The sequence below is a fragment of the Peromyscus maniculatus genome, chromosome 1 (genome assembly GCF_049852395.1).
Source record: "Peromyscus maniculatus bairdii isolate BWxNUB_F1_BW_parent chromosome 1, HU_Pman_BW_mat_3.1, whole genome shotgun sequence".
NCBI lineage: Eukaryota > Metazoa > Chordata > Mammalia > Rodentia > Cricetidae > Peromyscus > Peromyscus maniculatus.
In genome coordinates, this window is record NC_134852.1 from 158,364,366 (window position 1) to 158,639,837 (window position 275,472).

At 52.2% G+C, this 275,472-nt stretch overlaps 12 protein-coding genes, 4 long non-coding RNA genes, 1 other non-coding gene and 1 pseudogene across 53 annotated transcripts in view; 9 read left to right on the forward strand and 9 right to left on the reverse strand.

Annotated features, from left to right (window-relative positions):
• The first annotated feature begins 22,949 nt into the window (after window positions 1-22,949).
• Window positions 22,950-34,771, forward strand: Rela (RELA proto-oncogene, NF-kB subunit). 2 transcript variants are annotated; one of them, XM_076564158.1, is made up of 11 exons: window positions 22,950-23,089; window positions 24,079-24,105; window positions 24,197-24,348; window positions 24,502-24,650; window positions 25,566-25,657; window positions 25,967-26,098; window positions 26,830-26,934; window positions 27,122-27,334; window positions 31,974-32,054; window positions 32,164-32,235; window positions 33,425-34,771. In XM_076564158.1, the coding sequence occupies exons 3-11, from the start codon at window positions 24,256-24,258 to the stop codon at window positions 34,042-34,044; spliced, it is 1,557 nt and encodes a 518-aa protein (XP_076420273.1). In that variant the 5' UTR covers window positions 22,950-23,089; window positions 24,079-24,105; window positions 24,197-24,255; the 3' UTR covers window positions 34,045-34,771. The 2 variants fall into 2 exon arrangements, with proteins under 2 accessions (XP_076420273.1, XP_076420269.1); XM_076564154.1 differs by lacking the exon at window positions 22,950-23,089 and adding an exon at window positions 23,172-23,457.
• A 3,027-nt stretch (window positions 34,772-37,798) lies between these two features.
• On the reverse strand, window positions 37,799-49,987 carry Sipa1 (signal-induced proliferation-associated 1). Of its 2 annotated transcripts, none has more exons than XM_006980636.4 (16): window positions 49,858-49,987; window positions 46,581-47,388; window positions 45,900-46,027; window positions 45,638-45,814; window positions 43,246-43,420; window positions 42,729-42,832; window positions 42,305-42,462; window positions 41,591-42,200; window positions 41,003-41,277; window positions 39,375-39,596; window positions 39,176-39,287; window positions 38,983-39,091; window positions 38,801-38,902; window positions 38,661-38,715; window positions 38,254-38,332; window positions 37,799-38,176 (listed from the first exon to the last, which is right to left on the reverse strand). In XM_006980636.4, the coding sequence occupies exons 2-16, from the start codon at window positions 47,257-47,259 to the stop codon at window positions 38,030-38,032; spliced, it is 3,132 nt and encodes a 1,043-aa protein (XP_006980698.2). In that variant the 5' UTR covers window positions 47,260-47,388; window positions 49,858-49,987; the 3' UTR covers window positions 37,799-38,029. The 2 variants fall into 2 exon arrangements, with proteins under 2 accessions (XP_006980698.2, XP_042115384.2); XM_042259450.2 differs by having other exon boundaries at window positions 46,581-47,358; window positions 49,858-49,952.
• A 704-nt stretch (window positions 49,988-50,691) lies between these two features.
• Window positions 50,692-74,218, reverse strand: Pcnx3 (pecanex 3). Of its 12 annotated transcripts, none has more exons than XR_013049096.1 (35): window positions 73,935-74,218; window positions 73,406-73,593; window positions 73,082-73,181; window positions 72,935-72,974; window positions 72,740-72,835; window positions 71,398-72,525; window positions 70,881-71,004; window positions 70,622-70,797; window positions 70,099-70,192; window positions 69,586-69,721; window positions 67,338-67,498; window positions 65,942-66,095; window positions 65,659-65,691; window positions 65,280-65,451; window positions 65,065-65,175; window positions 64,647-64,738; window positions 64,389-64,498; window positions 63,887-63,992; window positions 63,683-63,775; window positions 63,447-63,597; window positions 61,534-61,678; window positions 61,061-61,238; window positions 59,795-59,903; window positions 59,549-59,678; window positions 59,085-59,143; window positions 58,766-58,981; window positions 57,858-58,111; window positions 53,526-53,756; window positions 53,259-53,362; window positions 52,889-53,036; window positions 52,562-52,792; window positions 52,207-52,481; window positions 51,749-51,882; window positions 51,370-51,664; window positions 50,692-51,293 (listed from the first exon to the last, which is right to left on the reverse strand). XR_013049096.1 is itself a non-coding variant. In XM_076564187.1 (35 exons), exons 1-35 carry the CDS (start codon window positions 74,085-74,087, stop codon window positions 51,099-51,101), a joined length of 6,096 nt encoding a protein of 2,031 aa, XP_076420302.1. In that variant the 5' UTR covers window positions 74,088-74,217; the 3' UTR covers window positions 50,692-51,098. The 12 variants fall into 12 exon arrangements, 9 of the variants coding, with proteins under 9 accessions (XP_076420302.1, XP_076420309.1, XP_076420289.1 ...); XR_013049097.1 differs by having other exon boundaries at window positions 67,338-67,480; window positions 70,622-70,800; XR_013049098.1 differs by having other exon boundaries at window positions 67,338-67,459; window positions 70,622-70,800; window positions 73,935-74,217.
• Window positions 74,219-75,167: 949 nt separating this feature from the next.
• Map3k11 (mitogen-activated protein kinase kinase kinase 11) lies at window positions 75,168-90,081 on the forward strand. 2 transcript variants are annotated; one of them, XM_006980639.4, is made up of 10 exons: window positions 75,168-76,992; window positions 81,578-81,758; window positions 81,923-82,071; window positions 82,156-82,331; window positions 82,431-82,674; window positions 83,131-83,244; window positions 84,048-84,183; window positions 84,276-84,367; window positions 87,616-87,996; window positions 89,217-90,081. In XM_006980639.4, the coding sequence occupies exons 1-10, from the start codon at window positions 76,251-76,253 to the stop codon at window positions 89,552-89,554; spliced, it is 2,553 nt and encodes an 850-aa protein (XP_006980701.1). In that variant the 5' UTR covers window positions 75,168-76,250; the 3' UTR covers window positions 89,555-90,081. The 2 variants fall into 2 exon arrangements, with proteins under 2 accessions (XP_006980701.1, XP_015854594.1); XM_015999108.3 differs by having other exon boundaries at window positions 84,279-84,367.
• A 1,810-nt stretch (window positions 90,082-91,891) lies between these two features.
• On the forward strand, window positions 91,892-94,497 carry Kcnk7 (potassium two pore domain channel subfamily K member 7). Its single transcript, XM_006980640.4, has 3 exons — window positions 91,892-92,256; window positions 93,516-93,914; window positions 94,125-94,497. The coding sequence occupies exons 1-3, from the start codon at window positions 91,938-91,940 to the stop codon at window positions 94,355-94,357; spliced, it is 951 nt and encodes a 316-aa protein (XP_006980702.3). The 5' UTR covers window positions 91,892-91,937; the 3' UTR covers window positions 94,358-94,497.
• An 816-nt stretch (window positions 94,498-95,313) lies between these two features.
• Ehbp1l1 (EH domain binding protein 1 like 1) lies at window positions 95,314-113,291 on the reverse strand. Of its 16 annotated transcripts, none has more exons than XM_042259396.2 (21): window positions 112,899-113,146; window positions 110,079-110,136; window positions 109,778-109,873; window positions 109,009-109,062; window positions 108,739-108,917; window positions 108,518-108,660; window positions 108,035-108,070; window positions 107,871-107,939; window positions 107,626-107,788; window positions 107,061-107,469; window positions 104,634-104,810; window positions 103,904-104,061; window positions 103,767-103,815; window positions 102,519-103,217; window positions 97,505-97,574; window positions 97,330-97,385; window positions 97,092-97,215; window positions 96,754-96,853; window positions 96,063-96,136; window positions 95,866-95,980; window positions 95,314-95,734 (listed from the first exon to the last, which is right to left on the reverse strand). In XM_042259396.2, the coding sequence occupies exons 1-21, from the start codon at window positions 113,000-113,002 to the stop codon at window positions 95,635-95,637; spliced, it is 3,033 nt and encodes a 1,010-aa protein (XP_042115330.2). In that variant the 5' UTR covers window positions 113,003-113,146; the 3' UTR covers window positions 95,314-95,634. The 16 variants fall into 16 exon arrangements, with proteins under 16 accessions (XP_042115330.2, XP_042115325.2, XP_042115312.2 ...); XM_042259391.2 differs by having other exon boundaries at window positions 104,634-104,816; XM_042259378.2 differs by having other exon boundaries at window positions 106,476-107,469.
• Window positions 113,292-115,041: 1,750 nt separating this feature from the next.
• Fam89b (family with sequence similarity 89 member B) lies at window positions 115,042-116,661 on the reverse strand. The gene is made up of 2 exons (XM_006980651.4): window positions 116,213-116,661; window positions 115,042-115,821 (listed from the first exon to the last, which is right to left on the reverse strand). The coding sequence occupies exons 1-2, from the start codon at window positions 116,501-116,503 to the stop codon at window positions 115,543-115,545; spliced, it is 570 nt and encodes a 189-aa protein (XP_006980713.1). The 5' UTR covers window positions 116,504-116,661; the 3' UTR covers window positions 115,042-115,542.
• An 811-nt stretch (window positions 116,662-117,472) lies between these two features.
• Znrd2 (zinc ribbon domain containing 2) lies at window positions 117,473-118,891 on the reverse strand. The gene is made up of 4 exons (XM_006980652.4): window positions 118,774-118,891; window positions 118,530-118,681; window positions 118,327-118,411; window positions 117,473-117,870 (listed from the first exon to the last, which is right to left on the reverse strand). The coding sequence occupies exons 1-4, from the start codon at window positions 118,790-118,792 to the stop codon at window positions 117,527-117,529; spliced, it is 600 nt and encodes a 199-aa protein (XP_006980714.1). The 5' UTR covers window positions 118,793-118,891; the 3' UTR covers window positions 117,473-117,526.
• Window positions 118,892-132,003: 13,112 nt separating this feature from the next.
• On the forward strand, window positions 132,004-148,085 carry Ltbp3 (latent transforming growth factor beta binding protein 3). 4 transcript variants are annotated; one of them, XM_006980656.4, is made up of 28 exons: window positions 132,004-132,758; window positions 135,290-135,619; window positions 135,769-135,971; window positions 136,147-136,252; window positions 136,444-136,536; window positions 136,705-136,827; window positions 137,236-137,394; window positions 137,485-137,670; window positions 138,567-138,583; window positions 138,660-138,732; window positions 138,880-138,978; window positions 140,961-141,086; window positions 141,190-141,321; window positions 141,418-141,546; window positions 141,770-141,892; window positions 142,035-142,157; window positions 143,478-143,600; window positions 143,806-143,925; window positions 145,237-145,365; window positions 145,600-145,767; window positions 145,884-145,967; window positions 146,152-146,280; window positions 146,364-146,501; window positions 146,592-146,732; window positions 146,872-147,033; window positions 147,102-147,182; window positions 147,270-147,401; window positions 147,500-148,085. In XM_006980656.4, the coding sequence occupies exons 1-28, from the start codon at window positions 132,437-132,439 to the stop codon at window positions 147,649-147,651; spliced, it is 3,903 nt and encodes a 1,300-aa protein (XP_006980718.2). In that variant the 5' UTR covers window positions 132,004-132,436; the 3' UTR covers window positions 147,652-148,085. The 4 variants fall into 4 exon arrangements, with proteins under 4 accessions (XP_006980718.2, XP_015854596.2, XP_006980719.2 ...); XM_015999110.3 differs by lacking the exon at window positions 141,770-141,892 and having other exon boundaries at window positions 132,330-132,758; XM_006980657.4 differs by lacking the exon at window positions 146,592-146,732 and having other exon boundaries at window positions 132,332-132,758.
• Scyl1 (SCY1 like pseudokinase 1) lies at window positions 147,987-158,696 on the reverse strand. Of its 4 annotated transcripts, none has more exons than XM_006980653.4 (17): window positions 158,494-158,696; window positions 158,007-158,147; window positions 157,475-157,836; window positions 157,099-157,189; window positions 156,846-157,001; window positions 153,103-153,261; window positions 152,644-152,751; window positions 152,029-152,142; window positions 151,212-151,367; window positions 150,348-150,536; window positions 150,156-150,231; window positions 149,765-149,929; window positions 149,436-149,575; window positions 148,826-148,897; window positions 148,540-148,737; window positions 148,398-148,458; window positions 147,987-148,269 (listed from the first exon to the last, which is right to left on the reverse strand). In XM_006980653.4, the coding sequence occupies exons 1-17, from the start codon at window positions 158,602-158,604 to the stop codon at window positions 148,145-148,147; spliced, it is 2,424 nt and encodes an 807-aa protein (XP_006980715.2). In that variant the 5' UTR covers window positions 158,605-158,696; the 3' UTR covers window positions 147,987-148,144. The 4 variants fall into 4 exon arrangements, with proteins under 4 accessions (XP_006980715.2, XP_006980716.2, XP_076413609.1 ...); XM_006980654.4 differs by having other exon boundaries at window positions 148,826-148,894; window positions 158,494-158,694; XM_076557494.1 differs by lacking the exon at window positions 148,398-148,458 and having other exon boundaries at window positions 148,171-148,269; window positions 148,826-148,894; window positions 158,494-158,695.
• Window positions 158,697-172,555: 13,859 nt separating this feature from the next.
• LOC143269923 (cAMP-regulated phosphoprotein 19 pseudogene) lies at window positions 172,556-172,957 on the forward strand (annotated as a pseudogene).
• A 3,757-nt stretch (window positions 172,958-176,714) lies between these two features.
• LOC121827034 (U1 spliceosomal RNA) lies at window positions 176,715-176,876 on the forward strand. The gene has a single exon (XR_006069180.2). It is a non-coding gene; the product is annotated as a U1 spliceosomal RNA (small nuclear RNA).
• Window positions 176,877-188,236: 11,360 nt separating this feature from the next.
• Window positions 188,237-192,925, reverse strand: LOC143269924 (uncharacterized). The gene is made up of 2 exons (XR_013046724.1): window positions 189,794-192,925; window positions 188,237-189,739 (listed from the first exon to the last, which is right to left on the reverse strand). It is a non-coding gene; the product is annotated as an uncharacterized LOC143269924 (long non-coding RNA).
• Window positions 192,926-193,510: 585 nt separating this feature from the next.
• On the forward strand, window positions 193,511-195,796 carry LOC143269925 (uncharacterized). Its single transcript, XR_013046727.1, has 2 exons — window positions 193,511-193,708; window positions 195,560-195,796. It is a non-coding gene; the product is annotated as an uncharacterized LOC143269925 (long non-coding RNA).
• A 32,083-nt stretch (window positions 195,797-227,879) lies between these two features.
• LOC143269927 (uncharacterized) lies at window positions 227,880-235,738 on the forward strand. Its single transcript, XR_013046729.1, has 2 exons — window positions 227,880-234,323; window positions 234,367-235,738. It is a non-coding gene; the product is annotated as an uncharacterized LOC143269927 (long non-coding RNA).
• Window positions 234,490-237,200, reverse strand: LOC107401647 (uncharacterized). The gene is made up of 2 exons (XR_001578517.3): window positions 236,243-237,200; window positions 234,490-236,070 (listed from the first exon to the last, which is right to left on the reverse strand). It is a non-coding gene; the product is annotated as an uncharacterized LOC107401647 (long non-coding RNA).
• A 9,879-nt stretch (window positions 237,201-247,079) lies between these two features.
• On the reverse strand, window positions 247,080-269,203 carry Frmd8 (FERM domain containing 8). 2 transcript variants are annotated; one of them, XM_006980659.4, is made up of 11 exons: window positions 269,023-269,203; window positions 268,646-268,730; window positions 267,011-267,178; window positions 264,039-264,140; window positions 263,696-263,754; window positions 263,422-263,588; window positions 258,370-258,594; window positions 256,166-256,289; window positions 255,138-255,281; window positions 250,496-250,700; window positions 247,080-248,563 (listed from the first exon to the last, which is right to left on the reverse strand). In XM_006980659.4, exons 2-11 carry the CDS (start codon window positions 268,728-268,730, stop codon window positions 248,442-248,444), a joined length of 1,401 nt encoding a protein of 466 aa, XP_006980721.2. In that variant the 5' UTR covers window positions 269,023-269,203; the 3' UTR covers window positions 247,080-248,441. The 2 variants fall into 2 exon arrangements, with proteins under 2 accessions (XP_006980721.2, XP_015854598.2); XM_015999112.3 differs by having other exon boundaries at window positions 267,011-267,175; window positions 269,023-269,200.
• Window positions 269,204-272,373: 3,170 nt separating this feature from the next.
• The window catches only part of Slc25a45 (solute carrier family 25 member 45), a 7,746-nt gene continuing 4,647 nt past the window's right edge, over window positions 272,374-275,472 (forward strand). Inside the window, exons 1-4 of the mRNA XM_006980660.4 lie at window positions 272,374-273,302; window positions 274,455-274,498; window positions 274,685-274,756; window positions 274,988-275,173. Of these exons, the coding sequence (XP_006980722.1) occupies window positions 273,266-273,302; window positions 274,455-274,498; window positions 274,685-274,756; window positions 274,988-275,173 (339 nt within the window). The 5' untranslated portion in view covers window positions 272,374-273,265. The remainder of the gene's footprint in view (window positions 273,303-274,454; window positions 274,499-274,684; window positions 274,757-274,987; window positions 275,174-275,472) is intronic.

A 275,472-nucleotide genomic window follows, 5' to 3' on the forward strand; every position in this document is an offset into this window, starting at 1 on the left:
CCCCTCTAAAATGTCATCTCTGTCCAGGTGTGGTGGCCCATATTTGCAGTCCCAATAAGAGGAAGGCCAAGGCAAGAGACTATCGAATTCAAGGCCAGGTTGGACTATGTAGTGAGAATTTGTATAAAATAAAATAAGCTGTATTTTAATCCTAGTACTGGGGAGACAGCAGCAGACAGAGCTCTGACTTCAAGGCCAGGCTGGTCTGTGTAATGAATTCTAGGCCAGACAGGACTATATAATAAGAATTGTCTCAAAAAGTAAAGCTGAGCAGTAGTGGCACACACCTGTAATCCCAGCACTCAGGAGGCAGAGGCAGGCAGATCTCTGTGAGTTTGAGGCCAGCCTGGTCTACAGAGTAAGTTCCAGGACAGCCACGGCTACACAGAGAAACCCTGTCTCAAAAAAAAAAAAAAAAAAAAAAAAAAAAAAAACCCAGAACAACAACAACAAGAAAGTAAAGTAATAGCTGGGTGTATACACCTTTAATGCCAGCACTTGGGAGCAGAGCAGGAGGATCTCTGTAAATTGAGTTTGGGGCCAGCCTGGTCTACAGAGAGAGTTCTAGGATAGCCAGGGCTACACAGAGAGATTCTGTTGGGGCGGGGAGTAAAATAAAATATATATAAATGTCACTCTACCTGGGTGACCACTTTATCATAGCATATGTATAGCTTACCTATATTGCTATATCCAGGGCTGCTGTAAATACCAGTTGAGGTAAATACCAGTGTGAGGATTCCCTAGGGTGGGAGCCGCCGGCCTGTGTTTTTTATAAAACCCCATCAGGCAGGAAGCCGACCATCCCACGAAGTCGAAGGGAAGTGGATTTTTGTGCTGTATTAAGGACCTTGGTCTGCGAGCACTGCTCAGAGCAGCATCCCGTTACCTGAGCTGAGTGCTGTGGGGCCAGAGGGAGGACGGAAGGAATTCTGACATGCCCCCGAGGCTCCGGCCAGCGCCGTCACTCTGTGACAGCTACCGTTTAGAAGGGAGCTTTTACCCTCCCCCTCTTTTTTATTGCTTTGTTCCTGAGTCCTAGGCTGGCCTCAAACACATGATCCTCCTGCCTCAGCCTCCCAAGAACTGTAATTATAGGAGCATGTTCAATATCTCTGGAATCAGACTGTCTTACTTAGGGTTTCTGTTGCTGTGATAAACACCATGTCCAAAAGCACCCTGGGAGGAAAGGGTTTATTTCATGTTACAGCTTGTGTAACATCTAGGGAAGCCAGGGCAGGAAGGATGGAGAGGCCCTGAAGGAATGCTGCTTACTAGCTTGCTCCCCGTAGCTTGTTCTGCCTACTTTTTACAGACCCCAGGACTGTTTGCTCAGGGATGGCACCACCCACAATCACATCAATCACTAATGAAGAAAATGAATTCCAGACTGGCGTACAGACAAATCTTATGAAGGCATTTTCTCAATCCAGAGTCCCTCTTCTCCGATGACTCTAGCTTGTGTCAAGTTGACATAAAACTAGTCAGGACAGACAGCTCGGGGTCATCTCCTTGCCACCCCTGCCCCCAATTAAGCTGTGTGCCTGACATGTCACTTGATATCGAGCATATCAACTGACCTATAATGGTGTGATATTAACGGTACTATAAAGGCTGGCTGTAATCGTTAGATGTAGTGATAATAACATTTGAACAGTATTTAGCTCAACATTTGGCACACAGCCCATCCCAATAAACATTGGCTATCATTACCATGCTGGACATGAGCCCAAGGACTGGTTCCCAGGGCCAGGGAACTAAGATAGCTCACTTGCAAGGTAAACCAACCAGTTAGCAGGTACAAAGATGCTTGGTTGTGCTATCCGTAAATATCCAAAGTGAATTCTAGTGTGGTGTACTTTAGAGCTGGACAGTTCCCTGCCAGCATTGGGTACTATCCCAGGATCCAGGAAGGTGCCCTTATTAGGAGAGCAGAAGTCAAATCCTAACAGTACAGATGTTTCTCAGAGAAAGTGACAGCTTGACTCTGAAATCGTGTACCTAAAGAGGGGGGCTTACAGACTAGTCTTGCTCTCTCTCTGTCTTTTGATTTAACTGAGTTTAAAGTATTTATTATTATTGCTTTTTGGAGATATGTTTTTGTTTGTCTGTTTTGAGACAGGGTTTCTCTGTGTAGTCCTAGCTGTCCTGGAACTCTCTTTGTAGACCAGGCTGGCCTCAAACTCACAGAGATCTGCTTGCCTCTGCCTTGATTGCTGGGATCAAAGGTATGTGCAACCACCACGAGCCTTTTATCATCATCATTATTATTATTATTATTATTATTATTATTATTATGTATCTACCTGTGCATAAGTGTGCGGGTGCCTGGGGAGGCCAGAGAGGTATTAGATTACTTGAAACTGGAGTTATAGGTGGTTGTGGGTGCTGGGAACCGAACAGAAATAATATGTCCTGATACCTGCTGCACTAGCCCTCCAAACGCAGAATTGCTGTTCCGCTGGTTGCCTAGCTACCAGGCTTGAGGCTCTCAGCATGACTCAGCAGCAGCCATGGCTCCTTGGCAGAAGCTTACTTTCATCTTGCTAGAAACGTCTCTCACCACCACCCAAACCAGGAGCACTCTCCCAGAAGGATTGAGAGCTGTCATTATAGCCAGCCTCTATAGACAGGGAACACAGATTGTCCAAGATAGCCATTGGGAATGGTGACAGGCACCATTTCTATCCTCACACCTCGGTTCTCCAGCCTGGGTCACTCCAGCATCCTGTCAAGTCAGTGGCATCATCTTTCGGTGGTGATGTGGCCATTGCTACCTTATACTTTTGTAAAAAATCAATGACAGTTTGGGAGAGCCAGGTAAGCCTTCCCAAAAGCATACAAGCAGGGAAGGCGAATCCATGGCCTGCTGAGTCCTTGTGTGGCTCTGGGAATTGACTAGAATAGTAAGAGAGTGAAGAAAAGACAGATGCACAGACAGAACATCTGGGATCAGATGACCTGGGCTCTCTGATGGAGGAGCCTCAGTACCCTGGAAGCTCAGTGTTTCTATAGTTGAACAGATAATTGGGGTTATTACCTACAGATGAATCAAGGAGGTGGGTTTTATGGTCTATGCTCAAACAGCAGGGTTAGCTAATTTCAGTAGGAGTAGTCTTTGTAGGGGGGCAGTAAATATGAGAGGTGGGAGAAAGCTAGGGTGAACATTTCTGCACATGCTATCAAGATCTAAACATGGGCCAGGGGAAAGCTTGTCAGCCTTCCGAGCCTCGGCGTTGCCATTTTCCCGTGGGTCTGAGGCAGTTGCCCTTGACATGGCCATGCTGATGTCAGCAGCACATATCCACTCAGGGCTTCCTCCACTCCTCACAGTTCCCCAACTCACTGGTCCACTATGAACCAATCACAAAAACCCTAGCGCAGAAGGGCCCTCGAATGTGATTAACTTGACACCATCTGTGATCAAAGGGAAGCCCATTATTAAGCCATATACACCCTGCATCTCATGTCGTCATGGTACTGCACTCGTGGACCAATTGTATAACATCAGGATGAACCCAAACAAGAGCTGGCCAGCATCCACAATGAAATGATGAGGCTCAGGCATGCATACACTGCCACCATTCTCCCAGGTCCACTTGCCTTTGATCTCAGTCACCATCTACAGCATTCACTGCTGCTCAGGATTCCATGCATACCCCTCTTCAGGCCACTTATTTCTCCTTGCACACCAAGTACATGACCAAGTCTGATGCTTGAAGTTTTTAAACATTTCCTTACACACTGCTGTTTTTTTAAACTCTGGTTGAGACTGAAGAACCCAAGCAGACCATTTTTGGCTCTTTCTGCTTTCCACTGGCCCATCCCGAGTTTTTCTTCTCCGTTAGTTGGTCATTGGAAACTCCCAAGAGTTAAAGAAGAGGTATTGAGGCAACAGAGACAGGTAGAACTCAGGCCATATGGCTATGAAACTTGGGCCTTTTGGGTCTTCCCAAGCCTAATACATCACATTGAACTTGGTGAGGCCAATAGTCCCTAATTTGTGATGATCAGGGGCCCAACTGCCGTCTTCTGAACATGAGTAGAGCTCTTTTTTCTCTGGGTCCTACTCAAACCTGGCATCTTTCCAGGGAATGGATCAGAGTAGAATTCCAAGATGACTTACATTGTTATCTAAATACAACAAAAGAAAAACAGAGGATATGGTAGTAGATGCCTTTAATCCCAGCACTGGGGAGACAAATATATATTAACTTGGTGCTGGAGAGATGGCTTAATAGTTAAGAGCACTGGCTGCTCTTCCAGAGGACCTGGGTTTGATCCCCAGCACCCACATGGCAGCTCATCATCAATTCCAGACAATCTAACATCCTCTTCTGTACTCCTTGGAAACCAGGAACACGTGTTCACATGCATACATGCAGGCAAAACACTCACACACATAAAATAATTTGAGACAGGGTTTCTCTATGTAGCCTTGACTGTCCTGGAACTCACTCTGTAGACCAGGCTGTCCTCAAACTCACCTGACTGCTAAATACCGACATGGCCTAAATTGTATTGTGTTGCTAAATCTACCTGTGTTATCCACAACACCTTTGCTGGGGGGGGGTTGTTTGTTTGTTTGTTTTGTTTTGTTTTAAGATTTATTTATTATATATACAGTGTTCTGCCTGCAGGCCATAAGAGGGCACCAGATCTCATTATAGATGGTTGTGAGCCACCATGTGGTTGCTGGGAATTGAACTCAGAACCTCTGGAAGAGCAGTCAGTGCTCTTAACCATTGAGCAATCTCTCCAGCTTCCTTTTCTTTTTTTCTTTCTTTTTTTTTCCTTTTTCTTTTCTTTTTTTTTTTGTTTGTTTGTTTAGTTGGTTTTTTTCAAGACAGGGTTTCTCTGTATAGTTTTGGTGCCTGTCCTGGATCTCGCTCTGTAGACCAGGCTAGCCTCGAACTCACAGAGATCCACCTGGCTCTGCCTCCTGAGTGCTGGGATTAAAGGCATACACTACTGCTGCCTGGCTTGCTGTTTTCTTAATTTTAACACCATGATGAAAATTAGTGTTCTCAGTCTGGTGGTGGTGGCGCATGCTTTTAATCCCAGCACTCAGGAGGCAGAACCAGGTGGATCTCTGTGAGTTCGAGACCAGCCTCGTCTACAGAGCGAGATCCAGGACAGGCACCAGTACTACACAGAGAAACCCTGTCTCGAAAAAAAAAAGAAAAGTACTTAGTGTGCTCATTGGTGTTATTTCTCTTGCCTTAAAAACATACTAGTCTCTGCCACTAATCACCTTGTTTGTCTCAGGGATTCTTTTATTTATTTAATTAATTAATTAATTTTTGGTCTTTCAAGGCAGGGTTTCTCTGTGTAGCCCTTGTTTTCTTGGAACTCACTCTGTAGACCAGGCCGGCCTTGAACTCACAGGGATCTGTCTGCCCCTTCCTCCTGAATGCTGGGACTAAAGGCGTGCGCCACCATGCCTGTCCCTGTCCCAGGAATTCTTTATCTTCTCCAGTGGCAGTATAGACATGTGGGAGTAAAGAGCAAAGCCCCTGGGTCTTCTCTTGGGACTGTGGCATAGTGTATGTAGGAAGCCTAGTGGTGATAGTTTCATTCCTCATTCCGCTCAGCTCCCAATATTCCCCTGCAGTCTACAGTTCCCTACTTCCTGTTCCAGATCTTGCTCCAGACATCAGCTTTCCTGGTTTGTCTACAGAAATGTTTGAACAGCATCCTTTTGAGCTGATCGTCTTCTTCAACATTGTCCATTTGTTCTCAAGTCAAGGGAGACTTCTGTGTTCATCCAGATCGTCATCCCCATCTTCAAGGGATGACAGCAGCAGGGGACATGGCCCTCCACACCGATTTCTTCCCTGGTGGAGCCATCTTAGCTTCTTCTTGGCCACGTCACCATCCTACATCCTCTCCTGTGTCCTGTGGCATCTTTCAATCTTGCAGGAAATGCCAGCTCTAATCTCTTTTAGGCCGTCACCCTGACCATCTCTGACAGCATCTGTGTCTCCCATGACAGGAGTCCTCCCTCACACATGGTCTCCACTTGACTGCCAAAGACAGCCCAGAGGCTGTGCTGGTGCTGAGGAGCCCTGGTTGGCACAGGGCTGGACAAACTCAAACTGGGGAAGGGCCAGAAGCTGGGCCAGGGTCCCCACCATATTTGCCAGTAGGCAAGGTTTGGTTTACTTGTTTGTTGTGCCTCCCCACACCTTTTTTTTTTTCTTGTTTCTTGTTTTTACAAAGACCAGGTTTATCTGTAACCCTAGCTATCCTGGAACTCACTCAGTAGATCAGGCTGGCCTGGAACTCAGAGACTGACCTGCCTCTGCCTCCTGACTGCTGGGATTAAAGTTGTGTGCTACCAACATCCAGCTGCCTTTTGTTTCCTTCAAAACAAAACAAAATACAATATTTTGAGGCCAGCCTGATGTACATAGCAAGTTCCAGGCCAGCCAGGGCTACATAGTAAGACCTGTATTGAAAAGAAGGAAGGAAGGAAAGAGAAAAAGAAAAAGGATGAATACAGAGAATGTAGCTCAGTAGTAGAGTACTTGCTTAGCAAGGACCTGGGTTCTCTGAAGCACTGGGCAGGGGAAAGGCAGAAAAGACAGGTAATGTATTAGGAAACAGAGGCACAGCGGGTGTAGCTCAGTGTCGTCAGAATCATTTCTTGAGACAGGACCTTGTGTCTTACGCTGGTCCTGAACTCAGTGTGTGGCCAAGGATGACCTTGAATTTCATCTCTCAAGTATAGCATGAACCACCAAGTTTATGTGGTGCTAGAGATGTATCCATTTGGGATTTACCCCAAATGGAGTTTCATGTGGCCCAGGCTGACCTCAACCTACTGTGTAGCTGAAGATGACCTTGAGCTTCTGAGGCTGAGATATAGGCATGCATCACCATGCTTTTTCATCCCTGAAACATACTTTTTCTTTTTTTAGTTTCCATGTATATGCATTTGTGTGTGTGTGTATGTGTGTGTGTTCATGCACATGTATGAGAGTGCATTGGTGTCTGTGTGTATGTGTGCATGCACATGTATGCCAGTGCACTGGTGTGTGTGTGTGTGTGTGTGTGTGTGTGTGTGTGTGTGTAGGTCAGAGGTCAACTTTGGGTGTCTTGTTAATCTCCAATTTATTTTCTTTCTTTTTTCTTTTGATTTTTTTCAGACAAGCTTTTCCTCTGTAACAGCCCTGGCTGTCCTGGAACTCACTCTGTAGACCAGGCTGGCCTTAAACTCACAGAGTTTGCCTGCCTCTGCCTCCCAAGTGCTGGGATTAAAGGTGTGCATCACCTCCTGGCTTCCACCTTATTTTCTTATTTGTTCCTTTCCCTTTTTAATTCTTTCATGTGTATGAATGTGGTGTGTGTACCTATGTGTGTGTGTGTGTGTTCATATGTGTGGGCACATGCTTGTGGAGGCTCTAGGTTGATATCCATAATTTTAATTGCTCTTTCACTTTATTCTTTTTTTAAAAAATATATTTTATTTATGTGTGTTTGTTAGTATGTGCTTGTGTATGCTGGTACCCTTAGAGACCGGAAGAGGGCATCAGATCCCCTCAAGCTGCCCCTGCACAGACTGATGTGGGTGCTAGGAACAGAGAGCAAGTGCTCTTAACTGATGAGCTATCTCTCCAGCCCCTCCACCTTATTCTTTGAGGCAGAAGTTCTAAAACAAACCCAGACTTGTGAACACCAGCCAGCATTCCCCCAGGATATCCTGTCTCTTCCTTCCAAGGCTGGAACTGCAGGTGACTCACCACACATACCTGATAGCCATTGGGTTCTGGAAATCGGAACTCTGGTCTTGCTCCACAAACACCTAAACTGAGCCATCTCCCCAGCCCCTCCGCCTTACTTTGTATTGAGACAGGGTCTCTCACTGAGCCTACTACTGACGGATTTGGTTAAACACTGACCCTCCAGGAGCTTCCTGTCTCCATCCCCACTCAGTGCTGAGGTTATAGACACAAGCCATGTCCAGCTTTCACATAGGCTCTGGGTCTGGAACTCAGGCCCTAATGCTTGCCTCTATGCCTCATTTTATTTTAGATTTATTTAATTTTTTATGTATGAGTATAATGTTCTCATACATGACAGCACACTATATAATAGTGGCCTGGAGAGGCCGGAAGAGGGCGGTGGGTCCCATGGGACTAGAGTTGTAGATGGTTATAAGCCACCATGTGGGTGCTGGGAATCAAATCTGGCCCTCTGCTAGAGGAGCCAGTGCTCGTAACGGTTGAACGTCTCCCCAGCTCCCCTCAAATATTTTCAAAAGAGTAAAACTGCTGCCATTTCATTTACAAATATGACAAGGAAACTAAAGCCCCTACTAAATACCAATGAATTAAATTCCATAGTGTGATCAATACACCACAGCCAAGTTAGGGCCATCTTCGTTATATGAGCTGGTACAGTTTGTACTATTAGGAAAATTATGCCATTCTCCAGAGTAGGAGATAAGCAAGAAAACCACGGATCCTCTGTAGATAAAAGGACAGTGGTTAATAAAATCAATACTCTTTATCACAAACATTCTTAATAAATAGGACAAGAAATTAAAATAACCTGATCATGGGCATGAACTCCAAATTTAGACAATCTCCATTGAAAACTTTTAATTTGTGTGATTGTTTAGGAAAGACCGTCATCAGCTTCTTGAAATCACACACTTATCTTTGGAAAAATAAGATTGTGTACAATCTTTAAAATCAGGATCCGGACTCTTTGTGGTAGATTGGTTATAACAATGGCCCCTAATCTTGTCCTTCTCTGGCAACATCCTTGCAACATGACTTCCTCCTGTGGGAACTGGAACGCTGCCCGTGAAATGGCTCACCAGGCACAGGTGCCGCTGCCAAGCCTTACCACCCAAGTTCCAGCTCCAGGACTCAGATGGTGGAAGGAGAGAACCAGCTCTGGAAAGTTGTTCTGACCTTCACACACGATCTGTGGCGAGCATTCGACCACAGAGAGACAGAGAGACAGACACACCCATTTAAAATGTAATTCTAAAACAATAAGGACCATCAAGATGGCTCAGAGGTATAAGGACAATGACTTGTGATGACTCCCAGGATCCCACAATGGAAGGAGAGACCAGCTCCTCAAAGTCCCAACCTCCATATACATGCTGTGGAATGTGCAAGCTAGTAATCATACACATACATACACACACACACACACACACACACACACACACACACACACACACACACACAATGATAACAAATTAAAATTAGAATTAAAAGAAGCAAGCATTCTACTACTAAGCTACATTCTTCATATTCATTCTTTTCTTCTTCCTTTCTTTTCAAGCCCTGGCTGGCCTGGTACTTGCTATCTAATTAAAATTTAATTCTAATTTAATTAGAATGAAAAGGATCAGGCTTGTGCTTGCCTAGCATGCACGCAGCTCTGAGTTCAATCCCAACAACCACATAGACCCAACATGGTTTCATATGCCTGTGAGTTAGAGGCAGTAAATTAAGAAATTCAAGGTTATCATTGGCTATATACTTAGCTGGAGGCCAGCCTGGGCTATAAGAGGACCCACCTCAAAAATAAATGAATAAATAAATGTATTATAAACCTAGTTTAAAAACATGGGGCTGGGAATGTCATGTCCTATTAGGGAAGTTACTTGTTTGTTTGCATAAGGGTCTATCTTAGTCACTGATCTACTGCTGTGAAGAGACATCATGAACAAATCAAGTCTCATAAAAGAAATCATTTAAGTGGAGGCTTTCTTACCATTTCATGGGATTACAGTGGGTGACCATCATGGTGAAAGATATGGCAGCTGGCAAGCAGGCGTGGTGCTGGGGCAGTAGCTGAGAACTTTACATCCTGGTCTGTACACAGCAGTAAGGGAGAGAGGAGGGAGAGGAGAGACTATGAGAGAGAGAGAGAGAGAGAGAGAGAGAGAGAGAGAGAGAGAGAGAGAGAGAGAGAGAGAGAGAGAGAAGAGAGAGAGACTGAGACTAACTAGACCTGGACTAAAATCTCAAAGCCTACCCCCCAGTGACATACCTCCTCCAGCAATGCCATACCTCTTAATCCTTCCTAAACAGTCTACTAACTAGGACTAGGAACCAAATATTCAAATAATTACAGCTTCGATCAGTTCTGATCAGAGACACACATCTCAGCCAGCCACGTTGAAATTGTCTTTAGCTGTTTGTAGTCCAAAGCTGATCTTTGGGTGGTGTTTGTCAACTTAATGGCATGACCGTAGTCCTGGTGGAATCGTCCTTGGGGTGCCCAATCTTCTTTTGGAGACTTCAAAGATTGCTGTTAGGCACGGTCATGGTTCACTGCAGAAAACTTAATTATTTTAAATGTCATAGGCAGCAGATCTCAAAGAGGTTAAAGAATCATAATTTGTTATATACAAACAGAGTACAAAAGCTTAATTCCTAGTTACCTGATAGAGACTCAAACCTGAAATCATGTACAGGATGTTTAATGAAGTCTTTTTCTAGAATTGGTTAGTATTCTATATGACCATTAATATCATGACAAAAAGTTTTTTAAAATATATATATTATAAATTTTTAGATAATATTTATACCTTAAGAAGTTTTAAAGGGTCAAAATAAAACCAAAGGATTATGAGATTAGTGGCAATAGAATAGTCCCTTATTTTGGTTTTTCTTCTATCCCATATCAGGTGGCTCTTCTGACATGAGACAGAGATTTTTGGATTTTCCTTTTAACAAGCATGCTTCAGTTTAGAGAAGGAGAGAGCCACACTACAACTCCAAAGCCAGCTTTAATTTTTTTGTTTTTGTTTTTTGAGACAGGGTTTCTCTGTGTAGTTTTGGTGCCTGTCCTGGATCACACTCTGTAGACAAGGCTGGCCTCGAACTCACAGAGATCCACCTGGCTCTGCCTCTTGAGAGCTGGGATTAAAGGCATACGCCACCACCACCCCACTGCCTGGTGCCAGTTTTAATTTTTCATTGAATTGGGACTACAAAAAGACCATTTGTCTTATATGTCTTTAGAGAACAGCAGAAACAAACATTTGGGAAAATTTATGAAATTTTATCCTGTTGGAAATGTGATAGATCAATAGGCCACTTTACTCTTTTTCTTGGGACATTTTCTCTGGATGATTCATTCTTTTTCTTTGGATATCTAATTTGTCCAGTGGTCTTCAGATTCCATAGCTGGTTGCCTTCATTCTCCTGAAAGACAAAAACAAAACCCTGCCCCAACCCTAACTTTGGGGAGTTTCCCTATTGACAAGTTATATCTGATTAAATGAAAAGCATTTGTTAGTTTATAAGTTAGTTTAGATTGAATGGTCATGCTGATTGATGAACTATCACCTCTTCTAATCAAGCAGTCTCTCCTGTTTGAATCTAATCTTTATCAACTTTGATGGTAGCCATAGCTTTTCTTCTCCTGTGGAAACAAAAGCAAATCCTCTTCCCCAACATAACACATATCATAATTTCCATTCTGAGGTCAACACATCTTTAAAGTATACAGGCTGATTTAATTCAGCAGTTTTTTCTATTAACCAATGTCTCTCCTCAGGTGTCGTTCCTTTCTCATTAGCATTTAGAAAATTTAAAGATAATAAAGCACTGTGCAATCTATCTCTGGGGGTCTTTATTACCCCTTTCTGTTTATTAAGCATATCTCTTAGACTTTGATTAGATATTCTATAACTGCTTGCCCTGTAGGATTGTGTGGTATACCTGTTATATGCTTTATATTGTAATATGCAAAAAACTGTTTCATTTTAACAGAGACATATGCTGGAGCATTGTCAGTCTTAATTTGTACAGGTATTCCCATAATGCCGATAACTTCTAACAAATGTGTGATTACAGAATCAGCCTTTTTAGAACTCAAAGCAGTTGCCCATTGAAATACTGATTATGTATCTATGGTGTGGTATACATATTTTAATTTTCCAAACGCTGCAAAATGAAACATGTCCATTTGCCAAATTTCATTTCTTTGAGTACCATTTAGATTACTTCCTGCAGTTAGTGGAGTTTGGTTATACAAGGAACAAGTAGGACATTTTCTTATAATTTCCTTGGCTTGTTGCCAAGTGATAGAAAAATCTTTTTTCAAACCCTTGCTATTGATATGGTGTTTTTTATGAAATTCTGAGCTTCTAGCACATTTACTACCAATAGTTGATCAATTTCATCATTACCTTGTGCTAGAGGGCCTGGCAGACCCATAGGGGATCTAATATGTGTGTTATATATAAGGGGTGATTCCTATTTCTGATTATTTCTTATAACTAAATAAATAACAAAGTCAATTCTGTGTCATCTGTAATAAATTCAGCAATTTCAATATGTAAAACAACTCTTTCTGCATATTAAGAGTCGTAACTGTCTTAAGAGGTTCTAGAAAATCTAATAATACCATGAGAATAGCATATAATTCTGACTTTTGAACAGAATCATAAGGGCTTTGAGCCACTCAATGTCAACCAACTTTTTTAGAGATAAACCGAAAGGATGATAAACAGCGCTGATTGCGGCACGCTGCACTGGCAGCGTTTGGAGCCCACGTGACTGGGGACTTTGTGGCTGAGAGGCTGCAACAGAAAAAAAAAAATCCCAAACCCGCTGGGCAATGGTGGCACACACCTTTAATCCCACCACTCAGGAGGCAGAGGCAATCAGATCTTTATGAGTTCGAGGCCAACATGGTCTACAGAGTGAGTTCCAGGACAGCCAGGACTGCTTCACAGAAAACCCTGTCTCAAAAAACCAAAAAAGAAAAGAAAAATCCCAACCTCACTCAGAGGGCTTGGGGAAAAAAGAAAGGAAAACATAGCCAGTGAGGCAGTGACTCCGGCAGAAGCCCTGTCCCCCTGCCCCACTCCTGTCCCCCTCCCGCCACACACACACCCCCAGCTCAGGCATGTGCCAGTGGCTGCAAAGCCACCTGCCAGTGGCTTTTTCACACATTCATGCCCCAACACTTGGATGCCAGATGAAGCATGATCCTAATTAGTCTTAACAATACAAACCTGGAGTCAGCTATTAGGTTGAAAGCTAAAAGATCAGAGAAGCAGAGCAGCTAGCTACTGGGACACTTACCTCTACAAATCCTCAGACTGAACTCGATGAGATCCTGTCTCCACCCACCTTATATTCCCAACTCTACCTCCCTAGTGCTGGGATTAAAGGTGTGTTCCACCAGCACCTGGCTCTGTTCTCTCTCTCTCTCTCTCTCTCTCTCTCTCTCTCTCTCTCTCTCTCTCTCTCTCTGTCTGTGTGTGTGTGTGTGTGTGTCTCTGTGTGTGTCTCTCTCTTTGGTTTTTTGAGACAGGGTTTCTCTGTCTAGAAGTCCTGGACTTGCTCTGAGGCTTAGGTTGGCCTCGAACTCACAGAGATCCTCCTGCCACTGCCTCCTGAGTGTTGGGATTAAAGGTGCCCCCCACACACACACACTGCCTGGCCTGCTCTGTTTCTTTTAGACTGATTCAATCTTGTATATCCCAGGGTGGCCTTGAACTCCTGATCTTCCTGCTTCCTTCTTCCAAGTGCTGGGATTAAAGGTATGTGCCACCACTGCCTGGCCTCTGTGGTTAACTAGTGGCTAGCTCCATCCTCTGATCTCCAGGCAAGCTTTATTTGTCAGAATACAAACAAAATACCATACAACAGTCCCTTTCTTGTTTGAAGATGCTGCTGTTTATAGCTGGCCCTTGAGCTTCCGGAAATTCTCCTGCCTTTGTCTCTCATCTACGTGCTGGGATTACAGGTGCTGCTGCTACCACATGGGCTCTGAGGATTCGAACGCAGCTCTTCGTGCTTACATAGTGAGCACTTTACCCATGAGCCATCTCCCTAGCCTGCTGGGGTTCTTTTGTTGTTGTTTTTGTTTTTATTTTTTTGCTGTTATGAGACAGAGTCTGACTGCATAGCTCGCTCACACTGTCCTGAAACTTGATATCTTCTGCCTCGGCCTTCTGGGTGCTGAGATTACAGGCAAGGGCCACCATACCTGGCTAATCATTTTCATTCAGTCTACTGATTGTGTGCTGACTTCTTCTAGAAACACCCTCTCATGAATACTCAGAAGTGTCTTTTCAGCTGTCTGCATGTCTCTTGGGCCATCGTGCTGACAAGTGAAGCTTATCATTGCTTGTCCATTGATGAATATTTGGATTATTTTAATGATGGAGGTGCAAACATATTTGGCTTCCTGCTTTCCATTGTTTTTTTTTTTTTGTCTATATCTAGAAGCAGAATGCTGCATTGTGTAATAAGTCTGCTTATCTTTTTTCAGGAGAGCTATTTTATCCCTCAGTGGCTGCACTGTTTTATATTTCCACTCATAGTCTATGTGGTTCAGATCTCCTCCACCCTTCCTATCGTCTGTTTTCCTGATAACACCATCCCAGCACGCTCTCAGTAGGTTTTGTCTCCCTGATAGCTAATGTTCTCAACCATCCTTTCATGACCTATTGGCCATTGATGTTTCTTCTCTGGACAAATGTCTAATTCCATATCCATTTTTGAATTGTTTGGAGGTGTTGTTGGTCTTCTTGTCAATATTAGGTCACTACACTCGTGAATAGTGAATTAGAGAAACAGCTCGGTAGTCCAGAAAAAGCAGAGAACTGGGGCTCAGTTCCTAGCGCTCATCTTGTCTGGCTCACAGTGACTGAATATGAATCCACGTTGAATATATGGTCTGTAGAGTGGGAGGGATCTCAAAGGACTCCTCATAGCCAGAACAATCTGGAAAAGAGAACAAATTTGGAGAAGTAGCACTTCCTGATTTCAAAACTTACTACAGAGCTATAGTAATCAAGAGGGCGCAGTGGGGTAAAGAGTACACATGGGAGGCTGGAGGGATGGCCCAGTGCTGTCGAGTACTTGCTCTCCTGCAGAGGACCCATATTTAGTTCCAGTCACTCTCAATGGGTTGCTCACAAGGGCTTGTAACTCCAGCTCTAGGAGTTCTGCACTTCTGACCTATGAGGGCACTTAAGTGTGTATACTCCCACACAAACACACACACACACACACACACACACACACACACACACACATATACACACACACATTCTTTTACTTTATTTTTGAGACAGGGACCCACTGTATAGCCTTTGCTGGCCTAGAACTCATAGAAACGGGTCTGCTTCTGCCTCCCAAGTGCTGGGGATTAAAGGTGTGTGCCACTATGGCCAGCAGTTAAAAAATAAATACAATAAAATAGGGCTGAATCCATTGAGGTTCCCTATTCTTAGATATGTCTCTAGCTTGTGTCAGCTTGACAGAAAACTAGCCAGCGCACGTGTGTACATGTGTTGCACTCAGGTTCCCAGGTAGGTGTTTGTGTGTAACAGGTGCACTTGAATGTGCAGGCATGTGGAGATTGACACGGCATGTTTTCCTTGACCCTGGCCTGTGGAAGGAGCGGGGGACAATCTGTGGGAGGTGAAGAATGAAATGAAATTGAGGACAGTGCTATCTTTGTAGACACTGGGTCATAGCCTTCCAGAGACTGACCTTGGGGTTCACTTTCCTTACACATTTAAAAACAGTTGAACTTGTGATCTGTGACCTTAACAATAGAAGTGGGTTCTATTGGCTGATACACAGAGCTCAGGGCTAGGGCCTAGAGAAGCATCTATGATAAGCATAAGGAGAGAGTCTGTTGTGGAGGATGCAAAGAACATGAGGGCTATTTCATAGGGATGCGTTCAGTTCACTGCAGGATTAGGGCCTGAACAGTGCTCAGGCTATGGGGGCTCAGGTGGAGGCTGGCTCCTAATACAATAGCAAGGAATCACCGGGTTGATAGACCACTTTTCACTCTGACATTCCAGGTGACTAGGCATCATTCGTTTCCCTGCACTGAAGAAAACAGGCCTGCATGGTTGACAGTCCTGGTGTCTCCCATGCTCAGTCCAGGCTGTGCTCGCTACAGTGCTCCTCTAAGATTCGGGCAGTCCCTCACCTGAACCAGGAGCTCACCATTCGGGAAGTCAATCTAGGCGGCTTGCTCCAGGATGCCTCGTCCCTGCCTCCTAAGTGAGTGCTGGGAACTAGAATTTCCTTTGTGCCTCCACTCCTCCCCAGAATTTATGTGGATGCTGGGGATCCCCAGCCATCTCCCCAGCCCTCAAATCTAACTGTCTTAGGGCCACTAGTGCTGCCATGAAGCACCATGACCAAAGCAACCTGGGGAGGAAAGAATTGATTTTAGCTTACACTTTCAGAAACAGTCTATGACTGAGGAAGTCAGGGCAGGAACTCAGACAGGCCAGGAACCTGGAGTCAGGAGCTGATGCAGAGGCCATGGAGGAGCGCTGCTTACTGCCTTGGTTACAGTTTACAGTTTCAGAGGTATGGTGATATTTTATTTGTATTCAAATGTTATTTGTATGTTAATAAATAAAGTTGCCCGGGGGTCAGAGCTATTAGCAAGCCATAGGAAAGCAGGGCAGTGGTGGCGTACATTTGTAATCCCAACACTTGGTAGGCAGAGCTAGGTAAGTCTCTGTGTGTTCAGGGATACAGCCAGTATTGGATACACACATGTTTAATCTCAATACCAATCATAGAAAACCTGGAGGTCTATACAGACAGGCCGTGATAAGGTGGTCATGTGGTTGGGTTTACAACCAATGAGAAGGCAGAACAGAAAGACTATATAAAGACAACCACACAGGAAGTAGCTCTGGTTCGGAGAGGTAGGACCACCGCAGGAGGAAGGGTAAGGTTTTAGCTCTTAGCTCTGACCTCTTGGCTTTCTTCTTTGCATTGGTTCTGTGTTTCTTATTTAATAAGATGGTTGGTTACATCTACACAGAGGTTTAACCCCTTATCATTATGTATAAAGCATGGTGGCACACAGGTAGACATGGTGTTGGAGAAATAGCTCAGAGTTCTACATCCAGATCCATAGACAGCAGGAAGAGAGAGACACTGGGACAGGCTTGGCTTTTGAAACCCCATAGCCCACCCCCAGTGACACACTTCCTTCAACAAGGCCATACATACTCCAACAAGGCTGCACCTCCTGCTTTCTCTCAAGTAGTGCCACTGCCTGGTGATCAAATATTCAAATATATGAGCCTATGGAGGTCATTCTTATTCAAACCACCACATTCCACTCCCTGGCCCCCACATCATAATGCAAAAATGCATTCAGTTCAACTTCAAAAGTCCCCATAATCTATAAAAGTCTCAATACTATTTAAGATTCCAAAGCTCAAAGTCTCTTCTGAGTCTCATGGCAACCTCCTAACTGTAACCCCTGTAAAATCATAATCAAAAAGCAGATCACGGGAGATACATCACCATTTCAAAAGGGAGGAAAGGGAGCCGAGTAGTGAGGAAATGCTGAACCAAACCAAGATCAAAAACCACTTGGCAAACTCCAAACTCTGCATCACCATGTCTGATGTCAAAGCACTCTTCAGATCTCCAACTCCTTTCAGCTCTGTTGACTGCAGCACACTTCTCTCTCGTGGGCTGGATCCACTCCTTGTTAGCAGGTCTCCTCAGCAGGTATCCCATGGCTCTGGCCACAACCACGTGGCTGAAGTTAACAAGTAATTCTGATTGCTGGGGCTGGAACTTGGTCCCCTCGTTCAAACACATTTCCACTAGCTTTCTGGTTTTTTGTTTTTTGTTTTTGTTTCTTTGTTTCTTTGTTTTGTTTTTCGAGACAGGGTTTCTCTGTGTAACTTTGCACCTTTCCTGGAACTCACTCTGTAGTCCAGGCTGGCCTCGAACTCACAGAGATCTGCCTGCCCCTGCCTCCCGAGTCCTGGGATTAAAGGCATGCACCACCACCGCCCGGCTGCTTTCTGTTTTTGATAGTTCCCTTCACTGCCTAAGCTTTTCTTTAATCCCTTTCATAAGTTGAAAGCTTAGCTGGGTGGGATTTTGTCCTGAGGTCACTACTCCCTTTATTCCATTTAGCATCAGGCTTTTTCCCCCTTAACTTCTTATCTTCTTGAGCACAGGACTTCGCTCCATTGCTTTTCCTGATGCTCCTTTTCTCCTCAAACTATACCCTTTGTATTTTTCCTTTCTCAGCTTACTCCTTTTTGTTATAGACCTTCATAGGACTGGCCACTAATAACCACTCGACACAGTCAATACTAAGCTATCTTGAAATCTCTGCTGTTGCTAGAGTTTTCCTGCCTTGCCCACAGTCAGGACAAATCTCTGTCACCCGCCAGTCCCACAGCCGCTCAGACCCAACCAAGTAAACACAGAGACTTATATTGCTTACAAACTGTATGGCTGTGGCAGGCTTCTTGCTAACTGTTCTTTTATCTTAAATTAATCCATTTCCATAAATCTATACCTTGCCACGTGGCTGGTGGCTTCCCGGTGACTTCACATGCTGCTGGTCATGGCGGCGGCTGCAGTCAGTCCTTCTGCCTTCCTGTCCTTTTATTTCTCCTCTCTGTTAGTCCCGCCTATACTTCCTGCCTAGCCACAGCCGATCAGGTTTTATTTATTGATCAATCAGAACAACTTGACATACAGACCATCCCCCAGCACAGCCAAGTGCAGACCATCTCAGACACCTGCACTCAGGCCCATGGTCCTAATCATCCTCTATGCGAACCTGCTGGGTAACGCCACAAAGAACCCAAGAAGGGCTCCCACAGGACATACAGAACATCCCACAGCACTCTGCCAACATTATTAATTCAAAACTCTTTAATTTAGCCTCAGGCAGATTTTTTTTTTTGGAACAAGGGCATAAAGCAACCACATTCTTCACCAAAATATCACAAGAATGGTGTCTAGGATACTTACTAATATTCCCCCCCTCTGAAAACTTCTTGAGCTGGGCCTCCACAGTTCAAATCATCCTCATTGCTGTCTTTCATGCTTCTACTAGTATGGCCCATAAGCTCTGCTTAATGCACTCAATTGCTTTCCTAATCCAAAATCCACATTCCACCAACAAGCAGCATGTCTTCGGGGCTCACTGTACCAACCTCTATCTTGGTCACTATTCTATTGCTGTGAAAAGACACCATGACCATGGCAACTCTTATAAAGGAAAAAACTCAACTGAGGTGGTGGCCTACAGTTTCAGAGGTTTAGTCCGTTATCATCATGGTGGAAAGCATTGTGGTATGCAGGCAGACATGGTGCTGGAGAAGTAGCTGAGTGTTCTACATCTAGATCTGCAGGCAGCAGGAAGAGAGAGAGCCACTAAGCCAGGCTTGGGCTTTTGAAACCCCAAAGCCCACCCCCAGTGACACACTCCAACAAGGCCACACCTACTCCAACAAGGCCACACCTACTCCAACAAGGCACATCCTAATCCCTCTCAAGTAGTGCCACTCTGATGATCAAGCATTGAAATATGAGCCTATGGGAGCCATTTGTATTCAAACCACTACACTAACTTAAAACATTTTGTACACTTATGTATTTAGTGTTGAAAGAGAGAGAGAGAGAGAGAGAGAGAGAGAGAGACAGAGTATGTTAATAGACTTAGGACCTGGAACATTATAGGCAAGTGCCCTATACTGAACCACACATTTCCAGTGTCTCACTATGTTATCCAGACTGGCTCTGAACTTACTCTGTAGCCCAGGTAGCCTTGAATTTGTAATACAAATTCTAATTGGTCTTAATAATAAAAACCTGGAGCCAGATATCAGAGTAAATGCTGAAGATCGGTAAAGGAGTCAGCCAGTAGAGAGACTTCTTACCTCTACTGAATCCTCAGCCTGAAAGGGAGCAAGATCCTGTCTCCACGAATCCTCAGACTAAATGCAATGAGCACCTGTCTCCAACTACCTTATATTCCTCTCTCCTTTCAGCCATATCACTTCCTGTCTCTACCTCCCTAATGCTGGGATTAAAGCTGTGAGATCTCAAGGGCTGGGATCAAAGGTGTGTGCCACCACTGCCTGGCTCTGTTTCTCTTTTAGACTGGATCAATCTTGAGTAGCCCAGGGTGGCTTTGAACTCACAGAGATCTGTCTGCCTCTGTCTCCCGAGTATGGGGATTAAAGGCATGTGCCACCACTGCCTGGCTTCTAAGGGTAACTAGTGGTTGGCTGTGCACTCTGACCTTTAGGCAAGTTTTATTTGTTAGATCACAAACAAAATATCACCACATGAACTTTTAATCTTCCTATTTCAACCTCCCTAAGAAGCTGGAATTACAGACCTGTACCACCTGGTTTGCCTGTTTTTTGACAAGAGTGAAATGTTTAAAATAATGAAGGCACTAGGAATGGAGCTCAATGATGGAGTTCATACGTACCCAGAGGTTGGGAGTCGGTCTCTCCTTCTACCATGGGGTTTCGGGGTTGAAACCCTAGCAATGCAGAGGTGGAGGAAGGGGGACCTGAAGTCCAAGGTAGTGCTCACCATGGACTTAGTGGCCATTGTTTGACTTACTCTGAGTGAATGTGTGGTGTGCCTGTCCAGGGTCCACCCAGAAACAAAGACTGCATCCTATATCTGGAGTCCCAGACCGGAGTCCTCAGCCTTTTGAGGGGACACCATGATCTTTGGACTTTTGGGTTTTGCACATAGCATTGACTTTCTCTACTCCTTCACAAGAGAAACTACCTGAACAGCTAATGTCTTTGTTTATTTTCTATTCCACACTTCTCTGCCTCATGGTTTTTTTTCTTTTCTCCTCGTTCTCTCGAAGCTCATTCCTTTGAAAAATCGATTTCTGGCTCAGGGGCTGAGGTCCTTGCTCACAAACCCAGTGAGCAAACTGACACCCCCAGAACCCACGTAGTGATGGCAGAAGAAAACTGACTCCACCAAGCTGCCCTCCGCCCCGTCCGTGCATAGATGGCATAGCACACAGTAATAGTAAACTCTAAACTAACTACATAAGTCACTTCTGCCGTGTGTGCTGGTGTGTGTCTTTAATCCCAGCACTCAGGAGGAGAGGCAGGCAGATCTCTTTGAGCTCAAGGCCAGCCTTGTGTACACAGCCAGTTCCAAGCCAGCCAAGGCTACATAGTGGAGACCCTGTCTCCAAAAGTACCCCTTTTTGAGGACAGGGAATGAATGAACTTTAAGATAGATGAACTTTGGAAATGTGTAACATGAAAAAACCAAAAACCAAATCAGCAGTATTGGTTATGCTGGTGATGCCTACAGTCCCAGCATTTACGAGCCTGAGGCAAGGGGAGTGTCAAAAGTGAGGCCACCTTGAATTGCACAATATGTTCTGGCCCAGCCTGGGGTACATAGCAGGACCCCATTTCACAAAACGAAACAGGCTGAGATGGCTCAGAGGATTAGAAAGGCGCCTGTCACTGGGCAGTAGTGGTAAAAGCATTTGATCCCAGCACTCAGGAGGCAGAGGCGGGCAGATCTCTGAGTTCAAGGCTAGCCTGATCTACATAGTGAGTTTCAGGACAGCCAAGGCTACATGGAGAAACCCTGTCATGAACCCCTGCCCCAAAGAAAGACAGAAAGAAAGGCACTTGTCACATGCCACCAAGTCTGACAGTCTGTTTGATCCCCAGAACCCACAGAAGAATTGAACTGACCCTGGCAAATTGTCCTCTGACCTCCACGTGACTGTAGCATGCTCCCACACGGATGTGTATATGTGAATAGGTTTTTCTTTAAAATGCAGAAATCTGCATGGGAGGAGCCTGAACTCAAGAGAGAAAAAAGGAATGGACAGTGAAGAGCACGCTGGTGGCCATGAGTGAAGTCAGTGTCCTATGTATCCCCTTAATTTTCTTGACTTTTTTTCTGGAGTATTGGATGGAAACCAGGGTCTCCATCATGCTAGGCAAGTGTTGTAGCAGCACTTTGAGACAAAGTTTCACTGTGTAGCCCTGGCTGGTCCAGAACTCCCTATGTAAACAAAGCTCTTTTTATTATTTTTTTATTTTGAGTCAGGGTCTATGCCGTCCTTGCTGTCCTGGAACTTGCTATGTAGACTAGACTACACTGGCCTCAAACCCAGAGATCCTCCTGCCTCTACCTCCCTAGTGCTGGGATTAAAGGCGTGTGCCGCCGCCACCCAGTTTATCCTGTGTTTTCTATCTGTTGCTCTCCCTTCTATCCTATCTAATATTTCCTGGTACTTCTACTCAAGAGCACTCTGGGGAAAAGTGGGGGTGGGAAGGCCCCCACATACACTAGTATTCGTTTTGATTTGAGTTATATGTCAGTTTTTAAAAGTGGCACATGCGAGGATCAGTGATGGCTGTGCGCCATTAATCAGAGATCATAATTCATTCTGTCACCTTGAAGTCCGCCCCCGCAAAACAGTAAACTGCTTTTTCTACTCTCCGCCAACTGAGAGTCTGAAGTGAGTGGGAGGGGCGGTAACTATTTTCACTTTTGTCTTCCTGTTTTTTCAGAGCCTGGGAAAGCAAGTCAGAATTTCCAATCTTTTCCAATTCCCACATGATTTCCTAATTTAGAATGAATTCAGAGAAAATAAGTCTTTCTCCATGTGCTGAAGCCTTCTCATTCTGGCACTGGGAAAGCAGCCCGGGGTGGAGAGTACTCCAGCCCAGGTCCCCACACTCAACCGCGTGCACCTAGGTGGCAATTTTCGCACCCTGCAAATGCTTTCATCCCTGGAGCTTGGGCCCAAGTGCTGGGCCTTCAGGAGATGCAAGCAAGATGTGACCCTGGCTGGTTGCGGAGATCCCTGAGGGTTAGACTTTAGCAGTCAGCACCTATCTGCAGAGCCGAAGCCCCGGGGTTTGACCCAGGGCGTCTTCCAGCACTCATTGCCCTCCGGGACTCTTAAATCAAGTCCTTAGAGAGGCGCAGGTGTCCAGCCCTCACCCCACGGCCGCAGTCACGGTGAAGCGGGCGACGCGGAGCAACGCGGAGCACGGCTCCCCGACTCCTGCGCGCACTGGATCTAGGTTGGGGAGCCTGGGACCTAGAACGCGCCGCGATGCCCAGAAGGCCCGGCACGGTTAGGAAACCGTGTGGAATTCAGTCACCGGCCTCTGCGGGCACAGCAGGCCCGGGCCTCTCCCAGCTCACGGCGAAGGGCCGCAGCCTGCCAGCAGCCCTGGCTCTGCTCCAGAGCCGGCCTGGGTGACATCACCAAACGTCTGCGATCAGAGCGGGGCGGGGAACGGGACCCGAAATCCCCTAAAAACAGAGTGAGTAATCGCGGGCCCGCCCTCCAGGCGGGGCCGGGACCCCGAGCGAGCTGCGCTGCGCTGCGCTGCCCCGGAGCGGCCTGCAGCCGGGCGGGCCTCGGGACGAAGAGCCTCGGCGCCCGCCCTCCCTCCGCGCCCCGGTGTCCCCGCCTGAGCGCCGCACACCTCCCGAGCCCCGCGCGACCTGCTCGCGGCCCCCACGCGCGGCGGTGGCGGCAGCGCAGCGCGCAGGCGCGGCCGGATTCCGGGCAGTGACGCGACGGCGGGCGCGCGCCGCGCATTTCCGCCTCTGGCGAATGGCTTCGCTTTAGCGCGCCGCGGGCTGAGCTGCGACCCCGGCCCCGCCCCCGGGACCCCGGCCATGGAAGGTGAGGCGGCCCTCTGGCCCCGCGGGGTGGCTGTCCTCGAGCCCCGGGGCCCGCGGCCGGAGCGCCCCCCCCCCCGCGCGCGCGCCGCCTTCCGCCCCTTTCTGCGCCGCGGGGTGCTGCGCAGGGAGCCTCGGGCCGGATGGTGGCGCGGGGCGGGGCGGGCTGCGAGGGGTCCGACTCGGTTACCCCTCTCAGTGGAGGGCGACCTGCCTGACTCAGTGTCCTTCCTGGGTGGGAGTGCGGGTGGATTTTGACTCAGTTTCCTCGGCGCCCCCCCACCCCCCCACACCGTGTCGATGCGATTAGCTCTGGCTTCCTTTCCTTGTAAGGGAGAAAGTGTCTGACTCAGTGTCCCCTGAAGAAGAGAGAGGGCTAGTGCCCTTCCTCGGTGTCCCTTATGAACGTAAAACAGGCATTGACTCAGTTTCCCCGGGCAGAGGGCATGCCTCCCTGCCCCCTTTTCTCTAGTAGAGAGATGCTGCCGTCTTCTTTACCGGGCCCCATTCAAGGCAGGCTGTGGGGTCTTGACTCAGTTTCCTTGGGAGGGAGCTTGGCTCTCTCACGCCTTCCCTGGTGAGGATGGGCAGTGGAGTTTACTGACAACGTGCCTTTCCTTTTCAGATCTATTTCCCCTCATCTTCCCCTCAGGTGAGTGGGCCATCCTTCCTCCGTGGATAGGGGCTGGCCTGGAGCAGGGGGCGTGGGGGCAGCACCTGATGGCCCGCTCTGTCACCCACAGAGCCAGCCCAGGCTTCTGGGCCCTATGTGGAGATCATTGAGCAGCCCAAGCAGCGGGGCATGCGGTTCCGCTACAAGTGCGAGGGTCGCTCGGCAGGCAGCATCCCCGGTGAGAGGAGCACGGACACCACCAAGACGCACCCCACCATCAAGGTAGGCACCAGCCCCCAGGGGCTGAGCTGGGCGCTGATGTGGAGGAAGGCACGGTGGAGCCGCCCGGCAGACTTGCCTCCCTGCCGCCGTGCCCTGGGTCTAGGAGCCAGGTTTGGGATTGCTGGCCCCTAGAGTACTCTGTACTTTGGACAGATCAATGGTTACACGGGACCAGGGACAGTTCGCATCTCTCTGGTCACCAAGGACCCACCTCACCGGCCGCATCCACACGAACTCGTGGGGAAAGACTGCCGGGATGGCTTCTATGAGGCTGAACTCTGCCCAGACCGCTGCATCCACAGGTGAGTTCTTTCCAGGCCAGGGGTGGGGTGAGGGCAGGGGATCGGAGGCAGGGTAGGAGCAGGCAGAGGGACAGGCAACTGTTACAGTGTCACCCCTTTCTAGACACAGGCAGAGCTCTGAGTCCTTGCTCTCTCTGTTCCTGGCTCTGCAGACAGGTCTCCTTTGTCTTAAATTCTTTGACAGACAGGAACTCCATGGGATAAGGATCACCTTATCACCTTGGAGCCACAGACCCTTGTGGCTAGACAGGCCAGTCCCTTAGTGTCTCCTGCATGAGGAAGATATCCATAACGGACTCTCCTGGAGCCTAAATACCAGCTGGCAAAACCAGGTGATAAATAATTGTACAAACAGATAGACAAGATACCACTAGAGAATAATCACTTCTGTGATGAAAAGAAAACACAGTAATAAATTGGAAGGAGGAGGATGGCCTCATTACTTGGAGACGGTCTCATATAGCCCAAGCTGGTCTTGAACTCACTAGATTTCACCTGCCTCTTCCTCTCAACTCCAAGGATGACAGGCAGGTACCACCGTGTCCTGCTGTTGGTCTCATGACTAGGGTTGGAAGGTTACAGAAGGCCTTTCTGCTAACACTTAAGTGGTGAGAAAAACCAGACGAGCCGAAAAGAACATTCCATGCACAAGAAAGAAATGCAGTGACCTTGAGGAGGGAATGAGTATAGTGTGCTTAGGAGTGGGAAAAGACGCCCCTGTGGCTGAGGGGGGGCCCTGGCCTGGAGACTTGATGGGCTGGGTCCCACAGAGGCTTGCCAGCGGTAAGGAGTGGGTTTCATCGCAGCGCAGTGGGAAGCTGATAGAGGGTGCAAAACCTAGACCTGGACCTGGGGAGGGGGAGAGGAGGAAGGGGCTTTGCCGAAGGCAGCAAACTGATGCCTGAGACACCATAGCTTCCAGAACCTGGGGATCCAGTGTGTGAAGAAGCGAGACCTGGAGCAAGCCATCAGCCAGCGCATCCAGACCAACAACAACCCCTTTCAAGGTAGGAGCAAAGCAAAGACATAGGCCTACCTGGGGTACACGCATCCCCATCACCTCCCCAGGGCCTCTGGCACTCACCTCCCTCCGTGGCCAGACAGACAGTTAAGTGGAATCTCGGTGCCAGTGTGCTTGGTACACGCTCACATTTTACCATTGAGAGTCAGGCCTAGAGAGGGTCCTGCCTTCCGGGTTGCAGTGGAGCCAGTGATGGATGGGTCTACAGTTTGTCTTCCTCTCCAAGGAAGTGTCTTACGTGTCTCCTCTTCCCTCAGAACTGCCTGCCCACCCTGACTCCTTGTTTTTCTGACAGTTCCCATAGAGGAGCAGCGTGGGGACTATGACCTGAATGCAGTGCGCCTCTGCTTCCAGGTGACAGTGCGGGACCCAGCGGGCAGGCCCCTCCGCCTGACACCTGTCCTCTCTCATCCGATTTTTGATAACCGTGAGTGTCCAGCTACAGTGAGGGGGAAGGGGGGCCTGGGAAGAGAAAGGAGGCTGGGGTGGGTGGTGTGGCGTGCGAGAAGAGCTCTGGCTTCCCTTTAGTCGTCCAGTTATGCTGGCAGGGGACAGGGCAGAGAAGACCCAGAGCTGCCCTCCATTGGAAGCCTCCAGGATGCCCAGGAGCCTGATGGGGAGTGGCTGTTTTCCTTATCTTGTGTTGAGATGCTAGTGTGCCAGGAACTGTGCTCAGGGCTTTAGGAAACAAACTCCCAGGAACCAGATAGTGCTAGACAGTGAGATAATTCAACAGTAGCAGCGCACAGGAAGCTGTCAGATGGCCTGGGCTGATGGATTGCAGTCGTTAACAAGCAGCAGGGTAAATGGAAACAGGGGCTCCGGAGCCCCAAGGACCGGAAACCAGTACAAACTGGGGGTGAGGAGGGATGAAGCAAAAGCTGGAAATACGCTTGGTTGGCTGCAGGGAGACAAGGGGTGGTCAGACTGTGTCCTCTGGGCTGTCCGGTCTGTGTTGCTGTGTCCCTCTTTCTAAAGCCGTGCCCCCGCAGCAGGGAGATAGTTTTTGAATTGGTGGGGGTGAAGAGCAGGTGGAGTGGTCTGCAGAGTGTGGTGAGCGAGCTGCACAGAGCTGGCTGGGCATGGCTGTCACCTCTCCTGAGGGGTAGGCTGGAGACCTCTGATGGCTCAGGGTTTCCTTCCTTGTCACACTCTCAGGTGCCCCCAACACCGCTGAGCTCAAGATCTGCCGAGTAAACCGAAACTCTGGGAGCTGCCTTGGCGGGGATGAGATCTTCTTGCTGTGTGACAAGGTGCAGAAAGGTACACACTGGGCTCTGGGCCCCCCCGGGGGTGGGGGGGGTGAGGCTGAGTAGGGTGACGAGTGCCAGGACTCTCAGTGGCTTCAGGGGAAGCAGGGTAGTGTCTCGGGGAAAATGTATCAGGAGTTGGGGACCGAGGTCTGTTGGGGTTCGGACATACTGACCCATACTGCTGCTGTCTCCTGCAGAAGACATCGAGGTGTATTTCACCGGACCAGGCTGGGAGGCACGAGGCTCCTTTTCTCAAGCTGATGTGCACCGGCAAGTGGCCATTGTGTTCCGAACGCCTCCATACGCTGACCCCAGCCTGCAGGCTCCCGTGCGTGTCTCCATGCAGCTTCGGCGGCCCTCTGATCGGGAGCTCAGTGAGCCCATGGAGTTCCAGTACCTGCCAGACACAGGTGTGAAGCTAGGGAGGGCAGTCCCAAGGCTTCTGTACCACGGCTGGGAGAAAGGCCAGGCTGGATGTCCAGAACCACACTTAGGATTTATGCATCCCGTGTTCATTGCACATAGTGTTTCTGTCAAAGTCAGACCACACATACCATGGTGGTCACATAAGACTGCATGGGCAGTGGTGGCGCACGCCTTTAATCCCAGCTCTTGGGAGGCAGAGGCAAATGGATCTCTGAGTTCGAGGCCAGCCTGGTCTATAGAGTGAGTTCCAGGACAGCCAGGGCTACACAGAGAAACCCTGTCTTGTGGGTGTGGGGAGGACTACATTGTCTAGTGATGTAAGTGTCTTAGTCTGTGTAAGTGTACTTTAAGATGTTCATATAATTAGCTGGGTGCTCCAGCAAGCATGTATAATGAGTATGTGGATGGTGTGGACACAGACAGACCTCTAGAACTACTTGGCCAGGCAGCCTTGCTGAATCAAGGTGATCCAGATTCAGTGAGAGGTCCTGGCTCAAAAGATAAAGTGGGCTGGACATGGCAGTGAATCCCTTTAATCCTAGCACTTGGGAGGCAAAGACAGGCAGATCTCTGTGAGTTTGTGGCCAACCTGGTCTACATAACAAGTTCCAGGCCAGCCAGGGCTATATAGTGAGATATTGTCTCAAATCAGTCAATCAATCAATCAATCAATCAATCAATCAGGTGGGTGGCACTAGAGAGGTGGCTCAGTGGTTAAGAGCGTTTGCTGTTCTTATAGAGAAGCCAGGCTTTACTCCCAGGACCCACATGTTGGCTCCCAGCCATCCATGTCTCGTTCCAGAGGATCTGACCCTCTTTCTGAACTCTGTAGGCACTAGGCAGCATGTGGTGTACACACTACAAACAGGCAGAAAGCTACACAGAGAAACCCTGTGTCTGAAAACAAAAAATAAGGTGTTGAGTGGAATAAGGTGTAGAGGAAGACAGTCAGTATTGAGCCTTGGCACGCTCATGTACACGTCTGCACACACATGCATACATCTGCATGAACACGTCAGGTACCACACACATAAATAAATGTAATAGTAAAATAGGTGTCCATACAATGACAGATTTGCCAAACAGCGTGTCTTAAGATTGTCCCCACTGTTAAGCGACGTGGAATTGTAGTCAGGGTCCATTTCCTCCCTTCTTTAGTTGTGGCACCCAGCTTACTCAGCCCTGCCCACTGCATCTGCCCTTGCGGGGAGCAGCTCCTTAAGTGACTTGACTTTAGCCTCTCGTCACCTTCTGAGGGGACAGAGTGAACGGAACTCCCTAGCAGTAGAGGCCGGGTGCATCTGGACCAAGGTCACTTGGCTTGTGGACTTGGAGCCACCTGTGTCCCTTGCCACTACCACGTAAGCCAGCTTCATTTTGCTCGAGGCTTAGAGCACAGTCAGGGCCCATGCCTTGTGCTCTACATGAAAAAACCAATGGGACAGGGCTGCAGAGTGCTCAGTGGCTGAGAGCACCGGCTGCTCTTCCAGGGGACCCGGGTTCAATTCCCAGCACCCACATGGCAGCCCACAACCACTGTAACTCCAGTCCCAGGGCTTCCAGGGCACCCGGCATGCACATGGTGCACAGACACACATGCCGGCAAAACCATACACAGAAAGTGAATAACTAAATGTGGGGGGGCTGTGTTTTTGTTTTTTGGAGACAGGATTTCTCTGTGTTGCTCTGGCTGTCCTGAAACTCACTCTGTAGACTAGGCTGGCCTCCAACTCACAGAGATCCCCCTTGCCTCTGCCTCCTGAGTGCTGGGATCAAAGGTGTGCACCACCAGGCTCTGCTGTTTTGTTTTTATAAATGAGACAAATTCCCTGCCCTTCACAAGCTTGGTAGACAGGTAGATGTGTAAATGACACACCAAATGGGGATGTGTTCGAATGCTAAGAAAGTGCAGGGGCAGGGAGCTGAAGATGGAGGAGGTGGCATTTACCTGGGAGAAGGACCTGAAGTGTGTTCTTCAGGTCAGTGGCCTAGTCCTGGAAGGACAGGGATGTTAGGGAGTACACAGCCTATTCAGAGACATCTGTGGTGGGAGCTATCTTCAGGCAGTGAGCAAGCCCAGACAAAGGTTGGTCTTGTTAGGCTTAGCTGCATCTGGGGTTCATTCTGAAAGCCCCAGGGAAGAGACTTGACATGAGCTGAGCTGGAGGCTTAGTCTGGCTTCTCTGAGCAGAGAGTTAGAGATGGAGAGACTTGGGGCGGGGCCATAGCTCAGTTGATAGAGGGTCGTCTGTCATTCCAGTTAACTTGAATTCAATCCCACGTATCACTTAAACCAGGGATGGTGCTACACACTGGTAATCCCAGCACTGGGGAGGTGGAAGCAGGAGGATCAGAATTCAAGGTCATCATCCTTGACTACATAGTAAGTTTGAGGCCAGCCAAAGCTACATGAGATCTTGTCTCAAAAAAGAAGAGCACTGACAATATGGCTCTGAGTAAAGACATGTGCCGCTAAGCCTGATGACTTGAGTTTGATCCACATGATAAAAGGAGATAATTGACTCTCAAGTTGTCCTCTGACCTCACTCTTGCTGTGGTATACACACACACATACACACACACACACACACACACACACACACACACACACACACACACAACATAATAAATTAGTGGTTTTGTTTGTTTGTTTGAGATAGGGTTTCTCTGTGCAACACTGGCTGTCCTAGAACTTGCTCTGTAGACCAGGCTGACCTTGAACTCAGAGATCTGCCTGCCTCTGCCTCCCGAGTGCTGGGATTAAAGGCATTCCCCACCACCACCCAGCTAATTGTTTTAAAAGATTTATTTATGTATTTTATGTATATGAGTGCTCTATTTGCATGTATGCCTGCTTGTCAGAAGAGGGCATCAGATCTCATTCTAGATGGTTGTGAGCCACCATGTGGTTGCTGGGAATTGAACTCAGGACCTCTGGAAGAGCAGCCAGTGCTCCTAACCACTGAACCATCTCTCCAGCCTCCATAAATTAGTTTTTAAAAATCTGGGACTGACAGGCAGTGGTGGCGAATGCCTTTAATCCCCATACTTGGGAGGCAGAGACAGGCAGATCTCTTTAGTCTGGTCTACAGAGGGAATTCTAAGGCGGCCAGGGATACACAGAGAAACCCTGTCTTGGGGGGTAAACGCTGAGGCTGGGAGGCCATTTTGGAAGACAGTGCAGTGGTTCAGGAAAAGAAGATGGAGTGTGTGCCTTGTAGAGGGTATGGCAAAGGTGAAGATCACGTCTATCGCTGTCCTCCTAGGTCACCCTAGGTACCGTGACCTTTTTGCCTGTGACAGACACCAAGCGGCTTCACCTTAGGATGTGTGTGTTGCCATGGCCTCTGCTTGGAATGCTTGGCTTGAGCGTTCATGACCATCTCACACCACCTGTCTCCCCTGAGCACCTCTGTCAGACCTCCCAACTTCACCTCCAGGGCTGCTCCTTATCTTGTTCATGGGTGTGAGCATCCTTGGCACTCTTGGCTTTTTGCTTTGTTTTGTTTTGAAGCAGAATCTCGCTATGCAGTCCTGACTTCCTTGGAACTTGCTATGTAGACAAGGCTAGCCTTGAATTTGCAGAGATCTGCCAACCTCTGAATATATGTGCTACCACACCTGGCAACACTTTTAAAATTTTATTTATTCGTTTATTTTTACCTTTTATTTATTTGCATGTGTGGAAATCATGCAGGTGGAGATCAGAGAACAACTTGTGGGAGTCAGTTTTCAGTTTTCTCCTTCCACCATGGTGTCCTAGAGACTGAACTCGCCTTTATCTGCTGAGCCAGCTCACTAGCCCAAAGGTTAGAATGGGCATCCTGGCACTCTGTAAGGTCATGTTTTCGAGGATTAAGCCTCTTGTGTTTACCCATCTCCAGTGGCTAGGAGGAAAGCCGGCAGAGGATGTGCTTGGCAAGTTGTGTCGAGGTAGTATTGGAATAAAAGAAAATGGTCAGGATAATTCCAGTTTCCAGCTTGGGTGCCAGGACAGTCAAGGGGGACACAGGAAAAAGAACTCATTGTGTGGCATGAGGTGATGAAGTTCACTTTGGAGGAAAGAAACTGAGGCGCTCTAGGCAGTTCTGAAAGCTTCAAGCTGAAGGCTGGAGCCTTGACCTGAGATGAGTCTGTGGAAGTCTTGGGCTGACTGCGATGCTCAGTACACTCTTGCCCTCTAGGCCTGGGTGGATCCTTAGGTGAGCAGCACAGGGGATGATAGGTGAGCTGCAGCCTCTTGTGCCCTGGAGCAGCGATCCCTTACTTAGCATCACCCAGGGGCCAAGATTCAACCAACAAAGCTGGTTGTGGTGATGCAGGCCTTTAATCACAGCACTCTGGAAGCAAAGGCAGGTGAATTTCAGAGTTTGAAGTCAGCCTAGTCTACATCATGAGTTCCAAAACAGCCAGGGCTATATAATGAGAATCTGTCTCCAAAAAAACCAAAGGGGGGCAGGGAGATCCATTCAGACCCTTCTCAGAAAGTCACACATCCCTTCTTAATTATTGGGAGAATAGGTCTTAGGAGAATATGACCCTACTGCCCTCCTGAAAGGGCCCCAGGGAGAACTGGAGCCCAGCTAAGGAGTGTAAACCCTACCGTCCATATTGTTTTCCCAGATGACCGCCACCGAATTGAAGAGAAACGCAAAAGGACCTATGAGACCTTCAAGAGCATCATGAAGAAGAGTCCTTTCAGTGGTGAGCTGAGGAGCCCAGGGGAGGCTTGAGCTGATGGGCCAAGCTCTAGAGTCAGTGAGAGGTGAGAAACACCTGGAGTCTTAAAGCTGACCTAGCTTTTGTCCTGTAGGACCCACTGAACCCCGGCCTCCACCACGGCGTATTGCTGTGCCTTCTCGAAGCGCAACTGTCCCCAAGCCAGGTAAGGAATCCCTTTGTCCTACTTGAATGAGGGTCACATTTGTTCAGACTGGAGTTGCAGTATCTTCTGGAGCAGACATTGGTCTCACCTGCAGAGTTCTGAAGCCTACCCTCTCTAGGGCCCGTGATTTTCAGGGGTGAGGCCTGAGGTTCTGTCAGGATCATCCAGGGAGCAGTGCAGGTGTGGATTTTTGGGCTCCACACAGATTGATAAACTTGAGGCTTTGAAAGTGTGGCACAGTAACCAGCAATTTCCTGAGGGTGTTAATGTCCATGGAAGTCTGCAGCCATAATCCAGTTAAAGTCTGAGCTAGGTCCAGGCCTTGTGCTAACGGCCTGCAGTCCCAGCTACTCAGGAGGGTGTGGCAGGAGGTCATGGGTCCAAGGCCATCCTGGACTACAGGGTTTAGTTCAAGGCCATCTTGAAGAACCTTGTTTCAAGTTAAAAAGTGAAAGCAGGGCTAGGATATAGCTCAGTGGTGGAGTGCTTGCCTGGCATGCATGAGGCCCTAGATTCAATACCCAGTACCAAGGGGCTAAATAAACCCTGAGCTGGATACCTTGAGATGCAGACATTGGAAATGGATAGTCTCTGCCCTTGGCTCTTGATTGAATTTAGAAAGAAGAAATCACCTCCAAAGATAGATGTTATGGGGCTGGAGAGATGGTTCAGTGCTTAAGAGCACTGGCTGCTCTTGCAGAGGACCTGGGCTCTATTCTCAGCACGCACAGGGCAGCTCACAACTGTCTGCAGCTACAGTTCTAGGGGAGCCACTGCCCCCTTCAGGTCTGCAAGGGCACCACATCCACGCAGTGCACATACATAAGAGCAGGCAAACACTCACACACGGTGTAGTAAAGGAAACAACAGGGCGTGAGTTCTGGAGTGTGGCTCAGAAAGTGGCACATGCTCACCACCACCCCAGGTTCCATGGGCTCGTCCTCTCGGTTGGTTTTGCAGTTATTGTGTGAGGAGAACTTTAAACATCAGGGGTGAGAGCTTTGTGAACTCCGGTAGTCAGGGAACACCTCAGTGTGGCCCTTGGAAGTGGACCCTACAAGTCAGATTTTGATCCCCTAGAAGGGGACTGAGTCTAAGCATTCTAGTGAGGGGCTGAGTGTGGAGGATGGGTAGGTAGGTATGTCTCGAGTGCTTTTTCTGACCCTTCCCTCTTTGTCTTTTCCTCCAGCCCCCCAGTCCTACACCTTTCCAGCCCCCCTCAGCACCATCAGCTTTGAGGAGTTTTCCCCCATGGTGTTACCATCTGGGCAGATCTCAAACCAGGCCTTGTCCTTGGCCCCATCCTCTGCCCCAGTCCTGGCCCAAACCTTGGTCCCCTCCTCTGCCATGGTACCAGCTCTGGCACAGCCCCCAGCCCCTGTCTCAGTTCTAGCCCCAGGTCCTCCCCAAACCCTGGCCCCCCCTCTTCCAAAGAGCACCCAGGCTGGGGAAGGCACACTGTCCGAAGCTCTGCTACATCTGCAGTTTGATGCTGATGATGACTTTGGGCCCTTGCTTGGAGGCAGCTCAGACCCAGGTGTCTTCTCAGACCTGGCATCTGTCGACAACTCAGAGTTCCAGCAGCTCCTGAACCAGGGCGTGTCCGTGTCTCATCCCACAGCTGAACCCATGCTGATGGAGTACCCCGAAGCTATAACTCGGCTAGTGACAGGGTCCCAGAGGCCCCCTGACCCAGCTCCCACATCCTTGGGGACCTCGGGGCTTCCCAATGGCCTCTCAGGGGATGAAGACTTCTCCTCCATTGCGGACATGGACTTCTCAGCTCTTCTGAGTCAGATCAGCTCCTAAGGGGCTGACACCGGCCCTGCTCAGAGCACCAGGTTTCAGGGTATTGGAGCCTTCCCGAAGCACTTACTGATTCTGGGGAGCGTGCTCCAACTGCCCCTGACTTCTTTGGGTGATATCTTCTGGGGGTGGCACATTTTATTCTTTTATTGGCAGTATCTCACTCTCTTTTGGAGGTGCTTAAGCAGAAGCATTAACTTCTCTGGATGGAGCTGGGAGGACTGACTCTTCTCCCATGCCTTGGTAGGGAACTCGGGAATCTCTCTTCCATCCTCCAGTTCTAGCACTCTCCTAGAGAGGGGGGCTTGCTGGAGCTGTGGCCTAAAGGCCATAAAGCCTTATTATCAAGTGTCTTCCTCAACATGGATTCCTGTACACCTTGATGCAAAGCAATGCTCCTAAGAGCAGCCCCTGTGTGGCGCTGCCAGACACCAGCACACGAGGGCCGATTCTCTCCTGTGGCACTCCTGCCCCGCTGCCGCCGGTTCTTTCCATGCTGAGCTGTGGCTGAGGGGAACAGGTGGGACAGTGCTGGCCACCTTCAGGATCCTGAGGGAGTTTGGTCTGAGACACCCCTGCTCCCCCTTTTCTCAAGTGCCTTAATAGCAGGGCAAATTGTGTGGAGTCAGGAGGCGGGCTGGAAGCTCAGCCACAAGACGGTCTTTGAGAAAGCTATTGGACTCTTGCTCTTTCTAACTCTGAACTAATAAATGTGTTACCATGCTGGCAAGAGAGTCGCTGTCTTTCAGCAAACACTGAACACTGCTGATCATTTCAGGTTTGACGATGGTGAAATAATCGAGTGCCTTTGTACTCGTCTAGAGGCCTGGGACCTGCAGATGCCCCCTGAAAGTCTTGGTTCCATCTGGTAGATGTAGCAACTAGGGCAGCGCTCCCACTACTACCGCAGAAGGCCCAATAGGGCCCAGGAGTTGTGGGGTGAAGTCTCTTCCAGTGGTGGAGATCCCACTTGCTCCAGGTGTTATGTTAGCAGAGACACACAGCCTGGTAAGGAGATGATGCTGAGATTACCCTGGGAATGATGAAGAACCCTGCATAGCAGTTGGGAGGTTGAGGCAGGAGCTTAGACGGAACAAAATAGCTACTTTGCATCCCAGGTGATCAGTTCAAGGTCATCTCGAGTTTGACACCAACCTGAGTTATGTGCAACACTGTCTCAGAACAGCTTGTTCACTCCACCACACCGCCCTGCAAAAAGCTGGGCTTGGGGGTGCATGCCTTTGATCATAGCTCCCCAGAGGCAAAGGCAGGAAGATCTGTTCAAGGCCGTGATGGCTACACAGGGAGACCTTGTTTCAAAAAAGCAAACTAACAAAAATCTCAAGCCTGCCCCGGTACTTTTGATACTATGTTCCAAGAGGATCTCTAAAACTTATCGCCCCAGAAACCTAAACAAAGGCCAGGCGATGGCTCCTGTGCTAAAGCTGGATACACTTCCGGTTTTGTTTTGCGCGCAGGCGTAGCAGCTAATGGTACCGGCCAGAGGGCCAGTCTATGCGCACGCGCTCTGCAAGAACTTAGCCCCGGGTGGTGTGGCGGCGTGCTTGTGGGGAAACCCCTGTGCTGAGAGACTTAAGTATGTGACGGGCGAGCTGCAAAAGTTAGACCTCTGGGAACAACCGGCCCTTGTGAAGGGAGAGCGGCAAGTGTGGGGCAACTGTCTGTGGTCTCCTACATAAACGCTGGGTGCACAAGCTTAGGGGGCGGGCCTGAAGCAAGGGTGTACTACCCAAGGACCTGGCTAAACACAACTCCCGCTGGGGCAGAGCTCCGGCTGGGATCAGACTCCAGAACTTGCCCTGGAGAAGCCAACAGACGGCACTGGCTTTATGGGGCGGCACCCCGCGAGTGAGAGGGCATCCTGCTGGGGTCCTTAGTACAGGTTCTCAGCCTCAGTTTGGGCAGTGCCTTGCTCTTGGCTTTCCCAGTGTCCTGCAGTAGCCTCCGGTGACCCCCGGAAGCCCTCTTTTAGTCCTTCCCACACTCCCTGAATGACCTCACCATACGAATGGCTCATCCGTCCCAAGTCTTTGTTTCTGGCCCGGGATTCTGTCTCCCTGGGCGCTAGCCACTGGACGGTTTTATTCAAACTCGCCCTGCTCCAAGTCTACCTCCTGCTTCCTCTGTCTTAACTATCACCCTCCCACCCACTAGGGGCTCCAGCCAGAAACTTGGCCACCATCGTGGATATCACCCCTTTTCCCTCACCAGCGTGCACCCAGCCTTTCACGAGGTCCAGGGAAATCCGCCCACTCCCAGTTACCAGCGTCTCTTGCTTCCGGGACAGCTGCTGCAGCCTCCTTCCTCACTGGCCTCCCTGCAGCCAAACAGCTCACCCCCAGACCTTCCTTACCACCCCCCCTTTAAACATCAACCACAAGGTCAGATCCCAGAGCTCTGCAGACACATCCCCAGAGTGGCCGGGGCTTTTCCCTTCCTTCCACACTGCCCCACGAGGCTGCTCACTACAGTTCCTGTGACAGGCTTCGTTGTCAATTTGACTGGATTTCAGACCATCTAGAAGACATGCCTGGCTTGTTTGAGCCAGAATCCCAGTGAGTTTAACCAGTGGGAGATTATGAGTGGTACCATTCCATGGAGTGGAGTCCCAGGAGATAAAAAGGCAAGGAGGAAGTAGCTCAGCTAGCTAGCTTTCCTTTTCTCTCTGCTTCCTAACTAGATACAATGTATGGATCTCCTCCCATTCAGGACTTCACCACCGTGGACTGAATCCCCTCACACTAGGGTCAAAATAAACCCTCTTCCTTAAGTGGTTTTTGTCCCATGTTTTAATCACAGTAATGAGAAAATTGGTCACCAACCAGGAAAGGCTAGTGACCTTTGCATGCAGGAACTGCTGATTCCAGATCCCTAGTGCACCTTCTCATGACCCTTTCTGACCTAGCTCCAGTCTCTTTAACCCTGGGTTCCTTCATGTCCCCTAATTTCAGCCCAGTGGGCCCTAGTCTGGTCCTACTGGAATACCTCTGACATCTGGTGAACTCAATTTTCCAAATGCAGTCCTCACACTACCTCCTCCGAGAAGCCTTCCTTCTGCTCCTGTCCTCCACTTTGCTACTTATTCTAGCTTATTCTACCACTGTGAGTAAGCCGATTTAGGGCCTGCGTTTCAGCAGAGTACCCCCTGGGTAGGGGCTGATGAGGTAGGTGTCATGTCTGGCCCTCAGCTGAAGCAGAGTGTTAAGATAACGTCCACGTCTGAACAGATGATGCCGGTAAGGGGAAAGGCCCAGCCTGGTGAGGATCGGTGGGTGTCATGCGAGGGAGAGAGAAGTAGGCTGAGGGCCACTGTCCTCTGCGACACAGAGAGGAGCCACCACCTCTGGAACTGGGGCCTGCAAGAGGTGATCAGACGCCTGAGCCAATGATGCTCTCTAGCTCAGCCACTGAAGACATCGGGGCCCGTCTGGGGTGATGGACTCCACAGGCATGGCCACACACCACCCTTCCTTGCCCTCCCCTGCAGGCTTGCTCTAGTCCCATTCCTGCTCTAAATAAGGCAGATGTGGAATATGGCCCCCCACTTCCCAAGAGAACCCAATCAATGAAGAGGAGAAGGGGTGGCCTACCCTCCCGGGCTCCCACACTCTGCTTGGTGCCAGGTCCGAGCAGCCCTAAGTCAATGTTCCTGGGACCTTTCTTACTGGTCCTGGGAGCTTGACGTGGCCTTGGAGACAACTCCCCCACCCGTGTATCTTGAACAAACACAAATAGGTTTTGTTTTGTTTTTAAACTCTGATGTCCCCTTTCCTTTACAGAATATTTACAAACAGGGACAGGTAGGGGCACTTTAGCCACCGAAATGGCTGGGAAGTGGGGGCAGTGCTAAGACGCGCCTCAGCGCGGGGAGGAAGTCCTGAGGAAGTTCACTAGGATGACCCAGGTGCCCTGAAGGGCCAGGCAGTTCCAATCAGGTCTGGAATCGGACTAGAGCCCGAGGTGAGCTTCAGGCCAGGTCAGCGGTGGGGGAGCCCAGCTGTCTGGAGGCCAGGAGCAGGCGGGTGGCAGCATTCTCGGACTCGGCCAGCAGGCGTTGGTTGTTGTGCCTGAGGCTCCGGACCTCCTCCTCCAGGGCTGCCCTGTCTGCCTTCTCCTAGGGTGAGGAACAGTCGTCAGACCCCTTTCCTGGGGCAGCCTTGGGCTTCAGGTCGACCCCAGGCCCCTCCTCACCCTCTGCAGGTCCTCCTGGAGCTTCTTGAGCATGGATTCCAGGTGTGAGACCTTTTCTGACAGGCTCCCGGGTTCTGGCCTGAGGACATGGGGTCAGAGTTCAGCAGGAGCAGCTTGCAGCCAGCACCACAGGTTACCTCCCAGACACTCCTGACTGAGAACAAACCCAACTCTGCCTTCTGAGACTTCAGGTATGGGTGGAAGCAGAGCCTAGATAACATTCAACTCCAGTGCACAGGCAGGGAAGGGACACACATGCACGCACACACGCACACGCACACACACACATGCACACATGCACGCACGCACACATGCACACATACACACACGCACGCACACACACACATGCACACACACACACACACACACATGCACACGAGGGGGCTACGTGAGGGTAGAAGCCTTACTCAGAATCACACTTTGGAGCTCCTTTGGGGTCTCCGCTCTCTGGGATGGGCTGTCCTGTGGGAGAGAGAGACTGTGGGCGGGTCTGAGAGGGATCAAGAAGCCCACTCCAGCCCTCCTCCCTGTGCCCTAATGGCCTCACCCTCTCGGGACAGTGACTCCAGAATTGTGTTGCAAGTGGAGGCAATCTCTGAGATGGACCGCCACTCATCCTCCAGGGTCTCGCTGCCAGCTTCCGACATAACTGCCAGTTAAAGGAGAAAGGCTTAGAGGGACCCTAGAACCGGCTACCCTCCCCTGGCCTGCCCCTGACTCCAGACTCACTTTTACTGATGGAATTCCGCAGAGACAAGGTTCTGGGCAGGATGGAGGCCCTCAGTTCAGGTGCGGAGTCACTGGGGTCCTCATGGCTGCTGGGGCTGCCTGAGTGGTCCTGGGGGCAAAAGGGAAAATGGCCAGGCTGTAACACCCAATGTCATCGCTCCAGATGAATTCATCTCCAGATGTTTCTGCTTACCTGGGAGGGCGGTGTCTCTCTGCCAGTACCAGGTGCTGACGGGTTGGCGGTGGTGACGAGGAGGAGGTCTGGGGTGGTGTTGGGCAGGACTGGAGCCTCATCTGACAGGGAGCTAAGGAGGGAGGGTGCCTCAGAACTGAGAGCTGTGCCTCCAGGTGCTAAAAGGCTGGCCAGAGAAGGGGAAGCCCAGAGGGTGTACCTGCGGGGTGACAGGGAGTTGTGGCTGTGTAGGAACTCCGTTCTCTCTTCAGTCAGGTCCCCAGGCCCTGGAGGAGGGCCGCTGCTGTCTTGCAGGCAGAAATGCAGCAGCTGCTTTGTGGGGGGCAGCAGGACCACCTTTATGGCCTCCTCCTGTACTGGCTCTGGGACCCCACGGCGGCTGGGTTCCTTCAGCGACAGCGTGTACAGCTCGGAAAAGCTCCTGGAAGATGAGGGTGGGGGCATCATCAGGGAGCCCCCTCCAGCACCTCCATATCACCAACCCACCACCCCGAGACTGCCAGAGGCTTCCCAAAGGAGGAGTGCTCCATGCATCCCTACCAATGTTTGTCTGTGACAGAGCACTTCCCAGACCTAGGCTAACATCGCTGCTCTGCTCCATGTACCCTAAACAGTTTCCCTATCAATTTTTCTGTCAAATGTACTAACAGTGCTGACTTTACTGTAGGCTGTGAGAGTTCAAACAACGTAATATAAATTGATTAGTATCCACAATGCACTGTGGTGTGTCCATACATCCTCTTTGGGATATGAACACACACACTCACACACACACACACACACACACACACACACACACACACACACACACCTGCCCAAGCCGTCTCCAACAGCAGTGCCTGGAGCCAAATCCAGTCCATGCTTTTCTCTTCTCTTTCCTTTCTTTTTATTAGCACACATACCAGTTTTTGAAACTCTCATCAGTTAAGAATAGTTTTTAGCCGGGCAGTGGTGGTGCACACCTTTAATCCCAGCACTCGGGAGGCAGAGCCAGGCGGATCTCTGTGTGTGAGTTCAAGGCCAGTCTGGTCTACAGAGTGAGATCCAGGACAGGCACCAAAGATACACAGAGAAACCCTGTCTCAGAAAAGCCAAAAAAAAAAAAAAAAAAAAAAAAAAGAAAGAAAGTAAAGAAAAAAATTAGTCTAATTTGGGGTTGTGTGCCTTTAATCCCAGCATTTGGAGGCAGAGGCAGGCAAATCTCTGTAAATTTGAAGCCAGCCTGGTCTACAAAGTGAGTTCCAGGATAGCCAGGGCTGTTACACAGAGAAACCCTGTCTCAAACAAGCCAAAACCAAACCAAAAACAACAACAACAAAAATATATTACAGTCCGGACTTAATGTATTCCCACTTGGAATTTTTTGACCTTACAATGGGTTTTCCAGCAGTAACCTTTATCTTTACAAGATAAAGAGTATCTGTACAAAATCCCGAAATTTCAGTCTCTATGGTTTTAGTGGATGCTCAGCCACACATTCATTTTCCTACTGTGGCAGAGAGAGCAAGTAGCTCCAAAAGCCTAAAAATATCCACTATTTGGGGCTTTGTGGGGAAAGTTTGCCTATACTGGGTTCAGAATAGTAAACGATCAATTAGTGTGTACATGGGGTGGGGGAGCTAATGTCTTCAAATGACGGAAGCTGCTACTTGACCTTTAGAGCAGGGAAAGCATGGGCTTAATCGGTTTCAGTCTAGATGAGTAAAGTACGCTTCAGAGAGACCAAGAGTCGTGGAATCTTGAGCATGCTGGCGATGCTGACCCGGGAGGTACAGAACGGACCAGCTGCCGAGTCCTCCCACCTCCCCACATGCCGGGTGCCCTGACCTTCGCGGCCGGCCGCTCTCGTCTGGGGGCAGGACGGTGACGCAGACCTTGGGCGCGGAGCGCAGCATCTGGGCAGCAGCTTCTGGCCCCAGCTTGGGCAGCGTCTGGCCACACACTCGCAGCAGGCGTGCCCCGGGCCGGAGCCCCGTGGTCTCCGCGAACGTGAAGCGCTCCACGTGTGTGATAAAGCCCTCCGCATCCACCTCGAAGCCCAGGCGACCTTGGCCGTCTCGGGGCAGGGCCAGTTCTCTGGTCTCACAGCCGCGGCTCACCAGCTGAGCGAAGGGACCCGGTGAGAACGCCCCTGGGGGCGTGGCTCCCCAGAGCCGGCCCCCGGCCCCACCCCTGACTCATCGTACTTAACACCGCACGCCTGGGGAGCCTCAGCGCCCCACCTGACAGCTGAGCATCCCCGGCTCTGCGATTAGAAGTCTCCCGTACAAGCCCCTACCTACCCCTCCCGCCTCCGACTAGCCTAACGGGGTTTCCAGTGGGCTACGCCCCCAACACGCACCAGACCCCGGGAGGCTCGTGCCCACTCTTGGGGTTTATACACCCCACGGCCTTAGTGTCCCCCCTAGAGCTCACCTGCAGACGTGCCACAACTTCGCCCACCGCTTGCCCCGGGGCCCCGTCGAGCCGCAGCGTGATCGCCTCCCCGCGCCCGTGGTACAGATCGAGCTGGTGCTCCGAGAAGGTCCAGGCCAACACGTCGCGACAGGCACAGTTAAAGACGACACGGCCGTCGCGCGGGGCCACCAGCACCAGCGTCTCTGCCGAGATGCCCAACAAGCAAGGCACCTCGGCGCCCTCCGGACCGCCCGTCTCAGCTCCCGCCGCCACCCGCGCCCCTGGAGCCGCGCGCACGCCCCACATCAGAGCGCCTGCAGCCTGCAGCTCAGCGCCTGGGCCCCGAGGGGTGGCCCGGCGCCGGCCGCCCAGAGACGGCAGGCCGAACCGCGACGCCGAGTCCAGCGATGTAGTGGTCACTTCATTGGTAGCCAGGTCTTGCAGGTACTGTTGGCGTGTGCGTGTGGCCATGGCGTGGAACTGGCGTGCGTGGCCGGCCGCTTGCTCACCATTGAGCGCCTTGGCCAACAGAAAGGCCCGGAAATCGGCATTGGCTGCGAAGGGGCCTCCGCCACGTGGCAGCGCTGGGCCGAAGGCAGGAGTGTCCTGGGTGCGGCTCACTGCCACCCTGGGTGGAGGAAGGCTGTAGTAAGGGAACGAGAGGCAAGGGGGCGCAGGGAATGGTCCAAGAATTGGTGCCCGTGGGAGACCTGAGACCACCCTAGCACCCACCTGTAGGAAGTGTGCGGCGTGCAGGGAGCATGCGCGCGCACCACTAAGAACACGTGCTGGAAGTGCGAGCGGATAGTTGTGGGACAGAAGGGTTTGCTACCCGGTTCCTGGAACACGATGGTCACAATATCATTGCCGATATGACGCTTCCTCAGGAGCTGAGGTATAAAGACAGGGAATGTGAGGTGGGCTTTGTGACCCCCAAATCTCTCCTCATTTAGGCATGGCAAAGTCTGGGCACCAGCAGTTCCTCACCTGCCTCTGGTAAAGGCCTGAGGGAGGTATTTGGGAAGGTGGTACAGCCAGAGGGGAGGGCTGTTGGCATCAGAAGAGCTCATGCCAAAGTTCTGATATTGCCAATCAAGTAGCACCCACCCTCCAAGGCTTCCCAAAAGGTTTGGGCCTGTCCCAACCCCTCTCACACCTGCTGCTGGTTATTAGGCGTGTAAGGCAGCATCGTGGACACGTGGAACATGATCTCATGGTCTTGGTAGGTGGTGTAGAGCGAGTGTGTGCCTGTGGAATCCGCTGCATCCAGACAGTTGGGGACACAAAGAGAACAGGGGGAGTGTGGGTGACTTTAACGGGTCCAGTCGTCCTTGCCGGCACTTATTTCTCTCAAGCCACCAGCTTATGCCCAGGCAATGAAGTCCAAGGGCCTCATCCTTGGTGAATTCCCTCCCTTCCCCCATAGGTTACAGCCCCACACCGGGGTGAAGGGGAATCAGGGCAGGGATGCTGAAATAGAACAAACCCCAGAAGTGAGAAACGGTCTTGGAGGGAAACTCAGAGAACAGGGTTTCCAGCCCCTCATCCCTGCTGCACAGCTGGACTCTGCAGCTCAGTTCCCACCCTCAGGCCCAGTTCCCGGCCAACACTAAGGAATGCTGACGAAGTTCTGCCCCGGAACCGCGCCCCCGCCCCCACCCCCAGCGCCTCACTTTTGGTATCCAGCTGGGCCCGGTAACTTTCAAAGCCTTTGAGCCGCACCACGTCCCCCAGCAAGGTGAGGAACTGCATGAAGGCTGCTCCTGCCTCCTGGTTGTTGTACATCTCTTCCTCAGAGCCCTGGCCGGCCCGGCAGTACAGGATGCCCACCTTGCGTTGGAAGCTCAGCTGAGGAGGCATGGACAACAGAGACAAATGCTTCCGTACTCTGCAGACCCACCTCTGCCGTGACTGGGAACAGTGACAACTGGCCTGGGGGCTGGGCTGCCATTTGTGTGGCTTTGCCTATCAAACCTGCCCCTCTCTTCTTGTGCTCAGGGGGCAGGGGGTGCGGGATTTACTTTTCCAGTGACAGAAGAGATGCCTCACAGAAAGGACCCTATGGACAATGCCTTCACTCCCAACAAATGTCCACACTATCCTCCTCAACTCAAGGCTCTAATGCGCTCTCCCTCAACTCCAACATAGCCTTACCTTTGAGGTTTTTAGCCATCTCTGTCTCCTTCCTATACCCACTTCTTTTTCCTTGTCTTTTTGATACAGTTTTGTACATAACCCAGGCTGTACTTGAACTCACTATATAGCTAAGGCTGGCCTTGAACTCCTGATCCTCCTGTGTCATGTGCCTGGAATTTTTGTTTGTTTGAAACAGTCTTGCTATGTAGCCCAGACTGGCTTTGAATTCATGCAATCCTCCTGCCTCAGCTGCCTCATACTAGGATTACAGGCATACCCCACCACAGCTGGCTTTTCTACACACGTTCTTCTCCCAATGTCTTCCCGTCGTAGGGAGCTATGACATAGGACCCCATTGATGTAATCTCACCTCCCACTCCCCAGCGCTCACCTCCCTCCTTCATAGCTGACCTCCGTGTTTGAGGGCCTGCCTAGCATGCCTGAGGTCCAGGCTTCTGTCCCCTAGGGGAGGTGGAGGGGGCAAACAACAGAAGCCACCAGGCCCAGCTCCCCCCAGAGCCCAGATATGGCCTCTCCTGGCACTGTTGGCCCTGGTGTTGCGGGGACAAGAACCTCTTCTTGCTTGAAGTTCTCCACCTCTGTTCCTCTCCACGATTCCCTCCTCCCTCCATGGCAGTTTCCAGCCCAGACCCTTTCCCCAAGCTCCAGGTCTGGTTCACCAGCTGCCAGGTGCCCTTCAATATCTTTTTCTTCTTGAGACGAGTCTCTCTACATAGCCCTCAGTGTCCTGGAACTCACAAAGATCCTCCTGCCTCTGCCTCCTGAGTGCTGGGACTAAAGGCGTGCATCACCAGGCCTGGCCCTTTCCAATATCTTGACCTCTCAACTATGACTCCTCTGCTCTCTGCCTTCTGTCCCTCCTCAAGAGTCCCTGGGCCCACAAAAAACCACAACTCGCAGGGACTAAGGCTCGGGGGATCTCAACTTTCCCCACCTTTCAGTCGGCCACAAAGGGCTGGCCACTCTAGACTGTCACCTCCTTATCACCGTGACCACGTCTAACCTGGACAACTTCAGCTTTGGGCATGTGTTCCCTCCAGCCTAGGTCTATGTTGCAGCTAGAGAGTCACTGTGCCTCTCAGATCCGTTCTGAATCCCTCTGTGGCTCCCAATATCTATAAGACCCCCCAAAAAAAGCCTCCCCATGCTGGTTCCACAAGCCCTCCACCCACACGAAACATCACGTGACATGCATCAGACCTCTAAACCTGCATCGCATCCCTCTGCCCAGACAACACCGGCCCCCCTGGCCTGGTTGCCGTCAGCATCCTGTGTGCCCTCTAAACCCTGCTGCTCCGTCCTTCGGCAGGAGCTCTTGCCCGTACTCAGGGAGGGACAGCACCTCATCTGGACCTGTTCCAGCGTCTGGTCTAGAGCCTGACACCGTGAAGATAGGAGATGTGTTTGTTCTATGACGCTTATAAACAACAGGATAGTCAGGGCCTCTGGACAGCTTTCAGCACACAGTAGAGGCTTTCCAACTAGCTTGAGCGTCCTGAAGTGGAACAGGAAGTTCTGGGAAGGTGTGAGCCTCCCATATGGGGAGGAGACCCAGCAGGGCCTGTCAGGGATGATGAGGGAACTGCAGAGCGGCAGGGTCGGTCCGACAGGGTATTCTAGAACTGAGAACCTAGGTCTTTAAAAAAAAAAAAGAGTGTGGAGCCTGAGTTAGGAGGCCAGGGCTGCAGCCCCAGATTCTGCATTCCTAACAAGCTATGGCTGCTTTATAAGCCCTCCTTGGTCAAGTAAAGCTCAGATGACCTCTGACCCTTCTCTCTGAAATGCTAGCGGTGGATCACCTCTCCTGAGGTCAGCGCCCAGGTCAGGGTTGGGGAGCTGGGAGCTATCAGGCTGAGTTCAGACTGGTCTCCCTCGGGAGCTGAGCCCTCCTTCCTCCTAGGAACTCACCACTTGCTCATCTAGAGTAAGCAGCGTGCGGGGCACCTTGGGAGAAGCTGAACCTAGGCGCAGGCAGGTCGGGCTCAGCCGTGGAGCCACGTGTTCCAGAAGCTTCTTCGGGGATAGGCCCCTTGGGGGACCAGGGGGCAATGCGTCCTCCGAGATGGTGCCACGGAGGGTCCGGAGCTGAGGATGGGTTGTAGAGACATTCAGTTTCTGTCCGGGCTGTGGAGGAGGGAGCCCACCTTCTGAGCCTGTGACCCCAGCCCACCTGCGTGGTCCGCACGATGACGCGGTAGGTGTGTAGGGTGCCCCCTCCGCTGCCCTCTCTCTCCTCCCGTCGCAGGCTCACTGCTACCGGACCCAGCGCCTCATCCAGCCCAAAGAAGTTCTGGTGTTCTGGGGTGGGGGTGGGCAGGGGGTGACCCGTCAAGCCCACAGACCGCCCTATCCCGTCTCAACCACGCCCACCACAGAAGTACCACCCTGGGCTCCCTCTCGCCAAGTGCTGAACCTGAGAGAAGCTCACTCCCATCCCCTTCCAGTCCCCCTTGTCCCGGCCCCTGGGAACTATCGCCCAAGGGCTCCCAGGTTTAAATGCTGCCCTGGCTCCATCAAAGCTCAACTTCTCTCTTTCGGGGCCCTGAAGCTGCTTTTCCCGATGATGGCGAGAACAAGGTTTCGTCAGACAGGCATGGAGATAGGAAATCGTTCCCTGGCCTGGAGGGTTACGAAGATGAACCGGATGGAAGGGGCACTCCCTGACTTCAGGGGTGACACCAGAGCTTGGCCTTAAAGCCATCAGAGCTCAATTCAGCTCCTGCTCCTTGGTCCAGCCAGGGACTTTACAGAGAAAGGGCAGCCTATGAGCCTCCTCCTGTGTGCACTGGAGACCCCAGGGACCTCTGCCCCAGACCCTCTCCTGCCTCTCCCCGGCTCGCCTGCTCCTTACCTTTGCCATAGAAGTACTTCCGGTAGTAGCCTGCACCCAGATCGGCGTGCTCCAGGCTGTACGCTGTGGTTCGGGTCTGTGGCTCCTCCAGGACCGACACAGCCGCATTAGGCAGAGCAGGGGGCACAGGTGGAGACACCGGTCCACCCAGCCCTAGCTCGCCCTCACCGCCAAGCTCGCTCACAAAGCCAGGTGCCCCAAGCAGTAGATCTGAGGTGACAGTCTGGTCCTCAGCTACGGCCAGGGTCCCAGGGCTGGCCTCTGTATGGCTTCCTGTCCCCCGAGGTCGTGGGGCCCAGTCAAAGAGCAAGCTCTGCACATCATAGTGGGCAAACCACCGGGGTTCCAGCACCGGTGGGAAGGTGGGTTCTGGCTCCTCAGCCGGCAACCCCAAAAGTGCTAGAGGGTCAGCGAAGAGCCGAGTGGGGGTTGCAGCAGGGCGGCTGGCATCCTCGTGGCTGTGGGCACGGGCACGGGGGCTGGCGGGTGTAGGGGGCCGAACTTCGCCGGCATCACTGCCACTGCGCAAGAGTGGGCCCCGAGCCGGCCTTGGCTCAAAGGTATGTGGTGTCAGTGGAGGTCGGGAGGGTTGGCGCAGCTTCCGGGCAAAGAGGTCATCTGTGGGTGCAGGGGCCATGCCCCGCCGAGGGCTCCCCACTCCTCCGGCCCACATGGGCATGCTCTGTGGGCCTGACTCTCTGAGGGCCGGGTCGCATTGGTGGGCACGGGTCCTTGGTGCCCAGCCAGCAGGCTGAGGTTTCAGTGATTGGTTCCTGCCCTGAAGGATGAGGGAGCTGCTCAGATGGGCCTGGGGAGAAAACAGGAACTCAGGCCCCCAGCCCAGTCTTCCACAACCCCCGTTGGCTTCCGGCCCCCTCCGGTACCATCAAAGCTGCTTCCGCTTTCCTGGCCACTTCCTTGTCTGCCTGGGGCTGAGGTTTCCAGCCCCCTCCCAGGCTTAGCGCTGGACAAGGCTAGGGGCCCAGCTTTGCCTCTGAGGGTCCCAATGCCTGGGCAGCAGGGGGGGAACCAGGGCCTCCCAGTTCCCACCTGTACACCTTGGGCCTAGTTCCACAGTCAAAGCCACCAAGTTCTGGACAGACAGTTTCCACTGGGACGGAAGTCAATGTAGCCACTGGTGTCTGGGTCTTGCCGCTTGACAATGGGAGGACGTCCTGTCCCCAGAGACCTTCCTCCCTGGGACCTCCCACTTCCTCCAGGGTCCCCGAGGAGCTGAGCACCCAAGACCTGGTCTCAAGGCCCTGGTTCCCGTAGCCTCAATACCTCAAGGACACAGGGACTCCTGGGGCAGCTGGGAAGACAGGAAGTGGCCCCAACTCAGCCCAGCCCCCCGCTTGGCCCCTATATCCTGAGGAAGGTGCTCCGGTCACAACAGCTCAGTCACGGGACCCAAGACACCCAGGTCTAAAGACAGGCCAAGCACTAACCTCCTGTGGGTTACTATGATGGCAGAACCCCAGGGACGTCTGTCTACCTGGCCTCACGTGGACAGGGAGGTCCGAACCCCGCGGGACAGAAGGTCACAATGAGGCCTGGTTACGATGAGCTTGCCTGAATTAGTTCCTCGTTCCAAGTAGAATTGGTCTGAGCATCTCTAGTCCAGTGGTTCTCAACCTTCCTAGCGCTGCGACCCTTTAATACAGTCCTCATGGTGGGCTGACCCCAACCATTAACATTATTTTCATTGCTACCGCATAACTGTAATTTTGCTACTGTTACGAATCGTAAATATCTGATATGCGACCCCTGTGAAAGGATCATTTGACCGGGGAGGGGGTCATGGCCCACAGGTTGAGAACTGCTCTAGGGCTCCGCAGCAACGCTGTACCTGCCCCCTCTCCTTGTATGTGTAGGCGGGAGGCCGGTTTGTGAGAGAGGGCAGGTCTCAGGCTCACGGTCCCACAGGATGTAAGGCTGAGACACCCAAGGCCCCAGGGACCTGCTAAGTGCGGAAATGTGGTGAAGGCAGGCTAGGCAGGTGCAAAAGGTGTGAGAACACGGAGGCCCACCTCTGGTGAACGACCGTGGAGTCAACACCAGGGCAGGGGCATGAGAACTCAGTGCGGGTGCAGGCATCTGTTGGTGAGTTTTTGTACATCATCCAGTGCCATCAAGTGGGGCGAGGCCAGCAGGGGATGGGGAGCCACTCGGTGGTACCACTCAGCTGGGTCTCCAGAACCAAACATGAGAAGACCTCCTCCTCGGGCTCTTCCTGACTTGGTTTCTCCTAAGACAAGCCCTGATGCTGAACTTCTTGTTTTCTTCAAAGACTGCTAGGAAGCCGGGCGGTGGTGGCCCACGCCTTTAATCCCAGCGCCTTTAATCCCAGTACTTGGGAGGCAGAACGAGGCGGATCTCTGTGAGTTCGAGGCCAGCCTGGTCTATAGAGTGAGTTCCAGGACAGGCACCAAAGCTACACAGAGAAACCCGGTCTCAAAAAACAAAAAAGACTGCTGGGAAACTTGGAGGGCGAAGCCAGCCAGCTATGTTTGCACGTGGACGATGCAGGGTCCCAGTTCCATGGACCAGGCTTTGGGCACATGCAGGCTTGGACTCAGGCTACAATGTAGCGGTGGAGAGAGAACAGCAGGGAGGTCTGTGAAGGCCCTTCTCCACATGGCTGCGCTCTGTGATGAGGGCAGCCCAGCCCATGAGCTGCCTCTTGTTCTGGCCCTGCCTTAAGGGGTGTACTTGGGCTCTGCCCCCCATCCCACTCTTCACACAAGGTCCATTGAGGCCAGGACATTCCTCGGAGCCTGTGTCACTGAGGGGGAAAGGGGGCGCCCCGCCCCCACAGATCCGGAAGGCCTGGCTGCCCCAGGAGGAGGCGCTGGATGTTTCCCAGCACATCTGGAGGTCATGACCCCATTTCTGTTGCCAGGGAGTGTTACAGATGTTTCCTCCTAGGCCAGACCTAGCATTGCAAAGGCTGGGAAAGAGGTCACACTGGGAGAAGGGGAGCCCCAGAAGGTGGGGAACCCCAAAGATACTTAGCAGCAGAGGCAGTTGTAGGTGCTGCTCAGAGAAGTCCTGAGCCAATGACTCCACTCAGCAGCTCGTGCCGAGGAGGGGGTGGGAGCTGCCAGCAGGAGACAGAACTCCGAGCGTGCTGACTGGGGCAGGAGGTAGGGGGTGCCGGCAGAGAAAGCAGCGACCAGTCCCGTCCCTCCCCACACTACACGGGTCCACGGCCAAGCCACTTTGTTGGGTATCCAGCTCTAGCCTGGTGCCTCCCATTCCCTGATCCCGCCAGTACCTCTTGGGTTCCCGCTGGCCGCCGCTGCCTTCCGCACCAGGGTCCCGCTGCCTGCGCTCACCGCTCCCGGCGCCGCCGCTCCGCCTGGGGGCGGGGCCAGGATGGGGGCGGTGTATGGCAGGGGTGGGGGTGGGAGAGGGCGGGACTACCCGGGAGTTGTCTAAGGCGGGAAGCACGGCGGGTGGGGACCTCCGGCAGGGCCTTAGGCAGCCCTGGACAGTCTGAAGCCCAGAGCGCTGTCCCAGGCTCCAGCCGCCCTTCTAACTCCCCGGTCGGAGCCCAATCCGTGTCCTCACCCAGAAATGGGAACAAATGACCGGCTTTCCAGACCAATCGGAGTGCTAGAGGCCACCTAGTGTCCAGCTGTGGCCCAGCAGACAGCAGGTGTTCAGGCCCAGAAACTATTTCACTCTTGAAGGGCTGGGCCTAAGTAACTGCTCTACAAAGGCCGTCATTTGTCTGTAAAACTTCTCATTTACGCCAGGTGTGGTGATGGAAGCCATTAACCTCAGCACTTTGGAGGCAGAGGCAGGTGGATCGGAGTTCAAGGCCAGCCTGGTCTGCATAGGCCGTACACAGTGAGACCCTCAGAAACAGAGTAATCCTTCCTATGCAGGTGTGGCCCTCTTTAAGCATGGACGAGCTGAGGTTCGGAGTACGGTGTTGGTTAAGATCAAGGCTGACGACTATGTGAGGCACTAGGCTGGGAGCCTGTCCACTCTAGCTGATCCCCACTTGGGTGTAAGCCCACACCCTTCGCCCTCGGGGTTCATTCTCCCTACCTTAGCCACCTCTAGCAACCTCACCTAGTCCCACATTAAAGAAACTGCCAACCAAAATCAAAAATAGTGTTATTAATTTGGTGTCTCTGAAGCACAGAGGAGAAAAAAAAAAAGAAAAATGACAAAAGAACGAAGGAAACCACCCTTGCCACATGTCAGGGCCCAGGTCCAGGCTCAAGAGACCAGCCTTGTAGGCAGTACAGGCCCGGGACAGTCAGTCCTGGCCATGGGCTCAAAGAGGGACCAGCCCATGGGTTTGGCTCTTAGGCCTGGCTAGGAGGCTGCTGCCTCAATTTGGGGCATCCAGGCCGTGGGTCAGGGAGAGTCTGGTCACTCAGTTCCGACTCTGCCTGAAGTCGCCAGAGGTCAGGGTGCAGTCGCCAGAGCCAGTCCGTTCTGTGGTGGAGCGGAGTCCGAGTTACTGAGTCCTGGGATGAGATCCAGCAGAGGCCAGGCTGCTCAGTACTGATGCTCCAGCAAGGGCTGGGCAGCTGGGCTCTCTCGCTCCTCAACAGGGACAGGCCAGTCACCCGGGGCGCCGGTGGGTGTGCCACTGTCAGGGGCACTGCTGTCCAAGCAAGGAATGTCTTGGGTTGTTCTGGCGGGGGAGGCCTCAGAACTGACGTCAGGACTGAGGCTGAGGTCTAGAGGGGCCTGTGGAAAGGAAGAGAGGTGAGCAGACAAGCAGACCTGAGCCTCCTGGGATCTCCTCCTCCCGCAGGTCCCTTACCTGAGATTTGGGGGTGCCTCCTTTGGGGCTCCCTGAGGATGGCTCCCCATCAGATCCCCCCAGTCCCTTCCGACCCCCTAGACTCCACTTCCCACTGGGTCCCTCAGAACTGAGGAGACCAGGGCCAGGAGGTCTTGAGGGCCGGGGACCCTCAGTGGGAGCAGGCGAGGCAGGGGGTGGTCCAGGAAGCCGAGGGGGAGGCCACTGCAGCAGGGGAGGGGGCCGCCCATCACCAGAGCCACCAAGGGAAGGCCGTGGCCCCCAGCTGGGACCTGGCGGGAGGGGCTCGCTGCTGCTGCCTGTAGGAGACAGATAAGAGCAAAGGCATCAGCCGGCTACAGCCTCCTCCCCACAGGTCCAGCCAGCTCTGCTTGCTTACCTGCTGTGTTTTCAGGTGTGGGGTGTGCCAAGGGGGGGTTACTGCCGAGGGAGGTCAGGCCGCCTCCCCCACCACAGTCCGAGTCATCCACATTCCCACCGCTATTGCAGCCAGCGCCACAGCCCTTATGAAGTCTGGGTGGAAAAGTAGAGACGCGTCAAAGGGAGACCAGGGCTGAGGCCAGAGGTCTTCCGAGCCCTAGGAAAAGTCAGCTAACAGCCGAGTCTCTGGATTCTCATCTCTCGGGAAATTTTGCTGCCTCGTTTTCAAAGTCTTTTGCTTAAACATTAAAGTCAGCCTTAGGGGGTCGGGTCATCTCTCAGGGTCCAGGCTCACTGACTCCAGAACTTCATCTCTGTGGCCGTGGCAGGAGCTGTTTCCTTCATCCCTCTGTGCCCCTGCCACCCTGGAATCCCAGAGCATCAGGCCCTCAGCAAGAGGTGGCAGCCAGGGCTCACCTCTCCCAGCTGCGCAGGAGCCATCGGGCAATGGCACCCAGGCTGACAGGGCCACCCCACAGCGCCCGCAGCTGGGGGTGGCTGCCAGCCAGAGATGTGGTGAGAGGTGACACGTAGATGGGGTAGCCCAGCGGCTGGTCACAGGAGGAGTTGATCATGTTGCGGAGGGCCTGCTTGGCATTCTGGATGCTGCCCCGCTCCGGGTTGCGGTTTCGAAGGAACACCAGCTCCTGCTGCTGCCCGGCCCAGAGCCCACGCACACACTCTCGGTTTACCTGGGGGGGTCAAACCAAAGTCAGGGCACGGCACCACGGAGGGCCTGGCCTGCAAGGCGGAGTAAGACTACCTGCCCCACCTTAATGACTCGGAAGCTGAGATGGCGCCGGTTGAGCATGATGATCTTGTACTCATCAGAAGCATCGTCCATGACGTGGCGCAGCGCCAGCAGGGAGGGCGTGTTGCTGAGGATGGCACTACGCCAGGCGGGGTCGCCCTCATGTGAGATGACCAGCCGCTCCTCATTGGCCGCAATGGCATCATAGAGGGCTGCCGGTTCCTCATACTCATCAGGAGATGTGAAATGATCCTGGTGGGGAGGAGCGGACAGGAGTCAGGAACTGCTGCCTTAGGGAAAGGCTTCATCCCTCACCTGCCCACTCTGCCTGGGCACACTCCTCCCCACCTGGTGAAGCTTGAGGGCCATGCGAACCCCAGGTGCCACCACTCGGTGAAGCAGGTCCATATCAGCGAAGACCCACTCATCACGCGGGGAGGTGATTCGAAAGTCCCCCTTGAACAGGGCGTGCAGGCCGTAGAGGAAGGGCTCTAGGCTGGGTGGGGAGAAGACATTAGCAACAGGGAGAGAGCCGGAAGGGACTGTTCCCCACCTTGCCAAGGAAGCCAGCCTCTCCCTCACAGCGCAGTGAAGAGTGGGCGAGGCCAGAACTGGTCAGTCTTGTCCGCGTGAGACAAGAAGCACATCCAACAGGAATTTAGAGCTCCTCGGGGAGGGCAGAGGCAGAGCAGAGGCCCAGCTGGCGGTGGGCACTCACCTGGCAGACATGCTGTGTGCGGCTGTCCCCAGGGCTCGGCGACCCAGCACACACAGGCCAAAGCATAGTGTGACCAATGGTGAATTCCAATCCTGGTCCACGGGCTACGGCACAGAGACCCCAGCATGAGCACAGCTCAGTGTGGGACTGAAAACTTGGGGTTGAGGCTGGAGTCTAGACTGACTGTCACTAGGTGTGAGGGGGGTGACCGGGAACCCCAAGTCCTTAGTCTGGGGAGAGGCACATCTAAGGGAGTGGCGGCCTGACCTGGCTGCGCCGAGAGGCACAGTACTGGATCCATTCAAGGTGGACAGCGCAGAAGGACGGGAGCGAGAGGCCCGACAGGCGAAGGTCATAGTCCTCATCAACACTCAGTGAGAAGGTAGGGTCTGAATCAGCGTAGCCAAGGGCTCGCACAGGCCGTAAGGCAGCCGTGATGCCCTCATGGTTCAGCCAGGTCTCCAGCTTTGGAGAGCGGCTCACATAGTAGATGATGCTCTGGGAGAGGAGGGGCAGGAGTCAGGGGTACAGCTCCACCCCAAAACCCCTGCAATGGGGAGAAATCACTCCAGCCTTGAGCTACAATGCTTCCGATGATGCAGCTTCTGCAGCTCAGCTCAGCTCTCTGAAGCTAAGGAGGCACATGACTCCTCTCCTGGGACGAAGAGTAAGAACCAGCAGGAGGCACCACACAGAGTGCTCCCACATTGTAGGCAGATCTGCTCACTGTCCTCTTCTTGCCATTCCTAGAACCCAGCCCATCTGTAAGGGGAATGGAGGCTCACCTAGATGACAGTCTTGCCCAATGTCACCTAAGAGGGAAACTGGGCTGGAATGTGAAGACACTGTGCAACATCTAGCTCTCAGGGCCAGGAAGGTCAGAGACTGAAGGTGTTGCCTACAGCCCAGGGAACCTACAGGACCTGGGTCATGGGTCCCTTTAGACAAATGACTATGACAGACATTAGACCTTCTCTGAGGAAGCCAGAGGCACACACTCTGTACCTCAGTTCAGAGAGTCTGGCTCTTCTTAAGACACCTTGCTGGCCGGGCGAGTGGAGAGCAGCTTTGGGGAGGAGGTAGCTGGTAAAGCTGGGACAGCTGGCAAACCGCGAGGTTATGGGGACTCCATGTGCCACCCTGAGCTGAAGCTGATGGGGTTGGCCTTCTGCCTGGGTAAGTGGTGGGGAACTGCGCCCAAGGTTCACTAAAGCCCAGGGTGCAGCTGGCCATGGACAGGAGCGCTCAGGCAGTAGGCAACCAAGCAGGATAACTGTGTGGGACATTGGGAGGCTGTGCCTGGGCAAAATGGCCAGGGTACAAGCTAGGAGGAACAAACAGCTCCCCAGGTGGAGAACACGGAGTCAGTGAGTGCACAGCAGCACATCTGTGTGTGTCCATCAGATCCCTACACAGATGTGGCTTTGACACAAGTCGATGAGAAGAAGTCTGGTGAGGACTGGCTGCTGACTTCTATCTCACTAAAAGGAAGGAACAGGAGTTGAATAAGGGAGCTTTGGCCTCCAGATTGACCTTCCTGCCTAGAGAGCATCGCTAAAGTCCAGGTACCACCACAGCCCCTGAGAAAAACCCAAAAGCACTGCTTCTGGGTCAGGGAGGAGCTGGCCTGGCACGTGTTAATGAAGTTCATTGTGTTCTATGACATGCCTTCTGAGTGATTCTCAAGATGACACCAAAGTCCAAGACTTCCTAGTAAGAGCTCCTGTCTAGAACATTCTCTGTAGTTGGTTGTACCCAAAATGCTGCCTGGGTACATTTCACTGACCATGCATGAGCCTCAGGACCATGGTGCCTTCCTGCACTTGGCCCACTGCCTATATGAGGTCTGAAAGCTGACTCTTCAGCTGTGATGGGGCCATCACACAGGCGCCATCTTTCCCAAGGTCCACCAAAGAATGCAACCTAACATGGAAAAACTAAGACCTTGAGGATGAGGCTTGGCTGCAGGTGGCTGCAGGTGGCTGCAGGTGGCTGCAGGTGGCCGCAGGTGACTGCAGGTGGCAGGTGGCTCTGTGCCCAGAGACTGTATTTTATTTGTTACCCACTACTAAGTGATGCCCACAGGAAGGGCAAGACATGAGCAGAAATACCGTAGCACAGCCAAAGCTGCATGGGGAGGCAGAGTCTGGTCTGGCCCATCCAGAAGGTCCAAGCAGTGCCGTGGCCTGGGCTCCTGGCGCAGCTGCTACTGCCTGAGCCCTGCCTTGTCCTCCCAAGCTTTACTCCTACATGCCTTTACATGTCTCCAAGCTGCTTCTGCCCAGCTGCTCAGGTACCGAGACTAAGGCAAACTGCATCTTCAGGGGATAGTAAAGCTAGCCAAGGCCAAGCACGTTTCCGTCGGCCAGCCTAAGCCTGACTAGTGCCTGGTGCACAGCAGTCGAGGGCACATACAGGTCTGATAAGAATTGTGGGAAGCAGTGGGGTGGCCTGACAGAAGCTCTCTTCTTCAGAGGCTCAGGAAGGCAGACAGGATCTTGACAGCGGAGTGATCTGGGGTTAGAAATGAAGCTTTGGCCGGGCGGTGGTGGCGCACACCTTTAGTCCCAGCACTACTCTGAGGCAGAGCCAGGCAGACCTCTGTGAGTTCTAGGCCAGCCTGGTCTACAGAGCAAGCTCCAAGACAGGCACCAAAACTACACAGAGAAACCCTCTCTCAAAGAACCAAAAAAGAAAAAAGAAAAAGAAATGAACCTCTGGATTACTTCTGGCCTGCTTCTTGGTGAAGTGGAGAGTGGGCAGAGCCTTACAAACTCTTCCCTAGGAGTGGTTGGGAGGCCAGAAGGAACAGCAGGAATTACGGTTTCTCAGGTTTTCCAACACATGACACTGAAGGATGTCCACAGGGCCTGGGGTAGAGGGACAGACTTGGGTTGTATGAGTCTGCCTTAAAGGGAACCTCATGAGGAAGGCTCATCTAGCCCCAGCAGGTCACCAGTTTCAGGGCAGGTCTTAAGAGCATGTAGGATCTGGACTGTGACCACCAACCCATCAAGGTCTGTGGTGGTTTGGATGAGAATGGCCAGCAGAGGCTCATCTATTTCAATGTCTGGTTCTCAGTTGGTGGACTATTTAGGAAGGACTAGGAGGTGTGGCCTTGTGGAGGAGGTGTGTCACAGGGCTGCGTATCACAGGGTGGGCCATGTGGCTAAGACAGAAGCTCTCAGCCACTGCAAGCCTGCCTCCTACCATGCCCCTGCAAGATGATGTGGACTCAGCCTCCGCAACGCTAAGCAGGCCCTGATCTGGTGCTTTTAGAAGCTGCCTTGGCCATGGTGTCTCTTCCCAGCAACAGAACAATAAGTAGGACACTTGCACAGTGCCCCCTCCTGAGTGTCACAAAGCCTTGTCCGTTCATCCCCAAAGCCTGCGAGCCCCTGCTTCCCAAGGGGTAAACTGAGATAGGACAAGGGAGGCACTGTTCTAGGTCCCTGAAGCCCTACAATTCCCTGCCCAGTGCTCAGTCTCAGTGCTCTCAACAGGTCTCAAGACCCTCCGGCCTGACTCAGAGCCCGAGGCTAAGGCAGTAAAACCTAGTGACTGAGATGCCAGGCCCGAGCCTAGAACCTGGCTCTGTCACCAACCAATGCCGAAGTCCCAACCAATTACTTCACCTCTGCCAACCATTTGTCTACATGTGCATGTGGAGACCAGAAACGACATCAATTATCTTCCTCAATTGCTCTCTACCTTATTTTTGAGTCAAGGTGTCTCACTGAACCTGGAGCTTGCCAATTTGGCTAAACTTACCGGCCAGCCGGCTCCAGAGCTCCTTCTCTATCTGCCTCCTCAGATCTGGGACTACAGGTCAGGCCAATACATCCAGCTTTCTCAGGACTTGAATTCGGTCCTCATCCTTGCATGGCAAGCATCTAACCAGCCCTCTTTGTTGTTGTTTGAGAGTCTCTCATAGTCCTGACTGGCCTTGAATCCTAACCTTCCTGCCTCCCCCTATCAAATGCCTGAGTTACAGCAGGAGCCAGCTCCTATGAGGGGACACCAGAGGCCTCTCCGTGTTTGTGTGGAGTCTATCCAGCTCAGGTGAGATGCCAAGCACAGAGCCCACCTTCAGTGTGCAGTACTGCTGGGGTCCTGGGGCCACCTCACGACGCCCGTCAGCAAGCACCATCACTGGGCAAGGCTGGTGGGCGGCTTTGACTGTTTTGGTTTGGGTACTATGAACCGAGTCTAGGGCCCGAGGCACGCTAGCCATACCTTCAACCACACCCGTAGCCGCAGCTGAGGCCCTGAAGACACCTCAGCCCACTGTCACAGCTGGACCCTCCGACCTGACAGGGGATCCACGACTGTGCTGCCCACCCACCCTCCACACTCGGGGCCGGAAACAGGCCTTCTGGAAGAAGGGGCACCAGGGAGCTCCTACTCGGGGTATCTGTTCACCAAGGCCTCGGTCACCTGCTGTCTGATGGTAGCACTGTGAAGAACGCTTAAACTGAGTCCTATGTTTCTCTTGACCAAAACAGGCTCCCAACACTCCCGACAACAGACAGACAGACTGAGCATGCTCACAGTGGGTGAACTCACTGGTCACTCCCCGGGGAGCAGGCACCCGCCTACCTTGACATAGTAGGTGATGAGGATCTTGCGGAGGTCGAACACCTGCAGCATGGAGGCAGCGTTGTTGTCGCTGATGCTGTAGCCCTCCAGCACGTACTTGCTGGCTGTCACCTCCCAGGCCAGCCAGCGCTGCCCAAAGGCAGCGTTGAAGGACAGGACTCGTGGCAGGTGGCCAGGCTCACAGCAGCAGCAGCCCTCATCTTCCTCCACACCTTCAGTGATGGCCTCCACCTCACGCTGCTGGCAATATGTGCCTGTGGGACAGGGTTGCCCAGTCAGGGCCGCTAGGTAATCCCTACCTGCCCGGCACGTCACTAGACCCACTGCTTCTCAGCTTCCACCCTAAGACACTGAGTAAAGGTTACTAAAAGAATGAGTTAACAAAGAGACCCTTTCTCCTCACAATTTCAACTGACAGAGAGAAATGGGTTCAGTCCCCCCATGTCATAAGGCAAAGATCAAAATTTATAAAGTGCCTTTCTCAAGGTCCTGGTGCTCATGTGCTATGCATGGAGCCTCTCTCTCTGCCCCAGAGACTTGTCTCAAGCTGGCATACAGCACGTATGAGCTCCTGAGAACAAGGAACCAGCTACCCACAATGCTGGCATGGTGCTTGTCAGGCACCCAGTTAAGACCCAGAGCGGGCCGGAAGCTGGCATCAGGGCCCAGGGTCTCAGCTTTCATCCCTGGACTCCCTGTGAGGACAGAGGTGGTGTGTGCCTGTGGCGGGTGTCACTGGACAGTGAGCAGCCAGGGTAGAAAACCCAGGCTCAGGGAAGAAGAGAGCCTTGCCTGAGATTACCAAGAGCTTGACTAGGATCGAGTCTCAACACGATATGAAATGTTGTGTCCCAGCTCAGGCTCTGCTTACTCTGCTCCTCACCCCCCAGCTCAGCTGCGTGGCTCACCCCTGAACTCAAGGCCACGCAGCTGGAAGGTGACGAGGCCATTTCCAACCTCGATGAGGTGCACCAGCGCGTTGAGGTAGTCGGAGGCCAGGACAAAGCAGTCACCGGGGCCATAGTTGCCCCAGCGGCCCAGCACCAAGTCCCCACACAGGGTGTGCTGCAGCGAGCGCGTCAAGTGCTCATAGAAGATGGAGTTGAGGTTGTTGTCATCAGCTCCTGGGACACAAACACACACACACGGGCAAGGGTGTCAGGAAAGAGGGCACCCTCCAGGGGACACCTCACCTGCCTGTAAGCTCCTGGACCAGTGGCTACCCACCTGGGTTCCGGTCCAGCTGTGTCACCAGGCGGGTGTTGGAATGATCCACACGTTTAGTGCTGTTCAGAGAGCAACAATGTATCAGCCAGGGCCGGCAGCCCATCAGCATTCTCTGCCCAGCTTCCATCCTGGTCCTCTCTAAAACACATCCCTGAGCTATGAGCAGATGCCACCTGTAACAGCCCACTGGAGCTGTCAGAGAAGGAGGCCAAGTCCCGGACATAAAGGGACTCACACAGGACCACAAGGAGAGGGAGACCTGGAGAGGAATGGGTTCTAAGGCCAGGCAGCCTCTCTTGAGGCTTTGGCCTGGTACACGTTTGGCCTTTACCAGACTCACTACCTCAAGTATCCCCACTGAGGCCAAGCACCCACACCCTTGCTGTGAGTATCAGAGCCCCTTCCTGGCCAGGACTCCGGGGCCTCATCTTGCTGGTCACCAAATCCTCTCTCGTGAGACTTACTTGTAGTCCCTCTCCCAGAACTTGAGGGGCCTTGCGTAGGACATGATGAAGACGGCACTACCCAGCAGGGGGTTGAGTGGTGTGGAGAAGAGCCCTGAGAGGAGGGCCTGGAGGAACAGCATGGCCGAGTCTGGACGCAGGTCAAGGAGGTGACAGGCACATGGGACCTCCCGCTCCTCCCTCTGCAACCCCAGGCTGCTCTCCACACACACCCCCACCCCCAAAGGACAGCTGGAAGCTGGATACGTGGTACGGCGAAGGGCTGGGCGAAGGCATGGAAGGCTGAGCCCCAGGTGATCTGCCAGGGTGCAATGTAGGTCAGCACAAAACGCAGCTTGTACAGCAGGTCCCACAGCTGCAGGTCATCAAGGCGGAGGGGACAGAACACAGACATGGTCACACACTGTGGTGAGATCTGCCAAACCTCCAGACGCCAGTCCCATGGGATGGACGTCAAGAACTCTCCCAGCCCTTTCTGTCTGGACTTGGCTGGCAACACCTGAACCCACGGGAAGTTCTACCTGGCTCTCAAGAACATTAGCTAGTTAGTCCCATGAGGGCAGCGGGAGCTTCCTATTGCTCTCCCGGGTTCACAGATGGGGAAGGTCCCGTTCAGATAAAGGCAGAGGAGGGAAATGACTCTCAGGTCAGGTTGCTCAGTCACTAATGAGAATTTCAAGAGATGACCCTAGGCCCTAGAAGGGTCTAAGGCAAGTCTGGTAGGCTGGTTTCTAATAGTTCCAGATATTTAAAAGATCACAAGTTTCAGGGCAGCCGGGCTGTAGAGTGAGTTCAGGTGAGCCTACGTAACGTAGTAAGACTCTATCTCAAGAGTCCAAAGAGGGTTAATGTAACAGCTCAGTAGTAGAATGTCTGCCCAGCAGAACCAAAGCCCTGAATTCAAATTCAAGCAAACAAACAAACAAACAAATAAATAAAAGTAGAAGAAGACCTAATATGGAAGCTTGCCAGCAAACAAAAATCAAACTAAGAAAAATAATTAGGGTCCAATTGTGAGTCCCAGGACCATGATAGATGGTAGGTAGACCTTCATGATGATGTGGACAACGGTCCTTTGATCAGTATGACCTGACTGGGGGATCCCATGGCCCAAGAGAATAGCTATACACCCAGGCCCTAGGATATATACTCTCAGCTCTGAACTGGGTTCCGGTGGGGGCTGGTAAAGGGGCGGAGCTCAGAGGCTTCACAACATCCAGGCGACAGGGTCAGGTCTTGACATTGCTGATCCTGAGGAAGCTGGTTGTGAGGTCAGACTGGCCATCAAGTCCCAGGAGGGCCTGATGTAGGTTCCCCCTCAAGCCTCAGTCTGCTCTCTGCAGGGCCAGGTGGAGGAATCCCTTCCACAGACCACTGCAAAGGCCCACAACCGAAGCCACACAAGACGGCAGGGGACAGGCCGCAGGTCCCGGGCACATTCTTTCCCTCTGACACAACATTTCTGCTCTGTCTGCTGGTCAACCTGGAGTCGGGTCAAGGCCGGCGGCTTACCTTGCTGCAGAGCAGGGACATGAGGAAGTAGTCGAGCAGAAAGCCCTGTGAGAGCCGCGGGTAGTCGAAGTGGAAGAGCAGGACGGTGAAGGCCAAGGTCAGGTACTGCTGGGGTGGGCAACAGAAGGCTGAGCGGAGCAGCTTCAGCCCAGCCACAGTCATCAGCAATGCCCGGCAGCTGTGGGTGGGGCAGGCATTCAGACATGGCAGGGCCTTAGGGGGAGCGGGCACAGACACACATCTCTCACCGATAGGTCTGAACGCAACCCTAGGCACCTGCTGGCTGGCGACTAGAACAGTACCCCCGTTTTCTCAGTACCTCTGAATGGAGTGCTGGGGACACAGTTGCTTCAAAGGACAGCTCGTTAAGAGCCGCAGTCCCACTTTGCCTTGCTTAGATACTACCCATTCCTCAGTGGGGTCAATGAGGATGCAGACAGAGAATGGCAGAGAGGGGGGTGAGTGGTCCTCACTAGAGGCAGAATTTGTCTGGATGGCTGACAACCGTGTGGGCATCCACTGTGAGAGCGTTGAGAACCACAGCCGGGTAGATGAGGTACTTCTCCACACACTGCAGGCCAGCATAGAGCTTCTCAAACCACATCACCTGGGCAGCACCTGCAACGGAAAGGCAGGGTGGCTGGCTGACAGCTGGCCCTCCACAGGGCCCACGTGGAGGGACCCAGGGGACGATCCACACAGGGCCAGAAAGCACCCTGAAGACGCTGTGCTGGCCTGGCCTCCTGGAGACTTTGGCTAGTGAGGAGGGAAGACTATGGACAGCTCTGAATGAGGATGAAGAGCCCGGCAGGACAGGGGCTCCACATGCCACTTAGCATGTCACAGGCTTGGGAGTGAGGATGGGGGGACTTTGTTCTGTTTTTACTGTCCATGGAAACAAACCTGATTAAAAAAACAAAATAAGCAAATAAAAAACCTCTTAGAGACCCACCAGAGATAGGCAAAAGTTATGTAGAATAGGCTGAGGGGGTCAAGAGGACCCCAAGCTGCAGGCCCTTCTGAGGGGCAAGCTCTTGGTTTAAGTTAATGAGAGGAGGACAGATGGGGACGCTGGCCCAGGCCAACTGCCCATTGTTTGAGAAAAACAAGCACTACATACAAATAACAAATACGGACTGAGCAGTCCGTGTGGGTATCAACAATTAAAGAACACGGGGCCATGAATTTCAGAGTGAGCAGGAGGATGGGCACGAGGGAGGGCTGGAAGGAAGACAGGAAATGATGTATGATCTCAAAAAATAAAAACTGTTTAAAGAACCATTCAAAAAGGAAAATAAGGGAGGGGTGGCAAAATAGTCAGCCCCCGAACCTGATGAGTTCGAGTCCCAGGGGCACATGGTAGAGAGAACCAACCCCTGGAGGTCGTTCTCTGACCTCCACATGTGTGCAGTGCACACACGCACACACGCACACGCACACACACACACACACAATTCTGTTAATAAAACAGTAAGTAATGTGATCTTTGTATCGCCGGGTGGCGGTGCACTCAGGAGGCAGAGCCAGGCGGATCTCTGTGAGTTTGAGGACAGCCTGGTCTACAGAGCAAGATCCCGGACAGGGACCAAAACTACATGGAGAAACCCTGTCTTGAAAAACAAAATAGACAGACAGACAGACAGATAAAAGTGCACATGTATGGGTGTTTTGCCTGCATGAATATCTGTGCATCCTGTGTATGCAGTGCCTTTGGAGGCCAGAGAGGTCATCAGACCTCCTGGAACAGGAGTAACAGCAGATTGTGAGCCAACACCTGGGTGCTAGGAATCAAACCCAGGTCCTCTGAAAGAGCAGTCAGTGCTCTAACTGCTGAGCCATCTCCCCAGCCCCACCAACCAAGATGTTAGAGGCTAGAGGAGCTTTTTGTTTGTTCTGAGGCAGGATCTCACTATGAACCCCAGTTGGCCTGGAACTCGCTCTGTAGACCAGGCTGGCCTCAAGCTCACAGATTTCCACAGATTTCCTGCTTTCGCCTCCTGAGTGCTGGGATAAAAGGCGTGGACCATGTAGAACATTTTAAAATATAGCCTGGAAGATTTTTTTAGAAAATACTGCCAGCAACAGGCACTCAACGGCTCTGACGCACGGGTGGCGATTCAGGGTTTGAAATCCGTTTTGAAAGTGTTGGAATTCCTCTGCTGTTAGCGACAGCAGGGAGGCAGGCCAGGGGCGGTGCCGGTTCAGAGTGCAGCAGAAACCGCACCAGGCCAGGGAAATAGTAGGCGCAGAGGGCAGAGGGCAGGATGGGCAGCAGGTGCCCTCTGCTGACACCCTCGGCCCAGAGGACCCCACTTCTCATCACATTGTTCCCCGACCAGACTCTTGCAGCCCGGGCACCCGGAAGAAGGGAGCAGGCGGCACTCACCCCGGACTTCATACTGGCTGTATTCCAGCGGCTTCAGCACAGGCTGTGAGAGGCAGAACCAGGGCAGCTGTTTGCGGAGCTGGGGCAGCAGGTAGTGTGTGAAGAAGCCCACAGCCCCCGCCAGTGCGTACAACACAAAGCCCAGCACCGACTGTAGGAGGGAGAGGACAGAGGATCAACTCGGGCCCAGCAGGCTCTTACCAGAACCAAGAGGGGGTGACTTTCACCACACAAACCTTCAGGGCAATGAAGACGGTGCTGGCACTGATGGCAAAGGTGAGCACGGCGATCACCATACACATCACCAGGTCGGAGTGCAGGACCTCACGCTGCAGAGCCAGGAGACACAGCCTGACTGCCTGCTGCGTGGGTCACATGCCCCCCAGCCCCAGACCGGCCAGAGTTCCATACCCGGCACCCTCATCATTCCCATCCCTCACCACCGACTGGCGCATCTTCTCTGGCAGCGGGTCTGGGGGCTCTGCCCGGGCAGTCTCTAGGCTCCGCTCCTCCAGCTCAGGGAAGAGCTTACTCCGGACTAGAGACCTGGAGGGAAGAAGAGTCAGAGACCAAGGCAGGCGCTACTGTCCCTTCCTTACACAGATTCTGTCAGTCCCAGGCACATGCACTGACCGCCCAAGTCCCAGGCACGCACGCGCGCGCACACACACACACACACACACACACACACACACACACACACACTCAAGGGTACACATGTATACACACAGACAGGCACATGCACGCGCACACACGCGCACACACATGCACACGCGCGCGCACACACACACACACACACTCAAGGGTACACATGTATGCACACAGACAGGCACATGCACACGCGCGCGCGCGCGCGCGCGCGCACACACACACACACACACACACACACACACACTCAAGGGTACACGTGTATGCACACAGACAGGCACGTGCAGCACCCACCAGAGCACAGTGGGGTCACTGCTCTGCCGGCTTAGATGGTAGGACAATGCCACCAGGAGGCCACAGAAGACTGAGAAGAGGACAGGGACGTGCTGCTCCGGCCAAGGTGTCTAAAGGAAAGAACCCATGCTGGTGAAGAGAAGTATTGGAAGAGACACTGGGTGTCCCAGTGAGAAGCCACTGCTGAACTCCATTCACAGCCCTGTCCCAACAACCCCACAGGGCTCAGCATGCCCAGGCCCCCCAGGCCAGCACTACCTTAATGGCCCCAAGGCAGAAGCCGTAGAGCAGGGCAGCAGCCAGCAGGCTCCGGGTGAGGCTGAAGACCGCAGTGAGCGGGCTGGTGGCGGCTGGGAGCAGGGAGAAGTAGGTAAAGCCCAGCCCTGGCCTCTGGGCAGCTCCAACTCACCCCGTCCCACTGCTCCTCAATTCCCACAAGACCTCCCAGGACACCACCCTCCTCCAAGAGGCTCTCCGAGTTTCTAGTGTTCTGGGCTGAACCCACTTGCCTGGGGAAGGGAGACGAAGGAGGAGGAGAGGGAAAAAAAGAGAAAAGGAAGCACAGGGCCCTTGCAGCCACGATATGGATGCAGGGAAGGCTCTCGAAGAACTCCAGCTGTAGCCCCAATCTGTGGGTGGACCCTCCTGGCCCCTAAGCCACCTGTGGGCACAATACCTGTGCCTCCAAAGCCGTGCATGTCTATCTGCTCCAGGAGGTACATGAGGCAGGTGTTGACCTGGGGCAGGAGGCCCAGGAGGAAGACGAACGGAAAGCATAAGGTGAACACTGTTCAAAAGGGGGAGTGAAGGCCCAGTCAGTCTACCACCCTCCCCCCCAGCCCACCCTCCAGACTCACTCCCTTGGGTCACCCTTGCCCTGCCCTGCCTCACCAGTGGCCACGTCTCGGGCACAGAAGAAGAAAGAGGCAGAGAAGAGCGTGAGGCCGTAGAGAGAGACGGGTGGGAAGGGCTGAGCTGTGCCCAGGGCATCCAGCAGCCAGATGAGCAGACAGCAGATGCAGAAGTAGACGGGCCGGCTGTACGCAATCACCCAGTTGTGGCCCTAGGGAGTGGGCCAGTGAGGAACTGGGCATTCCCACTGACCACCCTGCTGGCACGTGCACATATTCAACACGCCCAGAGTTGGCTACTTCCAAGCTGGGAAGCTGGGGAGACGGGGCAGAGCGGGGAGTAAGGGAGCCCTGCCCCTCCCCCACCATGGCCTTGCACTGAGGCCTTCCGGCCAGAGCAATGCCTCACAGGTACTCACATGCATGGGAGATGCCGCATCGGGCTGCACACTCTGGAAGAGACAGGGTTGTGTTGGCACCAAGAACCAAAGGGTTGTGTGTGCCCATACAAGAACCAAAGCACTGAGAGCTGCCCAGCCCCACCACTGGGCAGTAGTAAGTGACCAAGGCAGGACCCTGTTCTTGTCAGATGGTGACTGGCTACCAGGGACCTTAATCAGATTATCTATACCTCCCCTCAGACCTGGAACAAGGGAAAGGGGCGGCCCAGGAAAGCTGTGGGTTCAGGGAGCCAGGTCTGACCTTGAGCAGGGAGTACTGACAGGAGGCGATGACCAGGCAGAACTGAAAGACCCAGATGTCAGTGAAGAAGCCTTTGAGCAGCAACAGGTATCCCAGGAAGGCAACCAGGCTGCTCAGTCCAACGCCAAAAATGTTCTCCATTATCCCCCTCGTCCTACAAAGAAATGGGAGTCAGGGCAGGGCTTCCCACCCCCGTTTCTAAGAAGAGTTGGGGAGACAGGACTCTGTCCTAAAGATCCACCTCTGGGCCTCTGAAAAGCTAAACTTCTGACCTCACAGGAAAGAGACCAGGTGACATTTGCTCTCAAAAACCATCTTGTTGGGTCACTGGCTGTATCCACTTCCTGTCCATGCTGACATGAGTTACAGTGTGCACACAGCAGGAGCGCCATGGTGTGTACACGGGCAGTATCCTACGTTCCCCAGTTGCAGGCTGAAACAAGGGGGAGAGGCAGGAAACCAGCCTGGGGGATCAGGCCCAACTCCTTGATGGCAAACAAAGGTCCTTTGACTTCATCTTTCTGGCCTTTGTTTCCCCTCTGAACATGGGAAAGTTTTGGCTTTTTTAAATAATTAAAATATCTATCGATTTATTTATATTTTATGTATGAGTGCTCTGCATGTACACCTGCACATCAGAAGAGGGCATCATATCCTATTACAGATGGTTGTGAGCCACCATGTGGTTGCTGGGAATTGAACTCAGGACCTCTCGAAGAGCAGCCAGTGCTCTTAACCACTGAGCCATCTCTCCAGCCCCCAGGAAAGGTTTTTGAGGCAATCAAGTTTATGAACCTATTTAGGTTACAGCACTCAGGCAAACAGAATAGAAGGAAAGAAAAACCTGATCCTGGAAAGGGAGAACAGTAAGGAGTCATTCATTTTGAGAAAGGTTTGGAAGGAAGGGTAGCCCTGTACCCCAAGCCCTTTGTACTCCAGAGGAGCCTAAAGACACCCACTGCAGTCAGGAGTGGTGCTTCAGGACTCTAGTTCTAGAACGTTCAAGGTTGAGGCAGAAGGATCACTGGAGGTCTGGACCAGCCTGGATTACAGAGTGAATTTCAGGCCAGTCTAGGCTACAAACAAGACCTTGTCTCAAAAACAGAAACCAAGCCAGGTACAGCAGTGCACACCTGTAACCTCAGCATGGCAGGTGGAAACAAGATGACCAGGAGTTCAAGGCTAGCCTCAGCTACATATCGAATCTGAACCCAGCCTGGTTTATGAAACCCTTTCTTAAAAACCCAAAACAACAACAACAAAAATCCAACACAGCCTCCAGCAACTGCGCCATTCAGGACCTCTGACAGCATGGCCATCTCAACAGGTTCCGAGTTTGGAAGAGCAGAGTCCCAGCACTTTCTGGGGTTAGTAAACAATGACTGCAGGTACTCACCGGTCCAACAGAGCCAGCAGGGCCAGCCGCTCATAGCGCACAGAGGTCCAACGGCCGGGAAGGAACCAGTACTTATAGCTGTGCTGGGCCCGGGGCGGCGCCTCCTCCATCAGCGTCTGCTCCTGGGAGTCGTGCAGGGAGTCCTGGTCCAGCAGGTCAAACTGCAGTCCCCACAGCCGCGGCCATCAGCCCCCACCCCCACGATCTATCATCATCCCTCCCCCAACACACTGGTCAGATGACTGAGCATGTACTGTAGCACACGAGGTCACACTGTCTAGTGGCCCTATGGCCTGCTCTGACTCTCAATCAGAAGGGCTTGCTCCTAGCTCTAGGTTCCTAGGACACAGCTGAATTGTTGTTACAGGCTGCCAGGTGCCAGAGTCACCAAATCTTATGTCCATCTTCCCCACTCAGGCAGACTCTTCAGTGAAGTCTACTTTGTCCTTCAGGACCTCGCACAAATGGTATCTCCTTCAACATGGAGCCACTATGGTCACTGGGACAACCCATTCAGGAGCACAGACCACCTGAGGACAGACCAGAGCTGTGTGTCCCAGAGAAAAGTACTTAGCTTCTTTAGGCTGGTGTACACTTCCTTCAACAAGTGTTAATCAGTTGTCGGGATGGCTCAGAGGGTAAGAGCACTTGCCACACAAGCCTGACAGCCTGAGTTCAGTCCCTGAACTCCAGGGTGGATAGAGAACACTGACTCCTTCACATGGACACTGTGATATGCCTGTACGAGTGTGCATGCGTACACACATCCACATATACCCAGAGAGAGAAAGACAGACACACACACACATATAAACATACACACACACACACACATCCAGAGAGAAAGACAGACACACACCCAGAGAAAGACGGACAGACACACACCCAGAGAAAGACAGACAGACGGACACACACACCCAGATACCCAGACAGGCAGACAGACAGAAAGACAGATGGACACACACACACACATACCCAGATACCCAGACAGACAGACAGACAGACACACACACACACACACACACACACACACCCAGATACCCAGACAGACAGACAGACAGACAGACAGACACACACACACACACACACACACACACACACACACACGGGAGGCAGGGGAAGAGGGGCAGGCATGCAAACACACACAGCATCTGCAGGATACAATGGAGACCCGAAGATGCACAGCTCTGCCCATAAACGACAAGCACACAGACAGCAAGCCTGCTGCTGCCACCGCCTCTACACAATGGTTCCATAAAATGAATGAGTCACGAAAAGGTAGCCAGGCTGGCAGCAATGACCTATAATCCTAGGTACTTGGGAAGCTGAGGCAGGAGAATCCCAAATTCAAGGCCTACCTGTGCTACAGAGTGAGGTTTAAGGCCAACCTAATCAACTTAGTGAAATCCTGTCTCAAGATAAATAATAATAATAATAAGAGAGGGCTGGGAAAACAGCCTGGTGATAGAATGTTTGCCCAGCATTCAATCCCCATTGTCTCGCACAAACTGGCACATGGCGGATTCTAGCAGTGCTCAAGGTCCATCTGTGATCTTAGGTGTTAAGCATTTTGAGTTAGTCCTTTTAGGACTATTCTCTGAACTCTGCGAACACGTTTGGGTGGTGTTTTGTTTCAATCTGAGTGTGTATGTATTTTAATAGGCACAGGATCCCACTTTGTCCTCGAGGCTGGCCTTCCACTCTCGGGCTCGTGTGGGACTCCTGTCTCAGTCTCTGGAGAAGCTGGGACAATAGCTGAGGTCATGTTCTATGCATTCTTAGTGCTTCTGTTACTACTGGCATGACTGTGGAAGTGATAACCGATCAGCAGTCAAGGAGGACACTATCACTAACCATGTGTGATGAGGTGCATTAACAGGTAACCTCAGGCAATCAGTCACACTTGGAGACTGCCAGGCACAGGACAAACCGAACTGCCACTTGGCAAGTCTCTCTGTGAAGCATCCATTACCCCGCTAGCTGCTCCACTCTAGGGCCAGAGAGGGACACAGCAGACACGTTCCCCAAGTAAGGAAACGTGAGACTTCAGAGGTATTCACCCCAAGTCTGTGCAACCTCTGCCAAGCCATTAAAGATGGGGACACAGCGGCACCCCAAGCTCTTCCTGAGGGTAATCTATCCCTCCTGGGATGCCCGGGCAGGCTATCTACCCAGGCCAGACTTAGTCCTCTGCTTACACGCACCCTGTCCCCTTCCCTCCACACGGCCTTTCAAAGCTGCTCCTCACCTCTGGGATCTCCAGGGGCACCCTGCGCACCTGCATGCCCTGAAGAACCACCGGCCTGGGCTGCAGCAGGTTCAGACCCCCTGGGGCTTCAGGCACGTCAGCCGAGTGGAAGCTGGAGGAGTGTGAGTGACGGTCCCTGTGGGCACAGCAGTGAGGGTGAGGGCTGTGGGCAAACCCGCGACTTGGTGAGACGGAAACCAAGGCCAGGCCAGGGGGGTGCCTGCCCCATGGCTGGGACCTCCAAGGGGCAAGAACACCGGGGTCAGAAGAAGGGAGACAGTACAAGTGCCCCTCTTGCAGGCCCTGGCCGGCCTGTGAAAGATGCACTTCCTCCGCCCTCCCCCCAGGAAGCCAGGACTATGCTTCCTAGACTTGGAAGCCTGGCGGACGGCATGTCCCAGCCTCCTCCTCACCTTCCCCTCCCGGGCTTGTGCTGCCCACCACAGCAAGAACACTAGGTTCAGGTGCTCCCCAGAAACACAGCCTACCAGGCCTCCCAGCCTAGAGACTCACCAGGCTCCATTGGCTGCCTGCTCCCCTGGCTGTCCCACGACGGGGTTCTCGTAACCACCTCCAGCTAGGCCAAAGGTATACGACCGCCGCACACCTGGGACAGAGGCACAGCAGCACTGTCAGGGACGGATCTAACTGGGCGTCAGGGCCAGCGAACGAGGAGGAGCCCTGGGGTATGTCCCCTGCCGGGACAGCCCAGCCCTGGGGACCAAGTGTTAGACAGGAAGGGACCTAAAGATCCAAAGCCTGGGCCCTGTGGTCAGCCTGCCTCGGACCTGGCTCTGTTCTACCACTAGCTCAGCCTGTGGCTTCAGGTGTGCCTTGGCTTCCTCATCCGCAGAGCAGGGATGCTGACACCCACACCTCAGAGATGCTGCAAGGGTGACATTGGGCAGCCCAGGTCAAGCACTTGCCACAGAGCCAAGGGAGGACTCATGGACCACCAGTGCTGTGGGTGAGTGTGGAGCCAGCGATGTTGTGGGAAGCACCGGGGACATGCTGGGCCGGCTTGGGCAGGGCTTACCGCTCTCGTCGTAGAAATAGTGCACAGCACCCTCGGAGGTGTCATCAAAATTGCTGGCTTCGTGGACGTTGGGGCCGGCTCGGGTGAGCAGCAGGGAAGAGGCGAAGTGCAGAGCGGAGGGCAGAGTCAGTGCCCGGGAGTGGGAGGCAGCCCGGCCCCGCTGAGTCTCCTGCAGGCTGCTGGACAGCAGAAGCCCTAAGTCAGCACCAGGAGGAGGCGGCCGGCCCCTCTGCCCTGCAGCGAGGGGGCAGATGCTCACCTGGGTGGTGAGCCCATGACAGAGGCTGGAGGGGTGGGGTTACTGCCTGCATTGTGTCGTCTCCGGATAGCCTGAGCTCGCCTCACGTTGCTCGTGCATTCCCGCTGACCTGTGTCCTCGGGTGCTGCCCAGAAAGAAGCCCCAAGCGTAAGTGACAGGCTTGGCTGGGCCGGGGTCAGGACAGGTGCTCCAGCATGGAGTAAAGGTTAGACTTAGTACAGTAACATGTGGTCTCAGGAACCCTGCCAGGGCATCAGTGGCCGTCCGTGCCTGAGCTTTCTCGTCTAGAAGCAAGGAGGACAATGATCTGGCCTGCCCCGCTGGTGGGCAGATGGAGAAGTGTGGTAGATGATGTCCTCAGGGAACAGACGCTCAGGTGCTCACTGAGCTACCATTCTTAACCACTAAATCCACATCCATCTGCCTCCTGACATGGAGGCCAAGCTGATGCTGACTAGGTCTGCTGCAGCCAGCCCTTTCCCCAAGCTCGACCCTCACCCCTGGGGCCCACACTCACCTCCCCCCACAGCACCTTCCTCCTGCAGCTCCCCGCGCCAGCCAGGCTGGTTGGCAGCAGGTCCCCGCCGGGCTTCAGCCGGCAGCACAGCAGGCTCGCCGGCAGCCAGCTCCACTCCGGGCTGGGCTTCCAGCTCCGCCTTGGAGCCAGCCAGGGGGGCTCTCAGGACATCTCCGCCTGCCCCATCCATGCTCAGCACGCGGGCGTGAGTTTTGCCGCTGGCAGTACTGGGAGTCCGCTGGGTCCCATATGGTCGCTTAGGGGGCACAGCCGTTCCTTCTTCAGCCCCATGAGGGGCCCGCCGCTTCCGGGGACCCCCTGCTGCACCCCGGGAGCTCTCAGGGGAGTAGCACGAAGTAGATGAGGAGCTGTCAGTACTGTAGCGGCGCTGAGACCGGAGACTGGACGCTGGGCTCAGCTCACTACCTTCGCTGGTGTCTTCATCTTCAAAGAAGCCCGGACCCTCAAGCAAGGGCCGTCGTGGGGCACGGCCGGGCGGAGAGTGTCCTCGCGTGGGGGGCCGCCGTTTGTGCGGCCGAAGCAGGGCCAAGTCCTTGGGCCGTACAACCAGGAGCGGCTCGGCTTGGCCCGGTGGCGTCCCTGCTCCAACGACTGTGTCAAAGGAGCGGAGTGTGTCGTCGGAGGGGACCCCAGCATCTGGGGAGGCAGGCAGCTCAGCCTCCGAGGGGGGGTCGGTGTCGCTGCCCTCAGGGGCACGTCCACCAGGGGGGCTGTCCAGGTGTGTGGAGTTGGTCTTCTCACTCTTGAAGCTGCTCAGGGTCTCCCTGTCGGTGCCGCTGAAGCAGGAGTCTGAAGAGCCAGCTTTCTGGGGGGTGGGGTCGCCTGAGCCCCGCCGGTCCAGGGGCTGGTAGCCTCCAGTTCCTCGACACTGTTCCCGCCGACTGCTGGTCCTCACCAGGGCCCGGTCAGGCCGGGTCAGGGTCAGGAAGCTCTTGCTTAGCTCCTGGCTGAGGCTCCCCTTCAGTAAGGGGCTCATGGGAGTGTCTGCCACACTGCTCCCGCCCCAGGGAACACCGTCTGCAGCCAGGGGAGAGCGCTCCGAAGAGTCCGTGCTGGGGAGGGAGGGGTCTGGGACAGCCCCTGGGGGTGTCTGGGGAAGGTCTCCAACTGTCGGAAGAAAGGAAGATGGGATGAGAGAGGGTATGTGGCAAAGGCAACTGGTGGATAAGGGGACCTCACAACCTCTATTTTCCCAAGGGTACGACCAGGAGGGGAACACCAGGGGGGTCCCATCCAGGAGCAACGTAGCCAAAGTTGGGATGAGACAAACACAAGCCGTGAGGTATTCCTGACAGACCCCCGCCCTACTGTGTGCACTCACTCAGTTTCTCTTGAGAGCTGAGCTTGAGCATCTCTCGATCGGCAGAGGTCACAATCACATTGTTGCTGCCCTGCTCCCGTACCAGCTCCTTGATGTCTATAACCACAGCACCAAGATTGTCACCAGGGCCCTGGGGTCCTCTATGTCCTCCTGTTCCACACTACCATAAGCCAGCCCCGAACAGCAGCCACCTACCTCTGAGGGGCCCAGAATCCTCCATCCGGGGCAGCAGTTCCTGGTAAGACAGGAGAGAGAACACCAATGAACAAAGAGAGCAAGAAGCCGGCTTGGCGCTGGCCCCCAGGACAGCAGCGAGACGAGTCCGAGACTCGGCCGACTCACCGAAACCTGGTTGAAGCCAAACACGGAATGCTGGGAACTGCAGCGTACCGGGGGTGTGGAGCTCACTTTCCGGAAGACTGTCATCTCCACACCGGGGTCCCTGCAGCAGAGAGAAGAGCTGAGCGTGAGCTCTCAGCTAATCTCTCTTCACTGTTTCTCACCATCCTTAACGCTCCTTCCTCTCCTCAAGGCTCCCTCTTACAGCTCTAAGACTGACTGCAGGCAGTGCTCGGAGCCAACATCTCCTCGGCCCTCTCGAACTTCCGAGACACAGACACGACACAGAGACACGACACTCACTGGGGCAGCCGTTGCCCTACCCACCTGGGAAGACTGTTGTCGCCCTGGGCAGCCTCTTCTTCCTGCTCCCCCATGGTAGAGTTACGTTTCTCCACAATCTCACCCTGGTCAAACATGGCGTGCAGGCGATAGTTCACAGTCTTGATGGTCGCAAAGATGACAGCTACCACCAGGCAGTACACTCCGGCCACCATCAAGCTGGGGGGCAGGACCTGGAGGTGACAGTTAAGTCAGGTCCCCTCTCACAGAAGCACGCTCCCTTGAGGGTGCACCTGCAACCACCGCCATGGCTAGGATTCACCAGTTTACAAACTTCGTCACCCCTCACGCGGCAGTACAAAGACCCCGTTAGGAGCAGTTTTCTGTTTAACCGGAGAAACAGATTCAAGGAGGCACTCAAGGTAACCCTACGTAGGAAAGACTTGGTCTTCCCTCTACACACGCCCAGACTCCACGGTGACCAGTCTCACTCTAACACCCCAGGGCTCAAGACACGGGGCCCATCCCTGCCGGGCTGCCCTCCCTCTCCCACAGGTGGTGGCAGGGCTCTCACCATGTACAGCAAGAAGGGAAAGATGAGCAAGAAGATCCACACATAAAGATGGAAGCAGTTGGAGAAGGTGCTCTGATGCGGATCGAAGAACCAACCTCCAGTGAGCGAGGCCCACACCCCCTGGCGCAGGATCTGCAACACCTGAGACCCCATGGCCCAGCCGCTGCTGCGCACGCCCTCCTCCCGGGACCCTCATGGGGGCGGCCCCCGGCCCATGCCCCGCCTGGCGCCCGAGGGTCCCGGGATCTGATCGAGGGCTCACGCCATGGCCTCCCCCAGCGGGGGAGGGGATCGGAGGGGCGCGGGCGCGGGCAGGGGGCGGGGCCGGCCCAGGCCGTCAGCCGGATCAGGCCGGGATCCAGGGGTGGGACTGCATCAGAGGCGGGGCCTGGGCCCCCTCTGGAGGCCCAGAACTGTGGTGAGGGGCCGGGCTTGAAGGCAGACGCAGGGCATGGGCTGGGCACCCGTCGGCGGCATCCAGAGGTGGGCGTGGAGTGGGTGCTCTCGGCGTGCTGCTGATCGCTCTCTTGGCTCCGAACCGGGGAATGCCTTGGAACACTGAGGTCCACTTCCGGGGTCGCAGGTCACTCGCTTGGGGCTCGGCGTTCGCCCCGCTTCTACCGGTGCCGGCGCAAAGGGGAGGCCGGAAGAAGGAGCCGCGAGCTGCCAGCCTGCATTGGCGCATGCGCCCGCTAGAGCGAGGGGGGACCCGGAAAAGGAAAACCCGGCGGCAAGAGTGCGCAAGCGCAGAGCAGCAGCGAAGTGACGGGACGCAGGGGTGTCTCAGGCGTGCACGCAGTCTAAATCTAGAGAGCCCCAAAAATGGGGAGCGATCGGGCGCATGCGCGCGCCCTGGAGGCTCGCCATTGGGTAGCGGCCTTTGCGCTCTTCTAATGCCTTGCAGGAGGGGGTAAAAGCTGGAGGCTGGGGCCCTTCGCGGCTCCTTCCAGTTTGCGTCCCCGGGTCACGCCCCCAACCTGGGCCGCCCCTCCTAGTGCCAGACCGCAAGTCCTAGTCGTCGCTGGTCTGGAGCCCCTCTACTTCCGGGTCAGAGCCCGGACCAAGCGGAGAGGGACTCCTCCAGAACAGGCCTGAGTAGTCGCACAGGATGGCATAGTTTCTCTTAAAGTGACAGACACAAGGCAAGTGGGTTTAACCAAGGAAGAGGTGGTTGGAGGCTCTTCTGCTCTCAACCCAATCCCGGGCAGAGTTCTGGACAACAGGTTCAGGTTTCTACCTGCTGGGGAAAGAACACGAAAAAGCGAGTTGTCTCTCAGGTGAAAGGAAGAGAATTTTACATGGTTCCAAGAGCTTGAGGTGTAGCTAGTTCTGAAGTTCCAATCTTCCCTGTCCCCCCACCCGCTCCAGCCCTGCAAAGCAGGGTATGTTGTTCTTTCTATATATGAAAAGAACGAAGCTTAAAGAGTCCTGCAACTTCATAGCCACGACCAGACTCGGATTTGGGGGCAATCGCAAGCGCGATTTTGCTGATGAGAACTCAGACCCAAGGACTGTGGCCTGTCTTTGCAGAGATCCTCTTCGATCCACCCTGAGGAGCGGAGGACGTAACCTAAGGCTTTTCTTCTCAGAGCTGTGACGGGGTGTGGGTGTGTTGAGGGGGGCGCCCGGGACTACCTGGCCCGCCTTCTCCTTCTCTTGGCCAATCTCCCCGGGAACTCCCGGTCCCAGCCGCCGGGAGCCTCCGGGAGGGGAGCGGTGCAACCCGCCCGCGTCATCTGATGCTGTTTCCTGCAGGAGGGAGAAGAGCGGAAAAAAGTGAAACTCCACCCTCCACCTCTGCCTCCCGCCCCCGGGGCCAAAGTACAAAGGGAGGAGGAAGAAGGGAACGGGGTCGGAGCTGTTGGGGCCAAAGGCACTAGCCCGACGAGAGATAGCTTCGGCTCAACTTGGGGACTTTTCTCTTCACCTCTTGCGCCTGAAGACGCAACCAGAGTCCGGCGCTGACCCCGGCAGGCCCCACCTTACAGTAGGCGGGCGCTGGAGCCAGGTTCCCTGGACTACTTCGGGACCGAGGGACTCTCTGTCGCTCCAATTCAGCCATGGTGAGGCGCCGGAGGCCAGGGGGCCCCACCCCTCCAGCCTGACCACACTGCCCTCGGTGCCCTCCTCCAGAAGCCCGAGATGCGGGGGGCCGGGAGGCGACACTCCTGGCTCCCCAGAGAGGCGTGGGTCTGGGGCTGAGGGCCAGGGCCCGTATGCCCAAGTTCCGGCACTAGGGCCTCAGAAGCCCGCGGGGGTGGAGACCACGGGCACCCGAAGAAAGTCCCCCATACATTCCAAAGCTGGCTCCCGGCCATGGAGCCCTTGAAGAACCTCTTCCTCAAGAGCCCGCTGGGGTCATGGAATGGCAGTGGCAGTGGGGGCGGCGGGGGTAGTGGTGGAGTCCGGCCGGAGGGGTCCCCGAAGGCAGCAGCAGCTTATGCCAACCCTGTTTGGACAGCCCTGTTTGACTATGAGCCCAATGGGCAGGACGAGCTGGCCCTGAGGAAGGGCGACCGTGTGGAGGTGCTGTCCCGGGATGCAGCCATCTCCGGAGATGAGGGCTGGTGGGCGGGCCAGGTGGGTGGCCAGGTGGGCATCTTTCCATCCAACTATGTGTCTCGGGGTGGAGGCCCACCCCCCTGTGAGGTGGCCAGCTTCCAGGAGCTGCGACTGGAGGAGGTGATCGGCATCGGCGGCTTCGGCAAGGTCTACCGGGGCAGCTGGCGAGGGGAGCTGGTGGCTGTGAAAGCCGCTCGCCAGGACCCTGATGAGGACATAAGTGTAACAGCTGAAAGCGTTCGACAGGAGGCCCGGCTTTTTGCCATGCTGGCACATCCCAACATCATTGCCCTCAAAGCTGTGTGCCTGGAGGAGCCAAACCTATGTCTAGTGATGGAGTATGCCGCTGGTGGGCCTCTCAGCCGGGCCCTGGCTGGTCGGCGCGTGCCCCCCCATGTGCTGGTCAACTGGGCTGTGCAGATTGCCCGTGGGATGCACTACCTGCACTGTGAGGCGCTGGTGCCTGTGATCCACCGAGACCTGAAGTCCAACAACAGTGAGTTTCCAGGGGCGTGAGCAGGGGAACGGGAGGCCCTGGGCATTGCCCAGCCAAGGCTCAGGTGTGCACATCTCCTCCTGACTCTTAGCTGAGCTAGTTGGGGAGATGTTGAAGTCAAGAACTCCTTCCTGAAAAGGAGTGTTAGATATCCAGGGATACCTATAGCCTATCAGTGACCCCAAAATAGGAACCCCAGGCACCTGGCAGATTTCTGCCTCTGTCCTAGAAGTCTGTGATCCCAACCTGCAGCTGCAGTTTGGACAAGCTTAAAAAAAAAAAAAACAGCTCTCAGGTGGGCCATCAGCATCCTGTCTAGCCATGGTCACCACCTCAGGGAAGTCCCTTGGAGGCTGCTACTCCCAGCCTTCCCCTTTCCTGAAATTCATAAACATGATGTTGCTGCTCTCCCCTCCCCTCCCCTTAGGCAGCTCCATCAGGACAGAGATCTCAGAAGGGAGACCTTCCTCCCTGCTTGGGGATCAAGGCTGGTCCATCCCACTCTTCCCCGACTGCAGGTCACAAGCCGATTGCTTCAACTCAGAGCCTCCAAAAAAGAGAGTGATGGGGAGGCCAGAGCAGCGTAAAATGGCCTTCAAAAGCCCCGACACAGGATGCCCAATGATGCAGATATTTTCTGGCAGGATGGCCAAGGGGGAATCAGGCGGTAGGGCTGGTAGTGCCTAGTGAAGGGAGACTCCTCTCTCACTCTCTCAGACTCCCATTCATAGGAGCTATCACAGGCTACAGACACGTCAGTGACAGGTGCACACGGCTTCCTGAAGTGGGCAGGTCTCAAGCCAGTCCAAAACAGGCAGCATTTTGTGAGGTGCTTGGTTGGGTGTCTGGGCAGGGCCTGACCACAGTGCAGGCTCAGAGGCAGGTCCAGCAACATGGGGACACCAGGCCCTGGGTCTGCTGGAGCAGAGGGTACATACAGCTGGGGAAAGGCAGGGAAGGCAGTGGGAGCAGTGCTCAGTGGGATGACTGGAGAGGAAAGCCTTAGGGGGATCAGCGCGGGCATTTTGAGTCTCTTGGCCGTGGCTTACTGTAAAGCAGGAGCTGGAGGGAAACAGCAGAACCAGTGATTTTCAAGTCCTTGCCAGAGCTGAGCACTGCGCCCCAACATCCAGAGAGCAGAGTGGACCCCAGCCACCCAGGGACCCCACTCCCGGTACTAGCCTGAGGGGGATTCCCCAAAGGCCCAGGGGGTGGGGGCTCCTGTCTTCTGTTTTTCCTCCGTTCTCTTTCCAGAAAAAAATGGAACAATAGTCGGGGCCCCTGCTCCCCACCCTCTACACCGCTTCCTGTGTTTCCTGCTGCCCCTGGGCTGGCTTCCTGCCCCAGCTCCAGCCCCTGTTCCCTCCCTAGCCCAGCTGCCTGCAGGGGAGGAAAGAGCTGGGGGGGGGTAGGGTTTCAGGAGAGGAAGGAGCCAGGGATTGCCCCCCCCAACCCCCCCCCAGCCCGGGACCTAGTTCCCTGCTTCCCTCTCAGTCTGGGTGGTGGTGAAGGGCAGGCAAGGTGCCCTCAGCCTGAGTCTGGCATCCAACTTCACAGACCCAGTCCTGGGCCTGAGTTGCTGTCTGTGGGATTGGGGTGGGGGGAGTCCCTGGGCTGGGGGGGGGGGGCTCAGGCAGTAAACAATGGCATGATTTTCCTGGACAATGGGGGCCTTGTGAGAAAGCCTGGCTGGGAGAGAAGGGGGAATTCTCTAGGCCCACGAGTCACAGGACTGACCAGCCAGCCCGGCCTGGACCTGACCTCCCCCAATTCGCCCCCAAAGAACACCCCCCCAAGTTAGCCCAGGCCTCCTAGAAAGGAGAAGTAGGGACCATGAGAGGGAAGAGGAAGAGGTGTGAGCTGGCCAGGCTACTCCCTAGCCTGACAAAGGCCGGGAGGGGGTGGGGACAGTAGGGAGGTGACTGTAGGCTTGCCCCAAGGCTTGGGCTCTCTAGCCCCAACGAGGTGGCCACTGACCACCCATGCCCAAGGTCCCAGTCAGGCATCAGAACAGTAACTTAGGTTGTGAGGAATTCAGGACCCAGGCAGGGTACAAAACAACCTGGAGGAAACCCTGGGGATGCAGAAGTGAGATGCTTGCAGATACTGGAGTGGAGAGTGGGGAGGGAGCAGAACGCCACAGATACAAAGTCCTGGACCTGCTACTTCTTTCTGAAATTCAGATTCCCCAGCCCAAAAGAGGGAGGTCGGCTCTCCTTGCTGAGAAAACAGTGCAGAAAGTGCTTTGCCTGTCTGTAGGCACCCACAGGTGGCTAGAGACGAGGTTAAAGGCTGGGAGAGGTCCTCAGTGACGGGTGGGCCCTGGCTCCAGAGCCTGTACTCTGCATCCTGCCCAGCCTGTGGCTCTTCCTCCGGAGAGGAGCCTGCACAGGCCCAGCCACGGTCCTGCTGCCTTCAGCAGCCTGACCTGGGGCCGGAGTCAGGATTGAGGGTGGAGAGGAAGGAGTGGACTCTCACAGCAGTGAGCGAGATCGCGAAGGCAGATGGTAGTAGTGAGAACAATCTGCCAGCTGTCAGGCTCCAGGCTTTGAGATGTCTGAACTGGTCTAAGACTCCTCGACAGCCCTGTGAGATACGTTTGTTGTCATCCTATGCTTTGTCTATGCCAGACTCAGTCCCAGTCCAGAAGAGGGGCAGGTGGAGTTCAAGGCCCTACTCTGAATTAGGAGAGACTGAGTCTGCCCGGCGTGGGGGCAGACAGACTAACAGCCGTACTCTGTGAAGTGTGTCACTGCTGTCTCGCCTAGATGCCAAGTTTAAAAGATGCCATGCAAGAGTGGGGCTGGCACTGGAGGAGACGGAGGCAGCCCAGGGGTGGTAAGGAGAGTCTGAGAATGGGAGAGGCTGCAAGGAAAGAGAGACCCCCCCCAAATGGAGGGTTTGGGGGGGGGCTTAGGCAGCAGTACCAAATCACCTGTGAAACTTCAGGGCTTGGCCAGCAGTGGAAACACGGGTTCTGGATTCAGGCTTTCAAAGATGAAAACCTGGTCTGACCCCTCCACCGAGAAGCCCTCCCTGGCTTACATGGCCACATAGGTGCCCTTCCCCGCTCCCTCACTCTCAGCACCTATCATGTCCCCATTGCGGCCCTAACGTCCTGTGCAGGAGAGCTGGAGGATGTGCCTGACACATGTTCAGAACAGGTGGTCCTGCTCACCAGGAATGGACCCTTGAGGTTTCTGTGACTTTGTCCTCCTGATGCCCTAAAACTTGTCACTTGAGCTGGGATTTTTTGTTATTGGTGGTGGTGGCTTTTGCTTTGTTTTGCTTTGTTTTTCATGACAGGGACAGGGTTTCTTTGTGTAGCCCTAGCTGTCCTGGAACTTGCTCTGTAGCCCAGGCTGGCCTCAAACTCAGAGATCCGCCTGCCTCTGCCTCCCGAATGCTGGGATTAAAGGTGTGCACCACCACTGCCGCTTGAGCTGTTTTTATCCTGGCAAGAGCTGTCTAAGTTGCTGCCCCTCCTCCCAGTCCTGAGAGTGGTGGCCACACACGGATCAAAGCCCGACAGCCCTGCTAGGTCTGACCACCAGCCGCCACCCTCCCTTTCTCTTCACACCCAGCTCCCTCTGTAGACACCTTCTGGAGTCTTCTGCGTGAGAAGCTGTGAGAGTCACAGGGCTGGGGGCCCCAGCACCCGCAGGCTTTTGCTCACTGAGGGCTTCCCTCCTATTCCCCAGCCTAGGTTCCGGTCCACACTCCTGCCTCAGCAAAGTGGCAAGACATTCAACAGGTTTCTCTCTCTCTCTCTCTCTCTCTCTCTCTCTCTCTCTGTTTTTGTTTTTTGAGACAGGGTTTCTCTGTGTAGCCTTGGCTGTCCTGGAACTCACTCTGTAGCCCAGGCTGGCCTAGAACTCAGAGATTCACCTGCCTCTGCCTCCTGAGGCACCTTGCCTGGCTAGGTTTTTCTTGAAAGCAGAACCACCAACACTGAGAATCTACCACATTACAGTTTTTATTCCATTCAGTGTCAGGAAAAAGCTAGAACATTAGCTTTGCAGCTCTAGGCTGAATAGAATGTCTACTTTATTTGCTATGACCTTGATCAAGACATTTCCCTACCTGTAAAATGGGAATCAATTGCCTGACGGTGGTGGTGCACACCTTTAATCCCAGCACTCAGGAGGCAGAGGCAGGTGGATCCCTGAGTTCGAGGCCAGCCTGGTCTACAAAGTGAGATCCAGGACAGGCTCCAAAGTTACATAGAAAAACCCTGTCTCCAAACCTCCTCCCGCCCCCCCAAAAAAAGAAGAATTCCTACCTGTTTGTTTCATTTGGTTTAGTTTGGCTTGTTTATTTTAGTTAGAATTAAGTGTTAAAATTTAGCTCTATCATTCAGAGGAGGAGAAAAAACAACTTAGAAATCCCTTGCAGTGAATGTGTGCCACAGCTGTTATCTCCTAAGTCTCACCCCCAGATGTGAGCTTCTGGAAGCCAGATCCTCATGGGTCGCCCCTGTCCTCAGTGCCTGGCCCGACCTCCATCAGATGTGTGTGCCACATGCCCGTCCCCTAGCTGTTAGCACTCTTTTCCACACCCACGGTCCTGATCCACTTTTCCCTAGTTCTGCTGCTGCAGCCCATCGAGGGTGACGACATGGAGCAAAAGACCCTAAAAATCACCGACTTCGGCCTCGCCAGAGAGTGGCACAAAACCACCCAGATGAGTGCTGCGGGGACCTATGCATGGATGGCTCCTGAGGTCATCAAGGCCTCCACCTTCTCCAAGGGCAGCGATGTCTGGAGGTACAGCCTGGGTTGGGACTGACGGTCTGGGGCTGCAGCAGGTGAGAAGGGGTGCTTAAGACTAGGGGTGGCCAGTCAGGCTGAAGCCGGAAGGGCCCCAAACCGTTTAATTACTCCTTGCTTTGGAGTGAAGAGAACACACAAACCCCTTGTCTCCCCTACAGCTTTGGGGTGCTGCTGTGGGAACTGCTGACCGGGGAGGTGCCCTACCGCGGCATCGACTGTCTTGCAGTAGCCTATGGTGTGGCTGTTAACAAGCTAACATTGCCCATCCCGTCTACCTGCCCTGAGCCCTTCGCCCAACTCATGGCCGGTAAGAGGACGGGCTGGGCAGGCGAGGGGAAGACTCCCAAGCCCCAGACCCATATACCCAGACTCTCTTATCCTGCCCCGTTAGACTGCTGGGCACAGGACCCCCACCGCAGGCCCGACTTCGCCTCCATCCTGCAGCAGCTGGAGGCGCTGGAGGCGCAGGTCTTACGGGAGATGCCACGGGACTCCTTCCATTCCATGCAGGAGGGCTGGAAACGCGAGATCCAAGGCCTCTTTGACGAACTGCGGGCCAAGGAAAAGGTGGGAGGACCCCAGCGATACAAGATGGGGCAGAGGATGGGGTGGGAGGTCTGGGTCAATGCTTGGCTGACCCCGCCTCCTTAACTGTCCGGAGCGCAGGAACTACTGAGCCGGGAGGAGGAGCTGACGCGTGCAGCCCGCGAGCAGCGGTCCCAGGCGGAGCAGCTACGACGGCGCGAGCACCTGCTGGCCCAGTGGGAGCTGGAGGTGTTTGAGCGCGAGCTGACGCTGCTGCTGCAGCAAGTGGACCGAGAGCGGCCACACGTGCGCCGCCGCCGCGGCACCTTCAAGCGGAGCAAGCTCCGGGCGCGAGACGGTGGAGAGCGCATCAGCATGCCCCTGGGTAGGGGGCGGGGCTCCGGGACGCCTGTCTGCCGTTGGCTGTGGGTGTCGGGGGGTGTGGTCAAGCTTGTCTGCTGGCCGCTTCGGGATTGGTGTGGGGTGTTGGTGGAAGGCTGGAATAGGGAGGGGTTTATTTTTTTTCCTGTGGGCGGGTCCTGACGGGAATATTTGCATGTCCAGCTGCTAGTGGCTGCCTGCCAGTGGTGCTCCTGAAAGTTCTGAGGACGAGAGGGTGGGGCCGGCCTGCCTGCACAGTAAACTAACTTATCTACTGTGATGGGGGTCAACCACCGACTCTTTATTGAAGGCCTCGAGGCAGGAATGCAGTGTAGCAGCCCCCAGCACACAGCCACTGTGGCCACTACCAGAGAGGCCTGGGAGCCTCCCCAGGGTCCCTGAGGTCTGGAGGGCTTCCTCTTCACAAACCTGCACCCGCCTTCCCCTTTTCCAAACCCAGATTTCAAACACCGCATCACTGTGCAGGCCTCTCCTGGCCTTGACCGGAGGAGAAACGTCTTCGAGGTTGGGGCTGGGGACTCGCCCACCTTCCCTCGGTTCCGAGCCATCCAGTGTAAGAAACTTGGTCTGCCCTGCCTTCCCCACAGCCCCTAAAACTACCCGCCGGGCGGTGGATCCGCCCCCTCACTGTATTCTGTCCTCTGCTTCCAGACTTCCCTCCTCTTCATGTAATTCTCTGCCCCCCCCCAAAAAAAAAACTTTACTTCCCCCCCCCAATGAGGTGATTATATAATATCATGATTTGGGATTTTTTTGTTTTGTTTTTGAGACCGTCTTAACTTTGATCTACCTGAGTACCAAGATTAAAGGCCTGGGCCACCACACTTGATTCTTTTTTTTTTTTTTTTTTTTTCTCTCTTCTTTTTGGTTTTTCGAGACAGGGTTTCTTTGTGTAACAGCTCTGGCTGTCCTAGAATTTCCTCTGTAGACCAGGCTGGCCTTGAACTTAACAGAGATCCACTTGTCTCTGCCTCCCGAGAGCTGGGATTAAAGGCACTAAAGGCACCACCACCACTCAGCAGGTCATACAGTCTTTATTTTCCTGAATGCTTTGCAAATATTAACTCAGTAATTCTAGTGGATTGCTAAGTGTAGATGAGAAAACTGAAATGAGTAATTTGCCACATGGCCAGTAAGTGGCCGAGCAAATATTCACACTCAAACAGTTGGAGGTGATTTGCTAACTGATGAGTAGCGAAGGTCGGCTGAAGGATTAAGTACGGGCTTCCACCTTCCTGCTGGCCCAGGGCCTAGACCTACCTGTCCCACCAGAGCCCAACCCAGCCCCTCCGTCCTGACTGTTGTGGTGCGGGAGGACAAGGGTGGACTCAGACCCCTCGCGGTGTTCCCTTACAGTGGAACCTGCAGAGTCAGGCCAGACCTGGGGTCGCCAGTCCCCTAGACGTCTAGAAGATTCAAGCAATGGAGAGAGGCGTGCGTGCTGGGCCTGGGGTCCCAGTTCCCCCAAGCCTGGGGAGGCCCAGAATGGGAGGTGAGTGTCTGAGTGTCCCCAATCCTGCTCTTGCACGCCTCTTTAGAGACTTAAGACTCACAAAGCCTGCCTTCTCTGCCCTCCCGGTCCAGAAGAAGGTCCCGCATGGATGACGCCACGTGGTACCTGGATTCAGATGATTCCTCCCCACTAGGATCTCCTTCTACTCCCCCAACACTCAACGGTGAGTACCTTTGTCTCCCCTATCGATCTGGCTTAACTCTTTCTGCGGGCATTTGGGGAGACTTTGAGAAGCCAGCGGGCAGAGAAGGAATCCCGCCTTTAGAGCTCTCACTCAAGACTAGGGAACCGAAGCCAAAGCCGCACAGAAGCAGGACCTGGAGCCCAGGTCACCAGTTCCGGCCTCCAGACTCACACAAGGAGGACTTGCCTGAGGCCTCGGGCTTCTGGAGACTAGCGCTCCGGTTAAGGACTTTTGCAGCTCTGGGTAGGCTGTAACCTCAGGAGAGGTGGAGCTGTACTGATGGCTTCCACAGTGCTTTTCAGAGTCCCTTCTGCGGACCCAGGGGTGGAGAAGAGGACAGTAAGACAAGGCTAGAGGAGATCTGGGACCCCCATCTGCGTCTCGGGGAGTCAGGACTTCTGTCTCTGTGATGATAACAGCCTCCCTGTGAGGGAGACGACATGTCTAACCCTGTGAGTGGGGAGCCACTATTCTCCCCATGTTAGATACAAGAAAGTTGAGGCCCCAAGAGGGGAGTGTGCTACCTCCAGCCCCCAGCTAAGGACTAATCAAGAGAACCTGCGGCTTCCTTGTTCTCCGCTGACTTCCTGGGAAGCTTTCCTCCTCTCTACAGACTACTTAGGAAGCTAAGTGGCCTCCAACACCAGAGGGAAGAGGGCCCAGCTCAACACTGCCCAGACTCCACAGAGCCAAGAAAGTGGTGGTTTGTCTGTGGGACCTTATTCCAACCTAGGAACCATTCAGAGGGATCCCAGCCCCGCCTGCTGCACACAGCAGAATGCAGACCTTAGACCCTATTTTAATGGCCTGAGACTAGAGCCCTGTTCACTCAATAGCTGGCCCTTCCCATTCAGCACTCACCCGTAGCCATGGCCTCCTCTACCTGTGTCTATAATAACAACAGCTAATATTGGCTTTCTCCTATCGGCTGAGTGGATAGCATCATTGGCTCACTTTACAGAGGAGGCACAGAGAAGTTAAGTGCTTTGCTGTAGGGCACTGGCAGAGCCAGGATTTGAACCCTGGCTGATCTGACTCTGGAGGCAGGCTCTTCAGCTTCCCTCTACTAAGGTTTTGTTTTATTTTGTTTTGTTTTATGTGTGTGTGTGTGTGATTTTTTGAGACAGGGTTTCTCTTTGTAACAGCCTTGGCTCTCCTGGATCTCACTCTGTAGACCAGGCTGGCCTCGTACTCACAGAGATGCGTCTGCCTCTGCGTCCTGAGTGCTGGGATTAAAGGTGTGTGCCACCACCGCCTGGGTTTTTTGTTTTGTTTTGTTTTGTTTTTCCAGACAGGGTTTCTCTGTGTATCTTTGGAGCCTGTCCTGGATAGCTTGCTCTGTAGCCCAGGCTGGCCTCGAACTCACAGAGATCCGCCTGGCTCTGCCTCCCCAGTGCTGGGATTAAAGGCATGCGCCACCACTGCCCAGCCTCACCTAGTTTTAATTATTGTTTTATATGTGTGGGTGTTGTCTGAAAGTGTGTATGTACACTGTGTGCATGCATTGCCTGTGAACACCACAAGGGGGAAGAGGGCATCAGATCCCTGAAACAGAAGTTACAGGTGGCTGTGAGCCTCCATGTGGGTGCTGGGAGCTGAACCCAGGTCCTCTGGAAGAGCAGCCAGCACACTTAACCACTGAGCCGTCTCTCCAGCCCCCACGTTTTGCTCCAGCAGTTGCAGCCCACAGTTGGCTGTCGTATGAGGGTTGAACTGAAATCTGGAAGACTCGAGGGATTGAATTTGTTTGTTCCAGAATGTACCAGGCCAGAAGGACCAAAGGAGGATTGGAGGGCCTCTGAACCCAGGTGGTCAGATCAGTCCTGTCCATGTCCTGCCAGGTCCTCTGGCCATGGCTTCCCTGAGTTCCTAGAGGAAGGGACACAAGACTTAGCACCTCTCCCGCTGCTCACTCTTTGTGAGAGGACACTGCCACCACCACCACCACCACCACCACCACTACCCGCCTAACTGCTGACCAGGCCTGTGGTTCCCAGGCCTGCACTCTTGCTGCCATTTGAGTCCATGAGAAGAGTAATGACCTTACCTTCCAAACACCCACAGTCGGGACGCTGGCTGAGACCTAAGAACTGGGGTCTCTTAGAGGACCCACACGCAGAGCGTCTCATGCATAGGCCACTACCAGGGACCCCTAGACGGAGGTTCTGGCCCTTAGGAACCTGGTCACAGTGAGTTGCTCTTTGGCAGCCTGCAGTCGACCTGCGTTGACAGAAAACTGCCTACAGGGTATTGCCAGGAGCCACTCACCAGCCTGAAGCCCCTTGGAAGCAAAGTTCACCTTTGTCTCCAGGTCACGCGTACCCTGCTGTCTTCTCCTAAATAGCAGGGTTGCTAACTAGTGACCTTGGACAAGTCACTTAGCTCGGGGGACCTCTGTCTCTCAGAACTGACTCAGGAACTTCCGTTCACCCCGTTGGGTTCCAGGCTCCCCTCTCGCTTCCCTCTCTTCATTTTTCTCCTGCTTATTTTAATGCTTGTAGATTCTTTTTTACATTTTTATTAGTATTTTGTTCCTGGAGATCCATGGCCCTCTACTGGCCTCCGCAAGCACCATGCATGCACAGTAGTAAATACTCATACAAATAAAATATTTTTTAAAAAAGAAGACTCCCTGGGCCAACAGAACTCCACGCTAAATCCTGTTCACAGCAGAAGCTCACATTCCCCAGCCTTATATTTCTGTGTCCAGCCAACCCAGATCTCCAGACTGGTCAGCTAGGTGCCTGGCACCAAGAGGGAGGACAAGGGATTACAGCAGGGAGAGCTTTGATGATAATGCAGAGTGAAGGACTTTCAGGACAGCTGGCTAGGAGGTGCAGGAGAGAATGAGTACCTGAGGTCAGGTGAAGGTCACATGACCCTCTAGACCCCTCCTATGTAGGGCTTTAAACAAGCCTGACTGGAGGGGGCGTCCTATGAGAAGTTACAGCTACTCGGAGGAAGTGATCTGTTCTGCTCAGAGGATAGTTTCTACAACAGTTGCTTCCAGACTTGGCTCCAGGCCGTTGCCCCCACCCTCAGACCCCTCCCCTTAGCCAACTGTGTGTGGTAGGGAGGTTCTGCGGACCGGCAAGAGCTGCTCTTACAGATAACCCAGGAAGACGGCCGTGGGAAGCAGAACCTTGTTCCAAGGCCACGGAGGGGTCCCGAGGATGCTCGCCCGGCAGGCATACTAGCCTCCTTACCTGTGCCACTGCTGCCCACAGGTAACCCTCCACGGCCTAGCCCGGAGCCAGAGGAGCCACGGCGGTCCGGGCCCACAGAGCGGGGCAACAGCTCCGGGACTCCCAAACTGATCCAACGCGCGCTGCTTCGGGGCACCGCTCTGCTGGCTTCCCTGGGTCTCGGCCGTGACCTGCAGCCTCCTGGAGGCCTGAGCCGTGAACGCGGGGAGCCCCCACCAGCACCACCCCCTGCACAGATGCCCTCACCCTGCCCAGCCGAGATGCCCTCCACCCCGCTCATCCGCCTCTCACCCACAACACCCAATGCCCGTGGCCCACCCACGCCTGCACCCTTATTGCTGGACCTGGGTGTTCCCTCAGGCCAGCCGTCAGCCAAGAGCCCTCGGCGGGAAGAGACACGTGGTGAGTGACCCTAAGACTGAGTGTGAGCTAGAGGCCCTCTGAGAAAGGAGGAGGCTAGGAACTTAGAGGACCTCAGGCAGCTGCTGGGGACCCAAAACAGAGCCTTAGGCGCTGGACCACTGGTAGAGCTCTAGGCTCAGCTGTGAAATAATAGAAATCTCCCTAATGGTGCCAGACTCATTGATTAGTTAGGCCAAGTACGTGTATCAAGCATTCTTTTTTAACTAATTTATTTTTATGAGCATTGACTTGTGTTTCTGCCTGGTGTATATGTCTGTGTGAGGGTGTCTAATCCCCTGGAACTGGAGTCACAGACAGTTGTAAGCCGCCATGTGAGTGCTGGGAATTGAACCTGGGTCCTCTAGAAGAGCAGCCAGTGTTCTTAACCCCTGAGCCATCTCTCCAGCCCTATATCAAATATTCTTTATTGTTTTTTTTTTTGTTTGTTTGTTTGTTTGTTTTTTTCAAGACAGGGTTTCTCTGTGTAGTTTTGGCGCCTGTCCTGGATCTCACTTTGTAGACCAGGCTGGCCTCGAACTCACAGAGATCTGCCTGCCTCTGCCTCCCCAGTGCTGGGATTAAAGGCATGTGCCACCACCGCCCGGCCCCTCAAGCATTCTTATGCCCAGTTTTCAGATGAAGTACTTTTGTTTGATTGTTTGAAGCAGGATCTCCCTGTGTAGCCCAGTCCTCCTGTCTCAGCCTCCCAAGTTCTGAGATGACAAGCATGCACCACCATGCCAGGTTAAATGAGGAAATGAATTTGTTTTTACGTGTATTTATTCATTGAGGGGGGGGCACACACGCCACAGTGCAAATACGGAGGACAACTTACAGGTGTTCTCCTTCCACCACCTGGGTTCCAGGTTTGACCTCGGGTCACTAGTCTCGCAGCAGCACCCTTAACTGCTAAGCTGTCTGCAGCTTAGATGAGGCAAAGTTAAGGCACACAGAGCATATAGATGTAAAGGCCCAGGGCTCCCCCGGCTAGCAAGTCACCAAGCCCAGAGGAGTCTAGGTCAGCTTGTTTCTGCAACATTGTGTAATGAACAGACGCGTCATAGAGCATGAAGAGCCTTAGAATCATAGCACACACACACACACACACACACACACACACACACACACAGTATAGCCAGAAGCTTAGACGGAAGCAGGGCAGCCCCTTCTGGGGAACTGTTAGTAGGTATTTAACCGTGTACCCCTTCAAAACTCCATAGGAAGAACTGTCTCACCCCCACCAGGAATATCACGCTCGGCTCCTGGCACCCCTGGAACCCCTCGGTCACCACCCTTGGGCCTTATCAGCCGACCTCGGCCCTCACCACTCCGTAGCCGTATTGACCCGTGGAGCTTCGTGTCAGCTGGGCCACGGCCTTCACCTCTGCCCTCTCCACAGCCTGCGCCCCGACGGGCACCTTGGACCTTATTCCCAGACTCAGATCCCTTCTGGGACTCCCCACCTGCCAACCCCTTCCGGGGAGGCTCCCAGGACTGCAGGACGCAGACCAAAGATATAGGTGCTCAGGCCCCATGGGCACCAGAAGCAGGGCCTTGAGTGGGCCAGGCCACACCCCCACGCTCCAGCTGCCTTAGAGGAGGCATAGCATACACTGGAAGAGGAGCCAGGCAGGCTTCTGTGGCTGCCTTGGTTTCCCCCAGGGACCCCGGCCCCTTGGGGGGGTCAGGAACACTACACTGCACAGAAAGCCTTCACACTGGATGGGGGGCTACACCCCACATACCTACAACCTGTAGGTCCCCTGACTCTCCTGCCCCACTGGGGCCTGACACTGTACCTAGCTGGTTGGGAGGACCAGAGCCTGTCTCAGGGAATTGCCCCGGAAGTGGTGCAGGAAGTGGGGGAGGTACAGGGGAGAGGGGCTGACCTCAGGTGTCACCAGCACTTTTGACCAAGTCCTGTTACTGTGGCCCCTGTCCCCAAGGCCTAGTTCCTGGACCCCCTTCCCTGGAGGTTATCAGAGCCGGGGTCCTCTGGGTGCCTTTCTCCTGCCCCAGCCAAGGTTGGGGCCTTGGCCTGGGGAGCCAATGAAGCCAAATAAACTCGTAAGCTGTCTCCCCAAATGCAGTCTGTCACCTTTCTTGGAGGTAACCCAGTGTCCCTGTCCTCAATGAGCAGATAAACAGCCTGGGACAGATCTAGACCGCCTGTACCACACTTCTCTCCCAGGGCCCATCTCAGCCTCCCCGGCACTGCAGATACTGATCTCCTCCACCTTCTGACCATTGCCAGCCTTTGTCCACTCCACATTCTCACTTGAGCCATTTCCGCCATTCAAGTGAAGGTCTGCCCTGCTGCTCTCTCCTGCTGCTGCGTGGTCCCTGCCAGTGGGGGCCCAGCTGCAATGCCACCATCTCTAGCCATCCTTCTCAAGCCTTGCTATCCCCATGCCAGGTAGATCTCATGCCCATAGCTCTGGGAAACATCTTGAGGATTTGCCCTGGGTTCGTCTCTAGCCCATGGCCTGGATCTAGGCAGAATAAGCACGCCCACCCGGCATCGCACGCCCACCGGGCATCACGCCCACCAGGTATGGCAGTGACCCACCCTGGCATTCTCGACACTGCTTGGAGCTCCTGTCTCAGCTACTCCCACCCACTGCCTTAGGCCAGGGTCCCCCCATGGTTTATGAGTGAACCCACTGACATGGCAGCCATTCCTGGTCTGTAGTCCAGCCAGGCAGAGAGGCAGGAGGTCCCCAGCAAAGGCTGGGGTAGGAAGTTGGACACCTGTCCAGAGTGCCCCTACCTCATTTTCTCCACCACTGCTTCCAGCTAATCCCACAATTCTTTCACCCTCTGCCTAGACCACCACTGTTCCACGCAGAGTGCCATAGAATCCTCTAGAGATTTCCCTGGGTCCACTGTCCCCAAAAGCCTGTGTCCTCAGACCCTTCCTTATGGTTAGTCTCTTGATTACTGTGACTGACTTACGTAATTTTAAATTTTTTAATTTATTTATTTTGAGACAGTCTTATTCTGTAGCCCTAACTGACTTGGAACTCACTATGTAGATCAGGTTGGCCTCGAACTCAGAAATCTGCCCTTCTGCCTCCCAAGTGCAGGGATTGAAGGTGTGTGCCACCACACTTGGCCCTATATACTTTTTAAAATATAGAGATGGTTGTTCTGCCTGCATGGATATCTTCACCAGAAGTGTGCCTGGAACTGGAGGAAGCAAGAAGAAGGGTCAGATCTCCTGGCACTGGAGTTGCAGGCAGTTGTGAGCTGCCATGACAGTGCCGGGGATCAACCCCAGACCCTCCGGAAGAGCAGCGAGTGTTCTTCACAGCGGAACCATCTTTTCAACGCCACAACTGGCTTTTGTTCTATTTTCCCAGAAAGGGTTTCTCTGTGTAACTCTGGCTGTTCTGGAACTCACTCTGTATATAGACCAGGCTGGCCTCGAACTCAGGCTTACCGCTGCCTTCCGAGGGCTGTGATCAAAGGCGTGCGTTACCACAGCCCGGCTCCTAATTGGCTTCTTATTCTCTGGCTGAAATATTACTTCCTTCAGAGAGTTTTCCCGAGAAGCTTGCCCTCCCTGGTGGTTTCTCAGCAGATTTCTTGTATGAGCACCAGGAGGGGAGAAACCCGTCTGCCCTCTCCCCGGGGCCTGAACGAGTGAACTGGAGTGGATACAGGGCTGAGGGACTGTGAGTAGGTAGGAGACCCTCTCCAGGCAGCGTTTCTCGTCCACTCTTCCACCAGTGCCTTCCTCCACCTCCCCCCCGGTGCCTGGCTGCCATGTCTTGCCCCAGAAACTGGGAGGCTCATCTCACCTCCCTCCATTCACACCCCAGTCATCTCAGCCACCTACCCACGCAGCACCTCCTCCCAGCCACACCCTTCGCAACCCCTCCCTGGTGGCTCTGGTGACTTAGCCAGCTCCCTCGCCACCCCAGACTCAGTTCCATGCCATGGGGAGTCTGAAACCCTGGGCCAGATACCTGCTCCTGGTTGTGGCCCACCTGCTGGCCCTGAGCCTTGGGGCTGTGGTGCTACAGGCCTTGGAGGGCCCCCCGGCACTCCAGCTCCAGGCCCAGCTCCAGGCTGAGCTGTCTACCTTCCAGGCAGAGCACAGGGCCTGCCTGGCACCTGAGGCACTGGTGGAGCTGCTAGGTGCCGTCCTGAGAGCACAGGCCCATGGAGTCTCCAGCCTGGGCAACGGCTCAGAGGCAAGCAACTGGGATCTGCCCTCAGCTCTGCTGTTCACTGCCAGCATCCTCACCACCACCGGTAGGCCGCCACCACCAGGCAACCTAGGAGGAGGCTCTGAGGGCCCTAGAGCGCCGCCCTTCCCCCATCCCAACGCTCCAGACAAAGCTAAGGCTCTATCAGGCCTGACATCACAACTGGGGCTCCCCTACACCACACACCCCAACTGGTGCCTCCACTTAAGCTGCCAGGAGGGGTGTGGCCTCCCCAGCCCCACCCCTGTGCACTCTGAATCCAGGAGAGAAGCCCAGATCACATGGGCCCGAAGCCAGGCAAAGAATACGGCAGGGTGGGAGAGATTCTTGGATGGAGAGATGCTGGAGGAAACGCAGCTTAGCCACCCTCTGAAGAGGGTGAGGAGAGGAAGGACTGATGTGCTCTGAGCCCAGGGTTGATGAAATTCCTGGCTAGGAGAACAGCATGTGCTCAGGCCCAGGGAAATAAAAGTCCTAGGGTTTGGTTTGGTTGTGTTGTCCTGCAAACAGTCTAAATACTTATTCAAGTGAAGTGTGTATTTCTAACTTCTTTTCCGGTTGGCTGGAGCAGAATGAGACCGGGCTCTGGAGCACATGCCCTCTGGCCCACCCAGTCCTCACTGCTCTTTCCTCACCTCTGATTCCTGTGAGCTCTGGAGTTTACGGCCTGTGAACCCCGCTGATCCTGTTCTCCCAGCATGCCCCACTCCCACACCTCTCCTTTCTATGCCGCTGTCTCTCGCGCACGCTGAAAAAGTTCACCTTTCAGAACTTCTGGTTTTCTTGCTTGCGTCCCCCACTGTAAACCAGGGTCCGGGCAGATTTAGATTCAATGTGGCACAAGATACGGCACACGGAAAGATGGCTACCCATGTGGGGAATGACATCAGACGGCACCCCACGGGGTGTAGATTTGGAAATAGTGGTTAAGAACAGAACTGATCAGCCTCAGGATGGCGATGTCAGGCTAGGAGTGCATCAGTTGGAGAGCCCCTGCCCGGATTGCATGAGGCTCTCTAGGTTCCATCCGAAGTACAGGCAGAGAGGAAGGGCCTGTCAAAGACAACATCAGTTCTAAGTTCTTCCAGCTGCAGAAGGCCTAGGGGAATGTCTTCAGGATTACTTTTCCAGAAAAGACAACAGGGACCTGCCCACCATCCATCCAGTCAAAGAGGATCTCAGCCTGAAGCGCTCATGTCATTTGGCTGCCCAAAGGCAGACTTGTGTGGGAGAAGATGGAGAGAAACGTGACCCCCATAGGCATCCCACTCCAAAGCTCACTGCCCACCGGTTTCTCTTTTGCAGGCTATGGCCACATGGCCCCACTGTCCGCAGGTGGAAAGGCCTTCTGTGTGGTCTATGCAGCCCTTGGGCTCCCAGCCTCCCTCGCGCTCGTGGCTGCCCTGCGCCACTGCCTGCTGCCTGTGTTCAGTCGCCCAGCTGCCTGGGTAGCTGTTCGCTGGCGGCTGGCACCAGCCCAGGCTGCCCTGCTCCAGGCAGCCGGACTGGGCCTCCTGGTGGCCTGTGTGTTTGTGCTTCTGCCGGCGCTGGTGCTGTGGGCTGTCCAGGGCGACTGCAGCCTGTTGGAAGCCGTCTACTTCTGTTTTGGCTCACTCAGCACCATCGGCCTAGGGGACTTGCTGCCTGGCCATGGGCGTGGCCTGCATCCCGCCATTTACCATCTTGGACAGTTTGCCCTTCTCGGTGAGTCCAGAAAAGAGGAGGGTAGAGGAGCCTTGACTACAACTCAGGGAGAGATCCTACCCTAGCGCACAAAGTGGGTGTTGTAGTCCAAAGAATTCTGGGGGCCATGTTGGGAGTTGCAATAGCACCAGGGTGGATGGTCACACTGGGAAGTGGGTGGGGAGCACTGTGAGCACCCTAAGAGCTGCCCTAACTAGCTGTTCTCCTCAGGTTATTTGCTCCTGGGGCTCCTGGCCATGCTGTTGGCGGTGGAGACCTTCTCAGAGCTGCCGCAGGTCCGTGCCATGGTAACATTCTTTGGGCCCACTGGCTCTAGAACAGATGAAGACCAAGATGGCATCCTAGGCCAGGATGAGCTGGCTCTGAGCACCATGCCTCCTGATCCCCCAGCAGTGGAGCAAACCATTCCGGCATCAGCATCAGAACGGACCCCAGCTTGCTAACACACATCCGGTGACAGTGCTCCAGCTTGTTACGTTGGAGGACCTTGAGCAGGAGGCCCGGAGGAGTGCTGGGGAGCACAGTAGGAAGGGATTGTGGGTACCAGAATGTCAGGGGATAATGTTAAATAATTAAATGGGCTGCTTAGCATGCACCAGGAGGCTCTGGGCTCAATCTTCCCACACTGGAAAAAAATTCAAATGTGTGAGTACATGTACATCAATCAAAAAAAAAAAATCTACTGTGTGGGGGGGGAGGATATGGGGGTGATGTGGGGGGGGTTGCACTCACATGTGGAGGCATGGAGGTCAAAGGACAAGTTTGTGGATTTGCTTCACTCCTGTTTGCCTTTAGGTGGTTCCAGAGATTGAACTCAGATTCTCAAGCTTGCCCAACAAATGGTTTTATCCACTGGGCTATCTGAATGACCCATTTCAACTTTTTTTTCTTTAGAACAATGTAAACCAGGCTGGCCTTGAATCCACAGAGACCTATCTCCCCAATGCTGGGATTAAAAATATGTGCCTCACCTTTAATCCCAGCACTCAGGAGGCAGAGGCAGGCAGATCTCTGAGTTTGAGCCCAGCCTGGGCTACAAAGCGAATTCCAGGACAGCTAGGACAGTTACATAGAGACACCCTGTCTCAAACAAACAAACAAACAAAAAAAAAAAAAAAAAGCCATCACCAACATCGTCAAAGCTGGTCTTGAACTCCTGATCTTTTTACTGCCGACATCACCCCAAATACTGGATTTATAGGTGTATACCACCACCATGCCCGTGGGTTCAGATTTTCTTTCAAAATGAGTTTTTCCTCCGGCCCTCATCCTTGGAAGGCCGCATCTGTGAACCGCCGAGCTCAGCTGGCCCGGGCTAGAATCACAGAGACGGAATTATTAGCCCAAGCCCCACCCTCTTCCTTCGATTGAGGTCCTACTGAGAAAGGGCAGGCGCTGGTTTGTCCCAGTCCAACTTTATTGCTCCAGACACAAAGGGAAGGAGGACGTAGGTGGCAGTCTCCTCGCCACGGCTTTGTAGACACAGCGGAAGAGTTCTGTGCAGCGCCCCTGGAATCCCGGCCACCGCCAAAACATTCACACACACGCGGATAAATAAATACTGCCTGGCGGGCTCCACTGCTCCAGTCCTAGGGTCTGGTCTGCCCTGTTTCTGCCCGCTGAAGGAGCATGGGGCGGGGGGCCGGTCCTCCGCTGTGCAGGCTTTGGGGACTGGCGAGGACTGGTGCGCGACCAGAGAAAAGAAGGACGAGAACCAGGCTCAGCTCAACAAGCAGCGCTCCCGTCTGCTCAGCTGCCGGCTCACCTTGCGACGTCTCTGCTCTAGGCCGCGTTCCAGGCGCTCATCTTCCTCTAGAGCGCTGCGGACACGGGGTTCAAGTCAGTCTCAAAGTTGGCCCTACTTGCAAGCCCTGAGATTCCAGACATGGCATCCCAGGAGTGCGCCCCGGGGCCTCTCCAATTCCCGGAACCTTCCAGGTCCCCGACTCACATGCGCTCCTTCTGATCCAGGTCCCGGACCAGCTCGTCCCTCTGATTCACTAGTGACACCAGCTCCTCCAGCAGGAGTTGTTCTCGGCGCTGCTGCGCGACAGTTTTCTGCCACTCTGAGAGACCAGGAGCCCGCGTCAGGAGGGTGCCCACCCTGGCCCTGTTCCTACCGCCAGCCTCTGCCGTCCCATTTCCCACCTTCAATGGCCAGCATGGCCCGCAGCTCTCGGCTCAGCAGTTCAAACCTCCGCTCCAAGTCCTGCTCCTCGATGCTGATGGGGAGGGGCCACGTCAGACAGTGGGATGGGCAAGCCCAAGGCTGTGACCACTTCATCTCTACCAGTTTCCACGGCAGCGGGCTGGGAGAACCCCAGGGTTCTGCCCACTCAGAGAGTGTTCCAGCTGCCCTCGGTCACACTCTAGATCTTTGTCGCTCCTTCCCCGCATCCCACTTTTATACACACGATACCCCAAAAGGATATCTGGATGAAAGAGCCAGCTAACGTTGTTCTGGGGACGCAGAGCTGCCTCTGGCATGCAGGATGGTAAAGGCAGAGATTGGGAAAGCGGCTTGCCACCCCACTTCAGAGCCTGCTCAGATTTCTCGGAGCCTGTTTTTCTTACTGTAAAGCTAGGGTCGATTTGGAGGGCCTGTTTTCTCACTAAAGAGCAAAAGGGTGTGTGCTTTTATACAGTAAGATAAGACAAAACATTAGTAAGATTGCTGAGCAAAATCTTTCCCAAAAGATCTTTGCAGAGAGAAGAAAGACGTGACTAACCCTAAGCAGAGCTAAGATTCATTCTGTCTACGAGGCAGTCCTGAGCCAGCTGGCGGGTGGGCCAGCAGAGACTCGGAGGGCCTAAGGAGGGCCTAAGGAGGCAGACTCACAGCAGCTGCAGCTGGTCCTGCCTCCGGATGAGCGCATTCTTCTTGTTGACCAGGGTGAACCACTCCTCAATCAGCACCTCCTCCTGCAGCCTGTTGGCACCTGAATTAGGCCAGGACAGTCACCAGAGCTGCCTCCTGTCCAGGCAGAGTGGCTGACGATGGGGAGGGGGCTTCTTCTTTCCCAGTGGCCTCTCAGAAACCTGCGTTACAATGCCTCCAAAGGCTTCCTCCAGCCACCAGAGAGACTGGCTGTGCCTCCTCCCACGGTCAGGAGGGCTACAGGGCTGGGCAGACCTAGGGAGACTGTTGAGGAGCACACCCCAAAACGCCTGTCCCACCTGACTCCATGAGGCTCCTCAGCTGTTTCTCCACCTCAGCAGCCCGCCCATCTATCTGCCTCTGCTCCTGTTCCAGGGCCTGCAGCTCCGCGTACACATACTGGCTCGTGTCCTGGAACCGTTGCTGGGAGTGAGGGGGCGGGGGGGGGGGGGGGGGGGAGACAGGACAGGTAGCTCATCACAGGCCCTGCTCAGAAAATACCTACCGCAGCAGTCCCACCCAGCTAGCCCTCCTTACCAGGCCAGCCTCTTCCCCCGGGCTGGGGGGTGGCTCCTCGGAAGGAGGGTTCCCACCTGCAGATAGAAACCAGGCTAGGTTCTTCCAGCTAGCAGAAGACCCCAGGAATCCCCAGAAGGATTTGTGATTACCCAGAACTAAGCTGGGTCACCACCCCATCTCCCAAACCACTCACCGGAAGGCGGCTGGGGGGCTGGGGCTGTGCGTGGGCCTGAGTCAAGGCTGGAGTCGGGGTTCGGGCCTTCCTGTGGAAAAAGTCTGCTGAGAGCTGGGATGGGTTTCCAACAGTCCCGATCAGTGCAGATAACCACAGCCTCTCACACACGGGGGAGGGAGGATCCTTAGTCTCAGACACAGAAGCACCTCCTCAGGGAAAAGGCTTCCTCAGGGAAAAGCCACGCCTTCACTCCCATCTGAGGGCCTGGGCCCACCCACCAAACGCTCCTTCAGAGGCGTTGAGTTGCTAACTATTTTAGGGTAAGTCAGTGGTAAGAGGCTGGGTAAGACACAGCAGAGGCCTGTCTTCTCCCTTTTTCCCATTCCTTCAAGAGCCCCCTCGGGTGGGTCATCTGGCTCCTGTCACTTAGCCAGTGCCCCTGAAGTGACAGAGAACTGCCTTGCTATCCTGAGTCGGGATCTACCTTCCGGCCGGAAGGGGGCTCCCTCCTACCTGATAGGCTCCCATACCTAGAGACAACAATGCTCTTGACAGAATAAGTTCATCCTGGAAGGACCAAGTCTGGTCCCACTATGCCCCATTCCCTGTTACTAGGGCCCAATTATTTTTACAAATATTTTAGATTTATTTATTTTATGTGTTTGAGTGTTTTTCCTACATGTATGTATAGGCAGCATATGGGTGTCCAGTATTTGCAGAGGTCAGAAGAGGGTGTCAGATGGCCTGAAGATCCGTTGAAACTGGAGTTATGAACCACTGTGTGGGTGCTGAGAACCAAACCCAGGTCCTCTGCAAGAGCGTGCTCTTAACCCCTAAGCCTGCTGCCCAGCCCCTGGGGCCTAACTTTGAACTCACTTTGACAGCCTGGCTCCTGTCAATGCTGCTAGCCCCTCTTCTGGGTCCGAGGTGTGGAACCTATCGGAGTGGGCCACTGCTCACTCCAGTGTGTACCTCTCAGACCAGCCTTCCTGGCTCAGGTGCTATCCTGTCTGGACTGGATTAGCTGTGGTGAGGCCAGCCACCACCATGCCCTGCCATTCACCTCGCCCCTGAGCAGACAGGTCTTGCCCAAACGGATCTCAGAACAGTCACTCACAGTGAAGCTTTCTCCACACCCCATCTCAGCCCCCAGTCTCACTGCCTCAGGACAGTGGGGAGCTTCAGCCCTTCCCACCAGAGCCCCACCAAGTCACCGCCCTCTGGTCACAGCCATGGACTTTGACTTCCCTAAAAAGCTTCCTTGCTCTGAAACCGTCCTCCATCTTAAGCTGCTCCAAACCAACTGGACCTTCCTGGCCCCGTGGGGACCCCTCGGCTCCTCAGACTTCCTTGCACACACTCTGCCTCCCTTCCTGGCCCTCGTGTGTCTGGAAGTTTGTCCTGGTCCCCCACTGAGGCAGAGATCACCCCAAGGCTTACTCAGGGTAGCTCCAGCCCCACACGCCTCCTCCTCATGCTACTGGCTACCACAGCCTCTCTAACTCACTAGAGATGACCCGTTTGTTTACTTAAGACAGGATCTCGCTACGCATCATCTTTGGCAGGCCTGAAACTCGCTCTGTAGACCAGGCTGACCTCAAACTCACAGGGATCCGCCTGCCTCTGCCTCCTGAGTGTTGGGATTAAAGGCATGCACCACTACATTTGACCATTTATTTTTAAAGATTTTTACATTTTTTAAAATTTATTTTTATTATTGTTAATGATATATATGGATGTGTGCCTCTCTGTCTCTCTCTCTCTCTCTGTGTGTGTGTGTGAGTGTAGGTGCCTACAGAGGCCAGAGATATCAGATCCCTCTAGAGCAGGAATAAGCCATTGTGGGCCACCTGATGTGGGTAGTGGGAACTGAACTTGGGTCCTCTGGATTAGTACTATGTTCTCTTAACCACTGAGACATTTTCCTAGTCCTGTTAAAAATTTTTTTGAAGATTTATTTTTGATTGTGTGTATATGTTTGTGTCTGTGTGAGTGTATGCCATGTGTATATGGGCGCTCTCAGAGACCAGAGGCTTTGGATAACCTGGAGCTAGAGTCATAGGCTGTTGTGAATTGCCTGTCTTGTGTGCTTGGAACTGAACTTGGGTCCTCCGGAAGACTAATGCTCACTCTTAACCACTGAGCCATCTCTCAAGCCCTGGTTTATTTTATTTTTAAAATCATGTGTATGTGGAAATGTGCATACAAGTGCAGGTACCCCTGGAAGCCAGAAGACGGTGTCAGATCCTCTGACGCTGGAGTTATAGGCAGCTGTGAGCTGCTGGATATGGGTGCTGGAAACCAAACTCAGGTCTTTTGTAAGAACAATTCATGCTCTTAACCCCAGGCAACTCTCCAAGAGACTGACCCTCTAGATAGGCCCAGGGTCCAGCACACCAGGTCCACAACTAAAGGTAATAACTGCTAAGCACTGACATCTCCTGGACCTCGTAAGGCGGCAGCTCGTCTCAAGGACTCCAGATAGGCGCCTGGGGAACCATTCAGCTCCCATTTTGACACCATACAGTGGTAGCTTCATGTCCCTTTGCAAAGGGTTTTCACACTTTTGATACTTATCCTCAGGGCCAAAGCACAGAAAGGTTTAAGTGGCTTGCCGGGGGTGGGGGATGTTATCTGTGTGGAGCCCAGCAGAGGGCGCCAATTAGTAATGCAAGCTCAGAACCCACGTTCACAGCAACAGCACCTCCCTTTGCCTCTTCATCTCTGTCAACTTCACTATTCCCACCCTTAAAAGGCAGGAATCACAGCTTCCTGTGAGGGGCACCGCGGAAAGCTAAGGAATCGTGGGGATGGCCCACCTGGCAGAGTAGGCAGAATCGGGGATGGAGAACACCAAATGTCAGCTGAATTTGTGCTTACTCACACCAGCCCTGGTGGGAATTCCAAAGCTTCTTCCTCATGTCTGACCTAAATTCCTCTTTTTTTACTTTCTTAGATGGGCTGCCCTAGAAGCACCCATGTTTCTCACGCAGCTGCCTCTACCCCGCCTCAGCCTCAAGGTGCCTGACCTCAGCCTACTCCAGGCCTTGGGGAGCTTCCAAGGATGGGGTGAGGCTGAACACCCTCCCAAAACAGTAGGGGCAAAAGTCAGCCAATGAGAGAGCCTCCTCGCGTCTCATGGGTCAAATATCTCTTGTGCAGCAAGGGCAGGAGGAGGGCCTGGCTTGGAAAGACCAGAGGCTGGGACTCGGCCCCAGAAGCCTGACTCCAGAGCCTCCCCTCTGTGACTTAAAGAGCCACTGACCTACATTAGCCAGCTGGGCCACAAGTCCCTACCTCTCCCTCCTCCTGCAGGAAATGCCTCTCTGCCTCTCCTGCCCAGCGTCACCTGTCTCTGGACCGCCCCTCAGGGCTCCTGTTCTCAGGCTGGCCTCACTGGCATCTGAGGTGTGAATGCCCTGATGCCCCCTTTTTGCTTGTGTGGGTCTCCTCGATTGAGACCCATACCTTCCCATCTTCTTTTTCTGTTTTCTCTCATGTTGTATTTTTGTTTGTTATGTATATGTGTGTGTGTTGCATGCTCCTGTGTGCATGTGTGTGAGGGTGTGGCTGCCTGTGTGGATGTGTGTGTGGAGGCCAGATAACTGCTGTCTTCCTCTATCACACGCCACCTTGTTTTCTTTCCTTTTCTTTAGATTTATTTATGTATTGGGGGAGGAGGTTGCAGGCCACAGCACAGGTGTGGAGGTCAGAGGACAGCTACTGTGAATGCCGTCTCTCCTTCCACCATGTGGGTCCCAGGGATAGATCTCGGGTGACAAAGACTTTCACCTGAGAAGTCATCGGCCCTCCACCCTGTTTCCTGAGACATCGCCTCTCACTGACCCTCGAGCTCACTTACACAGGGTGGGCAGCAAGCCTCCTGTCCCCACCTCCCAGTACTGAGATTACAGGCACATGCCATCACACAAGCCGGATTTCTACAGGCCTTTCACGTGGTGCTGGGGAGCCAAACTGAGGTCCTCGTGTGCCCAGTAAGTTCTTTACCTGCTAAGCCACACACCCCAGCCCTGTCATGCTTTGTTTGGTTTTGAAATGGCTTGAACTCCTGATTTTTCTGCTTCTACCTCCCAAGTGCTAGGATTACAGGCATCTGCCACCCCGCCAGCATTTTGTTGTGATGTAGTGACATGGGGGTTTGAACCCAGGACCTCTCAGGCAAATGCTCTATCTCTGAGTTATTTCCTTAGTCCTCCGTTTTTCACCAGGGAAAACTGTCCATTGGACCATCACTGGGCGCAGGTGTGCAGCGGCTTCTGCTGCCCCTCTCAGTTGAAAGCCTGTGGCCAGAGTTCATCTCGGGTCCCTAAGCTTCCTGTATGGCCATCTCTCCTCTAGCACAAGGAAGAGTGTGCGTGTGTGTGTGTGTGTGTGTGTGTGTGTGTTGTGCGTGTGTGTGCGCGTGTTGTGCGTGTGTGTGTGTGTGTGTGTGTGTGTGTGTGTGTGTGTGTGTGTGATAGGACCTGAGACAAAGGGGTGGAGACACTCTCCCAGGCAAGAAGTCCCACCTCCTAACTCCCATTAAGCCTCGGGTTAAAAATTCAAGCCAGAGATCTCGAGGCTGGGAGGAGCCACAGGGGACACTGGAGAACAGTATCTCTTCCTCTTGCTATGGGTCAGGTGGTTGCTAAGTGACACCCAAGGCCACCCACAGAGAAAGAAAAGGCCCAAAGAGCAGGGGCTGAACTTGGAAGCCTTCTGGGAACTTCCTGCTACAGCCCCTGTTTCTACAAACCGAGTACCAAATGTTAGAAACCACTCACACACACAAAACTGGCGGTCTAGGTGTTCTGTGGGCTTTGTGCCCCCCACAGGGTGCTCAGTACCATACCAGGGGACCCTTCCACAGCACCAGGGTCCATCTGATCGAAGTGGATGCATCCCAGCATCCAGCGCGAAGTGAGCTCTCTGAAGTTGCCACTCCTGCACCAGCCCTGACGCTGGGACCATTCAGGACCCTTCTCTGAAAGCCCACTACTATCCTAAGCTGCAGCAGGGTTGGGGTACTCACCACAGCCCCAGCTCCTGCAGGTCCTGCGCCGACTGCGGCCCCAGAGTCCGGGTCGTCCACGGAGAAGGAATTGCTATTCCGTAGCCTGGATCGCCTCTTCTTTAGCAAATCAGCGTCACGCACGTGGGAGAAAGAGCCATGTGCTCGGGGTGGGGGTACCGGCCCGGCCTCCCCATTGACCGAGGACCGTCTCAGTCTCACACCACTCATACCACCTGGTGCCCCCACTCCGTTTACCAACCCCTCTGTGGGGGCCACCGGGGACGTGGATGACCGGGCTCTGGGGCCGTCGGAGGGCGCCTCTGGGGGAATTGCTTCCTGGGTAACCTCGGCCTCTCCATCCTTGGAGGCGCAGGCCAGGTCCATGTCCCTAGAGGTCACCTTTGGTGCCGCCCCAGCCCCGCGGTTCACAGCCTCCTTGGGCTCTGTGGGCGCTTCAGCCCCATGCTCCCGTAGCCGCTGCGCCAGGTTGCCTGCATCCAGACCGTCGGGCAGGCTCGGCTGGGCGTTGCCCACACGGTAAGTGCCAGAGCCACCACCGCCTTCCAGCTGTACCAGCTGCAGCTCCTGCCCAGTGCAGAAGGCTCGGATCTGGCACAGGTACGTCATGACGATGAGCTTGTCAGGTACAGACAGAAGAACCATGTCAGCTGGCTCCAACAAGCGAGACACACCCAGGGCAGCGAAGCCATCAAAAGCCTAGAAAGGATGCACTCTGGTCAGAAGCAGCAGCGATCCAGCAATGCTCCGGATCCAAGCCAGCCTAGGGGGTCCCTGAGACTCCAGAGCCAGGATTTGCTTAGCAACGCCTTCACCCTCCTGCAGAGGGTAATCTGGCAACGAGGCCCGCCTTCACTGTTACCTAGCAACTGCACATCGCCCACCCAGTTCTCAAAAGGATGAGTTTTGGCAAGAAACTCTCTAGGGAAAATATGCCTTTAAAATTAAAAACACCAAAACAAATCTAGGGCAAACAAACAATTTGGTAACCAAAAAGATTTTAAAGTTTCCAAAAAGCCAGTCCAGGGTCCTGCACCTCGGCTCTCCAGTTCTCAGCAGCGGCCTGATCTCCAGCTAGACCCTTTCCTGAGCCGTGGCTGATCTCTAACTAGATCCTTTCCTGAGTTGTGGCTGATCTCCAGCTCGACCCTTTCCTGAGCCGTGGCTGATCTCTAACTAGACCCTTTCCTGAGCCGTGGCTGATCTCCAGCTAGACCCTTTCCTGAGCCGCGGCTGCCGGCATCTCACCTGCTTGTTGTTCTGTTTGATGTCGAGTGGGTCAAGGGAGAGGTAGTCACTGCAGAGAGAGAGAGCTGGTCAGCATGGACGGCGCTGGTGTCCCCGCAGGCTTACTCTCCACCGTCCCCGTGTCCCCGGCCGCTCACATCTTGTCCGGGTAGAACCGATGTAAAATAGCACAGAAGGCCAGGCCGTTGCGCCAGGATGTGGTGAAATTGGTGATGCAGACACCACGGTAGCCCTTGGTGACCTCTTGGCACCACTCCAGCAGAGACTGGCTGGAGCTGACCGGGGTAGGTGGTGCCTGGGAACACAAGGGTAGATTCAGAGTTTGTATTCTGATGACTTGTGTCCTCTGCCCTTTGGGGAAGTTCAAGCCTGGCATGAAACTACCCTGGTTCTGAGTTTGCAAGGATCACCAGAGACCACTGGCCAGAGCATTAGGTTTCCAGCTTGGGGTAAGGACGTTATCTGCCAAGGTCACCTAAAAGGTCAGTGGTGCCCAGGCAAGGTCAGAGGTCACCAGCAGCCACATCTCAAAGTCAGCCCAGAAAATCAGCTTAAGGATATCCAGCTCCATGCAGCCTAGCAGGGTGAAAGGGCGAGGGCATCCTGAGGGAGGAGGGAGGGGGAGGAGGGACGAGGGAGGAGGGAGGGGGAGGAGGGATGAGGGACGAGGGAGGGGGAGGGGGGAGGAGGGACGAGGGAGGGGGAGGGGGAGGGGGGAGGAGGGAGGAGGGACCTTCTTGAAGCTGAATCCCCTCCCCTCCCAAAACCACATCTCGGTCCAACAGGTGGGTCCATGCAGAGTCCCTGTTCACTCAGCCCCAGGTTAGTGGAAGCAGCAGACTGGCCATCGGCGGCCGCCATCCCTACCTGGCTGCCCGGCAGCCTCCTGTCCTCTTCAGGCTCCTCTGGGGAAGAGGCCCCCGAGGGCCTGGGTACCCCAGCCCCTGCCCCACTGGCCACCTGTGCCTTAGTCAGGCTGGCCCCTTCGAGGCTTTCATCAGCTTCTTGTCCCTTCACGGTTCCCAAGACCCCAGATTCTGCTTCCTGGGCCTCAAAAATATCAAATTTATTCTCTGAAGACTCAGACCCCTCCCTCTCTGCTTCCTGGGGCCCCAAGGTCCAAGACTTGGCCTCTACTATCCCTAAAACTTTCGCTTCTGTCTCTTGTCCCCTGGACACCTCGGCTGCTACCCCCTCAGCCCCAGAAACTCTTTGGTTAGTCACTGCGACTCTTAAGGCCTCACACTTGAGAGCCCCCCAAGTTCCAGGCTCCTGGACCTCCAAAGTGTCAGTCTTTGCCTCCTCAGACTCCAAAACTATACTTTCTGCACACTGGGCCCTCAGTACCTCAGCCTCTGCTGCTCCAGCCTCTGGTCTGGAGACCCCAGAATCCCTTGCTTCTATTTCTTGGGTCCTGTCTATCTCAGCCTCTGTTTTCCGGGTTTCCAGCATCTCAGCTTCTGCTATCTCAGCCTCCGTTCTCAGAAGCCCCGACCCCCTTACTTCCATCTCTTGGGCCTCCAGAATCTCAGACTTCACTGTCCCAGCCTCTAACTCTGGGGTCTCCAAACCTCCTATTTCTGCCTTCTGGGTCCCAAATAACTCAGCATCCACTGTTTCTGTCTCTACCTCTGGGATCTCCCAAACCTCCACTTCTGTCTCCTGGGCCACCAAGATCTCAGACTCTTCCATTTTAGCTTCCCTCCCTGGATCTCCTGAACCCTCAGATGCTATTTTCTGGGTCCCCCCTTCAGCCTCTGCCCCTCCAACTTCTGTCTGTGATATCCCAGGGCCTCCCACCTCGGTCTTCTGGGCCCCTGAGATCCTAGATTCTGTTATCTCAGCCACTATTCTCAGCGCCACAGAAGCCCCAGGTAGCTCCTTGGTTTCCAGTATCTCAGCTTCTTCGGCTTCTCTCTCTGGGACATCTGAAGAGCCAGCCCCGGTTTCCAAGACCCTGGCTCCCTCGGTTCCTATTTCTAGCACCTCCAAAGTCCCAGCTGCTGTCTCCGGAGCCTCTAAGATCTTGGCTTCTGCTGGCCCAGTGTCTACCTCCAGAATCCCCAAGTCTCCTTCATCTGTCTCCAGGGACCCTTCAATCTCAGATTCTGGTTTCTCAGCTTCTACCCAAAGTACTCTGTGTCCTGCTGATATCTCCTGGGTCCCCAGGACGCCATCTTCTGCTGTCTGTATCACTAAAACACCTGAACCCCCCACCTCTGTCTCCTGGGTCCCTACTACGCTAGATTGTATCTGTGGGTGCCCTGGACCCTCAAATGCTACTTTGTGGATCCCCAATATCTCAGTTACTGCTGTTTCAGTCTCTATCCTTGGAATACTCCAAGCCTCCTCCACCTCTGTCTCCCGCATTCCCAATATATCAGACTTTGCCATCTCTGCCTCTGCCACCTTTGGAGCCTCTGAACCCTTGGCTGCGACCTTCTGGGTCTCCAGTATTCCAGCTCCTGCCTCCCCAGCCTCTGTCTTTGGGGTTCCCAGTATCTCAGCCTCTATCTCCAGTACACCAGCGCCCCAATCTGCTATCTCCTGGGCTTCCAATGTCTTAGTTTCTGCTGTCACTGTCTTGGTACCGAGAACTGTAGAACCCGCAACTGTTTTCTGAACCCCAAATTCCTTAGACTCCCTTATCTCAGCCCCTGTCCTCAGCATCCCCAGAGCCCCAGTCTCTTCATCCTGGGTCCTCAGTACCTCAGACTGTGCTGTTCCAGTAGCCTCTGACTCCAGGGCCTCTGATTTTGCTGCTTCTGACTCTTGGGCCTCCAATATTTCAGATCCTGATGTGCCAGTCTCTAGTTCTTGAAACCCAGGTCTCCCAACATCTGTATTTGGTGTCCCTATCACCTTCCAAGGTACCCACTCAGCCTCTGTTTCCAGAACCCTTGGCTCCCTAACTTCTGCCTCCTGGGCCCTCGGATCTCCAGATACTCCCCCCTGGCCAACACAGGGGACTTCCTGAAAGCTGCCCACCCGGGTCCCAGTGCTTGCTGCTCCAGCAAAGGGGCCCTGCTCCAGGCCTGTCCCCCCAATAACAGGGGCTCTGTCCCTGACCTCTGTGCTTTCTCTCTCCTGGTCTGCAGGCCTGGCACCCCTAAGGGGCCCGAGATGCCCTTCAGGCTCAGCTGGAGGTTGGTTCGGGTCACTGGGAGCCTCTTCCTGGGTCCGTACCCCCATCTTCCTCTGAGCACTCCTAGGAGGAGCCTCGGGAGTTTCCCCAAGTCTTGCCTTAGGCACCAAGCCTGCAGCCTCTGGTCCCTCCATGGCTGTACGTTGTACCTTTGACTTCTGCTCAGCTGCTACTTGATGAAGTTTGGAACTCTCTTCAGCCTCTCCAGCTGTGATGCATGGCTCCTTAGTGTTCTTCTCTCTGTTTCCTGCCCCGCTAGCCTCTGGCCTGTCCCCAGTGTCACCCTCTTCAACTTCAGATCTTTCTCCTCCTAAAACCTCCCTGGAGCCTCTGCCCTCAGTGTCTGGTTCTGGCTTGGCTCCACGGGCCTCTGTCCCTTCCTGAGAGCTTATCTGGACCTGGGTCTTCCCAGAAGAACCCATTCCTGTTGGAGGATCCTCTGAGGTACTGGGGTCCTCATCCCCACTGTAGGGGACTGGGGACCGGGATACATCAGAGCCTTTCCGGAGCCGAGGGGCTGGGGTGGGGACCATGTCCTGGCCTGGCTGCCTGGTGGACCTGAGGAAAAAAGCAAGAACAAAGTGGTGTGGTGGTCTCCTGTTGAGACTCAGACACAGCTCTACACCACCCTTGAGAATGTTAGTGCCTTCGAGAGAAGGGTGGAGACCGGGTGGTGTGCATCTGCCTCTGACAGCAACAGAGCTGGCTCCTTACCTTGTCTCTGGTGGGGACTGTGGGGGCCTTGGGGTTTCAGGCCCCACCTGGCCCCCGGCTATAACAGCTGGTTCTGACCCCTGGCCCCGGGAGGCCCTGGCCGGGGGCGCAGGGGCACTCACAGGGGCAGGGCTGGTATCTTCAGCACTAAAGGATGTGGCAGCTAGGGGGAAAGGGAGAGGATGCTGAGGGCTGCATTGTGACATAGGTCCAGTCCCCAACTCCAGTCTCAGGCCAAGTCTCACCTGCCTGCTGGGGCCGTGTGTGGCCTTCATCATCTTCTTCACAGAGTGTCTTCAGCTCTCGAGAAGGATCTGAAGGCGGATCCATTGGAGGGGTATAGTCAGGCCAAGGCAGGACTCTACCGTTTGAACCCCACCATGACCCCCAACTAGAATTCAGGGCCTACCTGGGAAACGCCCCAGTCTCAGGGCACAGCCCCGGCCTTGGAGAAGAGGGAGGCCCGCAGATGCAGAAAGAGAAAGAGTGAGAAAGAACCACAAAAATGAAGGCTAAAAGGCTTTAAGGAGGAGAAGGGAGGGAGAGCAGAGGGAGGAAGGCAGACCAGGGGGAGGAAGAGACTGGACAGAGCCACACTTCATAGGACCCAGCTTCTCAGGCCTGATAGGGACCAAATGGACATCCACACCGGGATGAGATAGCCCGGAACATGAGGAGATATTGGAGACCCATTCTACAGGACTCTGCTCAAGACTGACGAACCCACAGGACCAAGATCAAGCTTGGAAAATCAGAGCAGCTGGACAGGTTGGAGGTGCTGTAATGAGGACCTCTCTCTGGGTGAGCACAAGCCGGGCCTGCCCCAGAACACCCAACATGTGATCCATCTTAGGTCTTAGCAGTCTCCACCCGTAGATAACCGTGAGCCCACCTGACTGGGGGCCTCGCGCCCGGACCTCAGGGGCCCCAGGGCCATTAGCTTCATCCTCGTCACTCTCAGCAAAGTCATCCAAGTTGCCCACGTCACTGGGCTTCACACTCATGAGGCTGGCCAGACTCTGCATGTCATCATCCCTGTGGGTTTGGAGTCAGGGGTGAGGGCTGGGGTAAGAGAGCACTGGTCGGGGCCTGGGAGCACGGGTGAAGACTTACGTGGCGCGGCCCTCACGCAGCAGCACCCCAGAAAGGGTGAGGCTCAGCTCAGCGTGCACTACCTTCACAGACTTGGGCTTCAGTCGTAGACGAAGTGGAACCTGAGCAGGCACAGGCCCTGCATGACGAGCCAGGTCCACATCAACCGTGGCCAGGACCTTCCGCTGTCCCTTGGACTCCTGTGGGTGGGGGGTAGGGCAACGGCAGAAGAAGTATCAGTGCTGTCCTGAGGTCCCTGAGACTGCAAGTCCAACCTACCCAGACACTCACGTTTTCAATGATAAAAGTCCATTCTTTGGCTTCATACTGGTCCACGTGCGGGTCCTGGAGAGGGGAGCGCTGGTGAGCACAGGGTTTCAAGGAGGGCAATGCCAGAAGAACAGTCTGCACTGGTTGGGGTGGGGCAGGGCCGTCACACCTGCTGCCCCCTCCTGGAATGCGCTTTGGCTTCTCTGAGTGTGCATATGTGGCACTGGACTGAACCCCAAAGCCATGCATGCTCTACATCTGAGCTCCAGCTCCAGCCAGCCCTGTACTCTGACTCTTTTCTTTTTCTTTGTAAAATGATTATTTACTTTGATTTTGTGTATATGGGTGTTTTGCCAGCATTTATGTCTCTGCACCGTGTGTGTGTGTGTGTGTGTGTGTGTGTGTGTGTGTGTGCGCGTGCGCGTGCGTGCAGTGCCCCTATAGGACAGAAGAGGGCGTTGGATCCCCTGGAACTGGAGTTGCGGGTGGTTGTGAGCCACCATGTGTGGGCTGGGAATGGAACCAGGTTTTTGGAAGAACAGCCAGTGCTCTTAACTGCTGAGCCAGCTCTTCTGTCCTTGTGCCCTGGCTTCTGATCCCAGGTGACTTCCTTACTACAGGCTGGGTAAATGCTGCCCCCACCCCCCAACAAGAAGGCCTCTCCAGCCACTTGCAAGAAACCTACAAAATTCCTGGTCCCAACACTTGGTTCTTTCCCGTGGGTGAAGAGCACACCAGTGGGGTCACATTCTCCGCATTGCTAGTCTATGCCCAAGCTCTAGAGACTCACCCTGTACAAGGTCACAGAGATGTCCACGTTCTCAGGGACCATCCACACCACAGTGCCACGGTATGGGTTCTGGATGCCGGGCTGCCAGCTGTGGGCCTGCAAGAGGCAGTAGGGGTCCTTGCCTGAGTCTCAACTCTTCCCCCATCACCCTCAGGCCCTTATCTCCCTCACCTCATCTTCCTTTCTCCCTGCAGACGCCGAGATGACATGAACCTGATTACACTCTCCCATCAACTCGCATCTACCTCCCCCCCCACACCCTTCCTCCCAACATGGAGTCCCAGCTGCCCATCTTTCTTACCTTGGAGCAGATGCGTCGGTTCCGCCGCGTCCATACCACTACCAACTTGTCTGGCTGCCTGGAAGAGAGGGAAGAGCTGCTTGACCAGGCCGATCTAGCTTCCCCATTTTCTCTTCCTCCTCTCCTAGCTCCCTGGGGTCTCCCCTGGTCCCCTTCCCAAGGAGAGGGCATGGGCAGCTTCTTATCTGGGGTCACAGGTTGTAGGGTGGGGCTGCCCGGGCAGGGAGGGGCAGGGACCGAAGGGCAAAGGCCTGGACAGTGGAGATTGGGGCATCATGGCCCAGCAGGGCCTTTGAAAAAGAGTGACACAGGAACAGCCACACACATGTGTGCTCACACAGGAATGTGGGAAGACGAAGACTTGGCGGTAAAGGAGTCCATTTATTCACAAATAATGTGGCGTACCTCTGGGGCCCAGCGTGTTCTGAAGGCAAAGTAAAGGAGGGAAACAGACTCAGTGGCTGAGGCAAGATCCCCAGGGGCTGAGGCAAGACCCCCGGGGCTGAGGCAAGACCCCCGGGGGCTGAGGCAAGACCCTTTGAGGTAGAAGGAAGATAGGAGAAAAGTATAGACAAAAAGGAAAATAAGCCTAGCTTGGTGGTGCAGATCCTTAATGCCAGCCCTTGGGAGGCAGATGGAGGCAGGTCTGAGTTCAAGGGCAGCCTGGTCTATACAGCAAGTCCCAAGCCAGCAGGGGCTACATGGTGAGACCCTGTCTCAAAAAAAAAAAAGAAAAGAAAAGAAAAGAAAAAAGTGTGTGTGTGTGTGTGTGTGTGTGTGTGTGTGTGTGTGTGTGTAAGAAAATAAATTAGTAACGACCTTTACGGGCTGTGAAAGAGCCTGCCTGCTGTCTCTTTGAGCAGAGGCCGGAGTAGAGGAGGTGGTTTTGATCTTCAGAGAAGGCTCCAGCTGGAGGAACCAGCCACATGCAAGGGTCTGAGGCTGGGGAGTGGCCAAGACAGAGTGAGGCCAAAGGGGAGGGGTGAGGCCAGAGAAGCACAGGGTTAACCAGCCACGAGACACCCACACACACCCCACACCGAGGGTCTGCTGCACTCTGGGGCACTGGCTGGCCTGAGGAGGGTCAGGCAGGACTCCTACATCCTCAAATCCAGATCCACTGACCACTGCTCTGAAGGGCCGGTGACAGTGGAGCCCAAGGGAAGTCTGAGGAGACTTCAGGCAAGCCGGAGAGCAGCACGTGGTGGAGACTCGGGAGAGGCCGGGACAAGCAAGGGCAGCCGCAGAGAGCCAGTCCCTGACAAGGTGCTGACTCGTGCCTGGGCCTCGGGGACGGGGCCTCTTTGGGTTAGTGTCTAACCACTGCCCAGGAGGGGGGGCTTGGTCCAGGAAAGGGCGAGGTGAGGGCAGCCTGAGAACCTTCCCTGCTTATTCCCAGCCCCATGCCTGGATGCGTAGGTCCGCCCAACTCACTGCCTCTCTGGAGGCTGAGACAGGACAAGCGGCTTGCTCTTAACCCTTGAGGTTTCTGAGACGCGGAGAAATGGGCCAGATAAGGTCACACAGCTGAGTCTCGAGTCCTCTGACCCAGAAGTAGGCAACCATTCCCAGCCCCAAACCACAGGCAATGGCCCAGCAAGGCCTTCCCAGAAAAGGGAACCAGCAGGGGTGCCGAGGGAGGGTGTGGCCTGCTTGGGCAGCCTGACTCAGGACGGGCACGCCTTCCTGGGAAGCTATGACCTAGGCAGGGGCAGCTTCCTGTCCTGGGCTCCTGGCTAAGAAATCCAGCAGGCCTTAGCCATTGCTGCCTGTGACTCAGCCCACTGACCCTGTCTGTACCCTCTGTCTCCTCACCAGCACCATGCCCAGCGTCCCTTTGGCCTCACCCAGAATGCTGGGGCAGGAACCAGAGGCCAGAGTTCAAGTGCCAGCTCTGCTGTGTTCCCTCAACTACCTCCCATTCTCCCTCAGCCTTGACTGCATAGGGGGCCTCCCAGGAGGCCTAGCGTGTTCAAGAGAGTAATGGCGGCTGCCCCAAGGACCCCAGCCTCTGCTCATCCCCCTCCCTTTAAACCCCTTGGTTCCGGCTTACCCCTGCTCTTCCCCCTTGGGACTCTATATTTAGCCCCGCCTGGCCTGTGAGGCCCCCACAGCTGTCCTAATCCAGCCAGGGGAAGCTGACACCAGCGAGCACATATATTTAGGGTGTGACGCAGGGACCTGGGCAGCTGCCCCGTGGGGGCATGTGAGCCAGATGCCCCCAGGGCCCTTGACAGCCCAAGACAAGGCCTGCACTCCCTGCGAATTGGCCCCTCACCCTGCCACCGTCCCTCGACAGATCCTCTCCTCACGGACCCACCAACCCCCAGGACCTCGGGCCCCTTTAAGCCTCTCCCCGCCTCCCCCTTCATCCCTCCAAGCTCAGTTTCCCCTTTTAAGGACATTGTGGAAACATCTTCAGCCTCTGGGGCCCACTCCGGCTGAAGGGGGAGGGCGGAAAAAGAGAAGGCCACCTCTTCCCTCTGAACTGGACTGAGATCCATGAAGTCTGTCCCCAGCCTTGGCCACCTGGAGACCTCAAAACTTGTTCCGTTTTCCACTGCCACCCTGCACCGCTCTTGGCCTGGGGAACGAAGCCTCCTCCCTCAGCCCTGACCACAGCTGATGTAAATGTGAGCACAGATTCTTCTCCTGCCTCTGAGTCTTGCCTCAACAAGGCTCTCCGCACCTCTCAACTCCTGGGGTCCCCCAAGCTAGGACGGTTTGACTTGGAACGATTTTCTCAGGCTCAAACAGGTCAAGCTAAATGGAGTCCCACATCAGTCTTGGGGGACCCCCTCAGGCCTCCCTTCTACTCACCATTTCTTGGTACACTCCAACACCAGCTCATGGTAACAAGCCACAAACTGGAACTTGGCGGCCCGCTTGCCCACTCGCTGCAGACGCTTCCACACCGAAGTCATGGCCCTAGCGGCTCTTGCTGCCCACTTCTCAGGCTCGGGGATCCCGCTTGCTCGCCACTGCTGGTCCTGAGAGGGTCCCCATGGTCTCTGGGCGCCCTTTCTGCTATGCCCGTCCTGTCCGCCCCGTCCGTGCAGAGGTGTCAGGAATTTGGGTCTAGGCCGTGCTTGCTGGGGTGGCCGCTGGGGTCCGCCGGGTGGGCTGGCTGAGTTTGCGGGGCTCCGAACGCTGGTCGGAGCTCAGAGCTGCGAGCGAGCGAGCGCGCCGTTTCCTGGAGCCGCACCCCCGTCTGAAGGCAGGCGGGGCTGCAGCGCGGGGCGGGGCGGGGCGACCTTGCTTCCGGGACCTAGCGTCGCGACCCGGGCATCGACACCCGGCTTGGGGGTGGAGGGAAGGAGTCCCGACCGCAAAGCGGGCCTGGTGGGCGCCCGCGGGCCGGATAGGGTGGTGGTGGGGAAACGTGTGCGCTCCAAGAGTTGACAACCCTCAGCTTGGTGCTGCCCTCCAAAGAGCTTGCCCAGCCGCCTCCCTTCCTGCCTGCAACCTTGCGGTAGTGCTTGGTACCCCGTTTCCCCGGCTTGTAAAGCAGAGACCTAGAAAGAAAAGCGGCCTTGCTCTCCGGAGTGTCTGCTGGGCCAGAGCCAAGGTGGGAGACTCTTGTAACACTCACGTCTTCTTAACCAGAGAAGAGTTCAGAGGTGGGAGCCAGCCTTGGCGGGATGCACCTAGTGTCTCAAAACCTGACTTATCAGCTGGTGTGAGGGGAAACAGTCCTCACTTCTCACAAGCGATGAAAGTTTCGAATATTGGTTTCTAACCAAGAGTGCCATCTTGGACAAAGCACTGACACTCTGAGCCTCAGTTTTGAAGCCTGTTAAATGGGGCCAATTATAGTTCCATTTTTTATGGTCATAGAAGGTTGAAACCTGGGGAAGCGGTTAGCATTGGGCCATTTTGCCATGTCTCATTAAATGCGATCCGTTATCAGGTCTAGAGGAAATGTGTATATGGGTGTTTTCCCTCCTCCCCTGGGAAGTCCCTGGGGCGTTAGCTGTTGTGTTAACGCCTAGATTACTCCTTATCACTCACCCATCCAACTCGAATGGTAATGAGCCTCTGCACGGTGTCTTACCGTCAGTTAGAGAAGTGTCCTGGAGCAACACATCTATGTGTTCCCTCCCTCCCCAGTGTCTGGCAAACCCTCACGTTGGAAAGGACGCCTGGTCTTCCAGGAGAGCCAGCTGGGTGCATCTCCTGCAGGCAAGTGACTACGATAGGGAATGGGGATGAGGTGCCCGGATGCAACCTCGAGAATGTGCAGACTTTCCGTGGGCTGGACACCCGGTTTTGCCTCTCCACCCCGTCGGTGTGGTCCTCTGCTTCCTCGAGAAAGCCCTTTGTGTACACCGCTACAAGTCCTTAGTGCTGAGGTCGGGGAGGCTGAGTGGCCTGAGACTGCAACCGACCCCAATTTTCTTCTCTGAGTCTCCAGAAATGGAGCTGAGCCCTGGGGCAGCCTCGCTTCCAGGGCTTGTCTACAGACCAACTTCACTCCCTTCGGCCTCCACACCCCTCCCTCTTACGACCGCCCCCTACAGCCCACGGGGTACCCACTCCAAGGAGAGAGTCTTGTAGCTTTCCCCACTCAGGCCAGTGGGCCCCTGGGTCGGCCAGATCTGGCCCACCCATTTCCTGTGCCGCTGCAACTCCGCCCCTCACTGGAGGTGGAAAGTTTCTCCCCTCAAGATGGGCGGCTCCTTCCTTCCCGGAAAGCTCAAAGCAAGGGGGAAGGGGATGCTGGGACCCAAAGCTTAGAGGCCAGGGGACAAGACTTGACTGCTGTCATACGCTGCAGAGCCAAGCCCCAGTAGCCTGGAAAACTTCCAACTTTGCCAGGAGAGGGAAGTTTCACACCCTGCGCCCTCTAAGCTTTTCACTAAGGGGTCTTGGGCGCCACCTGCCGGCAGAACTCGGACCACACTTGCCAGAAAACACTATTCCCAAACCAGTACCAATCAACCAATCAACCAGGTAGTCAGAATACAATGTTGAAAGTATTTATTTATTTTCTCATCCAGGAACTGGCCCCTAAACTTAAATATCCGGCATAGAGACCTTAGCCTTTCTGGCTTGTGAGTGGCTGCCGGGATGGGTCCTGGAGCCCTTGTCCCAAGCAGTGAGGCCCTGGGGCCACAGGTAGGGATGCCCCTGAGCCAGCAGCTGCAAGTGGCAGCAAAGACGAAAGAGATGGAAGCTAGGCACTCATCCCAGTCCCAGAGATGCCAACGGGAGTGCAAGACGCTCTGGACCCCACGGTCAGACTAAGGGCTGGCCAAGCTAGGGTGCACACGTGTGGGACAATGGGACACCCAGTGCACTGGGCATTGGCTGCAATCTTGGCCTGAAGGGTATATATATGCCTTGCCCTCCTGAAGTGAAGTGAGGTGGTATTGGTAAAAGAGCAGGCACTGTCGACTAAGGACTTGCTGAAGGGCAAGTTTTGAGCCTTTTGTATGGGTGCATTCCTATCCATCTCAACATTTCAGAGGCTGATTTGGAAGGCATCCTGCAACCACTGGTCACGGGCATTGTGTGTCTGGGGCACGGTGAGAGGTGGAGGGTCTGGGGGCAGGCTGGCATCAGGAGGCTCATCATCATCAGACAGGCCGGCATCAGGTGGGTAGGAGCTGTCCGAGTGGAGGGAGGATGACAGGTCCTGGCACAAGCTCAGGTCTTGGCACAGATGCTTGTAGTCCTGGATCGACTCATACAGGCCCCACAGCTGGCACAGCAGGGACATATCCAACTGCCGCAGCCCCACCTGCAGACAACTGACAGTGGGCTGGAGTTGGGGGTCCAGGCCACCCTCAGCCCCCAAACCCAAAGTCCCCACCATGAGCCACAACCCTACCCAATTTCCTGCCCCTTCTTACGTGGAAGTTCTGGGGACAACAGATGGCACTTGCCAACTGTGAAACCTTGAAGCCAGTCGCTGGCACTCATCTATACAATGGTGCAGCACCGTCCAGCAGGATGAAATCAGGCAAGTTTTTAAAATGCAACAATTGCTACACATTGTTACCATCACAGCTATCCTAAAGCCCTGTGACCGGATGCCTTCTGCTGGCCTGAGACCTAGGGCACCCGTCCCAGACTCATCTCTGCCGTTTCCGCAGAGCCCACCACCCCTGGTGGGGCGCCCACCTACTCACCATTTCCTTGCGCAGCGCGGCTAGTGCCGAGTCCAGGTTAACCGGGCGGCGTGCGCCTGCTGCAGAGCCCGAGTTGGCAACGCCCGCGGCGTGACGGGGACCGTCCGGGGCGCGGGCGGCACGGCTCAGCTCGTCGTGGATGCGGCTCCGCTGGCTGTAGACGCGCTCCAGCTCCCTCCACGAACCCCCACTAGCGTTAAGGAGGCCGCTGAGGCCCCGCGGTAGAGGCGGGAGCCCGGCCAGAGCGCAGCCCGAGGCGCCCGGCGCCTCAGCTGAGGGCAGACCGTTCATGGCCCGGTCGAACTGGACCGCGAGGCCACCTGGATCCCTCCACTGTTTCACTCGGGCTGCAGCCCACAGGCCCTGCTCCCGGTGGCCCAGCCTCCGGAGGGATCCCAGCCGCCGCCCGCAGGCCGCGCTTTGTTCCTTCCCCGACTCCTCGGACTCCGCCTATGCTCCACCCCCTCCGCATGGGCGGGGCTTCCCTTAACGCGGCGATGGCTGTGGGGCCGAGCAACCCACCAAAGAAAGGAGAACTGGAGCAGTGAGGCCGAAAGGGTCTTGGGCTACTCTTTTTGCGGCCTCATTTCTACACAATGTGTTCTACACAATTCCTCTCCCAAGGGAAAGATTCTAGAAGTGTGAGGATGTGGGAGTCAGAGAATGGAGTAAGGCTGTGCCTGGCTCTAAAAAGGGCTTTGCTGGGCCGCCCCTCAACATGTCAACATCCCAGTGGGCAATCAAGATGCTCAGAGGGGCCGGGCGGTGGTGGCGCACGCCTGTAATCCCAGCACTCGGGAGGCAGAGGCAGGTGGATCTCGGTGAGTTCGAGGCCAGCCTGGGCCACAGAGCTAGTCCAGGATAGGCTCCAAAGCTACACAGAGAAACCCTGTCTCGAAAAACAAAACAAAACAAAAACAAAAAAAAAAAAAAAAAGATGCTCAGAGGAAGGAAGCACCAAGGCAACTGAAACTTCAAACGGCACTCAGGTCCAGAAGGTGGAGGAAGGGGTCCAGAAGGTGGAGGAAGGGGTGCCGGATCAGACAATGCCAGCGGCCCAAACCTTTGAGGAGGCTGAGGTTACCTCCTTGGAATAAGGAGTCACTTATCCCTCTACCATTTACCCCTTGACCTGAAGGCAAAAACCTCACCACTCAGGTAGAAAAGGCCATGAAAAGGTAAGATGCCAAAAGAAAAGGCGCGAATAGAGCTGGAGCTCGCATGCACACAGAACCAAGAAAGCAACAAACCACACAGGAATCGCTGTTTTTCTAGAGGGTTCTTCTCAAGGGAACATGGGTTGGAGTAGAGGTCTCAGTGCTGCAGCTGCTTCAGGCTGCAGAGGGCGTCAGCACAAGCCCGGATGAGCCCACACAGCTGGACACTAGTCTCCAAGGAGGTGCTAGCGCCCAGCTCAACTGACGCCCAGGTGAGCTTCTGCAGGAGGGCTGTCTGTGTGGAAGCCACCACATCTGCATTCGGAGGAGCAACAGGAAGAGGAGGCCCCTGGGCTGCCTTGAGCCCTGCTGCGGCTCCCTCACAGTGCTCTGGGCGGGGTACAGGGGGCTGGGGTGTGGACCGAGAGCCTGTGGCAGGCTCTATGGCAGAGGCAAGCTGGTGTTCCCGAGCTTGAGAGAGGGCCGCCTGTGCATTCAGAGCTAAAAGGAGAAAAGAGGTGGAATAAACAGTGAGGATGTGTGGTGCACCGCTGCCCTACGCCATCTGCTCTTTGTTGCCCCTCCCGCGCTTCTGGTGTTCTCCGTGTAAGGCATTCCATCTAGTTCCTATCTTCTTTCTTACGCATGCCAGGCAAGCGATGTACCGCTGAGTTTACACCGCGAGCACCAGCTGACTGACAGCTGCCCTGACCTCATTTATCCATCAAATCTGCCCGGAAGGCTGGGATGTGTACCCCAGGGGTAGAGCGCTTCCCTGGCATGGGCAAAGCCCAAAGCTGCTCCTCCCCTCGGCACGTGGGGATGGCTGGAGTTAGTGTTTTCCCTCCTCTCTAGGGCCGAAACGGGAAGGCACCTGAATCCCACCGCACGCAGAGGCCTACCATTCCTGCACAGCCACCACGGCCCATCCCCCAGAGTGCACAATCGGCCCCTCACCCGGATTGTCTTTATCCACATCTGAGTCGAGCTCCTGACAAGCCACGCAGTAGATTTTCCGCTGTTTATCCTGGAGGAGGATCGTCTGGGAACCAGAAAGCACACGGACACAGGTGAGCCTGAGCGACAGGGTCCACGGAAGGGAGAGCGGAGGGAAGGACGTGCGGCCCAGTCCGAGGCCGCATCCTCGTCTCTCGCCTCACCCCGCAGTCCGCGCACGTGTCGCCCAGCATGCGGTAACCACGGAGCAAGTAGTCGCCCATGAGACGGGAGATGCGATCCTGCCGCTCCCGCCGCGCCTGCAGCACCTTGGTCTCAGCTTCCGTCGGAGGCTCCCAGGCGAAATCGTCCACCTCTAGGGAAAAGAGGAGCGAGGAGATGGAGCCAGGGCGGAGAGAACGGCCTCCCGCACCCCACGGCCGCGACCCAAGCAGCCCGAGCCCTCACCAGCGCCGTTCAAGGCCATGTTGCCGTGGTCACTGGTAGGCTCGCCGGAAGTGACACAAATAAGACGCGCCCCCCTCTGGTTCCGCCTTTCACACGTGGTCGACGAAAGCGGAAGTGACACACACGGGGCCATGGGCGTCGCCTTACAGGGGGCGTGGCCGCTGCGCATTTGACCCTGACCAGGAGGCGTGGCTCTTAGCTGGAGTTATGAAGGGTACCGCCGTCTCCCTGGTAACACTTCGGTACTTGGATGTGGCTTTTCGTCGTCTCCTTTTACGCCTGCCGCAGATCGAGGGGCCCTTGGCCTGAGAAATGCCCACTTCCTTCGCGGTTGTCTTTTCACAGGTGGTCAGGGGGCAGGCTGGACAGCGGCGTCCGCACTGGAGTCGCCGCAATGAAAGGTCCTCTGCGAGTGTGCAGAACCTCTTTAGGCCTCTTGGACCAGGCTGGCTACACGGGGGACTGCCTGGTTCAACACCCCTACCCATCGGTATGTCGGGTGTCCGTTTGTCTGACCACTTCTACCAATGCCGAGAACTGGTATAAAGACTACTACTGTCTTAGGGTTACTGCTGCTGGGGACACCATGACAAAAAGAGCCTCGGGAGGAAAGGGTTTATTTCACTCGGTTCCATATAACAGTTCATCAAAAGCAGTGAGGGTGCCAGGCGGTGGTGGCGCTCGCCTTTAATCCCAGCACTCGGGAGGCAGAGGCAGGCGGATCTCTGAGTTCGAGGCCAGCCTGGTCTACAGAGTGAGATCCAGGACAGTCATGGCTACACAGGAAAACCCTGTCTCGAAACTAACCCCCGCCCCCCAAAAAAACACAGAAAAGGTAGTAAGGGCAGGAACTGATACCATGGAGGGATGCTGCTTACTGTCTTGCTCAACCTGGTTTGTTTTTTTTTTTTAATGTATATGAGTGCTCTAACTACATGTACAACTTTATGCCAGAAGAGGGCATCAGCCAGTTATTTTAACCACTGAGCCATCTCTCCGGACCCTCAACCTGCTGTCTTATAGAACCCAGGACCATCACCCTGGGGGGTGGTACCATCCACATTGGGCTGGGCCTTCCCTCCAATCAATCACTAATTAAGAAAATTATAGGCTGGCCCACAGCCGGATCTTAGGGAGGCATTTTCTCAGTCCAGGCTTTCTCCTCTCAAATGACTATAGTCTGTGCCAAGTTGACACAAATCTAGCCCGCATACCTGCAGGAGTATTTTGTCTTAGTGAAAATTGCTGTGCCTGACGCCTAGGGGTCCGATTCCAGCTTCAGCTGTGCCTGCCTGTGAGAATGGCTTATACTCATGTCTGGGTGGATTGCAAATAAATTACCATTCCTCCTTATAATTCCGGGTTCTTTGTGAGAGCAACGAGTAATTTAAAAAGAGAGAGAGAGAGCCGGGTGGTGGTGGCGCACACCTTTTATGCCAGCACTCGCGAGGCAGAGGCAGGTAGATTTTTGTGAGAAGAAAGAAAAGTGGCAGGGTGTAGTAGCTAAGTCATACCGTTTCCCAAATGTGAAATAGAGAATGTCAATAAAGAGAACCCTTCAAAAATGTATGGCTATAGATAATGATGTTTTAAGCTACCTAGAAACTGTGTATCACTTAAGTAGATGCCCATTCTCTGAGAAGGCTGTCTTGAATGAGGCTTCTGATCTCCATTCACTGCTGCTTGCTCTTCTGGGATTGTCTCCATTTCTGCCTGATCTATCATTGTAGCAAACAGGGCAACATATAGACACAAAGTATGCTAAGCTTATGGTGCTCAGGCTACCACTCCATGCCAGACTTGTGGCATTTTCCAGAAGCTGACCTTGTGATGAGAAAATCGCAATATATATTGCATTGCCCTTGCCACTCCAGGGAGATGAATGGTTCCTTTGGCTCCCCATTGGCAGGCTATGGTGATAACTCACAGTACTAGGCTGAGTGGTTTTATTTCGGCACACTCTGCCAACCCTAACCATACCACTGTAGTTCTTGAGATGAACCTATGTCACGGAATGTGCCATTTACAGCTAACAGTGGTGGGTCTTTTACCCCAAAACCAACGGAAATGAGTCTTTTTCTGTCCAGCCAGCTACCAAATAACTACATGGAGACTTCTTATCAATTATGAAAGCTCGGCCTTAGCTTAGACTTGTTCCACTAGCTCTTATAACTTAAACTAACCTGCTTCTATCAATCTACATTTTACTATGTGGCTTTTTACCTTCCTTTCATTTTATATGACTGATTCCCTCCGTGTCTCGTTGGTGTCTCGTTGGCATCTTGCTGGCATAATTCTCGAACCTAGATTCCTCCTCTTCTTCCGCTCTCTCCCCAGAAATCCCACCTATCTTCCCTGCCTAGCTATTGGCTGTTTAGGGTTTGTTTTTTGTTTTTTGTTTTGTTTTGTTTTTCAAGACAGGGTTTCTCCGTGTAGTTATGGTTCCTGTCCTAGAGCTCGCTCTGTAGACCAGGCTGGCCTTGAACTCAGAGATCCGCCTGGCTCTGCCTCCCGAGTGCTGGAACTAAAGGTGTGTGCCACCGCCACTGTCCGGCCTGGCTGTTTAGTTTTGTTTTTGTTTTTAAGATTTATTTATTTATTTATTTTGTATACAGCATGTATGACCAGAAGAGGGCACCAGATCTCATTACAGATGGTTGTGAGCCACCATGTGGTTGCTGGGAATTGAACTCAGGACCTCTGGAAGAGCAGTCAATGCTCTTAACCTCTGAGCCATCTTTCCAGCTCCAGCTGTTTAGTTTTTTATTACACCAATAACAGCAATAGATCGTCACAGTTTACAAATATCCAACAACAAACCATTCAACCATAGCTGATAGTCCGGAGCTCAGCCTGTCATTGCTCTGTGATACTGTATTGCTGAATGCTGAAATGACTTCCTCAAATCAACTCAAAAAGATTTCTGATTTTTCTCCTCATCCATCTCCTCATCCATAAAAGCCTCATCACTGCATTTAGCTGTCCCAAGAAAGGGATAATCTCCTCTTGGCCACATTCTTTGTAATGATTATAAAAAGAGACATGTAGATTTATCTGGAGCAATTTAGAAAATTCCAGGCTTCAAATTTACCATTCCCATGTATGCTGCTTCTTTTGACCCACAGTGACCCCTGGCCTGTCTGGTTGGCACCATCTCAGGTGGCAGTGCGATCCAAAGAGTGCCCAGGAGATTGGAGTTTAATGATGATCTAGGTACCAGGACTCTCTTGTTGGACCAACATGGGCTCTGGACCATGGCAATACCTGCTGTGCTGAGTCTTGTTCCTTCTGTCTTTGAGTTCGTCAACGGTGGCCCACTTGCAGAGTGGGGCATCTAATAAAAATGCCCTTATCCCTCTCCCACCTGACTCTCCCAGTTGAAATGTCTGGGTTGGGGGTGCTTGGGTCAAATGATGACATTCTAATAGGAATATATGAACCAGAGGAAGTTGGATGACTATGAGTTTGAAGCTAGTCTGAGCCACAGTGAGTTCCAGGCTAGCCAGGGCTCTATGAAGTAAGACACTGTTTCAAGGGCTTGGCGGGGAGAAAGGAATTTGTGGATTTTGGGAGAGAGCAGGGAGAGCAATCACCTTGTTACCAAGGAAGGGATGCCTTAAGAAGATATGGCAGGAAAGACATTAATGAGCTTTGTGTACCTAACCCTTTTTCCCAGACCATTCCTTACCAAGGAAAGCACTTAATTCTACTGCTCCTAAAAGTGTCAGAAATTCATTAGATTTAATCAGTTTCTGGGCCTGTTGTGCCTCAATAGCTAGTTGATTGGCTGCTGTTCTAAGCAACCTTCCAAGGGGGTGGGGAACAGCAGGGGTTGTCCACTGAAGGGTCATTACGGTCAGCTCCAAATCACTGACCAAGGCTGGTGTGATCATAGACTCGCTAGGCCTTCCTTGTGGATCAGGACAGTCTTTGCAGTTGTTTTCATTTGATTATTTTTATTTTATGTGTATATGTGTTTGCATGTGTGCATGTCCGTGCCCTATGTGAGTGCTTGGTGCCCATGGAAGCCAGAAGAGAGCATCAGATTCCCTGGCACTGGAGTTACAGATGGTTGAGAGCCACCATGTGGGTGCTGGGAAGGCAACGAAGGTCCTTTGGCAAAGCAGCAAGTACTGATGAACAGCCATCCCTTTCATTTACTTTTGGTGACGAGTTCTTACTACATAATCCAGGCTGGCCTATAACTTGTTATGTAGCCCAGGCTGTCCTCAAACTCAGATTTCCCTTGCCTCTGGAATTAAACCACACCTGTTCCCTGAAACATGCATTCACCTGACCTTTCTGCTAAACAGGACAGGACTGGATGGGACTGAAATAAAGGGTTATACTTGGCTTTTGGAGTATGTGAGTGGAACCCAGAACCCTGGGTGTGCTAGGCAAGTACTCTACCACTAAGCTGCACCCCAGCCACTTGATGGCGTTTCTTCTTTAGAGCAGGCATTGAGCTAAGTGCTTCTCAGGAAAGTATTTCAGTTAATTTTGTTGCCAGGGTCTGGTATTTCTGAGGCTCAGCTGTAACTCATTATGGAATGGAGGCTGACTTTGAACTTTGGGCCCCCCCTGCCTCCACCTCTCGAGTGCTGGGAATCACAGGTGTGCACCACCATGCCTTGTCTATCCTGCTTAATTCTCTGGAGAACACTGAGTTAGGTCATACATCATTTCCACTTGCCAATAAGGAAACTGAGGCTTGGAGTAGATAAGCTGTTTCCATGGTCACCTGGCTGGAATGGTCCATCCCTCCATTCTGAGAACTGTGCTCCTCTGGTCCTCATCAACAGCCTTTTCCTGCATGGGAAGAGGGAGAGGAATAGTGCAGCAGAAGAGGACTGGGGTGTGACTCAGCCTCAGTTCATCCAGTGTGAAGAGGTCTGGGGTGTGGCTCAGCTTCAGTTCATCCAGTGTGAAGAGGACTGGGGTGTGGCTCAGCTTCAGTTCATCCAGTGTGAAGAGGACTTGGGTGTGACTCAGCTTCAGTTCACCCAGTGTGAAGAGGACTGGGGTGTGACTCAGCTTCAGTTCACCCAGTGTGGAGAGGACTGGGGTGTGACTCAGCTTCAGTTCACCCAGTGTGGAGAGGACTGGGGTGTGACTCAGCCTCAGTTCACCCAGTGTGGAGAGGACTGGGGTGTGACTCAGCCTCAGTTCATCCAGTGTGGAGAGGACTGGGGTGTGGCTCAGCTAGGAAGAACTTAGCTGAGGAAGCTAAGGCTCTGAGTCCAATCCACAGTTCATTTCATTTCATCATCAAATCTTAGCAGTGTTCATTATTTTAGTAGCCACAGTAAGTGATACATCTGAGCTAGCCATGGTAGCATGCATCTGTAATCCCAGCATTTAGGAGGCTAAGGCAGGAGGATTGCTTTGAGTTCAAAGCCAGTCAGATACATTATGAAACTCCAGCTTAAAATATAAAAATCGGCTGGGAATGTGGCTCAGTGGTAGCCTGCTTGCCTATTATGTTCAAAGGCCTGGGTTTGACCCCTAGTACCACCAAAAAACATCACCGAGAGAGTGGCAGGCACATTTAGGGTACCATCCTTTTTTGTTAATTTATTTTACATGCTTTAATCACATTATTCTTTATATTTTTTGTGTTTCGCCCTGTGCCACCTTGATTACTCCTCTTTGTTATTTTCTTGGCGCCTTTTTTTAAATTTTATAATTTAATTTTACATATCAGCCACAGATTCCCTTGTTCTCCCCCCTCCCGCCCCCCTTTTTTTTTTTAGTTTTTCAAGACAGGGTTTCTCTGTGTAGCTTTGCACCTGTCCTGGAACTCACTCTGTAGACCAGGCTGGCCTCGAACTCACAGAGATCCGCCTGCCTCTGCCTCCTGAGTGCTGGGATTTAAAGGCGTCCGCCGCCGCCCATAGTGTACCATCTTTGGAGAGAGATCTTCAGGACAGAGTTGTCTCCCTGCAGGCCCCTGTAATGCCATCCTTTTTCTTTAGATTTGATGAGCAGCCAGGTGTGATGGCACACGCCTTTAATCCCAGCACTCAGAAGTGAGAGGTAGGGGGATCTCTGTGAGTTCAAGACCAGCCTGGGCTACAAAGTGAGTTTCAGGACAGCCAGAGCTATGTAAAGAGACCCTGCCTCAAAAAAAAAATGATGTGATGAACAGTCCCCATCTCCATCACCCGACACCATCCCCAGAACCACGTCTTTCCTCAGTCTAGAAGCTCCCAGAGACAAAGCCAGGCATGTGTCAGTCCTATTGAATTGTCCAAGTACCACCCAGCTCACTGCAGCTCCTAGAGCCATATAAAAATACAGAACTAGCATATGCCCAGCTCTAGCTCACATGAATATTAACAGAGCTATTAACTCACTGATCCTTGTTGAAAACTGAGAAAAGTGGGTGGAACGCACAAGTTCAATCCCAGCACCTGAGAGGCAGAGGCAGGTGGATCTCTGAGTTTGAGGCCAGCCTGGTCTACAGAGTGAAACCTAGAGCTGCACAGAGAAACCCTGTCTCAAAAAATGGAAAAAACAAACAAACAAAACTGAGGAAGCAGAGGCGTGGGGAACCTGAGGATTTTTCTAATTGACACACCTGGCCCCATGCAGCCAGGATAATGAAGGCTGTGACCTCGGTGGTTGGCTTTCTCCTTGGCTCTCCTGTCTTCATCAGTCTCCAGCCAGTTCTTACAGGCATCAGGAGTCATGTCCCCATGGTGCCTGTGTAACCCTAGTCAAGTCCCTGCCTTCTCTTAGCCTCAGGAAGTTGAGTAATCCACACATTCTCTGAACCCGGGTCTGTGCTGCTTCTTCGTCTTGTTGACCTGTGAGTCCCACCCACCTATCTTCAGGACATTCGTGAGATTTCCCTTCTCATTCTTCATTCTAGAATCATGGGCAACCTTAAAATCAGGCATGCTCTGTTTGGTTTCTGCCCCTAACTCACTGGGTAACCTGAGTCAAATTGTTTCACCTTTCGGAGGTTTTCCCCTGTGCATTGTCACTGAATGGATGAAGTGACCGAAACTACCTAGCTGTGTATATTGTAAATGACAGATGGTCTCGTCACCCTTCATGTAGTCAGTCTACAAAGCCCAGCACCCATGGTTGTCTATCATTGCTCTGGAATCTGGAGACAAAGCTGCGCCTTCTTTAGAGGGTGGGGAGATAGACAATGAGCAAGTGGCCATGCTGATCCTGAGAGAAGGTTTCAGGGTTGGAAGTGAACTCACGGATCGTGCGTGCGTGCGTGCGTGCGTGCGTGCGTGCGTGCGTGATGTGTTGGATCTCAGCGCTTCACAAGTCTGGTGTGGTGTGGTGAGTGCAAGCCCAGCACTGGGGAGGTAGAGATAGGGTAGAGGTCACCCTGGGCTACACCTGCAGGTAGGTTAGAGGTTACCCTGGGCTACACCTGCAGATAGGGTAGAGGTCACCCTCGACTACACCTGCAGGTAGGGTAGAGGTCACCCTGGGCTACACCTGCAGATAGGGTACAGGTCACCCTGGGCTACACCTGCAGATAGGGTAGAGGTCACTGTAGCAGGAATCTTAAAAGTACTTATTAATAAAATCAAACCCGAGGCCAGTTATCGGGGTCAATGCTGGTAGATCAGAGAGACAGAACAAGCCACAGCTATCTCACCTTGCCGGATCCTCAGCTGGTCCTGTTTCCTCAGACTGGAAGCTTCTGTGTCCTCATCCCAATAGCTCTCAGCTGAACTGCTGCTTAAAAGCCTGAATGCTTAATCAGCCACATGCTTAACCAGCCAAATGCTTAACCAGCCAAAATGCCTCTAGTTTCTGGTCCTCAAGCCTTATATACCTTTCTGCTTTCTACCATCACTCCCTAGGATTAAAGGCTTGCTTCCTGGGATTAAAGGCATGAGTCACCATGCCTGGCCGTTTCCAATGTGGTCTTGAACTCACAGAGATCCAGAGGGATTTCTGCTTCTGGAATGCTAGGATTAAAGGCGTGTGCTATCACTTCCTAACTAGTGGCTTTTCTGTTCTCTGACCCCAGATAAGTTTATTAAGGTACACAATATTTTGGGGAACACAATACCACCACAGGTCACCCTGGGCTACACCTGCAGGTAGGGTAGAGGTCACCCTGGGCTATACCTGCAGATAGGGTAGAGGTCACCCTGGGCTACACCTGCAGATAGGGTAGAGGTCACCCTGGGCTACACCTGCAGATAGGGTAGAGGTCACCCTGGGCTACACCTGCAGGTAGGGTAGAGGTCACCCTGGGCTACACCTGCAGGTAGGGTAGAGGTCACCCTGGGCTACATCTGCAGGTAGGGTAGAGGTCACCCTGGGCTACACCTGCAGGTAGGGTAGAGGTCACCCTGGGCTACACCTGCAGTTTGAGGCCAGAGACTCTAAAAACAGGAGGCAGCCGGGTGATGGTGGCGAATGCCTTTAGTCCCAGCACTTAGGAGGCAGATGCAGCCAGATAGCTAAGTTCCAAGAAAGCCAGGGCTACACAGAGAAACAATGTCTCAAAAAAAACCAGAAAGTACTCTCTTCTCTTGCAAAAGACCCAGGTTCAGTTCTCAGCACCACATAGCACTCACAACCATCTGTAGCACCAGAGATTCTGGAGATCCAGTGCCCTCTTCTGGCCTCTGAAAGTACCAGGTATGCACATGGTGCGCAGACACACACACAGATACAACGTGCACACAAATAAAAATAAACAAATAGAGCCAAGCATGGTGGTGCATGCATTTAATCCCAGCACTGGGGAGGCAGAGGCACATAGATCTCTGTGAGTTCAAGGCCAGCCAGGGGTACATAGTGAGACCCTGTCACCAAATAATTTTCTACAATTTATTTACTTACTTTGGTTTTTTGGTTGGCTTTTATTTTTTTTTTTTGAGACAATGTTTCTTTTTGTAGCCTTGGCTGTCCTGGAACTAGCTTTGTAGACCAGTCTGGCCTCGAACTCACAGAGATCCACCTGCCTCTGCCTCCCAAGTGCTGGGATTAAAGACTTGCACCACCCTCCTAAAAATAATTATTTAATTAAAAATATTTTATGTGTATTAGTGTTTTCTTTGCAAGTATGTCTGTGCACCACATGCTTGCAGTGCCCAGAGGCCAGAAAAGGACATCAGATCCCCTGGGAATGAAGATAAAGACAGTTGGGAGTTGCCATGTGGGTGCTGGGAATTGAATATGGTTCCCTGGAAGAGCAGCTATTGATCTTAACCACTGAACCATCTCTCCAGCCCCTTGAAAAAGTTTTTTTTTAAAGATTTATTTGTTTATTATGTATACAATGTTCTGTCTGCATGTATGTCTGCAGGCGGGAAGAGGGCACCATATCTTATTACAGATGGTTGTGAGCCACCATGTGGTTGCTGGGAATTGAACTCAGGACCTCTGGAAGAGCAGTCAGTGCTCTTAACCTCTGAGCCATCTCTCCAGCCCTTGAAAAAGTTTTTAAATATTTGTTCTATTTTATGTGTAGCAATGTTTTGCCTGCACACATGTTTGTACACCACATTCCTGCCTGGTACCTGAGACGGTCAAAAGAGGATGTCTGATACCCTGGAACTGGAGTTACTGATGGTTGTGAGCTGCCATGTGGGTACTGAGAATCAAACCCAGGTCCTCAAAAGAGTAACAAATGCTCTTAACTTCTGAGCCATGTCTCCAGCCCTTGAAAGATGTTTGTTTGGGTTTATTTGGTTGGTTGGTTTTGGTTTTTCCAGACAGGGTTTCTCTGTGAAGCCTTGGCTGTCCTGGAACTGGCTCCATGGATCAGGCTGGCCTCAAACTCACGGAGATCCGCCTGCCTCTGCCTCCTGAGTGCTGGGATTAAAGGCGTGCACCACCACCACCTGGCAAAAGTATTTCTTTAAAAAAAAAAAAATATGTGGACAACCATCCTGAGGATGACAGCTGAAGTTATCGCTGGTCTCCACTGGCAAGTGAACACACATATACCATTCACCCCACAAGTCCCCTGCATCTACACAGAAGTACACAGACATATACACAGAAAATAAATAAGATGGGCAGCCGTGGAGGGTAAGGAGGCTAGAAAAGACAGGTAGAGCAGGATGCCATGTTGAACCATCTCAGTTTATCCTGCAGGTCCACTCCATCTTCCTACAGCATAATGGGTGGTCACAACTGGCTTTTGCACCCCCAGGATCAGCTGGAACTGGACAGGAGGAGACTGGAGATATGATTCATTTCTCAAGCTCCTTTCTGACTAACTGCAGCGGCTCAGGAGCCTTAGGTGTCTGTTGAAGACTCACAGTGTCTGAGTGTTGCCCTCCAGGGTTCTCTTCTGTTAGCCTGGGGATGTAAAGGCTCTTCTCCTAGTCTCCTCGGTGGTGGTGGTGGCGGCGGCGGCGACGGTGGCGGTGAGAAGCTCTTCCCTCTGTTATTAGTCAGCAGGGAAAGGGTTCTTTCCTGGACGGTTCCTCCACCCTGCTCCACTCACCTGCTTGAAGGGTGCCAGTCACTTCTTGCTAAGGCCTGGGAACCTAAGGAGGCTGGCAGTGATCTCGTGTGGACCGTCTCGGTCTACGGTGGTCTAAGCTGCTGCTCTCTCGTTGTTCCTTGTCCCTGAGTCCCTGCAGCAGCCCAGGACAAGGGTCGTCTCCCGCCAGGCACCACTGGTGACGCGCCCCTTGTAAAGCATTGATCCTGGCTTTTCCACACCAAACTCCTTCCGAGTCCCCCTGATGCCTCCTGGGTCTTTAGTGGCTCGCTCTCCTCCCCGGTGGTTTCTCTGGGCCCTTTCCTCACACCAACCGAGTCACCCTTTCCCATGGTGTAACTGTTCCCTGTGTGCTGAAGACTGAGCCTCTGTCCCGTCTGCCTTGGGCTCTGGTGGCTCTGCTTAGAAGACTTGAAGTGGCCAGGCGGTGGTGGCACACACTTTTTTTGTTTTTTGTTTTTTGTTTTTTGAGACAGGTTTTCTCTGTGTAGCTTTGCACCTTTCCTGGAGCTCACTTGGTAGCCCAGGCTGGCCTCGAACTCACAGAGATCTGCCTGCCTCTGCCTCCCGAGTGCTGGGATTAAAGGTGTGCACTACCACCGACCGGCTAGGTGGCACACACCATTAATCCCAGCACTCAGGAGGCAGAGCCAGGTGGATCTCTGTGAGTTCCAGGCCAGCCTGGTCTACAGAGCCAGATCCAGGACAGGCACCAAAACTACACAGAGAAACTCTGTCTCAAAAAAAAAAAAAAGGAGAAGACTCGAAGTGGACCTTCCCAGTGTTTCCCTCTCCTCTCTTTTCTCCCACCCAGCCAGGGGATCAGGCCAAACCCTGAGACTCATTCATATCACCTACCTCTCACAAAATCTCTTACATTCCACAGCCCAAATCCAAGCAGTCACATTCCTCCCAGAGGTGAAGTCAGCATCGCGCCCCCCTCCCCCCCGGCCCCATTGCCCTGATTCAGTGCCCACTGATGAAAATTAAACCCAAATTCCTTACCATGACCTACATGGACCCAGACTGCCCTGCCCTCTCCCATTCCGGCCCTGTTGCTCTCCCGGCCTTTGCTCAGACTTGAGAAGGATAAAGAACAGATCTTCTTTCCCTCTCTTCCCTCGGTGGCGTGGCTGGCCCTTTGCAGCCCCCTTTCCACCTTCCCCAGGCTCCCGGGGTTTTCCTTCAGCGTCTGCTGGGAAAGCCTGTTGGAAAGAAGACTTCCTGCAGCCCACCACTGCTTTCCTCCGCTTCTCGGCTGGGTAACTAGATCTCATTTCATGAGCAAGAAATCCAAGGCTTGGAGAGACTGAGACTCCACGCCTGGACTGTTTGACTGTGCTGCGTTCCAAGGTGAGCTGCCGCCTACTCTAGGCCGGGGAGGGCCGGGTTTCTATGAGTGTGAAGGAAAAAATGAATGTAAAAATGTTCAGCACCTCTCCTGCAGGTGGTAAGTATTCAGGGTTACTGCCTGCTGCAGAGTGTGACTAGAGCAGGAGCTGGGGGCCCCCTCACAAGTCCTCCTGGATTCCAGCAGAAGGGAACCCTCCGGGGGGATGCGGAGGCCACCCCCTCCCAGCACTGCAGCAGTGGCCCAAGCTACTGAGTGATTCAAGCCCGTCTCATCAAATGGTCTTCCCTGGTCCCTCTGAATCTACCCAAATAAACTCTGCCTCAAAGTGAGAACCACTAGCTCCCTGCAGACCTGTGCCTAAAGCTAAGCCCAACCCCCTCTTCCCTCCAGATCACTACCCCATGGTTCCCCCATGAGAGGGTTTGGCATGGACCTGACTTGGCATAGTCCCGACCCTGGTCACCCCTAGCCCTGCTAAGTTCTTTGAGTCAGACACTGGATCCTGACGCCTCCTGGCATGCTCTCACCCTATGGTCCAGCTCCAGGACACCACAGCCTCTCTTTCAAGCCAGTGAGTTAGCCAGCTCCTCTCCAGCCTTGAGCAAATTCAAGACCCTTCCCCAGCCCCTGCCAACCCCTGCCAACCCCTGCCCCGGGGCCTTGCTCCTCCCCAACCCCCTGAGCACTCAAGTAGCACCCCCCTTCTCGGCTGTTAGCCTGGGAAGGGGGCCAGGCCCTGAGCTCAGACCTTGGAGATTCCAGAGTGTCTGAGGCCCAGAGCCAGCGCCGCCAGCCAGGCCAGACGAAGGGAGAGGGGGAGGTGGCAGGGTGGGCACCAGGAAGCCCTCTAAAAGGGAGGTTGGCAGGGAAGCTGGGCTTCTAGCTTTGTTCTTTCTGCTCTTCTTCCTGACCCGACAGACTTCTTTCTTGGGCCTCAGTGAACACTGGCTAGAAGGTGCTCCTACTTAAATCCTTTCCTTCGAGAGAAGATAAGGATTAAGGAGCCATGACTTCGGGGCTTCGAGGACCCCTACATGTACAAAGGTCAATGGGCAAAAGTTAAGAGGCCTCTGGTCCTCCAAGCAAGGCCCATCTGCCTCGGTTTCCCCGTTTCGACCGGGAGAGAAAGGAGCTAGGTGGGGAGGTGTGCTCAGGCCTCCACACCCCGCCCGGAGGAATCTGGCGGGACAGGCCCGCGAGTCCCAGGTGAGGACTCTGGAAAGGACCCAGCTCGGTTCCCGCGCCGGGCGGGCACCTGGGGGACAACCCCCACTCCAGCCGGCGCCCTCCTTGCTGCACACCGTCGCTTTTCCCCGCAGCAGTGACGACGCTTGAACCAGGGGGAAAGAGAGAGAAAGGAAAAAAAACTGTCTCCCTGGCCCGGGGCCAGCGTCCCAGCCCCCCTCGCCGCCGGCGCGCTCCAGCCAGGGAAAACAACTGCTCACTTCTCCCTGCGTCCTCCCCGCGCGCTCCCTGCTTCCCGGCGGCCGCGGGAGAGGAGCCCGGCCAGGGGGAGGCGCGGAGCGGGCCGGCCGCCCGGCCTTCCTCTCCCCTCGCTCCTCCTCTCCGCCTCCACTTGCTCCGGCCTCCTCGCTCCTGCCTCAGTTCGGGGCCTGGCTGGGTTTCTCCCGGCCAGGGAAGTTTTCTTCGCTCTACTCGCGGGGCGGCTTCCGTCGCTCTCCCTCGCAGCGGGGATCCCGGCCGCTCCTGCTGTCCCCTCCCTGCCCTCGGCCTCGGCTTCTCCCCCCCACTCCCCACCCCCGCTTTGCCCTCTGCAACCCTCTCCCGGGCTCCCAGCTCTTGATCCCCAGCCCGGGCTCCCCCACCCCTGCCCCCGTCACCTCCCCGGGGTCGTGCGGCCCCGGATGCCCGGGCCCCGAGGGGCTGCCCGCGGCCTGGCCCCTGCGATGCGCCGGGCCGGGACATCGGGGCTGCTGGCGCTGCTGCTGCTGGCGCTGCTGGGCCCGGGCGGCGGGGCCAAGGGGGGGCCGGCCGGTGAGCGGGGCACGGGCGGGGGCGGGGCGCTGGCCCGCGAGCGCTTCAAGGTGGTCTTTGCGCCGGTGATCTGCAAGCGGACCTGTCTGAAGGGCCAGTGTCGGGACAGCTGTCAGCAGGGCTCCAATATGACGCTCATCGGAGAGAACGGCCACAGTACCGACACGCTCACCGGCTCTGGCTTCCGCGTGGGTGAGGGCCGGGGGCGCTGGCTGGGGGCATAGGGAAGAGCAGTACCAGGCAGGAAGCAGAGTGGATCATTTGGGCATAAGAGATGGGTACAGCGATCGGAGATCTGGGGGCCAAGGGGCTTGAGAGGCTGCAGTCCTTAGGAGCGAGCCAGAGTTGAGGGGCTGCATGGAAGCCTGGACTTGAGGGTTGAGGCTTGGACTGGGGTCCCGGATGACGCAGGCTTCTTAGGACGTGCTCAGTTCTAAGGAGCATACCGGGGTTGGAGAGATGAGAGCCGGGGTAGGAAGTCCAGAGAAGCAGGTAAACATTTCCCTAAGAAACGGACATCTTTTAAAACTGTGTAGTTTGTCGTGGTGGAAGGAGACACCTGTGTTCTCTGGGAGGAGGAGCTAAGGTCAGGACTCTGGTGAGGGAGTTGGTTGTTGGCAAAGTCTAGGGGGGAAAAGCTTTGAGGCCTAATAGTGGGGTGTTAAGAAGTGGTACAGGCCTGGAGGGGGATCGTTTTGGGTCTTAAATCAGCTAATCCATTTCATATATCACTCATAAGCTCCAAACATCTCAAAGGCCCCAGAGCTGCCTCCACCCCACGACTGAGGGACCTCCTGGTCAGCTTAGAGCCCACCCCTTCCTCAGCATCTCTTTAAAGAGAAGGCCTGGGGCTCAAGACTCCTCCCCTGGAGCCCTGCGGGCCGGGCCAGGGGGGAGGTGTCCCAGCAGTAATTACCCTCCTGGACAGGGTAATTAGGCCATGCCCAGGATGGTACCAGGAAAACAGCCCCTCTCAGAATTCCTTGGTTTACTCACAGCTCCAGACCAAAGGAGTCCCCGTCATGTGTTTCACAGTTCTCATGAGGGGTGTGTGTGTGTGTGTGTGTGTGTGTGTGTGTGTGTACCGGGACATGCACAGACTTTAGCATGGCCCACTGAGATTAGTTCGCGTTCTGTGTGTCTCCAGTCACTGTCTGGGAGTGTTTACACAGTAAGCCCGTGTTTGTGTCAGAATGAGTCTGTGTGTGTGTGACGGGATGACTGTGCATGGGAGTGTATGTGTGACCAGCCTCTCAGGCCCCCTGCCTGGTCATCCTGTGCAGGCTGCTGTCTTTATCCATGCTGCCCACATCCCCCAGGCTCAGTGCCCGGGCCACAGTGGGAGGGTGTCACTGAGAGGTCACTCTCACCACTGTGGGTGACTCACTGGAAGGCAGGAAGGAGAGGATCCTGCCTCCTCTGGCCGGGACACACCTCTGTTGCCCTTGAGGCCTGGTCTCTGGAGACGATGCAGGATGGGATGGGCTAGTCTGGGATGCTCTGAGTACACCCTGATGATCAGGAATGAGTTAGGGTTGCCCTCTGTGAGGACACAGCCACCTTCCCACCCCAGAAAGTGGAGCAGCCTTGGAACAGGCAGGAGAGGGCTGGAGATGGAGCTCAGGGACACAAGACACAAGTCTTTTCCTCACCCTTGTACCTCCTCTGGAACACAGAGCTGAGGATCACCAGGCCTTGTCCTCCAAAACACCTTGCATAGTGGGAGAGGCAGGTATGACCACAGCTCAGGAAAGTGCCAGCCAGGCTGGGCAGGGAGTGGAGAGCGAGAAGAATCCTATCTAGAAGAGAAGCCGGGCCCACAAGGGCCCGGTCTGGACATGCAGCAACAGTGAAGGACTCTGGACTAGGGAAAGGAAAGAGATAAAACCGTGAGAATACTGGTAAGGGGTAGGCAGGTTCTGGGCCAGAGGTGTGCAGGGGAAGAATACAGGGAGTTGGACTGAGAGAAGGTTCTGGAACATGGCCTCAAATGTTCAGACAGGGAGTAGAACAACAAGATGAGTGAAGGGTGGGGTTCTTTTTTGCTAGAACTTTGCCTGAGGCAGGTCTCTCCAGTCACACTGGGGTTGTGGACAAGGGGGGGAGAGCCAGAGACCCCGAGAAGGGTCGGAGATGACCTCAGGGGACACTACAGAGGCTGTAACTGGGAGGGCTGGAGTCTGAGCTTAACAGACAAGAACTCCCAGCTGGACAGAGAGAGGTCCTGAGTCCTGTCAGTATCCTGGGCCAGATCCTGGTAAGATTAGACGTGGCGAGTCGTTGGCAGCTGTATGAGCTGGGGTAGGTAGGGAGATGGAGGGAGGAGGGGAGGATGAGCTAGGGGACAGACTTGAGACCTGCACTAAGGGGAGAGCTTTAGCTCTCACTTCTTCTATGATCTGTACCACACTGGGCCAAGCATCTGTTCAAGGGAACATTGCCACCGTGGATGAGGGCCCAGAAGCATGGGCAGGGAAGTTGCTCAGAGACATAAGGGCCAATGACCAGGATTTAAGCCTGGAACTTAAGATTTCAGAATCCATCACGGATAGAAAGGTGTTGGTGACCCACAGAAGGCCATTTCCATGTGTGTGACCTGTTAGAAAAGTCAGCTTCCCAATTAGGGCAGAGCCCATACGTGGAAGGAAGTTGAGCCAGGATGTGGGTGATGATGGCCTGGGGACTGAAGAGCGACCAGGCCCTGACCCCTGTCTCCTCCGCAGTGGTGTGCCCTCTGCCCTGTATGAACGGTGGCCAGTGCTCCTCTCGAAACCAGTGCCTGTGCCCCCCGGACTTCACGGGGCGCTTCTGCCAGGTGCCTGCGGCAGGAACTGGAGCCGGCACCGGCAGCTCAGGCCCCGGACTGGCCCGGACTGGGGCCATGTCCACAGGCCCGCTGCCGCCCCTTGCTCCAGAAGGCGAGTCTGTGGCTAGCAAACACGCCATCTACGCGGTGCAGGTGATCGCGGATCCTCCTGGGCCGGGGGAGGGACCCCCTGCCCAACACGCAGCTTTCTTGGTGCCCCTGGGGCCAGGACAAATCTCAGCAGAAGGTACTAGGAGACGGGCAACCCGGGGGTGCTGAAATGGGCAGGCAATAAGGGTGGCTAGATCTGGGCGCGGGTCAGGCCCTGGAGGAGCTCAGCGACGAGACCCTCCAGAAGCCGGACAACCCTGAGGCCACTGCGCCCCGCCCCCCCAGTGCAGGCTCCGCCCCCCGTGGTGAACGTGCGTGTCCATCACCCTCCTGAAGCTTCCGTTCAGGTGCACCGCATAGAGGGGCCGAATGCAGAGAGCCCAGCCTCCTCCCAGCTCCTGCTGCCGCATCCCAAGCCCCCTCACCCGAGGCCGCCCACCCAAAAGCCACTGGGCCGCTGCTTCCAGGATACACTGCCCAAGCAGCCCGTGAGTAAACCCGCAATTCCAGAAGAGCAATCCTTCCATCTCAGGGTCACCCTTCCTATCAGGACAGCATGCAACTGAGTGTCACAGGTTAGGGCTGGAAAAAAGCAAAGGGGCTTCGGGAGGGAGGCAAGTGGGGGCGGGGCGCTCTGATTACTCCCCACATCCCTCTCTCTAGTGTGGCAGCAACCCTTTGCCCGGCCTCACCAAGCAGGAAGATTGCTGTGGGAGCATCGGTACTGCCTGGGGACAAAGCAAGTGTCACAAGTGCCCACAGCTCCAGTGTGAGTGCCTGGCTCGGCGGTATCTCCCTTAGGGTGACCCAGCGATCTTCCCCCGCGTCCCTGCACAGGCTTCTCCAGCCCTATGCCCACCGGATGATCTCTTTCCTCCCAAGAGCCCTCCCTCTCTTCCCCCCTGCAGAGCCCCAGTATTTCCTCTCCTTGTTGCTATTGTGTCTGTCCTTTCTCTGCAGATACAGGGGTGCAGAAGCCGGGACCTGTACGTGGGGAGGTGGGTGCTGACTGCCCCCAGGGCTACAAGAGGCTCAACAGCACCCATTGCCAGGGTATGGTCAGCTGGAGAGTCTGGACTGTGGGGTGGGCAGGTGGTCACGGTGGGGTGGTGTCCCAAAGTGAGAGAGAGGGAACTCTAACTAAAGCAGAAGCCTGAAGAGTATGGAGCAGCTTGCGGGCACCTCATGGCCCCAGCTGCAACGATCAAACTGCTATCACAGACATCAATGAATGTGCAATGCCCGGCATGTGTCGCCATGGAGACTGCCTCAACAACCCTGGCTCTTATCGCTGCGTCTGCCCACCGGGTCATAGCCTGGGCCCCTCACGGACACAGTGCATTGGTGAGACTTGGTCTCCTGGTCCTGGGAACCCACAAGGCATGGATGGGAGGGGCACAGCTCCAACCAGACGGAGTCGGAGGTCACAAGAAGTCAGAGTGGGTTAAGGGCTGATAGCAGAAGCAACAAGGCCCAGAGCGGATAGAATCAGTGAGTCACATGAAAGCTTGAGGTTAGAGCTCACAAGAGGTCGGATGAAATCAGGGTCCTATAAATCACTGGTTTGATGAGGAGAACAAATGAAATTCAGAACTCGAATCAGGAGTCAGAGGTCACAAAGGTGTCAGGAAGTCACAAGAATTCAGGGCCACCTATGGCTCGAGAGTTGACTGAACCAGAGAGGCAGAGTCTGGAGCAACTGGGCTGAGAGGGGACAATGTTCAGGTCCTGCCCTCACTACCACCCCTGCAGCCGACAAACCAGAGGAGAAAAGCCTGTGTTTCCGCCTGGTGAGCACCGAACACCAATGCCAGCATCCTCTGACCACACGCCTCACTCGCCAACTCTGCTGCTGCAGTGTGGGTAAAGCGTGGGGGGCACGCTGCCAGCGCTGTCCAGCAGACGGCACAGGTCAGTCAGGCGCATGGGGTAGGTAATGTGGGGGGATGAGCTGTGTGCCTGCCCAGGAATTCACTTGCTGTGTCCACATCTTGACCACAGCAGCCTTCAAGGAAATCTGCCCAGCTGGGAAGGGGTACCATATCCTCACCTCCCACCAGACGCTCACCATCCAGGGTGAAAGCGACTTTTCCCTTTTCCTGCACCCCGACGGACCACCCAAACCCCAGCAGCTCCCTGAAAGCCCCAGCAGAGCACCGCCACCTGAAGACACAGAGGAAGAGAGAGGTCTGGCCTGATCCAGTGACTCCAGATCCACAGATAAGACTCACAGCCTAACTGTCCAAGGCGGTGGTTCTCAACCTGTGGGTCCTGATCATTTTGGGGGTCACATATCAGATATTTACATGTTATGATTCATAACAGTAGCAAAATTACAGTTATGAAGTAGCAAGGAAATAATTTTGTCATGGAGGGGGGGTCACCACAGCATGAGGAACTGTATTAAAGGGTCACAGTAATGCCAGGCGTTGGTGGCTCATTCCTTTAATCCCAGCACTCGAGAGGCAGAGACAGGCGGATCTCTGTGAGTTCGAGGCCAGCCTGGGCTACAGAGCCAGTTCCAGGACAGGCTCCAAAGCTACAGAGAAACCTTGTCTCAAAAAGTGGGGCGGGGGGTGGTCATAGTATTAGGAGGGTTGAGAACCACTGTTGTAAGGTTTAAATCCCTAGCCCAAACCACTGACCCCAGAACTTACCTCTTACCCTCAGCCTCGATTTGACCATGAGCTATCACTTCCTAGACTAGCTCAATGCCAGGAGGTGGTAGCACATGCCTGTAATTCCAGCACTTGGGAGGCAGAGGCAGGTGGATCTCTGTGAGTTCGAGGCCAGCCTGGTCTACAGAGTGAGTTCCGGGACAGCCAGGACTGTTACACAGAGAGACCTTGTCTGGAAAACAAACAAACAAAACAAAACAAAAAAACAAACCTAGCTCAACCATTGCTCTCTAGACATGACCACTAAAGCAAACATACCATAATCCCAGGATCTAAGCGTTGACCCTTGACCCAAAGGCATGACTTTTGAACTCTCGGAGATCTACCCTAGTCATACAGCCCCAGCTGTTGCTCCTTGATCTTGACCTCCCATCCTGACATTTAATATCTCATCTTCTCTTTTAGGAGTGACCATGGACCCAGTGAGTACAGGAGGCCAGGTGGAGGGGGTGGGGAGCCAGAGGAAGCAGGGAGGGCTTATATTGCTGTCAACCACAGCCAGTGAGTGAGGAGCGCTCAGTACAGCAGAGTCACCCCATTGCCACCACCTCACCTGCCCGGCCTTACCCAGGTGAGCTCAGCACTGCAAGTGAAGGCAGTTCTGGGGGGGGGGGGGCTCCTGTGAGCACGGAGTAGTGGAGCTTGGGTGTGGCCTGCAGGGGGTAGGAGGCTCAGTCACCAGCCTTGCTCTCTGAAAAGCCCCTCCTTCTGCTTGCAGAGCTGATCTCTCGCCCCTCCCCGCCCACCTTGCACCGGTTCCTGCCAGACTTGCCCCCGTCCAGAAGTGCGGTGGAGATCGCCCCGACTCAGGTCACAGGTAAGGCCTGCCAGCTGGGCCACGTTCTGGATAAGCTTCACATCAGCTTAGGCTCCCTCCTTCCGTCACTTCCTAGGCTAACGGGTTAGCACTTGCCCTGACCTGGGAGCTGGGAAGTTCCAGGGGGCCTGCTAGTATGATGCTCAGCTCAATCCCAGAGTATTCACCATTCAGCTCCTATGTATTGAGCACCTACTACGTGCCTCCCAAATAAACCGCAAGCAAAGCAAATGATGGAGCCAGGTGTGGTGGCTCACACCTGCAATCCTAATACTCGGGAGGTGAAGGCAGAATTGCCTAAAGTCCAAGGTCAGTCTGGACTGGACGATCGTGTGAGACCTCCAAAGCAGATCAATAACTAAAGTCCAGCATCTTTCATAAATGCTATGAAAAGATAAGTGAGAGAAGACTGAAAGTCTGAAGGTTGTGACTTTAGGTAGCAATAAGAGATTGGGGAGTGTGAACGTGTGTGTGTGTGTGTGTGTGTGTGTGTGTGTGTGTGTGTGTGTGTGTGTAACATTTTAAAGATTGCTAGACATTCAAGAAAAGCGGAGAGGGACATGCAGATTCATAAAAAGAACAATCCAGCCAGGAGGTGGTGGCACACACCTTTAATCCCAGCACTCAGGATGCAGAGACAGAGACAGAGATCTCTGTGAGTTTGAAGCCAGCCCGGTCTACATAGTGAGTTCCAGGACAGTCAGGGTTGTTACACTGAAAAACCCTGTCTCAATAAACCAAGAGAGAGAGAGAGAGAGAGAGAGAGAGAGAGAGAGAGAGAGAGAGAGAACATTCCAGAGAAGTTAAGTCTGGGCAAAGGTGTAGAAAAGTATGAATCATTGGTGGAGGAGGGAGAAACCACAGAGAACCAGGGGAAGGCCAGTTCATGGAGCCACCATAACAAACAGGCTTGGGTCTGATGCCAGAGGCTGGGAGAAGTTTCTGCAAGGACTTGAGCATTATAATAATTGCCAGCGCAGACTGAGCAGTCTCTGCCAGGCTCTACATGAAGAGCTTCACAAACCGAACACCATTTCACTTTCTCGTATTCTGAAGGGAACAAATGCTTGCCTCATTTCCAGATGAAAAAGAGCTGTGGCTCAGAGAGGTTTAACCATGTGTCCCGGGTCACAGTGGAGCCATATCAAGCTGTGACATGGATTCCAAAGCCACAGTCATTAAACTTGACTGAAACCCTGAGTCAAGATGAGCTCCTGAGATGAGGGCTCGGGTGGAAGGTGACTGCGCCCTGGGGATTGTGAGGATGTGGAGGACAGGTACCTGGGAGGAGAGCAAGGAAGCCTGTGGAGAGGTACTCCAGGCCGAGAGCAGCCTGCAAATGGTGGCTGGTCAGGTCTGGTTTAGGCAGAACAGCTCTCATCCTCACCCTGGGCTTCCTGGGAAAGGCCGGGTCAAAGGGGGAGAGGAGGAGATGGAGCTTAGGAACAAGAGGGTGAGGAGGGTCCTCCGTCTGATCATCTGGACAGAGCTCTGGCACGAGCTGGGCTCCTCTACCAGGTCCTTGGAACACGGGGAGCTGAAGTCACTGCCTAGAAGACATTAATAAGCCTGAGACTACAAGGTTTAAACTGCCGGGGTGACTGGGAGGATGCTGTCTCAGAGACCCTTGGGGAAAGTGTATTAAGGACGTAGGGCACTTAGCCGGTGTGGTTTGATTTGAGGTGACGTGGGTCAGGAGGCTCTTGGAATGTTAGGGACAGAAGTAACAGAGGTGGCAGGGATGGCAAGGACACGGGGGTCCTATCTGGAGACTTTCTGCAACAAGGAAGGGCACTGGGATCATTTGAGACGAAGTTCAGGAGCTCCTAGGATTCAAATACCCATGTGCAGAAGCTGGAGGTCCCTCTGCGACCAAGCTTTCCTGAGCAGTGGGGCTGGGGTGTCAAGCATCTACCCCTGGAGTGTGGCAAAAAGCAGGTATTCCCTAACCAGCCCCTTGACCCGATACACCCATGCCGCAGAGACGGATGAATGCCGATTGAACCAGAACATCTGTGGCCACGGACAGTGTGTGCCTGGCCCTTCCGACTACTCCTGCTACTGCAACCCGGGCTACCGGTCACATCCGCAGCACCGCTACTGCGTTGGTAAGCGGGACTGTGGGAGGCGGAGTGGGGCGGGTGGCCCAGGGGATAGAAGGGGCTCTCAACCTGCCTCTGACGTCTCCTCCTGGCCTGCCGGTCCTTTCAGATGTGAATGAGTGCGAGTCGGAGCCGTGTGGCCCCGGGAAAGGCATCTGCATGAACACTGGGGGCTCCTATAATTGTCACTGCAACCGAGGCTACCGCCTCCACGTGGGCGCAGGGGGACGCTCGTGCGTGGGTGAGCACCGACGACCCCGGGCTACCCTGGGGATACTGGGTGGGGCCGGCTCCCACCACCCGCCCCTTGCCCATTGCACGCCCTGTCTTCGCTCAGACCTGAACGAGTGCGCCAAGCCTCACCTGTGCGGCGACGGCGGCTTCTGCATCAATTTCCCGGGTCACTATAAATGCAACTGCTATCCCGGCTACCGGCTCAAAGCCTCCCGACCGCCCGTGTGTGAAGGTGGGGTACCCGTCCAGATGAAAGCGGGCTTTGTAACTGTCCCTCGACCTAGGATGGGGCCGGGAGGCCTGCACCCATCTATGGTCCTCTCAGGCGGGAGTCAGGAAATCCCAAACCGGTCCATTTTGCCTTGATTTGTGACAGAGGGAGGCCCTGTCATGTTGAGCACCGGACCAGCCATGTTGTCCCCAGACCTGTCCTCTTCCTTTTCCCTTCCGTGCAGACATCGACGAGTGTCGCGACCCTAGCACCTGCCCCGATGGCAAATGTGAAAACAAACCTGGCAGCTTTAAGTGCATCGCCTGCCAGCCCGGCTATCGCAGCCAGGGGGGCGGGGCCTGTCGTGGTGAGGGCGGTTCAGACTCCACGCGGGGGGCGGGCCTCCTGGGAGTAGAGCCCCTCCCCTAGCCCTGGAGAGGGGAGCCTCACCCTTAGCAGCTTGCAAATTGGTGTAGGGCACTGGGTGACGCTAGTGCTCATTCCTGCAGATATCAACGAGTGCTCCGAGGGCAGCCCCTGCTCTCCCGGATGGTGCGAGAACCTTCCTGGTTCCTTCCGTTGCACGTGCGCCCAGGGATACGAGCCCGCTCCAGACGGCCGGAGTTGCGTGGGTGAGCTCCAGCATGCTCCGCAGACAATGGCTGATGTCCTCAGCCAAGCAGCTGGGATTTGGAGAGTGGATTTTTTTTTTAATGTAGATGACTGTTTTACTTGTTGCATGTATGTGCACCACGTACATACCTGGTGCCCTCGGAAGCCAAAAGGGGGGACCAGACCTTCTGGTAGTCAAATTATTGGCCTCCGTGAGCTGCCAAGTGGGTGCTGGAAATCCAACCCCAGCCCTGTGTATGAGCAACAAATGCCCTTAACTATTGAGCCATCTCTTACCTCTTAAGAGATGAGGATTGAAACTTTTGCTTGCAAATCTTGTTAATGTGAAGGAAAAAAAAGGTGTCAGACTGAGGGATCATTAGTCCTCTTCCCTGTGGTAATGTTCATTATGGACCAGAAAAGCAGGCTGGAGGCAGGAATTCAGAGAAACTGGGCAACTTGACAGGCTTGTCTACTGCAGGGCCAGGAGCTGAAGGAAGGCGGCCTGAGTCTCTCTAAAGGACCGCAGGAATTAGCTAAGCAAAGGACAAGAGAACAGCATGCTTGGTGGTCAGATGAAATGAGATTGGTGGCCTGGAGTGGCCATGGGATGCTGTGATATTAGAACAGCTTTGGCTAGGGTAGTCAAGGTCAAGGAGACAGGGGAGTGATGGCCCCTCCCAGAGTCTGCTTTGGTGACTCCATGGGGGATGCTGTTCACTGGGATAGGCCCCTTGAGAGAGAAGGTGCTGAGCCTGTCCACGGTAGATAAGCTGGGTCGGGAGGTCTATTTGGGTCTCGCAGCCAGAGATGCTGAACTGAGAAGTTGAGCGATGTGGGTTGGCAGTCTTGCCCACATGGAACTCTCAGTTGTGGATTACGGCGCTATGGGAAGTGGAGGTGAGCCTGCGTACCCAACGAGGCAGCATTAGGTGAGAGAGCATCTAACAGAGCCTCATGGACACCGAGACTAGGGGAGGCAGGGGCAGATGAAAGGGCATCAGGGGATGGGAGCAAAGGAATTGTAGGCTAGTGAAAGGTGGCCGGGCTTGCAGAGCACCATCTGAGAAGCTGGAGCCCTAAACAGTAAGAGACGAGAGGACACCTCTCGTCTGTGAGTGTGGAAGAAGGTTGGGAAGACATGAGCTCCTTAGCATCAAACATGGCTGAAGAATCCTGGGAGCACTTGGCTCCGACATCATGCATGGTTTGTGTGTGGGAGCGGGGTGAGGGCCCCCGAGGCTCAGCTCTAGTGCTCCAGACAAATGGGCAGCAGAGGGAAAACAGAAGCCGGAAACCACCTCCAGGCCGGGCCCCTGACACTCCTCTGTGCCCTGCAGACAAAGATGAGTGTGAGGCTGGGAATGTGTGCGACAATGGCGTCTGTACGAACACTCCAGGCTCCTTCCAGTGCCAGTGCCTCTCTGGCTATCATCTGTCCAGGGACCGGAGCCATTGTGAGGGTGAGGGGTCCTAGAGCCTGGGCGCTGGCCTGTTCCTACCTACCCCAGGATCTCCACTGCCCAGGTCCAGTCCCCATCCAGATCCCAGTGGTGGTTTGGGGGTGTGGGAGTGACCCAGGGCTCTCAGAGTAGGGAACTCTGATAGCTCCAGGCTGTGTATATGGGGTCAACCCCCCTGAGATTCTCCAAACCCTGGTCTCCACAGACATTGATGAATGTGACTTCCCTGCGGCCTGCATTGGGGGTGACTGCATCAATACCAATGGTTCCTACAGATGTCTTTGTCCCCAGGGACATCGTCTGGTGGGCGGCAGGAAGTGCCAAGGTATGCGGAGTTGGCCGAGAGCTCACAAAGGGGTGTCGGGCAGTGTGATCTGACACGGTGTAGCCTTTCTGTAGTCTTTCCATTCGTCCATCTGTCCATCCATCAATCTATCTAGCTCTTGTTTGTTCGGTAACAAGGATCATGCCTCTGAGTGTTGCCTACTACATTCCAGTTTCTGTCAGCTTTTTGTTTGTTTGTTTGTTTATTTTTGAGATTTCATTTACTCTTGTTTTATGTGTATATGTGTTTGCCTGAACTATGTCTGGGCACCACATGCATACAGTGTTCACGGAGGCCAGAAGAGGGCGTTGGAGCTGCAGGTGGTTGTGAGTGGACAGTGGGTGCCGGGTCATGTGGAAGAGCGGCCAGTGCCCTTAGGGCGGAGCCATCTCCATCCCCTCTGCTGAGCTCTTTACAGATGGAGTAGTCCGACCCATCAACTCTTCTGCATGTAGGTCACCACCAAGTGATGCCTGCAGACCCTGTTTGCCAAGTGCTGTACTAGATATCTCAGCAGTAACCTGGGGCTCCTCAGTTGAGGGGAGCGTGGAAATGAGTCTCAGGTTCAGGGGAAAGGTGCCGGGAAGTTACTTAAAGGGAGATGGCTATGGAGCTGGGACTTGAAGCTAAGGGGTCTCTCAGCAGGGGCTGTGGGTGGGAAGGGGTCTCTCAGCAGGGGCTGTGGGTGGGAAGGGGTCTCTCAGCAGGGGCTGTGGGTGGGAAGGGGTCTCTCAGCAGGGGCTGTGGGTGGGAAGGGGTCTCTCAGCAGGGGCTGTGGGTGGGAAGAGGTCTCTCAGCAGGGGCTGTGGGTGGGATTTTACCCCAAGAACTGGTTGCAAAGTTCTCATTGTGTGTCTTAGAGGAGAGGGAAAGACTAGGTCTTGAGCAAAATTTTGGGAGGAGCAGCAGAGTGATGAGCCAAGTTGGATGACTTCATCTGTCATTCCACCTATATGGGAGGCTGAGGCAGGAGGATCTCAAGTTCAAGACTAGCTTAGAACATAGGCCTTGCTTCAAAGACTAGCAAATATGTGATGGGACAGGAAGGTAGTGAGGGGTGTGAAGGTCTCCAAATGCCAACTGAGTCAGGAGTTCATTGCCAGGAGGACCTAAGGGTTTACCAAGACTGACACCAGGGAGTGTCACAAACCTACCCACATAGACAGACCCAAGGGGACACGTGTTGTGTGCACTTTAAAACCAAAGGAGAAATTCAGGTTCGGAGCCTGTGTAAGGCATCTGGGCACACCCCAGGAAAGAGGGGCTGGGTCTCTGCAAAGCTGAGCTTGCTCCTGTTTCCTGCTCTCCTAGACATAGACGAGTGCAGCCAGGACCCAGGGCTGTGCCTGCCCCACGGGGCCTGTGAGAACCTGCAGGGCTCCTATGTCTGTGTCTGTGATGAGGGCTACACACTCACCCAGGACCAGCATGGGTGTGAGGGTGAGTACCCTCCCCTTCCCTCAGCCTGGCTAATCCTCGGAGCTACAGCTGGGCTGAGATGGGCCCTGGTTCCACCTTTCTGAATTCCCAGAACAGGAAGAAATCCTCTTTGCCTGAGAGAAGTGGGGTGAGCTAGACCTCTCACTAGGAGGAGAAAGTGGGTGCGGTTGGGGGTACAGCAGACAGGCCGAAGCTACTGTCTCCATCAACTTGAACTGTCACCCCCCTCCCCAGAGGTGGAGCAGCCGCACCACAAGAAGGAGTGCTACCTTAACTTCGACGACACCGTGTTCTGTGACAGTGTGTTGGCCACCAATGTCACACAGCAAGAGTGCTGTTGCTCTCTGGGAGCTGGCTGGGGGGACCACTGCGAAATCTACCCCTGTCCGGTCTACAGCTCAGGTCAGAGGAACACACCCCTGTTCATCGGGAAGCCAAAGGGCTTTCCCTCTGGGTAGCTGGGAAAGGAGGAGAGAGCAGGCCTGCGCTCAGACCCGCTGGCTTCTCTGGCCCTGCAGCTGAGTTCCACAGCCTCTGCCCTGACGGAAAGGGTTACACACAGGACAACAACATCATGAACTACGGCATTCCAGCCCACCGTGGTAAGCTTGGTTTCCGGGTGCCGTGGGGTCTGCCACTCGCTGGGTAAACCCCATTTCTTGTACCAGCTTGATCCCAGCATCCCCCGCCAGTCATCTGCCTTGGGTTCAACTCCCCCTAAGCCCTGCCCAGGTGTCTCAGGCCGGGGCCTGCCCCTGGGCACTCACGCTCTCCTTGGTCACACAGACATCGACGAGTGCATACTGTTCGGGGCCGAGATCTGCAAAGAGGGCAAGTGTGTGAACACGCAGCCCGGGTACGAGTGTTACTGCAAGCAAGGCTTCTACTACGACGGCAACCTGCTGGAGTGTGTGGGTGCGCACAGCAGTGGGTGACGCCCGGGAAGCGGCCGCCCTGATCCGGGCCGCTCCCGTCACCAGCATTCTTTCTCCCCGCAGACGTGGATGAGTGCTTAGATGAGTCCAACTGCAGGAACGGAGTGTGTGAGAACACGCGCGGCGGCTACCGATGCGCCTGCACGCCGCCCGCAGAGTATAGCCCCACGCAGCGCCAGTGTCTGAGCCCAGAGGAGATGGGTGAGGCCCAGGGGATCAGCGTGGGGAGCAGGAGGGGCCAGAGCCCAGACTGAACTGTGATTACCTCCCCCCCCCCCCCATGCCCCGTAGACGTGGATGAGTGCCAGGATCCGGCTGCTTGCCGCCCTGGCCGCTGCGTCAACCTCCCGGGCTCCTACCGCTGCGAATGTCACCCACCCTGGGTGCCCGGGCTCTCCGGCCGCGACTGCCAGCTCCCTGAGAGCCAGGCGGGTGAGGGCGACTTTCGTCCTGGGCCGATTGACTTTGAGTCCTGTCAGGGTGATGCCCCCGGGCCACAGTCCGCAGGTGGGATGGGACCGAGGTGGGCAGTCCCGCCCTCCCTCCTTGCTGATGAGGGTCTTGTTCACAGAGCACACCCCAGAGCGACGTGAAGTGTGCTGGGGCCAGCGAGGAGAGGATGGCATGTGTATGGGGCCCCTGACCGGACCTGCCCTCACTTTTGATGACTGTTGCTGCCGCCAGGGCCGTGGCTGGGGCACCCAGTGCAGACCATGCCCGCCACGTGGCACCGGTGAGCTACCCCTGAGGGACGAGGGGTAGGGACTGGAATAGAGTTCCTGACTCTTTACCTATTTCTAGGGTCCCAGTGCCCGACTTCACAGAGTGAGAGCAATTCTTTCTGGGACACGAGCCCCCTGTTACTGGGGAAGTCTCCGCGAGGTTAGTGCGGCCAAGGGAGCAGAGGTGTGGATTGGAGGCCATCAATGGGAGCCGGTGTTGATATCTGTATTCTTCTGGCCCGCATAGACGAGGACAGCTCGGAAGAAGATTCAGATGAGTGCCGCTGTGTGAGCGGCCGCTGTGTGCCGCGGCCAGGCGGGGCGGTGTGCGAGTGTCCGGGCGGCTTTCAGCTGGACGCCTCCCGCGCCCGCTGTGTGGGTGAGCAGGAGTTGGGGACAGAAGGGCAGAGCCAGCAGGAGTTGGGTGACACCACACTGTGACTTAACCTAAGACCGCATGGTCACCCCACCTTGCAGACATCGATGAGTGCCGAGAGCTGAACCAGCGGGGGCTGCTGTGCAAGAGCGAGCGGTGTGTGAACACCAGCGGCTCCTTCCGCTGTGTCTGCAAAGCTGGCTTCACGCGCAGCCGCCCTCACGGGGCCTGCGTGCCTCAGCGCCGCCGCTGACGGCACTAGCCTGCACCTACCTTGCTGATGATCGTCGAGGGAGTTTCTACTGACAGTGGAGACAAGTATATCCCTGTCCAATCAGAGATGGACCCAAGGGCCCTCTGGGGCCCACAGATCTCCTTCCTGCGCCCCAACACCCAAGGGTGCTCCTGTCTGCAGAGTGCTGTCTGCTTTCCTCCCTGAGGATGATCCCTAGAAACTGCGAAGTCAGATCCGCCCCTTTAATTTACTCTTGGCTTTCAAAGCAAATTTATCTTCACATCCCAAAGTGGTTGGAATGGCAGCACAGGAGCCACTGCTTGGGAGGGGCTAGGCTGAGCTGGAACCCAGGATGTGAAATAGAATTTATTGTGGCTCTGATTATGTACACTAGATGTGCCTGGCCTGGTGACCAGGCTCACATGGTTTGTACAATAAATACATCCGCCAGGCCTGCTCTCCAGTGATTGGAAGTGCCCGGGGTAGAGGGGGGGGTTAGGGGGTAGGGTTTTCAGTCCAGTTTCCGGGCTCCCAGCTTCATGGGCCCCTTGGTGGCCTTCTTCTCTGCCCGCTTGGCTTCCATTTCCCTCCGCCGCTCCTCACGCTTTTTCCGTGCCAGCTCTGCCTTCGCCTGTCCTGGGGTCGAAGGGGAGGATGACTGGGTTGAGCAGTCCCAGCGCGCTCCGCTCCCAGCCCTGCCCTCCCCAGACCCGCTCCCCCTCCCTAGACCCGCTCCCCCAGCCCTTGGGGGGGGGAATACTCACTGCTCTCGGCCTCCAAGCCTTCCCAGTTGTCTTCACCCCAGGAGTCTGGGTCTGGCCTGGGCTGAAAGGAAAATGGGGGCTACAGTGGGGCTCAGCTCCCAGCAGCAGACCACCCCTAGCTGTGCTCTCCACAGGCCAGTACCTGGGTGCTGGGACGACCCGACAGGGCAGCAAAGGGGTCACTGGGCTCCGCACCACCCCAGTTATACTCGCTGGCTAGCCGGGTGCCTTCCGGGGGTGGCTGCACAGAACTGGACTCCTGCCAGCCCTGCTCCCAGGAGCCCTCGGCTTCCCAGCTGTTCCAGTCTGACTCCAGAGGTTTGTGCTCTGGGTGGCTGACCTGTGAGCAAACAATGGGAAGAGAGGTAGGCCGGTAGAAGAAGAGCCAAACAGCGCTCCACAGATGTCCCCTGCCTGACCCAGCCCACCTGTCCAGCTCGGCTCCCTGGGCCCTTGACACTCCAGTCATCCTGCTGGGCCAACACCGACTCGGCTTCCTGCTGCGGGGTGAGGAGGAGAAAGGCATGATCGGCGATACTCTCTGCCCTCAAGAGGGCAAGTAGTTAGCCACGGCTCAGCTGCCCTGTGGTTTTGGTTTTTTGTTTTTTTTTTTTTTTGTTTGGTTGGTTTTTTTGGAGGAGAGTTGGTTTTTTCAAGACAGGGTTTCTTCATGTAGTTTTGGAGCCTGTCCTGGATCTCGTTCTGTAGCCCAGGCTGGCCTCGAACTCACAGAGATCTGCCTGCCTCTGCCTCCTGAGTGCTGGGATTAAATTGTGAGCCACCTCCACCCGGCTACGCTTCAGTTTTTTATTGTTTCTGAGACCTACCAACCCCCTCCTTTCTGACCCAGCTCTTGGGGACCCGAAAGTTGAATAGGGGCTCAGCGGCTGGTGCTGATCTATCATGACCATTCTGTGAGGCCACCTACCAGGAGGCCGTGCAGATGAGGGCAGGCCCGACTCTAATCTGTGCACTCCCCTGAAGGGTGGCCTGTGGTCGAGCTGGGCTTCCCTGGTGAGACCTCCTCAGCCCGCTCACCTCTAAGCTGCCCCAGTCCTCGTCGTCCCATCTGTCACCGGTGGCACTGTCTTCTGCAGTGTCCTCCTTGTCGTCTTCCTGTGTCTCCCATTGGCCTGAGGTCATCGGGGTGTCGGGGGCAGGGGCTGGAGTAGGGTTTCCTGGGGAACAAAGAGTCTGAGATCTCGGGGAGGGGTAGAGGTTGCCAAGCAGCAAAGAGTGAAGGAGAAGGGGTACCAACCAGGGGGAGTGGCCAGCATCCCCCATCCTTTCCGTTCCTGTCACTACATTACGTGACAATAGCAGCTCTCAGCCCTCAGCTGCTGACGCAGTGGGCCTGGGATACTCACCCTCTGGCCCTGGTCTCTGGGGTACAGGGGCCTCAGACGGCAGAGGCGTGGGGTGAGCACGGATGAGCTTAGAGGTGAGTGAGGACACCCCGGTCACGGCCCAGCCTGCCCAGCTGGCTGCAGCTCCTCCTGTTCCAGGGCTGGATGCTGCATGGACATCCTTCTCTGGATAACGAGAGGCAAGCAGCACAGGCTTCATGGAGAGAGGACAGAGGCCAGCTCTGCAACGGTGGTCCACAGCAAACCTCCCCTGTCGGCTCCGTCCTCTCCACTAGGGAAGAGGAAGCTGCTTGCTGGGGTTTCCCAGCTTTCAGATGCTCCCATGGGATGGGCATACCAGGGAACAGTAAAGGACATAGCGAAGGGAAAGAGAACAGTGTGGGCCACTCACCCACTTCTGCCAGTTGGGTAGGATCCTCTGACACAGACTCCAATTTGGACAGGAAGCTTCGGATGGTCTTAAAGGCCTGTGGAGTAGCAAGAAGCCAAGTTGGGTGCTCCAGGACTCCAAGGGATTGCCAGGCCTCTGGGAGACTGGCTATCCCTGAGCCCAGCCCTGGGGTCTGCCTTGGCTGTGCCCTACCTGGTCCCGCACAGACTTCTCAGGGTCCACAGTAAGGCCGCAGAGCACAGGCAGGATCTTGTGGGCGCAGTCATCCATCGAATAGAGATTGTGTGTGGCTGCAAAGCCCAGGACACCCGCAACCCGGGACGGCGCAAACGGGTCCTTAGTGGCCCGGCTGAAGGCAGAGGTGAGGACCCTGTGTCTAGTCTGAGAGCCAAGATTGAAAAGGGAAAGGATGCTTCAATGTACAGAATCAACAAGGGGCCCCAACTACCAGACCTTACTTCCCAGGACAGGGGCCATCCACTGGACCCAAGGTCTGAAAATGTGAACGTATCACTCATAATTTAAAAGAAGAGGGCTCTAGCCCTACACCTTGAGGCAGTGTGGAACCCAGTGATCCAAGAGAAGCCTAGGTACATATTTGTATTCTCTTCTTTTATTATTATTATTTTGGTTTTCTGAGACAGGGTTTCTGTGTGTAGCCTTAACTGTCCTGGATCTCACTCTGTAGACCAGGTTGGCCTCAAACTTAGAGAGACCCACCTGACTCTGCCTCCCTAGTGCTGGGACTAAAGGCATGCACCACCATGCCCAGTTTTCATTCATTCTTGTTAAGTATCCAGGCCTGGCAGAAGTTCAAGTTTATAGACCTCGGCTGAGGTGATGTGTGAAGACTTGGAATCAAGCAGACCTGGGTTCAGAACCCAGATCCATCACCTGACTGTGTGCTCTATGGCTAACTCCACTTCGAGAAGCCCAGGCATTAGGTCTCACGGTGCTCCAGGGCTGAGTCTCTGGAACAATGAGGACCCACATACACACAGGCCTTGTAGCCTAAAAGGAGGCTGCTATCCTTCCACAGCTCTCCAGGACACTCACACTAGCACTGAGGTAGGAGCCGATTTTGCCCAAGCAGACCGTGGTGTTGCAGCGGATGGGGCCCTGGTCATCCTTGGCTTGCAGCCTTGCAAAGTGCTTCATCAGCTCCACGTTGAGGTTGGTCTCGTTCAGCTTTGGGGCCAAGAGCAGCATGGACTGTGGAGCGGAGGGGACAGAAGGTATTGTGAGCGAGAATGGACTCCTGGGAGAGTGCTCAGGCCACCAGTGGGCTGTGGCTTTCAGCAGGGCAGTCTTTTTGGGAGGAGAAGGAAGGTCTTCTGAGACAAGGTCTTGATATATCTCTGACTGGCCTGAAACACGCTATGGACACTAGGCTGGCCTACAACTCACAGCCAGCTTATGAGTGTTGCCTCTGCCCCTGAGTGTTGGTGTCACAGGCATTGCAGGTACTGCATTACAGGTATTGCCATATTGGCTGCTAGGTACTCACATATTTAAAGTTACAAACCCTCCTGCCTATACTCCCCTTTCCCTTTCTGATGAAATACACGTCACCCGTGTATCATCTGCCAGGCCCACTGTCTGTCCCATTCAAGGACAGAAGGACATGCTGTCTGTGTGGGCTGTGTCCCAGTAATGGGGCCAGGCAGGCCCTGGGAGCTGCTCAGCGTCAGCTGAGAGTCCCCCAGATCCTCCCCACTTTCAGAGCTGTACCCAGGGACTGGATTGGCAGCATGCATGCATCTGGACCCTCCCACCACACCCACCGTCTCAAACCAAGGCCTGTGTTCCGGAGAGAGCCGCTTCCCTATCTTGGGAGCCAAGAGATGGCCACTGCAGGCCTGACTCCACCCACCTTGACTGTCTGCTCCCGGATGGCAGGGTTGGTGTCCAGGAAGCCATGCACGACATGGGGGAAGATCTGGGTGTTGACTGTAGGCTCATCGAGGTATTGGATGAACTGCTCCATCTGTGGCCCAGGGTGGGGCATGAGAAGATGGCTGCATCCTCACCAAAGTCACGGGGCCACTCTGGCTTTGGGTGGTCCAGTGCAGACACTGGCCACCAGGTAGCCTCCTGAGCCCAGCTCATGTGCATGTCCTCAGGAGGAAAGTGCTTTTGACAGTTGGACAGGGATGGCCCCGGTGCCTGGGAGTCACCAGTTCTCTCTGGCTCCTAAGAACCTTCTAACATAGAGGCTAACAATTTGTTGCTCCAGCTGTCCTGGGGCTGACAGGAGAAACCATGTCCTGCTCTACAGGAAGAGGACCTAAGTGACTGAGTCTGGAGAGTCCCAAGGCTACAAGAAGCCCTGGGACCAGCTCCACTTCCCAAGAGCTTTCCGGGCCCTTCACCTCTGTAACATTCATGGTAAGGGTTTCTGGGATTCACCTGTCTAAGACTGGGGGTGACTGGAACCAGGATAGGGTCTGGGAGGAGGACCTGGGCAGAAGCTGGCTGAGACCTCTACCTGCTGGAGGAGGCGGATGCGCATGGCACGGTCAGTGGATGAGAACATCTTCACCACCACGGGGATGATCTTCTGCTGGTACTCTTCAGCACTGAGGAATTTCCCCACCTGAGGAAGGAGCAGAAGAAGGGCTTGGCCACATCCACAGGGCTAGGGCAACTTCTCAGGGCTCCCTCAACTTGTCTGAGCTCACTGCTGGCTTCCAGGCTAGGAATGAGGTGATGGCGGGGGACTTAGAGGAGGAGGAAGGCTCTGAAGCAAGGGTTCTATCAGCACAGCTCTGGAGCACAGGGACTGTCCTCCCAAGGGCTGGAAGTCCCCAGCCTCCCACCACTGGTCAGGTGGCCCTGGCCCGCTAAGTCCTGAGGACCCTGGGCTTGCGTTTACCCTGAATGTGCTGCTCACCCAGAGCCATATCCATCCAGGGCTCTGGGTCCCACAGTCCCTGGCCCCCTTTACCTTGAAGAGGGGTGTGAGGACCACAGCCCCAGCATTGCCAAACTCGAAGGCGGTCAGGAGCTGGGGCAGCACCTTGTGCCGACAGAAATCTTCAGGAAACGAGTCCAGACTCTTGCTCAGCTCTTGGAAGAACTTCTGCTTCTCAGCTGGCTCTTTGATCTGGGGGAGCAAAGACAGGGTCGGGGGACAAACAGCCTCACCATGCACACTCCAGACTCAAGTGAGGGTGAGGGCCACCCCAGCCTGGAGGAACGGGGCAATGCTATGGAGCCCAGCTCTCCACTTAAGGGGCGCTCAGGGGCAGCCTCTCCACCTGTAAAATGGCCCTAACAACTCTACCACTGATTCGACCAGGAAATGTTCATAAACATGCCAGCAGCCAGGTCTGACCATCCACACTGTGATGCCAGCACTGAAGAGGCTAAGGCAGGAAGACCTAGAGCTGGAGGCCAGCTGAGACCACAGAGTGAGTTCAAGGCCAGCCTAGGCTATACAGTTAGACCCAGTGGCTGGCACACAGCCAGCGTCTCCTAGTGACCATCCTTGCTATCCCTGTCAGGTTGCTATACCTGTAAGGTAGGCAACCACTGTAGATGAAACCCCTCATCAGCACGCCCTCTGCAGTTCACAACAACCCACATGAGGAAACTGAGGCTCAAAGCAGGAAGGATTGCACTTGGCTCCTTGCCTTGGCCTGGTTGGGCACACTGGGTCGAGTTTCTGGAGAACCATAGAAAAAGTCCAGGAACAGGCACAGTCTGCCACCAGACCTGGGCCCAGACAGGCTCAACAGTCCATCAGTCTTCCTAATACCCCCACCTGAGGCTGTAATACCCACAACACAAATTTCCTAAGCACATATTGAAAACTAAAACCTCTACACATAGCATCTCAAATAACCCTCGCACAACTTCATGAGGCAGGATAGCGTCCCCTCAGCAGGCCACAGACAAAAGGAGAGCTTGTTTAAAGACACACAGCTAAGAAGTGGCCAGCACGCCTCTGCAACCTTGCACACTTCAAAACATGCTGTCACTCCGCCATTACAGAAGACACTGAGGGTAAAGGGTACCAGGGCCAGGAGCTGGGCATAGCAGCACATGCCTTCCCCACACTGAGGAGACCAAGGCAGGACTGAGGATTCAAGGCCAACTTGGGCTACATAGTGAAGCCTTGCCTCAGGAAGAAGAAAAACCCACAAACCCACAGAGGTAGCTTGGCCCAGAACCAGGGACCATGGCTGAAGACGAGGAATGCCGAGGTGGCTTAGTCCAGCAGGGGAAGCAAGCTTTGACCCCAGCACTGGGAAGGTAATGGGTAAAGTTCAAAGAGCCCAAATCACAGCCAAGGTCACCCTTCCAGGGAGTCACAGTGGGTTCTCTTCACAGTCCACCCAACATGAAGAGGAGCCCCTGGTACCAAACTCCCACACTCTCCTAGGGGGTTAGGCAGAAAGAGCTCATCTTCAGGGAACAGGTGGCCTGGCACAGTCAGCCATGTGAGGAGAACTCTGTGTAAGAACATTCCTGCTGCCCCCACACTGGCCAGGAGACGTCAGGGCTCAACAACTCCAGGTGCTTCTTCAAAATAAAAAACTCTGGTTCCAGGAAGGGTGGGGCATGTCTTTAGTCCCAATACTCAGGAAGGCAGAGGCAGGATGATCTCTGCAAGTTCGAGGCCAGCCTGGTCTACATAGTGAATTCCAGGATAGCCAAGGCTACACAGTGATACCCTGCCTCAAAAAAAGATAAAGTCCTTCCTGCCCTACCCCAACTCTGCACTCTGCTCCTTCAAGGTCGGTGCCTCTGCCCAGCTCCTGAGTCTCTGTGTCCCTGCGTGTAGCTGGGTCAGAGCAGAGCCTCGGTCCTTTGTCACTATGGTGCCCCTAAGAGCTGGTGGATGCTGTGACTCTCTCCCCTGAACAGATATGGGTGCTGAGATTCAGAGGTGAGGCAGAGGTGCCCCCTCCCCATGTGCTCTTCTCTCTCCTGGGACCATCTTCCCCAAGTCACCATCCAGATGGCTCCTGCCTTTGAGTCTTTCAGGTCCCATCCCAATTCTCTTCTCTGAGGGGGGCCTCAGAACACACGGTCATTCTCCCTCCAGCACTTACTCAGGGAGCATAGGTTTTCTCATTAACGTTTCCTGTCTCTCTCCTGTAATGAGAGCCCCAAAGGTGGGGACCTGTTCTGTTTACTCCTTGCTGAGTCCTGGAGGGCAGGTCTGACTCTCCTCCCTCCCCAGCACTTCGTGTGGCACCCATGAGGAACAGAGTAACAATTCAGGTAAGGAGTTGCTAGAGTGACAGGGCAGTCATTAAGCATCTGCTGTGAGTTCAACTCTCCGTAGCAGCCCTCCCTGTCTGCCTCCATGAGTGGATTCAACAATCAGAGACCAAAATGTCAGGAAAGAAGGCACTGTCTGTACCACACACATACAGGCTACTTTTTCTTGCCATTATTTGCCCAAATATCACAGTTTAGTAACTACTTACACATCACATATATCATATAAGGTGCTAATAAGTTAGCTACAGATAATTTAAACACCACAGGAGGATGGGGTGGGATAATGGCTCAGTGGGTAAAGTATTTCTGTGCAAACATGAGGACCTGGGTTCAAATACCTAACGCCCATGTAAGAAGCTGGGCACAGTCCCACACACCTGCAACTCCAGTGCTATGGAGGTGGAGACAGAAGAATCACTGGAAATCACTGGCTCCAGGCTGAGTAAGACCCTGAGTAATGGGAATGAGTCATGTGGGGATAGAGCAGGACACCTGATATCCTCCTCTGGCCTCTGCACATTAGCACATAGCCATGTCCACCTCCTTACTCATGCATATAAACATACACACAGGGTTATGGAAGGACAGAAATGATATGCCAACAATACAATAACATTCTTTATCAGGGACTAGAGCATCTGCCAGTTCTCAAGGGTCCTAGAGCCAATTCCCACTGTGCTGGTTAGTTTTCTGTCATCTGGGAAGAGGGAACCTTAGCTGAGAAAATGCCTCCATCAGATTACCTGTAGGGGCATTTTCATGATTAATGATTGATGTGGGAGGGCCCACTGTGGGCAGTGACTCTTGCGCAGGTGGTCCCAGGCTATAATAAAAAAGCTAACTGCAGGGGCTGGAGAGATGGCTCAGAGGTTAAGAGCACCGACTGCTCTTCCAGAGGTCTTGAGTTCAATTCCCAGCAACCACATGGTGGCTCACAACCATCTGTAATGAGATCTGGTGCCCTCTTCTGGCCAGCAGGCATACATGTAGGCAGAACATTGTACACATAATAAACAAATAAATCTTAAAAAAAAAATTTAAAAAGCTAACTGCAGCAAGCCAGTGAGCAGCCTTCTTCCATGGCCTCTGCTTGAGTTCCTGCCCTGACTTCCCTTCAGTATGGACTGTGATTGCATAAGCCAATGAAACACTCTCCTCAACAACTTGCTTTTGGTCATGGGGTCTTAGCACAATAGAAATTAAACCAGGGCACCCACAGACTCCAAGGAGGACTGTGCTTTGCAAACTCTGCCCCAGGCTCCTGGAAAGGAGGCGTTATGATCTGTGGAACTTCAGGCATGGAGCGTCACGTGGGGAGAAGAGGCAAAGCCAGGGTTCGCACCCAAAGGACCTAACTCCCCTGCCTGTGCTTGTTTTCACAAATGCAGATTTGAGAGACACCAAAACATAGGTGAGCGGCCATGACAAAGAATCCCAGGGAAGAGTGGAGCGCACCTGAATCTCTTCCAGGAAGAGGTTGGTCTCCACAAAACGGTTGCTCATGAAGCCACCAGGTGCCCGGCAGTTCTGCAGGAAGCGAGCCGGGTTGGGACGGACTTTGGGGTTGGCTCCCACCAGCTCGCAGTAATGGGTCACCAGGGATTTGGGGATCTGCAGGAGAATGCTCCATGTCAGGGAAAGGGTGGGAGATGGTTGGCAAGGGACAAGGGCCTGGACCAGATGAGGTAGGCAGGAGCTGGACACTTACCTTCCCAGGATTTCGCAGGGCAGCTGCCCGAGGTAGGGACCCATTGAAAACTTCCCAGATGAGGCAGCCCAGGCGCCACATGTCTGCTGACCTGTAGCAGTAACCCAGAGCTGTTCAGGGCTCCCCTTTAGGTACCAGGCACCCACTGCATCCCAGGCTCTGCCTGTGTCCCTGCACTGACCCCTCAGCCCCAAGCAGTTTGTTTCATTCGCCCCATTTAACAAAGAAGCCCCAACTCAGAGAGCCTCCAACACACAGCTTCCCTCTTCCTGAGATGCTGGTTCCCGTGCCAGCCGGGCAGCAAAGGCCAGGGGCCTCCCCGCTAGTCCGGGGCCTCCCGCAGGACAGATGAAGGCAAATGATCTCAGTTACCCACCACTCCTCTTTGAGTGCTCTGCTGCTGCTGCTGCTGCTGCTGTCAGCCAGCTCCGGGGGGTCATACTGCTCAAGCTCAGGGATCCCCTTGCTGGGTGGAACCCCGCCGTTGCCCTGGGCTGAGTACATGTAGTCCAGACCCCCAAGCTTCCACTCGCCAGCCCTGTCCACAAAGACGGCGGCCATGCAGACATTATTGTGGATGAGGTTGCAGTCGTTGACCAGGAAGCTGAGGGCTTTCACGATCTGGTGCAGCCCCCACGACAGCTCCTGCTCCTTCAGGCCACCCGCTTCTGCTCGTGCCTTGAGGTACGTTCCCAGTGGGGTCACAGCCTCTGTCACGATGTGGAGGCACTTTTCTGTCTGGATAAGGAAAAGGGTATTAGGGCACGGTGCCCGACGAGGAAGGGAAGATGAGGGACATGACCGGGAAAGAGGTAGTGGAGAAGATACCAAATCTGAGGGTGTTGAAGCACTTGGGTACAAAGTGAGGGCCAGAGGACAGTGAGGTGGGCAGATCGGGCGACAGGTACCTCCAACCCATCGATATAGGCCAGGATGTTGGGGTGCCGGAGAGTTTTGAGGCGTTTGAAGGCAGCTTTGGCCACCTGGGTCTGCTCTTCCGCTCCCGGTTTCACATCATACACGAAGATGGACACCGCGCTGCCTGTGGCCTGGTGGAGGACACAGCAGCCTGAGAGGCGCGGGCTAGGTGACCACTGCAACCTGCCTGGGCTTCACCAGCTCCGAGTCCGTCTCCAGAGCAGCGAAGGGACGCCAGCGGGTCTCGCCCCAGGACAGCTCTTCAGGAGCTGGCCAGGCTCACGTGACCCCCGTCCTGTCCGATTGTCCGTCCCTCGGTCCTTCCGCCCGCCACGTCGTCACTGCCCGCCCCGCTCCCAAGCCCGTTGCCGGGAGCCTCGGTGGCCACGTCAGGCCCGGCGCGACGCAGCGGTGCCGGCGTACAGACTAGGAAAGGCCGAGGTCGGCCGCGGCCTGCGGAGCAGCGCGGTACCTCACCTTTTTACGGCCGCGGTGCAGGACCCAAGGCCCGGGCGGGCCGCTCTCGGGGGGCTCCGGACTCAGCTCGAACGGGAAGTCCCGGACCGGGTCCCGGGCAAAGAACCACATCGTCGCCGCCGCGGCGGGCTCGGGAGCCTCCACTCCGGGTCCTCCGGCCGCCCGAGCCGGGGCGGGGCGGGCCGAGGGCGGGACCACTTTGGCCTGTGGGCGTGTTCTTGTGTGGGGGCGAGTCTTGGGCGGGGCCTCTGTGGGGCGGAGGCGGGGCTAAAGGCAGGCCTGTCGGACAGGGCGGAGCGAGCCCGAAAGTGTTGGGCTCAGAGCCCCAAGCAGCCCTCCACCGGCGCATCTCTGTGGCTGGTCACCTGCACCCTCCAAACTTGTGGCCGCGTATAGATAGAAAAACGGAGTGTGATGGAGAGTAGTAGGTGCAACAGTTGAAGGGTGAAGAGGGGACGGGGTCACAACGGGAGCGTGGCAATAGATCCTTTCTAAGCAAGAGGGCAAGGTATGCGGAGATAGAAAAGAAAGGCTACGACCGACGGTCAGATGGGAAAGTAGGAGCAGTCAGGAGAATAGTTATCCCTAAGTCAGAAGCTCCTTCTCCAGCGAGGGGCAGATTCGGGGCTCAGTGAGGAAGTTGTTAGAGTTACTAGAGTAAAGGTACAAAGAGACCTTGAGAGGAGGGCTGAAGCAGGTGAGGGGTGATGCAAATGTCCTGGGATCCCAGGTACCCTCAGAAACTGTTCGCTAGGGAAGTATCTCTAGATGCGCTCCATATCCCCAAGGTGGGCTGGCTACAGTGTCCTGCAGGAGCTTGCAGCGGAAAATGATGCCCTGGTCATTGAACTGAGTTGGCAGGAAGAACATGGCAAAGCCAGGAACGAAACATTTCCTTCCAGAAATGTCTCTCGTCGCCCTCTGCTGGCTCACACCGTCCTATAACTCCCATGCTAGGGGATCCAACACCCCCTTCTGGCCTCTGTGGGCACCTGCACACATGTAGCATACAAGCTTACAGGCGTGTTGAAGCCCTAGTTCTTTTACACTGCCAAATATTTGCAGTTATACTGTGCCAAATAGTCTTCTGCAAAGCAAATAAATAGAGCATGGGAGTGGAGTGTTATTAAGTTGTTTTGTTGTTAAAACTTGAAGCCACATAGACTGGATTTGATCCCCAGGTTTACTAAATATGAGCTGTATGGCCTTGAGTTAAGTTTGTTTGTTTGTTTTAGGCTTTTCGAGACAGGAATTCTCTGTTTAACAGTCTTAGCTGTCCTGGAACTCACTTTGTAGACAAGGCTGGACTTGAACTCAGAGAGATCCACCTGCCTCTGCCTCCAGAGTGCTGGACTCACAGGCCTGTGCCACCACTGCCGGGCTAAGTTATTTATTCTTATATGTGTTTTCTCAGCTGTAAAAGAATACAATAAGGCCGGGCGGTGGTGGCGCACGCCTTTAGTCCCAGCACTCAGGAGGCAGAGCCAGGCGGATCTCTGTGAGTTCCAGGCCAGCCTGGACTACCAAGTGAGTTCCAGGAAAAGGCGCAAAGCTACACAGAGAAACCCTGTCTTGAAAAAACAAAAAAACAAAAAAACAAAGAAGAGTACAATAGTAGTACCTATCCCATAAGAATAGTAGCCTTAAAAAATGCTCCCCAAAATGTTCCAGTCCTAATTTTTGGAACCTATGAATACGGTACCTATGTCAATGGGATTACAGATTTTAAGATACATAGATGATCTGGAGTACCTGTAGGCCTGCTTTAATCACATGGTAGTGATGATGATGATGATGATAATGACAGTGATGATGGTAATGATACTCTAATTCCCTGTATGTCAGACACTGACCTGAACACTCTCGCTAAGACCAGACTGTGTTCTATGAGACCTGTCTCAAATAGATACATAGATAGATAGATAGATAGATAGATAGATAGATAGATAGATGATAGATAGATAGAAAAAATACAGAGAGAGCAGAAGGAGTAGGCTCTAAGTTGAACAGACACAGTGTCTCAGGAAGACCCTGGTCCAACCCCTAAGTCTGAACCCCAGACCCTGTTGGAGAGGGAATGGCTGGCTGGCTGTGCTTCTCTGGGTAGTAAAGAAGTTCCCAAACTGCTATGCTGGTCCTGTGGAATGTGCTGGAAAATGATTTATGTTTCTTGGGAAACTGTTGCTAGGGAAGTGTTCTGGCTAGTTTTATGAAATCAACTTGACACAAGTTAGAGTCATCTGAGAGGAGGGAGCCTCAGTTGAGAAAATGGCTCCATGAGAAAAGGCTGTAAATAGGCTTGTAGGGCATTTTCTTAATTAGTCATTGGTGGTGATGGGCATAATTCATTTTCTTTTTTTTTTTTTTTCCTCAAGACAGGGTTTCTCTGTGTAGCTTTGCGCCTTTCCTGGAACTCGCTTTGTGGACCAGGCTGGCCTCGAACTCACAGAGATCTGCCTGCCTCTGCCTCCCAGTGCTGGGATTAAAGGCGTGTGCCACCACCGCCCGGCCATTTTTTTATTTAGTGATTGATGGGGGAAGGACAGCCCATTGTGGGTGGTGCCATCCTTGGACTCGTGGTCCTGGGTTCTATAAGAAAGCAGGCTGAGCAAGTCATGGGGAACAAGCCAGTAATCAGCACCCCTCCATGGCCTCTGCGTCAGCTCCTGCCCCAGGTTCCCACATGGTTTGAGTTCCCACCTTGGCTTCCCTCAGTGGACAGTGACTTGGGTCATCTAAAATAAATTAATCCTTTCCTCCCCGGGTGCTTTTGGTCACGGTGTTTCCTCACAGCAGTTTAATCATCACATCCTTCCTAAGACAGGAGGAAGCCTCTCTAGAAGCACTCCATATCCCCAGGGTGGGCATGGGTGCTGGCCACAGGGTCCTGCAAGAGCTTTGAGCTGGAAGATGCTCTGGTCACTAACCTGAGCTATCAGGAGGAACATGGCAAAGCCAGGGACTAAACATTTCCTTCTAGAAATGTCACTCATGGCCCTCTGCTATGTGATGAAAGAAAAACTTGGACCTTCTTTGGGTTTTGGGGGTGGGTTGGTTTTGTTTGTTTGTTTTTGAGACAAAGGGTTTATCTGTGTAGCCATGGCTGTCCTAGAACTCTCTTTGTAGACCAGACTGACCTCAAACTCAGAGATCCACCTTCCTCTGCCTCTAGAGTGCTGGGATTAAAGACATGTGCCACCACCACTGACAAAAGAACTTGGGTTTTTTTTGTTTGTTTTTGTTTTTTTCGAGACAGGGTTTCTCTGTGTAATTTTGGTGCCTATCCTGGATCTCGCTCTGTAGACCAGGTTGGGCTCGAATTTGCAGAGATCCCCTGGCTCTGCCTCCCGAGTGCTGGGATTAAAGGCGTGCACCACCACCACCACCACCACCACCTCCACCACCCAGCAAGAACTTGGTTTTTGAGACAGTCTAAAGTACCTCAAACTGACCTCAAACACAACATATACCTGAAGCTGACCTTGAACTTTTTATTTTTTGTTTTTCGAGATTGGAATTTCTCTCTGTAGTCCTGGCTGTCCTGGAACTCACTCTGTAGACCAGGCTGGCCTCAAACACAGAGATCCTCCTGCTTCTGCCTCCCAAGGGCTGTTATTAAAGGCGTGTGCCACCACCACCGCCCAGCTAAAATTTTTATTACATTCATTTATTACATGCATATTCTGTGCATGTGTGTTTTGTATGGGGCACCTATGTCTCACAGCATGTCTGTAGAGGTCAGAAGACAACTCACAGGAGTGGGTTCTCTTCTCCCACATGTGGGTCCCGGGATCAAAGTCAGGTGATCAGAGTTGGCAGCAAGTGCCTTCATTTGCTGAGCCATGTTGCCTGCCCAATCTTCTAATCCTATTACCTGAGCAGCCACGTGTTGGAAGTACAGGCGGCGGCACCATGCCTGGTTCATTTGATGCTGGGGATTAGACTCAGGTCTTCTTGCAAGTCCTCTACCATCTGAGCCACAGCCCTAGCCCATGGAGGTCTTTAAAACTAAATAATAACCAACACAGGAAAACACCCTTTTCCAACACGTATGGAACAATCCCAAGAATAGTCTGTAAACTAGAGCACAGAACTAAGCCTGGGTAGTAAGCTGGGTGTGGTAGGAGGTGGAGGCAGAAGGATCAGGAATTCAAGGTTGTCCTCAGCTACATAGTGAGTTCATTTGGGCTGAGCTATGGGAGACCTTGTCTCAAAACACCAAATAAGTAAATAAATGAATAAATAAAGCAATAATTATTATAGAGCTAATCCTCGGCGCCTTCTCCAAAAGCAGTAGAGTTGGATTAGAAATTACTAATAGGGGACTAGGAACTCACGTGTAATCTCAGCTCAGGAAAGGCAGAGACAAGAGGATCCCCGGGGATAACTGGTAAGCCAGTTCCAGCCACACTGGAGCAGTCCAGGTTTGGTGAGAGACCCCATCTCAAAAAAATACGATGAGTGTTGATTGTAGATATCCTCCACATGCATGTGCACACATGTGCATGCCCCTCCACACCACAAACACACAAACCAACAATAAAGAAATCTGGGAGGGGGGTCTTCCTCTCTTACCATTAGGAGCAAACTTCGCACACTCTTTCTCCCTGCTGGTACTCAGCTCCTGGATGGAGCCACGGCCAGATTCTCTGATGGAGCTATACTGACATCCGCTGAGAGACTCAGCACACTTGTTATTTTTAGCACCACTGAGAGGGAGGCAGGTTAGCCAGTCTCGACAGGAAGTCTCTGTGGGGTCTCAGGGTACAGCCATCCAGGAGAAGAAAGCTATGGTGGACAGCTTCTGCATGCTCAGTCAGTGGAGCATGAGACTCTTAATCTCAGAGTCGTGGGTTTGAGCCCCATGTTGGGCACCAGAATATTGTGAGAAATCCAGGGAGTCTATTTAATGAGCCAAGGAATTTATTAGGGGACAAAACTCACTACAGCACAGGAGATTTATCGTAGGGTCTAGGAAAGCCGAGCTATGCCCCACGCTGATCTTCTGCCTGGTCCAAGATCTGCCTGGTCTGTCCCAGCATATATACCATGAGGGACCAAAGAGAATGCTTTGTACATGCATTCCGGGTCTTAAAGGTCCTGAACGGCCACGCCCCAGGGGCATGGACTTCAAGGTCACAGACATGTGTAGCAGTTACTTGCTGCCTCTCTAGGGGCGGTGCTTCAAGGTCACAGCTGGAACAGCTACCCACTACAATACAGTGTCAACATCTGGATTGAGGAAGCAGCCCTGGATACTTTCTTCACGCACTTGGTTTAGCCAAAGGTGAACCATTCAGTTCTACATATCAGCCACGGGTTCCCCTATTCTTCCCCCCCACTCCCTCCCCAGAGGTTCAATTCTTTATCATCATGGTGGGGAGTGTGGCAGCATGCAGGCAGACATGGTGCTGGCTACATCTTGATCAGAAGGCAACAGGAAGTGGACTGAGTGTCACACTGAGGGAAGCTTGAACAAAAGAGACCTCAAAGCCTGCCACCATAGTGACACACTTTCTTTACAAGCCCACGCCTCCTAATAGTGCCACTCCTCTTGGGGGGCATTTCTTTCAAACCACCACATTCCACTCCCTGATCCCCAAAGGCTTATAGCCATAACATAATGCAAATATATATTCAGTCCAACTTCAAAAGTCTGTAACAGTCTCAATAATGTTTAAAAGTCCAAAGTTCAAAGTCTCTTCTGAGATTCATGCAATCTCTTAACTATAACTTCCTATAAAATAAAAATCAGAAAGCAGATCACATACTTCCAACACTTATAATAGCACAGGATATACATTACCATTCCAAAACATAGAGAAGGGAGCACAATGAGGAAATGCTGGACCAAAGTAAGACCAAAAACCAGCTGGACAACTCCAAACTCTGCATCTCCATGTCTGATGTTGAAACACTCTTCAGATGTCCCCTCTGTTCAACTCTGTTGACTACAGCACACTTCTTCCTCTTGAGCTGATTCCACTCTCTGACAGCAGGTCTCCTGGGCAGGTGTCCCACAACTCTGGCATCTCTAACATCCTGGGATCTCCAAGGCAATCCAGGCTTCAACTTCACAGCTTCATGCAATGTCCTCTCTGGGCCTCCATTCAGGGAAACTCCTGACACACACCTAGTTTCAACAGCTTTCCTTAGTCCTGGGGGTAAATTCCACAGCCCATTTCTTCTCTCCTTTCCTCTAAAGCCAGAGCCACGTGGCAGAAGCTGCCTGACAAGTTTTCAGTGCCCTGATAGTGTCTCTCCACCAATACAATCAGTCAAATCTAGCCGAATTAATGAAACCACGTTTAATCTCAGCAAAGCAACTCCCAGGTGACTCTCCAGGAAAGGAAGCAGGAGAGAAATCACGCCTTGGGTCTGGGTCTGGGTCTTAAATATCCTGTAGATGGGTCTAGAGTAGTTCTGGGGGAGGAGCCGATCCTTTGTGGCCTTTTCGAGGGTAGAGTTTGGAATAGGACTGGAGCTGGAAGATTCCCAACACTGCCAAGTTCTGCTGTTTACTGGGGCTGGAACATGGCCTCCCTGTTCAAATACATCTTCACTAGCTTTCTGTCTTTCTTTTTATTATTATTATTTTTATTTTTAATGCCGAGTGCTGTTTATTGAAGGAGGGAAAAGGTCTTAAATACAGGCTTACAGCACAATGGGAGAACCCCGGAGGGCAGAAGTTCGCTACTGATTTTACAATCTTGCATCTAAACTGTTAATGCCCATTATGCAGGATACACAGACAAGGAACTTCCCTTAAGCATTCAGGAGGGTGGAACCCAGCAGGGAATTATCATAGGGAGGATATCAAGGTCAAGGTCAGCAAGCAAGGAAATAGTTACCCAAAACGGGGGCCAGGGCCCTACAGGTCCCCTTTTACTAAATAATGAGCTTCTGACTTAGGTTTCATGGGACGTCAGCAGGTCACCTTACCCGTCATGGAGACACCTGCCCAGGCTCTGTCTTAGGTTGGTGAGTGCCCCCCCAGGCATTACGCGTCTCTGAATACTCATTATCATACAGGCTCAATCGTGTGTGAGCTGCAGAGTTAACTGCTGCCAAAGATCTCAAAGTGGTGCTAGGCTTTGCAATCTGTGTGTTCAACACAGAAAAGACCAGCAGAGGTCCTATCCCACCCATAGCCAGTAGGCTAAAGGCAACTGAGCTATTCCCTTCCTTAACGAGCCTTACTGCAAATTGGAGTCCTTGTAAGATGGTATCCCAAAAGCAAATGGAACTTGAGTTTATAAATTTATAATTTTCAAAGCCAATCAAAATGTATGTAACTATTGAATTAAATTTATCATGCCCAGTAGAATGAAAGATTAACTAACTGTGGTAGCTACTTTTGCTGCCAGGGTCTCCACTGTGCTAGCTAGCTTTCTGTCTTTCACTGCCTAAGCTTGGCTGTCCTGAAACTTGCTCTGTAGTCCAGGCTGGCCTCAAACTCAGAGATTTACCAACTTCTGCCTTCTGAGTGCTGGGATTAAAAGCATGCACCACCACACCCAGCTCTAAGCTTTTCTTTAGTTCCTTTTTACAAGTTGGAAACTTGGCTGGGTGGCATCTTGACCTGAGGTCACCACTCCCTATATTCCATTTCTTAATCTGTCTATCTCCTTGAACACAGGATTTAGCTCCATTCCACTTCCTGGTGCTGTTTTTCTCTTCAAAATTTATATTTTGCAATTTACCCTGCTCAGCTTGCTCCTTTTCATTATAAATCTTCATTAGAGTGACCACTAATAACCACATGACAGAGTCTACACTAGACTGCTTTGAGATTTCCTCTACCAACTGAATTAATCCAAAGCTCTTCACTTTAGCCTCAGGCAGACTCTTCAGACCAGGGCAGAAGGCAGCCAAATTCTTCACCAAAACATCACTAGAACAATCTTTAGGCCATATATTAATATTTTTCTCTACTGAAACCTCTTGAGTGAGTCCCTGGCATTTCAAATCATTCTCAGTACCTCTGTCTTCCATGTTCCTACTAGTATGGCCCATAAAGCACTGCTTATAGCATCCCACTGCTTTCCTAACCCAAAGTACAAAAGTCTAAATTCCTCCAAACAAGCACATGGTCAGGCCTATCACAGCAATACCTTAGTCCCTGGTACCAAATTCTTTCTGTCTTAGTTAGGGTTTTCATTACTGTGAAGAGACACCATGACCATGGCAACTCTTATGCAGAAAACATTTAATTGAGGAGGCTCACTTACAGTTTCAGAGGTTCAATGCCTTATCATCATGATGGGGAGCATGGCAGCGTGCAGGGAGACATTGTGCTGGCTACATATTAATCAGAAGGCAACAGGAAGTAGACTCAGTGTCACATTGAGAGAAGCTTGAGCAAAAGAGACCTCAAAACCCACCCCCACAGTGACACACTTCCTCCAACAAGGCCACACCTCCTAACAGCGTTACTCCCTTTGGGGGCCATTTTCTTTCAAACCACCACAACTCCGCATACAGGGGATTGGACAGCTCTGGCCTCTGTCAGCAGCTGCATTCACATGCACATAGCCCCACAGACTGGTCAGGGCCTGGTCTACACATCAAGTTCTAGGCCAGCCAGGACTTCTGTAGCAAGCTTTCTCATCGGACTCCCTGGACTGCCAGCCTGCACATAACAACACAGCGAGTTATTATTAATTATGAAAGAGTTATCATTAATTATGAAAGCTTAGCCTCAGCTTTGGTTTTTTCCTAACTAGTTCTTATAACTTAATTAATCTATTTCTATTAATCTACATTATATCGTACAGCTTGGCACATCCAACTTGCTCCAAGTCTGCGGGCAAACATGCCTAGATTCCTCCTCCCAGTTTCTCTTTCTCTGCCTGGAAGTCCTGCCTATCTCTCCAGCCTAGCTATTGGCCATTCAGCTTTTTATTACCCCAATCACAGCAATACATCTTTTTTTTTTTTTTTTTTTTTTTTTTTGTTTTTTCAAGACAGGGTTTCTCTGTGTAGCTTTGCGCCTTTCCTGGGACTCACTTGGTAGCCCAGGCTGGCCTCGAACTCACAGAGATCCGCCTGCCTCTGCCTCCTGAGTGCTGGGATTAAAGGCGTGCGCCACCAACGCCCGGCTAGCAATACATCTTTATACAGTGTGCAAATTGTAAGGATCCTGCTCTCACTCTTCCAGGTTTAATGCCTTACCTCATCAGCAGGCGACTGCATCCCTGCCTTAAAAAGCCACACATAGACCCCCACGCTCTCTCTTTGTGTCTCTCTCTGTGCCTCTTTCTGTTTCCTCTTTGCCAGGCCTGGCTTCTCCATTCCTCTCCTTTCTAATAAAGCCCATTCTAACTCGGGGAGCCATGGCTCGTGGCTCTTCCGCCAATAAACCAGCCCCGTTTATCCTTTCACAAATATCCCACAAAAGACTTCTTAAGCTAAAACAAGATAGCACACACACTGCCTTTGATGCATAGAGTGAAAGCCAAAAAACAGAATCTTTGCAAAGTACCTATTTTTAAGTGTGTTCCACACATCCTCAAAGAGTCTTACACCCACAGCAGCTGGTGATGTAGGACAACAGTGTGACAATATCTCTTTTTGGGAACTATCCAATGACACTTGTTCGCACATAAAAATCTTTCCCAAAGGTGGTTCCTGTGAGGACACATGGGAGGAAGCTTCTGTTTGAGGTGGGGAAGATGGGCAGAGACAGGTCGCCTATCTAGAAGAAAATAAAGAGCCATCGAATTGTGTGCTATGACAAGGTTTTCAGTTCTAAATACCCATCAAGTGCAGCCCAGGAAGGATCAAAAGTGGGAAAACAAGTCCAGAGAGTAGCTGGGAGTGGCCACAGATGGCCTGTCTACGGCTTGGTCTGAGCCAAGGTGATGGGATTCAGGAGACAAGGGCAACGCACGTGTGAAGGTGGACTGGAGGGATCACTCCTTGGTTAAGTGCATTTTTTGCTCTTCCAGAGGAACACAGTTTGGTTCCCAACACCCATATCAGGTGGTTCACAAATCCTGATACAGCTCCTGGAGATCCAATGCCCTCTTCTGGCCTCTGAGGGTACTGTATCTATATGGTGTAAACTCACCTAGGCATGGGAACATAAATAATAAATCTTCAATTTTAAAAAAGAAAGAGCCAGGTATGGTGGCGCCTTTAATCCCTCCTTTAATCAAGAGGTAAAGGCAGTGGCTCTCTGTGAGTTCGAGGCCAACCTGATCTACATAGGAGTTCCCAGGCAAGCCTGGTTTAAAGTGTCCAGCCCTGTCTCAAAACAAACACATGAAAAAATAAAATAAAATAAATATCCAGGTGGTGGTGCCATACACCTTTAATCCCAGCGCTTGGGAGGTAAAGGCAGGCAGATCTCTGAGTTTGAGGCCACCCGGGTCTACAGAGCGAGCTCTAGGACAGCCAGGGATACATAGAGAGATCCTGTCTTGAAAACAAAACAAAAAAACAAAAAACAAAAAAAACTTAATTTAAATAAAAAGAAAGAAAGCTAGTTACAAAAGGGGTATTTGAATGATATCACAACAAAGAAATTACTATTTGAAGTGCTGAACCTGTTAATTACCTTAACTTGATCATTGCTAAATAACACACTGCTATATCAACTGGTTCACTGTACCACATAAATATGTGTAATGATTATATGTCAATTAAACATGAAGTAAATAAAACCAAGCAAGCAATGGTGAGTCAGGTGTGGGTAAATACCCTTAACCCAGGCAGACATGATGGTGCCCATCTTTGATCCCAACACTCAGGAGGCTGAAGTAGACGGATAGGTATCTGTGAATTCAAGGCCGGCCTGGTATACATAGCAAGTTCTGGCTACCCAAGACTACACAGTGAGACCCTGTCTCAAAAAAATAAAAAAGTAAAAGGGAGCGAGGGACTTGTGAAGTGAGGCTAGGTGGAAAGCTGCTAACATGAAGAAGTTGGGATGTGGCCCTAAGGACAGGCAGCTCTCCTGTGCCTCTGGCTGTGGTGATTTCACCCCTGTCTTCACATATGTGTGTCTGTCTGAGGTGCCTCCTCCTCCAGGAAGTCTTAGGAGCCCAGTTAGGACCCTGAGCTGACATCCAGGTACCAACAGTCGTGAGCTGTCTATCACGATGCTCAGCTACGGGACAGCGTGAGGGGCAGGTGCTGGGGCATCTGGGCTCATGACTTACTCAGTGATACCTGGTGTTATCTGTCCTAGTGTTAGGGGAGAGGAAGTGGGCAAGCCATGGGCAGGATGGGACCTGGCCTTCATGTTATAAAGGGCACTGTCGTCTCCATCTGGATCCACATGAGCAGAAACAGGTCCAGCACTAACTAGTGTTGCTTCTCATTTACCCTGGCCCAGACTCATCTCAGCTTCAAGATGGACTAGCCTGGGAACCTGCTGACTCCCAAGCTTCCCAACTTACCAGGATGGGTGTAAGAGTCCCCCTTGTCCCATGCTCTGTGTCTCCACATCCTTTAAATTTATTTACTTTTAATTTAATATTTATTTTATATATGTACATTAAATATTTTTACATACATACAAATATTTGTGTGTATATTTGTATGTATGTGTGTAGACACATGTGCCACTGTGTGTGTGTAGGTCAGAGACAAGCCTTCAGGATTTTTTTTTTTTTTTTTTTTTTTTTGGTTTTTTTCGAGACAGGGTTTCTCTGTGTAGCTTTGCACCTTTCCTGGAACTCACTCTGTAGCCCAGGCTGGCCTCGAATTCACATTGATCCACCTACCTCTGCTGGGATTAAAGGCGTGCGCCGCCGCCGCCGCCGCCGCCACCACCACCACCACCCTGCTAGGAGTTGTTTACTGCATTCACCAGGGGCCCAGAAATTGAGCTCAGGTCATCAGGATTGGCAGTAAACATCCTTTACACACCGAGCCATCTTGCTGGCCCTCCACATCTTTCTTCTCAGGCAACATGAAATTCTTGTCGTCCGGGCATGGCATGGCTGTTACCATCTTGAAATCAAAGAACCGTGGTCAAGCCAGCGGGATGGCTCAGTAAAGACCCTTGCCCTCAAGCCCGAGTTTAATCCCCCAGACTCACACAGTGGAACGAGAAAACCGATTCCCTCACGCTGTCTTCTGGCTGCCACAGCTGCGCCATCACTGCGTGATCCCCTGTACCCCAAAATAAATAAATAACCCATGGTCATCGGGAAAAGACCTCAGAAGCTTAGGTCCACAAACAGTCGCTCGCAGAAGGGATGAAGGCGAGCTCACAGGCTGCAGCAGGAGGCTCCGCCCCCCTCTGGGGACGGATGATCAGTCAGCAATTGCTCAGGGGAGGTGATGCAGCTGCCCCAAGAAGCCTGCACTCCTGAAGGTAACCCCAATTCGGTTCCAACTTGGTAAATACTTAGGAATATACATACACACATATATGTAGTATGCATGTACATATATGTAAGAACAGTTGAAGCAATAGGGGCTATGAATAGGAAAGCAAGAAGGAGGTGCATGGGAAGTGTTCGAAGCGGGAACGGGAACAGGAAATGATGTAAGGATATTCAAATTTGCTTAAGTGTTTTTATTTGTTTGTTTGGTTTGAGACAGAGTTTCTCTATGGAGCTCTGGCTGTCCTGGATCTCGCTCTGTAGACCAGGCTGGCCTCAAACTCAGAGATCTGCCTGGCTCTGCCTGCCGAGTGCTGGGATTAAAGGCGTGCGTCACCACTGTCTGGCTTAATTTCTCATATACTATATTTTAATCATATTCCTTCTCCTGCTTCAAGTCCTCACAGATCCACCCCACCTCCCTACCCATCTGATTTCATGTTATTTCTCTCAGGAAAAATAAAAAAGAACAAAACAAAAACCCAAAAGACAAAAAACACCGAACCATAACACACACACACCCAAGAAAAGCACACACATTGAAAAACATGAATTCTGTTTTGTGTTGGTCAATTACTTCTGAATAAAAAAGGACATATGCAGCCAGGCGGTGGTGGCGCACACCTTTAATCCCAGCACTCAGGAGGCAGAGCCAGGCGGATCTCTGTGAGTTCGAGGCCAGCCTGGGCTACCAAGTGAGTTCCAGGAAAGGTGCAAAGCTGCACAGAGAAACCCTGTCTTGAAAAACCAAAAAAATAAAATAATAATAATAATAATAATAATAATAATAATAATAATAATAAATTTAAAAAAAGAACTAGTTAGGAACAAGCCTAAGCTAAGGCCTAATTAGGCTTATGAGCTTTCATAATTAATAATAAGTCTCCCTGTCATTTTTTTGTGAGGTGGTAGCCCAAAGAAAAAATTTGTCCACATATGGCACCCAGTGTGGGGCTCAAATATCCAAACACAGGGCCTGAGAAAGCTAAGAAAAGTTCTGACAAAGGAGCCAGCTGTAGCTTCCTAGTCCTGCAGTCTCTAAGGTGGGCTGGTGCTCAGCAGCACACAGAGGTGCAGCTACTGGCTGCTGCCTGCAGTCTGGAACCAGCTGCCAGAGCGATCGGCCAGTGGCATGCGCCAAGCTGAGCCACGCGGTGGCTGACAATGGCAGTTTTAAGATTTGTCTCACACGGTCAGAGAACGCCGCAGGTGCTCAGCAAAGCCAGGTCCAGACACAGAAAACCTCTGAAAAGGTACAGTATGTACCTTTAAAAATGTGCTTAGATGCTAAAGAAAGAAAAGAAACTGGGTATAGATAATCACAAAAAATAAATAGTTTAAAAATAATAGTGAAGTTTTTAAAGAGAGAATAAAGTAATATAACAAAAAGCCATGTAAAGATGGGAAATACATAGGGAGTTTGGGTCCTGTATGGTGCTTTGTTAACTTTGAATTTTTAAGTGCTAATATACAAAAACAATAGCTGCTGAGAAACACTGAGTTATGGAAACTGCTAAATTAAACCAACCCATATATTTTTAAAATGTCTTAACTTCAAAATGGAAATAAAAAAATATGTTGCGTTGAGGGAGATGTTATGCCTTTGTTTCCAGAGGAAACAAAAAGTTATGGTTCTCTCCAAAATCAATAAAGATAAGACTTGATTCAGGGAAGACTTCCTGAAGATCTTAGCTACAGACATGAAGAAAAAAACCAAAAGGGTATAGAAGGAGCATCATGTCCGCAGAAGTCCCTGAAGCAGTGTCGGCCGAGGAGCAAAAGGAAATGGAAGATAAAGTGACTAGTCCAGAAAAGGCTGAAGAAGCAAAATTAAAAGCAAGGTATCCACACTTGGGACCACACTTGGGACAAAAGCCTGGCGGTTCCAATTTTTTAAGGAAACGATTGCAGAAAGGGCAAAAGTATTTTGATTCTGGGGATTACAACATGGCAAAAGCAAAGATGAAGAACAAGCAGCTTCCTGCTGCAGCCCCGGATAAGACAGAGGTCACTGGTGACCACATTCCCACTCCACAGGACCTTCCTCAGCGGAAACCATCCCTGGTTGCTAGCAAGCTGGCTGGCTGATTAAAAGAGCTGAACTGCAAAAAAAAAAACACAAGAAAGACTACAGGACAGGTGACATGTATGCTGATCCCTCTACTATGGGAACAGCTCTGAGACTGGACAAGACATGATAAATCTTGTTGGCTACAGAGTCCTCATGACTTATCATTACATGCCATCCTTTCATATGGCATGGATGGAGATTTGGTTATACAGTCCAAACAAACTTAAGTTAACAGATGCCTTTTACCTGCTCAAACACAGAGCAAAAAAATGATCTTTAACTGACTTGTGCACACCACACATTCCATACTTGTGTTAATGCAGATATATACATTACCTTTAAAAGTTTATGTGTTTTCAGAACAAAAGAACCAGACACCAATGAAGACAAGTAGTCAGGTGATCCAGTCCCTCAGAATGCCTCTGTTGCAGTTTCCTCAAAATTCTGCATCGAGAACTTCAAAGTTACTAGTTGAGATGATGCAATCTCACAGACTATCCAGCCAGGACTTCAGATAATCTCTACAATTTCCCATCACACAGAGACTAAACACAAAATATATACAGCTAGTTCTCCCAGGACTTGACCATTATCCCAATTTTCTTGGGTCCCTCAAAGATGCCATCACTCCCAGACAACAGGAAGCAGTTTAAAGTATACGACACCCACATTCCCAAGATATGTGATGGGTGGTGTTTGATCATTCAATAGATTATAGATTTTTATCATCATTTAGGGGGTTGGTTACAAGTTGTTATTGACCATGGTCAGGAAAAAAGCTTAACAGAGGAGATTATATTTAGGAATCTCTTTCTGAAGGGAAAAAGGGGAATATAGTATAAAAATTATGGGATAAAAGGGTGGACTGTTGAGTCTACTTTTGAACTAAAAAACAACTACTAGTCTCAAATAATTTACATTGGTATGGATTTTTATATAGTGATACAAATTTAAGGTTATTTTTGTTGTACTGTATATATGTTTCTATTCTTGTTCAAGGTATTGTACCTATGCAGCTCACTTATAAGCTGCATAGGTACAATGCATTATTAAATTTACATTTAATAATGTAATATAAATTTCTAGTCTTTGAAAGCTATTTAGAATAATAAAGAAATGCAGGTTAGTAGTTAATCATCTATAACAATCAAACTTATAGCCATGTTAGGTATGTTTTTAAGGTCATACAGAGATATATTTTAGATAAATCCTCTTCAAACACTTCAGAGACCTACAGAATATGGATGGCATTTAAGATGTTTTAATAACATAAGGCTTTTCATGACAGTGAGACATGTCTGCTCCTGGCAGCACCAATTTACTTCAAAAGAGGATGATGGGTATCGAAGAACCTCCATATAGAGATTTCTTTTATTGTGGCAAAGTTAGCCATTTGGGCAAAGATCTGCCCTTGCCTCAACTGCTGACAGAATGCTGTCCAAACTGAACAAACAGGACACGAAAGAAGGCAACTCCCGAACTTTGCCAAGACAGGTAGGACAGTCCTTCAAAATTCCTGCTTCACAGAAAAATCTGTCAGATATTTTAGACCTGTAGGCTGAAGATGGATGTCCCAACATTGCAAAGGAACCTTGGAACAACTGTCCAGGCAGCCAGCTGTTTCTGTTATTACTATAGTTTTGGAAGTTGCCTGCTCTGTACTTCCTATTTAATCAGGTAATATTATATCCTTCTTGGATCTCTGATGGGGTTGAAGTTTAGATAGTAATAGTTAATAGTTTTCTGTAGTTTTGATAGAAAGTAAATCGGGCCCAGCGGTTAAGAGCACTGGCTGTTCTTACAGAGGTTCTGAGTTCAATGCCCAGCAAACACATGGTGGCTCACAACCATCTATAATGAGATCTGGCGCCCTTTTCTGGTGTGCAGACATACATGCAGATGGAACACTGTATACATAATAAATAAATAAATCTTTTTTAAAAATCTAAAAAAAGCATTCAATCATTCTGTCAGACCAAACCAGGAAAAGTAAGCTATAGTTCAAAGCTGTTCTATTCCATTTACTATGCAAAGCCATTCTTGGCGTTTGCAACTCTCAGCCCTTTTGAGTATTCTTGCAGTGTTCACCTTTTCCTCAACCACTTTTTTTTTTCTTCTTTTTTTCTGGTTTATTTCTATCTATTACAAATGTATAAAAAACCCTCCATCAATGCTGCTGATAGCAGCAGAACCTTGAGAAATATACCTTTGGGTTTGCCTCAGAAAAGGAACACATATTGCACTGTAAAGTTTATAAAATTGGCCCAAAACATTGTGATAATGTTACAATACCAGTTTTAAGAGTTCAGTGACTAATGGGGAGCCAATGGGATACATGCAGAACTGTGAAAGTGATCTCACTTAGCCAGCTGTCCACGTAGACTGTAAATCTACATTCAGATCATTTCTGAACTAAGACTATCATCTCAGTTTATTTGTTGAGGTCAACCAGGAAACCCTAGAATATACCTTGATTTTTGCAAAAAACAAAATAGGGGGAGGGGTTTCTTCAGCATCAGTCCACGAATAATGGACAGAATGATTGAATGCTTTTGTACAAAAATCAGAGCCTTAAAAACAAGGATTTGGTGAGATTGTAAAATGGTGTGCCACTTTGGCAAAACAGTTTGGTGGTTGGTCAAAATGCAAAACATTGTTACTCTGTTATTCAACAATTCTACCCTTAGGAATATACCCTCAAACTACTGAAATGTTCACCTATGAAACATGTACATGAATGTTTACAGCAGTGTGTTGCTAATAGTAAAAAAGTTAAAACAACTCAAATAGCTATCAAATACTGGAGAGAAATAAAATGTGGCTTATTCATACAATAGAATATTATTAAGACATAAAAATGAATGAGAAACTGACAGATTAAATGACTTTGGTGAACCTTCATAATTTCATTTGTAGATCTTTCCATTTCTAATTTATAAATACATTTGGGGTTATAAATTATAAATGTACTGCCTCCTGTCAACATTGTATACTTCTATTTGATGATTTCTGTGTCAAACATTATATGGAAATGTTTCCAAGTATTTTCTGTATTAACTGTGAATGAATAGAACAAAATAAATTGCCTGTGATGGAAAAAAAAATCTAAAAAAAAAAGAAAGAAAGTAAATCAGATACAAAACTTTGGACTCACTAAGATAGAATAGGTAATGGAGTATTTTCTCTGAATTTGCGAAATACTAATGGACTGGACACTGTGAATGCATTTCTTACTTGATAATTTTTTTGTCTTTTTTTTTTTTTCAGAGCTGAGGACCGAACCCAGGGCTCTACCACTGAGCTAAATTCCCAACCTCAATAATTTGTTCTTATTGTATATAGTTTTACTGTGTTAGAGTTAAAACCTTCTGTTTTTATTTAGACAAAAATGGGGAAATGTTGTGGTATATTTGTACCCTGTGAAGATATATTGCTGTGATTGGTGTAATAAAAAGCTGAATGGCCAATAGCTAGGCAGGAGAGATAGGTGGGACTTCCAGGCAGAGAGAGAACCTGGGAAAAAGAAGACAGAGTCCGCAGCCAAATGTTGAGGAAGCAGGATGGGCAGTACAGAGTAAAAGTAACCGAGCCACATAAAAGAACGTAGATGAAAAGATATGGGTTAATTTAAGTTATAAGAACTAGTTAGGGATGGTGGTGGCGCATGCCTTTAATCCCAGCACTCAGGAGGCAGAGCCAGGTGGATCTCTGTGAGTTCGAGGCCAGCCTGGTCTACAGAGCTAGTCCAGGCAGGACAGGCTCCAAAGCTACAGAGAAACCCTGTCTCTAAAAACCAAAAAAAAAAGTTTGTTATACTTACCTGGCAGGGGGGATACCATGATCACGAAGGTGGTTTTCCCAGGGCGAGGCTTATCCATTGCACTCTGGATGTGCTGACCCCTGCGATTTCCCCAAATGCGGGAAACTCGACTGCATAATTGGTGGTAGTGGAAGACTGCATTCGCACTCTCCCCTGAAAAAAAAAAAGAACTAGTTAGGAACAAGCCAAAGCTAAGGCCCAGCTTTCATAATAATAAGTCTCCCTGTCATTTTTTGTGAGCTGGTTGCTCAAAGGAAAATCTGTCTACAGATCTCAGTTACCTTTTCACTGCAGTTACTCTCAGTTATCTGCAGTGGACGCCTCACGAAGGGAAAAGCCCTGCCTCCATCTTTTCTCCCCAGGAGCCACCCTCAGCAGCAGCACCAGAAATGAGCAGAGGCACCATTTTCTTCTTCCAAAGCGGCCCTCCAACAGTTTCGTGCGCAGTGATGTGCAGCTCCTCCTTTGCCCGTCGATCTCTCCTCCACCCACCTTTCTCCTGGCAAGACTGCCCTACAGAGACAAGCTCTGGGCTCAGCCCAGTGTGCCCTCAATTCCATTCCTTTCAGATTGTGTTGGATTTGGTAAGCAGTGTGCTTTTGCCTGAAAACAATGTCAAAACATCATATATTAGCAGCAAATTCATCCTGTGTGCTTCTTGGTTTAAAAAAGACACATAATGTGTCAAACAATTTTTGCAACCTGTTTCCTAAGTCCAAAACCATTCTTTTCTTTCTTTTTAAATATTTCTGTTTGGCAGTCTTGGTGATAAAGGCCTCTAATCCCAGCGCTCTGGAGGCAGAGGCAGGTGGATCTCTATGGACCTGAGGTCAGCCTGGGCTACACAGTGAAACTGTTTCAAAAAAAGAAAAATTATGCTTGGTTTTCTCCCTCTCCCCCTTCTCTTCCCTCCCCCTCCTTTCCCCTCTCCCTCCCCCCCCCCCCATCACCCCATCCCCACCTTTGGCTTGTTCTGTGTGGAAGAGGCCAATGCTGGCAGCCGCTTGGACACCATACGCCCTCTGGTGGACTTCAGTGGTAATGAGCACAATCGGCTACACAGGACTTCTGTTCTTGCCTCCCCAAGGCTGTGGTGTCCTCCAGTCTGCACTCCAAACCCAACTTCAGGGAACCGGGCTGTTGGGAGGAGGCCCCGAACCCCTGACTCTCTTATTCACCCGGGCTGAACGCCCCCATGTTCTGCCGAGCTTTCATCTACTCCAGCCGGTCCTTGTCCACTTCCTGCGTGGTAAGGACGAAGGAGGATTCCACAGGGGAAGCCGATGGCCCAGGCTAGTCCCACAGCCTTCACAGGGATCGTGACCCTCCTTCTGGGATGTATTCCTTCTCAATGGAGAGGGGCTCAGGCTCCTGCTTGCACTGGGGTGAGCCGCTCTTCTGTGCTCTGGTTCTGTTCTGGGAAGCTTTGTCAGCCATGGCTCCCAAGATCCCGAGGGAGGATGCGGGCAATTTTCCATCCCTTGGCCCATCAGTGCCATAGCAGCTACCACCACTGCGGAGTTTGATTTGCTCATTTGTATGTTACCTGTATGGATGTGTTGCCCACATGTATGTCTGTGCACCATGTGTACACAGTGCTAGGGAAGGCCCAAAGAGGGTATCAGATCCCCAGTTATGAGTTCTTGTGAGCTGACTTGTGGATCTGAACCTGGGTCCTCTGCAAGAGCAACAAGCGCTGTTAACCACTGAGCTATCTCCCCCTCCCCTCAAAAATAGATTCTACCATCAGGCCTGCGGGACCCTGATTCCTAGCTAGCCTTGGTGTTCTGGTTTGCTTTCTACTGCTGTGATAAACACCAGGACCAAAGCAAACTGGGGAAGGAAAGTTATTTGCACTTCCAGGTCACAGTCCATCGTGGAGGAACTCAGGCAGCAACCTGGAGGCAGGAGCTGAAGCAGAGGAGATGGAGGGTGCTGACCGGCTTGCTCTCGATGGCTTGCTCACTTGGGTTTTAATGCAATGCATATTTTTTATATAATGCACAACCTCCCACATCAATCATTAATCAACAAAATACCCTCGCAGAGTTGCCTAGAAGCCAATCTGATGGAGGCATTGTCTTGTTTGAAGTTCACTCTTCACCGATGACCCTAGCATGTGTCAAATTGGCAAAAACAAACAAACAACTAACCAGCACAGTAGGCTAGGTAGTGAACTCGACCAGCCTCACCCTCAAAACAAACAAACAAATAAATCCATTCTAAACCAGGCATAGGCACCTGCTGCAATCCCAGCTACTGAGGAAGCTGAGCTGAGGTCCAAGACTCCCTTGAGCCCAAGAATTTCAGACCAGTCTGAGCAACATAGTGATACCAAGTATCAAATAAACAGGACAGGGCTTAGGGGAGGGCGCTCAGCTGATGCAGGGCTTGTCTTGCAGACTCAAGGACCTGAGTTAAATACCCAGAGTCTACACACGTGCAATCTCAACGGTCAGGAGGCAGAGACAGGCAGATCTTTGTGCCTCCCTAGCCAGCCAGCCAAGCATTTTTGGTGACTCCAGACCAGTCCAGGCCTATCTCAGAAATTAAGGTAGCGGTGTTCCTGAGGAAGAACGAAGTTGTCCTCTGGTTCCACACACACATTCATGCCTTCACAAACATACATACACATGTGCACACATGTATACACACACACACACGTTGTGGAATATTATTTTAACTAGACAAAGATGTGTTACATTTGTTTATGCTGCAGAATATTACTTTAACTGTGTAAAGCTGTGTTGCATTGTTTATACTGCATTTGTTTAATCATGTAAAGATGTGTTGCTGTTTCACTTTGCCTGCCTAAGGCACCTGATTGGTCTAATAAAAAGCTGAGGCTGTGCAGTGGTGGCACACACCTATAATCCCAGCACTTGGGAGGCAGAGCCAGGCGGATCTCTGTGAGTTCAAGGCCAGCCTGGTCTACAGAGCAAGTTCCAGGACAGCCAAGGCTACACAAAGAAACCCTGTCTTGAAAAACCTATAATAATAACAGTAATAATAATAATGGTTAGTCTAAGCGGGAAAGATGGCTCAGTGGATAAAGCATTTGTCGTGCATGTGTGAGGACTGGAGTTTGGATTCCCACATAAAAGCTGGTGTGTTGGTCAGAGTTCCCTAAAGGAAACAAAAGCTTTAGGATGACTGTGTGTATTAGAAGGGGGGTTATTAGCGTGGCTTACAGGCTGTGGTCCTCAGAGTCAACACTGGCTGACTCCTAATGGAAAAACCAAGAACTTGGTACTTTTTCAGTCCACGAGACAGGGTGTCTCAGCAGTCCCAGTCCTGGGATTAAAGGGGTGTGCTTCCACTGCCCAGCAAGATTTTTTTTTAATAATTTATTTGCTTTTATGTGCATTGGTGTTTTGCCTGCATGTATGTCTGTGTGAGGTGTCAGATCTTGGAGTTACAGACAGTTGTGAGCTGCCATGTGGGTGCTGGGAATTGAACCTGATCCTTTGGAAGAGCAGCCAGTGCTCTTAACTGCTGAGCTATCTCTCCAGCCCCCAGATTTTTTTTAAAGCAGGTTTTTCTGTGTAGCCCTGGCTCTCCTGGAACTAACTATGTAGAACAGATTGATCTCAAATTCATAGAGATCTGTGTGGGTCTGCTCCTAAATGCTGGGATTAAAAGAGTACACCATCAATCATGGGCCATATATATAGGATCTTGGTAGAGTTCAAAGTTACTCTCTTATCACTGAGTGATTCCCAAGGGACAGTGACAGTACTACAACCCAAAATGTGAAAGTCTAGCCCGTAGACACAGGAAGACAGGCCCTTTACTGTGAACAGTCTTGAGAGTCTCAGGCATTGCCTGTGGAAAGCAATGAGGCCCTCTCCAGGTCACAACTGCGGTGATTTGATGAGAAGGCCCCCATAGGCTCATATGATTGAATGCTTGATCTCTAGTTGGTGACTGTTTGGGAAAGATTAAAAGGTGTGGCCTTGCCGGGCGGTGGTGGCGCACGCCTTTAATCCCAGCACTCAGGAGGCAGAGGTAGGCGGATCTCTGTGAGTTCGAGGCCAGCCTGGTCTCCAAAGCGAGTTCCAGGAAAGGCACAAAGCTACACAGAGAAACCCTGTCTCGAAAAACCAATAAATAAATAAATAAATAAGTAAATAAATAAATAAATAAATAAATAAATAAAAGGTGTGGCCTTATTGGAGAAGGTGTGTCACTGGGGCTGGGCCTTGAGGTGTCAAAATCTCATGCTAGGTACAATAGCTTTCTCTCTGCCTGCTGCCTTTGGAACAAGCTGTAGCTCTCAACTTCTTTGCCAGCCCCATGCCTGCCTGCTGCCACACTCCCCACTGTGATAACGGATTAACCCTTTGTAAGGGAGCCCCCGATCAAATATTTTCTTCTATATGTTGCCTTGGTCACGGTGTCCCTTCACAGCAATAGCCCAGAGACCAAGACAAATGCATTCAGGCTCGAGTTAGTGATATTTTAACAAAGTTTTTGGGGTTTTGTTTTGTTTGCTTTGGTTTTGGTTTTTTGAGACAGGGTTTCCCTGTATATCCTTGGCTGTCTTGGAACTCTCTCTGCAGTACAGGCTGGCTTCAAATTCAGAGATTCACCTGCCTCTGCCTCCCTGTGCTGGAACTGAAGGGAAGCGTCACCATAAAGTATCTTATATGAAAGGGGTATTAACTCTGCCAGCAGCCTTACAGCAAAGGAAATTTTTTGTTGTTGAGACAGGGTCTCACTATGTAGCTCAAGTTGGCCTTGAGCTCAGACATCTGCCTGTGTTGCCTTCCAAATGTTGGGATTAAAGGCATGAGCCACCAAATGTTTTATTTGTAGTCAAATTGACAGTAACAGCTGAATGGATTAAAAAAAAATATGGACTGGGGTTGGAGAAATGGCTCAGCAGTTAAGAGCTTTTCCTGCGGACCTGGGTGATTCCCAGCACCTACAAGAGAGGTTATAACAAGCTATAACTCATTGGTTCCAGGGAGCCAATGCCCTCTTCTAGCCTCCTTTGGAGCCAGGCACAAATGTGATCCACAAACATTCATACGCATAAAAGTAAGTTTTAAAATGTGGGATATCTGTATACTAGAACACTATTTGTCTCAGTCACTGTTCTGCTGCTGTGAAGAACACCATGACGGAGGCAGCTTATTAAAGAAAGCATTTAATTGGGGGTTTGCTTACGGTTTCATAGGGCGAGTCCATGATCATCATGGCGGGAAGTATGCTGGCACACAGGCAGGCACAGTGCTGCAGCAGTAGCTGAGAGCTCACATCTTATCTATAAGCTAGAGGCAAAGAAAGAACAAGATCACCTGGCATGAGCTTTGTAAACCTCCAAGCCCACCCCCAGTGATATACCTCCCCCAACAAGGCCACACCTCTTAATCCTTCTCAAATAGTTCCATTAACATAGGGCCCAACATTCAAATGTAACAGACTATGTGGGCCATTCTCATTCAAACCACATTACTAAGGGATAAAAAGATATGCTGCAGCTAGGCATGGCACACACCTTTAATTCCAGCACAGAAGAGGCTGAGGCAGGCGGGTCTCTGTGAGCTTGAGGCCAGCCCGATCCAATAATGAGATCCTGTGTTTAAACAGTATGGAGGGGTTGGGCTGAAGAGCACTGGCTGCCCTTCCAGAGGATCTGGGTTTGATTCCCAGCATCCACACGGTGGCTCACAACCACCTGTTTTCAGTTCTAGGGGATCCAAGCCCTTCTTCTGACGTCCACAGGCACTGCATGGGTTGCATATGCATAAATACAGGCAAGACACTCATACATGTAAAATTAAAATAATCTTTGTTAAAATTGTCTGAGACAAGGTTTTACTACGTAAACTCTAGCTGTCTAGAACTCACTCTGTAGACAAGGGCACTCACAGAGATCCACCTGCCTCTGCCTCCTGAGTGAAGTACTGGGATTAAAAGCATGTGCCACCACATCCAGCTAAAAATAAATCTTTTTAAAATTTTTAGCTGGTCATGGAGATATAGGCTGGCAAGTTTTGCTGAAGAGGCAAAGGCAAAAGGAAGGATCTCTGTGAGTTCAAGGCCAGCCTAGTCTACACAAAAAATTCCAGGATAGCCAGAATTTCATAGAGACTCAACAAAAAAAAATTATAAAAATTAAAAAAAATTAGCAGGGCGGTGATGGCACATGCCTTCAATCCCAGCACTTGGAAGGTATAGGTAGGCGGATCTCAGTAAGTTCAAAATCAGCCTAGTCTAGGACAGCCAGGACTACACAGAGAAACTCTGTCTAGAAAAAACAAAATAAATAATAGATGATAGATGAAAGAAAGATAGATTAAAAAAGAAAGAGAGAGCCGGGCGGTGGTGGCGTACGCCTTTAATCCCAGCACTCGGGAGGCAGAGCCAGGCGGATCTCTGTGAGTTCGAGGCCAGCCTGGGCTACCAAGTGAGCTCCAGGAAAGGTGCAAAGCTACACGGAGAAACCCTGTCTCAAAAAAAACAAAAAAAAAGAAAAGAAAGATAGATAGATAAATGATAGATGATAGATAGATAGATAGATAGATAGATAGATAGATAGATAGATAGATAGATAGATACAGACAGATTAACCTGAACAGTTCAAGGACATTGCTTGCAATCCCATGTTTGTACACTAGGTGGCAGCAAAATTCAGTCACTTCTGAATTGCCCAGCTACCCTAGTCTCTGACCCAGTGCGACAAAGCACTGTATCCATTTAAAGGGTAGCATTGTAGAGGCTGGGCAGTTATCAAGTTTGTCAACTGATCAAAGGCAGGACAAAAGGCCCGAGTTTCAGAGTCAGAAATCCAGGCAGCCAGGCATACTGGCGCATCTGTGTAATCCCACTCAGGAGACTGAGTCATGACTTCAAACTGACACCCCTGGGCCACATAGGTAGAATCCCCCTGGTGCTACTATGACCCTACCTAAAAAAATAAAAATCACAGCACATCTCCCCAGATTCCTCCCCTAAACCCTTCCTCTCCTAACTTCATGCCTTGGCAGAGGGACACTGTACTGCCGGGCCTGTACCAACAAGCTTTTGGGGCTGTGGCTGGGGATAGACATTGAGTCGGGTTGGGGAAATGCTGTTGTTTCAGGATGATGAAGCCTGAGTACCCTTTGCACAACCAGAGCATGTGGGCAGCACATCTGGGTACAGAACAGCGCTTCATCCTTGGAACACTAGCAGCACTCCGCAAGTTGAGGCCCAAGGACCCAAGTTCAGTCACCCTGGGAGGCTACACAGCGAAACCTTAGTGAAGCCTCTGGACCCCAACTTGACCTTTTGGGAAACTCCCAAGCCTGCTTTCTGTTCCAATCCTGGCCCCAATCAGGAAGGGCGAGCTCCACGTCTAGCCCCTCCCTGGCTCATATCACGTGCTCTCCAATGTCGTTTGTGCCTCAGCTCTGGAAGCACATTTATTTCTCCAGGAGACAGACCTATGGTCTAATCCAGAATGGGTCCTTACTGAGGCTCGTGGCAGGGTCTAGTTCAGCCTTACCACTACCAGGGGAAGGTCAAGCACAAGCTGGCTTGGTCTGCCACCTCATCGGGCTACCTCTCCAGCTGTGAAGCGGCCCTGCACTGGAGTACTGAGAGACTGACTAGGACCGCCTTGGCGGAGACCCAGTTAGAGCGCACACCAGTTTTGCTAACCTGAGGACTTCTCAGTTTGACCAGCTGAGGCCCAATTGTGCTAGGTACAGCCTGCCACCACAGGTTCCCAGCTGTGTGCAGAACCTTTATCAATCCAGAATATTTTTGCCCAGGTAATAACGTCTGAGCAGGACGACTTAGGGATGGAGAGCCTGGACCCAGCCCAGCCCCATCCTTACAGCAGCCAGAACTACATCTAGTCCTCCCGGCTTGAGAAACCAGATCTGTTGCTGTTGGTTCTCAAGAGCAATGCGAAGTCTTTTCCCCACAGCCTTCAATGGCAAAAAGAGCACATGTTCCCATCTTGGGCCATGGCCTTAGGACTAGTGTGATCTCTAAAACCTCCAAGCACTGTGTGTGCACATCCCCACACATGGTGTCACATACACCCAAGTTCCGATCTCCCTCCTGGGAATGCCATTACACACCCTACAGTTCCCTGAACTACTTGAAAATGACGGTCATCCACACAATACTACTTCACAGCATACAGGAGCAAAGTAGAGCACCTTTAGCATCTATCTTTCCCAGAGCACTCATGGGCAATCCAGGATGATTCTTCTCAGGGAGTAAGGCCTGAACAGCAAGGAAGGGCAGCTCAGGGATCCATGGCCAAGGGTGACTCCATTCATAAGGGAAGGGCCACACAGGACCTAGGCCTGTCCTATACTATAGCTAGTAATCTGTATCAAAGAACCATCATTGAGCCGGGCGGTGGTGGCTGGCCTCAAACTCAGAGATCTGCTTGGCTCTGCCTCCTGAGTGCTGGGATTAAAGGTGTGTGCCGCTGCCGCCATAAACCATATCTTAATGCCCCCCCCCAAACAAACCCATCAAGCCCTAGGGAAGTGGAGGCAAGCTTGTAATTCAGTACAACCTGGGAAGCTGAGTGAGGCAGATCAAAACTTGGGAGTCCAGCAGGCTTCGAATAAGCCCATCTCTTATACACAGTCACCAAAGAACCACACCAATGAAGATTTTCAGCTTTTATTTTTTTTAAAGTTTTTTATTTATTTATTTATTTATTTTATATGTATTGGTGTTTTGCCTGCAGGAGTCTGTGCTCCACATGCTTGAGTTACAGACAGTTGTGAGCCTCCATGTGGGTGCTGGGAATTGAACCTGCGTCCTCTGGAAGAGCAATCAGTGCTCCTAAACACTGAGCCATCTCTCCAGCTCCCCCAGCTTTTATTTTGTAAAATGAAAAGTATCTGATAATGGAGCTATGTCAACACTAGACGAATTGGGCATAACCTGAAAAAGACAAAGCAGCTACCAGTTACTGAGTTTAACACAGAGGCTGGGCAGAGATCCACAATGTGTCTGCTCCCATCTCCTGAACCTTCACCTCCCCAAGGAAATGCTAAGGCCTTTTAATATTGAGAATCAAGCAAAGACACCGCAGGGATTTGAACCCCATCCTGGAAACCAGGAGTGCCAACCACCGGCATCTTTTGCTTTTTTTTTTTAAAGCTAGGGAAAGGCCAAAAAGCAAAACCTGAGAAAACAAGAGTTTGTTTTCTCAGGAAAAGAAAAACCTTTATAGCCCTACTGAAGAATCTCCTTCCGCTAAGAAGCTAGCTTGGTCAAGTCTGTAATGTCCACCTGAAAAAGTCTTAGCAGAGAATTTTGGCAATCCCACCCAGCATCTTCCTAACCGAGGCTTGCCTTGCTCAGCTGACTTCCCACCCAGCAGTCAAATATCAAACATTACTGTTCCCCTGACTGGTTTAAGTTTGTTTAGTCACTGAATAGGTGCTACATACTTAAAAACATCTTAGCTACTTAGCTGTGGTTTTAATGTTCTGTTAATTTACAGGCAGGACAAAAATGGCCTTTTCTAGTGCAACCCACCGGACCTTGGCACCGTGGTTACCTTGAAACCGATTACGCATCATGCCCTCAAGGATCCAGCTACTGGCTGCATCAAGGTGAGGGGTGAAGGGTCTGTGATTAAGCCAAAGGCACAGGGTGGCGATGTGGCAGAGAAGTCACTTGTGGGGAGACCTTGTAACAGGCTTCTGGAAAAGCTAGGGAAAACTGGTTGCCCACTTTCCCCCTTTCCCTCCCCTTCAAGCACAATGAGGTATGGGCTGGTAACAGCTGCTATAAAAACAGCTTTTTTTGGACATTAAAACAAGCCCAGGGACACTCCAGTATTCTTCACTCCAAGCAGGGTGTTGAGGCAGTTCTCATTGCTAACCAAAACCAGACCGTGACACCACTTTGACCTTGGTATAATAGTGCTTGGTTGTCTCTTGCCACAGGAAGGTTCGCTCTGCTGTCCTACATTAAGCCTTTGGTGTCTTTAGTGAGGGGTACCTGAAAAATCTTAAGAAAAGGCTTAGCGCCCACCTCACCCCTCCACCCCAAGGCCAACAACACACCGCTTGTTCATCACATGCTAACCGCTCCAGCATGAAGCTGAAGAGGATCCAACACTAGTTCATTTACCAGTCACTAATCTTAAACAAGAAAAGGCTTGTTCACCTGGTGTCCTCATCTTGTCCACTGGTGAGTTCAATGGGAAGCTCCTCTACAGTCTGAAGAGCACATCTGAAAGAACTAGTGCTTCCCAATCCCCACAGTGAAAGCAACGCTTGGTTCACTTATTGATTTAAAGTAAAGGGGCTATTGTTTTCCTTACTGGGTCTGGCTTCTCTGGCCCCTCGCAAACTTGTCTGCTGTTCTCAATGTTCCTGCATGTAAGAATTAAGACCAAGGGAGGGGAGAGAGACACCCACACAGACAATGCACTAAAGACCACTGAACTGTTAAAACATTTCCACTTGCCAGTTAAAATTTCTTCAAGAATGTTGCTTGTCTGAATTTATTTCTTGTCAAGATTTTAGGTTGAATCTGGAAAAGACTAAAGGCTTCAGTGCCCCCATCCCCCCTCACCAAAAATGAACAAAAACATTTACCTAAAAAAGCAGCACGCAAAAGGAACTTGGCTTCAATCACAAACACGTGTTACTTTAAGCTGCAGAGCCATTTCCTCAACACTCAGCCTGTATCACTCATGGTTTTCCTCCACAATCACTACTCCAAACATTTGGGAAAACACAACTTTTAACCATATCCAGTCGGTCACAATGCATTCTAATAGCAGCAGATTCGAACAGTACTGCATATTACTTGCCAAAGAACAGACAAGACCTGAAGTCAAGACACCTGCATTCTCTGTGTAGTCTGTAAAAAAAAGCTAAAACAAGTAAGGCCCCCCCCCTCTCCCTTCCCTCCGGATTCCATGAAAAACTCACTGCAAGGTCCCACACACTCACTAGCAGAACAGAAGACAGAGCCAAGCACTCATATGCAAGTCAAAATCCTGAGCAGCTTCATGAAGGATGAAATGAAGCCTCTGCAAAGGAAAAATTTTAAAAACCCACATGCCCACCCCAACTCCTGGCTCAAGTGAGGTGAGAAAAGGCTAACAGTGGATGAGATGGTCGTAAGCATTTAAACTTAACATGCAAATTTGGAAATGTGGAAAAGTTATCTTACCCTAGATGTTTAGCCATTGCCAAATTAGACCCCTGACTTTCTGGAAACAAAATATGTAGTTACCTTTTACTCTGACCATTACCTCCCACCTGTCTAAGGTACTTATTCCTTATTTAGAGGGCCTCTATGCCACGCCTGGAATTATTAAATGCTCATTCATCACTGTATGGAGAATAAAATTTGTCTTTCCTGCCTTAAAGTTAAATTCGGTCTTCTGCAAGTCCTGATCTTGTCCGTTTAAGTGTTCGAAGACAAAATTTCTGAAAGATTAGAAAAGAACACCCCCCCAAGATTGCCCAACACTAACTACAGACAAACAATACTTTATTTAAATAAGGAGACAGCTTTCTAAATACATACATTCTCTAGCCAAGTATTTTATTAATTTGTATAATTTAATGGTTTAAGCACAAGTACATTTAGCACATTTAAATTTTAGCAAGATGAACATATCTGACTTTCAGCACATAATGCTACATCCCTTTCACAGGCTCTTCAGAGAATCAAGTGAAAAAGATTCCTTAGTTTTGTAAGCAATGTGATTTAAGCAGTCACTAATCATGTATACAAGGCTTTTGTGATGAAGTTATTTAGGATGCAAAAGCCTTTTACCGACTGTCCCATATGAAAGCCCATTGGCACAAGGCCTAGAACTTCTAAAAGGCTGGATGGGAAAACTGCTCACTATCCTGCAATCCCCAAAGGAAGGGGTCAGGCAAGAACAAATATTTAATACCTCCACAGCTCTTACAAAAATAAGCACTTATCCCTAACATGCAATACTGCAGATTCAAGTTAAACTTATCTGTTTTAACAGCAGTCTGCTGTTTCCTGCTCCGAGATGAAATGAAGCAACTCTTCTGATTATGAAGAGAAACCTGTCTGAGGCAAAGGAAAGATTGGCACACTGCACAGCCTCCTCTCAATCCACTTGATCCCACTCATATCAATTAATTTCAGCTTCTTTTTACTCCACGATTAATGTAGCATTTTCATTTCATTTCATTTTTTTATTCTGCTTTTGTAAAAGCAGTGTTTTGAGATGGACATTTGATCTTCATTGTTTTTCATCAATTCTTTACTTGATAAGCCATTATTTTTTTTAAACATGGTAGATTCCGTAACTTTATACTGGTTGCTTTCATTTGCTTAATTTTTTGCATATGGAGACATGGTTTTCATCAGTAGTAAGAATCTCAGGCTCATGCTCATTCCCCAATGGAGACATGACATTATCTTTTCTGCCTTTACTTATCATTCACCAACGAGCTGTTCCCTCTGCAGCTAGGTCATCATACTGCCAGGCTGGTTATGATTCAATGATGTTATCTGAAAAAAGTCTACAGAAAAAAAAGGTTTCCCTCCCCATCAACAGAAGCCCACCCTCTAAGACATTCAGGCTGAACTATCACATTCTTAAATTATGAAGTACAAATAAATACAAAGTATACAATGCACACATACAAAAAGAGGCATACCTTCACATCTTGTCACAAAGGAAAAGCATTTCTCCTACACTAGGAAAAACTTGCTTATACACACTGATATGGAATCTCTTACTTGATAATATAAAAGCTATCACCAGGAGAATTCCCTGCAGGGTCATTAAGCCACTTCCTCTGCTCTGAAGCTCCTATAGTAGTTATTAAGACACATTAAGTCACCTGAAAAAAATTTCAAGAGAACCACACACTACAATCTATATCCAGTAACTTAAAAAAAAAAGAATCCCAACACTCTAGTTTTCATCACTCCAGTGGACCAGACCAACCCCCAAGCTCTACACACATTTCAGAAAACAGACAACTGTTTTGGTTTACTCTCCTTGCCCAAATTACTGGTAGGCATTCCCAGAGCAATCTTCCTCAGCTGCTCAACTCAAAAAAAAAAAAAAAAAGAAAAAAAAAAAAGAACAAAAACTGGAAGATTGGGAGTTACTTGCCAACTTGAAAGCTGAGATTTCCTCAGTTTTTCCATCCTAAGTATTTAAGTTCTCTGGTATGATTATCTGAAATCATAAACTAAACAATTACCTAACCCCCCACCACCACCCAAACACAACAGGCCACAGCCAACTAAGTTTTCCCCTCCCCTTTAATTGAAACATTATAAGTCATGGTGCTTGAAAACTTAACTTCAACATCTGGCCTAGTCAAGCTCCTGAGGGTCTCCTGAGGTGACTGAACCAAAGCTGCACTGTGCTGTACTTCAGCCGCAACTGGGAAACCTCTTCCAAGGATAAAGGGCAGCTCCAGTCCCTGAAGGTCATGCCAACAGCAGGGCAGCACACGCCTCTCTACCCAGCGTGCCAACAGAACTAGCATCTGTGGAGAATCTTAGAAAAAACATCTCCCCCACCCGATCCTCCCTGTTAAGACCATTCCCAAATATTTCAAGTAAAGATGCAGTTTAAAAGATGAGGAATTTTACCAGTCTCATTAAAGGAGGGGGGAAAGAATAAACTACCAGCCATTTCTCCAATGAACAGCTCCTCCAGACTCAAAGTGAAAGCTATTATCCATCCTCTAATTCCTAGAAACTGTAAACCTGTTGAGTTCAGATTATCCTGATACTGGATTTTCTTTTCTGGTTCCCTTGAGTCATCTGCCTTTAGGACTCTAGAAAGACCTAAGGGGAAAAGAACTCAAAACATATTTTGCCCCCATCCCCACAGAAACACTTTGCCCAGTTACCTCCCAACTACATAGGAGACTTGCAGGAGACTGCAGTAGGTCATCTGTTCACAAAAACTAAAACTTCTCACAAACTGGTGGGATTGTGTTGGCTCTACCATTCATTTTTCCCTCCAATCGGTTAAGACAACTTGCCATCTACCATTCTTCCGGGCCTTGGCAGTCTGCCCTCAAAAGCTTCAGACAAGATGAGAGAAGACATAAGCCTGAAAAAGAAAAACCTACGACACCCGGAACCGGCCTACAGCCCCAAAGAAATCCCTTTACACACAAGCTTACAACTCCCCCATTACCATTAAGGCAAAATAAACAAGTTACCATCCTCAAGTTACAGAAAAACACCGCGTTGCCGGCCTCACGGAATGTTACCGCACCACATGCTCTCCCTGCAGCCTTTCTTGCACACTGGCATGCTGGTCTAGGAGCCGCTATCTATCCTCTCCACAATGCCTGCTCGCCTCCTCTGCGCAGTCGCCAAGCCGCCAGCTAGCTTCTCATCACCAACTCCACTGGCTCCACCTTCCTGGAATCCTCCCCTAGCTTCACCACAGCGTTAGGGCTCTTCTTCCTAGCTTCCTCCACCGAACCGCACTGCTTCCTGGACTATCTTCACCAAACTGGCCTCGGGACTCCTGTCTTCCTAGGTTCACTGAATCCACTTCTGTGTAGACCTGGGTCTGCTGCCAACACTAAGTCCTTAGGATTTTTAAAAGCACCTCAAGCTCAAAGTCCAACGCAAAACTGCTGATAATCTTGAAATTGTTAGCAAAAGTCCTTTGTTTTTCAAACAAAATTACGCTAAAGTTAAGGCTTTTAAAATTCTTCTAACTCTTCAAACACATTCTGCCTTAACTTTCCAATTCCTTCAGTCCTAGTAGGTTTGACTTCTAGCTTCACTCTGGTACAGTGGCCGTCTACACCAAACTGCTCCGTCAGAAATTTGAATTTATGAATTTAAAAATAACTTCCTTATTCTTGAGAATTTACATTTTAGCCAACCTTTTGGTCAATCTTATCTTCTTTGCCTATCTTGAATGCTTGAATCCAAAGTTGTCTGAACTTGCTGTTCTATCTTGCTTCTTCTAGTTTTCTTAGTTTGTCACTTTCCTACGTTTCTCTTCTGCTTCCTACCATTACAGTTAAATACCTGTCTTCTAAAGATGCTTCGTCTTCTATTTTCCTATCTTCTCTTCCCTGTACTTCTGTCTTCGTTTTCCACTTCAATTCCTAATCTTCTTTCTCCAATACTAAGCTACTAATTCCAATTAAACTTCCGTTTCCACCTCAAATGCCTTGGAACATAAATTGCTTCAAATGACGCAATCTTTCCTGCGCCATCAACCGAAGGTCTTTCATAACCGCCTTCAACTTAACCGATTTTTCAATCTTTTTAAGCTGATTTTTAAGCTATTATCTAAGATTTTACTGTTTTTAAATGGCATTTGGATTATTTTAAGCAACCTTCGTTTTAGTCTACAAGGCTGACCTCCATATTAAATGCTTTTTAAAGGCTCTGTACTCCCTCCCTTTACAATCTTTTAAACTACTCCATAAAACCTTCATCTCAGCCTCCATCATACCTTACAAATATTTTTCTTCTCTTTTCCTGTTTTAAACTCCTTAAATAAGGCTTCATACTTTCCGTTAAAAAGCTTTTTACGCTAGAAGTTAACGAGTTTAACGCTAAGCGACATCTCCACAAGCTGCTCTATTTAACAATTTAAGTTTAGAATTCTAATTTTTTTAATCTCAATCTTTTTAGGTAGGAACTTATCTGCGATTTCCTCAAGCTGCGTCTCCTGCCTCAGCAGCCCCTGCGCTCTCGCTGCCTGAATGCCTGACGCAGCCCCTGCGCTCTCGCTGCCTGAATGCCTGACGCAGGCCCGGGAGGACCCGTATTTATAGGGCAAGGACAACTCGCACAACCGGAACCGCGTAACCTTCCACCACCTTGGTGAAGGGAGAAAAATAGTCCCTCCGGCAAGTTAAAAATAGAGCCTGACGTCCAAGTTTCTAGATTTTTCCTAAGTGTTTTAAGTCCTTGCTGATACGGGGAAATATTTAAGACGTTCCAGGAAGTGCAGATAAGTTTTTAGGTCGCAAGATGAAAACCATAGACTATGAAATAAATAATAGCTCATAAAAAACGGGAGCCCTTAAGGTTTTTCAGCCGTTAAGGTTTTTTCAGAAGGATTTTAGAACACCTTTTGCGTTTTCCTGAGAGTGTGACCGTGGGTACTGCTCTTGTACGTGTTAAATGGGTTTGCTGGCCGCTTTCATTTTCGCTTTATTGCTTGCTCCATACGCGGCCGCCATTTCAGGGGTAACAAAATGGAGGCGCCTGCCCTGTACTGGGTGCGGCCCACGCGGGGTGCCGAGGGCGCCCGCCTCGGGGTGCGGCCCACGCGCCCCGGACGTGACTTCGAGCCTGGCTCACGGGGCGCTTGGTGCTCGCACCCGTCGGCCATGTCAGGCGCCCGGGCCCTTCAGCACTCGCAGAGCCCAGACGCGGTGACCTGGGGGGGCCGGGACCCGTCCGCGCCCAGGCCGCCGCGCGCGGGTGTCGGGCTGCACTGCTCTGGGGTTTTGGGGGGTTTTGGAGGTGCAGACGTCTCTGCGGTCACGCTCTCCCCGTACCCGGAGGACCGAGGGGAAGCCGCGGCCCTTTGCAGAGGCCCGGGCCGGCGGCGTGGGGGAGGGGAGGGCGAGCGCCCGGGGACAAAGGCCGGGGGAGGGGCGCGGAGCAAGCCCGGCGCCGCGCAGGGATACGCGGGGCGTGAGCCGCCCCCTCCCTTTGTGAGGCGCCGAGTCGCGGGCGGGCGGGCGGGCGGGCGCGGCTGGTTCTAACCGGTTCCAGCCGGTCCCGGCGAGGGCTGGTTGCCGCAGCGTGTCTCTGCGCAGGCGCGTCTCTCCCCGCTCCTCCCCCCCCCAGCGCCTCGGCCTGGCTGGGGAATGGCTGGCGTGGGGGCAGGGCGGCCGCTGGTCTGGGCCGCCGCTTCCCGCTCGCCCCCTTCCCGCTCGCCCCGTGTGCCTCGGACCGCGGGGCCGCCCTGGCCTTGGTTGGCCTCTGCGCCCCCCGCGTGTGAGAAGTCACCACGCTGCCCCCCATGTTTATAGGAACGTCCCCCGAATGCCTGTACGTCTTCCTTATGCTCTAGGATTTTCCAGGGGAAGCGAGGCTCGGGCCGGCCCTGTACGCTGCAGGCCGCCTGGGTTTGTAGAAAAGCAAGGGCAAGCCGGGCGGCGGCGGCGCACGCCTTTAATCCCAGCACTCGGGAGGGAGAGCCAGGCGGATCTCTGTGAGTTCGAGGCCAGCCTGGGCTACAGAGTGAGTTCCAGGAAAGGCGCAAAACTACACAGAGAAACCCTGTCTCGAAAAACGAAAAAAAAAAAAAAAAAAAAAAAAGCAAGGGCGTCCTGGAAACTGAGCGCTCCGGGGCACGGACAAGTCCAGAGCCTGGACCCGCGGGCTGGTTTCACCACCTCCCCCAGATCTGCACTCGGGGACCTCTACCCGCGCACGGGCTGGTTTCACCACCTCCCCCAGATCTGCACTCGGGGACTCTGAGTAGGCAGGAGGGGGCCGTCGCTTCACGGTGGCCCCTGAAGCCGAAGGCGTGAGCCGCTCCAGGTGGGGGAGGACGGCGCCCAGCACGGCCGGGCTCTGGCCACCCTCCAGGCCCTTTACCTCCCATCCCAAAGCCGCGGCCGCTTTCTGCGTTTTTGTTCGTTGTTTGTTTTGTTAGACAAGGTTTCTCTGGAGCCTTGGCTGTCCTGGGACTGCCTGCCTCTACCTCGGCAGTGCTGGGATTAAAGATTGGGGCCACCACGCCGGCCTGGCCTCCGCAGGCGGCTTTCACCCGCCCCTCTGGAAACTGCCCTGGTTTCCTTTCTGTCTCTAGAGAGCCTTAAAGAATGGAATGTTACTGAGATGCACATCTGATGGATGCTCTCTCTCGGGGCTGGAAATTTTTTAGTAGAAATTTCGTTCTGAAAGGACGAACACTTGAGTCACCTGAATTTACAGGCGGTGATTTCAGAGTCTGGGGAATTTGTGATTCGTCTAAAATTAGGCGAAGTTAAGTAGCAGAAGGTGTTCTTCATCGCTCATTTTCCACTCGCTCCCCCTTCCTCCCCCGACCTTCTGTCTCTGTCAGCAGCTGCTGGTTGTCTTGGGCTGCCAGGAGGGCCTAAAACATGCTCTGGAGCCCAGGAAAAAGTTTAAAACGCCAGTGCAGTATTTCTGCAGGTTCGAGGCCAGCTTGGTCTTCATAGAAACCAGGTCAGCCAGGGCAACGTTGAAGGCTCTGCATTTAAAAACAAAACAAAAGACTGTATAGTGTGGTGTGTTTTGAGACGGCCCAAGCTGGCCTGACACTCAGTCTGTAGCCCTCCCTAGCTGGCCTCAGAACTCAAAGATCTGTCAGCATCTGCTTCCTGGGAGCTAGGATTAAAGGCGGGACTCACCTGTGGCAAAAACTAGAGGTGTTTTTGTTGTTTGTTGTTGGTTGTTCTTTGAAACACTGCAGATAGGACCCTGGGCCTCAGGTCAACTAGACAAGCCCTTCACAGAACTCTCCCTGAGCTCCTAAAGAGGGTTAACTCCCTGGATTTGGAGAGAGAGACAAAGGTAACAGAGCCTCTCAGGAAACGGGGCTGAAAGACACGGATTGGCAAAGGCAGAGAGAAAATCCAGTGCTCAGTCCGTGAGAATACTAGAGAACATTCTGGACAGTGACCGCCTTTCCTACTGCTAGGATCTAGATGTCTGCTGTCTTCCCCAGCCTAGGTTCTGCTTCGAAAACAGGCTCTGGTAGTTTCCAAACCACTTTGATTCTTGCCTTTTTTTTTTTTTTAAGTGGATCTTTTCTGGAATTTTCTTTTTTCAATATTGAGGATTGAACCCAGGACCTCAAGCTTGCTAGGTAGACATTCTATGGATGTGCTCCATGGCTAACCCTCTTTTACTTTTTACTTTTTTATACAGGGTCTCACTGTGTAGTCCTAGTTGACCCAAAGGGCAGCACCAATCAGAAGGAGAACAGGACCATTCTAGGCCGTCATCGGCTGCCCCTCAAAGGCCCAAAATAGAAGCCCCGAGTTCTTGTTTCTGGCATTCCTGTGACCTTGAACAAGAATCCAGTAGCTTCTGAGTGGTGATTTCCTAATGTGTAAGAAGAGAGGGTGAGCGAATCGATGGATGATGCTGATGCTGTAAAATGTAGTAAACAAAAGGGTGGGGAGAGAGCATGGAAGATTTTAGCTCTCCTGGCTGTGGCCTGAGGAGTTGTGACCCTGAAAATCCCTGGAGCAGCACAAATTCGGAACCAGGGTACAGCCTGCTGTGGGGAAGGTGCCACCCACAGCCCAGACAGAAGCCCCTTGCAGGTGACAAAGGCCATCAGCCCTGGTCAAGAGAGTGGCTGCTGGGGTCTTTTAGTTTAGTCCCAGGGGGCCAGAGACCAGACTGGGCAAGGCCACCTGCATTCCTCCCAGGCCTGTGGAACTGCAGGCAAGCCTGTGGTTTTGATCTCTAAGGCAAGGGGGCAGGGGGCGGCACTTGCCCAAGGAAACTACTTTCTTGTTTTCTGAAGACTGAATTTACAGTTCCCATCCACCCACCCAGCTGCCCGCCTTCCCAGAACTGATTTTTGGAAAGGGCTTCGGAACACTGTGAGCCTCTAAATCTGCTGCACAAACTTGGGCTCCTCCCACTGCAGGAAAAAGCCACGGAGATGATGAAGAAGCAGAGCTCTGTCATGAGGGAGAGGGCGTTGTTTCCTAGGGAGCTTTGGACAGCTAACGTGTACCCTGGAGAGAGGGTACAAACCAGTCGTTGAGGCCCAGACATAGCCACCTCCCAGAGAGCCCAGGTCCAGCAGAAGAAGTTACAGGAACTAAAGTGGCTGTGTCATTGGGGGGGGGGGCCAAGACGAGGTGGGGAAACAGGCCTGGCGCTCTGTCCCAGGAACCAAAGTCACCAGGGCAAGAGAGGAAAAAGGGCAGTGGATCCTGTGAACACAAAGAACTGTCTTCTACATTTACCTCCTGCGGCGTTTGAGGAAGGGGGCCAACAGGGAATGGGGGGCGGGGAGCGGGTGGAAGGTCCTGTGGCCAAGCCTGAGCCCCCCTTTGATCCTAGACCCCCACATGGAGAGAGAAGAGAACAGACTCTAGAAAGATGCTGGACCTCTGACCCTCCAACACACGCAAAATAAACATGTTAAAAAGCCACTTTTTCAAATTTAGGAAAGATTCTGAATTAAACAGGACCCTCCCTGGAGATGAGAAAGCCAACTGTGCCCCCGCCCTGGCCCTGAGAGCCTCAGCTCCTGCCGCTGCTGCCGCTGCATTGCAGATCTTTCCAGAAGGCCTGGAGAAGGTGACTGGCCGAGCCAGATGGAATTCTCCAGAGCTATGGCTCTGGCCCTGCAAGGCCCTACTGGCTCCATGCCAACATTTCTGGTTTCTAGGTGTCTCCCTCTAGTCTCCCCTCCTTTGGGGCCAGTTGGTCTTGGATGGAGGAGTAACTAAACTTCTCTCCCCCAGCTGAAGGCTGCCTGGCTCCTCTTGACATTTACCCAGCGAGTTGTGTCCGTAAGACATGGGAGCCCTATGTGAGTGCTTCCAGCCCTCACGGCAACCCTGTGAGAGAGAGGGTGCTGGTACCCCTTAGACCAGGACCCTGAGGCCCAGAGCCATCTCTTTGTGGCAGCAAGACCTAGCACATTGTAGGGGCTCCCTATGCACTGAGGAATGGCTACATGAATAAGGTGTGTGTGTGTGTTTGTGTGTGTGTGTGTGTGTGTGTGTGTGTGGTGGGGGAGGGGTTAGGCGGGTGTATATAGTTGGTAGAACACTTGCCTAGTATGTGGGAAATCCCAGCACCACATAAGTGGGCATGGTGGCCCAGGCCTATAATCCCAGCACTTGGAAGGTGAAATGGAGAGGATCAGGAGTTCAGTGTCATCCTCCCCTACTTAGGAGGTTCAAGGTCAGCCTGAGCTAAAGGTTCTGTCTCAAAACAAAGTAAACTGGAATGGTGGCTCTTTTGAGATTTACAACATAAAACCAAGGCTTTTTTTCTTTTCTTTTTTTTTTTTCTTTTGGTTTTTCAAGACAGGGTTTCTCTGTGTAGTTTTGGTGGCTGTCCTGGATCTCGCTCTGCAGACCAGGCTGGCCTTGAACTCGCAGAGATCCGCCTGACTCTGCCTCCTGAGTGCTGGGATTAAAGGCCTGTTTCACCGATGCCCAGCTCAGGGCTTTTTCTATACACCTCTAGTTTCCAGCCATTCCAGAAGCTGAGGCAAAAGGGTCTCATGAGGCCAGGAATTTGAGACCAGTCTGGACAACATAGTGAGCGCTCACCTCAGCAATAATAACACCAACACATAAATAAATAAAACACAGACACACCCAGCACAGTAGCTGGAAGAGTGCATGTGCCAGATGGTGCTGTGCTTGGGACCCCATGTTGGTCTGTGATGGTACAGCGGGGTCCCTGTCCTGAGTATCTCACAGTAATGGAAATTAAACTCAGTCATAGTGTGTGTTCCTATGGAGGGTCTTCAAAGTTCATTGCTGTTGCTGAGTTTAGGGGGTGGGTGTTAGGGAAAGCAACCCATTCCACAGGAAGCCGCAGGGTAGAAAATGGATACTCCAGCAAGACAGGCCGAAATGGTACTGAGCTGCCCAGTGTCTGAAGCTAAGAACTCTTCCCTCCTCTGAGGACTTCTGGGAGGCCTGTGAGCCACAGAGGCTGGATGCTGGGGAGGGTGAAGCTCCAGGTCAGCTTTCATTCTCCAGAGCTGGCTCAGCCCTTGTTGTCCTTCCACTGGATATGAGTCACCGTGGGAGGCATGTGGCCAGCTGTCACCTGGGCCTCTGTGGCTGCTCAGTGGACCTTCCGGAATGGCCTAAAGTGATAGCAAGGCTTCTGATGTGGTAACTCCCACATTCTTATGTCCCTGAGGTGTTCAGTCACCTGCTTGAGATCTCTGGTGGATATTTCTGTTGGTGCGGACAGCCCAGCAGCAGCATGACTGACGCTCATTAAACCCTGCACGCTCACATGCTTGTGTGAGCACACACAGCCCTCCTCCTTTTTATAACCACACCCCATGCCACAGAAGCAAGTCTGTGGAGTGGAGCTTCTGGGATCTTTGCCAGAGATGGGTTTCACAACACTGCCAGGTAAAAAAACAATCTGGACTACCTGATGGAGCATCTCCTGGATGAATGTTGATGTGGAGTGAGTCTGTGATGCTCACAACATCTTTCTGCTCCTGCGGAAGCAAGCAGGGGCCCAGTGACCAGGGCTTCATTCAAGTCTGAAGATTTTTCCTGCATTGCAGCAGAATTCCATAAGGAAGTTTGACATTTTCCTCCCCGTCTTGAAATTCTTTAATTCTAGTCCATGCCTTCATTTACAATGGATATATCTGCCACTCAAAAAGTCACATTTTCAGCCGGACAGTGGTGGCACACACCTTAATTCCAGCCCTCAGGAGGCAGAGCCAGGTGGATCTCTGCAAGTTTGAGGCCAGCCTGGTCTACAGAGCGAGATCCAGGACAGGCACCAAAACTATACAGAGAAACCCTGTCTTGAAAAACCAAAAAAAAAAAAAAAAAAAGTCAAGTCACATTTTTAAGGCCAGCTAGATGACTCAGCAGGTAAGGGCACAGGCCACTGGCCCAATGACCCTAGTTCAGCTCCTCATATCCCCGTGTGCAAGGAGAGAATTGGTCCCTACAAGTTTTCAGGTGACCTCCTCACTCAAAAACAAGGTAAGCAGGTCTCACCAGGGGTCAGTGGGGGCCCTGGTGGAACGTGTCCTGAACAGAACAAGTGAGCAAGGCCCCACACCCTCACAATCAGCAAGACTGGTTTGGTGAGGTGGGGGAGGGGGCGTCCAGGTGTTGAGGTCAAGAAGAGAAGGGACCAGGGCCTGGAGGGATGGAGTGAGGGCTTAAGGCACCTAGACAGAGTATGGATGCTGTCACCTACACAGAAGGATGCCATTTCGCTGGGAAGGCCCTGGCTTTTGGACAGCACTGGAATCCAAGGCCAGAAAACATGGAGGCCTGGACTGAGGAGGGCATAGGTTATGGGACAAGGAGAAATAGGACATGAAAGCTGCCTGTGTCCTCACCCAGACTCAACAAGACACATCTGCTTGGAATGTCCCCCCATCCCCCAGCTTCAGCTGGAAAAGTCATTCTTTTCACATGCCCAACATCACCCCTCAGAAATGCCCCTTGACTAGCACCTCCAGGCATCCCTCAGCACCACCCACATGACTGGGTCTCTGGGATGATCACATGTTTGTAACATGGCTTCCGTGTTCCCTTAAGGGTCAAAGGTGACTTCTTGGTTTGCTTTTTTACTGTGGAGAGGAAGTTGTGCTAGGGTCAGGTTCCTGTACAGACATAAAGAAAGGGAAGCCTGTGCTAATGGAGACCTTAGCTCTCACCATGGACTAAGGTTAGGGACCCCGCCCCCACACTCATGTCATTGACTCTGCTTGGAGACTCAGCGGCATTGCCCTGAGGCCAGAGCTCATTCCAGCCCAGACTTCCGGCTACCGTGGTCAGGTAGCTCCTGACAGCAAGGGCGGAGCAGCTGTGTCTTCCCCCAGAAGTCACTCTTCCACTAGAAGCTTCTAGATAGGTGTAGAAATTCCCAAGGAATGAGACCCAAGGGTTTCTGGGCCAGCTCATTCCAGCCCAGCACCTCATGCCTGGGGAGGGCCAGCCAGGAGCAGCTGCTAGTAGGAGGGGGAAGAGAGGCAGCTGTCCCCCCAAGCTGTCCCCCAACTCCCTGGGCCCTTCAGCCACACTGAGATCTCTAGATCCAGCAGGGCTGAGAAGGAGGTGGGGCTGAGAACTGAAAGCTGGTGGAAATTTCCATGACTGTTCTAACTATTCCTAGCCTTCAGCTGAGGACTAGGTGTCAACAGAGATGCAGGCTAGACAGCCCAGGTCACAAAGGTCAGCCTTCCTCAAGTCATTTCATCTTCCTTACCTAGCACCCCACCCTGGATACGGGGCCAAACCCTCCCTCAGCTGTGCCTTCTTAGGGCTCCTCCACCCAGCTCCACTCTCTCTCTCAGAGTGTGGTTACAGTGGTGACATGTCCGTTCTGCTCTCCCCCAACCGTGAGAGCCCCCCCGACAGTGCAGCCATCCCCACCAAGTTCATCTTGAGCTATGACCTGTGTTTTGTTTTGTTTTATATCACTGCTTGTTACCTAACAGATAAAAATACTCCTGTCTCCCTGGAGTCAGGTCTCAGCTTGATGAGGTAATTCTGCACGAGGCTCCTGTGACATCCACACAGCCACTGCTGGCCTTGACTTGATGCTGGGGACTTGCAAAGACTCCTGTAGGTTCTAGCCAGCATCCACAGATTTCCCTAGTGCAAGCCAGCACCGTAGCCTGCAGAAGTCAGACAGGAATGTTTATAGACAGCATTAATCCAGTGTGGCCAGTTCTTCAGGCAGAACGGTGGGTACTGAGCCCTAGATTGGCCTGGGGACTTGGGTGCCCTGGAGCCAGTAGGAGGATCAACTCTTTCTTCTACTCAGCCTGAATGTCACCGTCCTCCACACTTGTACTTTTCCATTTGTCCATCCTATCCTGGCTGTGTCAGGGGGTTCCATGCAGTCCCCCCAGAGTCCCACAATCATGACCCCAGGCTGGTTGTTCATTCCTCACCGAAATGGGGTAAAGGTCTGAGGCTGTGAGCTGCTTAGTGTAGACCCTGGCTCAAGAGACGTGCTCCTGTGAGTGGTGGCTGTCACTACTGTCTCCTGCCACCTGCCCACCCACTCGCAGCCCTAAGCAGTGTGGGGCACCCTGCTGATTACAGCAGACACCAGGCCCTCCTAGGTCCCCAGAGCTGACTGGAGCCAGGCGCACCTCAAGAAAGGGTTAAACATTTCAAGTTACTTTATTTGTCTTGAAGCAGGAGGTGGCTGAGATGTAAGGTGAAAATTCAGGCTAGATTCTGGGTGGAATTTTCCTGAGTTCGCAAACAGGACCAGTTAGGGTTGCTAAGGGAGAACTCCATGGAAACAGTCACGTGTGCCTGACATCTGATTAGTCCAGCCTGGTTCAGGGACCGTTACAGAGGCTGCTGCCTCTTTCATTGGCTGTCACTGCTCTCGCCACCAAGAGCTGACCGAAGATTGGTCCAGGGCTGCTGGAAGCTGTTATTCTGAGCCGAAGAAGAAATAGCTATGCTGTCAAAGATATTGCCATAGCAACTGCTTTCCTTTCTGACCCCCTTGGGAGTTAGGAGTTGCCTTCTTTGATGTTGAAGTACTTTTCCTAGCCTGAAGACTCTGACTAGTTTCCACTGGTCTGCCATAACCTCAAAGGCTAACTTTTCCATCTTCCACAGTAGATAAGGAAAGCCTTAGTTTGATTACCTACACACCTCTTGGGAGCTTTGATATCTTTCTGCCAAAAGAGATAGTCATTCCAAGACTCACATCCTTTTAGGACTGATGGTCTACGTAGACCAAGTTTACAAACCCCAGTTTGCCAATTTATAAACTGTAAGGCTTGTTCTTCAGCAAACAGCTTTGGTGTTACGTTAAGGCAGAATGACCCTTGAGGTGGAGGTGGGAGTAACTGACATTTTCAACAAAGTGCAGAGCCCTACGATCTGGGAGCACTTTAGGAGTCTCTGCCACCAAATGCTCCTGGGACAATCAACAGCCTCCACAGCCAGCTGGGGGCTCATTGTTTTCCTGGACTAAATGATTCCTCTTTAGATATCTTCGGAAGTCCATTCCAGCTGACATTCCATGGTTCTAACCAAGGCTGGGTGTGGTGGTGGACATCTGTAGTCCTAGATGCAGAGAGCAAGCAGGAGGCTCACAGAGAGTTAAGAGGGCACCCTCTTCTGACTCTCAAATAACAGGCCAGGCATGGGGGTGCACACTTTTAACCCTAGCACTCAGGAGGCACAGGCAGGCAGGTTTCTAAGTTTAACAGCAGCCCAGTTTACATAGCAAGTTCCAGGACATAGAGAAACCCTGTCTCAAAGAACAAAACAAATCGCATTCAGATCTTCAGTTAGTAGGTTGATTGAACAACTGATTGATTTTTATTGTTTTGGGTTTTTGAGACAGGGTTTCTCTGTGTAGTTGTAGCTGTCCTGGAACTCACTCTGCAGACCAAGGTGGCCTTGAACTCAGAGATTAACCTATTTCTGCTTCCTGATGGCTGGGATTAAGGCATGTACCTCCAGGCCCAGACCCAGCATGACTGCATAGAGAGTTTCAGGCTAGTCAAGGTTACATAGTGAGACCCTGTCTTAAAACAAAAACAAACAAACAAAAAACCCAATAAATAAATAAATGCAGTCTGGTGTGGTATCTTTCTAGGCACCAGTGGAAGTTAAAATAAAAAACTTCACAGGTGGGGTCACGGTGGTGAAAATGCTGTTCAGAGCAGGCCTTGGGGTAAGCTCCACCGTCCAGTCTCACCACTGTACCTCAAGAAATCGCTGTTCCCCTCTTGGCCTCAGTTCCCCCCTCAAAAGAAGAGGTTAACACAGGTCTCCAAGTGGGGTGACGTCAGCATTTACTTCAAACTAGGGCCTTCCCAGAAAAACCGGAGACTCTGTAGGCTGAACCCTCTTATCCTAGTAAGAAACTAGCCCTGAGCCAAGCACCAGCCTAGCCAAGGCCCAGACAAGTGCATTTCAGTTAGTGGGGCCTATACCAGCTTTGATCACAGCTTTTCAAAAGGAAGACTTGGGAAGAGCTGTGGAAAACCGGGGCCACAGCCCAGGACCAGCCTATGGGAACGTGAGCAAATGAAGCAATCGAAGACTGTCCCTGTTCCAAACAGACTAAGCTCTCTTGCTTGTGTGGAGTCAGAAATTCTGTGTGTGTGTGTGTGTGTGTGTGTGTGTGTGTGTGTGTGTGTGTGTGTGTGTGTTTTGTAACCCTGACTGATCTGGAACTGATATGTAGACCAGGTTGACCTTGAACTCTCAGAGATCTACTTGCCTCTGCTTCCTAAATGCTGGGATTAAAGTTAAATGCCATTAGCACGGAGTGGTGGCGTACACCTTTAGTCCCAGCACTCGGGAGGCAGAGGCAGGCGGATCTCTGTGAGCTGGAGGCCAGCCTGGTCTACAAAGCAAGTTCCAGGATAGCTAAGGCTACACAGAGAAACCCTGTCTCAAAAAAAAAAAAAAAAAAAAAGAAGCCCGGCTTTGTTTATTTATTTATTTTTTAATTTGTGTACATGTGTATAGTGGGAACATAACCTGGATGTTTGTTTGTTTTTCGAGACAGGGTTTCTCTGTGTAGCTTTGCACCTTTCCTGGAACTCACTCTGTAGCCCGGGCTGGCCTTGAACTCACAGATATCCGCCTGCCTCTGCCTCCCAAGTGCTGGGATTAAAGGCGTGTGCCACTACCCAGCAAGAACCTGGATTCCTAACCACTGAATCAAGTATTCAGCCACAATAACTTTTTTTTTTTTTTTAAGGTGGGGATCGAACCCAGGGCCTTGCGCTTGTTAGGCAAGCGCTCTACCACTGAGCTAAATCCCCAACCCACAACATATGTTTTTAAAGATTTATTTGTATTGTTTTTAGTAGTGTGGTGGTGGTGGTGGTATATGTGTGTAGGTAGGTGCACATGAATGCCAGTGCCCACAGAGGTCGAACACATTGTTGGATAGCTCTGAAGCCGGACTTACTGATGCCTGTGAATTGCCTGATGTTGGTGCTGGGAACTGAACTTGAGTCCCCTGCAAGAACAGTACTAGCTCTTAAACACTGAGCCATCTCACCAGTTCCCAACGATACTTTTTTAACATGAATCTTCAAATACATTATTAGTCAAAAGCGCTGATAGCAATGCTGTCTCGTCAGCGTGTGAACAGCACCCACTCAGCTCTGACTGACTGATGCCTCTGTCTGGGATCTCGCTGAAGAACTGGGTTGTCTGATCCTGGAATTTTCCACATTACAGAATATCTTGCTGATACACGCTCCTTCTGTACCTCTTGTAAACAAGTGATTGTAGCAGGAACTTGGATCTTGTTCAAGTACCCTTCTTTGAACAGTTAATATCTTAAAGCCAGGCCTGGCAGGTCATGCTTGCAGTCCCCGCACTCAGGAGACTGAGGCTGGAAGATCAGAACTTCAAGGTCATCCTCAGCTATGTAACCAGTTCTAGGTTAGCCTGGGCTATAGAAGACCCTTTCTCAGACACACAAAAACCTCCTTAAAAATAGAAATAATAGACCCAGGCTGGGCATGGAGTGTGAGCCTTTAATCCCAGCACTTGAGAAGCAGATGTGAGTAAATCACAGTGAGTTCCAGGCCAGTCTGGTCTACAGAGTGAGTTCCAGACCAGCCAAGGCTACCATAATGAGAACTTCTCTCAAAAATAAATAAATAAATACAAATGATGGGGTTTAACTCAGCTATGCTTACTTAGCATAGGTGAAGAGGTGTTCACACCCTGTAATTGCCAAATCAATAAAGCAGTCACCAGCCCTGTAAACCAAAAGCCAAGACCACACCCTCCTGAGGGCCCCATGCAGTCTTCCTCCAGCTGAGCGGGCACATCGGGCAGCAGCTGCGCAGCCCTGAGTCACGCTCTGCACTGACTCATCCCCTGGCTTCCTGCTCCGAGCTGATCTGCTGACGTCAACAAGCTCCAGGCTTCCTTAGGAAAGCTGCCCCAGGGATGGAGAGCCATGGCACCCCTATGAGAAGACATGCTCCAGGGTTTCTAACTCAAACCTGCCAGAACAAAGCTGCCTCCGTGATACTGAGATGCTTTTTCCTTCAAGATGGGGAGAGTCATGCCTCAGGCCTGCTTTCTCTGCCTGCCCATGTTTATATGTACCATATGTGTGCAATGCCTGAGAAAGCCAGAAGCAGGCATTTAAAAGTAGGTTCATTAATCTACCCTTTCATCTTATCATATCTATACTGGGTCTCTATGGTTGGTACTAGAATTAAAGGCTGTGTCACCACGCTTGGCTGTGACCTTGACCACACAGAGACTCTGCCTGCCATGTGATCAGATGAAGGGCATGTGCTACCACTGCCAGACTCCTTCATGGCTATGTGACCTCACTATGTGACCACTGATCTCCAGGCAAGCTTATTTATTTATTTATTTGTTGTTGTTGTTTGAGACAGAGTTTCTCTGTGTAGCTTTGTGCCTTTCCTGAAACAGGCTGGCCTCGGACTCACAGAGATCCGCCTGCCTCTGCCTCCCAAGTGCTGGGATTAAAGGCGTGTGCCACCACCACTGCCACTGCAGCCGCCGCCACCCCCCCCAGCCAAACTTTATTTATTAACATACAAATAAAATCACACTTCAGCACAATTAAAATATCACCGCACAGGTATCCTTTGGAACTGATGTTATAGATGCTTGTGAACCACCATCTGGTGCTGGGAACAGAACCTAGATCCTCTGCAAGAGCAAGAACTGCTCTTCCCCGCTGAGCATCTCTGCAGCCCTGAATCAGCTCTTTGTGTGGGTCAGATGAACGGGGGCAGAGCTTCACGGAGCATGGCTGCTAACACTAGGGCAGGGGAAGCCGAGGCTGCTGCTTCCCTGGAGCTTAGACTCTCACAGAGGAGCCAAACAGCAGTTGGAAGAGGACTGGGGAGAATAAGGGTGCTTTCCTCCAGGTCTAAGAGCCTGGATTCAATTCCCAGGCCCCACATGGTAGAAAGAGAAAATGGATCCTTCCAAGTTGTCCTAGGACTGACTTGCTCCACACATGTGCCGTAGTCCAGAAAGCCAGACGGAGCAAAGCCTTAAGCCTTTCCCTAGGCAACAAGTGACGCCTTGGAGAGGAAGCCAGCTAAAAAGGGTGTGCCCTTCCGCCACTAGGAACCGCACCGCGGAGGAGCAGTGGGGCCTCGAGCGCCCCTATCGGGCAGCCTGGGGAAGGGTTCGCAAAGGATCCGGGAGGAGCGGATCATTGGCAGCAAACAGCGAATCCCAAGGAGAGCCCCCTGCTCTGGACAAGAAATAACACGGGACGGGGCTGGAGAGATGGCTCAACGGTTGAGAGCACTGGCTGCTCCTCCAGAGGACCCGGATTCAATTCCCAGCACCCAGCATGCCAGCTCACAGTTACCTATAACTCCAGTTACAGCCTAACTCCCAATTCCAAATTCAACTCCCTCACACAGACATGCATACAAGCAAAACACCAATACATGTAAAAATAAGTTTTTTTTTAAAGAAAGATATTGAGAGAGAGAGAGAGAGAGAGAGAGAGAGAGAGAGAGAGAGAGAGAGAGAGAGAGAGAGCTGGATGTGGAGGGAGAGCTGGGAGCCGGCTGGAGGCACTGAGACTCCACTTAAAGCACCACAAGGGTGCAGGACGGGTGCTGTCTGGGAGGCAGAGCAGAAAGGCTCAGCAGTCACACCTAACCTGTAGTTCAGTGGTCACGTGTCCCAGGATAACTACAAATGCAGCAAAACACAATTGTAGCTGACAGCCTCATGTCACAGCATCTAAAGGTTGGACACCACCACCTGAGTTACTCTCAAGCTGAGCCTTGCATCCCATCCCCATGGGAAACCACTCTCCCGCCAAACACTCCTGGCTGCTCTGGGCTTAGAGACACCTCTGGGCATCTGTTTTCTCCAGTGCATGGTCTGGGGACCCCAGGGTCACTCCTTCTAGAGCCCCTTTCTGCACTGAGGTCTCCCCTCCCCAGCCTGGGACTCTGTGCGGCCAAGGCGGAAGGCTGCCCGCTGGTAGAACTAAGAGCCTCCTGCTCCCCCTGCGCTGAGACCCGGAAGACTGGCCCTGTCATCTGCTGGATCTCAACAGGATCCGATCGGGGCTGACAGTCAGGGGGAAGCAGTGCTGTGAAGAAGCCTGTGAAGGCTGGACCCGTGTGGCGGTGAGCACTCGGGAGGCAGAGGCAGGTCTCTATGAGTTCGAGCCCAGTCCGATCTACAGAGTGAGTTCCAGGCCAGCCAGGGCTACACAGTGATAAGACTGTCTCAAAAAACAAACAAAAGAATCCTGTGAAGATGACATTCCTGGGGACTCAGGGAAAAGAAGCAGGGTCTCCTTCCCATCCTCATCCATTAATCCTCCATGGCTCTGCTCCTGCTGACTGTGCCATTATTCCTCTGCTCCTTCCCTGGAAAGCCCTCCTCCCCAGGTGAAGTCCACTTCCCCAGGTGACATGCTCCTCCCTAGGTGACACGCTCCTCCCTAGGTGACGCCCTCTCCCCCAGCCTTGGGCCTCCTAATTCTGTCTCCACTGTACCCACTACTTTTTTCCTTGAGCCTCACACTGTCTGCCTCCAGGACACCTCCACAAGACAACGTACGTCCTGCTCCTTCCATGGCCTTCTGAATAAACTCAGGATTCCCTTGGGCTCCCCAGGCCTCTAAGGATCGACTGTCCTCTCGGCTCTTCTCTGCTGCCCTAGCCTAGAGCGGCCTGAGAAGGCCTTGACCATGTGACTCTGTCTGTCCTTAAGAAGGATGTCCCCGCACGTCCTTCAAGGTGTGGCGATAAGGGCACCGCCACCCACTCCCCAACCTTAGGGAGATCTGGCTTGATCTGCTGGAAGATGAGGTTCCTGTGTGAAGGGCCCAGGGTATGTCCAAGTTCACACCACTGCCACCAGCGATGTGGCCAGCCTAGAACTGACGCTTCTCTGACCAGGAACTCCGAGAGCCCAAGATACCAAGAGTAATCAGAAAGGGCAGAAAAGCTTTAGAGATTAAATACTTCTTCACTAAGTGAAATATCACAACCAAAATATGAAAATACAGAACCAGGCATGGCCGGGCAGTGGTGGCACACGCCTTTAATCCCAGCACTCGGCAGAGGCAGGTGGATCTCTGTGAGTTCAAGGTCTGCTTGGTCTACAGAGTGAGTTCCAGGACAGCCAGGATGACATAGAGAAACCCTGAGTTGGGGGGTGGGAGGCAAAAAGATGATGATGATGATGATGATGATGATGATGATGATGATGATGTGTGTGTGTGTGTGTGTGTGTGTGTGTGTGTGTGTGTGTGTGTGTGTATGCTGAGACGGGGTCTCACTATGTAACTCTGGCTGTCCTGGAACTCTCTCTGTAGACCAGGCTGGCCTCAAACTCACTCTGCCTGCCTCTGCCTCCCGAGTGCTGGGATTGAAGATGTGCACCACCGTGCCCAGCTTTGTTTTGAAACTGGGTCTCATAATCCAGGTTAACCTGGAACTGACTGTTCCCCAGGGATGACCACATATCTGATCTTCAGTCTCATCTTCCTAAGTCCTGGGATGACAGGGCTCCAACACCAAACCTAGCTGAGAGTCGTGTGTTCAGTTTGGAAATTGCATCAGAACACATTTGGATCTCAAGTGCTCAGTGGCCACTGCCAATTAGTTTTGCGGCCTGAGATTGGATGCTCAAAAACTCTACCTCTCCAACCTCCAGGTTCCATACCATGATTTATTATTGTCTTGTTTACTTAGAATTGCCAAAGTAGGAAGCTAGTGTATACCAGTAATCCCTTCACTCTAGGGGGTGAGGCAGGAGGATTGCTTCAAATTCTAAGTGAGCCTAGGCTTATATTGTAAGATAAGACCCAGTGGAGGAAGAAAAATCAAAAGGAGAACTGGACAGTGGTGGTGCATGCCTTTGATCGCAGCACTTGAGAGGCAGAGACAGACAGATCTCTGAGTTCGATGCCAGCCTCATCTACAGAGCAAGTTCCACAACATCCACGGCTACACAAAGAAACCTTGTCTCAAAAAAACCAACAACAACAAAAATAATATCTGAGCCTCCTAAGTGCTGGATTAAAGTTCATACACATAAATTAGATAAATCTAAAAAGAAATGAAATTCCTCTTTGATCTAGCAGAGCAAACAGGACTTGCTCTATAAAAAATGAATGACCAATGGGACCTGGGGAAATGGCTCAGTTATTAAAGTGCTTGCCATGTTAAAAAAAAAAAAAAAAAAAGGCTGGGCGGTGGTGGCGCACTCCTTTAATCTCAGCACTCGGAAGGCAGAGGCAGGCAGATCTTTGTAAGTTCGAGGCCAGCCTGGTCTACAGAGCGAGATCCAGGAAAGGCGCAAAGCTACACAGAGAAACACTGTCTCGAAAAACAAAAACAAAACCAAAAAAAAAAAACCAAAAACACTTGTTGCTCCTGCAGACAACTTAGATTCAGTTCCCAGCATGGGAACCCACATGAGGGCTCACGATCTTCTGTTAACTCCGTTCCCAGGAAATCCGAAGCCCTCTTCTGACCTTTTCAGGCACCAGGCACACACATGATGCACATATTTACATGTAGACAAAACACAAATACACATTAATAATAAAGTCTTTATTATCCAGTTGGCAACTGTACTGGGTATTTGGGATCCCAGTGTAGCTCAAGCCTTTCTCAGGGTGAAGTTTTAAGCACAAAACCACACTTTGGGTTGACATGCTTCAATTAGCAAGAACAGTTAACCAGAATTGAACTATGGAAGCCAAAAGGCAAGGTTAGCACATTTAGAGACTTTCCCAGAACTATGGCTTTGATGAATTAGGTCTTTGTTTTCGTTTTTGGCAGGTGGTACTGTCTACGTTCTGAGTTTTATGGCCTGAATGGTATTCCTGTCATGGCCTCCATTGTGCTAAGGTCTGGGGGCTGTTACAATGTCCACATGAATACTAAGCAAGCATGTACCACTCACACATACAAATGATAAATCTATGTTAGACAAAGAGATAAATAAAAAAATGGTAGTCTCCTTGGATCACCGCCTTCTTCCCTACAGGTGTAAAAAAGCTATGGCTTTATTGAGACCTACCAGTGAGTGGTGAGGAGGACCTGAAGTCAAATTTGGGATTCAACAGAACCGAGACTCATGGCTGCTCAGGAGCCCTGCTCTGAGGCTTTTCTTTCAAGAGAGCTCAGGATTCATAGTGGGGGGGGGGGGGGGGTTGGGTTGGGTTGGGGGGAGCTGAGGAGGGCAGGGCGGGGGGAGCAGGGAAGCAATGATAAACACAGAGAGAGTGGTCTCATCACTTTCTTCTGGTACTCTCAGGGGTAGAAAGTCTCACTACTCAGGGATAGAAAGTCTCCCAGCTCAAGGGGCATTGACTGGCTGTCGTAGGGAAAGGAAATACTGTTGCATTCCTTAGGCAGGCCGAGGCGCTCCTCCCAGCCTGGTAAACAAAGACCTAAGTGAGCAGAGTTCACACGGCAAGATAATGTAGGGAAGTTTATACTCTATGCAAGCTACAGTTGTCCTAACACACACTGGAAATGATGTTTATATACACATCATGTGTCTTAATCAGGGTTTCTGTTGCTGCGACCAAACACCATGACTAAAAAGCAAGGTGGGGAGAAAAGGGTTTATTAGGCTTACACTTCAACGTTGCTGTTCATCCCTGAAGGAAGTCAGGACAGGAACTCAAACAGGGCAGGTTCCCGGATGCAGGACACAGAGGCCATAGAAGGGTGGTGCTTACTGGCTTGCTCCCCCTGGCTTACTCAGCCTGCTTTCTTATAGAACCCAGGACCACCAGCTCAGGGATGGCACTACCCACAGTGGACTGGGTCCTCCCACATTGATCACTAATTGAGAAAATGTCTTACAGCTGGATTTCAAGGAAGCATTTCCTCAACTGAGGCTCCTTCCTCTCTGATGACTGTAGCTTGTGTCAAGTTGACACAAAACCAGTCAGTAAATCGTGCATATGTTGAAAACTAGGCCTGTGTGTGTGTACATACAACAAACTCAAATATATTAACATTTAATATGCACAAAATAAAAATATATTTAGTTTCTTTAATAAAAGGGTTTTTGTTTTGTTTTGTTTTGTTTTTTCGAGACAGGGTTTCTCTGTGTAGCTTTGCGCCTTTCCTGAGACTCACTTGGTAGCCCAGGCTGGCCTCGAACTCACAGAGAGATCCGCCTGGCTCTGCCTCCTGAGTGCTGGGATTAAAGGCTTGTGCCACCACCGCCCGGCTGTTTGTTTTGTTTTTGAAGATGGGTTTCTCTTTGTAACAGCTCTGGTTGTCCTGGAACTCACTTTATAGACTAGGCTGACCTCAAACTGAGAGATCCACTTGCCTCTGCCTCCCAAATGCTAGGATTAAAGGCCCTGGACACTGCACCTGTCTTAGGATAATTGTTTTCAATTTGCCTTTTTTTTTTTTTCTTGCCAGAGCCTTCCTGTATATCCCAGCCTCGTTTCAGACTCCTGATCTTCCTGCCTCATCTGACTGCTTTTTTTTTTTTTACATAAAAGGATCAGAGATCTGTTTTAGTAATGAAACTTACCTTAGATTTTTTTCTTTTTTTTTTTAAATAAATCTTTTTTTTTAATTTATTTAACTTTTATTTTATGTGCATTGGTATGAAGGTGTCAAATGCCCTGGAACTGGAGTTACAGACAGTTGTGAGCTGCCATGTGGGTGCTTGGAATTGAACCTAGGTCCTCTGGAAGAGCAGCCAGTGCTCTTATCCACTGAGCCATCTCTCCAGCCCCAGAAAATTCTTAAGAAATTTGTTATTTTAAACATGCTTGTATTAAAGGGGCATGGTGGTACCAGCTTATCATCCCAGCTACACAGGAAACTGAGGCAGGAGGATTGCAAATTCAAGATCTGTCTGGACTATGGAGTGTGTTCAAAGTCAGGCAAGCTAGTAGGCCCGTCTCCAGGCAGTCAAAGCTGGCTGGGGACTATAACTCAGTGGTAGAGTACTTGCCTAACATATGCAAGGCCTTGGGTTGAACTCCCAGTACAGTAAAATATAAAGGATGAGCACAATAGGCTTGGATTCAAAACTCTGGAACAAGGCCAGGTGTGGTGGCACATGCCTTTTATATCAGCACTCAGGCAGGTCTCAGTGAATTTGAGGCCCGCCTGGTCTGCAAAGCAAGTTCCAGAACAGCCAGGGCTGCTACATGGAGAAATCCTGTCTTGGGGAAAAAAAAAAAAAAAACCTCAAAAAACACAAAACAAAAATCAGTTGTGACAACTGATAAATTTTATAAACAATGAAAAGGGGTGGGGGCATTCAAAGTACAAACATACCTTGCTCAAGCAGCATGTTTTTCCAGGATCTTGCCTTTACCAGCATAGTTCTGGAATATGCTTTCTGGGGGCAGAAAGAAGCGCTTCTTTTTCTGGAGTTAAGCACAACTATAAATATCTGTGACGCAGCTTGACAGGACTGTGGCTGAGGCTCCCACACCTGCGTCAGGGATTGTCACCAGCTGGGGGTGGCTTCTGAGAGTGATAAAGTGTGTGGGACTCTAAGTCCGGAAGGATGAGTTGCTGGGTAAGTTGGACAGGACATTCCTGGCAGGGGACTCTGTCTGGAAGTAGGGCAGTCATTTCTTTTACTTTTTATTTATTTATTTTATATCATGCCTGTGGGAATTTTGCCTGTATGTATGTATGTATGTATGTATGTATGTGCGTCACGTGTGTGCCAGGTGCCTGTGGAGGTCAGAAGAAGGCATTAAATCCCCTGGAACTGGAGTTATATATGGCTGTGAGCCATACTGTGGGTGCTGGGAATTGAACTCAGGACCTCTGGAAGAGCAGTCAGTGCTCTTAAGCACTGAGCCATTTCTCCAGCCCCTAGGAGAGTTATTTCTGATCCGCAGGATCTTGATCAGGATTAGTTTGGGGGCTCACCCTGTGGAGAGGTGCCCAAAGCTAGAAACCAAGGTCAGCCCCATGGCTGTGCTCTGGCAGCGGAAAAAGTCCAGGCTGTGGACCTTGTGCTCCCTCCGGATGGGGACCAGGAAGCTGCTCTTTGTTACTTGGAGAGGTGTACAGCGACCTGACTAGGTCTTTCCAGAAGGCTGGAGCTGGAATCCCACAGGTGCAGGAGGTCAAGGCTGGCACTGTGCCCGTTCTGTCCTGGGGACTCCCACCACTGCTCAGAGTGACACCACCCCAGTGTCTCTCCCTTCTCATTAATTGGCAACTGGATGTCCACAGCCAAGGTATCCTGAGTGCTGCAGGTCCAAGTTGTGATCCTAGAGTTCCTTGGGGAGTGCCCCTAAAGAGTCAGTGGGGGCCGGGCAGCGGTAGTGCACGCCTTTAATCCCAGCATTCGGGAGGCAGAGCCAGGTGTATCTCTGTGAGTTCAAGGCCAGCCTGGTCTACAGAGTGAGTTCCAGGACAGGCTCCAAAGCTACACAGAGAAACCCTGTCTGGGGGAAGAAAAAAAAAAGTCCGTGGGGAGCTGCAGCGTCCACCCGCGCCCTCTGCAGAGCCAAGCTGGTAGCGCTGCTTGCCCAGAGGGAAAGAGGCCAGGGAAGCTGGGCCTGGCTGAAGGTCCTCAAAGAGGAGGGAAGAGCAGGACTGCGATTCCCTTTCTGCCCCCTCTTGCTTCAGCCAGGTCTTCTGCTTCTGTTTTTCATTTCCTCTCAAAAGACAGTTAGGGGTACGGCCCTGCCGAGATTCGGCCAGCATGGTAACACTACTGAGGTGGGGAGCAGTGGGCTGAGCCCGAAGACCTTTATCGTTTGCTCTGTCGCAGAGTGAAATGTCAGCATTGAACAATGTAACACTATATCACATTGATCATTCATGTGAAACCAGTACCCCAAAAGGACGTGGGCCGAAAGGAGGGTCCTTTCAGATTTTGAGACAGAACCACTGTCTTAGGGTGACTATTGCTGTGACGAAACACCATGAACAAAAGCAACTTGGAAAGGAACGGGTTAATTTGGCTTACACATCCTGAGTCACAGCCCTTTGAGGAAACCCAAGGAAGGAATTTAAATTGGGTGGGAACCTGGGGCAGGAGCTGATGCCAAAGCCATGGAGGGAGCTGCTTATGGCTTGTTCAGTCTGCTTTCTTTCTTTTCTTCTCTCTTTCTTTCTTTCTTTCTTTCTTTCTTTTTTTTTTTTTTGTGTATGTGTGTGTGTGTGTGTGTGTTTCAAGACAGGGTTTCTCTGTGTAGTTTTGGTGCCTGTCCTGGATCTCACTCTGTAGACCAGGCTGGCCTTGAACTCAGAGATCTGCCTGGCTCTGCCTCCCGAGTGCTAGGATTAAAGGTATGTGCCACTGCTGCCTGGCTCAGCCTGCTTTTTTATTTTATTATTATTATTTTTTTTAATCCCCCAACATTTTTTTTACACTCATGATATTAATTACATTTGTGGTATTCACTGATTACATTCGCCGTATTCATTTAGTAACTTTATGATCTTCATTAATTACATTAATTGTATTGATTTATTACATTCATGATATTATGTCCTGATACTACTGTCCATTTGTGGGACTTTTCCATCACACAAAACAGAAATTCTGTATTTAGGAACTCATTGCTCTATATTCCTTTCTTCTCCATCTTGAGATAACGTCTAATCTTTCTGTCTCTATGAAGTTATATAGAATATACATTTTATGTAATACAATTCTATAGTACTTGTCCCTTTTTTTAATGTAAAAACATTTTATGTACAGCTGCAGGAGAAATAAGACACAGATAGCTTGAACATAAAAACAGATTATAATTTAAAAGTCCAGGGTTATTTGAAACTGGAAAATATTTTCTCTGTAGAAAATAGTGAAAATGATAACATTTCCCAATAAGCCCTTTTAAGCCAAATAATAGCAGAATTATACATATAAATATTGATTAGATTCTGGGATACAGAAGAGACCTATCTTCATCGTTCAGAGAGCTATGTTTTACTTAAGTTGTGTAAGTGAAGGCATTTCAAGGATTCCAAATGCTGTATCGGTCAAGCACTAACCAGCCTGGAGGGCAAGGCCAGAGTCAAGGACCCAGCAGAACGGTCAGGCCAGGAGACATATAAAGAGGAATGTGACAAGCAAGGAGTCAGAGGACTAGAGAGAAACCAGAGCTAGGACGACGCCAGGTCCGAAGGTCATTGTGAGCTCAGGGAATTGGTGACCTGCTGGGACTGAGGAGGGAGAGAAGGACTGAGTAGATTTTGGCCTAGTTCAGCTCTAAGGCCAAGGCGAGGGAAGCCATGACCTTGGTTTGTCACTCTGGCCTGGAAGGCTGGAAGTACAAGCCTCACAGTGGCCTCCTGCTTTTCCCAGGTCCCTTTGTCTCTTGTCTTTGCATGGTGTCTCTGTCTACCCGCCTCATTCTTCCACTAAGCTCTGTAGACCTTTTCTGTAATCTGTCCTGATATTCATTTATTTCTTGAGACAGGGTCTCATTGCGTAGCTCTGGCTTTCCTGGAACCCTATGTAGAACAGGCTGGTCTCTAACTCAGAGATCCACCTGCTTGTGCTTTGGCCCATTAAGTCTTTTTTTGTTTTATTTTTTTCAGGACTGGGTTTCTCTGTGTAGTTTTGGAGCCTGTCCTGAAACTCGCTCTGTAGACTAGGCTGGCCTCGAACTCTCAGAGATCCTCCTGGCTCTGCCTCCCTGGGATTAAAGGTGTGCACCACCACGGCCTGGCAGCCCAGTGATTCTTTGAGAGACAGAGTCACCAAGTATCAAGAGTGATATGGCTTGACATTTTCTTCTAGCTCAGCCTGGCACGTGCTAGGTCAGTCATCTGCCACTAAGCCACACCATTGGTACAAACACTGCCTGTAACCGCATCACAAAAATAAGTAACTACCCACAGAGACAGAAGTAGACTTGGGGTCACCAATGGATGGGGATTCTAGGAAGTGGAACCTGCAACGATTAGAGCCCAGGCCAGGCTCCAGGGGGAAAGGGACAGAGAGGGAGAGCTGGAGTGCCTGGCAGAGAGCCCTGGGCATCTGCCAATACCTTTCAAGTAGGAATTGCTAAATCCCTTGGGGGACAGGGAAGAGGCCTGGAGCCGGAGCAGAAGGAAGCAGGTACCGCAGGGACTCGAACCCCGGCCCAGGAGTATGGGCGTGCCACCACCAGTGCCTTTTGCTTTTTCCTGCTCACATCTCACAGAGAAAGGTGAAAAGCAAAACCTGAGCGCGGCCGTGAGCCGCGGTCAGGAAAAGAAACACCTGCGGCGGCTCCATGCCCTCCCAGGCTCGCTCCTGCCTGTCCTGACACCCTGCCATCGGCTCGGGGGGACTCAAGTCCCCCTGCCTCCCATACACGTGCCCCACCCTGCATGAGAAGAGAAGGAAATCAGACCTGAGAGGTGAGCCACAGGCCAGAGCCTGTTTGCCCTGAGTCAGCGTGAGGGTGACCAGTTTTGCATGAGTAGACATCTCCAGAAAGGTTCTACGTCACCCCAGGGCTGCCTCGGGATGCTACTTTCATTTTATGTTTTCCACAGCTTCCAACTTGATGCCGATAACTCACAATTAAGCAGATCTAAGAACTAAGGGAGCTTTCAAGACCTGGTTTAGTTCAAGTGCAGGGGTCCTCCAAGTTTGCTGGGTCCCAGCCGCCTAAGTCATGCGGACGGTCCACCTGCCTTCCACTCTCTGAGCTTGTGCTCACCAGCAGGAGTCCTTCCAGGAAGGGCACTGCCACGGTTTGGGAATGAAGTCAGGCCGGAGGCAGTGTGCCCACCAGCCTTCTTGTTGTGACCTCTAGCATGCCATCCAGGTTCCAGTGAGGTGTCACTAAGGTGCCAGAGCCACAAGGTGAACAGAGCACCCCTGTAAATCCTGCAGTCCTCTTCATGTCATTTGGAGAGACTCAGGAACCCATGTCCTCAGCAAGGTCCAGGTGAGAAGCTGAGGGCTGAGCGCTGTAACAGGATCCTCTCAACTCATGCCCAGGTATCTGAGCAGGCAGCTCCACTTCATAACTACGCCTACACCACAGCTTCACACGCACACACATGCAGACACACAGTAGGCTCACACACACACACATTCACACACACAATAGGTTCACACTCATACACAAACATAAACCACAGGTTCACACGCACACACATGCAAACACACAGTAGGTTCATACTCACACACAAACCACAGGTTCACAAGCACGCACACACATATGCAAACACACAATAGGCTTAGACACACACACAAACATACACCACAGATTCACATGCACACACACACACACACACACACACACACACACACACACACACTGAGGTGCATGGAGCACCATGCAGGCCGACTCTTGCAGACCCCATCATCTCCATCCCCCACCTTCTCCCCAGCCCTCTGGCTGGTACCCCTTTTCTCTCCCAGCCTCCCTTCAGCTCCCCACTTGGCGGAGCAGACGTACTCACTGCAGCAGCAGAAGACACTGGTCATCTAAGTCCCAACCTGACTCATAGAGCTTGGGGCTTACGAGCCCATGGAAATGGGGGAGTCAGAGCACACCCTGTAAGATGAGCAAAGCATTAATTCAACATGGTGGTAACAAGACCCTCAGGTGAGACTGCAGGAACCCCAAGAGTTGATCCACATGGGGAACAAGACCGCTGGTTAATAGGTGAGGGTAAAAATGGCTTCCAGGAGCTCCTGAGGTGTCAGCCAACGAGCAGAAGAGAAAGTTTTGAAAAGGGTGAACACAAAACAGTTTTCCCGACAGCCCGGGAGAACCATCCAGAAAGCAGAGCAGGAAGGCCTAAGGAACTGCTGTGCCCTCTGGCCAGTGGGGAAGAAAGGCCAGGGCACAATGGGGTCACCACACCATTAGGAGTGATAAATACTGGACCTGGTCATGTGGCTCAGGTGGCAGCGGTGAGGCTGCTCCCTGGAACATGCTCAGTCCAAAGGCACACATCTCAAATAACCACCAGCCACACAGGGCAAAGTTCACTGCGGTCAAGGCTGTGCGTGTGGGTGTGGGCGTGGGTGTGTAGATGGGGGTCTGTAGCTGATGGGTGGGCACCTCAGCAGCTAATGCAGCACTGATAGAGTGCAGTTCAGACCTTTTATTTCACAGGAATACAACCATGGATTTGTCCCCAGAACACAGGGAGGGTTTATCCACTGTGACAAAGAATACCTCTGGCCAGCCATGGAGCATTTATAACCTTTAGTGGCTGGGGATGATGGCATATGTCTGTGCTGCAAGCCCAGCACTTGAAAGGCCAGGGTCTCAAGTTCAAAGCTGGCCTGGGCTACAAAAAAAAAAAAAAAAAAAAAAACAACAAACCGAGGGGCTGGAGAGATGGCTCAGTGGTTAAGAGAACTGGCTGCTCTTCCAGAGGTCCTGAGTTCAATTCCCAGCAACCACATGGTGGCTCACAACCATCCGTAATGAGATCTGTTGTCCCTTCTGGTTTACAGGCATACATACAGACAGAACACTTTATACATTAAAAATAAATAAATCTTTCAAAAAAAAAAAACCCATAACAAACAATACCAAGAAAAATAGAGAGCCAGGTGTAGTGGCCCCCACTTTTGATCCCAGTGCCTGGGAGGCAGAGGTAGGCAGACAGATCTCTGAGTTCGAGGCCAGTTTTGAGATCCTGTCTCAAAACAAACAAACAACAACAAAAACACTAAACTCAAATAGAAAGGGAGCCACGTGTTCTACAATGCAGAAACTGCGTTCCTTCTTCCTCAGGCCTCTACACTTTACATCACACATGGACTTCAGGAACTAAGAAATAAAAACCGCCAAGCACCTGGAAGCTGGAGGGCTAAGTTTAAATCACACAGCAAAATTAAAACCACAAACAGAGCAGAGATAGCAAATCTATTTCTTAATATAGAGGAGAAATCCTTAGGAGCCTGGGGTCCCAGCCATCCTGCCCACCTGTCGTCACCCTCATGGCTGAGGCTGTGGCAGGCACTCCTAAGCCCGAGGAGGCCTCTGTTCTCACTCCTGGCTGTCCTACATTCCTTTGTACCTAGAGGGCAACTGTCACCTTTACTCGGTCATTTCACTCCTGGCTTGTGCCATCACCATCTGAGGCCTGGTCCTGTGACAATCAGGGCAGGGTCAGTCACCTTGCTTGTGTCCACAGGTCTGCTCACTGTCTGGAAAGAGGCTGGCTGAGGAAGGCACCGATGAAATTTGAAGCGTGGCCAACAGTGCACTGTTTTTCTTTGCTGGAAGCCCCAAGCACCTGCTCCCTCGTGGTTTCAAGTGGCCTCCTCAGAGATGCTCCAGCATCAGCAGCTGAGGAAGGGCCTTAGCAAAGGCCAGAGCCAGAGCGAGACTCCACTACTGCTACCTCCCCTTTCTGACGATAGAAGTGCGACCTGGATGGGCATCAATAGGTTAAGTGTAGAATACAAAATCCAAGGAGACCAGAAGAGAAGAATCAATGCAACCCCAGTGAACTAACTCTCCGAGTTAGCAGAGGTCTGGGGACAGAGCTGAGCAGCGGCCTTGTGTGTGCAAGGCCTTGGGTTTCATCCCCAGCACCAAAAACAAAACAAAAACCAACAGAGCTGCTTGTTTCCTCTAAAGCTTCTTGGAAAAAGCCAAACTGGATGTCTTCAAAGTCTATTCAAGAGAAAGAAAAATCAGGAATTAAACCAGGAGGAGAAAGGCCACTCTTAAGGAGGGTGTCAAATTAAATATTTATAAAAAACAAAAGCAAACCGCTACACCAGCATGCATGAAATGGCAATTTTCTTGAAAAAAAAAAAAAGTTTTAAAGATGACTTACAATGAGCTAGAAATACTGAGTAGTCCAATAACCCTAGGACAATGACTTCCAGAGAACCTCAGCCTCCCGAGAGGAGGGCCAGGTACCTTGGTGTCACAGGACACCGTGTGCTGCACCTCTGTGGGTGAAGAGAAGGCGGCTGAGTCCCACAGGTGTTATTCCTCCCCTGGCCCCAGCACTGTGCTCCTCAACTGCACACTGTAGGCGCCCCCACTTCATTGTTGAGAAGAGGCCTCCGAGAATTTAAGAAATGTAGACTGGGAGTGGTGATGGAGGAGAAGTAGCTTAGCTGCTAAGAGCATCAACTGCTTAGCCAGAGGACCCAGGTTCAAATCCTAGCGCCCACAGGGCAGCTCACTTCCATTTGTAACTCCAGGCTCATGCCCTCTCTGGCCTCCATGACCACTGCATGCATGTGGTGCACAGACACACATACAAACACCTATGTACATACATACAGACCAAAAAATAAATAAATGAAATGTAGATGAGCCAGTGGCACCCTGTAGTCCCAGCTACTTGGAGACGAAAGTAAGAAGATCGCTTGAGACCAGTTGGGTAACAGTGAGGTTTTTGTCCCTTAGAAACCAAACAAAACTGAAACACTAACAACCTGAGAAACACCTATGGGCTGTGCCAAACCAGACTTCCCAATCGTCTCTAATAACATCCAAAGCCCAACCTTCCCTGGCAGTCTCCTCAAGTCCACGTAGCCTTCAATGTCAGCAAAATAAAACTCCAGGTTTGGTGGGACACAGTGGCACATACCTTTAGCTCTGGCACTTAGGGAGCAGAGAAGGTCAGCTAGGGCTGACTAGTGGGACCCTGTCTCAAACAAACAAAACCATAGGCCTGGGAATGGCCTAGGTTTAGCAATCATAGATGAGCTATTGTTAATACTAACGAAACCATTAATGTGATGATGCACAGACTGGCTGGTACACACACCCCACATCCCCATGCAGCTGTGCCTCTAAGGAGACAACCCTGTACTTACAGCCTTATGCCAACTCAACAGCTGCTCAGAAGACAACGCATTTGAAGTATTGGACATTAACTCAGCATCTTGTCTACAGGGTCAAGGTGCATGTTTGACTATGAAAAGATGCAAAGTTGCTCTTTTTGGAATAGTGGTTAAGTTCAGGAAGCTGCCATTTGCAGAAAGACAGATCCATCCTACAGCTGCAGCAGTCCGGTGCTCCAGCATCTCACAACCACCCGAGGCACTCTCACCTACCTCCTGGAGTGAGCACAGGGTACCCTGACGATGGTCCAGCTCAGTCTTAAGGGCCCTGCAGGCTACGGAAATCCTCCAGCATTCAGAGGATGAGAATAACACTTTTTCAGGGACCCAGGGTCTCATGTGGAGCCCAGATGACGGGAGAAGGGATGTCTGAAGAGAGAATGGGAGGCGTGTAAACAAGCCAAGTCTCCCATCAAGGCAGGACTTGATCCTTCTACAACCCAGCAGCTCCTAACAGCATACAATTATCTCAATTTTCCTAATAAAGCTGTTCTTAACTTTCAAAAAATCAAAGTACACGACTGAATAAATAAATCCACCATCATGGTTTTTAGAAATGAAGATTTTTGATCAATCAAGTAAACAAGTGGATGTCTTCCCAGGACCACCATGGCACATGGCACAGGAGGCTGCAGCTGGTTCACCTTACAGGGACCCGTCAGTCACACAGGTGCTACCTTTCCTCCGCCTAAGATCTGTGGTCTCTGGGACACGGCAGCGTGAACTCTGAGCAAGCCACGTGTTTGCTTCCTCTCCAATCTGGTTACTTTTTAATTCTTGCAGTAGCGTGACTTGTAGAACATAGATTTGGGCCAGCAATGGGGCTCAGTGGGTAAACACACCTGCTATCAAAACTTGGCCACCTGAGCTTGGTCCCTGGACTCTTGTGGTAGAGGACAAAAACTGGTCCCCGCACATCTATACACACAATAGATACATTAATTATGTTAAAAGACACTATCTGGGGATATGGTCCATTAGCAGAAAGCTTGCCTGGCACACAAGAGGCCTTGGGTTCAGCCAGGTGGTGGTGGCGGCTGTGGCGGCTCACACTTGTAAATGGGTTTAATGCTCAGTAAAACACACGCGCACATGCACACACCCACCCACACACACGCACACACACACACACCCCTACTTGAAAAACAAAGGCCTAGCCCCACAGGCAGGCCTCAAGGCAGACATGCTCCTGGCTGACAGAGCATTGAAGGTGCTTGCCGTGGTCACCTCTGCTGCCTCTTCACATCCACCAGGATGGCCAGCTGGTCAGACAGTAACCAGGGCTCCTGAGAATACGGAGAGCTGGGACCCTTGGACATTAGTAATGGCATGGCAACTGGAACAGCACTGGACACATTGGCAGCTCCTCAGAACAAGTACGTACCAGCGACTGCATCATCTGGAAGTATCTCCTCCTATGTACACAAACCATGGAAACACTCACACAAAGACTTGAACACAAATGTTCATAACACCATTGTTTACAACAGGCAATAAGCAGAAACACTCCAAACCTCCAACGGAATGGATAAACAAAACGTGGTAGGTCAATAGAGTGGAATATTATTCAGCCACAATGAGGAATAAAATTTTATCACGCACATCATCTGCAACACCTTGAAGAACTTATGCCATGTGAGGGAAGGCAGACACGAGGAGATACATGTTGCATTACGCTTCCATGAGGTACCAAGAACAGGCAGATTCACAGGGTGGGAAGCACAAAGACTATGGAGACCAGGGAGGAATGGATAGGCGGCTGTGAGGGCGGAGTCTTCATCTGTGCTAAACCAAGTCAACAGCTGCACAAAATCGAATCTACCCAACACAGAACCACTACCTCACAGTGCCAGACTTTGAGTTATATGAGTATAACTCAATTTTCAAAAAAATTTATGTTTTAAAAGAAAGCTTCACCAGGTGGTAGTGGTGGTACACAACTTTAATCCCAGCACTTGGAAGGCAGAGGCAGGCTGATCTCCATGAGTTCGAGACCAGCTTGGTTGGTCTACAGAGTGAGTTCCTGGACAGCCAGGCTATTATAGAGAAACCTTATCTCAGAAAAAAAAAAGCTTTATAATTTTTTCACCAAAAATAAAAAAGGAATTTTGAAATACATACATAAATATTTAAGCTGTAAAACCCTGTAAGTAAAACAAGCTATTCATCCTGTGGACCAAACAGAACAAGGGCCTCTCAAAGCACCATGAAGTGGGCACTGATATGCAGCTCCCAGGGCCAGTGTGGATCCCACTGGTGAGCTGGGTGGGAGGTAACTGTGATATTCACTGCTTCTTAGTTATTATATATAGTGATTTGAACAAAACAGGAGGAGAAAGATGCATGGAAGATGGCCAGGTCCCATGGCTGACATAACCAAAGACTGGAAAACCCACAAGGACAGGTTTATCCCGTGTCAAGAGTGCTGAGCACAGTATGTTACTTCACCAGCCCTAACTCACATCTGAGGTAATGATCATAACCTCACAGATGGAGAAGCTCTGGCCGGAGAGGGTCATGAAATAACAAGAGACAGGCCCAGGGTGAGAGCTGGTGTCCTGACTCAGAATTCCTGTGTTTTTAGCCAATACGCTGTTTGCCTCCCCAGTGGCCCTAGTGATGAAGCCAGTGTCTGCCCTCCAGGGCGAGTGTGTGCGGAACATGTCTTTTCACGTGCTACCATATCAGTCACTTTAACAGAAAACCACACCCAGCCACACACCAAAACGTTTTGCTTCAAGAAACAAATGGCATGAATGCACAAAACTTACGTGAGGAGGTCTTGGATCTACCTTATTAATAATGGCTTTGTCTGCATGCGGTGAACCCAGGTTTACCAAGAGATCTGGGTAGCAATGGGGTGTTGACTGACCTTTGCATTTGTTGAAGCAGGAGTGCTGATAGAGAACTCTGAGGCTCGCGCCCTGTGCCTGCTCATTGGCATCAGGAACCAGGAGCCCTGAACACATGAGGAGTCATCAGCTGCCTGTGAACTGAACAAGCTGTGATAACAGATCACTGCGCACCAGCACCATTTCTGTGTGGCAGGAACAGGATCTGTGAGATGCACACACAAGGAGGTACCAGTATCATGATGTAGAAAGAGTCTGAAGTCAAGAAAGGCACTGGGACAGCCTCAGGAAAGGCAACTCCAGTCAACCAGACCAAAGAAACCCATTATTTAGCTAATAATTCATGGTGCTGAGGAAATCAACCATCTTGAAACAACCAAATTAGATTCTTACCTGATGTCGTATACCAAAGCAACTTCTGGAAGCTTAAATTAGGGTTGAATGTCAAAATGGATCCAGAAGAAAGTGTGGTGTATAAGATATGCTGACAGCAAAGACGGCCAGGCCTGTTTCAAAATTAAAAACTATTGCGTGAGGTCTTCAAAAACAAACTGCCAACCTGAAAAACATGAGCGTCCACGGAGCACTGGTTGGCCGAACTCCCACATGCTTCCAGAAATTACAGCTGGCACGTGAGTCCTGGCTCCATACACGGCACCAAACCAAGAGCAAACAGAGACTTTGTTCATTCTTAAAACCAGGGAAGAGTAAAATCAAAGATGGAGCCGCCAGACTGGAGCTATTTCCCTGTCACCTGCTGGAAATGGCTGAACCTTATCCACAGGGAACACACCTGACAACTGCAGTTCAAGGATTTCCAATGGTTCCTAACTCTGGGCCAGCAATTTCACTCCTGAGAAAGAACTTCTCCCTGCCCTCTCCCAACAGTAAGCCAGAAAACATTCCACCAAGACAGAGAAGCCCCACGTAGATAGGCATTTAGTATTTAGTAATATGAACTCGATGTTCACCAAAACAGCCCGGTCGTTCTGCAGGGTGGGAGAGGGCCGTTCAAATGTGGCTACAGTTCTGTCAGTCCAAAAGGCCGGGGTGCGAGACAAGATGTGGTGAGCCTGCACCCCTATTGCACCATGCACCCACAGAATTCTCTGGAAAGCAAGAGGCCACTGTGTCACCAACTCATTTGCAGTTTTAACATCAACAAGTAAGTATCACTTTAGCAAGAACTGGAGGAAACTTGCCGAGATGGGTCAAAACAGCAGCAGAGAGAGAGCAAGGCCTCACTCTGGACGCAGTGGACACGCAGTGGGGTCACACACAGCAGAGGGGACAGTGGTCCCTAGAGTGAAGGGAGGGGCCCAGCATGGCCTTCTGGAAGGGAAGAGGCTGCCAGGCATAAGCTGGCTCCACTCTCTGGTGCCCAATGCTCTGGGACCCTGAGAGACAAGGAAGAGCCAGAGGGAGCTCATGCCTGCTCTCCTGGCACTTGGTGGCCTCAGGGGACAGAGTACCTTAATCTAGGAAGTGGAATGGGTGCATGGAGGACACAGCAGCTCAGATACAAGCAAGACTGAATGCAGCTTTTCACAAGTGCCATGGCGACCTTCCTAGAATAGTTGTTTCTTCGGGTAAGGTTTTCTACAGCCCAGCCGCAGAGGCTGGCTTTAAACACCTAGACCCCTGCTTCCGCTGTCCCAGCGCTGGGGTGACAGATGTGCACTATCATGCCCGGTTTGACTTTTGTTTTCAATCTACTTGAGGTAAGAACCAGGAAGCTGCCTGAGATTCGAAATCCGTTGTCATTCCAACACACCCTGGTGGGAACAAGAGGAACAAGCAGTGTTAGGCACTCACCAGCCCCAACAGAACACACCATGGCTAGTAGGAGACCGAACACTAACCATTGAACAAAACCGAGAGTTCCATGTTGCTGGAGAGCTTCTCTCCAGGTTCCCCAAGCCCCGCAGTCCCACAATCCACTTATAAAATAATCACTCAGACGCTTGTATCACTTATAAACTGTATGGCCGTGGCAGGCTTCTTGTTAACTGTTCTTATATCTTAAATTAACCCATTTTTATAAATCTATAGCTTGCCACGTGGCTGGTGGCTTACCGGCTTCTTTACATGCCCTTCTCCTGGCGCTCGCTGCAGTCTCTCTCCCTCCTTCTTCCTGTTTCCCCAATTCTCCTCTCTCTTTGTCCCGCCTATACTTCCTGTCTGGTCACTGGCCATCAGTGTTTTATTTACATAGAGTAATATCCACAGCACTTCCCCTTTTCTTCTTTTTTTAAAAAGGAAGGTTTTAACTTTAGCATAGTAAAATTACATATAACAAAACAATTATCGAGCAAGAATTACAGTTACAATATTAAAGAAGTTGTCCTATCTATCTTATATTTGTGAGTTTAAGGTTTTATATCTAACTTATCTTTTATCATAACTGAGGAAATTACAACTATCTAGTTTTCAACCACATCAAAGACCTGAGAAGGAAGATAATGGTACCTGAGAAATGGTAGATGGATGCAAGCAACTTTCGGGAATCTTGCAAGATTAGACCAAGACAGCTGGCAGCCTGGACAGTCACCTAATGTTTCTCAGCATTATTGGTGCATTCAAATTGGCTACAGGCCTAGAGTATCTGACAGACCATTTTCAGAAGCAGGATTTCTGAAAGACCATCTTACCCTGTCTTGGCAGAGTACAGTGGTCTCTTTCCTTGTGTCCCGCTTGTCAAGAAAGGACAGCATTGCATTTGTACTGTCAGCCATCAAGGCAAGGGCAGTTCTTTGCCCAGTAGGCCATTTTGTGCCAAAAAAACAAACTTCCAAATGGAAATGTCTTAGAAGCCCAACATTCTCTCGGGATCAATTGGTGCAGCCAGGAGCAATTGTGTCTCATGTCAACAGAATTATTTAAATGCCATATTCTCTAGGTCTATGGAGTGTTTGAAGATTACTTATCTATCTGAAATATATCTATGTATACCTAGAAGACTTAACTAACATGGCTACAAATATGATTATCATAAATGACTAATTATTAATCTATTTTTAATTATCCATTACAATTTTAAATGAGTTACATAAACATAATACCTCAAACAATAGAAATATATATATAGTATAACAAAATTAACTTAAAGTTTATATCAATAAACTAAAATTTATACCAATGTAAAACATTTTAAACATGAACTAAAATCTATACCAATGTAAGACATTTCAAACAAGTTTTCTTTAAAAGCAGGTTCATTAATCTACCCTTTTATCTCATCATCTCCACATTCTTCTATATATCTATATCATTTCCCCTTTTCTTTTTTAGAAAGAGATCACATTTATAATCAACCTGTTTTAAATAAAAATAATGTTTTTTCTCTGTCCCACATCAGAGGGCTCCAGAGCAGGTGTGAAAGCACGGAGCTGCCAGCTGGGAGCCCTCAGCCTCCCTCAGGCCTGGCTCTGACACCCAAACCAGTGATCCAAGGAATAAAAATTCACTGACCGCTGCTTGCGATGACCTGAAAACCCTGGAAATAGCCTGAAGGCATCAGTAGGAAAAGGGTCAAAATTACTGTGCCTACCCGACAAGATTAAATATTACAGAGCGATGAATATAGTACACGTTACACGATTCCATTTAAAAGCAGTAATATTAGATAAATTCATAAAGGGGAGATGTCTTAGGAATGTAAGCCCTGGCAGCTATCATGAGAGAGGGACATCGAGATGACGTGTTGGGCTTTTTTTTTTTTTTTTTTTTTTTTTGGTTTTTCGAGACAGGGTTTCTCTGTGTAGCTTTGCGCCTTTTCCTGGAACTCACTTGGTAGCCCAGGCTGGCCTCGAACTCACAGAGATCCGCCTGCCTCTGCCTCCCGAGTGCTGGGATTAAAGGCGTGCGCCACCACCGCCCGGCTTGTGTTGGGCTTTTTAAGTATTACTTCGAAGTTCATGACTAGTAATTTCTAAAAGCTGCCACAATTGTACTACATAACCCCATGCATTACAACAGTGCCTTCAGAAACATTGCTCCGGGTTTACCCAAATCTAGAAGAGCTGCTCCGATGAAGGAGGAGCCGAGAATGAGCCAGTGTGCTGCGGACACCGAGCTCTAGGCTGGGTGTGTCCAGCTGTCTGTCTCAGGACAGACTAACTTCAGCAACTATACTTTGGCAAAATCACATTTTTTTGTGTCTTGGACCGTGGAGTCCCTATGGTAACTAAGTCACGGCTATTAAATTTCCACAGATGACAAGAATCTAACATACCAGGTAGTCTCCATGGGTCACTGCGCATGTATGACAAGAGCTAAGAAAGCAACTGGCAGAAATGTGAAGTTTCAACATAAAAACGTGACTCTTACACTCAGGTACGCAGGCCTGCTACCATTGGAGGGCAGAACGTGGCAGTCTCTGATGCACAACTGCCGCCCATCCAGACGCTGAGGCATGGGGGTTGCCTGTGAAGATGGCCTCACAGTACAACTGTCAACTCCATAACATAGAGAGGCCCCTTCTGTCAGTGGCAGGACAGCCAGGGTGTATTCACAGGACTCTAAGCAAAACTGTGTCATCTCGAGATGGTGGGCAGGACTATCCTACCATTATACACAAGAAAAGGACGCAGCCTACCTCCCATAAAGACATACGAACTGGAGATCAGCAGGACACCGTGTATGGGTAACAACGGTCACCTCCGGGTTGTGAGAATGCTCAACCTGAGTTCTGTTCGAGTTGCTTCTCTAATGATGCTGTAGAAGAAGCAACCCAATGAATTCTGTACACTGCAGGAAAGAGATGAATTCTATCCAATTAAACATTCCAGAAGATTACAGGCAATTTAATTCTTCTTCAAAGTTACAGATAACCAAATACATGCCTTGAAAAATTCGTTTGGATACGGCTTTTTTAGGTGTGCCGTTGGCCTGTGAGGACCCCGGGGTGCATTGTGACAGGCACAGAGGGAGAAAGCGACTTTACCCACTGCCTCGGTTTTCATATTGATAGAAGAGTCAGACATGTTGGCAAATTATTAAAAAATAAGGAAGCAAATGAAAGAGTCACACGATGAGCCAAAGATTAGGATTAGCCTAGTCTGTGCATTCAAGTTTCAGCAAGGGACAGAGGGTACAAGGAGGTCAGCCTCAGTGCCTTCCGACCAGCTTTTAAACAGTGCAAGTTGTTAAGATGGTTGCTTCATTTGTAAAGACAAAAACTAGAGCCTGGAATCCCCAGTGCTTCAGACACGATTACGAAAGACTGGTACTGGGAAAGCTGGAGCAATAACTTACCACTGCACCTGCAGCAGAAGGAATTCACCGCATGAGAAGGAAGGCCACCTGTGCCCACAGATCCAGCCCAGGCATACGCAGCTGAAGAAAACTGAGAAGCAACTCCAAGTAACTTATCAGTTATGGTCAGACTTCCACGGCTCAAGTCCTTGTACATCACATAGATCTTGGTCTTGATACTTAAGAGGACAATAAGGAGACGAGGTGTGACAGAACCAGTCACAGCCGGCCCTCAGAACTACACAGACCCTGCAGGGTCCTCAGGCCAGAGACAGAGAACGCGGAGAGTGGGACAAGCAATTAAACTCTCCCAGCCTAGCCAGTCATTACAGAAACGGAGATTAAGACAAAGCACTTGAGTTCTGAGGATGTAACTCAGTGGTAAAGAGTACCTGCCCAGGGTTTGTTTTTTGTTTAAAACAACAATATAGACTTTACAATGTTAAATTTGGCAATGATTTCTTAGATATGACACCAAAAGTGCACACAAAGGCAAACACACATTACGAATTTCAAAACTTAAATCTGCGGCTGGGAAGATGGCTGCCTGGGTAGAGGCACTTGCTGCCACGCCTGGTGGACAATTGCGTTCAACCCCTCAGGTCCACAGGGTGGAGGAAAGAATCTACTCCCGCAAGTTGTCCTGACTTTCAGGAGTGCTGGCACAGGCATGTCTAGATGAGCGAATTCATGCACAAAAACAATACGTGTAACTATTACAAAAAAGGAAAACTCAACAGAACAGGACAGAAGGCTACTTTATGGAATGGGGAAATGCCAGCCAAATTGTGTAAGAGTTAATGTTCAGAATACAGACAATTCCTACAGGTCAACAATGGTAATAAATCCACAACCTTTTAAACATGAAAAGGACTTGAATGGGCATTTTCCAAGAAGTCTACATGATCAATACGTACATGGAATGGAAGACCACAATGAAATGTCACCTAACATCCACCAGGATGCTTGGGCTGTACCCTAAATAACTGAAAATGAGTCTCAGGGAGACGTATCCATGCATCATCCCCACCACAGTGAAGTCCTAACAGCAATTGGCCCGAGGGTAGGAGCCACACCAATGTGCTCATCAGCACACCAATACCAAAAAATACACAAAATATCAATTATCTAGCTTGTATGAAAGCAGAGAAAATCACACACCAAGATGAACTGTAAAGACACTTTGTAAGCAAATCAACCAGTCAGGATAAATACTTGGTTGCAGTGGATAAAGCTGCTGATAGTGCAAGCCTCATGACTTGAGGGTGATCCCTGGGAGGAGAGAACCAACTCCTGCCGACTGTCTTTTGACTTCCATACACATGCCCCCACACCAAAATAAATGTAAAAAAAGACAAACACTGTATGAATCTACGTACATGTGGAACTTAGAGCACTCATAGAAACATAAAGCAGGAAAGGGAAGAGAGACCTCACGTTTCAGTTGCTGAGTGGGTAGTTTCAGGTTTTGCAAGGTCTGGAGGTCAGTTGATCAACTCAATCTGCTTAACAGCACTAAACTGTACACTTAGAAATGGCTAAAGCTTCTTCTGAGTGCATCTTACCACAAAGATGTTAAAGTAGCAACCAGTCAAACAGTACATTGAAAGAACCTGCTAATGATAACTATGAGAGCAAATGCTAAACACACAAAAAGAAGTTGGAATCATAAAACCATCCATGCACACTGGCCAGGCACACCACTGGGAGCATGCATACACACCAGCTTCACAGAACTATCCACAGAACAGTAACTCAAAAAAAATCCCTCCTTCTGGACAGCAACTGAGCAACATGAGCCTAAAGTTAAGATTGACGGTCATTTCCTTCTAGAAACTGACTTGGATATCTCAAAGGAACAGCTAAGTATGATAAAGCTTGAGCTACAAGTCAAAGCATCATTTCCTGCAAGGCAAACAATAGCTCAAGGCAGGTGGGTGAGCCAAGCGCCTGCCGCATGAGCCCGGTGGTTTCATTCCTACAGCCAACTCTTGAAAGTCATCCTCTGGCCTCCCCACATTCGTCAATATTTAAATGAGATTGTTGAAATCAGCAGTCATGGAATAGAGCATTCGGTACCACCAAAAAGATGCTCTGGCCCTCAGACAAGGTTTTCACTATGCATCATGGAAAGTAAGTTGCAGGACAGAAGTGAAGCACGGTCCCTTTCTGTGTACGTGCACATACAGCAGACGCCCAGGGAAAGGAAACGAATTTTTTTACAGTAAATCCTCTTCATGCTTGAGAACTCATTAAAAGTACTGAGAGAGGTGTGGGAAGAGTTGAGCGCATCCTGTCCAAGGGCGGGTCCAGGGTTCCGCTAGTTCTCGTCTCCTTGACAACCCGTTTGCATCCATCCTTGGAGATGAATACACAAATATCAACCTGTTGGAAGCACCCACATTTCTCTTCAGTACCAGCAGTTAAGACATGGCTACCACCCAGGGTTAATGCTTCTGCAGCCCTTGGCAATGCCGACAGGTTGGCCCACATTAGAGGTCCTTTTGGTCTCTTAACATCCTAAGACAAACCAGGTGTCAGAGTTGAAGTGCGCCACCACTGCCAGGCGCACTCCAACTCTGTTGATCTTTTCAAATAAATAAAAAACAAAACCACCTTTGCTCTCTGTTCCGATGCTTTTCATCCACGCAGGACCAGCATCAGCAACACAGCTCAACCGCTGCCTCCGGGGTTCAAAGAATGAGCCCGTACCCGTTGAGGTGATATGGCCATCAATAACTCAGAACCCCAGGGCAGAGACCAGTCCTTGCAGGACATTGTGGCTCACATCTCACCTCCAACACTTGGGAGGCTGAGGGAGGACTGCTGTGAGTCCCATACCAACCTGGGCTGTCTCAAAACAAGTAACAAAACCCAGACCAACAGCCCTCGAAATCTGCACACAGGACTGCTCGGCCTCCGGTTTTCCTGTCTCTACACCACTTTTAACATGGCTTGGGACAAACTCCTTACCAGTCTGCCACAGAACACAGAAAACCTTTTAATAGTATAAAAACCAAGGGTCTGGAAAGGAATGGAGGTGCAGAAACCAGGTAAGAAGCCAGAAAAGGCTAGGATAAACCAGACTAGAAAAGGCCGGTAGATGGGGCGTGGTGGTGCACACCTCTAATCCCAGCACTTGGGAGGTAGCTGCCAGTGGATCTGAGTTCTAAGCCAGTCTAGGCTACATAGTAAGACCTTGTCTCTGAATACGAAAACTAGTAAAAAGGAAGTGTGGGTAGAGAAGCTGCTCTCATCTGCAGCACCTACTCTAGGTAGTCTCCCAAGTCCAGACACAAAGCTCCTGAGACACCCCCATTCTGGCTTCTCAGTACAAAGGGAGAGGTCACTGAAGGGCTGGCACAGCAGAGCCCCACTGCCCCCACCGCTCGCAAGGAAGACGGAAGACCACCACTGCTCACCCTTTGCTTGGTCCCTACCCCACCCCAGTTCAAGACTCATCCTTCCCAAGACAACAGTTCACCGCAGAGTCACAGGCTGCCCTCGGCTTATAGCTAGCAGGCTCCAGTCCTACAAGGCTGGTAATGTTCTAGTCTAAGCTCAAAATCTGCCTAAGCAGCAACATTTCCCAGTTGTAATGAGACACTAACGCCCAATTATTCATGTACAGGTTGGCTCCCATGACGAATCCTACCCAAGACTAAAAATGTGTTCACAGGCATGATACAGTAACTTTAGTCATGTACCAAAAGATAAATGAAGCCCAACTCCTTAGGCAGATGAGAATTACAAGTTCACACCCAATTCTCAAGCCCGCACCAGCTTCCAAAAGAGTGGAGATATAAAAACTCATACCTTGTTAAGGCTGTTTTCCTCAAAACAAAAAACCATACCGTTTGAAATACAAACCGGGAATGTTCTGGATTACTAAATTCCAAGTACTTCCTTACCTGGACACTCAACATCTTTCTCCCATGTGACTCAGCATCACATCTGCAACCATTACCAGCTGCCAGCAGTGAGCAGCCGTCTCTCCCTGCTAGTTCACAGCTGCTCAGACTAGTTAGTTCTACCAGGGTGGAGGTCACCTATTCTAACTGCTTCAGTGACAGCTGGGGCAGGGAGTCTGGGCCTGACTGTGGTATGAAGTGACAGAGTCGAGAATGTAACACCATACAACAATTCTGAGGAGTTTCGATCTCAAACCTTTATTTGCTGTAAAGGAGAAAATGGTTAGAGGCTGTGCACACTTCAGTACAAACAAGTGGGGGCTGTGACCCGCTGGTCCAGCTCTCTCAGCAATTCCCCATCCCAACATGACCAACACTCCGCTGTTCCAATGACAGTGACCATTCCCAGTCACACCACCATTTTAAATTAGACCACACACATAAACAACATAAAACAGACAAAATCACCAACCCGGAAGACAAAGTCCCCGAGGTAACAGTCCTGGGGACTTGATTTTAAGGGAAAGACAACACAACACGAAGAGCCATTGACTGCAACTTCAGCACTTCAGACACCCAGGGTTTCCAGAGTTCATTTTTACAGAGCATCGTCTTAGTAAGATGTCCTAAGATGTCCCAAGATGTCCCCGGCAGCCCCGTTTGACTTTATTTCCCAAACTCATTTGACAATTACAGCGTCCCCTCTGCTCCGGGATGGTTTGAAAGCACCATTCAAGCTAAAAATCACAATGTATTCACAGCAACCTTAGGAGGGTACATACAAACAAGGATCAAGTTTTCACCAAACGTCACAGTAATGTCATAGCAAGTGCAAGGCCTTGTCCCCTGTCACAATGACTCATCCGTTAGTCAAGTAAGCACCCCCTGTCGTCTCCTGGTCAATCCCACAAAGACATTATGTGTTTCATAAGGCATGACTCGCATATTAAATTCCTGTAGGTGTTGTAAGGCATGACTCGCATATTAAATTCCTGTAGGAGATGTATAAGGCATGACTCGCATACTAAATTCCTGTAGGTGTTATATAAGGCATGACTTGCAAATTCGATTCCTTTAGATGTAAGAGCATTAGCATTCAGCCACACAGTATCTGATAGGGTTTGAACTGTAAACCCAGCGGTCTGTCAACCTCAACTGCGAAGGCCAGTGCTGTAAGACCCACATGTAGGCATTTACAAACCCTTCCCCAGTGCTGTAAGACCCACATGGAGGCATTTACAAACCCTTCCCCAGCACCTCTCCACCCCACCCCCACGGCCTGGCACGTGCTTGGGCATTCTTGACTTGAGTTTGACACCATCTTTCAAGCAACTAAAAGAAAGTTCAGACACAACTTCAGTATTGCTCATTTAACAGCAAAGCAAAACAATTTTGCTTTTCCCCCAGTCTTAGGATTTTGATATGTTCCAAGCAACTGTTACGGCACCTCATGAGGATTTACCATCAACTTTTACATTTTCTTTACGAGGTATTTAGTTCGCAAATTGTTATTCCCATCAATCCACATCCCTTGCCGGCACCCCCAATCCCTCAACCTCTGGCCAAGACCCCAATGCCAAGCTGAGCCCTGCTCTCTCTCTGGCAATCCCACCTCCGGTGCTAAAGTATTCTGAAGCCCGACCCAGCAGAACTCCAGTTAAGATGGACGGCGAAGTTTTAGATGACACCTGTGATCCCAGCAGGGATGAGAGCAGAGGCCAGCCTGGTACACACAGCCAGCCCCCAAGTCGGAATCCCTCAGTGGGGTAACACCTGCCTACCACCCAGTACCAAAACCAAAGCCACAGAACAAGATTCCCAGGGACCACCATTCCCTTCTACGTACCAGATGCTATCCCAATGCCCAAATTAGATATGCCATCTACAAATCCCCAAAAACCTTGCGGCCAGCTTGTACCCTCCCGTACTTTTAAGAATGCAACACCCCACCCATGCAGCAATTGGCTTCATCTAATACTCTTCCACTTCAGTCATTTAAAATTGAACAGCGTTCCCCAACACCCCAAAGTTTCATCACACTTAGGAATGCCTCTGACCAATGCAGAGGCAGGCAGGCTGCAGAAGCAGGAAGGTATCCAGGTCACTGGGCTCCTCTGCAAACACCATCTACAGGGCACCATGCTGAGTGTTCTACACCTTACGCAATCTTCTCGAAGCCAAGTTTGTAGCACAGAACTAAAGACTGGAGGGCTTGATTTAGAAGATGCAGCAGCTGAATGAATGCCTCTACCTCCGGGAAGGGGGGTGCTGGCTGGCATTCATGCCTCCGGAGAATGGTGCTCCCAGAACAAGACATTCATCCGGAACATTCACAGCCGACAGCCACTCCGGCAGGAAGCGTCTGCCCGTCCCCACCCCCAGAAGCTGGTCTGAACCACTTAAAACGACGGCTTTCTGAACACAGGGCTTCCTGAGTAAGGCCCGGACACATGGCAGTGCAGAACTTCCTAAGCCTCTGGAATTCACTGGGTAGGCATCAACTTAGGTCGCTGTCTCCTCCAGGGTCTGCCCTCCTGCACTGCTAGGACTCACTGGCAGGGGGTCCATTTCTCCTGGTGCCATCTGCTTGCCATGATGAACACTACAGTAATAAACCACGTCGTCCATGAGGCATTTGGGTGACTGGAGCCATGGCTGTGAGCCCACCCGAGGGTCCACATTCAAGCCCCACCCCCTGCAAATCAACACCAACCCTCCCCACCCAGTCAGGGTGTCCTCCACTTTTACCAGAAATACCAAGATACCGAGTCCAGGACTCCAACACCAACTCTCTACCTTACCCAGGCTTACCAGATGACCCAGAGGCAAGGTTTTAAGTGAACCCATAACCTCAGAGTTAGAGGGAAGAGAGGGGGAAGAGAGATCACAGAAGAGGGAACCACGGAACCTAGGAAAGTCCAGAGGGGTACTGCCACCTGAAAAATAAAGCTGTGATCAATGTGGCCCCAAGACGCGCGCCTTCAATCTCGGCGGCCCCCCGCCAAGCAGGCCTGTCAGGTGAAGATAACTCCTTGCCTCTACAACCACTCCTTGGTCACCCCTCACACCCAGGACCGGGTGCCGTCAGGCCAAGCCCAAATTACATACCACCCGGGGCCAGAGGTGTCCGCCCCGTGAAACTCAGTCCTTTCCATAAGACCAGGCCTCATCCCCGGGCGGGTTCACAACCCCTATCTGGAAAAAAAGGGTCTGCTGGTATTGTCAAGTTCAAAGTTGATCCCCACTGCCCACCTAGCCCTGGGCCTCTGCCTGTCCTTCATGACATCCAGGGCCTCAAGGGCCCGGGTCTACCTGATTCACCACCTGCTCTGCCACTCAAGCTAGAACCCTGGGCCCACGAGGGCCCGTGGGACCTGTACCCTCCTGGAGGTCAAGTGTCCCCACTGCTACAGACCGCAGAGGCCAGCCCGGCCTTGAAGGCGGCTGCCCCTGTGTGGGCTGCTGAAGGCGCTTTGGAAGCTGCCATCCCCTGGATCACCGTGCCCACACCTAGTCTCTCTTTCGGTTAACCGCCCTTCTCCCTCCCCCATGCCAGCGGCTGCCTCTGCCAGCTCTCCGAGCCCTGAACTAGCCACTTCCTCCCCACCACTGAGACCAGAGGGCAGCCCTCCTTGCCACTAACTCCTGCTGGAGGTGGGGAGGGCACAACTTTGGCTTTTATAGCCCTGGGTCGCGTCACCCAGCCATTGCTCAACGGGGCGATTCCTCCACGGACACTTCAAAAAAAAAGTTCCTCCCCGACTTGGCCAAAGGAGCCCACGAGGGGCGTGGACGGCTCCCATCGACGGCCACTCCCTCTGGTTGCCCCGCGGTCCTTTTCTGCCCCTCGGCAGGGCGTCCCGGGATGGAGGGCACATCGGACGGCTTCCAGAGGGTCGTGGGGTGGGGGGTGGGGGGGTGGCGGGGGCCACACCGACTGGCAGGGCGGAAGTTAAAGGACAGGTCACCTTGGGTCACCACGCCCCGCAGAGGCCCGAAAGAAGGGCCGGCAGAAAGAGTGTCTGGAAAATTCCACCGGGTGGCGGAGGGATCTCTGCGGCGGCGGGGGTGGGGCGGCCGGGCCGCGCGTGACTCCGCGGGCGGTGCCCCTGCTGGGCGGTGACGTCAGCGCGGGCGCCCGCAGGGCGGGGGTGGGGAAGAGCTGGCCCCGCAGTTAGGGGAGGGCGCTGCGTTTGCATCGGTTCGTGTATGGGGGGGGGCGGCGAAGGGGCTTGCGAGCTGCGGGAAAGCAAGGTTTTTGTACGAAACACACACAGAGTGAGGGTGCGTGTGTAAAAGTGGATGATTGCAGGGCAGTTTGTACAAATAAGTGATTTTCCAAGGTATCTTCCTTGGGGGTGTGGGAGAGTGAGAAAATGATCTTTTTTTTAAAGCTGCGTTTCTCTGCGACAGTTTATGGCCTGTGGTGGGGTCCAGGGAGTGGGTTTGAAGACCTCTGGGGTGCAGGCTGGTTGTCCACTTGGGGTGGGGCCCAGCCCAGGTTCAGAAGCCGACCTTTCCCAAAGCCGAGCAAGGAGAGACGGGGGTGGGGGTGGGGTGGGGGGGTGAGGGGTGGGTTAGTGAGGTTTTGAAAAGGGGACTTGTCACCGCCCCTGCCAACGAGGGGCCCCCGGAGAGCCTGAGACATCTCGGCTCTGGTGCCGCCTGCCCCCCCCCAAACCCCCCAAACTGGAAGGACAGTTGAAGGAAAGGACTTAGAAAGGCAGCTGGCGGACTAACTGCCGGAAGTCTCCCAGGCTCGCCACCCACACTGCAAACAAACCCACCCTGTGACAACAGACTCCCTTGACAACCAGGAGGGGAAAACCAGGGGGGAGGACGTTCTGCCTCTGGCAGATGGAATCTGCAGGCGTGGCCGGGCCCAGACTGCACCCTGTTCCCGGAAAACTGGTGACTCTCATGTGACCAGCAGTACAGAGGGTGATTATGTGGCAAGCGCTGGCCTGTTCCGTGGTGCATGCTTAACCTGGTTCTTATGCCACGCACATTCCCCCCCAGGACTGGCCTATCGGTCTTTTACTGGTTTGTTTTCCTGTTTTGTGTTTTTTGTTTCTTAATTCCAGACATTGTTGTTCATACTGCCCTGGAAATCACGGTAATCCTCCTGCCTCAACCTCCCAGTGCTGGGACTACAGGCATTTACCACTCTGTCTGCCTTTGTCCCCTCTGCTTCATCCTGGCAACATTTCCAGGCGTGGGTGTGGGGGTGGTGACCGCCGTAGAGAACAGGGAGTTGCCTGTCAAAATGTTCTAGAAAGCCGGAGAGGCTTCCCTGCGGCTTTGCATGCCCAGGCTGTGGAGTCAGCCCTTTCTTTCCGTTTTTGAGGTGCTTAGGCATTGTTCAACCACCTCCGGAGCCCATGGTGTTCTCTTCTGGTCTCAGAAGGCCCCTCCCACACCATTCCTTGTCCCAGGAACAGCCTTTAAGACTTACTTTTGGAATGACTAGGCTAGGGCTAATATGTGCCACACAAAACTAGGGTTATATAAAGCCTGTTGTTGGTCACCAATAAATAGGGTACTTGTGTGCCTCACACCTGCAGCTGCTCAGTGACTCTCCCCAGCCCCCAAGGGCAATATGGCAGGTTGAGAGGTTCCTGATCTTCCAGGACAGTTTTCCTTGAGAAGAGAATGTATTTAAGGGGAGAGGTTTGGAGACCTTGGGGGCCAGGGCTGTGACCATCCTTTCTTGGTGGACAGACGGCCTGGGTTCTGCTTGCTTCCTCTTCAGAGATGACCTTCACCGTGCTGAAGGACAAGGGCAGGGCAGCAACGCCCAGCCCAGCCCGTCTCCCCAGATCAAAACAAGCTGTCCTGGAGACTGTTGTAAACAGGGCTTTGGGTGGGGCTGCGTGGTGTCCGCCCTGTTTCTACCGGAGCCTTACCATGGGCCTTCCCAGCAGCTATGGGGTTCTGGGTTAGAGGGGGGGGGGAAGGGGTCCTTTTTGTGACATCTGATACCAGGTGGGGGCCACTCTCCAGGCCCTTCCTCAAGGACATGGCAGTCCCCATTGGCCTGGCCATCTTCTTTGGAAGTCAGCTCAACCTTGTTGATTCCAAACACAGGCACAACTCAGGGAAGGACCTCAGGATTTCCTACAAAAATTCTTGGACTAATGGGAAAGAGGAGATGCTGCTCCAGGCTTGCCCTTTTGGCAAGCCCATGCCAGCCAGTATTGCTGTTACCGCTAGAGATATTCTGGAACTCTAGCTACCCGCCCCCTCCATGGATACAGTTCCTGGTCTGTGGCCTCTTGGGTTCCCTTGGGCTTTTCCTGGTGCCAGAGACCACCTTAGCCTGGGCTTGTTCACACTGAGCCCTGAAACGTGGATCAGGAAACTGCGCAGTCACTGTGTGCTGGCAGGAAGCCTGCCTCTCCCAATCTGCTGGCCTTGCGTCAGCCAGAGCCCTGCCCAAGCCTGCTAGGCGCTTCCTGTGTGTGTAGGGGGAGGAATGAGGGGGGGGGAGGGGAGGGGCCGCCCCGCCCCACCTTGCTTTCCCGTCTCTTCCAGAGGCATACTGTTTTTATGGAAACAGGTCTTACCCGGTGGCTCAGTCACCTTTTCCCTCCACACCTGTAGGCCAGGGCCACAAAGTCACCACCCTCGGCCCTAGCTACAAATCTGTCCCCCGAACTTCATCTGTGGGGAGTGGGGTTTCTGGGCCCACAGGAGCTCTGGCAGGAGGTAGGCCCCCATGTGGGTGACTTCACAGTTTAGGTTTTCTAAAGGTCACTCTGAATCCTGTGAGGCTCTTGGTAAATATTTGTGGACTGACTTACAAGGACCTCAGGTCAGTGCCACCCCATGATGTGGTGGCAGGCCCTGGTCCTGAGCACCCAAGGCTCAAGGACTGGGGTGGCCAGGGAGAAGGCACTCTGAGAACTCAATGTAAGCAGAAGGGACTTGAGGAGAGGCCACTGGAGGTGGAGGGCTTGGGTTCTGTTGTCCGGGTTTGCAAGGCCCAGGAGACCTGCCTGCTTCGTTCCTGTTCTCCTGGCCCTCTCAGGTCTAAAGGCAGGAAGGAGGGAAGGGGTTCTCGGACAGCAGGAGACTGCTCAGGTGTGGCACCCTGCCTTTCTTGGGCATGTGGGGTCTGTGGGCTCCTCATCTCAGAAGCCCTTTGCCAGGCTCCGAGGGTTGGCAGCCCTCAGCTAGGCCTCCTGCCGTGACTTGCAGAATGTAACCGGATGATGTCAGCCCCAGGCACTCAACTCTTGGGACTGTGTTCCTGGCAGGCCCCACAAACGTTCCCACATTCCGGAGCACTTAGCCTGACCTTGCCCTGGGTTCTTGAGCTCCAGGCCCCCTGGTACGCCCCTTCCTGAATCTTCTCCATGCTCACCTTTCTGTCACCGTGTCCTCCAGATGGAATTGTGGGGCTCAGCCCACAGGCTTTTTACTCTGGGTCCCCAGTAAACCCCCATGACCCCTCTGGTGCTTACCTACTGACAAGGCCTGGCTTTCCTAGGTTCCTCAGCTTGCCCTGTGTGCCCTATCCCAGCCTCCTCCCCAGTCCACACACCGCTAATCCTGGCAGCGGGTTCCTCTGGGGCCCTCTGCTGACACCCTGTCATATCTCCCGGCACCCTCCAAAAAGCCCTTCCTCTTCTCCAGGACCAGCTGTGTGCACACAGGGCACCCTTAAACGGACATGTCGTCAGCCCAGGACGTGCTTGCCACTCTAGGGACCACACACCCGGGCACATTAGACTGTCCTTGAGCCTTCTACAACCCGCTGTGGTCTGAATGTCATCCATGAACAATCAGAGCCAGGGCTTCTGCCAGTGCCCAGCAGGCCGAGTGAAATCCCCTGCTGACCCCGACGTCCTATAGGAGGCCTGTCTTCAAGGCTGAGGGTGTCAGTGGCCCGCACTGACACCACCACCCAAATGCCGGTGGCAGGAGACAGAGAAGTCCTAGAGAGGAGGTGGAACTATTGTAAATCCTATTTGTGTAAAACAATTTAAATCTGGGATCAAGGGAGTTCCTCAGTAGTAGAGTGCCTACCAGGATTCACAAGGCCATAGGTTTGATCCCTGGCGTTATTAGAAATGAAATAGCTGGAGGGTTCAGTAGGTGGGGCGTGGAGAGGCCTGACTTACAGAGGGCTGACAGCTGGGAAACCGGAAGGCGTGGGGTGGGTGGGCTTGAGACAGCCGCTCCTGTGGGAACCGGGTGGAACACAGCGGGGGGTGGGGTGGGGTGGGGGGTGGGTTATGCCCATGGTCTGCCCACCTCTGGAGTTCCCCAGACAGTCCTGTTGGCTTTGAATATTTTGACAGAGTTGTTATTTTACAGAAAAACAGGTTCCAAAGCAGAATCCATTTCAAGGTCCTGGATCCTGGGGTTCTTGGATACCTGGGTTCTAGAACCCAGAGGCAGGAGGAAGGTCCTGGCCATCAAGAGTCAGAGAGTGTGCTCCAGTAGGTGTTCTGTACCGGGAGGCACACCTCTGCTTCCTGAGGCTTGGACAGGCCTAGGCCAGAAATGCTGGCTCACGCGGCCTGAGGCCCAGCGGAAAGAAAGGGAGGACTCGGCTGCCCCCTGCTGGTCACAGCTGAGCCGGCTGCTTCTCTCAGGGCACAAGAAAGAGGGTTCATCCATCCCTTGGCACTGGACTTGCCGCTGAAAACTGAACCTGTGAGACCCGGCTCAGCCCTGTATCTCAGCTCTGGATGCAGCTGGGTAACCCATCTGTGTTCTCTGAAATGTGGGGTGGGACAGGGTGGAAGTATCAGGGACGCGGATGGGCAGTGAGAATCTGTCCTGAAATCTACTCTTCTTGGGTCCAGGCTGCCCGTGTCTGCCAGGCTCCAGGCCAAAGCCAGGCCTCCTTCGTGAGCTCTCTGTTCCATTTACCTTGAAGCTGAGCTCGGGGGTGGGGTGGGGAGGGCAGATGTCCTCCCGGAAGTTGCGTTGGTCACCGATCCTTTTCTGGTACCACTTCCTGTGTGTCCCATGTTGGATGCCGCTACCTCGTTTGTCAACAATTCTTGTGTGTTCCTGGTGATCTGTGCCCCACCTCTACCCACTTCCCCTAAAAGTTAACTGATACACACCCCCTCTAGACAGCTTGGTTGTAGACTGACTTTTCTTCAAGGTGCTGGGGTCACCTCTGCTCTCCTCTTCCCAGCATTTTTTTTTTTTTTGCTTTTTGAGACAGGCTTTCACTGCGTAGCTCTGGCTGTCCTGGAGCTCTGTAGACAAAGCTGGCCTCGAACTCCCAAGTGCTGGGCTTGAAGACATCTGCCACCAGGCCCAGTGAGCTGCACCCTCCTTGAAAAGTATTTAGAAGCCTGAAGCCAGGCATGGTAGCATATGCCTATCATCCCAGGAGGCTAACAGAACCAAGAGTTCAAGGCCAAGCCGAGTGGTGGTACCTTTAATCCCATTTTTTTTAAAAAAAAAGATCAAGGTCAGTCTGGGCAACTTATTGAGACCCTGTCTCAAAAATAAAAAAGGGCTGGGGCTGAAGAGATGGCTTAGCATAAAGAGCACTGGCTGCTCTTGCAGAGGCTTCTGGCTCAGATCTCAGAACCCACATGGCCGCTCACAACCATTTGTAACTAGAGTCGCAGGGATCCAGTGCCCAATTCTTGGGCACTCCGCATGCACCGTAAATACACGCAGGCAGAGCACCCGTACAGGTAAAATAATCTGAAATAAGGGTGAGTTTCCAGCTCAGTGGTAGGCACTTGCCTAGCTTAGTCACTTCCCCTTCGATGGGCCGCCATGCCTGACAGAGGCAACCAAGAGTTTATTCTTTTTTTTTTTTTAAATATTTATTATGTATACAGTGTTCTGCCTGCATGTACATCTGCATGCCAGAAGAGGGCGCCAGATCTCATTACAGATGGTTGTGAGCCACCATGTGGTTGCTGGGAATTGAACTCAGGACCTCTGGAAGAGCAGTCGCTCTTAACCACTGAGCCATCTCTCCAGCACCCGAGAGTTTATTCTGGTTGGGTTTGAAGGTGCAGTCCACTGTGGTAAACATGGGGGCAGGAAGGAGACAGTTGGTCATACTTGTGTCCAAAGTCATAAATTAGAGATGAACCAGGCTTAGCTTGCTTTCTCTCTCTGTTTTTCGAGACAAGGTTTATTTGTGTAGCCTTGGCTGTCCTGGAACTCACTCTGTAGACCAGGCTGGCCTCAAACTCAGAGATCCACCTGCCTCTGCTTCCAGAGTGCTGGGATTAACGGTGTGCGCAGCACCCCGCCAACCCCCCCCCCCCCCCCCCCCGAACTGCTTTCTCTTTCTTATCAGACAACACCTGCTAGGTAGCAGTGTGTGAGGCGGTGGCCAGGGTCTGAAAACTCCTGAGGGAACTGGCCACACTGGAATCATTCCCCATGCAGGGTCCTCCCCAAGTCCTCCTTGGCTAACTCAAGGATGCCTGGAATTGACCTGGGCTCCAGACCCTCAAGCTAAGCCACCTTTAGCATTCAGCCTCTCATTTGTGTTCTATCTCCATTGCTCTGTCAAGGCAGAGCCGGTACAGGACAGGGTGGGGTACAACGCTCTCAACCCCGTTGTCAAGTAGTTGGGCGAAGAGAGCTTCGAGGTCTTGTGTGGTGCCTGTGGGCATGGGAGACATATTTTGCATTTATACCATGCAACAAGAGACCTGGATTAGGTCCTTAGGCAGACACTGAACTGGGCTGGAGTCACGCTCTGCCAAGGTTTTCAGATGACCATGGGCCAGAAACTCCACATGGCCAGATCCCTCTCACCTGGTCACTGGCCCCTTTGCAAGGCAGCCAGTCCAGCCAGCCCAGTGCAGGGAGTGTGACAGAGCCTGGTCAGAGACAGAGTGAACTGTTACTGGGTATGGCGGCATACACTTCTAACCCCTGCACAGGGAGGTAGATACTGGCTGATCAGAGTTTGAGGGTAGCCTGATCTGCATAGTGATTCCAGGCCAGCCAGGACTACATAGTAAGACCCTGTGTTATGAAATAATCCTTTTGTACACTGTGAAGATGTATCACTCTGGTTGGTTTAATAAAAAGCTGAATGGCCAATAGTGAGGCAGGATTTTCAGGCACACAGGATGCAGGGAAGAAGGGCGGAGTTACAAGGAGACATGGAGGAAGCATGACAGGTAGGTGAGGTAGCAAGCCATGAGCCAAGTGGCAGCACGAAAATTAATAGAAATGGGTTAAGTTATAAAAACTACTGAGCTGGGCGAGCTGCGGTGGCGCACGCCTTTAATCCCAGCACTCCGAATGCACAGGCAGGTGGAACTCTGTGAGTTCGAGGCCAGCCTGGTCTACAAAGGGAGATCCAGGACAGGCACCAAAACTACACAGAGAAACCCTGTCTTAAAAAGCCCAAAACCAAACAAAACCAAAAACAAACAAACAAACAAACAACCCAAAAATAAAAAAACAAAAACCCCAGCTAGTAAGCCTGAGCTATGGGTGGGGCTTTCATAATTAATATGAAGTCTCTGTGTGGTTATTTGGGAGCTGTCTGTAGGACAGAGACTTGCCACAATACTGTCTCAAAACAAAGGGAAGGGGACTTTGTAGACTATCCAGGCAGTATAGAGGATGGAAGAGACAGGGTGGGCACAGTGATGCCCTCCAAGAAAAGAAGTCTCTGAATCCTGGAGCCTCTAGTTCTTCCAGGTTACCTGGCTCTAGTATTGTCAACCTGATAAACCTCTGAGCATGTTTGTGAACGAGGCAGTTTCTAGATCTGCCTAGGTGAGGTGGGTGGGCAGCATCATCCATACTGGGGTTCCAGAGTGAATAAAAGGAGAAAACAAGCTGAGCACTAACTAGTGTGCATCTGCTTCCTGACTGGGTGTGACGGACCACTGCTCCAGCTTCTGCTGCCCAGTTCCCTCCATGACCGGCTGGACCCTGAAACTGTGAGCCGAACAAACCCTTCCTTCCTTAACTGCGTGGTCAGGTATTTGGTCCCAGCAACAAGACAAGGAACCAATCAAATGGCCAAAGGCAACTGAAGCTATCCAGCTGCTGACCACAGGGACAGCGCCCTGTCCCAGCATCGTCACAAGGCCCCCAATCACAGAAAGATTGGCAAGTGGAAGGTCAGAGTATGTGAAGTGATGTAAGGACTGTCTGTCAGCACTAAATCTAAGAATGACGGGGCCAAGAGCAAAGGCATGTAGTGTCTCAGACACTGAAGTTAACTAACAGTGTCCAAGAGCCTCAGGAAGACGTGTTCCCTGCCCACACCTTCAGTTAGCTCATCAAGACTCTGCTTTCCAACCTGCACAATTAGGAGGTACTGAAAGGCTGGGCTGAGCCACTGTGGTAATGGTGATGTCACAGTGGCAACAGGAAATTGACTCTGGTGGCAGGGAACTGTTGTGGAATATTAGTTTAAGATGTTACACTCATTTATGCTGTGGAACATTTGTTTATGCTGCAAAGATGTGTTGCATTCTTTTATGTTGCATTTGTTTAGCTGCATTCTGTGAAGCTGTGTTACTTTGCCTGCCTAAAACACCTGATGGTCTAATAAAGAGCTGATCAGCCAATAGTGTGGCAGGATAAAGGATAGGCAGGGCTGCCAGGCAGAGTATAAATAGGAATGAGAAGAGGAGAGGAGGATGCCAGGGGTCAGCCACCCAGCCACCCAGCCAGCCTTGGAGTAAGAAGGAAAAAAAGGCCAGGCAGTGGTGGCGCACGCCTTTAATCCCAGCACTCGGGAGGCAGAGCCAGGCAGATCTCTGTGAGTTTGAGGCCAGCCTGGTCTACAGAGCGAGATCCAGGAAAGGCGCAAAGCTACACAGAGAAACCCTGTCTCGAAAAACAACAACAACAACAACAAACAAACAAACAAACAAAAAAAAAAAAAAAAAAAGAAGGAAGAAAGATATAGAAAACATAAAGGTAAAAAGCCCAGAAGCAAAATGTAGTTAAAGAGAAACAGGATAATTTAAGTTAGAAAAGCTGACTAGTAACAATCCAAGCTAGGGCCAGGCATTCATAAGTAAGAATAAGTCTCCATGTATTTATTTGGGAGCCCAAAGAGTGAAAATAAAAAATGAACCCAGGAAATAGTGTGTCTGGGTAGGAGGAAGGGGGTACCAGGCACCCTGCCATGCTGGTCCAGGTCACTAGTGTGGCCCTGCCCCTCCTCCCCCCCCAGGTCCCCAGATGCAGAGGTCTAAGGTGCTAAGAAAGTATTGCTGAGCTGGGCGGTGGTGGCGCATGCCTTTAATCCCAGCACTCGGGAGGCAGAGGAAGGTGGATCTCTGTGAGTTCGAGGCCAGCCTGGGCTACCAAGTGAGTTCCGGGAAAGGCGCAAAGCTACACAGAGAAACCCTGTCTTGAAAAACCAAAAAAAAAAAAAAAAAAAAAAAAAAAAAAAGAGAAAGTATTGCTAATAGCTCCCTGCACATGGAGCAGATACTGAAGCACCCAGAATCTTTGAGGTCATTGTTGTCAATCAACCTGCCCGAAAAACCAAGAAACAGAGCTCTAAGTGTGTGTCATGGTAGCACTGTTAGTCACAGCAGCCTGGCAGAGGGCCACACAGAGGACAGGGCATCTCTCTAGCTATTAGGCATGACAGGCGACATGCCCCAGTGGTAAGATCACAGTGCCTCAGGGACACATGGCTAAGCTGAACCCAGTTTCTGGTGTTTGTCCCACAGGGCCAAGGCTCACATCCTGCTGCCTCTGTAGCTTGCTGTGGGACACAGCCTGGTAACCAGAAGGACCTCGGAGGCCAAGGAAGGGCAGAGGATCCGCAGAGCTCCTTCTGGCCCCATCTGAGCCCAGGTCTCCCCAATCCACCTCTTCCCAGACCGAGAAGGGTGTCCAGGATCCACCAGATGAGACTTTCCTGGGGTGAAGTCCTGAGACTATATTCTAGGCACACAGGCCACGTGCCGTTAGGATACCCTGGCTATCCCATGTTACAAACCACGCCAAAGCATGGTAGGCACTGATTTTATTAATAAGTCAAATGACAGGAAAGACGGAGGACACTCGGGACATCTAGTCACAGTGCTCTGTCCCGGAGGGTTAAGGCACAAGTGATGCTTAATGGAAATACATAGTTCGTGTACACACACACACACACACACACACACACACACACACACACACATCCTGGCCCCTCACATAACACACCTGGAGCCATCAACAGCAGTCAGGAAGACCAAGGCTGTCGCCAAGAGAGTAGGCCGGCAGCTCTTCAAAGGTATATGACTCCAAGAGACTGACCACAAGTGCAGGTGACATCACCCTACAGACAGACATTCCAAAAGTGAAGTCAGCCTTTTCCTTCTCTCTGCTGCCAAGACCTCTGGAGCCCACTGGGCTGGTAAGCTGCTCTCACTTAGAGAAATGTGAGGGTTTGCACTTCTGTGGTTTTCCACTGAGAAGACAAAGCGGAGCTCTGTGTCTCTGGGACCCTGTGGGAATTCCCAGGAAGTACTGAGAGCTGCACACTCACCCCAGCGGGGCCCATGGGCCTGGGAAGCATCCCTCCCTGGACCAGCTCCTCTCTAGAGCAGTCGCTGCTTCCGGGGACCAGAGCCAGGCCCCCTTTCCAACATCCTTGGGCGAGAAGGCTTGAGTTAGTGGGGCTGGCCTCAGGGAGCCCCCAGAGCAGATCTGAGGCTAGCCCGGGGATCGCTGGAGTTACCAGGTCATCTCATCAAAGCAGATGAGACAAGACGAAATCTAACACCCCGAGACCCAGATGACAGGAAAAGAATGGGCCTGGCAGGTGTGGCAGATCCAGTCAAGCTAGGGAAGTGGGAGGGCTGGCCAGGGCTTTCCTTGTGCGGAGTGTGGAGCCAGTCCCTAGGACAGAGACCGGACACACAGGCCTCCACCTGCAGAGCGGACCTCCAGTCCCACACACCCCAGGAGAGAAGGCAGAGCCTGTCCTGGCGGTGTGGGCGGAATGTCAGAAGAAGGAATACAATGTAAGGTCACTGCGGTCCCGGAGACCAAGGGCAAACACTGAACTTGCAGGCCCTGACTCTGAGCAGCAGTCACCTGCCATTGGAACTGCCAGCAGTCCCTTCAGAGAGAAGACACAGTCCACCTGGGGATGAGCAGGAGGGGCAGCGGCTGGGCCTGGAGTACAGGAAGAGGCAGGCTGTAGAGGGGGCTGCAGGCCAGCTCCTCCCAGTCAGGTTCAGGGCAGGCTCGGACATCACTTTTCCAAAGCAGACCCTGCACAGCATGGCCCAGGCCCACAGCCTCTGGGACTGAGGTGGCTTGGCCTGGCCTAGGGCAGTGCCTGTTCAGGTCTGGGGCGTCCAGATGTCAGGCACGGCTTTCCTCAGCTCTGCTCCAGGCTGTCATCAGTGGGCTGTACCACGGTGTAGCTGCCCTGGCTGGTGGAGAGCTGCCGGCTGAAGAAGGATGTGGTGCGCTTTGGTTTCACCCGCTTGATCCCCCTGCCTGTGAGGGTGAGAGAGACAGGCTGGCAAGAGGGGCTGGGAGGAGGAGGCTGGGCTCTGCGTCCACTGGGGCAGTTTCTTCTGGAGTCTGAACTGTGCTTTCCCTCAGAGGTGTCGTCATTCTGAGCCCGACTCTACCCCAGTCTCCACCCCGAACTCCATCATCAGTGGTTGATGGAACCACGGTCACCCTCGCCAATCCCAGACAGGGATGACTCCAGACTGGCTCCCGAGTGACTCTCACTAAGTATAGTGGGAAGGCAAACAGGTGACGGAGGGCAGTGGCTGTGGTCAGGGCACGGTGACAGAGACGCCTAGGTCTGCCTGCTCACATCCCTAACCCCATCAACGCATGAGGGAAACATCCAACAACAGGCCTTTTACCAAACATTCAGGCCAGACAGAGGCGTGACAAGTACGCACGATGCAGGCCAGGGCGTCTGAGGACCATTTCAAGCTCCAGGCCAGCATGAGCCACAGTGAAGGCAGGTGCGTAATGCACAAAAATTAAAAGAAGTAAGTGTGGGACTGGGGAGATGGTGCAGCTGCTAAGCGCTCTGGCTGCTCTTCCAGAGGACCTGAGTTCAGTTCCCAGGACTGACATGGCAGCTGACAACCGTCTGTAACTCCAGGGCTCTGACGCCCTCCTCTGGGCACCAGACACCCAAGTAGTACACAAACACACATGCAGACAAACACCTATAGACGTAAAATCATTAAAAATTAAACTAAGCTGGGCGGTGGCAGTGAACACCTTTACTTCCAGCATTCAGGAGGCAGAGGCAGGCAGATCTCTACAAGTTCGAGGCCAGCCTGGGATACATGAGACCCTGTTTCAAAAGGACAAAACACAATGTGGTATTCTGCCTCAGATGCTGAAATAGGACAAATGTATACACTCAGAGAACCAGAAGAAAGTGTGTGTGTGTGTGTGTGTGTGTGTGTGTGTGTGACAGAGAGGAAAAAAAAAACAAAAACCCCAAACAAAACCAAAAACAGAGTCTCACTGTGTATTCACTGTGTAGTTCTTTGATGGACTAGACTCTGATTATACAGACCAGCCTGCCTTTAAACTCCCAAGTGCTGAGATCAAAGGTGTGTGTCACCACACCTGGCTAATTTATTTTTTTCTTTTTTCTTTTTGGTTTGTCAAGACAGGGTTTCTCTGTACAACCCTGGCTGTCCTGGAACTCACTTTGTAGACCAGGCTAGCCTCAAACTCACAGAGATCCTCCTGCCTCTGCCTCCCGAGTGCTGGGATTAAAGGTGTGCACGCACCACTATACCTGGCTAATTTCTTTTTAATTACATGGTTTGTCTTTGTGTGTGTCTGGCTATAGGGTGTGCCTGACATGACACGCATGTGGAGGTCAGGGTCCGTTCTGTTTCCCACCCTGTGGGTCCAAGGGATTGGACCCGGCTGTCAGGTCATGGCAGGCACCTTTACCCACTGAGCCATCCCACACTAGCTCTAGTACTACACTAAAAAATAAAAAAGAGACATGAACAAGGGGCTGGAGAGATGGCTCAGTGGTTAAGAGCACTGGCTGCTCTTCCAGAGGTCCTGAGTTCAACTCCCAGCAACCACGTGGTGGCTCACAACCACCTGTAATGAGATCTGATGCCCTCTTCTAGCCTGCAGGGACACATGCAGGAAGAATACTGTGTACATAATAATTAAATATATTTTTTTAATTATTAAAAAAAAAAGAAAAAGCATGAAGAATTTCCTGTTTTCCATGTTCTAGAAGCTGCTACAATGGACATGTCTGTCAGTGCAGCCGTAAGATGGGACAGACAGGGAATGTCCCTGAGGGCTGAGGCCCCAGCTCTTCCTTCTCCCACCCTCTGGAGTCCCCGTGGCATGTGTGCATGTGTGTGCTGTGCTCACACTGTGTGTGCGACAGACACCACGCACACACCAGAGGCTTACCGTCTTCCACATAGTCAATGGTGGAGAGATGCTGAATCCGGCTACACACCACGCTACCCTGTCTCCGCAGCTTGGGGCGCTGAATGGGAGGTGGAGAGGGGCTGGGAGCTTCCTGGGGACCAGATGCACTCTCCTGGGGCAGAGTGGGCTCAGCGGCCTGGCTCAGCTCAATGCAATACTCAATGAGGCCACTCATCAGCTCAGCCTGGGGAGGGGAGAGGGGCTGGTGTGAGGCCACAGAGCAGCAACTGCTGAGGGACATCATGCAGACACAACAGCCCTAAAGCCTTTGCTTCCTGGTGGGGGCAGGCGGTGGGTGGGGGCAGGGGGGGGAGAATAGGTCAGCTTTCTAGGGACTAGAGGGCAGGGAAGATGTCTCTGATGTGACTTCAGAGGTAAGGTCTAGAAAGGAGGGACATACTAGTCAGAAGGCACAGCTCAGGAGGCTGTGAGGATGTGCTAATCAGAAGGCATGCAGACTGGGAGGTGAGAAACCAGCTACACAGAAAACCCAGAAGAGCTGGCAGGAAGCTACCAGAACTGCAGGCTGTGAGGTGTATGAGTAACAAATCCATTGCATTTCTCTCCTTCCTCCCTTTGGAGGTAGGAATCGCTAGGGAGCCCATACTGGCCTTGACCTCATTAGCTTCATGCCTCAGCTTCCAGTGCTGGACACGGACAGGCATGTGCCGCCTGGCTTCAAATGGCCTGTTAAGTATTTCAGAATTCCAACTAAGGAGTGCTCAACTGATCCAGCATATGTAAACACTGAAAAGACCAAGAAACTCTGAAATCGGTCACATTCTTCTCTATTTAAAAAGGTTTATTTCTACTTCATGAGTGTTTTGCCTGTAGCATGTGTGTGCCTGGTAAACAAGGAGGTCAGAAGCATTTTGGGTCCCCTGGAACTGGAGTTAACAGCAGCTATGAGACACCATATGGGTGGGTGCAAACAGACCCCAGTCCTCTCTAAGTCTTAACCCTGAGCTGATTCTCCAGCCACTGACTGTCTCATTCTCTGTTTCGTTTTTAAAAAAGCAAAGTTTTGTGTGTGTGTGTGTGTGTGTGTGTGTGTGTGTGTGTGTGTGTGTGTGTACAATGTTAGGGAGTTACTGCTTCTCTTCCACCTCACTTGAGGAAGAACCTCCCATTTCTTTAGCTTTGCTAAGTAAGTACCCCATGCTAGCTGGTCCACGGGTTTCTAGGAGATTCTCCTGTCTCTATGGCCCATCTCACCACAGGAGTGGTGGATTACATATGCATGTTACATTTGGCCTTTTATGGAGGATCGGGGATGTAGACTCAGGTCAGTCTTGTGCCTCCTGCCTGGGTCCAGAGTGCATACCACTGCCTGGTACCAAGCATTTCAGTTAAGGGATTGTCAACCTCAATGGAGCTTTGGTAACCAATCTACTGTGATTATTAGTGAATGATACTCAACAACCAATGGCTTAGACCAGTGAATCCAGAAAATAAAACAAACAAACAACAACAACAACAAACCACACATAGGGGCTGGAGAGATGGCTCAGTGGTTAAGAGCCTTCGAGGCTTTTCCAGAAGCCAAGCTCAGTTCCCAGCACCTGTGTTAGGTGAGCCACAACTATCTGTAACTCTAGCTAACCTCCAAGGGCCCCTGCATACATATGACATACACTACATCTTAACAAAAGAATGAAAACGCACACAAAACCTCCATATGCACAGCCAGTTGACTTTGCAAGAGCAACCCCACTGAGGAGGACAGTTTCCAATAGCAGACAGCAGACAACTGGCTATCCATAAGTATAAAACAGATCCTGACCTATCCAGCAAACCAACAAACGGACTTGGGCCATGGTGCACACACCAGCAATCCTAGCATTTGGGAGCTCGACTTTGAGGCCAACCTGGCCTATATACTAAGTTCAGTGTTACAGAGTGAGAACTTGCCTTAAAAAAACAAAAACCAGGCCTGGAGATGAGGCTCAACTCATAGAGTGCTTTCCCACCATGCAAGAAGCCCAGACTCCTTCCTCAGCACCACAGAAACGGGGTCACGTCTGCAATCCTAGCACTCACAAGGCACAGGCAGGAGGATCAGAAATTCAAGGTCGTGCTCACCTACATAGCAAGTCTGAGGTTAGCTTGGGTTATAGGAGACTGACTACCTACGAACGTGAGTGTGAGTGTATGTGTGAGTGTGTGTGTGTGTGTGTCTGTGTGTGTGTGTGTGTATGAGAGAAAATTTCATTAGAATTAAAATATCTCACTGGGTGGTGGTGGCAGTACTCAGGAGGCAGAGGCAGGAGGATCTCTGCAAGTTCGAGGCCAGCCTGGTCTACAGAGTGAGTTCCAGGACAGCCAGGGCTACAGGGAGAAACCCTGTCTCAAAACAAAACAACAACAAAAAGAAGAAAAAGAAGAAAAGAAAGAAAATGAAAAGCCAGCCAAGCTTAATGCCACACGCCTTTAATCCAGCACTCCGGAGGCAGAGGCAGACCCATTTCTTGAGTTTGAGGCCAGCCTGGTCTACAGAGCAAGTTCCAGGACAGCCAGGGCTATATAGAGTAACCTTATCTCAATTAAAAAGAACTCAAAGTAGGGTGTGGGAGTGTGGGGGTGGCTGAAGAGACGGCTCAGCAGTTAAGAGCACTGGCCGCTCTTCCAAAGGACCCGGGTTCAATTCCCAGCACCCACGTGGCAGTTCACAGCTGTAACTCCAGTTCCAGGGCATCTGACATCCTCAAACAGACATACATGCAGGCAAACCCCTAATGGACGCTAAACAAACAAATTTCTTAACAAGAAAGGGAAAATGAAAGGTGAGGTATGTGCTGAAAGGAGACATCTGCTAACATCTGGCAAGGGAGCCAGTGTGGGAAGGCAGAGTAAACCTCACCATCTGTGATGAAGACGACTGGACAACAAAAGAGGACAAAGCTGGGCACGGGGATTCCTGCGGTAGTCCCAGTACGGCCAGGAGAGGCCAGGACCTCTGGAGTGCGAGGCCACAGGGCCTGTATCGGTTCCAGGCTAGCCAGAGCTACAGTGAGCTCTGTCTCAAAGCAAAACACACACACCCCACCACAAATGATCTGAGCTGACCTGACACTGCCCAGGTCTGTGGGCAGCAATTAACCAGTATGGAAAGACCACATCATTAGTCACTACCTGGGAAAGTACAAATTAAACCTGCAGTGCCCCAACCCACTACTGAGCTATTACTACAACAAACAAAAACTGACAATACCCAGTGCTTGCCACGGCGGGAGCCACCGTAGAAACATGAGCGTGAAGCAGTACCACGCTCTGGAAAGCAGGCTGGCTGTTTAAAAAAAGAGGGTTGGGGGCTGGAGACATGGCTCAGCAGTTGGTAGCACTGGCTGCTCTTCCAGAGGACCTGGGTTTAATTCCCAGCACCCACATGGCAGCTCACAGCTGCCTGTAACTCCAGTTCCAGGGGATCCGACACCGCCACACAGACATACATACAGGCAAAACACCAATGAACATAAAAATTTAAAAAAGAGGATCTGTATCCACAAAAACGCTAGGCACAAATGTTCAGTGCTGCTTACTGGGAAGAGTCACGTGGGAACAACTTAGATGTTCCTCAATGGGTAAGTGAGCTGTGTACCTGTGCAGCCGACCACTGAGCAATAAGAAGGGATGAATGGGACCCAGGGGTGGGGGTCACTCAGTGACAGAGGACTTGCCTAATGTGTATGGCCTTGGGTTTGATCCCCAGCAGCAGAAAGCAAGAGAGGAATAAGAAAGAAAAGAGAATGAACAGACACACCGCACAACATGGATGAATCTAAAAGCATGTTGTTTAGTGAATGGCAGCTACCTCAGCGGCTGCCACACTGCACAGTGAAGGGCTGAACACACTTCTATTCACTGCTCAGAAGGTGTCTGGGCATTCAAGTTTGTGGACGACTGGAGAGAGAGGACATGTGTTTTTAATGACAGGAGTCCTGGAATTTATCTATGTGCTAAAAGAAGAAAGAGGGGGCAACAACAGTCCCCAGGGGCTGGAGAGATGGCTCAGAGGTTAAGAGCACTGACTGCTCTTCCAGAGGTCCTGAGTTCAATTCCCAGCAACCACATGGTGGCTCACAACCATCTGTAATGAGATCTGGTGCCCTCTTCTGGCCTTCAGGCATATGTGTGGGTAGAACACTGCATGCATAATAAATAAATAAATCTTAAAAACAAAACAAAAAAAACCAAAACCAGTCCCCAGCAGGGCTCACAGCAGGGACAGCTCTGACGTGGCTGAGTAGGACGTGGCTGAGTAGGACGAGAAGAATGGATGGTGGGTGGAAAGATTGGATGTCCTTAACGCAGGCCCTCAGGGCCTCTGCACCTGCTCCTCAGCTGTCCTCCCAGGCTTCTGCAACAGGGATGGCACAGCTGTGCAGACAGCGTGGACTGGCCCTCAAGGGACAGCCTGCAGCTGCCACCCCCTGGTATGTGATTCCAGAACAGGAGCAGAGCTCACCATGGCTGCTCTGGGTAATTGAGGCCAGACACTCTTCCCAGGTCCTGGGCAGCGCTCACTCCAACCTCTTCCCCGGGCACCTGGGAGCTCCAGGGTTTGGGATTCACTGGAGACCTGGTCCCAGCCTCTCTGTCCAAGTGTGTGACCATGTCATACCTGCTTGGAGTAGATCCTCAGGAGCTTGTTGACAGGTGTGCCCTCACTGTCACCATCGAACTCCAGCCACAGGACAGGCTCCTCCTCCTCGGGGGATGTGTGGTCCCACGACAGCTCCTGAAAGCGCAGACCCAGCAGCACATGCTGGGCAGCGGGAAACAAAGGACAGGTTAACCTTCTACTCCCCATCGGGTTCCCATCAGCCTCCTGAAGGGGACCCTTCCCCAGTGCGCTTGCCTCTCCGTACTGATTTATTTTCCTGAGAGAGGGTCTCACTATGTAGCCCAGGCTAGCCTCAGGCTCACGGGGATCTGCCTGCCCCTGCCTCTTCCTCCGTCTGCTGGGATTAAGGGATATTTATCGTGCCTGTTTGTGACACTGGGCACTAAACTCAGAGCCATATGTATCCAAGGCAAGAATCCTACCAATGATTAGAGCCCCAAACCTCCACGCTAAGTCTGCAGCCCTTCCTGTACGAGGCCAGGAATGCATACTCTTCAGTGCGTCCCTCCAGCAGGTCAGGCCCCTCAGTACGGGAATAGCCGGCTCAAGGGCTTTGCCCTGAGAACAGCAGCTAGGATGGGCATGCCAGGAACAGGTGCAGGCATCTGCTATACAAGGAGGGCCGAGACACCGCTGTTTACACGGTGAGCCGGAGGTAAGGCAGATACCAAATCAGGGAGCTCTTGGCCAGCCCAGGGAGCTCCCAGCAGGAGTCTGTGGAAAATGACCAGCCAGTCTCCACCACTGGCCAGGAGCAGCAGCAAGATGCTGCCAGATACTACCCACTCAGAGTCAGAATCCCAGTTGCCACCCCTCTGCATGGCTCAGAACAGACTCAAAGAAGGTCCCAGAATGCATGAGCATGACTCCAGGGACATCAGAGGGAGGCAGAGTCCCCTACACAGTCTACTCAACACTGTTCCTAGGACGCCTGCAGTCAAGAAGACATGGACAAGACCCCCACTCCCTTCTGGCCCACCAAGGACAACTCAGTCCCACCCCGAGGAGCTGGACGGAGGTGGTACCTTCTCCTTGCTGTCGATGACATGCACACCCTCCAGACTGATGGCCACGGTAACTGCTTTGCGCCCGCCCCGATGCAAAAAGCCCTGGGCCGGCTTGTCGATCTCACCATGGAAGAAGGCACACCTGGAGAGGGCACCAGAGTCAGCTGCCCCTCCAGCACCCAGCACACCCGGGAGGACTACGCTGGGACCCAGACGCTTAAGCTGTGTGGGTGACCGAAGGGTAAACAGAAGTCTGTCCTGGTGGTGGGGGACAGAAACAGGAAGGAACAGGGAGGTATCGGAGGTGCTAACACCTGACTGGCTATGTAGGACTGGACTGAGCAGGCAGGAGGACCTGGGTAACATGGCACTGGGTGGGCACTGTGGGCGGAAGGAAGCACACACCCAGGAAAGTGCACAGCCAGCTGCATCAGGGGCCCCTCGGAGCCTGGGTGCCTCAGGTGGGGTAAGGTTGAGCCTGCTGCACTGACCATGGCAAAAGTCCTTTAGCAGCAGGGACCTGCTGGGGCATTCAGGAGGGAGGGCTGCCTAGGACAGTGGCGTCTGGACCTAACGCTGAAGGGAAAAGCGAGGTGGTTTCAGGGTGGCAAGACACCCAGCTGCCGTCTCCTCTCCAGCAGGCCGTGATTTCACCCACTCTGAGGCTCACCCTTGCCTCTTGCACTCGCCTAAGCCACAGCCCAAGCCAAAGCAGGAGGGGACGAGAGGTGAGTGCACGCCCCTCTTCTGGAGAATTCTACACCCCGCCTCAGCTTAGGGTCAGCTGAGGAGGAAACCAAAGCTGTCATAGACCCCCACTCCCATGAACTTTTCACACTCCTGGATCGCCCAGTAGTGAGTATATGTGTGCGCGTGTATACACACACACACACACACACACACACACACACACACAGAGTCACCTCATCCATTATAAAAACCAGTAAATCCTTTGTCCTTGCCATGCCCACATCTCCTGCTCCACTGTCCAGTAAAACGCCATAAAAGCTAGGCACACTCGCTGCTTGTTTGTTTTCTTTTCAGTTTTTTTGAGACAGGATTTCTCTGTGTAGTTTTGGTGCCTGTCCTGGATCTCGCTCTGTAGACCAGGCTGGCCTTGAACTCAGAGATCCGCCTGCCTCTGCCTCCCGAGTGCTGGGATGAAAGGCGTGCGCGGCCACCGCGGCCGCCGCCGCCTGGCTCACGCTCGATGTTTCTAACCCTCTTCTCACACTGCCCTCCTCTCCCACTTTCAGCAGGCTGAGGCCAAGCCACAGCACCAAGATGAGCTCAGTGGGCACAAAGAACAAGACCTTGAAGATGCAGGATGGGCATGTGGCACCTGGCGTGAAGAGACAGGATGCCTGCCGGGACCTCTCCTCCACACCGTTCCTCTCCTCAGCCTGTCTCCTGGCCATTTCTTCTTCTTGTTCTCTCTCTTTTTTTTTTTTTTTTTCAAGACAGGGTTTCTCTGTGTAGCTTTAGAGCCTGTCCTGGAACTCACTCAGTAGACCAGGCTGGCCTCGAACTCACAGAGATCCACCTGCCTCTGCCTCCCGAGTGCTGGGATTAAAGGTGGGCGCCACCACCAACTGGGTCCCTGGCCATCTCAGGGCTCCAGATTTGAAACAATTCACCAATCTTTTTTTTTAGCCCCAGACCAGGAACCCAAATGCCTGTATGGAATCACCACACAGGCATCTAATCGGCATCTTTCAGCCGGCACACCCAAAACCAAGTTCCCACCTTAAGGAACCTGCTCCACTCAAGCCGACATCCCAGCAAATGACAACTGGTCAACACAACAGGCTGGTGTGGAAAACCATGTGTCTAGATTACCGTTCCCACCACCTCGGCTCTCCTGGCTGCTATTTACAGTGGTTCCCTTCCTCTGTTGGCCCACAGAGCAGCTTCTTCTGTGTGGGGCACGCCCAGCAAGAGAGAACGATTTGTTACACACCGTGTGTGAACAAGGGCACTAGCTGCAAGGCCATCAGCCAGGCCAGCAAGGGGCTGTGGCGGGTAGGGAGGACCGAGGAAGGAGTGAGGGCTGGGAAGAAGAGCAGATAGTCCACTTGCGATCAGTGTCCAGCCAGCTCTTCCAGAGCAGGATGGTGCCAGTGGAGTTTAGGGGGGGTCTCTCCTGCCTCACCATCCAGCCTCGGGGTGGTCTGCAGGGTACTGAAAGAGGGGGCAGGAGCTCCCTGAGATGCACCACTTACCCGTAGAAGGGCAGCTCGTGGCACTTGAGGAGGTAGGCGCGATAGTGGGAGCCCAAGGTGGTCTCAGGCTCACTGTCACTGCCGGCTGCTTCCTTCACCTGGCGGTAGGCATTCAGCAGGCCTTGCTCGCCTGGCCCAGTCTTGGCCCCGCGGCCCCGGAAGGCAGCAAAGAGGCCATGCCCTCGTTTGCAGAGGTGGGCAGGAAGGAAGGAGTCCAACTTCTCCCTGCAGGGGAAGGAAAATGGGGAAGAAGTGGTCTTTCCAGGGGTGTGAGTACCGTGCTCACAGGGTGGGCAAGGCTTGGCAGGTGGCAGGGCTATGAACCTTTAAGGCACGACTACACCAAGGCCCTCTGCTGTGCAGAAGCGTAGCGAGTCTTTCTCTACCACCACCTCCCAAATAACAACAGAGACTTCTTTGTTTGTTTGTTTTTCTCGAGACAGGGTTTCTCTGTGTAGCTTTGGAGCTTGTCCTGGATCTCCCTCTGTATACCAGGCTGGCCTCGAACTCACGGAGATCTGCCTGGCTCTGCCTCCCAAGTCCTCCTAAGGGATTAAAGGCGTGCGCCACCACTGCCTGGACAGAGACTTCTTATAAATTACGAAAGCTCGGCCTTAGCTTAGGCTTGTCCCGCTAGCTCTTATAACTTAAATTAACCTGCTCCTACTAATCTGTTTTACCATGTGGCTTTTTACCTTTCTTTCTTTCACTTTGTATGTCCGACTCCCTCTATGTCTCCTTGGCGTCTGACTCATGCCTAGATTCACTTCCTTTCTCTCTGCCCAGAAGTCCCACCTGAATCTCCTGCCTAGCTATTGACCGTTCAAATCTTTATTAAACCAACCACAGTAATATTATCTTCACACAGTGTACACGTGTCCCACAACACATTAGGGGTGATAGGGGTCCTGAACTGCACAGAGTCCCCACCCAGCAGTGGTCTGCTCAGCCTGGCTCCAGGCCAACCCTGCCTGATATGCAAGGTCCACTGTTGAGTCAGGTGGGGGTGGGATGGATGCTCTTCCTCTCCCAGAGAGTAATGGGGTTCCCAGAAGGGAACTCATAACAACTTCTAAGCCATGGAGGGGATAAGAGACCCAGAGTATGCACGGGGGAGCCCAGAGCAGCAGGCACAGGTGTGGTCAGGCTCTGAAGCACCGTGAGACCAGCAGGGGCACCTGCCTATCTGCGGGGTGGGGACAGCGCTGCCACCCTATTCCCAGGACAGCTGCCACTACACTAAAACACGAAAGTTCTGCAAGCCTAGGCCCAGGACTTGGGAGGGGGTCCCCCAAGGACAGACTGGGGTTGCCATCTGCGGCCACGCTCTGATCCTGCTCTCTCCTGCTGCACCAGGCAAAACCTTCCTCCCCGTCAGCCAGCACCACCTGTTTACCCAGGAAGCTCAAGAGAACACCCTAGGCTGGCAGAGTCAGACAGGCTGTCACCAGACCAGTCTGCACCCGAGAGGGAAGGAGACAAACATTCTAACACCCACTGCATGCTGGGCACTGTGGAGAACCCCTTTCCCATCGAACGAGGTCTGGTGACACTAAGGGCCAGGGGCGAGCAGGAAGGCTTGGGAGGTGCTCGGGTCGGGATGGGAAGCCGGAAAAGGGCAGAGGAGCAGTCTGGCTGGAGCAGGTATCTGAGCAACGTCTGTGTTCTGAAGCTAGAAAACTGGGTTTTCTGAGCGAATGGGACTTTTTCCGCCCCAAAATGACACAGATGCTGTGATACTCTGTGCTGGCTGGTTTTATGTCCACTTGACACAGTCACCTAGAATCACCTGAGAGGAGGGAGCCTGAGTGAGAAAATGCCTCTCTCTGTAAGATCCAGCTGTGGGCCAGCCTGCAGGGCATTTTCTTGTAGGGCATCGACAGACAGGGAGAGCCAAGCCCCTTGTGCTGACAGTCCTGGGTTCTATAAGAAAGCAGACTGAAGCCAGGTGTGGTGGCGCACGCCTTTAATCCCAGCACTCAGGAGGCAGAGGCAGGCGGATCTCTGTGAGCTTGAGACCAACCTGGTGTACAGAATTCCATTCCAGGACAGCCAGGACTGTTAACACAAGGAGACCCTGCCTTGAAAAACCAAGAGAAAGCAGACTGAGCAAGCCATGAGGAAGAAGCCAGTGAGCAGCAGCCCTCCATGGCCTCCGCACATGCTACTACCTTCAAGTTCCCACCTGGTCTGAGCTCCCGCCTTGGCTTTCCCCAGTGGGCAGTGATTCAGGATGTGTAAGCCAAGCAGACCCTTTCCTCCCTGGCTGCTTTTGGTCATGATGTTTTATCATAGCAGTAGGAACCCCAACCAAGACAGCCTCTCAGTGTCCTGTTCAGCAAGAGAAGAATGGCTGAATACCAACCAGAGCATCATAGATTCATGGAAAATAGAGCATCCTCCTTACACAGCTAGAGCCCAGGCTTAGCTGTGTGGCCCACGGCTTGGTCCTGGGTCCACTCTACAGGCTTGCCTACAGCCCGATCTGGAGGCATTTTCTCTCTTGAGGTTCTCTCCTCGCAGATGATTATAGTTTGTGTCAAGTTGACATAAAACTAGCCAGCACTGAGGACCACACCATCCATGTCATTTTTTGGTGGAAAAAGTCCCACTGACCCAGAAAACAGGAACACAAGGCAGGGAGGCTCTCGACCATTTTCCACCTCAGGCCACCTGGGCTCCTGCTGGCAGAGAACTGACATTCTAGCCACATTCAGAGTTCTGGGTCTGGGGCCTCAAAGTCAGCATCTGCATACAGGCATGTCTACAACAGAACCATAAATCCTACAGGCACAGAGAGCCCAACGTGGACCCCAGCTTCAAGTTAACTTGGTAAACCTCCATGGTATCACCTTTTCCAGAGGGGAGTTCTGCTGGGGCGTTTGGAATCGAAATGCCCAGGCCATGGGGAGGAACAGCTGCTCCAAGAGAAGCAAAGGGAAAGGCCAGGAGGGAACTTGTTAGCCCGAGTCCCTGGGTGCCTGAGGGGACTCCAGCTGTGCCCATCACCATCTGTGTCCCACCCCTACCCAAGTCATTTTTTTAATAACAGCTCCCACATGTCACGGAAAAGCCTGTTCTCAGCTCTCAGGTGTGTGCAGGCTCACAGTGGGGTCCATGGAGGACACAGCTGCAGCCTGTCAGGGGTCTAACCACTGTACTTCCTTCCTCTGGATAGGCCTAGCATAAGCTATGTGCCATGAGAGTGAGCCTGGGGGCTCTAGCTGTGTAAGGAAAGCGGCACCTCTCCTCTGCAATAGACAGTTGCTGCAGCCACCAGGTCACAAGGGAATAACATGTCTGAGCCCAGACAAGAGCTGAATGGCAGAGAGCAGAGGGTCTGGGACACAGCTGAGCCCAGCCCAGGACACCCTGACTATCCAGACTTGCATGAGTGAACAAAGGAACTGTGCGATGCGTTGAGCTGGGCTTCTTTATCTATTTATGTGCCTTTTTTTGGTATAAGTGCTCTGCATGTTTGCCTGCAGGCCAGAAGAGAGCATCAGATCCCATTATAGATGGTTGTGAGCCATCATGTGGTTGCTAGGAATTGAACTCAGGACCTCTGAAAGAGCAGTCAATGCTCTTAACTACTGAGCCATTTCTCCAGCCCCAGAGCTGGGCTTCTTGTCAGGAACAAGAAAAACAGACTTGTCCATCTTGAGGTTCAGGATGCATGGCCACCAACTTAGACAGCTCAGCTGTAAGCCTTCAGGGGACTTTGAACCCAGGTTAGTCCTGCCAGGCTCCAAGTAGTCATCAGCACAGGGTCCCTCTTTACTGACTTATCCACTCATTGCAGGATTGGGGAAACAAGGAACCCTGATTAGAAATAGGTTGGATAGCCGGGCAGTGGTAGCGCATGCCTTTAATCCCAGCACTCGGGAGGCAGAGCCAGGCGGATCTCTGTGAGTTCGAGGCCAGCCTGGGCTACCAAGTGAGTCCCAGGAAAGGCACAAAGCTACACAGAGAAACCCTGTCTCGAAAAAACCAAAAAAAAAAAAAAAAGAAAAAGAAAGAAATAGGTTGGAATGCAAGTATACTAGTTACCAGAATTTGTCGTATTCTTTGTTTGCAACAGGGTTTCATGTAATCCAGGCTGGCCTCAAACATACTATGTAGTTAAGAATGACCTTGAACTCCTGATCTCTCTGCTTCTACTCCCTGAATGTTTATGGTAATTACGAGCATGAGGCATCATGCCTGGCTCACAGCTCTTTAGCTCAGGCTAGCTTAGAGCCCATGGTAATCCATTCTCAGCCTTCCAAATGCTAGGATTACAGGTATGGACCAGACCTTGTCCCTGGAACTATTTCTAAACCTCTATGGAGGCGGAGGCCAACATGCTCTGCTATTATGGCAGACTCAGCTTCCATCCTTCTAGACAGGAACCAGAAGCAGCCAGCGGCCTGGTGAGCGTCTGGGAACAGGATTCTACTCTTGGGGGTTGGAGTTTACGCTGAACTGTTAGTGGTTACTGGTGTGTGTGTGTGTGTGTGTGTGTGTGTGTGTGTGTGATATAGTCACTTCCTGGCTGTGACTCTAAAGAATAAAAGCACAATTCCTGGGCTGGAGAGATGGCTCAGAGGTTAAGAGCACTGGTTGCTCTTCCAGAGGACCTGGGTTCAATTCTCAGCACCCACACGGCAGCTCACAACTGTCTATATAACTCCAGGGGATCTAGAACCCTCACATAGACATACATGTAGGCAAAACACCAAGGAACATAAAATAAAAATAAACCATTTAAAAAACAAAAGTACAACTCCCTCCAGACTTCAGCTAGAGGTAGGGCTCCATCTATATGTGCACATCCCTTGTGCTGAGGATGCCCCTTAGAAGTCACTTCATGTGTGTATCCACTGCCCACAGATTGAGGAAAAGGGAGCTCAGAAAAGTGGAGAACTCACCAAGGCCACCCAGTGGGCCTGTGTGCATCCGAGGCCTGCCTTCAGGACTGCCCCATCTTGCAGGACCTAGAACCACCTGTAAGTAGAACCTCGCACAGCAACTTTCCCACTTCGTGCCTATCTCAAGTCTCACGGTCCTTACCTCAGAGTGCAGGCAGCAGCCTGGCCAGGCTGGTAGGGCCCGAGCTGCACACGGCATATGAGGGCACCCAGCACCTCACAGTCCTCCAGGTCGCAAGGGTACCGAGCAGTCAGCACGTTGCCCTTGGCTTCCTCATAGAACAGCCGCAAGACCTCCTCGTCACGGATCTGCAGGCCAGTGTGGCATGAAGACAACGGCACAGAGGAACTGGGCAAGGCATGACGGTCTAGGCATCCAGGGGCTGGGGGGGACTGGGCACTGGCGCACGCCTTACCTGGAGCTCTCGGCGCTTTGGGAAGAACACATTCCTTCGGAACTGAAGGGAAGGCTCATCTGGAGAGAGGGGCTAGAGTCAGTGCCTGGTCCCCCTGCATTACACAGCCCTGCCCTACCCTAAGTGGCCCGCCCCAGCTCCAACCTCATCCTTCTCCCTGGAGAGCCCTCCTGAGTGTGTGTGGGGGGGTGTGCCGACCAGACCATGAGCACACAGTGCATCTCGGTTCACAGCCTCTCCCAGCCTAGCCGCCCCAAAGCTCCCTTCAGATGCCCTCCCAGTTCTTCTGTCGGTGGCTGACAAACTGCTGAGCAGACAGAGCCCCTGCCCCAGCGACACTGACCCATGGCCACGTCTTCATCCGAGGCATCGGTGAATCGCAGCAGCAGCTCTGGCCACTGGCGGCCCAGCTTGTAGGGCTGATGCTTGGGTTTCAACTGCACCTCTGCAGGGGAAAAGAGGAGATGGCCATGCAGGTGCCCGCTGACCAGGCCAGTGGCGCCTCATCACCGTCATACTGTCCACCGACAATGAGGACAGTCACAACCAACAGCAACCGAGCAGGCCCAGAGCCACGGCCAGTGTTAAGTGTATTCGCCCTGAACAACCCTGACCTCCATTCTAACTTGGGGAGTACCAGGTTCAGAGGGGTGAGTCACCTGCCTCGAGCCACAGCAAGTGACAGATTCAGCTTGTACACTAGGGCCCTGTGAACTGGGTGACAGTGGTCCCGAGACGTGGCTTGAGAGGTGAGGTGCTGCTGGGCTCACCCAGGGATGTGCTGAGATACACGGTGAGGATGCCAGCACGTCCGTGCCAGACACGCATCCCGTTCTCCCTCTGGCTGCCCCCTCCCCACTAACGGCTGAGCTCTTTGTCCTGCCAGCCAGATGCCAACGGTTCTGTGGACCACTCAGACCTTCCTTTGGACCCTGACCTTGACCAGATAGCAGCCCCAGCCTCCAAGTGGCCTTCTAGCCTCCTCCATCCAACCTCAGTATCCAGCTCCAGACCTTTCTTGTCCTGTTTCTGACCCCATTTTCCCACAGCCTTCATTTCTTCCACCTCCCCGTCCCCCCACTATCCACAGGCTCACAAGACGGGGCTACAGGACTCCAAGACCACTCACTCACCTGAAGCCCACAGGGGATGGCCACTTCCCAGGGCTACACACAGTTAACGGCCACACAGGACCAGAGCTTAACGTCCCAAGCCTCCCTTCGGTACACATCTGACTCAGGGGCAACGCTCTGTGAGTTCTCCCATGGAGGATGCCATGCGTCAGATTCCCTGTCTGTCTCAGCACTGAGGAAATCCAGAGTGGGACGATAGACCTGGGCACGGGGTGTTCCTCCTGCCTTCACTTCCAAGTCCCAGAGCCCCCGCCATCAGAACAGGGCTATCCCAACACCACAGCCTCAGACTTCGGGGTGGGACCTTCCTACCTGGCGGCCATCATCCAAGTAAGACCACAGTTCCTGGAGCTAGTTCCACGCAGGCAATAATGAGGAGCATGACCGGCTCCGCCTCACAGGTCACTGCCCTGCTTAGTGTGTGTGTGTGTGTGTGTGTGTGTGTGTGTGTGTGTGTGTGTGTGTGTGTGTAGGGGTCTGAAGGAACCTTTCAGCCTCCCACCCCAGCCTGGGAAGAACGTGGGTGTTGAGTGTGCTGCAGCCTCAGGCACTCTCATCCTGGACAGGCAAAGCATTCAGTTCTTGCCACCGGCAGGCTAGGGAATGTGAGGGAGCGGGCATGAATAACGTGGAGGAGGAGCAGGCTGCCCGGCAGCAGCACTGGGAGCCTCTTGTGACCGACGAGGGGCCACCCACTAGGACCTGCTATCCCCAGCTTTCCACATAACCAAGGGGCCCCAGCAAAGGAGGGGCTGGGACAGCGGAAGAGGTGGGTGTGAGCCTGGGAACAGCAACTGCAGGAAGCCAGGGGGCAGGGAGGAGGGGGGGGCCTGGAGCTCCTCCCACAGGCTAGGGGCAGAAACCTAGGGGCCTCGGGAGAGGGAGGTACCAGTTCTGATCCCTAGGGCCTGACCCAGCTGTCCTGCTCAAATTCTTGAGACCAAGTGGCCCTTCCTCCACAAGGGCACTGTCACTCTCTGGTTTTGTCAACACTAGGGACTGATGCAGGGCTGTGCACAGGCTACACAAGCACTCTGCTACTGAGCTGTGTTCCTAACCCGCAAAGGATTTAAAAAAAAAAAACACACACTTTGGGCTGGCAGTGGTGCTGCACAGGAAGGCGGATGTCTGTGAGTTCGAGGCCAGCCTGGGCTACAGAGCAAGATCCAGGACAGGCACCAAAACTACATAGAGAAACCCTGTCTTGAAAAAACAACAACAACAACAAAAAAACCCCATACTTTGGTATATGCTCAACTTAAATATTATTATTATTATTATTATTCATTTATTGCGTGTGCACGTGCGGTCAGGAATGGGAAGTCAGAGGAGGACTTGCAGGAACTTGTTCTCTCCCTTCCACTACACAGGTTCCAAGGATCACCCTAGGGTGACAGGCTTAGCGGCAAGCGCCGTCACCCCGAGCCACCTTGCCAGCCCTCGAAGGAAAATCTAAGCTCAGAGAACACGCTGGCGCCAGCCCTGATTTATTTCCCAAAATGATGACAATGACCCTCCTTTAGTCTCTTTCCTCCCCTGTCAACAGGCTCAGGGACCATAATGAGGGACTTTATTCACTGGCCTGAGTCTATAAAACCCCGTCTTCCATTCCCATCCCACTTTGGGGCCCCAGCCTACGAGGGCAGGAAGTGTGTGGTCACAGGGCCAGACACCAGGTAGGGCAGAGGCGCCATGCAGAAAGCCATGCTCCTCTTCTCCCTGCAGCCCCACCCCTAAGCAAAGGTGTCTCTGTACCGCAGCAGCGTTTCCCTAGCCACGTCTACACCCCTCCCTACTGCCAGCACACAGAGCTGGCCGCTGGGGTCTCTGGTCCCGACACCACTAACCCACTGCTCCAGATCTCAGGACTTCACGCTGCAGGGCAGACCTGAGCCCTCCTTCACACACAGGGGAAACACTGAAGTTAACCTCCCAGGGTGTGGCTCAGATTGCACCCTCTGTATGCAGGGGGCCTTCTGCTCTTCTGGAGGTCAGGGATCCAGCAGTACCGCATCAGCACAAGAAAAAGGCAGCGACAAGGGATCCGGAGACCTCCTGGGGCTCCGGGACACACCAGGTCCCATCTCTCCGACCGGTAGTGGCCACAGGTTCTCATAGCTAAGCCCTCTCTCTGCCCCAGTTAGTGTCCTTCTCACCCTCCCCTCTCATTGCCAGATCTTACCCAGAAGAGGGGAGACAAGCCAGAGTGCAAAGGCCTCCAGGGCCACGTCTGGGAGCTGCAGGACTTCCTGGACTGCACGGTGCAGCTCATGGGCACTGATGGAGGACAGGTTCTCCACAGCCAGGGGCACTACTGTATCATCAGCCAGGTACACCAGCACATCTGCTGCTGGAAGATAAGTTGGACTCGTCATCCGAGGCCCACCACCAGGCCAATAAGGCCAAGGGGGCCTTCTCCACCACCCTTTGCTCTATATATGACCAGGCTACACTGACATACCCCCTCAAGACCCCGTTAATAGTGATGCTTATGGCCAGGTATGGTGGCACACACCTGTGGTCCCAGGACTCAGGGGGCTAAAGGTGGAGGATTTCAAGTTTTAGGCCAGCCTGGGCTCCATAGCAAGACCAGTATTTTAAAAATAAATAAATAAAAGTGCTGCCTTTCTGAGACCTCTAATTACCCAGAAACCATGGACCAGGTGGCCCCTTTCACCCGCTAGGTACATGAAAACCACCTCCCTCTTCCTCTGCTGTATCAAACACTGCTGAATTTCCAATTCTATTTCTCAGGTGGGGAAGTAGGACAGGGGTCACTTATCCTGAGGTCACACTTCCGTATCAGGCTGGGAGCAAGGCCAACCAGTGACCTTCTGACTGTCTGGGTCGGACTAAGAGGGCAATGATGTTTTCTAAGGCCACTCCAGATTACAGCAGGCTCCAACTCCCAGCTTCATTGGGACTCTTCAAAACTCTAAGGATCAGTATTGTGGCTTTTGCGAATAGCTTTAAGTAGACCGGGGAAAAACAAACAATTCATATAGCCAAGCGTTCCCTTGTAACAAGCTGGATTCCCATTTGGAATCCACAGCCAGCGGCAGATGCTTGGCAGGGTGGCCAGGTTCAAATCCCCATCCCTGAACCACAGGCCCAGTAAAGGAACACTGAGTTTGGGGGCTTAAATCCTGAACTTGCGATCCTTGCCGCTCTCTGCTTACTTGGCTGACTCCAGCGGGACTCCGAGTCAGCTGTAAATCTGTAAAAACAGTTAATAACCACTCCTCAAAGGGTCGCCACCAACCCTACAAAGCCTGTAAATGTGCTGGGCATGGCATACAGCTAACACGCTGACGAGACTTTTTAGATTCTGGTCTCTTCCGCTCCCACAGCTACTTTGAGAGATCAAACAGTCTCCTCCAGGAGACTGGGGTTCAGATCCATTTTATAGGCAGGAAAACAGGGCCCTGAAGGCTCAAGTTCATGATCACGTTGGCCTGCTCCAGTAGTTTGGGACCTAACAACCTCTCTGGGGCCGAATTGCCTTCCAATAAAATGAAGAAGAGAATCCCTGCTTTCAAAAGGCTGTTTGTAAGAAAGAAATGGAACCAAAGAAGTGGTGTCACTTTCCATTTACGTGTCCTCACGTGAGGACATGAAGAGTCAAGAAGTGCGTGGCTTGGTCACTACGACTGACACAGCCCAGCTCGGTCCTCTGACTTCTATGGGTTTGCCACACCTTAGCACATCTTACTTCTTGTAACATTAACTTACTGAAAACGAAGGCAAACCGGAGCCACGTCCCCAGGGTCGGACCAAAAAGGGTACAGAAGAGATGAAAAAAAGCGTAGAGACCTACCCCGGGCCCCCACGGAGGAAACGCTGCTTCGGTGGGACCGCTCCGCGGAGCCGGGCTGCCCCGAGTTACCTTCTGCGCCATCCATCTGCAACAGGAACGACAGAGAGCATTTAATGGGGATCCTGGGCTGGCGGTCTCCTCAAACTTTCAGCCAAGAAGCAAAGGGGTCCCGGGCTCGGTCTACAAGTCTTAATCTATGTACAGGGATCAACTGTGCAGGCGGGAAGAGGGGAGTGACGCTCGGCCGAGTGCAGGTAGGGGTGGTGCTGGATCAGGGCGGTGACCGTCAGGTGCATGGGGTCGCAGGTCGCCCAGGCAAGTCAAGGCGCGCCCCCCTCCAGGGCGGGGACCCGGGCAGGGAGTGGCCGCGCTCTCACCTCGCAGGGTCGCAGAGCCCGCTGCCTCACGCCAGAATGCCACCCGATTCAGGCCTCCAGCTCTGGACCCACCGCCACGGCCGCCAGCGGGGTCTCAGACCCCAGCGGAGGGTGGGTACGCAGTCTAGGCGCAGCCGAAGCTACCGTGGGAGGAAGTTCGGATCCCAGGCCTCGCCTCTTCGACCGTGGGAGCCAATCGGAGTCCGGAGCCTCGGCGCACGCGCGCTCACTCGTTCCGCCCTTCGGCCCCGCCCGCCCGCCCCCTAGCTCCGTGGGTCGCGCGCATCCGAAAGCCCCTGGCGCGAGCCCGGCTTAGCCACGCCCCTTGTTGTGTCTGTCACCGCCGCCTACTTGAATGGCCCGTGTTGCTCCGTGCACGAGACCCTTGATCTGTAATAGGATGTGGCCAAGATCCATGAAAACCAAGCATGAGCGCGCGAGCTGTGCCGCTCCCTCTCCTTGCGACTTGGCTGGACCCCTCTCTGAAACGGAGATGCTTCCTTGGGACCAACGCTGGGCTGGGCTGTAGTGGAAGCTCCTGGCTGGTCTTCAGTGCTGTTTTTGTTTTGTTGATCTTTTCTTTTCTTTTCGTTTTGTTTTGTTTTTTGAGACAGGTTTTCTCTGTGCAGCCTTGGCTGTCCTGGAACTCACTCTGTAGACCAGGCTGGCCTGGAACTCACAGAGATCCACCTGCCTCTGCCTCCAGAGTGCTGGGATTAAAGATATGTGCCACCATGCCTTGCTGCGTTTTTCAGTTTAATTCATTTCGGTCCAAACTGGATGGCACACAAGCCTTTAATTCCAGCAGAGGGAGACAGAGGAAGGCAGATCTTGGGTTTCCAGGACAGAGCTATACAGTGAAAAACCAACCAAACAAAACCACAGGAGGTGGGCCAACCATGGGCAAACGCTGTAACCTCAGCACTTGGATGATGGAGTCAGGAGGATCAGCAGGAGTTGAGGCCATACTTGGCCACACAGGACAGACTCAGCCTGGACCATATGAGACTGTCTCCAAAACAAACAAACAAAGTAACAACAATAAATATTACAGAAGGCCACAGCACTGCCATAGGAGATACAAAACACTACAGGCAGAGAGGGAAGCTCTTCAGTTCCTGCTCACCTGCTATGTGCTGGACACAGGCCAAGCCCTCTCCCGTGGGTCTCATGAACAGGTCTTATGGGCTCTGTGAATGGAACCTAGAGGATTAGTAGCCACCATGTATGTGCTGGATACTTTAAAAAGGTGTGTGTGCATGTGTGTGTGAGTGTGTGTGTGTGTGTGTGTGTGTTGATGTGGGTTTAACCCAGTGTGTGTGTGTGTGTGTGTGTGAGTGTGCTGATGTGGGTTTAACCCAGTGTGTGTGTGTGTGTGTGTGTGTGTGTGTGTGTGTGTGTGTATTGATGTGGGTTTAACCCAGTGTGTGTGTGTGTGTGTGTGTGTGTGTGTGTTGATGTGGGTTTAACCCAGTGTGTGTGAGTGAGTGTGTGTGTGTGTGTGTGTGTGTGTGTGTGTGTGTGTGTTGATGTGGGTTTGACCCAGGGCCTCCTGCGTGGGAATGAAGCAAGCACTCCAATCCTGAGCTACCCCTGAGAGAAAATGTGGAACCCTTCCCCTTTCTCCCCTGCTCCATCACTGCCTCTTGTTCCCCCACGTTTTGGACTTTCCCTTCCCCACATAGTGTCCCTTCTTTCTATGTTTATGTCCTCTGTGTGTGCGTATGTGCATGTGTGGTGTGTGTGCATGTGTGCACATGTGTGAGGTGTGTACACATTCGTTCTAGACTCTGGAGCTGGGGAGATGGGAGGGTGAGTGAAAGTGCTCACTGCACTCCAGACGACCTAAGTTGACCGGATGTCGGGCATCTAGTCAAATCACTTCTACGGCCAGATGGGCAGTGGAGACGAGAGACTCACCTGGAAGCAGGCAGACCATGCTGTGCAGCATCAGAAACCAGAGAGACCTGCTTTAACAAAGTGGAAGGTGGGAACTACTCCCCAAAGTTGTCCCTTGGTTTCTATATGAGTGCTGTGGTACAGGCGTGCACACTCTTGCTCACTATTTGTCTCTGAAACACACAATGAATTAATTTGTTTTTTCTTTGTTTTGTTTTTTCGAGACAGGGTTTCTCCTTGTAGTTTTTGGTGCCTGTCCTAGATCTCGCTCTGTAGACCAGGCTGGCAATTAATTGTTTTTTTTTTTTTTTTTTTTTTTTTTTTTTTTTTTTTGGCTTTTCGAGACAGGGTTTCTCTGTGTAGCTTTGCGCCTTTCCTGGAACTCACTTGGTAGCCCAGGCTGGCCTCGAACTCACAGAGATCCGCCTGCCTCTGCCTCCCGAGTGCTGGGATTAAAGGCGTGCGCCACCACCGCCCGGCTTTTAATTGTTTTTTAAAAAATGGGCCTGGAGGGCTGACACTGGTTAATAGCACTGAGGGACCCGGGTTCTGTTCCCAGCACAGGTGTGGTAGCTTACAACCGCCTGTAACTGCATTTCTAAAAGATCTGACACCCTCTTCTGACCTCTGAGAGCTCATGCACACTGATAGGTCACATACATACATTCAGGCACACAGACATACACACATAAAAATAAATGAATGAATATTGGGGCTGGAGAAATGGAACAATTAAAAGTATTTACTGCTTTTTTTTCCCCCCTTGAGACAGGGTTTCTCTGTGTAGCCCTGGCTGTCCTGGAACTCACTCTGTAGCCTAGGCTGGCTCCAAACTCAGACATCTGCCTGCCTCTGCCTCCCAGTGCTGGGATTTAAGGCATTCACCACCACCACCATCCAGTCTGCCTGGTTTATTTTTAATTTTAGATTCTACACATGAAAGAAAATGTGATAATGGTCTTTCTGATGTCAGCTTATTTTGTTTAGCATGATGATGATGATGTCACTTTGTTGTTCTTTACACCTTAAAACTCCATTGTGTGCAGGTACCGCAGTCTTTGTCCACCTCTCTGTTGATGGATTTTCTCATTCTCTGGCCACCATTCATCCATTCGTCATTCATCGGCACTCATTATGTTTGCCCTGTGCCAGTCTCTAATCCCTTGAGCATGTAAGTGGATAAAGCAGCCACAGGTCCCAGACTGCAGACAACCAGTCAGTGACAAGCATGAGGAGAGGAAGACCTGGGAGGGGGGGGGGTGCAGACTTGGGGGGGATTTCAGTTGTCCATGAGATGACTGGGGGGTGGGCCTCACTGAGAAGGTGATGTTTCAGCCCCAGCTTGAAGGAGTCCACAGAGAGTGTGTTCAGGACGGGGAGCCAAGCCGGCTTTAGGGCCTCGAGGCTGAGAGCCTGTTTCCAGCGGAGCAGGAAGCAGGACATGAGGTCAGAGAAGGGCGGGAACTGTGAGGGCTCAGAAGGCATAGAGGATATTTAGCCTTCCTTTTTAATTTTTACAGAAAGGAAATTCGTTTGTTGCCGTTTAGAGACGAGGAAATAAAAAAATCTAGGCTCTGGCATCTGGTGAGGGCCTCCGTGCCCGGTCCTCTGGAGGCAGAGGCAGAGGCCCGAGAGCAGAATTTTGGTTTTGATGCAGTGTAGCCCGGGTCTCTGTGCAGTCAACTGCCCATTGTTCCTTCCCCTGGGCAAGAGGAGGCTGCGGTTCTGACTGTAAACAACTCTGGAGAAAGCGGACAAACAGGCTTCAGGGCCTGGTGAGTCACTTCTGGGGGCAGGGGCCTCACTTTCGGCTTGTTCCACCCTGCCCTAGGCTCTGGTGGCTGCTGCAGGGCACTGTAGCCTGGGCCTGCCACCTGGTGGCCACATTCTGACTTCACCTAGCCTCACGGTTGTCAGGGGAAGGGAGGCTTGAGCGCCTTGTGAATGAATGGGAATTTGCTCTGGACTGGCTGGCCAGGTGGGACCTTGCTTCTTGCTCAATAAGGCAGCCTTGGAGAGGCTCACCAAGCTAGCACTCAGTTGTCATCCTCTGTCACACAGATGGTTGTCACTGTCCAGGGACAGGACTCAGGCTAGCTGGGTCTGTCAACCTGCCCCTAGAGATTCCATACTTCACAGGCCTCTTGCAGACTCAGGGTCACTGAAGTTGGCTCACTCTTGCTAATGGTTGCCTGAGGTCTGGGCACTGGGCCACTTCTCACCCTCCAGCCAGGGTTAAACATTAGTGGGAGGTTATCGGGTTTGGAAAGGGGGTGGGGATTTCACTGGCAACAGTCTTCTCTGCGGTCCTGCCTGGAGCACAGTTCCCACCGGAGCCCATACAATGCCTGTGGAGGAGTTTGTGGCTGGCTGGATCTCTGGTGAGACATTTTTCTTCTTTCTGTCTATCACCCCAAAGCGTGGATTGCTTCCCGGGGAGGCTGGGTTGTCAAGAGGAGTTGTTTCCCTCTGGAGCACCCGGCAGCTAGCTGTTCCCAGAGCCTTCTGGGAATGGCCAAGGAGGCAGAGGGGAAAGAAGGCAAGGAGAGACTACCTCTGCATCCCCAGGCCTTGCTGCCAGAGAACACTAAGGGCCTGTCAAGGGACCTCACCCAAGCCCCTTCTCCAGACCAGAGTGAGTGCCCCGACCACATTCACCTTTGATCTCACCGGCTGTCCTGACTTCACCTTTGGAAACCTGCCTTACATGGCAATGGCTGGCACTCCTGGGCCTTGAGAAAGGACACCACGAGCGTAGCCCTGGTGATGCACCCTGCCCCCAGGCTCCAGAAGCAGCATTTTCTGTGGAGAATAAGACTAGATCGTGGATGGCTCTCTCCCCTGGGCCCCCGCAGGACTTTAAGAAGGGCTCCCAGCTCCGCACTGATAACTGTGACAGGCAGAAGGCAGGAAGAGGGGCCAGCAGGGCCTGTTCTCATTCAAGGCCGCAGCACTCTCAAAGGAAGGCAGAAGTGCGCTTGATACGACAGATAGGGTTGATAGGGTCGCAGCCACTCACTCACTCCTAGAGCCACGCTTCTCAACCTCCCCGGCGCTTTCGACCCTTTGACACAGTCCTCCTCGTGCTGTGGTGACCCCCCAACCTTAAAATGACTTTCGTTGCTACTTCATGATAGTAATTGTGTTACTGTCATGAACTGTAATGTAAATATCTGAGATGCTACCCCAAAGGGGTCGCGACCCAGAGGTTGAGAACCACTGTTTTAGAGCCTCCTCTCCCATAGTCAGGGGTGGGGACGGAATTATACCACAGGTGGCTCTTCCCTGGTGTGTGAGTGTGTCCTCAGGTGAGGCCATGCATCTGTCTCCTTTTTCCTAGCACCTTTGTGGCCCAGTACCAGGCGTGGTGGGGCAGGGCAGCTGGAATCCCTGTGGAGCCCCAAGAATGCGGGTTGTGGGTGTCTGAGTATACCCAGCCTTCCCGCTCCTTCCCGAATCCCCCTGTCCTCTACCAGAGACTTGCTTTTAGACTTGGCACAGTCCTTACTCAAAGCACCTTCTTGTCACCACAGGAGCCGTGGGTTTGGTCCTGGGGCACCCGTTTGACACTATAAAGGTGAGTGGAGCCGAGCTACGAGAAAAGCAGATGGTCCGGCTGGAACCTGGGTGTGAGACCAGCTAATTGGGCTGGCTCACTCGTGTGCCTGCCAGCGTCTGCTGCGTGGGTGGCCGGCCCGGCTGCCATTGTGGGAGCGGCCCTGGCTTGCTCATTTGCCTTACATGCCCAGTACTTTCCATCCAGGTGCGGTTACAGACCCAGAACACGTACCAGGGCATTGTGGACTGCATACGTAAGACTTACCGCCATGAGTCGGTAGGTAGCCCACCTCTTTGGGGGTAGGAGTCATCTGGAGTATGTGGTGCCTGTTTCCTGTCTGGCCGTCATTTGGCACCCCAAAAGTGGAGTGAGGTCCTCACAGCTTCCTCCACCTGCTTTGTCTGCCTGGGACAGGGCTTGGGCAGAAGCCTGGCCAGAGCTGGACGTGGGATGGGGACCCCCCCCCCCATGCCATGCCTCTCACGGTCCCACCACGTTGTTCGGCAGGTCCTGGGCTTCTTCAAGGGAATGAGCTTCCCCATCGCCAGTGTGGCCCTGGTCAACTCCGTCCTGTTTGGCGTGTACAGCAACACCCTGCTGGCACTCACAGCCACCTCCCACCAGGAGCGGCGGGCCCAGCCACCCAGCTACACAAACATCTTCATAGCAGGTTGTACTGGGGGCCTCCTGCAGGTGAGAGGGTCATGTGTGAACACATGTTCAGGTGTCACAGTGATGGATCTGGACCTTACACACACAGACACACACAGACACACAGACACACACACACACACACACAGACACACACACACACCTGGGACTCCCAGCGGTACATGATAAGGCCTTCCTAAGGGGTACTCGTAACCATTGCTCTAATTGACCTAGCCATGTTGCGTCTTGTCAGGCTGCAGGCCTGGAGGTGGAAGGCCATGGAGACAAAAAGCAGAGAGTTGGGAGACAGTATGAAGAAGATGCTAGGTAGAAGCAGCCAC

What these genes read in the sequence shown, in the direction of transcription:
- Rela (XM_076564154.1), top strand. An exon ending in AGACGCACCCCACCATCAAG is followed by an intron (nt 24,349 to 24,501) that starts GTAGGCACCAGC and finishes TACTTTGGACAG; the next exon opens with ATCAATGGTTACACGGGACC. An exon ending in GTGTGACAAGGTGCAGAAAG is followed by an intron (nt 26,935 to 27,121) that starts GTACACACTGGG and finishes TGTCTCCTGCAG; the next exon opens with AAGACATCGAGGTGTATTTC.
- Sipa1 (XM_006980636.4), bottom strand. Translation starts at nt 47,259, where the DNA reads ATGCCCATGTGGGCCGGAGGAGTGGGGAGCCCTCGGCGGGGCATGGCC. An exon ending in ACGCCGCACACTTCCTACAG is followed by an intron (nt 42,201 to 42,304) that starts GTGGGTGCTAGG and finishes TCCTCCACCCAG; the next exon opens with GGTGGCAGTGAGCCGCACCC. An exon ending in AAGTTGTGGCACGTCTGCAG is followed by an intron (nt 41,278 to 41,590) that starts GTGAGCTCTAGG and finishes CCCTTCGCTCAG; the next exon opens with CTGGTGAGCCGCGGCTGTGA.
- Pcnx3 (XM_076564168.1), bottom strand. Translation starts at nt 74,087, where the DNA reads ATGGGGTCTCAGGTGTTGCAGATCCTGCGCCAGGGGGTGTGGGCCTCG. An exon ending in AGAAGATGCGCCAGTCGGTG is followed by an intron (nt 63,776 to 63,886) that starts GTGAGGGATGGG and finishes CTGGCTCTGCAG; the next exon opens with CGTGAGGTCCTGCACTCCGA. An exon ending in TCAGCTTCCGAGTCATTAAG is followed by an intron (nt 52,482 to 52,561) that starts GTGGGGCAGGTA and finishes TGACCCCCCCAG; the next exon opens with GTAAACCGAGAGTGTGTGCG.
- Map3k11 (XM_006980639.4), top strand. Translation starts at nt 76,251, where the DNA reads ATGGAGCCCTTGAAGAACCTCTTCCTCAAGAGCCCGCTGGGGTCATGG. An exon ending in GCGCATCAGCATGCCCCTGG is followed by an intron (nt 82,675 to 83,130) that starts GTAGGGGGCGGG and finishes TTCCAAACCCAG; the next exon opens with ATTTCAAACACCGCATCACT. An exon ending in TCGGCGGGAAGAGACACGTG is followed by an intron (nt 87,997 to 89,216) that starts GTGAGTGACCCT and finishes AAAACTCCATAG; the next exon opens with GAAGAACTGTCTCACCCCCA.
- Kcnk7 (XM_006980640.4), top strand. Translation starts at nt 91,938, where the DNA reads ATGGGGAGTCTGAAACCCTGGGCCAGATACCTGCTCCTGGTTGTGGCC. An exon ending in CAGCATCCTCACCACCACCG is followed by an intron (nt 92,257 to 93,515) that starts GTAGGCCGCCAC and finishes TCTCTTTTGCAG; the next exon opens with GCTATGGCCACATGGCCCCA. An exon ending in TGGACAGTTTGCCCTTCTCG is followed by an intron (nt 93,915 to 94,124) that starts GTGAGTCCAGAA and finishes TGTTCTCCTCAG; the next exon opens with GTTATTTGCTCCTGGGGCTC.
- Ehbp1l1 (XM_006980641.4), bottom strand. Translation starts at nt 113,002, where the DNA reads ATGACTTCGGTGTGGAAGCGTCTGCAGCGAGTGGGCAAGCGGGCCGCC. An exon ending in CGGTTCTACCCGGACAAGAT is followed by an intron (nt 103,816 to 103,903) that starts GTGAGCGGCCGG and finishes CTCTCTCTGCAG; the next exon opens with TGACTACCTCTCCCTTGACC. An exon ending in CTGGATCAGAAGGAGCGCAT is followed by an intron (nt 95,735 to 95,865) that starts GTGAGTCGGGGA and finishes CCGTGTCCGCAG; the next exon opens with CGCTCTAGAGGAAGATGAGC.
- Fam89b (XM_006980651.4), bottom strand. Translation starts at nt 116,503, where the DNA reads ATGAACGGTCTGCCCTCAGCTGAGGCGCCGGGCGCCTCGGGCTGCGCT. An exon ending in CCGCGCTGCGCAAGGAAATG is followed by an intron (nt 115,822 to 116,212) that starts GTGAGTAGGTGG and finishes AGTTGTCTGCAG; the next exon opens with GTGGGGCTGCGGCAGTTGGA.
- Znrd2 (XM_006980652.4), bottom strand. An exon ending in ACACGTGCGCGGACTGCGGG is followed by an intron (nt 118,412 to 118,529) that starts GTGAGGCGAGAG and finishes TCTGGTTCCCAG; the next exon opens with ACGATCCTCCTCCAGGATAA. An exon ending in TGTGGATAAAGACAATCCGG is followed by an intron (nt 117,871 to 118,326) that starts GTGAGGGGCCGA and finishes TTCTCCTTTTAG; the next exon opens with CTCTGAATGCACAGGCGGCC.
- Ltbp3 (XM_006980656.4), top strand. Translation starts at nt 132,437, where the DNA reads ATGCCCGGGCCCCGAGGGGCTGCCCGCGGCCTGGCCCCTGCGATGCGC. An exon ending in CGCCCCGACTCAGGTCACAG is followed by an intron (nt 138,979 to 140,960) that starts GTAAGGCCTGCC and finishes CCCATGCCGCAG; the next exon opens with AGACGGATGAATGCCGATTG. An exon ending in GGACCAGCATGGGTGTGAGG is followed by an intron (nt 145,366 to 145,599) that starts GTGAGTACCCTC and finishes CCCCCTCCCCAG; the next exon opens with AGGTGGAGCAGCCGCACCAC.
- Scyl1 (XM_006980653.4), bottom strand. Translation starts at nt 158,604, where the DNA reads ATGTGGTTCTTTGCCCGGGACCCGGTCCGGGACTTCCCGTTCGAGCTG. An exon ending in TCCGGGAGCAGACAGTCAAG is followed by an intron (nt 151,368 to 152,028) that starts GTGGGTGGAGTC and finishes TCCGCTCCACAG; the next exon opens with TCCATGCTGCTCTTGGCCCC. An exon ending in AGGACTGGGGCAGCTTAGAG is followed by an intron (nt 148,898 to 149,435) that starts GTGAGCGGGCTG and finishes CTCACCCCGCAG; the next exon opens with CAGGAAGCCGAGTCGGTGTT.
- Frmd8 (XM_006980659.4), bottom strand. Translation starts at nt 268,730, where the DNA reads ATGGATGGCGCAGAAGGTAACTCGGGGCAGCCCGGCTCCGCGGAGCGG. An exon ending in TTCCTCCGTGGGGGCCCGGG is followed by an intron (nt 267,179 to 268,645) that starts GTAGGTCTCTAC and finishes CTTATCTTCCAG; the next exon opens with CAGCAGATGTGCTGGTGTAC. An exon ending in GGATGAAGACGTGGCCATGG is followed by an intron (nt 263,755 to 264,038) that starts GTCAGTGTCGCT and finishes CCCTCTCTCCAG; the next exon opens with ATGAGCCTTCCCTTCAGTTC.